The sequence below is a fragment of the Chaetodon auriga genome, chromosome 24 (assembly GCF_051107435.1).
Source record: "Chaetodon auriga isolate fChaAug3 chromosome 24, fChaAug3.hap1, whole genome shotgun sequence".
Taxonomy (NCBI): Eukaryota; Metazoa; Chordata; class Actinopteri; order Chaetodontiformes; family Chaetodontidae; genus Chaetodon; species Chaetodon auriga.
In genome coordinates, this window is record NC_135097.1 from 16,545,730 (window position 1) to 16,834,087 (window position 288,358).

Here is a 288,358-nt window from a genome sequence, read left to right on the forward strand (position 1 = left end):
GCTAAATCAAAAGCACCCACTGTCTCACCAGCTGCTTCTTTTCAACGGCCAGTGACAAGCAGAGACATCATACCATCATATTCGGATTAACAGTCTGAATCCGTGTGAATAGAACTACTGTTTTCTGGGGTAGAGTTCCTTATAGATATCATCAATCTGTTGTCATATTGTGATGGCATTTCAAGGTTAACTTCACTGATTTTACACACCAAAGTGTCTTTCCAGGTGTTAAGGAGCACTTCTGCATATGTGAAAAAGTTGTATAAAGCCTTTAGTGTCTCCAGAGGGAGCTGTGTGAAGAATGACTTCAAGTGACATCATCTGAGTCAGCATCAGACAAATATGAACATCTGGGAGTGTGGAGTTAGACAGAAGTGACCTTCACCAAACCTCTGTAGCCCACTACTCATCAGGCTAGAGGCTCCAGGCTACATTAGCTGCTACTCATGTAACAACACATGGTTGGTGGCTGAATTATATGTGCGCCAGTTTTTGACAAGGAAGAAATGTGGAAAGAAATTGACGAAATTATCATTATTATTTTCATGATCAATGACTTATCAATGAGTCGATAAATGAAAAAAAAGAAAATAAAATGTCCATCACAAGTTTCCAGAGCTCGTGTTTATGTCTTCAAGTTGTTTCTTTTGTCCAAAATAGCAGATCAAATTCATAGAAGACTAAGAAAAGAAGATACTCAAAACATATTAAAAACAAGCTGTGAACACATGTCACCTTTTATAGTTGTTATGCCAAATGTGTTAGCAGTTACTTCCTTACACATCCAGCAGACACAGAGCAACATTACCATTCATTTGAAGCTGTGATTGTATCCAAGTAATCAATGGAAGTCCAATATTTACTCTGCTTTTAGCTCTACTTTGGTCTCCATCAACTCCTGAGAAAAACATGTGGCTATTTAGTGGCCAAGTGGTCCACTATGTTCACTAGCTAGTTTCTAACTGTGTCTGTGCACTGAACAGCTAGTATACAGTGCAGCTGCCTGCTGTGGCTGAAAATGATGCTATTAAAGCAGTAAGAGTGAACCACAACAATGAAGCTGTGAGACAAACAGCTAAATAAAATTGCTAAAAGGCTCTGTGAAGCCGAGGAAAGCTGCAGATTCAGCTAATAATTGTCTGTAGGTTACTACTACTACTACTGCTGCTGCTACTGCTACTTAACAGTCAATTTATTTACATGAGGAAAATGAGGAAACAAGGGAAAAAGCTGACCCAGCCTTCCTTCCCTATGAGAGAAACGTCACAGTGCCTTGAATGGAGCTCTAGCTGTCAGGGACAGGACGGAGTTGAGATATAATCCATCTTATGTTTGATGAGTTGTAGGTTGGCATATCCTGTAAGGAGGTAGATATTTTCACAAATTTGGTTCCAGAAGTCGGCATCAGGAGTGATGGATAGGTCTCGCTTCCACTTTATTGATGGTATAGGCAGCGTTTTGTCAGACTGTGATTGTAGTCTGTATGTTTCTGAGAGGAGTTTTTTTGTGGAAGGGATGTTAATTAAGTCTGAGCTTGCCATACTTCTAGACCAAGTGGGGACATGAAACAGATGGAATATGTGTTTGAGGCGTGTGATGCCTTTTTCAGGTCATGTGCAGAACTTGATTGGCTTCTTGGTACTTAGAAAATCAGGACTGTTCCCAATTTTAGCAAAATTAGATGATGTTTGTGATTTTGTGGAATTTCCAACAGGCTGTCAAAGCTGCTGCTATTGTTAATGTTTTGAAACATGGATGGCATCTGATAGGCTGAGACTGAGGGAAGGTCAGTCTGAAATCTGAATATCTTCTCAAACTGTTTGTTCTGTATCTAGCCATAAGTGACCTGATTGATTGCATTTGGATGTATATGAATATGTATTGAAGTTGATTTGCCAGAAAGTAATGGTACAAATTTGGTGCTTCAAGTCCTCCTTGTGTTTTTGGTTTCTACAGAGTCGCCAGTTTGATTCTTGGCATCCTGTTTTTCCAGTAGAATTTAGAGATAATTAATCTACAGATTTGAACCAGAAGAGAGGGGGTTGAGTTCAGATCATTGTGGTTAGATCATTTATTTTTGGTATTATTGTCATTATTATTGTCATTTTAACTGTGGCTATTCTGCCCATAATGGACAGTGCAGGGTTCATCCAGTGGGGGAGGTTGTCGTTTATTGTTTTGAGCAGTGGGGTGAAGTTAAGTCCAAACAGCTCTGACATCCTGGGAACATGTTGCTCCCTAAATACATGATGTGACCTGTGCATAATGGGACAGGTGGTGTTTGAGCTGCCACATACCAGCTGTTACTATGAAGGAAGGAAGAATAGATGGAAGATTTAATCTAGTTGAGTATTCTTCAATTAGTGTAAGTGATTTTTGTAGCAATGGTTGTGGGTTTTGTAGAACCAGTAAAACATCATCTGCATAGAGACTGACCTTATAGTGTGTGTTGGGTGTTTGGATTCCTTTTATGTTGGTGTTTTGATGAATGACTGCAGCTAACAGTTGAATGAAAATGGTGAAGAGGGAGGGACAGAGTGGACATCCTTGCCTTGTCCACCTGTGCAGTGTGAAGCTTTGTGAGGTTTGTCCATTGGGTAGATGATGGTTCCACTTTTTTGCGATGGTAAATATTCCATTAAATGAAAAAGTCTGCATGTTACTGGATGAGTGTCGACCTTGGATGAAGCTGGTTTGATCTGAATTAATTATGGATGAAATTACTTTTTCTATTCTGAGTGCTTTGGTGATAATTACATTCACACCAAGGAGAGTAATTTTAACTTTGTTTTGTTTTAGTTATTAGTCTTTTATATGTCTGTTAGCAGACCAGAAATGTGTAAAATTCAGCAGGGAAGCCAGTGGAAAGCACGTCCTGTGCTACTAGTGAATCAAGCATGTTGTATTTTGGTTTGTTCTTTCGTAAGTTGAATTGATGTCCTCTTGACTTGAGTTCTTTTCTGATGAATACAGATTGGCATAAAAATCAATGAAGTTTTTATTTTTCTCTTCTGGTGAATACGTGGGCTTCACTGCTGCGTTTTTAATGTTTTTTTTTTCTTTATTTTGTTTAATTTAATTTGCCAACTATTTACTAGATTTATAATATCATGGTGACAATTTTCTTTGTGAAGTCTGTGTCAAGAGTTTTCTTATTATACAGTTTCATTTATTTGGAATTTATACTTTCTTTGGTCGTTCTGGCTTTCCTCTGTTGGGTTTTCAAGTTGTTTGATTTTTTTTTTTTATTTTATTTTTTTTTTTTCAAGTTCATCTTATTCAGAAATGGATAATGAATGACCTCTGGGGGTTTTTAACCACCAAGTCAGAATTATTAGAGCTTTCAGAAAAATCTGAGTCTTATTCCTGATTAAATTAATTAACTGGTCGTTGATATGAATGCAACAAACTGGCACTTAACATCAATTCTCACATGAAATGAATGGGGCATTAAAGACATCACAGTAGGCAGTGAACAAAGTGAAAGATATTATTACACATCTGTACATCACATCACATTTGATGTTCTGCTCTGGTGCTTGGCATACAGTTCAATATTTCCTCCTCTTAGGCAGCAGAGTGAATTTCCTTGAGCAGAAATGTGGATTAGGACAGGAAAACAACAGGATGGAGCTGGCTGCTTGAGCAATTCAATCCAGTGTACATGTACTCCGTATATAATTAATCACACACTCATCTCCCCCTCATTCCGACTGATCCTGAACAAGGCTCAATCTTAAATAAAATTAATTTCAAACATGCGAGCAGAGGACCAGGATGTGCTGTGGCAGACATGCATCCAGCAAGCAAGAACAAAAATCTAGTTTCATCACTATGACTTATGAAAGACCTCTCAAGAGATCACTCTCATTTCCAATGCAGACACTGTACAGGAGATCATTTTCAGTCTGCAGAGTGAAGTTTGTGTGGAGGTTGAAGAACTCAGACAGTGACAGCTTGTGGTGTTCTGTTGTTTTAAGAGCTTGTCAGGGGCTGTAGAGGACAGACCATGAATAGTCTATTGGTGGAGACTTGTGCAATTTAGTACTGCTTTGCCTATTGGTGATACATAACTGGGAGCAGATAAGTTACAGCATGTTCAGAATCATTTTGCAAAAATGACTTATGAGTTGAAAAGTTAACTTCAGATGACCCAACAACCAGTGCTGTGCCCTTGCGCTCAGTACATGCAGGTATTTGGATTATGCATCTGTTAAACAACTGTGTTCAACTTGGAAAAAAATCACAGAAAACATTAAGTGTTGGATTTGTCATCGTGGATTTGTTTTGCAAAGTCTCCAAAAAGACATTGTAGTTCAAGGCTGGATTACAAAACATCTGAAAGGGATATGATGGCACTGGAGCTTTCACTGGAACTGCACAACAACATTCTTCTGGCAAACAGAAAGTAAGCCTCCTCCATGCAGTGTTCCAGACATATTAATATGTTGTAACATCCATGACCTCAGGAGGCTGATCACGCTGTCATATGACTGAGCCTTTAAAGGATGCTCCTTTCATACCCAATCATGTTACTATCACCTGTTACCAATGAACCTGTTTACCTGTGGAATGTTCCAAACAAGTGTTTTTGGAGCATTTTCACAACTTTCCCAGTCTTTAGCTGCTCCTGTCCCAACTTGTTTGAAACATGTAGCTGCATCAATTTCAGAATAAGGATATATTTACAAAAATCAATGAAGCTGATGAGGTCAAACATTAAGTATTTTGTCTTTGTGCTGTTTTCAATTGAGTATAAGTCAAAAGGGATGAGCAAAGGCTTTGTTTATATTTTATACAGGTTTCCAACTTTTTTGGAATCTGAGTTGTATGTCATGATTTATTCACCAAGGCTGTTTCCATTGTGCTTTCTCGCATTTTGCTTTTATCAATACGCCAACGTCCCCAGCAACACATCAGCCGGGCATAAAAACTTTGTGTTATATTTTGAGATTTTTTTCAAATCTGTGTTCAAGGATTTTTATATGCATTGACTGATTTGATAATGGGTTCATTAAACTGTGGCAGAGTTTAGTCACCAGCTGAGGACCTTGAACACAGTGACATTTTGCTTCACGCTAAATAGAATTACATAATTCTACATTATAAATATTACATGGTCATGCATGATGAAAAACTATTAGTTGTCGTATTTGCATCTGCAGGTGGTTGACTAAATACGGAACAGATTGACTGGCTTGTCTCCTTGTAAACTAACCAATCGTGGGACTCACTCCAGTTGTCAATAATTATGATTAATATATGGAACAGCATCAACCCTGAAATTCCCCTCATGTTTCACCTTAATGATTTTGAAGCTCAGTGCATCATTTTAGACACACTTCCCCAAAACTCAGCAATATTATTATTATCAACATTTTCCCAACTATTTGTTTTTGTTTATTGAGCATGAATTTTTTTTCTTCTTCTCATTTTTACTGTATTAACAGTGACGGAGAAATAGGTTTGGATGCTCCATTCAGAAAGCACAGTTTTTCTGAATGGGGTTTGTGTTTGGTTGAAAAGGAAATAGTAGAGGTTTGCACACTGTTGCACACATTATATACATATTATTTCTTAATGTGTATTGGCGATTTCCCACCAGCATTGCTGCCATTTTTCATGCAGTTCTGTTGAATAATGCATGTTTCGTGCTTTCATGACATAGAGATTGCCTGTTTTCTAATGCAGGGCCAGGCTGTTTCAGAAGCTGAGGCTCTGTGGATATACTGTAGCTTCTGCTCCTATGAGATTTTTTTTTTAAGTTTATATCTTAAATAAAATCTAAACTTTATACATGACAATTTCATCTAGTTTTCTTCACAGAAACGAAAGAAATGCTGAGATATATGCCTACTGTACATTTTTAAAAAGGTTTTCTTATACCCCATAAAATCAAACCTTGTAACATGGGGGTAACTCGTAAAAAAAAAAAAAAAAAAGCCACTGATCAGGTATGAGCATGTGAACGAACACAAGCACAAACACACACACACACACACACACACACACACACACATCACTATTGAACAGTAAGGGGATGATGAGATCCAAGCACAAAGACTACAGTGTACATGAATTACCCAGTTACACAGAAGTGTATCTTGATTTCAACCACTTACTACTTAAAAATCAAAGGTGAAGACTCTCCGACACAGAGGACAACATCTGTCAGTGAGGAGGATAGAGGTGCAGGTTAGGTACAGACACAAAGAGTGGATGCTGAGAAAACAATGGAAAACGAACGGTAACTGACATTTCCATCCGAGGGGCAGCAGAAACAAATTGTCAACACAAGAGTTGATATGGTGAACTTGTTAGCAAATAGTTGCTAATGTAGAAAGCCAACAGTGACAGAGCAGCATTAGCATTCATATGGAGTTGTGTTTGCATCCACCTGATGAATATAAGTTCAATATTTACTCTCTTTTGAACTCTGTTTTGGTCTCCATCAACTCTGTGTGTTCACGGCTGTGTTCACCAGCTAGTCTGTCCGCTGCTTGGTGCTGCGCAGGTAGCGTGTAATAGATTTTTAGAGCTTTTTTCTCTGAAAACCACGGCTGTCTGTGGCCAAAAAGGATGCTATGAAAGTGATGAGACTGAACCAAAACTGCTAAATTGTGGGTCAAATCACTCAACAGTGAGCCGAAACTCACAATAAATCTCCGTAAATCTGCTGCAGATTCAGCTGATAATTCCCCGGACCATTTTTCCATTGCCGTTTAATACTTTGTTATAAAATATCAGGTGTCGAGTTCTGAAGAGGACAATATGAGCCAACACCTTTTTTTAAAAAGTCTTTTTGTTGTATTTTTCCAAAATACTAAAGTGATGAGCCTCATTATGGACAGCAGCTGAATGAAAGTCTTACACTGTGTCTCCACAGGATGCGTTCAGTGGCTGTGTTGAGTGTAGCTCACCTGTGTGCCAGTGCTTAGAGCCCAGTACTGTACAATCACTGTAGTTACTCACATAAAGTGGAAGAAAATAATCTTGAAGCATAAAAATATGTTTTGAGTCACAGCTATGCACCAAAAGCCCACATGAATGCAAATCCTTATGCAGCCTGTGTGGCCAGCTGGATTGATTAAGATTGGATTGCGTGTACATGCTTTGAGTGATTTAGTACTACCTCTGCAATATCTCTAACTTCTGACAGATGGAGAAGGTAGTTTTATAGCTCTAAATGTTCTGGATATTTATATATGTACAGAGGGATATTTAGATGCTATTTAGAGTTACTTTTAGTCTGAAGGTGTGTTGTTAATATGATCCCAAGAGAAGTAAAGCAATTATGTATTTCACAGCAAAAGCAAAAGCAGACAATTTTGTGCAGCAGAACATTACTCTCCGCTTAGGGGTCCTGACCCCTAAGCTGGGAACCACTGCAATAGGTAATATGCTCTGATATCTGTAAACAGTTCATCCTCCACCTTGATTAACATTTTATCACACTGTGCACTTCACACTAATTCTGGCAGTTTAAACAATGTATTGCCAGTTGATGAAGACAGAATGGAGGATGGAAGGAGAGGCCGTGAAGGCAACAACAAGATGTGCATTGAAATTGCGGGTTCATAAGTGATACTGCTGTTTCATGTGAAGCTTTCATGAAAAGCTTGTGGAAAGATATATTTTGGACTTGAGCTGAGGCACAGTCAAGTACTGATCCCTCTGAAGCAGCAGAAGCGGGTCCTTGTACATTGAGCGCTGCACTGAAATAGAAAGAACATATGCAGCAGGCTTTACTCATACAGCAGAAGAGAAACCTCAAAGATGTCAATCAGCTTGGATGAAAAAGAAGAGCTTGAAAAGGAACAGTGGGGAATTTCAAGGGTGTAGATAGCTGCTAAAATGTGAAGTGGTACCGTTAGAAATATCAGATTCTGTGAGTGTACATGAGATATTGAATCCATGCTGGCACCTTCTCTTTAATCCTAAAACATTTCAGCAAACATTTCAGAATTGAGACACAAGATTTTGTTTTTGTTTTTTTTTTTAAAAGCAAAGCTTCTTGTAACTTAAAAATACAGTAAGATATCTGTTTACAGGAGGGATGTTTGGGAGGAGACTGCCTGAGGAGAGGAATAACACATTCAAAATCATTTTCACTTTTCACAGTTTACATTCTCTAACCCCTATCTCTGCACCATGTGACACGAATGTCAGTGTCTGATTTTGGCCACGCCCATTTGCCCACTAAAAGTCTACCCTCATCTGGATTTTTTTGCTAAACACATTTTTTGCTCGTTTTTTTTTGGCATATGACCCTGATCAACATCGTTTGTGGGTACCACTTTCCATTTGTACTGGTTACTGAACTCTTGACGGCGTGGCTTGATGGATTTAATAGAACTATTCTACTCCTATTCTACTATTCCAAACTATTCAACTCCAAATTCAATTTCAACCAGTTTTGGAAATGTTGTGCATACAGCCGCATTTTACAAGTGCATTTGAACAGTTCATACAATTCGACATGATCTTTCTACAACTCTGTTTACTTTAATAAAATGGAACTTGATCGACAAGTTCTCCAGCACATGCATGACGCGGTAAAATAGCCTCACCTTGTGGCCATTAGTAAAACACCACCATACCACTTATTAACTGCCAAATGTCTTTAATGTAATATTCCATGGTAATCAAATTCAGCAAAGGTGCACAGATGGGGAGCCTGAGTTCTCAAGCATTTTTACAGGGTTAAGAACATTTTAAGGTGTGTAAACTTGCTGGATGCTCTCTGACTGCATGCTGCAGCTGTGTGTGTGTGTGTGTGTGTGTGTGTGTGTGTGTGTGTGTGTGTGTGTGTGTGTGTGTGTGTGTGAGGTAAACGCATGATCCAAAGAGTAGTAAGAGGCATGTCAGGCAAATGCACTCTGATGTGAGTCCAGATCAGCCTGAGGCTCCTCTTTGGTGATGTCATCGCAGGCTATGGCCTTGCAGCCAAGGAGATGAAAAAGTGTGTGGTAGTTTTGTCTTTAGTTTGATCTGAAGCATAGTCAGAGAGATTGTGTGTTCTCGGTTCATAAGGCTCTGAGCGTGACAATTTGTGAACTGTTTTCATCTGAGGCCTGCATAAAAGCTGCTATTAGTCAGCTGAGTCAATGAGGGACAACAACATTAACACAGTTTATGCAAGGGGCCAAAAGGTTCCATCAAAGAGCAAAAACAGTCCTCTGAAAACGATGGAGCACAGACTGAATAACTTTAAACTCGGCTCACTGAAGCAACAAAGAAGCTGGTCTCCCTACAAATAACACCTGTGAATGACACAAGGTCTCGCTGCTTTACCAGCCAGACTGCAACGAAATGTGCTGTGAAGGTTCATGCTCTGCAGAGGATGAAAGCTTTTGATGACCTCAAACATTTCGTCCTGTGTCATTATCAGACTGATTTATGCCAACATATATACATGTAATATATAATATATCTTCTGCACAGGAAATATAAACATGTAACAGGCAGATTCCAGATTTCGGAACGTAGTGATTAAAGATAAAAAGTTAGATGGGAGCATTGGTGGAGATCATTGATGAGAGCGAAACAGTAAGGATGGAGTGCCACACTGGTAAAGCTTCATGGGAGCTTTATAGCTTTTTGAATGCTAACAAATTAATGAGGTTGTCTTCCTAAGACAAACAGCACCATCAGGATGATTTACATTTAACTGGCAAGAAACCCAAATCATGAAATTTCAAGTAGTTGATGTGCCTACATCTAACCAAACCTTGACTATAGTGGCAGCAGATGAGGAGATGATGATTTTGGTTTTGAATGTCGATGATACATGCCTTGCTTGGTGTTGGATTGAATGTTGTAAAATGACAAAAGAGTATTTTAATAGCAAGTGCTGTGGATACTCATTTATTTTAGGATATTGATTTGAAACTCCATAACTGTCTTTGAAAAGAAAGTGGCGTAACATCGGCTAGCTCTGATGTGACATCTGGACTTTCTCTCTGTTGCCGTTAACCTGAATGTACTGTAGAAGCACCAACACCTGGCTGGCTGCTGTTTTTAGAAACCCCACACTTCATTTCTGTAACTCATCGACTGAAGGCTAGCCTGAGGAAAGACATTAGCGTATTTATTCAACTCCCTGCAGGCCTGCGGCTGTACAGACCTTGATTTATAGACAGTGGTCCTGGAAAAACTCAGCTCTTTTCATTTAGATCACGTCTGCTGTCTGGCACAGAATCCACCCCACAGGTTTGTTTGGGCACCGGGTGCCCTGGTAATGGGCTAGGAAAACGTCTACATCGATATATCTCCCCACGAGGCCATTCCTCCTTGCTGTCCGATAGCGTTCCACTCGAACCGTGGACTCTCCAAATGCATTAGTCTCCAGGGAGAAGAGAGCTGCCTCTCGCAGATATCTCATTTCCAACAGAGTGGAATCCATTAAGAGAAGGTGAGAGTGGAGACTCCCCACGATGTAAAACCTTCATACTCGCTCATCAGCCAGAAACTATAAGATCATCATGACACTACTGTGAGACAAAATGAGTGTGACTCTGTTTCAAAAGGAACACTGGCACTAAGACAATAATGAGGACTGACTTAAGAGGAGGCATTTCTCAGCCTTCGGTTCTACAGGAATTACTGAGGTCTTGTACATCCCACTTCCTAATTCTGTTCTTTGTACAGTGGTGTAACTCATGAGGCTGTAGGCGAGAATAAGGAAAGACAGTTCTTCAACCACAGGACCTGGATTCTGTTTTTCCACCGGTGCCCTTGAGTAAGACACCGAAAGCCTACAGTTCCTCAGACCTCCATGCCAACAAAAACCTTTTCATAGAGAAAACACTGAACTTCAGTTGGCTGGTCTGCATTAAAAAACAACAATCCAGTGGTCAGAAACAGCAAAAAAATCTTTTAGATGAACTGTATTTCTTGTCAATGGACTGATAACTTCTGGCTTTGCTTCTGGAACAGATAAATTCTTCTTCCGTGTCAAAACCTGACACCTACATTACCCACACTGCAACTCGACCACCAACGGTTTTGTCATAGAGATTTGGGTGTGTTATGCTAGTGGCAGCTAATATCACCTTGAGCTCCACAAACCACAGAGGCTTTTTTTTTTCGTCTTCAAACTTGTCGTCTTGACCTCCAACTGAGTCCAGTGACATCACTTGAGGGCACTCATCAGACACGAAAGACTGTAGGCAACTTGTTTGAAATATGGAGTTGTACTCCTCAGCTCCTGGAAACAGACTTGAATCCGAATGTCCATATAGTAAAAATGTCTCTGCTAATTGAGTATAATGGAGCAAAACTGAGTGTAATAGAGCTCATTTCTGAACACCCTTAAAACTGTTTCACACCTAACGGTGATGCTGGCTGTGATCGGAGGTCACATAGGCTTGAAATGTTCAACCGAAGAGGGCAGCCAAACCCTGATTTTCAGTCTGGTGTCAAATTGCTCTTTAAGTATGGAAAGTTGGGAGGTTTGTCCACGAACAAGAGGAAACAAATGTTTCACAGAAAAGAGAGAATTGTTGTAATGAGCTCATTGTCCAGCGCAGTGAATTGTTGTTTTGTTATATTCAAGTAAAACATTTAAAACATTGGCACAAAGTGCTCTCAAATTCTCAAAATGTTTGTTTTCATGGATCACTCCAACAATTTAGTGTTGTGTTTCCATCGAGCCTCTGGTTTAGGTATCAGCACACCGGTCAAAACCAAAACCCAGGAAGTGCAACCCATCACACATCAACTCAGTGGACAATATCATCACACTCACATTAGAGGACGTCAGGAACAGCAGCTCGGTCTTTTTGGATGATGCTGTACTCACTGAAGAGGACAGGAGCCTCCACATTGAAGTATACAAGAAACCCACACAAAGACCAATATTTACTCTTTGACTCTCAAAGCACACTGGGGCACAAGTTAGGAGTCATCAGAACCCAGAACACTGAGCTGATAGTGTACCAACAAGTGTCCAGGTCCAAGAGAAGGAGCACAAATACCTGAGGGATACACTTGAAGCTTGTGGAAACCCCAACTGGACCTTTGAGAAAACACCAACACTGAGGGGGTGAAGAAAAGCGCAAACCAGCAACATCGTCATTCCGTACGTGTCATCTGAGAAACTCAGGAGGACTTTCAACAAACACCACGTCTCATATTTTGGACCAGATGGTTTGAAAGACTTTGGCCTCAAGATTACACGACAGGTTTAATTTCACCTGACTTGCAGTAGCTCATTCATTTGCATCCCGTTTGTCCTCTTCAATTACATCCACACGGCGTCGTCGCATATAAATTTCCAGGAAACTGTTCAAGTTGGAATGAAAAAACAAGACGGAATGAAAGAAACTTGATCGTTTTGTAAAAATATTTTATGTAACAATTGAAAAGTCATAACACAGCAAAAGACACTAAAATCGACATGAGCGCGTGGGGTGTGTCCTGCAAGCCCCAAGCATCCATCAAATCCTCCACCATGTAAACAGTGCTGAAAAGAAGCTGCTGTGTGATTGGCTCTCCTTCCTCCTGATAGGCTACCGTATCTCCAGATTTGTATTTTAGACATTCTTCGTACAATAAAATAAATTATAAAACCTAAAAAGATGGAGGAGTTGACTCGTGGTAAACTTAACGTGACATAAGAAGATTTAAAGCGTTCGGGACACACCCCAGCTATGAAGAGACCTCTTTGGCACGTAACACAAATCATAAAACGTGACGTAAAACAAACTGTAAACAAAACAACAGTCATTACAAAATGCATTTTTTTTTTTTAATACACAGACAACATTAACAGTTTGAAAAAAAAACAAACAATAATCCTAAAAAAATTGATTTGGCAAATGTGACCGCCCCCCAGCGATAACACTTGTCTCAGTCTGCAAGGCCTCCGTGCAAAACCGCGTCATTGTGGTTAATGTTAATGCGCTGGGAGGAGGAGGAGGAGGGTGGAGGGGTCAAAATCGAAGGGAGAGGGGGGGGAAAGTTTCATTTTGAAGTCTGAACTGGTACGAATCCTGTTTGTTCTTTCGTGCCTCCGTTTTTAACTTTGTGTTTGTCCTTCTCTGGTATGTGCGACAGCTCTGTGGTTTACCAGCCAAAGTCTCTTTAGTGCAAATAAGCTGTCAGCTGCTGCCTCCACGGAGGTGGGAGGGGGCAGGAGAAGGTCATTTTCGTGGTGGAGGCGAGGCTGTGTTTGGTTTGGCACCTGGGACTGGTCTGTAAAGAGAAAGAAAAAAAGAGGAGATTGTAGGTTAAGATTAAACTGCTAAAGCATACTGACTTCCTGATGTTTTAGAATAAATGTGGTGAAATTCTGAAGATATAAACAAAGACGGTGAGCGTGGTGAAGTGGTCTGACACGTTGGCATGCTAACGTATGCTAAATAGCACGGAACATAAAGCCCAGCTGAGGCTGATTGGGTATCTGGACAAGCTGACAGTCTAAAGGATAAAGGTTCACATTGTTTGAAGGCTGTTCTTTCTGACCACTCTGGCCCTGAAATGATCTCTCCCGCCCAACATGCTCCCAATGAAATAAATCCACAGTCCTCGTTCTGTGTGAAAATGCATTCTTTACTTCAGCTGAAGATATGAATCTGATAACATAAAGCTTCACATAATCCATTTCATTCGTTTCAGACTGCTAAAGCCTCACATTAGCTTCAGCTGAACTTTAGAATGAATTTTTATGCAGAATGAGGACTTTGTCCCCTCTTCACTTCACAGACACAATGAACAGTAGGAATTATTACAGCAACTATTAACTACTTCATGCAGCTGCCATAGCTGTGTCGTAGCTGACGTGCACCACCTCTAAAATGTAACACCTCCATAGCCCATAGTGTTGTGGTGGTGCTATCGAGCAGTGAACTAATCTGTTCATACCTGCAGCGTCACTCCTGTTCAGCCCTTCATCAAGTATGAACCCCACATCTGTGTCTCTTTGCCTTGGTGGCTCATAATTTTGATTTGCCAGGAGTATTTTTATATTTAGCATTTCTAACTTCATCAAGTTTCTTCTTTTCCTGGCAGAAATTAACTTATTTTTGCTCCCTGTTTTGAAAGATTTCTGTATGTCTTCAGCAGGAACCAATGGGCTCGGAGCCACAGGCAGAAGGTATTGAGGTGCAGATTACGGTCAATACGGAAACATAGATTCATGTAAGTGTGAAGATCATGTTTTTATTCTGAGAACAGAACATGTTGTGAGAGCTGCTTCCATCACATGTACATGTTTTGCTGTGGATTCCTCAGGTCTGACACAGGCTGCTCCTGCTCTTCACTCTCATCTAGTCTTCGAACTGACCAGAGTTATGCCAACAGCTGGTGTTAAGAGTGAAATCTGATGTGGGATCAGATTGTGATACTGCCAGAGAGAACCAGATGTAGAGATATTTTCATCCATCTGCTACATTAGAGGAGCAGAGGAACCATAAAAGCTGAAGAACAATCACCTTGAGGTTTCCCTGCCTGACTGCATTTACAGGTAAACCGCTTGGAACTAAAAGCATGACTCTGCATCTGAAGAAGCGAGTACAAGCCTTTAGACCGGGGGCCTGTCATGTATATCACATGTCCATGCATTAGGTGGTTTGTAAACTTGGAGCATTTATGTGCTGACACCAACCCTGAACAGAAAACGGCATCAGATGAAAAGAGCGGAATATCGCAAGGCAGTATTTCTTTCTTTTATCAGTGGGTCGTAAAAGGCCTCTGATAAAGACCTTGGCATTCTAGGATGTGACAAAAAAACACAGGCAGGTGCCTGATTTATGAACAAGAATACTCTCATTGGATATTAGAAAGCATCAAGAGAAGGTAAAGTCAGAGGAGGAACAAACAGTGGTGAGTGATTCTTTTAAAGTAGAAGATGTTCTGCTGTTGTTTACACAGAACTCCACAGTTCCATTATTCTTGACTTTAACCCACCCTCAGCGCCAGCAGCCACTGTGCAGCACCCAGGGACCGACCAAGTGCTGAGGACAATTACCCTCACACACATGTGTCTGATGCTGGCGGAAAGCAGAGGCCCCTGGAGGACACCTGCACACACACACGTCCCAGGATTTGAAGCCAGGACCTTCTCGCTGTGAGGCGACAGTGGGGTGACAGCCACTGAGCCACCACGCTGCTCAATCATACGGAGCCAAGGCTGTGAGCTACTTCATCTCGACAGAATCCGGTGTGCTGCACTCCTTGCGATAGACTCTAGTAATTTGGCTTGCCCTGAAAACTCGTGGTGACAATATGCTTTGTCATCCTCCTTACCAACATCCTCTACTCCCTAATGGGCTCCTGTTGAGATCCACTATCTGTTGAAGGGAAAACCACAGCTTTCTGTTGAAGACTGTTCAGTGGTCTCACAGGTGGCACCACCAATGGATTTTAAAACTTACTTTGCTGTTGAAGCCCTAATTAATTACGGTTTTGGGCACGAGGGGCGCTTGCCCTCGCTTCACATAGTGAGTCCACTCGCGCATTTGATATCATTTCTCCCATAGTGTTTATCAAACAGATGATTTTTATCTTTTTGTGTATAAGAGATGAAGATTGAGATATCAGTTGAGACATCAGTGAGTGAGATATCAGTTATTACACTGCTCTTAGATGGCAGCACAAGATGATCATTTCTCTCCTCCTCTCTGCATGTTTTATCTTGCGCAGCTGCTGCCTTTAGATGAATGTGTCGGATGTGTGTTTGCCCACCTGAGAGCTCTGAGAGGGGGGATGGCTGAGACTTTGCCCACAGGTTTGGGTCCCACTGCCGGGGGCATCATGACGAGCAGACCCGGGGAGGGTTTGGACACCTGGGTCTGGGCCGGACTCACGGTGGGGGAGGATCCTCTGGCTGGGCTGAGGGGGAGAGGCCTCTGAGGAGGGAAGGGCGACGTTCTGGGCTGCAGCTCAGACACTAACTAAAAGAGAACAAACAGAAATATTGATTATTGACATTTTGATTATTCGACATTCAGATGCAAGTGGACAGCAAGACACAGCAGCCAGACTGGAGTTACGCACAGCGTTAGCAACCAAGATTATGATACGTTTGTGCTCATTTTGCAAACTGCGGTAGAATACCAGGAGAAAAAGGATGTCTCTCTATGTGGGATCACCGCCAATATGGAAATCAACACTAAATCCATGGCACATGGACACAGCAGGGACATTTCCATTCCAGTTTCTTACTGGACTGGATCCAGGTTGTCTCTGGAATCAGTTCAGCTAACTGATAAGAGGAACTTTTGTCCCACTTCATACAGGTAGCAGATTAAAATAAGCACTATAGCGCAGCTCTGAGATCACATCACAAAGTAAACTCTCATGAAATATTGGATATTTGACACAAACAAGAAAAAACAATATGCCATTCAACACATGATCTAATTCAAAGGCATTTTACACTTCACAGAGGAGCACTGATGAGAGCAGTTTGGAGGCTCAATCAATAAGAAAGCAATCAGATAAGAATCATACTGCACTTACATTCATTACTTCTTCAGGGTTCAGAAGAAATCTCTGAAATTCATCTACAAAGTAGTCTGACAAAGACAGTCCAATAGTTTTCTCATTAGCTCTGTGTGTTTGCCAATAGGACTGAAATACATTGACAAATTCTGCATTTAGCTGCAGTCAGGAGCAATGTGAAGATCTTTTAGTTCTTTTAGGGCTTTTCAGTCTGACACCGTACCCTAAGTGTGTGCGAGTTGCCCAAAATAATATACATATTATCTATACATAGTTTTTTTTTCTATCCATAAATAGATGACTGATGAACCACACATTGAAAGCTCAGCTCTAATTCTATAGTCCAGACATGTGTGCACATGCTCTGTGACTGTGGAAGGCACCAAATCCCTGTTTAGCCTCCTCACCTGTGTACATGCAGTACATGTTGAAACACCGAACCCAACATGACCTGATGTTTTACAGATGTTGGTGCCATGGTAGGACTGAGCTCTGCTAGAGGTAAGAAAGCTTTGTTTTTACACCCAACAAGGACTCACTGTGGTCAAGGACCTGAAACTGCTTGTGATGTTAAATTTGACCTTAAAGCTGGGCTGGATTTCTTTCACTAGAGGAGAGGGGACATTTTAACATCACCTGCACTGGTCAGTGATTTTAATCCCATTTGGAGTCCTTACTCTAAGTGGGTCATTGTTCACCGTCACCCCAGGAATAATTACAGCTGCTGCAAATATCTTGTTTTCAGCAAACTTGCGGGTCCAGCTGTCATTTCAATTCTATATATGTCCTTGTATATTAAAATGGATCTCTTGAGTTTGAAAGTATTTTCAATTACAGTTCAGAAGAGGGTCAAAAGGGAGGTTACCAGTGGAGATCGTGTAGGGTTTAGCGGCAGAGGTTTCTTGGGCGGGCTGAGTCTCTGTGGGGTCTGGGGGGATTTGGGTGGAGCTGCTGGCGGTTTGCCAGCTGGCAGAGGTGGGCGAACCACCTTGAGGGCCCGGGGACCACCCTGGGGAGACGGAGCGGGTCTCAGAGGTCGCACAATGTTGACCGGCTGGGTGCCGTTGGGAGCGGGGCCTGGTCTCAGAGGCAGAACCTCTTTGCTGGTGTGAGGAAGCTGGATCGTAACAAAGACAAGGGAAGAACTGTTGAAATGACGTCAAACCAATTCCCATCCTGCTGTCCTTAACATAACCCTGGAAAATCTAATCTACATGCTCGCTGCTCTGGGACCTCAATGCAGCCTCTGATCCTGTTTGATCACAACAAGACAGAAGTAGTGCTTAGAGTTCACCACATCTTATGATACGTGAGACAAAAAGTCCATCAGCTCTGATCTATCACCCACTTTGTCACCAAAGCTCTATTTGTTTTTAAAAGCCTCAATTACACAATTGGTTGGTTGTTTGCTCCCTGTCCATTAAACCTAATCACAGTCCTAATGAAGCTGATTACCTTGGCTTTTTGAGTGTTAACCTCTTCATATATAATAACTAAAGTTGTTTTTCAGGAGCTTCAAGAAGTCTCACAGAGCTTAATAATGATATCTCAATATTAAGTTCTCATTTTTTAAATATATTTAGGTAACTCTTTATAATTAGGCGTCAATCTGAGCTGTTTCTCTTTATGTAAATACTATTGAGCTGCATTTTGTGTATCAAAGATTCTACATGAATAATGTTTATTATCATTATTGGTGTCCTTACCCCTTTCCTTCTTCCTTCTCTTTCCCTTTTTGCTCCTCTTGTATCTCTTTCTTCTCCACTGACAATTGTATCCTAACCTTGAGCTGCTAGCCCATCTTATTGAATAAAGACTTAAAAAACAAGGAAATAATAACGTGATGAAATGATGCTGAAGTACAGTGAACCGGTGGAGAGGAGTGTTGTGGACGTGGGAGGATTCAGACTTCAAGTGGTCACACAGTATAACAAGCTGCTGCAAAATGAGCCCATTTAATATGAAGGTCAACCTCATGGACGATCCATTACTCACTGAAACACAGCAAGAGAAACAGCCATCACCCCCTCCCCTACCTGTTTTTTTTTCTTTCTTTGCCACTCACACACTCCACTCACCCCCTTGTGGCCGCTAGCCTTGTTGATTGGTCCGACCACCTTCAGGTGAAAGGCAGGATTCAGATGGCCATTCTTCCCCTTCTCCACCGATGCCTCCATCCTGAGCAGAGAAATGAGGACAGGCAAAAAAAATAAATAAATAAACCACAGTCTGACACATGAAAGCTGTCCTGCTTCATCACTCTTCTCAATCTGGCATTGATTTTAGAGCCCCGGGTGGGAAAAGAGACAGAGGGGAAGTCAACCTGGGAGTTTCTCATCCAGCGTGATGTGAGAGGAAATAGAGAGGTGAGGAATACAGCTGAAAATACAACACTGACATATTATCACCTCCTAAAGCTGATATGGCTACTGTGCTAACAAACATTTGCCTATTTACACAACTAGGAAACACAGAGCAAAATTAGTAAAAATATGTGGCTTTTTGACTAAATGCTCCACAGTGTTCACCAGGTAGTTGGTAACTGTGTCTGTCTGCTGTTTGGTGCTGAGCAGGGAGGGTTCATCAGAGCTTTTTCACTGAAAACAGCCACCTGCTGCTGCTGCGTCTAGGATCAAGGTTGATGGGAGTGGTGAGAGCCAAAACGGTGAAACTGAGGTCCAAAAATCAAAATAATGAGCTGAAAGAGGGGAAATGCTTTCCACCATATATGTGCAGACACATGCAACCCAGTTCAACTATGCGGCTAACTACAGTCTCTAAAAATCAACTGAACCTAAATATTAGAAGCTTCATTAAGGAAAGGTTTACTGTAGGGCTGATGCATTGGATTGAATTAGACCATAGGTGTAGTTATAAACTGTTAAGTCAGTGTGTGTATATCCTGCAGGCTCCTCGCTGATTAGAAGGCTACGACTGGCTAATAGTGGATATATACTGGATACTGTATATGCTTCGAAGGCCTTTACTCAGCTCGAGCCACCCACTGCTGAACTGTAAATGAACCCAAACTAACAAAACCAAAAAAAAAAAGAAAAAAAAAAAGGAGAGGGTTTTCATTGCTGCAGTTGCCATTAAGAGTCTTTTTAATTATCATAGTGTCTCAATTTTCCTTTCATTCAGTCGTCTCCCCTCTGTCTCCTTTTAGCTGCAGTTAGCGTGAAATCCTGCCGAGGCCCAACAGCGGCTCTATTTAGCCTCTCTCTGTCTTCATTTGGAAGGTCAGGGTCTTTAAAAGGCTGCTGTAACGCTGGATCCTTTCCAGACACATTTCTGCTCTGTAAATCACTGTGGAAGACTTGAGTGTTTTCAGAGGCACTAACTCAGCCAGTGTTATGACGAGGCTGTCTCTCCGGGTGAGGTATATGGCAGCGGTCATAAAGGAAGCTCTGGGGTTTACGAGGACATGGATTTTGTTTGGTTCTGGTGGAGGTGAGCTGCAGCAGAAAATGGTGCAATTTATGCTGATATAGAGATGGAAAGTTCCAGCGTTTACATCGATCTGCTCGGAGCACGAGCAGACATTCCCTTCCTTTCTTCCTTTCTTGAATTCAGCACCTTTCCTCTTTGCCTTCCGCCTTTCCCCGATTTCCTCCATGACCTTTTTTAATCCATTCTGCTGCCACATTTTCCCTGTGTTCTTCTCTCCACCCCTTCCTTCCTCTCCCTTCCTTGCTCCTTCCTTTTCTGAAATATTTTCTTCCTCCCATGCATGATTCATTTCCTCCTCCTTTCACCTGTTGTTACCCTCCCTTCTCATGCAGACAGTGTGATGCGTGAAGGTTCTACTGCATAGCAATACACTATTTTTCAAGAAACAAAAGAGTTCCAAGATAGAGAGCGGTGCGAGGGGGAATAAAGAATCAGAATTCCACCGATGAGCTTGTTTTTTCCAACCTAATCACTGTCATTTATTTTCACTTAATGTCTGAATAATCATGAGAATGTTAATGGGCTGCACTTCGGTAGCGCTTTTCTGCCTTAACGGACAAAACGCTTGACAATTAGACCCTCATTCACTCATTCACACACGCACACTGGCAGTGAGCTCCATGCAGGGTGCTAGCCCGACCATTGGGGACACACAAATGTGGACAGGAGGAGCTGGAGATCGAACCATCAACCCAGAGATTGGTGGATGACCCGCTCTACCTCTTGAGCTACAGCCAAGTACATAATGAGATGATAACCTTCAATTATGCAACTTTGTCCCGTACAGCATATGTAATTCCATGCTTTCCTCTCTGTTCTGGATGTGTTTTTAGCAAGCAGACACACAGACATGCAGACAGACAGACAGACAGACAGACACAGTACTTGTTGTTCTTGTTCTTCTCTCTCTGGGAAAGCCACTTATGGTAATATGAAGTCTTGATCCTGTAGCAGTAGAAGAGCAGCAGCACTGCAGGCAGGACCACCAGGAAGGCAAAGAGCAGCCCGGCCACCAGCCCCACCTGACCTGTGGAGACAGATACACACATACGCATAGTGAGTGTGTTTACATGTACATGTTGTATCCCTGACGTGACTCATATCCTGTTAGATGTGGATGCGATGTTTACACAGCTCATGGAGTAATCATATTATTCACAGATGTGCACGTGGTTACCATGTCATCAGGTTTCAAATGACTGCCTGCATGAACTCACATTCAGGAAATTTGACTCATTTTTCACTTCTCTCAATGTTACGCCAAGAACAATTTTCAAGAAGATGGAAATGGACAAAAAACAAGGACGACAGAGCTACGTGAAGACAGGAAAACAAGCATAGAAATACTGTTTACATACGAGGGGGTGAGAAGGGGATAATACCACTGACTGCCTCCTCTACAGGAGTTAACTCAAAGGTGAGGATCACCTTCTTATTGAAGCATGGCTGTCTGGACACTTGGTGCATTATTAAGATGAAGCTGTCTTGTGAAGACGGCATCTAAAAAAACATCTCTGCTGCTCACTTTACATGAAATGAAATGCAATTTGTGACTATAAAATACAAATCTGAGACAACAGAATGACAGTTTTAGAATATACACATACATGATAAAAAACACTGATGTATGATTGTCCTGTAATGTCCAGGACCTTGACATGAAGCTGTGGGCTCCAGCAGCCTGCACACCATCGGTGAGGTGTGAACATGATGCTGTTGTTCTGGTGTGTCAGTGAGGAAGCAGTGTTTTAGAAAGTAATCACAAGGGAGAAGCTGTGATATGATTCACATTCACACATATGTGAGGGAGGGACAGCTTGACACCATAGCACACTTTGTGCATGTGTGTGTGTATGTGTGTGTGTGTGTGTGTGTGTGTGTGTGTGTGTGTGTGTGAGTGTACTCACTGTCATGCTGGACAGGTCCACTGTCCACACTGCCGCCAAGTCCTGGCTTGTCACAGAAGGGTGGTGCCCAGCCACCATTACAGTGGCAGTTCCCATTACTGTTACACACCTGTGTAGACACACACACACGCACACACGCACGCACACAAACGCACACACACGCACACACAGAAGGCTGATGTGATTTGCTGTTCGGTCTCAGTATAATCTCGTATGTGTGTGCCTGCAGGTTTATTTGCCAAATTAGAGGCTCTAATTTCTTGTTTACTACAGTCTGGCACTGTGTGTGTGTTAGAATGGGATTTTCCTTCCTCTACCTTTAGATATTCACCTCAGAAATGGAACAGACTGCAGAACACTGACATAATAAGCAATGACATCTCACATTTGTGTCAAGTGTTTTCCATTATCCGTCCGCGTATAATGCTGTACCTTTGGATGTGCAGCTTTATTTCACTTATTCGTCAAATAGTTACATTATTTGGTTTAACTGTTTAAGTGCTGGAGTCCATATTCCATAATAATTTTTTGATTAATCAAGTTAGGACAAACGAGCTGAAGCAAACCTGAAGCATGTGGTATTACAGCATAGTGCTGATTGGTTTCAGTAGCTCAAGGTAAAATCTAATGAAGCTGCCATGTGTAGTCTGCTGTGTGTACTGTACCTAATGGGTACTTAAAGGCAACAGGGCACACACACACACACACACACACACACACACACACCGGCTTACAGCTACAGCTTATTTCTAGGCCCTGCCTAAAAGATAAATAAAAATGAACATTTTTTTCTGGCTGTGATGTCAACTGGTAGATTTGATCTACTCTAGCTACCTAATTAACTTTAACCCTGAGAGCTGGGTGATAACGCTACAAGTTGGCTGATGCTTTTTAAAATGAGAAATGAGCCTTAAATATGCACTTGATGGTGGCCTGCATTGCTGTATATCTAACAAACAAAATAATAGTTGCCTGGGAGGTAACCTGTGCTGGCAGTAAGCTAGAAAGCCAAGCATAAATTAACTGAAATTAGAGCCGTCACACTTGAGTGGTGCCAATTTAGTCTGGTTATATTTTAGATGGGGGGAGGTGTTACAGTTTCAGCTTTTATATAATACACACAGTTCAACCCAACTCCCTGCGAGCCGTTTTACTAAAACGCACCTTTGAATAATGACCAGTAATCTGCTACCTTCGAGACTTCGAGTCAAAATGTGACCTGAGCTGGAAAAACCTCCCTTCACTTCACTGTATTTGGGAGAAAATTCCATTTAAGAGTTTTTAATTAACTTGTCTTAAACTTGCGAAAAGAAACTCTTATCTAGACATTAGATTGATTAATATCTCCAGACGTCTTGTGTAACTCACCACGCCTAAATGAAGGAGAAAATACCGCCATGCTCCAATTACATTGAGATGTAATTATCCTATCAGTGATTAACATGCCTATTTACTCCATTAGCAGCCGGTCGACATGAAGGGCATACAGTTGTTTTCTGATTCTTATTGCTCTCTTACTTTGGATTCGAGAGGCCCTGGTGTGCTTCTTTGTGAACATTTCTTCTGCTGTTTTTGAAGGGAAAAATTGTAAAGGCACTTCTCCATCAAATAAAGATAAGAAGGGAAAAGCTGTATGAAATGAAATGCCATGACCTGGATTTATTATCACTGATATATTACATATCCTTCAGCCTTCTGAATCTCCAGGACTTCCAATATGTTTTAAGCCTCTTTAATGAAAATCTCCAGTGTAAGGTTTTTGAAAGATGCAAACCAGTAGTGTTCTCAGAAGCAAGCAGCTCATTATTCTTGTTTATTTGCATGAACATCCAGCACACTCCAAAAGCCCGAGGATCAATATGAATCAAACGATAATGCTGAATTAAAAAACACATCCGAACACTGGAGAAGACCCTAAACTGGGAGGAAGGCAAAACGGTGTATTTAGAATAATCCTGACTCAAAGCCACTTCCATTATCCATCTACTGTTACACTGAGAGGAGTTTAAAAAAAAAAAAAAAAAACAGCATAAAACAACAAAGTGAAGAGAGAAGGGGATTAAAGGAGGAGAGGATGTGTCTGCTGTTTTTCTTCTCGCTCATAATATGTCAAATCCGAATCAAATAACTACCGCCTGGCAAGCAGTAAGTGCATTTCTTATACAGTAGAGGGGGTAAATAGAAACTTGAGTCTTTAAAAACTTATGAAGTGTGAAATTTCTGTCGTGGCTGGGTTCGCTTCAAACGCTCAGGGTCAAAAGAAGCAACAGAGCAGTTCAAAACATAAACTAGGTCCCGCCAACGAGGGTAAGACTCATACTGAAACCGGCTTTTCAGTAAAAATGGATGCTTTTGGAAATATCTCACTTTTAAGGCCTGGTCACACTAGAAACTGGGACAACAAACTTTAGTTGCACACTGTAGGACAATAGGTGTTGTGACTACTGGTGAACTGCTGCTGAGGTAACTGCTAACACGCCAGCAACACGCTAGCGCTCAACACTCAACAGCTCTCAGCGGCACATTCACTAAACACACAATAGTAATTCAGTCAAGAGATACAATAGAGTCCTGTCTCATAACTGTCTGCACACCGTGTCTCCGTTGTGAAGCAGTTTGCAGTCCCACAGAGCACACTTATGTGCTGTAAAGGCCGATGGTGCAGCACAGCTAATAAACAGATTTGATTTGCAAATGAAGCTCTTGGAGAGCGGAGCCCACCTGACAATGAATTTGCATGTTTTTTTCAGCTCTGACATAGACATTTTCTCTGTGAATGACACATTGTGCGGTCTGTTTTGAGCGAAAAAAAGATTTGTTCTAAAGATTGTGAAAATGTAGAGATACAAACTCATTAATATTATCTATACTCATTCTTTGGTTTCGTTGCAGCTCCCTCTGTGTGTACATACACACTCAGAAGTGACCGCTCATTAAGCCCCAGTTACTGCGGCTAAGTCAGTCGAGCTTTGCAAAGAGCTCAGGTGCAGTTTACACTGATACCAGCGGCACATTTACAACTCGCAATTACTTCATAGCAACCTTTGAAAATTTGCAATAATGGGTTCTTGATTCCTTCCAGGTACACAAAAAGACTTTCTGATCTTTAGTCTGTGAGTGTTGATTTCTCCCGATGCAATGGTGACTGTCACTGGAAGATCTGATCAGCTTTAGCTTTCTAGCTTTTTGACGTTGCTTCTGCTAGTGAGTGTTTTCAGACAATATGTTTCCTTTCACATTTGAAAAAGTCAAAGGGTAAAGACCAGCCATTGATTTCAGCAAATATATCTGAGGGAAGCTTCTCCAAAAACAATCCGGAGTTTAACACTGCTGCTAACTCTGATACAACATTCAGGACCAGTTACACTGATGCTAACCCAGCGGATGTGTCAGTCCTGAACACGGCGTCACTTCTTACCCTACTCAATAATGTAGTTAGGTAATGATATGCTAACTTGTGCAATGCTAGCCTCCTATTATAGGTAGTGAGCTAAATAGCCAGGCATGCTAAGGTTAGCGGCTTATTTTAGAACAAACAAACACCACAAAGACCATTTATCTTCCTCATTTATCTTCATCTGAATAATTAAAAAAACAATTTTACTGTACTGTACTTACTGTTGTACTTTGCAATAAAACTGTAACACAGCATGACACTGAGATCACAAATCTCAGACAAAAGCATGTCAGCAGCTTCGGTCTGAAACCCCTCAACTATCAAGAAGCCGGACGAGTGGAACATTACACCAACGCATTACACCGATGTGTCCTTTCCTGAGCCAAGTAAACATAAAAGAATTATCTAAGTGGTTACACTGAAAAAAACTGCACACCCCACCTTTCTGATCATGGCAGTGGCGTCTCAAGCAAGCACGGCTGACTGTGTTTGCGAGTGGGAAGTCAGTGAGGGATCATGTCTTACTCACTGCACCAGCACCTTTCACAGAGGGAGGTGCAACTGGGAGGGATGGCAAACTCCCCACACATTATACCTTCCCTCTGGACATCTGTCTACACCTGCCCGCGGGGCAGCAACAGATGCTGCAGAGCAGAGGGAACAGGACCTTCCAAACTGGCACAAACTCGCATAAAATCAACAACGACAAAAAAAGCATTTTCCAAAAAACACATCAAATCCTTAGTGGTTAAATCTCCTTGTCACTGGTAGTGATTCAATGGGAACATTTTCTGGCGCTGTTTGAAGTAACTGGGTTGTTTGATCTGCACTGAGCAGCATAAGCAGGGACACTGTGTCCTCCATACTGGACCGCCTGTGATACAGACCCTCTGGTTATTTTAGCTATCTGTCCATCCATCTCTAGTTTTCACATGCAAGTGTGTGATTAGGTTTCCATGAACTTTCATAGAATCAACACCATATCAATGAACTCCACCACTGAACAATGTGTCAGAGGTCAAAGTCAGAGTTCCCACATAAACAACCTTGATCTACATCCCCGTGTTCTCTTAGAGTTACAAGTGTTTAAGTCCCAAACGCTCCACTCCAGAGCTTGGTTACTGACTTATAAACTATGTATGATTCCTCCTTATCTGCCTCGGGCTTGCTTGTACTGCTCCAATAAATAGTTCATCACGTCAGGTGCTGTTGTATTCCAGCCATCTATTTTCCTGCCTTTAACGACAGACTCGGTCACAGTGCTGCAAAGCGTTACCTTTGCCCAAGGACACAGTGTGACAATAAGATTAGGGAGCCGTGCCTGGCAGCTAAGCGAGTTGCATGACTCGTGAGTGTGTGTGTGTGTGTGTGTGTGTGCCTACCCCGTTGCCGTGGCAGCGTGCGATGCAAGACTCCAGCTCGGTAAAAGAGGCATTCTGGCATCGGCGGTCTCTGCACACCTGTGGCAACAAAAGCAGAATGATCACATACTGTGTTAAAGATTACAGATTACACTCACACACACACACACACACACACACACACACATATGCAGACTTTGATCGGCCTTCAGTCAGTGCCCTTGGGCTCTGGAACAACCTGCCTGCCTGAGGACATTGGGGAAGCAGCGTCAGTATCCTGTTTAATATCACTTCCACTACTTTTATAGACTTGCTGCGACAGCTTGTAATGATGTTTATTGAAGCACTGTTACTTAACCCATTTGGTCTCTGCTGCTGCTCTAATACTCATTTTAGTAACCATTTATATTCATGCTGGAGTGATGTTTTTTTTTTTTAAGGACTTTGTAGCTCATGTAGCTTCTGTGGTGTGTGTAAGGACAGACACAGAGGGAACAGGTAGAAGCAGCTTTCAGGGGTGTGAGGGATGAGTCAGTGACACTGGGCCAGAGACTTGAACAGGGTGGAGAGGGACTGAAGCGCTTTGTTTTTGCATTTCAGCTTTGTGAAGAGGAGGTGGGATGGAGGAGTTAGAAGCACATTATAGAGCCTGCTGAAAAAAGAAAAAGCTCTTACTAACTCCACTCAAACAGCCAGCAATGCACGTAACCAAACCACCAAAATAAAGCTCTACAAATGAAAAAAGAAACAAATGGAAATGCAGACAGTATGCAGCATAAAGAATTACACTGCTGACACATAAAACAAGGAAATACAGACATATGGCTGTGAAGTCCACATCTCAACCAACACAGCCAAACAAGTCCAACACTTTGTTTCTTCAGTCCGAAACGAGTCAGTATGCTCCTTCACCGAACTCAAAGGGCTGAAATGGCCAGTTTTACATTAAAATGCTTTTCAAAATGTATTTATTGCTTCTAAAAAAAACTTTCCACAGCCAGACTGATCAGGTGACACTGCGACAATCATTTGTCATTCTGAGCTGAATGTTTCACATTCTGCTGTCTGCGTTTGTTCACCACAACAGTCTTCACATGTGAATGTGATGGTCTGAGGCGTCATGTCAAAAGGACACCTTTACCTCCTGCTCACACCACATGATTATCTGCTGAGGGATTGACTCTCAGTATATCCATTGTCAGGACGACTTAGAGTTCATTGCCCTCACGATTCTAACATCATTTTGACATCTTCGGTCTTGGGGTGGGGATCAAGTTCTTACTTATTTTGTTTTATATGCTGCACATTTTTGATTTTTATCTTATTTCTTTACTTTAACTTTAACTGATTATGAGTTCAAAGTTGAGTTTCAGGTCATTTCCGATTTAACCAAGTGAAATCTGAAGTCAACAGATATGTGACCCAAGTCTGACCTGAATTTTAGTAATGTGACTGGAGTCTACACCCCTGCTTCAAGTGTAAGGAACAAAACAGAACCAAACTACAATACAAATTCTTAATGAGTTTTCCACAATTAAAAAGTAATGCAAATTAAATTAGTAATTAGTAGGTTAATGCTAGGTGTATAGCTAATATCTAGTGAGCTTCAGAGGCGTCTGTTTTTAACTCTGGACAGAGCTGCCTCCAGTCTTTATGCTAAGCTAGGCTAATCATGCTTTGACTCCAGTGCTGTACTTAACACACCAAATCAATCTTCTAACCTCAGTCTCTGAAAGAAGCTAAATAAGTGAATTTCCCCAAACTATTCCTTTTACAGAGGAGTTTAGTTCCCTGACTTAAAGGATTTATGTGGATCTACTGGCAGAAATGGAATATAACATTTATAATCCCATCTTCATTAATTTACAATCACCTAAAAATAAGTTGTGCTGTTGTGTTTTTGTTACTTTAGAATGAGCTCTTCATGGAATCCGCCATGTTGCACCACCATGTTTCTACAGTATCCCAGAATGGACAAACCAAACACTGACTCTAGAGAGTCCCTTTAGCATTTTTAGCGGCCACCGTAGGGTCTCAATGTGGTTGCAATGTGCAACATCACCACCGGATGCCACAAAATCCTTTACACTGGTCCTTTAATCCATACTGCATTGTAATTACTGAGTGACGTTTGGAATAGTCAAATTGTTGGCTTGAAAAACATTAGACGTGAACACTCAAATACATTGTGAGTTAATGTAAAAAGAAAAGCAGTGGAAGTGTCTTAAGTGCTGTTGGAGGCTTCTCTTGCAAGCTGTCTGTCATAACTCATCACTTTCTGATGCAGCACTCCATCACTGAGTCGTATTTACTCCCACATTAATATCTGCATTAGTACTGCATCGTTGGCTCTGCCGGCTGTTGTTGTTGCTGTACTATTGTTAGCAGGGCAATCAATTCCGTGTAGGTGAATGTGTGACTGTGTGATTAGAAGCAGCAGCTTTGTGCTAAGTTTGCATTTATTTCTGAGGAAAGGCCCGTTCAATATGATGACTCAAAATTCATCATGCTGGATGGCAGACAATATTCTCTGCTGCCTATTTATAATATATTACTCATGCAGCACTATTCAGTCCTTTCAGCGTGGCCTGCACAATAGCTGAAATGGAATTCAAGTGTTTGGAATGTGCTGTAGAGGGAAAGCAATATAGACAGACAGAGAAATAGAATTTACTGGAATGGAGGAGACTGCAGATATTACTCTGTGAGCGTGTGCATTTTCATATATAGGCATTTCACATGCATAATTCAGCCCTTATTTTCTATGATTTTTGTGTGGGTTTGCAGGTGGACTGACTGGGAAATTTATATTCCATTTAGCATCTGACTTGCAACCCAATCAGTATTAGAAAAACTGCCTTAAACAAACACCTGACGCACAACAGACCTCCTGGGTCCCGCTGACATTTAGTTTTGGATGAAGTGGGCAGATATAAAACCCTAATAATTTATTCAGAAGGAGAATATCATGACTAACAGCGACAGAGACACAGAACACTGACTGCTATCTTGACTTGGAATAAATTTAGATATGTCTTTGTTCTTTCTACACAGCCAAAGTCTACCACCCTGTACACAAAAGATCGAGCATCACGAGGGTCCTTTTCCTCCAGCAGGCAGGTGAACTGTCCCAATTTGAGAAGATCAATGAGCATAGTAACTGTAAGAAAAAACGTCTGGGTCTTTAGCGGCAAAATGCTCCATTATGTTCACCAGCTTGTCTTTAACTGTGTCTGTCTGCTGTCAGGTGCTGGGTAGGTGGTGTACATGGAAAACGGCTGCCTGCTGCTGCAGGAAATGACACTGCTGAGAGCTGTGAGACTGAAACAAAGTGGTAAAATTGTTGAAACCAAAACAATGAGTTTAAAGAGGCTGAAAAGCTTGGTAGAGCTAAGAGGAACTGATGATCATCCTCTGCGGGCTCGTTACTAACACTAACACTTAACATGTCATTTTATCCAACATTAATATAAAATGAATTCAAGCAGCTTTAACGAGCAATTTCAACATTCAGGTAAGATTTCTAATCACCTGTGTTAACAAGTGTCAGCCTAAATAATGTCCATGAGCTGTAGCTACAGCCTGAAAATGAGATGAGCAGCATAAAATATATTCAGTAAAAAGTCACATACTGTGGTCCGATGGTCCTGATTCAGAACTATTAAGCTGAAAAAAACTCAATATATTTTCATCACAGATAAAAAGTTCTGACTCCTGAAACTGACAGGAGCTAATTGTCCCAGTGGAGAAGATTCACCACTCTTTGTTTTGTTGAACTTGCCCGACTGCAGAGTGCTGGTCCTACCCTTGGTCCAGAACAGACAACTGCTTGTGGACAGCATGTCAGCTAGAGATGAGCCAAGTTTCATTCTGGCAGAAAGTTCAGGCAGAAACACTCATTATGATTGTATCATTATATTTGTAAGAGCACGTCTGTTCCAGTCTGGATGTGGCTTAGTTGTTGTTGACAGCTGGCAGATAAAAACAGTGTGTAGTGTTGTGGGATTCCAAGTTCATTTATTTCCCCTTTCCATATGGATCGTATTATAAACTGCTGGCCAACACTCTTTTTTTTTTTAAATGTCTGCTTCTGTTTTGGTAAGGGACACATCCCTGTGTTTTCACAGGATTCTGGCATTTTCGTAGTAACACAACTGTACTCATAGCCTTCCCGCCTTACAGTGTGTGACTTAAATAAAACAGGCTTTCAGCTCGTCTTTAGGTCTGTCCCACAGCGACATCTGATATATCTTGATGTTTGTCATGTTAACTGGCAGGAGGAACTGTCAGCATCGGCTGAAAATGAGACGCCTGAATGTTTTCTTCACTGATCTTTGCCAATAAAACAGAGCGGCGAGAGCTGAAAGACATGAGGAGTCGGGAGACAAACCTGAGCAGAGATCCCGAAGACATTAGTGAATGAACTAGTCAAGTGAAGAGCTACGACATGAGCTCTGCAGACACACCGCTCTGGCTTTCGTTTTCTGGCTTGAGAACACTGGTTTAAATCCTTTGTGACTGAAATGTGTTGTGCTGCCAGTTACCTTCTCCCTGCACCCTCTTCAATCGCAGGCCAGTTCAAAACACCAGGCAGGTGTTAATGTTCTCAGCAGGCGGCCGTACACAGTAACTGTTGAGCCAAGTGCTGCTATTTATCAGAAGCCCTGTTAACCGCACGGTCACTCCATGCCGCGGTGCAGGAAAAACCCTCGTCATTCACTTGAAATAATGTTTGGAACTAACTGATTCATTGTTGATGTGAACTGCTGGACTATTCAATCACGCAGTTACGATATTATGACAACTACTATAATAATGATACTGCACAAGCACTTCACTCTTATTATGGTCCCTGCAGTACAGCCGGTGTGGACTCACCTTGCCCTCTCCACACTTGGTGCCGGTCATGACGAGGCCGGGGTCGGGCAGGTCGCCCTGGCCGTCCTGGGTGCTGTAGACGAAGGTGCCACGGCACTTCACCTCGATGCCGCCTGTCTTGATGGTGGTGTCGATGGACACGGCATTGGTGCCTTTGGGCTTCTTGGCAGCACTGTGGCACTGGATCTTACCGCATTTGGCATCACTGGAAAGAGAAACAAGCACAAAGAAATGTGTAGCCTTTACTTTCTCTGGGCGGCTCAACAGATCTCCATGTAAATATGAAGCAACTCAACAGTCACACTGAGTCAGACCTGTGAGGCTCCTGTTTGTACCAGGATTCTCCCATATTTTACTCTTCTCTCCAGCTGTCCTGTTTCAATATTTTCCTGTAATTCCTCTGTATTTTTAACCTTTCTAAAGGTCATTTCTGTTGATCAGGATTAGTGTAATAGTGATTTACTGTATCACATGGAGGGGCGGAGCGCTGGAAAACTTCCCTTATTTTCAAATCCCAGTGTTGACAGGTTTGCACCGAGCCTGGGCAGCGACTGAGCAGCTCCAGTGGAGCAGCAGGGGGTGGAGGTGTGTTATCTGCTGGCCAGGATTTATCAGCCAAACTTGGACTTATGTCAGTGAATCTAGGTTGTAAATCACCTGCTGGTCCAGCACATAATAGCAGTTATTTTTATGCATTTGTATTGATGTTTATGTCATCGACTGAAAAGAGCCGTTCAAACCAGAATTCATCACTCAACTCTGGGAATATTTTATGTTTTTCTAATTATCCCCAAATCCCACAGTCAAACCAGCAATGAATACATCCAAAGACTGATATATCTTCTTCCTCTGTGCCACAGAGCTCCACTGTTATCGAAAAACTATTAAAAACATCAATGAGCCACACTGGTGCACTTGGTGACATGTTCCTTCATTACCATGAACACACACACACACACACACACACACACACACACACACACACACACACACACACACACACACTGCAGTTCATTTTGGCTCAATCCCACACATACCATCCTGCTGCCACAAATACTCAGTGGAACACCAAATGTCAATTACTCTGCAGCTGAAAACAGTCCCCAACAAATGAACTATTCCTCCCTGTTTGAGTAATATTTCTTAAACTACACATAAAACCTTTAAAACTGAAACAGTCCATTTGTGAGGCACATTTACAGATTTCTATTTCCAGCAGAGTTTGGAACAGAGTCACAGACAGCGCAGGGAAAGCCAGACGAAGACACATTGTTGGCGTTGGCCTTTTGTGGAATGTGTTGATGTTTCTAACATTAGCGTCCTCGTGTTGAAGGTGTGTCCACAGTGCGTGTGAGTGGAGCTATTTGTCCTGGCTTTTTCTAAATTTTTCAACAAGAATTTCTAAGTGTTTAGTGGCCACAAACACCAATTCACTGACTGCACAGATGCTGCCTGTAAGTAGGAACAAATGCATTGGTTGTGTGGGTGCACCTCCCAGGATGAAATTGCATCCACTTGCCTTCCACTTTCACAGCGTCTGTAAATGCAATTTGCTTTGTGTTTAGTCTCGATAAACACCTGAGCGTCTCTTTTCATTTCCACTCTGCCATACATTCATTCTGCTCTCAGTATCCAACACCATAAATATATTTGTATGAGCAGTGGGAATGTGTGTGAGTACAATATTTGAGCAGACATGAGGGTGTATATGTGAGAGGATAGTGGATAACATTTACGAGTTTCTAATCTACTGCAGCATAGGTTACTTGTCAATTTGATGGACATGCCAAGTCTTGAAGGACACATTGTTATCAGTTTCCAAATTGTCTTTATTGCTGTTTTTGTTACCATCCTACAGACTAGACAGTCTAGTCCTAATATGTCCTTTTTACCTGTTCCACAGTATTACTGTTGCCTGTTTGTTCTCCCCTGTTTGTCTAGCTGGGTGTTCACCTACACCCAGTTAGCTCCGCCCCCTCAGGTGCACCCCTGATGCGCATGATCCTGATTAAGGCACAGGATAAAAGGGGAGCTCTCTCCTACCTGTGCCGGATTGTCCTGAATCCCTGGCGGTGTCTTTGGTCGTGTTTTGTGAGTACTACGCTTTGCTTTCTCCTCTCCTGTTGAGTTGCTAATGCTAACTGTTTTTGGACTGCCTCTTATAGTGTGCTTTTTGTGTTTTCAGTGTCTTCTGCCTCGTCAGTGCGAGCCTTGCCTCAAACCTGCTTCGTCAGAGCTTCCTTGGTTACTTCCCACTCTTCTTGAGCGCACCTTTTGTTATTTTTGCATCCACTCCTTATGAGTGCGTTTTCTGTTTCATCTTTTGTGTTTAAAATAAATTGTGTTTTTTTTTGTTTTTTTGTTTTTTTTTAATATGTTTGTCTCTGGTCTGCATCTTTGGGTCCTAACAAAATTCTCAGGTGTAAGCTTAACAGTTTTCCCCTTTTATGAAGTACAAAATGTAATAAATTTAGTTAGGAGAGCAAAAAGGGTTTTTTTCTTCTTTTTTTTTTTGTCAACAGCCTGATTAATATGGAAATTTATACTGGTAAACACACACACACACAGCTTATCTGGAGGAAAACAAATGAAGAGGATGACAGCATGATGGACAAATACTAGATTATTCATATGTCTTAATAACAGGCAGATGAGATGAGATAAGATTTAGTTTCTTTTGGGAAGCTTTTTGTGCTCCATGCTTGGCAAGAGCTTTGCAAATAAAATTCATCATTATCATTATTATTAATTCATAGCCTGAATCCCTTTTTCGTCTTCTTCTTATGAACCATTGCTGACTGAACACCAACAACACAAATAACAGGCTACAATTCTGACTAAAAGACAAATCTAGACCAAATTTCACAAACCTAAACGTACAAGTGGAGTTTGCCTGGATTATTACCTGCCACCGACTCTTCAATCAGTTTATCACACTGTGCTTTAGCCTCTTTACTAGTAATATTAAGTGGAGTTTTGATAAAGCTAATCACACCACAATCACTGTGATGGATAAGCTAGCAGTTCATTCTCAGCTAACGGAAAAAAGGACAATGTCTTACTCTGTTTTCCATGACTGGAAAATTGGTGAACTGTTTTCCAGGTTTTCAAGGTTCTCCGAGAAGCATGGGAACCCTGACTCTAATGACTCCTGTGGGACTCCATAATGAGTTGGGCAGTGTTGGATTACACGATGCAGCCATCAACCACCTTAATCCACAGCCTCATTTACATAGCTAAGTCGCTAATTTGGCTCCATTAATTATCTCTGGCAGTGTGCCAGGGAAAATGTCTTTCAGAGGCCTGTGTTGACAGTGTACGGAGGGTGTGCGTGCATGCGTGCGTATGTGTGTGTTTGGATAAATGATGACACACTCACTTCAGCAAGAGTGTTGCTTGCTAACAGCAGCAGAGGTTTGAAAACAACCAAATGTTCACACGTCGACTCTATGACTGCAGAAATGAACTCGTGTTATCATTTCATTAAAGCTGCACATATTTTTGGCCACTTGGGGGCAACAGAACAAGCTGAAAACACAAATTCTGACAGAATAAGGCCTCATAAAAGTGTTATTATTATAACACAACATTCGTTTTCTCCTCTCTGTTGTGTCAGATAAAGCTATATTTTGCTGATTACTGAGGGTGATTTTGACTGGTGTGAACGCACGCACAAAGCATGACTAGGAATAACTAGAAGAAACGTCAGATATTGATATTGGTTCACACTTTTATTTTGGTAAGGGAATGTTTTCGGTGATGCTGATTTAGTTGGATATTTGGTCTTTTCCACAATATAATAATGATCCCAGTATTGACTATAAAAAAAAAAATCAATGTATCACCAGGACCTCTTACCTTTTCTCACACTTCATATAGTTGCCATGTTCATCTTTCCCACAGTTTCCAAAAGCATTCCCTGCTGCATTCACATCTTCAAAGCAGGCATCATGGGCTGGTCGGGCTCCTGGAGACACAACAAATCCCATCAGCCCTCCAGACTGGAGGCCGGAGGCTGTTTATCTGTGGCTAACCACATTAGCAATGTTCTCCTCCACAGAAAACAAATGTTAATGAGCTGACTCACAAAGATCTTTGTGAGTCAACAGATAGATGCAGCTAATGCTGATCTCACCCACCTGCTTTTCTACTGCTGACGTGATCGTGAAGATCACAGTGCCAAACATACACACAGTGTAAACCGTCCTTCAGCCGCGGTGACAGACGCTAAGAGACGTCTGGCAAATGTGAGATTCGAGGAACAGCCAGACATTTTGGGAAATATGCCTGTTTGTTGTCAAATGTTCAATCAAAAGTCAGATGGGTTTTGCTCACAGTGGAGTTTCAACAGAGCTAAAACATGGCAACCCCCACGATGAGGACAGGACTTTCAGATCACTGCACCCAGATCTCTGTCAAGAGGGGGTTCAAAAGCAGCATGAACGTGTAAATAAGAAAGCTGGGAGATGATTTCATTTTTGAGATTATCACTACCTTCATGAAGGTGGGCACAATGACTGTATATTGATGAGGGTAAAAAAATACAGAGGGATGCTGTGTAAAACAGAAATACAACACAATGTGATAATCTGCTAATCCTTTTTCATATACTCAATTGTAAATATCTGCTTATCCTGAATTTGATGCAGCAACACATTTTTTTTTCTTATTTACTTTATTATTTCGCTTATTTCATTCCTGTAAAATTGATCCTCATAATGTTAGGACTTTTTTCTTCTCAGAACATTATGAGAAAACTCTCAGCTTTGTCCAAACAGTGGCACTACTGCCAAAGAAAAGCTCTCTGTAAGAAGAAGAAGAAGAAAAAAAAAACGCAGTAAAATAAGATGATGCACAATAAAAGCCAACGTGCTGCTTTTATCTTGTTGTGCTCTTTTGTGCTGCTGTACAAACACTGTCACACTCGTGGATGCAGCTTCCACATCTGAGAGGGGAAAAGAACAAATACGTCTGGCTTTCATGAGCGTTTATTTTGACAGACTAGTCCCAGCTCATGTGATTCATTGTATTAATCAACTCTGACATACACAGCAGAGCGAACTGCTGTCAAATCTGTCGTCAGTTACACTGCAGTTGATTGTTGTTTTAAGCAGCAATACTGCTTAAAATCAAAGCAGCTGAACCTCCATTTAGAGTGTTTAAATAAAGGCCGAACACTGGTCCGAGGACGTGTGTGTCCCTCTAATGTTGAGTGAATGGGTTAAGTGCATGATCTGGACCGTGCGGTAATAAGACTTTTCAGTACCGTAGCCCCAGAGCTGCAGGCACTGCTGTTCGTGGGTGAGGCACATGCCGTTGTAGCAGTAGGCCACTCCGTACTGACAGGAGGAGCCGTCCAGCAGGTAGACGTTGGCAGGACAGTAAGGAGAGGCCCCGGTGCAGTACTCTGGCAGGTCACACGCCCCCGCTGGGCCCCGGCACATGGTACCTGCCTGCTTCAGCTGGCACAGACAGGGAACAAATGGTGAGAGGGGAGGGGGGGGGGGAGCACAAGACATCTGAAACAATGTGAGGCTCATGTCTGAAGGAGTGAAGGAGAATACAACAGTTTGTCGTGTTTTAGGTTTGTAGGTTCGTATATAATGATGTGAGGTGGGTGGATGGTTCTATCGTTACAAACCTCCAAATTACAGCGTTTCGATAGTAAGTAACGAAGTTGTTGTACATGAATTAAATCTTCATGACTTAACGCTAACCATTAACAACCCTGAGAATAAGTGCTTTAGAATCATATATAAGAGCCAATATGCTACTAATATGCATGCAAATAGCCAACCTAGTGAAAAATGGAATTGTAATGGTGAATATGTGTACCTTAATATGGAGTGTAACCATAGATTTTTTTTTGCTGTTGGCCAAAAATGTGAGAATATTCACTCCCTTTTAGCTGTGGCTTGCTCTCCACAAACAATTATCTCTTCAGCTGCTAAATGCTCCGCTATGATCACAAGCTAGTCTCTGTGCCTGTCTGCTGTTTGGTGCTGGGCAGGCAGTGTACAGTGGGTAAATAGATACCAAAACAATGAGTTCAATGAGGCTAGACATTTTGAAAGGAAGTGAAATTGACTTTAAGAGACTAAGTAAACAGATGAAAACATAAAAAAGTAATACCATGTAAAGTAGCAGCAGTGGCAGTAAGACTGAAAAAGTGTGCAAGGTATGAAAATATGCTAACACCTGAAATATTTACCAATGTGCAATAAGTAGAAGAAAATCAATATATTCAGCATACAGCACGTAAAATAGAAGGAACAAGGTGCATATTAAGACGAGAATATTGCAAAGAGAAGAAGACAAAGAGAACCAGAGGAGGAACAGGACCTCTTCTGCAGTAAGTTATTGACACCTTCAGTATTTCGTCTCCTCCGCAGGTCAAAGCTCAATAGAATTTGGGTTCACAGTTGTGGGTATTAGAGTGTCAGGATGAGTATTTGAATAGTGAGATGAGAACAGAGATGAAAAGTGTCGGTGTGATGTGAAGACGACAAGCTCTGCAGTGACGGGAGCTGACACGTGTTGAGGGTACAGTACGTCAACACACTGACATGATGACTGACAGTGAGCTAATGATACTGAGCTACTACTGCAAACAAGGTGAGCTCCCTCCTCCGCCACTCTTGCCTGCATACGTGTATGTGTGTGTGTGCTGGTGTGTGTTTCGTACTTTGCAGCCCTCGCAGCACACTCCATGGGCACACTGTGCCTCCTCCTTCAAGGTACAATTATTGGCATTGCAGCAGTCATTGGTGCACTCCTGTAAACAGGCACACAAACAGAGAGAGAGACACACACACACACACAAAACTAAGTCAACCCTTTATGAGAACAGAGTTTACCTGTCCGTATAATTAACATGTACATAAACATAAATAACCATGAAATCAGCAGTAATTTTACATGTGGTGTTGATGGATAATTTAACACCTGGCCAAAACACTGGCACATTAACAGAACCCTAAAAAATACATGAACAAATAAATGAGTCAGCAGTTCTAAATAGTAGCAAGTCAATAAGAAAGGATCAAAATTCCATGAAGTTCAGTTTTAAATGTTAATAACTCATTAATAAAAGGTGAAAAGACATCGAGGCAGCAGTTAGAAATGTTACAAAGTCATTAAGAAAAGGGTTCTTGTTCAGTGTGCAGTTGGAAATGTTGCTCATTAATAACTATATCTAGTGATCTATCCTTGAGAGCAGACTCACTGACATAATGAATTCCCTTACACCTTACCCCAACTTTATCCATCCAACTAAATGCCTAACCCTGACCTAAACCTAAACCTAACCCTAAGGGTCCCAATATCCCTTGGATCCCCACAGCCCCCGAGAGCCCGTGCCCCTCGCAGTGCTCCCCCAAGAGCACTGCGCTTTCACCCAAACCTAACCCTTAAAACCAAGTCTGAACCTGCTAACAGTCCTCTGAAGCTCTGTCTGAAAGTAAGGACTGGCCTAAATGTCCTCACTATGCAAAACTGTCCTCACCCCCAATGTCTAAAACTCAAATTTGTTCTCACAAAGATAGCTGTACAAGCACACGCACACACACACACACACTCTCATCAGACACTGCTGTGTAGCAGTTCCAAGGTGACAGACGATCGACGACTGTGACTGGCAAATCACGACTTCAACCGACGTTGGCAGAGGAAAGAAAAAACTTAAAATCGAGAGAAGTGACATTGCTGCTTCTCTTGTGTCAAACCATGTGCACAAAAACAACATGTCCCGTTGCCATGGTGCCCTCCGCCAAGCCAGTTACCCTCAAAACAAATGTGGGAGTTGACTTAAGCCAGAGAAAAAAAAGGCAATTATACCAACAGGAAGGAACTGAGAGGGGATTAACAACAACAACAACAACAACAACAACAATGACAAACGCTGGCTTGTTTGTAGAGCGATTTTCATTGGAAGAGTCAATGTTTGAATTCTAAAACTAAAAGGTCTTTCTTGTGACTTTCCACACACCCGTGTTCTGGTCTTGTTCGATCTTCAAAATAAAAATCTTGACATGACTACCCTTCCCGAATAACAAGGGAAAGAGAATTGCTTTTAGTTTACAATCTGGAAGTCCACACCTTAACCTAGGTCATGTGCATCATACCTTTGTCTCTGGTGGGGAAATCACAAGGTGAGACCATTAAGCAGCCTTCTGTAGCTCCTCTCATTTGCAATGCTAAGAACAGGTGGCTTGTCAGCAGCTTGAGCTCCACTGTCAGATCCACTCTGAGTGGGAGTCATAACACACAGCCCCATCAGCGGCGCTGCTGCTGTCAGCTACCAATTTGCTTCCTCTGTTTTCAATTTGCTCGGCTGCCTGAACCTTAAAGAAGGTTTACTTAACCTCTGGGTTTATTGAGCGCAAACACTTCATCCCGATTTGAGGAAAGTTTCAGCAGAGTTGCACAAATGCAATGCGGGGCGCATAAATGATGAGGCTGCAATGACGCCGAGGCTAATGTGAAGGCTAAAACCTGAGATGAAGAGTAAAAACAGCTCATTTTTTCACCAGTGACGCCTGAAAATGACTTTGATTGATTTACGTTATATAGTTATTATAGAGTTTTTTGAAACTCTTAGACAAAAATCTTTGCCAAAACATGATTTTTAACTGCATAACAATCTTTAACAATACTAATGAAGTTATCTTAGGTTTTATCTTGATATATAAAGTACTTAAAAATTACTCAAAGTACAATATTACCCTCTGAAATGTAGAAGTATTAAGTGTTATAAATGGAAATACTAAGGTTAAGCACTTCAGTAGAGTGAAAAAACAATCTTTTGTTACTTACTTGATATAAGTCAACATCACAGCAAAAAATAGGCCTATTTTTGTTGTCAAAGTTAAGTCACGCTGTGCAGTGTCACAACAAATGTCAAGTCCCCATCAAAACGTTTGGAAACGAATGGAAATCAAACCTTGTTTAGAAGTGTCAAAAACACATTTAAAGCTCTAAAACACAGCAGTGTGGAGTAAAAAGGCACAAACACCAGAAATCATTTGATATGAAGGGACGGGGGTTGATGGGGGGACAACTGTCAAGGAACAAATATGCTCACATCAGGTTCTCCACAGTCACACTCCTCTCCGTCCTCCACGAAGCCGTTGCCGCACTTCTTGCCCCCCACCAGGTCCTTCATGTTGGGCATGTTGTAGAGACACATGCCCCCTCCCTTCTGGAAGTAGCTGTCCAGGTCATGCTTGCTGCAGCGACTGAAGACACGTGGGAACGGGTGCCTGGACGGGAGCAAAATTTGCAAAAAAATAATAATACATTAATAATACAAATGATTCTTTCCTTGTCTTGCTTTGCTGAGATGTAACAATAGTTCCTTGTGTTTCTGTGTGGTGCTTTGAGGGATCGTATCAATGAAACCTGGTGATAAAAAATCTATGACGGTCACAACAAACCATTTTTATATCGTCTATCTTTAAGCAGCCGCATTAATATGTAATTTGTTTTTGCCTTCAGCTGATGAAAATGTTATTCATGTGCCACGCTGTTAGCGACAGCAGCTGAGTGTGAGCAGGTCTGTGCTGAAGCCTGATGCGGTGCCTGAGGCTCACCCGGTGGCAGCAGCCATTACGCAGCCTCCCTGCTCGGCGGTGGCCTCCACACAGCAGCCGTCGTGGTCGTGGCTCATACCGAAGTTGTGGCCAATCTCGTGGGCCATGGTGGCTGCAGCGCCGATGGACAACTCTGAATGGTCCTGTGGGCGAATTAGAGGGAGGTGTCATTCATATGACTCAACATCACTGACTCATAGGCATGGCTGTATCAATGCTAACGTCCACTTAGGTTTGCAAGCGCAGGAACAGCCTGTCAGGCCATATATGAACCTAAAGGCTATGAAGACTGGCCTGCATTAGGTAATAATGCAGGTTTCACCTTAAGATCTCTATTATTTCAGTTTATATTGTGCTTTGGTGGTGCATACAGTATTCTAACGCAGAGTGGCTCAGCCTTCAGGGACACTTCAGGGTGTCTTTTGCACGGTGCAGTCTTCTCTTTATTGCATGTGCATTTAAGGGAAGATTGCACAAGTAACATGAGACATGTTAAGAAAAACTGATTACGTCTTCCACTGGATTCACTAAGGAAAAGGTAAACACAATTTGTGATAGTTTTGTTGGGAAAATGATCTGCCTGAAAGGAGCGTTTAAACAGAGCGCTGATGGGATTTACATGCATTCACAAGGAAGATTGTAGTGGGGGAAAAAAAACATGATTACCTTTATTCTACTGTAATTTAAATATCTTCACATAGTGGTAGTCAGGGTCAGACAACAGCACTCTATCAGCCATGAAAATATTTAACTAGAAACAATTCTTAGGTTGAGCATCCACAAACCCCACACTCTTCATCAGTATACAGAGTACACCCAGAGAAAATTTAGTAAGTTTGTTAAAGCATCTTCAGCACTCTGTCCAGACTAAAACAGCATTTTTCTCTCCTCAAAACAGAGGTTATCCTAAACAGCCTCCAGAGTGGGTAACACTGTTTACAGTGTATGGGCTAAAAGAAGCTTTTGCAAAATGTATGATGTAAACTGTCCACTGAAAGTCAAGGACTGTGTGCCGCTCAGGTTAAGAAGGACTCTCCGTTGTCTGTAACTGCCTCTGCGGTCACTCATTTTACACACCGATGTAGTCGATAATACAGCACAGCTGTTGTCATTAACGTGTATTTATGGTGATTTTGTCAGTTGACATCGCAATTCTAAAATAATGATTTGGTCAGCTGGGCTGTCTGACCACAGCCAGCAGGCTGTGAGGCAGATCTGCTGTTTGTCAACTGAAAAGATGGCAAAGAAGAAGAGATTTAGAGTCGCTGTTGAGGTGTTTCACACAAAAATTGTGTTTTGAAATGAGATGGTGTTTTGTAAATGTGGTGGAGTCTAACTGATTCAGCCACACCAGCAACTGGGATGCTGTATTTAATCTCAGGGATGATTTGGGTGCTACGACAATGCTAACATGCTGATGTTAAGCAGGTACATATAACAGCTGAGGCTGATGGGAATGTTGGTAGTTATTTGCTCTATTTGGTAATTAATCAAATTATTGGACAATTTGAAATGTTGACCTGATGATGCTCCCTCAATGAAAAGTTAACAGACTCAACAAAGTCATTAGGAATTCATTCTGTGGGGATCAAATTTCACAGCAACCCATCAATATTATTTGTCAAAATACTTCAGTCTGGACCAAAGCAGTGGATCAAGCAATTGATCTACACTGATTCCTACAGCTATGCCGCTACTACTGGATAAAAATGACTTGATAAAACTTGCTAAATGGCTCACTGATATAAGACATTCAGGAAGACACACAGAAGGAAAAGAAAATGAGTCCAAAAAGTCATCAGTACATGTGTTTGAAGATGATACACGTAGAGTTTAAGCTAAACTCCTACAGAAGAAACGGCTACTACATCCTGGTTCCAAAGGTAAAAAAAAAAAAAAGTCTATATGAACACAGTCGTGACAGTACTCAGATGAATTTAGCTCCTCTTTGATCTGCTGAAAGCTGTCATTCACTCTTAGCTCTGCTCCTGAATTATGCAGACCGTATAAAACAGGGAGGTGTTCACTGCGTGGAAGTGCTGATATTCTGCAGTGAAATCCTTCACATGCTCTGTAGCACTCCGAAGGCCAAACCACAGAGGCTGACTTGTGTGGTGGTGAGCAGTGACTCCACCGCTCAGCCATAGGACATCTGGATTCTACAAGCCACCTCTGCCCACAGAAGAGGTAACAGGCTATTAGAAACCAATCAAGCCTGGAAAAGCTATCGATCTCTCAGTCCACTGCCATACAGCCATACAGTCTTATGTATAGGCAAGCTGAACAAAGCTGCAGGCAACAAGGCAAGATCTGACAGTGAAACCCTACACAAACCAAGAGAGGCTGCAGCAGAGAGGAGGGTCCCATCCCTGAAGCAACGCAGACTTGCCTCATATAGATCCCTCATGTTGTTAAAATAGAATAATAATGCTATCCTAAACATGTTTACAGTAAAGCAGTGTTTTAGTAGATCATGTTTTTACGTGTGGGGGATCAAATTACTATCATTATTGACCAAGGTATCGGTCAGGATGCTGTTATTATGCTCACACTGCCAGTAAATTTGATTTGAATGACAAATCAATGACAAGTCAAGTGGAAAAGTCATTCAAACACAAAATGATATTCATATTAAGGAGCCTAGTTAAGACAGTTTATCTTGTACTATGTGGGGTTTAAGGATACTTTAAAGTCTCATACGTTGCCGAAACATCAGCAAGCCTTGTATTTTCTGTAAGTCAGAGCTGGGGGTTTGTGTGCAGCTTTAAATTCGACTGGTGGAGCGTGCATGAAGCTCCAGATAATTTGACTGATATCATGTCTGCTTTAAAACATTTCAGATCTGCTTTGCATTCAAAGCCCAGTTTAGTTGATCCTTATCATAGCTGGCTGACAAGGATCAGGTATGCTGCACTTAGTTCTGCCTGTTATTGGGGCTATATTGGCATTTTTCTTCATGGCTATGTGTAGCATGAGCTGTGCCAAAGCTATGGATTGTTACTACATCATTGACTGCCATAGCAGTGCAGCCTTCTGTGCACGTTCTCTCACTTAATACACTTAATTAATGTACTCAATTCACATTTACTGGTTGATGACAAATGTGGGTACACAGGTAATGGAAACAGTTATAGCTCTACTTGCATGATGATTTCACTTAACGGACGATGTTGTGCTTCTATCAAGCTGGAAATATCTGCGTCCTCTGAGTTTGCCTACATGAGAGCTGTGCTACAGAACAGAGCTGCTGTTGGAGAAAGCTAGCAGCTCCATTCAGCGACGAGGAAATTATGTCTACCAGTTTTTATCCCATTAACATTAATTTGTCATTTATCATTATGATATAGATTTTTTTATTCTGATGGTAAGTGTGATTTGTGTTTGGTTTACCCTTATTTTTTTTTAAGTTTTATACTGTAGTTAATGCATTTTCTTTATATGCTCATATGTTTCACTTGCTGACTAAGTGTATTTTGGATTTTTTCCTCATACTGTAATCCTGAGGTTTTTTCCCTGTATAAGAAGCGTATTTAGTTACAATGAATCTTGTACCCATTCCTCTGGTTATACTGAAGTTTTTGTAATGTTAAATTGTAAAAATAATGGGATAATGGGGAAGTAAAATTATAAGCTATCATTTTACTTAGGTCTATATTTTCTGTGTCACAGTGGCCTCACTGAATGAGACCAGATGGAAAACATGTTCTGTGATGGCTAGACACAGAATGGGAGGCCGATGTTCACTCTGTGTGTGTGTGTGTGTTTGTGTGTGTGTGTGCATGTTTGTGAGTTATGGAATATGAGACAGCGTGATCACTGCATGTTCAGAACAGAACTTTGTGGAAATTGGCCAGATTTTGAAGTGGAGTTATTAATAAGCCAGTGAAGTTATTGTCGGCGCACGCCATTGCCAACTAGTCAAATGCTAGGTACTTTGAAAAATGAGCAAATCAGAAGGAAGTTAGAAGAGACTGAATTTTCCCAACCTTAGTTTTTCCTAAGGTGCATGCCCTTATTGTAGCTGCAATAATAATCTTTTTAAGCTTAGCATAAAGACTAGAAGCAGAGAGAACAGCTGTGTGGTGAGTAACTTCCAATCACACTCATGCAGTTGCATAGCATGGATATTATAACTGAGAGGGTTCACTCTGCCCATGCTAACGCTCTTTGCTGCTGCAGCTGACCTGACATGGTCCTGTGCTTCTCGTCTTGATCTTTATGAGCGCGGTGAGCCGTGTGCCTCCTGCTGCACGCTGCCCGCAGTGGTCAGCTGGTGGTCAAACAGTCATCTCTTCAGATGCCAGAAGCAGAGTTTTCCTGTGTTTGCTGTTGAACTGTGACCGCTCCGTCAGGGGCCTGTTCACATGTTTTTGACTCGCCATTGTGCCGGGCTGTAAGCTTAGCATCTGCTGCTGTTCTGCTTGTGCTTTCATTTCATTGATAGTGAGCTGGCGTGCTTCGGCTCGGCACAGGTTGTGTTTGGTCAGTAATGCCAGCAAGGCACAGAAGCTATGGCTGCATTGTTGTCGGCTCTTCCCCGGTTCAGCTCTGCTGCTGTGCTGTTGTTCAGATACAATTTGTGATGAGCATGAATCAATGGCATTTATGGCTCTGCATGGTCTCTTGTGCGCAATGTTGGCTGGCTGTTCAATCTGCTATGCTTCTGTATCTCTGCCTATAAAATCGCAACCTATGCCTATTCAATTACATTGCTGAGGAGTCTGGGACACATTTCGCTTTGTGGTTTTCGGTTTGCTCATGCATGCTATTTGCTGGTTTATGGGTGTTCATATGTGGAATATAAAGGAATGTACACTTATCTGCAAGCGAGGTGGCCTGGCTTGCCTACAGCAGTATGTGTTTTGCAGATCTCCGCACATTTTAGTTGCGGAATATTTCCCATCAAGATACTATTGGTATCTTGTCCCATGTTCATCTGGAAATAATCAATATTATTGAGTTATATCTTGGATGAGAAGCGCTGTTCTAGCATTTGTCTAGCAATTGTTTGCTGATTCTCATAGGCCAGGTGCATTCAGTATAGAATATTTGAATGAATCGGGAAACTGTATCCTTCATGCCCAATCATGATACTCTCACCTATCCTGTGGCATGCTTATCTGAGGCTAGTTAGGATGTTGTCTGAGCTTCATCCCAGAGGAGGGCTTCGCTTGCATTGGAGGAAAACTGCAACATGCTTGGTGCATGGATTTAGGAGGGTGGATGGCAGTGGCTTTGTTGTTTTGGGAGTTCTAATGCATTCCCTGCTAACGCTTACTAAGCAAGGAGCAGTCACTTTGTTTCGGGGACTAGCTTTCTCAGCAGAGTCTTCGTCGCCGCTCGATTGATTGACAGCTCCCTCAAACAGCGGAGCCTTTTCTGACAAATCAAACTATACGAGAACTTGCTTTAAATTGTCAATTCCTTGACGTGTCTCTGACTGAAATGAAACACGGCATTAGCACAGTCAGACTAACGTCCAATCATAGCCGTGCAGGTGTACAGCGCGGACACCGTAATCTGACACTATCACTGTTACTCTGCTGATTATTCCCAGGCCAACATGGTTTGCTGCTGCAGCTCCCTCCACCATCCCAACCTCCTCCCTATGCAGTGTTTCATGTTGTTGATTTAAGATTTATGTTCTCGAGGGTGTTTATTGAGGGGGATTAGCTCACTCAGCAGAATCCTTGTCGCAGAGTCTTTTTCTCCATATCTAACTGTATAACCACTTACTATAAATGGGCAAGTTACTCTGACTTAAGTCTTTTATGATATCTGAATATCATTGGGTTGTGGACTGTTGTTCAGAGAAAATAATTTTCTGATATTTTAAAGGACAAAGAAATTAATCGATTAATCAAGACAGATTTATAATCATTACAAATAATTAGAGGTTTTAGTACATGTAAAGTTGTGCAACCTCACATAACAGAATAATAACAATAAGAATTATTATCTTTATTATTTATTTAGCACTTTTAAAGCTGAAACACAAAATTCCAGATTTAAGTTTGAGTTCCCAGATTAAAGGTTTTACAGAATTGAAAAATAAAAAAATAATAACCCCAGTGTAGGCATACCAACACGTGGGCATCTTTAACAACTTCTGAGGGAAATATCCGGCTCTTTAGCTGCTAAACGCTGCACTATGTTCACCAGCTATTCTCCAATGTGTCTGTCTGCTGTTTGCTGCTGAGCAGGTAGTGCACAGTGGGTTTTCAGAGCTTTATCTCTGAAAACAGCTGCCTGCTGCTGCTGCTGCTGCTGCTGCCGAGAGTCATGAGACTGAAGCAAAGTAGAAAAGTGTCGGGCTGTAAAACCAAAACATTGAGCTGAAAGAGGCTAAAAAGCTCCACGGAGCTGAAGGGTACTGCAGAGCTGGTGATAATAAAAACACTGATTTCACATCTCACCTCTGCACAATAAACTTTAACCTTCATCCTAAAGTAATCCTCATAAATTATAATTAAAACATGGACCCTAAACAAAAACCAAAAGGAATGCAAAGATGAAGAAGTGAAGAAAGAAAGTATATACTGTGGAGGACATTCAGCACACACAAAAGCTTAGACAATCAATGGAAGATGAATTCAAGCTGTGAGAAAGGGGGTTTGGGGTGAAGAGGGTGAAGGTTTTTATGAGTGACTGGAAGAAAAAAGGGGAGAAATGTATTCCCACATACCACATTGATGCCTCCAGAGTTCTCCAGACTGCACATCCCCTCCAGCGGTGCCATTCCGATAGTTGTCCCCTTGAAAATCACCCCGCTATCAGAGCCACACAAACACACACATAACGAAAAATCAGTTAACCTTAATCTCCTCCTTGCTCACTTTCGGGCTCCACAGTGGATGCACATTGATTGCAGCTGCAACAGCAGAGCACAGTGGCGGAAATGACAAGCCTGTCAGATGTGGAAGAGGGCCTGTGAGGAACCTCAGTCCGCCATGTGGTCCCCTGGCAGTTGTCACTTAGCATCCAAAAACAAAATCAAGCCTTGTCTGATGAATCCAAACAAAATAGCACAACTAATTATGGAGCAAGAAGGGCCAACAATTCACTGCTTATGGATGAACGTATAGGTGTGTGTATCAGAGTGTGTGTACGCCGGCAGTCAAGCTGTGACGCTGCCACTGCTGGCATGCTGAATTGTTCAGTCTAATTACAGGCAACTGAAGCGAGATCTTTAGCTTAATAAAATCTCTTTAACTAATCATTTGCCAATTCAAACACTAACGAAATATGAAATTATCTGACCCAATGCTGGGAGTGCTTCTGTCATTAGAGCCACACAGAAGCTCATCGGGGGACAGGAGGCGCATGTGGGAGGATGTGGAGTTAATCAGCTTTGTTATTAGCTGAGGTACAATGATGATTATGTCCCTGTGTACTAACATCAGGAGGGCAGAGAGTCTGCAGGTTCTCACGCCAAACAAAGACGAAAGCAGCCCGTTTCACTGATTAGTTCCTCCTGATGCGAATGACAATGGAAGAATGACGCGTAATTGTTGAGTAAGTGTCAGTCAGAGGTGGGTTGAGTTACCAAAAACTGTACTCAAGTAAAAACACAGCTACTTTGTTAAAATAATTAATCAAGTGGAAGCAAAATGTCTTAAGTAGTGAGTAACTTAAAATACCGGCTCACGTCTTCTATTTGAGGTGGATATGAAATCATTTCAATTGGCCTGGCCTTCCTCAGCTAAAGAGGTGAAAACAGACCAGGTGGGATTGATTTGGTGATAACGATGTCATGTTTCATTATGTGTATTAAAGGCAGGTGTGCTTAGTTCTTCACGCTGACCTGAGGAAGATCACATCAGTCATATCCACAGAAAATAAAAGTAGTCTGTCTTTTTTTTTTTCATGTCTGTATAATTTGCTCACTCTTCTGTCTCTCTTCATCAGGCAGCATGAATAGCCATGAAAAGTTAAATGGTTGAGACGGTCACAAAGCTTTAGTACTTGCATTAGAACTAGTCTGACTCACCGCATGTTGACTGTGGGTACAAGCCTGCAATTAGCTGTCTGTTTCAGGCGGCTAATTGCAGGCCCTTCTGCTATTTGCATGTTACCGTTAAAATCAAGAACAACCTCAAAGACCTAGAAACTTGCACACTGATCTATGCTGAACATGGCAACTTAGTTTAACCCTAACCTTCTTGCTAATGGTAGGACTGTAAGCAAGCTAGTAGCTGTTAGCTTTTCTTTGCAGGATTGAGTCGTTTCAATAGCACAGCTAGCCTTCGTACCTGCAAAAGTTCTACCAAAACAAGTTCCCCCGACAGTATTTTGCATCGGTACCTGATGAACAGACACCTTTACTGTTTCAGATGGATGCTGTGCTTAATGCTGCATGATCAATTAAGGCGCACAGATGTTTATCTTCCTAGGTGAGTTTATATCTGGACTGCCGTGATGTTTGGATGTTTTTGGAGTGAATCTTGCAGTTTGAATGTCTATCTTTCTCTGTCTAAAGTATATCTGAAGTATATGATAAGACCAGACTTTAAGCCCAGTCTTCGTTACTCACTCACATCTCACATATAAGTCAGGACTGGACTTGGAGTTGCTGCCACTTTCTATGAAGACCACACCTATAGTGCATTATGGGGGCATTCATAGTACGTCATGATGCATTAATAGCACTTTATGACTACACTCATTAACATACATAATGTTTTCTGGTACACTACATCAACAGATGTGACTAATGATGACTTAAAATTACAAGTGGATTGTGGATGTTCTTCACTAGTTATAAACTAGAGGCTTCCTGATGTATCCTATAACACATTAGAGCTACCTACACTCACCCATTCATACCTCAGCAATCAACTGTAGTAAGGACTCATAATATGCTGTCAGTCCATGCAGCATCATAAATACTCATCACGTGTGACACGGTGATATATGTACTGATGCATCTAAAACAATGCATGCTTCATCATAGCACTGTGCTTCATTAACCTTATAGTAGTAATACTAGCATCTATCTTGTCAGTGACTTCTGCACCAGTAACGGCGGCAGAGACAGCAAGACCGAAAAAGATGGAAGCAGAAACAAACCGTTATTTCAAAATAAATGACTGACGACTCCGTGTTCTCTGACCTGTAGTGGTTAATTTTCCAACAAATGAGTTTCAAGGGTCCAATCCCCAGCGTGTTATTTACTGAGTTTATGTGCACTCATTTCATTTCAGCCCAGCCTTTTGTTGTTTATAGAAGCACTTTCTTTTCTTTATTTTCTCAAGGAGGAGAGTCCAGGCTAGACACTGGCAGCTCTCCTGTTGATACAGTGCACCAGAGAGCATTCTGTGTGTTTATCAATGTAGCCATAAAGCAGTACGAATGCATTATAAGTCACCATGAACGCCCCCATAAGGCGCTACAGATGGTCGTGTTACCCCTGCTGGCTTATCTAACAACACACAGTATTTGCAAATGGTAATTCCTCTGCTTAGTCAGGCTTGATGTTCTTCTTATCACTGAGTCTAACAGCCTGTCTACACAGGCCACATAGTTAAATCAGAAGAAACTAGACTTGAAGCGCACAAACCAGTTTATAGTCATAGATAAGAATGTAAAGTGTGAGCAGTTAAGTGGCCGCTATAGGCAGCTGTAGTAACAGCTGCAGTCCCTCGTCAATGTCAACACTGCATTCGTTTAGCCACAGTGCTGCCGCTGCACTGTACTGCTTTTTAAAGAGCAACCTGTAGACTGAATTTCTTGGTGAATTTGTACTGAAGGCGTCATGGAAATTATAATAAAATATAGGATTTTTTATGTTTTATAAGCCATAATGGCAGACGAAGTAGTTTAGACCACGTCTCTGAGTTGCATCAGATGATGTCACATAAGATGGTAGCAGTTGGTAGTGAGTCTGGGCAGCTGTCATAGTCTGGCTTCTTTTTCTTTTTTCTAGTTCTAGTTCAGATTTTTTTTTTTCCCATTTGTTTGGTGAATTCTGCTTATGCAGGCTGCAAAAAATTCCTTGAGTCTCCAGTTTTCCAAAAAGAAAAAGGAACGGCGCTGGCAGCTGTGCCTGGGTGTGTTTGCGCTGCTTCTGGAATGAACAATACGGCTGTGGATGTGAAACTCCTTCTCTCTCACTTGATCTCTTACTCTGCTTCTCTCTCTCTCTGTCTCTTGTTCTCTCCTTTAGTAGAACACTGTAAACAAAACCTGGCAAACAAATCCATGCACATTACATTCTATAGTAAGTATCGCTATTTTTGTCATGCATGATGTGAGTGCAAACACAGCTTTCTGAATCAACTGTATGCTCTGAGCTATAAAACTGTGGGCTGTCCAGAGTTATTCATAACACTACATATGTTAGGAGACCTTAAGTAGATGTCCAGGGGCCACAATCCCTCTATGCAGACACAGTGGGGTGTGTGCCCAATTAGGCAATTATGTTTAATATTTTGGACTTTCTTACAAAATTAATGTTATCTGTATGAGCAGATGTTGGTGTGAATAGACACCTAACAAACATGGAAAATCCATAATGGTAACTAGATGCTTAACTGGAAAATGCTCTCAGTCCCCCATTAAGAAGGCAGTCAGTGCTCAATACAGTTCACCTACCAACGAATGAGTCCTGATCTCAGCAAAGTGACGCCTCTTACATCTAATAGATAAGCTTAGTTTAGCTTAGCTTGAATGTCTGTGAGTTCCTGCAGAGCAGGCGAACTATAAAATAAAGACTTTTTGGCTCTTTGTCAAAACTTTCTCTTTAGTTAAAGAGCAAGATCATGTCTGTTTAACCAGAAACCATGGCTATATCACTTTGGCCAAAGCCACCAGACTCCATTTACAGAAACAGTAATTTTACCATTGTAAAACACTTCCCTAAAACTAGATAGAAAACAATAAAACTCATCAAAACCTTCTTGGTTCATGTTTCCATTGTTTCAACAACCATCACATCTCTGGTTTGGTCAAAATAAACCCTTAATTCACCAAATCGGGAGAGAAGCAGCGAGGAAAACAGCATGCAGAGCCAGTGTATTTTCACATCCAACTCTTATTTTCAACAACATTGTGACTGGAGAGACTTAAATATGTCAGACCTCAACAGATATTCCCAGAAAAAAAAGAAACAATCTCATTACCAGATAACAGAAACCCTGCCGTGCATTATGAACAGATTAACCCATTATATAAATGTGTTTAATCAACTACTCGAATAAGTGCGCACATCCCTACTGTAAACAATGCCACTTGCAGACTAAATAATCAGACTGAGACCATCTGAAAGGGTGTGACCTGAACTAAAAAGCTTTTACTAACTTACTTTACTTACTTTTCTTTGGTTTGGGCCAAATGAACCAAACTACAGGTGTGAAAGCAAACTTAGGCTTCAAATCAACTTTTAGTGTGTGTGTGTGTGTGTGTGTGTGCCCACACTGACAGTGTTTTGGGCTGTGAGCACATTCACAGCAGAACTGTGACTGGACAGATTCAGTGAAGACACTGACAGTGGACTCATGTGTTGCTCATGGCTGGCATAGCTTAGGTGTGTGTGTGTCAGCGTTTGTGTGCATCTGTCCATTGCTCACGTCAGCAGCTGGGCGTTGTCATGTTTCTTGCGGGACTTCAGCTTCTGCCTCCACTGGAGGAAGGACCAGAGGGTGGCATTTGGCTCCTCGGTGACAATACACTGATCCCTGTCGGTCCAAACCTCCAGACCAATCAGAGGCACACGGATGTTCAGAGCCCTGTAGAACTGAACACACGAAAACAACAACAAATATGTACCTGCACACACACACACACAACCTTTTCACAAGCTCCCATAACGCAGTCTGGTCACATGGGGCGATTTCTCCTAAATCTCCTCTTAAGGGTTGTTGAAGGACATTAATGATTAAATGCTAATGAGGCGTCATTGGACTGCAGATATTTGTGTACAATTTTCGCTCACTCATTATTTATGTGGAACATCAAAGACACCAGACTTCAAAGCAGATTAGCAATAGATGACATCAAAAATATGTGACAACTGTACAATGTCTAGTAGTTGCTGAATGGAGCTGTTTTGCTCTCTGGAGAACTGCAAAGCGCAGCAGAGGAACCCATCAGCCCTACCTTATCCACGTAATTGGCAATTTCCATTATCCTCGTCTTGGTCTTTTCATAGTCCTTATTCTGCCGTCTAAACTGCAGGATAGGGAAGATGGAGGAGTATTAGCGCATGAATGAGGTCAGTGGTCAGAAAAATAAATAAAATGTTAGAGACAATCCTTTTTAAAGTTCTGTGCAGAGACTAATGACTCATGAAAACAACACTAATATCCGACCAGGCCTGCTTTACCACTTCTACCCGGTCCATCATCATAATTATACCATTTACAGAAGGCGAGGACCAGGCTCGTATTCATCACCATGTGCTGTTACCATGGCATTTATGTAGCAGACCGAATCCTAAACGGCCTTTTATGAAGACATAGCATCTCATCACTGTAGCTTAGTGTCTATCCAAAAGCCCTTCCACCTTTAGATTCCACCTAAATACTCTCCCTCATTAAGCAGACAAATCCCTCCGCCTTGTCTCCACATGCGTTTGCCTCATCATGTCAGCTCCGAGCTCTCAGTATGAAAGAGCTCCATTAGCTGCAATGAGATAATTGTTTAAGATCCGGACCCTGTTTCCATCCCGGCGTGTCATTTTTTGGTTGACTGATGTCAGTGGACAAATGTGGCGCTTGCGCTGATGCACAGAGGAATGTTCTGCGGTGGCATGGATGGAGTAGGTGGAGAGTTACTGTCAACTTACCAGTGTGTTGTCAGCCACTATGTACAGCTCCATGTACTTGGTTGTACCCCAAGTGTTCCTTTTAACCTGACAGCAGACAAAGGCAGATGGGAACATGGTTATGCACAGTACACCAGGCCTCTGTGCTACTTGATGCTATACTGTACTACACTATATTATTCTAATCACATTTGAGTAGTATATTAGCATTTTGGCCTCATGGGACTGTTGTTTACACTTCACTCTAAAGTGACTCCGACTAACAACCACCATGACACTGCGAGGAGCTCTGAGAACCAGAGAACTCTACCAGAAGCTGGCCATTAGATTCAGTTTTTTCTGTCATCGAGTAAAGTGGAGTCAGCATAGTTTTGCAAACTTGTATGCTGTCAGTGTTTCTTCTTCATCTGACTGCTATTTGAATCCATTTAAGAATAGAATTGCTGTATAAAATACATCATTCTTCCCATTACTAGTGTCAGCACATTCCACCTTACTAAAAATAAAGCAGGCTATTGTTTAGCCAGCTTTATTTATAGTAAGATGGAATGAAAGTACTGATGTTGCTGCCATAGAGACGAATGTTATCAGCACCTTTTCTGGTAGACCAGCACCTGCACAATGTGTTCGTGTTAAATGTACATGATACACAAGCAGACAGAGCCATAAATTTTTGGAATATAGATGACAAAACTAAAATGAATTTGAATTCAATTAAACTACAATAAAACAAGAAACTGTAAATTACATGAAACACACAACAAACATAAGTTATTCCATTTTTTTGGCAGTTTTTATTGAAATAGTTCTACTACAGCTATTTGAGAAAGACAAACTATTTTTACTTTTTGCTGTTATGTTTGTTATTATGTATGATTTTATTTCAGATATAAGCATTGTAGAACACTATGTAAAATATTATTCACACAAAGTCAATACGGCAGCGCTGTGTGTACAGACACAGCAGCAGTACAACAGAACAAAATGTCTAATCTACAGTTTTCCTGGTGGAATGTTGTAATTTTCGATCCCCATTACCATCCAGGTTTTCAGTGTACCATGGTCTTGAATACTGCAGAGGTTGTTCTACACTAACAAGAGTACAATCCTGGGGGACAAACTGAATAGAAAAATGTGGAATTTAAAACACTGTGGTAGGTACTGGTGTCAGTGTAGGACTGCAAACAAAACAAGAAACCAGGTGTGATCATTCGACCTAATAAAACACACAGTCTGAAAGGGGTACATAAAGAGGTGAAAAGCCCAAAATGTACACCTCTTAGCAATCCATGCTGCTTTACAAAGCTTCACGACTCCTTATGTCCCTCCATCATTAAGTCTCCACCCTGCTAATACTTGATTACAGCCATTAGAGTAAGGCTCTGCTGTAATTAAAACTCAATGATTTACGTGCGGGGGAGACTACTACTTGGCTCGGTCTGGACCTAACACCAATATTGCGGATTGGTGGGGAATCTGTGATGTTGTGATGGCAGCCTGTGGAGTTCACACACACTCACACACACACACATCCGAACTAATGCATTAACACATTGCAATGTTTATTTGAGAGGCAAATAGTGGCATTGGACTCAGCCTGGAGTCTGCTGTGGCTGGCATTTCTGCATAACAACCCAGGATTAATGGGTGGCAGAGGAGGGAATTGGGAGAGCCAAGGGGTATGGTGCAGGAAGGAGGAAGATAAAGAAATAGGGGAAAAGGATGATGCCCTGGTGGAAAGCTGAGAGGGCTTTAGCATATGAGGAGGGGAGAAAGATGAGGACAGTTTAAAGTGACTGAGAACGTAAATGGGAAAATGATAAATATGGGAAGAAATATGAGAAGAAAACCAAGGAATGACTGTTTGTCCCAGCAGTGGAGACAGATGAAGGCAAAATGACCCACTGAGGAGCCTTTTTATCATTTATAACTGCAGATGAGCAAACTAGACTTGTGTTGAGTTTTTCTTGTCTATGAGGGCTCAGGAAATTTACTGTATAGCCATGGCTTTAACAGGCCTGAAAAGCTGAGTCAAAGCCACAATTCCCTCCATTTCCAGGTGGTGTGACAGTAATTTTGCGCACTAAAATGGCACAGAGACCTATTCAATATTGTGTTTTCTTATGACAAAGAGCCAAATGTTCCCATGTGGTTGGTGGTTTCATTTCGTTGCATAATAAACCAAACCATAAGAGAATTACGACTCAGTCCATCACCTTAGAGGAGGCAAACTAATCACAACTACTTTTGTGTCTATTTCAATGTGCCCACTGTGAAATTCAGTTTCTTTACAAACAACACAAAGCTTGAATGGTCCCACTGAAAGGTCGCGATGATGAATATTTCAGATGTGTGTGCATCATGGCTAGACTACAGCCAACGAGTAAGGAACATTTGAGCTGTGTGTCATATTGAGCTCGATGATTTCAGTCAGCCAACTCAAATGGCGCAGTGTTATTGCACATGAATATAGAGAATGTGCCTGGTAGTGTTTGCTGACTGGTCTCTGAACTCAGCATCCCCTACTAAGAACCTTTGAGAACCCTTAAACTGACGATGGCTAACTGTATCCCCCACTTCACAGGAAAATGCAGTTAGAGCCTACAGGTGCATGCTGGTGTGAAGGCCTTACCGCAAAGCATGTGTTGGATTCATCGTTCGAGTGGAGGATGCCATGTGACTGTAGCACTGACTCGAGCTGTCTACTTGACTTGACTGGCTTACCGGCTTCACGCGATTAGTTTCCAACCTCTGCTGTTTTGTATGGAGTTAGCAAGGAATTTCAGGTGCTCAAGTAAAATTGTGACAGTGTCACTTTTGAAAAAAAAAGAATACCACAGTCTTCCTCTTAAATTCTCAGTTCACTATCCATTAAATGCATTTTTGTTTAAAGGTCCAGTGTGTATGATTGATTGGGATCTACTGGCAGAAATGGAATAGAATATTCATAGTTATGTTTTCATTAGTGTGAGAATAAGAATCAATGTGTTTTCGTTACATTAGAATGAGCTTGGTAGAAGGAGTGGGTCCTCTTCATTGGAGTCCACCATGTTGCACCACCATTTTTCTACAGTAGCCCAGATCGGACAGACCAAACACTGGCGTTTTTGGTGAGTTTTGCGGCCACCAAAGATTCTCCTGCATAATTGGAAGGGGAGTGGTGAGGTGAGGGATATTCAACCTCACCGCTAGATGTCACTAAATCATACACACTGGAGGTTTCAGTCAATAAAATGAGAGGTTTTATGGCTGCAGCCATCTGGTCGGACATGGCAGATGCCAGCATTGAGTGTATCCACAATATCTAACTTGTTCGACTGTTCAAGTGGCTTTTGATTATCCTATATTAACATTCTGATGCTGTCTTCAGTATCTGAAAGTTACAGGTCTTGGGTTACAGGATACAGGTTACAGATCTTTTTGAAGCCAGGGTTCTGTCAAAGGTATTTGGTGGTGGAGGTTTTAGCTTTGGAATTGAATCCACGTTAGGGCTGCCATGGATGGCAGGAAATTATCAGAAAAAAGAATTTGCTGTTTGCTGCAGAGAATATCAGGTAAACTTCCCTCTGCTCTGTGTGAAGCCATCACACAATGATATACAGCGAGAGCACTCATCAAAACAGCCACATACTGAATATGTTTCTTAGAGTTGCTACCAGAGCTGTAGCCTTGAGACTTAACTCAACCCACTGACTTACCCTCATGAGAAGTCTGATGTGACAACACTCTGACTGACTGCAAATGAACCCTAGTCCACCAAAACTGGAACCAAGAGGGGAATGTGGATTTCCTTTGCAGCTAAATGAAGATCATAACCCATAAACAAAAGTTGTTTCAAAACTGTCTACTGCAAATTTGGTGAGACACTTTTTTTATTTATTTCTTTTTTTTTGCCATGGTTTTGTGGGAGAAATCATTTTTCTGATTTTTTTGGAACAGTATTTTGGGAAATTCACTTGTTTGTCTTGAGGCACAGTTTCAGGTTGAAGACAAAATTCTAGTGTTGCAGCACTACTTATTTTTATTAGGAAAATAACCTAATAGTGTCTAACCATGTTTTGGAGCAAATGAATGGTGTGTGGGGAAACTCACCCGTGAATGAAATGATCTGAGCAGGTCGGAGATGTGGTTGGACTGTGTTGTCTGATGGTGGTGGCCACAGTTTCCACCCTTAACTGGCAGCTCCTCTGCACTCAGCAGCGAGTGGGAGAGAGGATCAACACCGCTGATTGGCTCAAGGTAGTAGGTGTCACTAGAATTCAAGGATATCAGGCCCCTGTGTGAGGAAGAAGAAATGGAGAGAAGTAATGCTTGTGAGCATGTGAAGACAGCAAAAGGGGTTAATAAATGAGATAAAGAAGTTTTTGTAGAAAGGTTAAGAAAAGAACGTTTGATACAACACTGCCCATTTTTTCTTAGTGCCAGTTAAACCTTTAAGATGCAGTTTATTAGGTTACGATCTCTTAATGAAGGTCACAGCGAAAGCAACTCATCTACAATGGACTTCTAAGAAATCTTAAATCTGTGTTTTTTTCAGTGTGCTTCAAACAAAGTGCTTGTTGGATTGTCAAGCCCTCACTCCCACATGTTGGAATTGGTGGAGGGTGTGACAACTTTATGCAGAGGTTGATGGAGGAGTGAAAGGAGGCAGGACATGAACTTCTTTATCAAGCTCTTTTTTCATTCTTTAAAACTACTCCTGTCTCTTCTCGTGCGTACAACAGAGTGCATCATCAATATTGCTTCCGAGAAGCGACTGTCTGAAACTCTGCATTATCATTACCATTATCGCCACTTGCCCAATTAATCCTGTCTTGCTTCTCTCTATGACGCAGTGCTTTTTGGCCCACCTTTCAATGTGGACATTTGAAAGAGCTCTTTTGATGTGGTTGGATGACACTTTGTACAAACTAGTTCTATTCAAACATAATCTTCCTGGCAAGACGACCTAAAGGAAGGCAACAGATGCCGTCAGCTGTCTCCAGCTGTACATGATCCAGACTTGAGTGCCCCACATTACTTCTCATAATGCCAGCTCCACCTACCCAATTTCCATACAGAGATCAAATCACACTGTGGGCAGAATTGATATGACAAGAACTCCAGGTATACTTATAATACCAGGAGACATTGTGAAGATCTTTGAGGAATGAAATTATCCAGATAATGCAAGTCTGACACTATGGGCCCCATCTCAGACAGAACTGAGAATACTGTTCCTACTATGGCTTCGACACACTGCAGATATCTGTACATGAATGTCTAGACGAGGGTGTCATACTCAGTCTTATTAATGTCAAAACATATTGCCAGTGTAACATGAAAAAGCTGATTGATTTTTCTCAATTTTATTGTTTTTCTTGAGTGGGCTACAACCCCACCTCCCACCCTTTAAGCCTGATTTTGTTTACATATTGGCAGAATAATTTATTTCCTTTTTAGAACACCGGCATGCACCTTTTCACCTCTCATAGTGCTCAGTGCCCCTCAGTTTGAAAACCTCTGAGTTAATGTATCTGGATAAACTGTAAATGAACTGTATTTGTGGCGCTTTTCTAGTCTACGTTTGACCACCCCAGGTACTTTACAATACATGGCACATTCACCCATTCACACACAGACAGTGACACAGCATTGGGACCAAATTTGGGGCTCAGTATGTGCCCAAGGACACTTCAACATGCTGGCTGAAGGAGACGGGGATCCAACTACCGACCTTGTGATTGATGGACACCCCGCACAACCTCCTATAGACACACATAACATGTTGACAGCAGGTGGAAATGGGGTTTTATTAATCTATGATCCACGAAAAATGATCTATGCAGGGGGAAGCTGAAATATGAGGAGACAATGATTCAGTCATGTGTTTGAAGTTTAGTCCTCTATATATTCTAACAGAAAAGCCATGATGATGACCAAGATTTGTTGTCCCAGACAACAGAGGGCTGTAAAAGGCAATTTCAAGCAAAGAGTGTCATCCTGCAACAGTTACTGTCTGGGGGAATATCCAAACTATGTGTGTAAGTGTGTATGAGTGTGTGTAAGACAGATTGTGGAGGAGATGGAGCCTCTTAGTTCATCCAGACAGACACATACTTTTATACTCAGTGATTAATTTGTAAATCAGGAGGTCCTGGAACACAGAGCAGGTGCTGATCCGGAGGGTGAGGAGGAGATAAAAAGTCATAAAACGCGCTGGATAACGGCTAGGCGCGGGCTGTTAAAAGTAAACAAAACTGTCACCGCAAACAAAGCATTATTTATTCATCTTTATTGATCATAACATTCACAACACTCACTCAAAATCAGCAGGGGAGGGACGGAGAAACAGCTGCTTAGGGTTTTCTCTATTTATCTGTCTGTCTGCCTGTGTGTCTGTCTGTCCCTTCACTTCCCTACCGTTTGCCTTCTGTCTGTGCTTTTTGATTGCTGCAATTGAGAGAGAATAGAATTAGGGCCAAAGGTTCTATTTACAACCACAAAAGCAAGCAGGCGAAGAAACTAAACTGTTCTGTCTGTGTGTCTATCGATCTCCTCCACTCCATTTCAGTACAATGGACACTGCTGTACATGCACTTAGGATACTTGTTTTACCATTTCACAGCACAAGCACTCACTTGCTTAGCTGTGGGGCTGGAACATTAATTATTATGCAAAATTTATCTACAGATTTTGATTGTGACAAAAGAGCTGCCAGATCAGATCTAGAAGGTCTTGGATTCTGTTCCAACAGGGTCAAGTACAAATGAAGCCCTGCTTGTACTTTTGTTATTATGAAGATCTTCTACTGTCTACATTTCCTCACTAAACCCTCATCCAATTACTCTGCCTCAATCCCAGAAGATGGCGTCTGACCTCTGACATGTGACTCTTCACTTGTGACTCATAACCCTAGCCCTCTATCACCTTCAGCCTAAACTTTAACCCTCCAAAGTCTCCAGCAAAGTTAAGTCACCTGACCTCTGACCTCTTGACCTGTCTCCATCCATCTTTCATTTTACTTTAGGGATTTTAAAAAACTGTTTTCCACAGCCAGTATCCTGATTTCAATTCAACTATTTACCCGAGTGAGACCCGAAATCACAGTCCTACCCTTTTTATTATCAAGAAAGCGGGCTTGAAAGTGAGCTGTAAAAAGCAACAGAATGTTCATGTTGAAGAATGAACACCTATGTTATCATACTTTTTAACTTTCAAATATCAATACTGTTATCAGCCTCATAAGTAATTAATATCAGTAAGACTCTAATATCAACAGTATAAATAGCTTAGAATTGGTTAATCATACAACTATTAAAAACTTTAAATCCATATAAGGACAACAAAAAACAATATAATTATACATTTCTAAGGACTATTTTAATTTTGATGACTGTATTTATAAATGAAGTGTTACTATGGAACCACAAAGATTGTAAGGAATCTTGATGAGCCTTTTGTGGGTATCCATCACTGTCCTGGCGCTGAGAAATAATGATTCATGCAGACTCTACTCCCTGTGGTTCAATATGCATTTGAAGTTTGTATGAAAACTATTTCACCTTGTCTGTGAAGATTTTGTCAGAGTTGCTATTTATTTCACAGCAGACACAATAGACACAAAGGGAATCAAATTGGTTTTTGTGAGATGGGCTGTGCTGGCTATTGTGTTCATCCACACTGCTGACCATACAGGCACAGATGAGCTCGAAGCCATGCTTTCTGAGAAAATACAGTAGTTTTTTTTCCCTTTGTTCTTAAGTAATTATGTGTCCAAGGCTGTTTAACAATTTCCCTTAAAACCATGTAATTCATCCTGAGTCAATACAAAGCACCTCATTATGGCATGAAAGTTGCTGGCAGGGAAAATGAGCTGGGAACTGCAGGCAGGAGTGAAAATGAAAACACACAGAACTGCTGGAGGACTGCAGATATGAACAGAGAAGGTCAATGCTGAAACCTGAACAAAAGTTCTGATTAGAAACTTTGTTATCCTGGCAGCAGGGGCCTCCGGTAACTCAGATTTTTTTTTGTTTTTTTTTTGCAATCATGAGATTTTTCTTTTGCATAATCATCATTTCCCTGTAAGTACTACAGGGTTGCGCAGTTTGTCCATTCCAAAGAAAATCAAAATCCACCAAGAAACTGATGAGGATATTTCATACAACACTGCAGCTGTAACACAATAAAAAGGTATCATCAAGGTACATTTCAAACTCTTTTATCCGTGCCAACACATCCATTGCATACACCAAGAATCTTCACAACTCCTCATTAAAATCCAGATGACCCTTGACAGAACACTTTCATTATGGCTTCTGGAAGAACACATTGTTCTTTTCCCAGCAGAATCACATCAAACTTCTTTCATCTTTCTGCTGATTTTATTTGTTTCCTTTCATATTTTTCTGACATCATCATTTTATGCTAATCCCTCCAGCATGTTCTGGTCAACTCCACAGTCTCCTACAGGTTGGACATGCCAGGAAAATCTCAGAGGGGAGGCGCCCTGGAGGCACCCCGATCAAATGACTGAACCACCTCAAATGGCTCATTTCCATGCAAAGGAGCAGTGGCACTGCTCCAAGCTCCCTTTGGATGTCTGAGCGTAGTGAAAGGGTGAGCCCAGCCACGCTGTGGAGGACACTCATTTCCGCCACTTCTATGCACGATCTTGTTGTTTTCGTGAGGACTCAAAGCTCATGACCATGGGTGAGGGCTGGAATATAGAACAACTGGCAATTTGAAAGCTTTGTCTTCCGGCTCAGCTCTCTCTTGACCACAATAGTCCAGTCCAACCCTGCATTACTGTGCAGGGTTGTGATGCCACACCAATCCGCTGGTCCATCTTATGCGCCATTTTACCACTACCAAGATATTTGAATTCCTTCACTTGGGCCAGGAACTCACTCCCCCAACCTGGCAGGAGCAATCCACTGTTTTCCAGCAGAGAACCAAGGCCTCAGACTTAGAGGTGCTGACTCTCATCCCGGCTGCTTCACACTCAGCTGCAATCCACCCCAAGGTCACAATCTAATGAAGCCAACAGAACCACGTCATCTGCAAAAAGCAGACATTCTTGGTTCCACCTCGGCTGCGCCTTGAAATCCTGTCCATGAATATCACATACATGATTGGAAATGTGGAACCTTGGCAGAGGCAAACACCCACTGGAAATGTGTTTGACTTTGTGCTGAGAATGGGCACACAGCTCTCACTATGGTTACACAAGGGCCAGATGGCTCATGGTAGCGGCCCCAGTGCCACATACTCCCATAATACCCCTGACAGGACTCCCCAGGGTACATGGTCTTAAGCTTTCTCCAAGTCCACAAAACACATGCAGACTGGATATGAAAACTTGTATGACCCCCCCCAGCAGCCTTGGAAGTGGAAGGTTAAAGAGCCGGTCCACTGTTCCAATCCACATTGCTCCTCCTGGATCTGAGGTTAAACAATCGGTTGGGGGACATGAACTGGATAGTTTACATAAAAGTTATGTTAATACTGTTGTTGGTTTGTTACTTTGTGCATTACATATACACAATTTATATTTTCAATTTGGCCAGTTAAGGGTCCTGTGGTGTCAGAAATATAAACATATAACGATTACAGTACAATTTTCATTGTTACATAGTTTTTGTGTGTAAAGTCAATGCACTGAACATGAGAGCACACTAGAGACACTGCAGTAGCTGCCGCACACACTTGCTTCCTGGAGTAAATGGGCTATTTGTGTATCAAGAGGTGTGAGCTCAGGTGTGCCCTTGCCTCTACCAGGAGCAGATGTGCTCTGACAGTGGGATGTAATTTCTTTTGCCTCGAACTTCAGATTTGACCAATTTCTTTTACGTTTCTGGTGCTGTCCCATCTGCCGCTTTCAGTACATTTACTGCAGCCACTTGCTGCACTTTCTTTTGTGACCCTGCCGCTGTGGCCACCAAACAGTACGTGCTTTCTGACCTCCACCTCATAGGCACCTCCATTCCTGTGTCAGAAAAAAATCATTTTCTTTGTCTTCCTCTCAGTTGTTGCCAAGATTCACTGTAGTGTACCACTGATCAGCAGGCTTGTTAATAGGCAGTGGTGCATATGACTGGTACACAGTACGTAGACCTAAGTAAAATGTGCTTAACAGTCTGCTGAGGTTGTATACAATGTGGCTGTGTGCAACAATGGAGAGGTTACCTCAGACTTCCTTGAATTGTCTGAATTAGCTGCTGACATATATAATGGCTGGATTAGTGAATCTCTTCCATGATGACTGGACGACAGAGTTGGCTGCTGTCAGCACTAGCATGTTCAACAGCATTTTACCAAAACTCAAGAACTGCACAAAATCAGCTGATTGCAAGGTTCTTTACTGTGAGACATTTAATTGCTCTGTTGTCATGCTACTGGTCAGTTGTATTTACAAAAGGTGGAGCAAAAAAAATACTGCCATGCTGAAGAAGATGTATGAAGAGAAAAGAATCTCCTTTTTGAAGCTGGGGAAGTTTCACAGCATCAGATGGTCTACATGGAGGCATGAAACATGAGTGATAACTGTGACCTGCTGCATATCTGCACAGAGTGTTTTTAGTGTTTTCTGGCCAATTTGCTTGACACTGGCAACATTCTGAAGACCACATCCAATAGGTTTCAGAAGGACAAGTTAGGAATTGGGCAATGTAGCGATGAACTCATGGTGGCCATTGGACGGTTCTGCATTTGGACAGTTTTGTTTGATGGTAATGACCACAGAACACACTGTTTCTATGGGACAAGACAAATTTACTCAGGGGTTGAACTGAAGAGTTTGAAATCAGATATCATATCATGAAATCATATGATCATTTTTGGTCCTTCAAATTGGCCTCAGAAAAAGCAAAACGTCCACTTCTTTGGCAACACAATGATTCATCAAAAATATGAGGCCACCTTGCATCTTGACAGAGACTCCACTGTGAGACAATATATGCAATTATAGCAAGCAGGGTAACAACTGATAGTGTTCTTTGTGTGTGATGTGGGCCAAATAGTGTGCATACACAAACCTCTTTGAAGGACCATCACTCACTGTCAGACAGCTGAGGTCGTAGATAGTTAGATGTTAGAGGTTGCTTGTCAATGGATTTTGAATTAAGATTATTTTATCAAACACAATAGGTGTAGAAAATAAACGGGAATCACAACACATGGAGTTGCTCTTGTACCTTTAAATGTTCAAATCCTAAAAGATCAACAGGTGACCACATTAAATGCACCATTACCTTGAATAAAATGACAGTTTTTCTGTGTTTGAACATTGTTGGAATAATTTTCGGATAATGTAAGTAGGAGTTGACCTGAGAAACCTCAACCTGCAGTCCCTCTTGCCCTGACTTGTCTTCTCAAAGATGTCCTTCCAGCATTTCACAGAGTTTTTTCATTTTTTCTCAGACCATTTGAATTACAATACGCTGAAAGGTTCTTATGGGATTTTTGCCCAATGATGCCAAAAATAAACTGCCTGTCACAGCTTTAATTTACTTATGCATCCCTCACTGAAAGTAAAAGGCTTCATTTGACCTCAGCTTGTTTTTGAGTCCAAGAACAAACTTTTGTTGATCCGCTCACATTTGGACAGCTCTGTGAATGACGAGACATTTAGAAAGCATTTACATTCTGTTGGCTTCCAGATCTCTATTCTCCCCCACGTCTGCTCTGTTGCCATCAAAGCTGCTGTCAACAAGCAGCATCTGGCTACCTTCCCAGATCAGGACAGAGGGACTGAAGACTGTCGACAGACATGTCAGCTCTGAACCAGCACTGAACCAGCTTCTATTGGACAAAAAAATATAAAGATTTTCTTACAACCTGATGAAAAACTTCCTCAAACTCTTTATCGGTTTAGATTTACCGAACAGACTTTGGAATTAATTCCTGCTAAAGCCCCACTGAGCTATAACTTGATGCCTCTTTTATTGGATCAAATTCATGAATATATTTTTTGGGACACAAGTCCTCAGGATGTGCAACATCTTTGCCAGGAGAAAGCTTCAATCTGAGCCTTCAATATGCGAGGCGTTTCACATTCAAATCTGTCTGCGGCACTGAAAATTTAAGACTTTAAAACTGCTGCCTGGATCCCCAGAGAGGATCAAATTAGTCATTTTCAGTACAATCTGAAGAAAAAAGGAGCTCTGAGAGTGCAAGCTGAACTTTCCGTATTTGGACAAAACTTTCTCCAAACGTGTTGAGGGACAGTTCCAGGCTCAGTGGCAAACATCAGACTGATACTGAAATAAACAAATAGCTTCCCTGAGTGCAGAGGTCAAAATCCCAGTGAACCAGGCGAAGGAATGCAGCAGTCAAGAAAGAAGGTGGCAGCAATTGAGAGTCACTTGATAAAACTTAAATGTATAATACAGAATAGTTCACTAAGGTAAATATATAACACAGACTGCTTATCATATTTGATTAGGATGACATCAAATTGTCAGTAAAAGCATGTTTTGAAAATCACATTTTTGTTCCAGAGAACAACCAGCATAATTCACCATTTCAAGCCCTTTATAATATTTCTATACAGTACAGACTATGCCTAATGATGTTTATCTGTCACTTAATGACTTTATATCTTCATCATGTGAAAACTGCATCCTAAATCAGTTGAATTGCTGTGTGTTTAGTTTACTGACACAGTAATACAGTACTGTATTCATATAGTTAAAATATACAGTTTAAAAGCTTAAATATTCTAAACACAGAAACATTTCATTGGTTGTATTGTGAGTGCAGTGACTGTGGAGGCCACAGGGTGGCAGTAATGTTTAAGACAGTGTCATTAGTTTTCCAGTGAAGTGTTGTGTAATGTGAGACGACTTTGCTGGCTAGTATGAGAGAGATGCATAAACTTTACACATTTTGTCGATGTAATAAGCCAATGTAATAAATGTTCAGGAAGTTGAAAGTTGAGACGTAATGTTTCAGTCATTTTTGCAGAAGCGTTCGTTCATGACTTGATCCTGTTGGCCCGTATCCACACAAGGTGACTATGTGGCCACCAGACATCCCCTGTCGGTGCCTCCCTGTGGCAACCAAGTTTTATCAGGTCTCTCTTGAGTTTCATTGTCAAAATATAGCAAAATTTTCAAAAAGAGAGAGGGATGCCTTAAGATGGTGGCTCCCAAATGCTAGACTATTGATCCAAACAAACATCTCTCCTTGGACATTAGACCTTCAGTCCTCTTCATTTTTTCTTGACTGTTCTCTTTTCCCATTCAAATCGAGAATGCAACATCAAACAACCTGAATCATCTGGAAGAGTACATTGACAAAGACGTCAACAGAATCTGCAACATGAATCAGGGCAATACAGACAACATGAAAATGGGCAAAGCCATCTTCACTCCATACAGAAAGAGACTCCGGTCAGGTTCACTCTGCAGCTCAAGTTCAACACCATCCACATTTCTATTCGAAAAAAAATTCCGGACTTGATGCCAGAATCACACTCAGTGACGTGCTGCACAGGGAAGGCACAGTGCCACAGCCTGCAATTCAGTCAGGGGTAAATAGACACTCTCACTAAGGCAAACAGATCACTCAACTCATAACACTCTGTCAGCACACTTACCACCCAGATCAGCTCTGTCACTGCCGACAACAAAGCCATGAAAGAAACCATTCTGGACTTAGAAGCACACAGTATGAGACAACCAGTTCTCAGCGGCATTCCTGAACAAACCACAGACGACCCAGAAAAATCAATCAAGGAATTCATGACTAAACAGCTTAAAATGCCTCCTGAGACTGTCAACAACATCACATTTCACCACGTATACCGTCTGGGACCGAAGAACACCAGCAGCTGATCAGGGCCAATCATTGGAAACTTCAACAACAAGGCAGGAAGCTAAAAGAAACAGACTACGGATTCAAGTGTTCAAGTGAGTATACAAGAAATCTACCAATCCAAAAACAGATGATGAAAGAATGAAAAAAAGCAATAATTTCAGTGGACAAATTACACATATGATAGATGGATAGTTGGATCACGACAACGACATAACCCATACCCAATTCCCAATTCTGCCCCACCTTAATGCCAGTCAATCACTACCTCCCCTCTCCGCTTGTCTCCATTCTTCTGATGTCGCCAGTATCAAGCATTAACTATTAAACCCAATAAGGCTGACTCTCCTCTGCATCTTGTTCTGTTCTGCCTATATGTGTTTTGTGTCTGAAGGTCCTGCTGTACTATGCACACACATACACATGCATTGGTACACACACTCACGCTCCCCTGTATCAAAAACTCTCAACACACATTTGAAACCATTGCTCTTAGCCAGAGCTGAATCACAAACCTTAAAAATTCTATATATATAAAGAGCTGAATTAGCTCCTCTGTGACAACATGTTCTGTCACAGAAATCATTTAAAAATTCTTTTACTGGTTTTAAATCACTGAATAACTTTGCCCGTCCTATCTGTCCGACATGGTTAAGACATATGTGCCTGTTAGGTTGTTTGGATCCTCTGATGCAAACCTCTTGATTGTTCCTGAGTCCACAATTGAAAGGCACAGAGAGGCAGCCTTTGTTAACTACGCCCCCGAACCAAACTGCCACCATCAGCCCAACAACCAGCGACTGCTGATTTATTTGCAAAACTGCTGAATACAATATAATCCTGACTATATACAGTCCATTCCACCACCATCACTGATCCTGAAGTAAATGTTATTGTCATTCATGTTGTATCAATCAACAACAGCTCAGTAAATCATACCTAACATTTCAGACTCAAAGATTCACCTTATCGGGAATGTATGACCTAAATACTGTTGACCCATACATTACAACCTTTTTTCTTTCATTTTCAAATGTCATAGGAGGTGACTTTAACACAGTTGTCAACCCTTCAGTCGACCACATAGCATTTCAAACAATACATTAATCTGGCAGTCCACAGAAACAGTAAAACAGTGCATGAGCACATTGACTTCCTTACCAGCAAATAAATCATATCTAATATTTCACTCAAAGATCCACCTCATCATTATCAGCAACCATTCCCCCATAACACTTAGATGGAATAAAGCCAGTCTACGTAAAGGCAACACCAGATGGCACTTTAACATATCTCTTCAACCTGACTGTGACAGTCTCATTAAAAAGGTGTCGGCATCCTTCCAAGACATGAATGATTCTGCAAAGTCATCATCAAGTCTTCTGTGGGAAACAGGAAAAGCAGTTTGAATAGGTATAATAATTGCATTTTCTGTTAATAAAGAAAAAAAAAGAACACGAAGCTAAACAAAAAAAATCAAACAATTTGAAAACATTCATGAGAGTAACCCAATAAAAGAAAACCAGAATGAAAGTATGAAGTCCAAATAAATGAAATTATGAATAAGAAAACTCAATTCATTCGACAAGAAAATTTCCACCACAATAATAAATCAGGTAAATACTTTGCAAATCAAATTAAATAAACTAAAGAAAAATCTCCACCATTAAGGACTCAGCAGGGAAGCCCCCACATTCACCTGATGAGATAAACAAAATCTTCAGACAATTTTATGCCAATCTATACCTGCATATACCAGTTAGAGCTCCGCTCTTCAACAGACAGATAACTGAAATAAAATTCAAGACTGTGAGCACAGCTCCACTTTTACTCCTTCTTAAACCGAACAAAGACACAACCTCATCATCAACTTACCGCTCCACTTCTCTTGTCAGTGTGGATGGAATCATCACCAAACCACTAGGTCACAGAGTATACAAAGTCATTTCATCCATAATACACACAGATCAAACCAGCTTCATCCAAGGTCGACACTCATCTAGTAACATGCACACTCTTTAATTTAATGGATCATTCATCATTACAAGAGGCAGGAACCATCATAGCTACCTTAGATGCCGAAAAACCACACTGCAAAGATTTGACTTTTGGGAATCATTTAATAATTGGTTAACATTCTGTATGTTTCACCTTCAGCCACTATTAACACCAATGGACAAAGATGTCCACTCTGTCCCTCCCTATTCACCATTTTCATTCAACTGTTAACTGCAGCCATTCATCAGAACCCCAATATAAAAGGAATCCAAACACCCAACACACACTGTAAGATCAATCTCTATGCAGATGATGGTTTACTGGTTCTACAAAACCCACACCCATCACTACAGCAATCAGTTACACTTATTGAAGAATACCACAGAATTCATTTGACTGATTTCCCTCAGAAATCTGTTCAAATTGCACATGAAAGTCACTGTCTGTCTTCCTGGGCTGCCACATCCCACCATCCCCATCACTAATAGTAAGCAGACTATTAGACATATCAGCAATCAACCTAAACAAAACAAACAAACAGCAGATTACTCCTCGTAGCCCTGTCAGCAGAAAACTCTCATCACGAACTGGAAATTAAGGAACACCGCACAGAGGAGTACTTATAGATTACATTAATATGGAAAATTTATCAGGCTCGTTCATAAACACCGTAATAGAACCTCACCGCTTCTAGTTACCCCTCTTTCATAATGTGCAAACATGATTCCATTCGTCTTGATATTTATCCATGTTTTTGTCTGTCCAACAATGATAATTAGAACACGCAGTCATGTCTACAACTCCAGTGAAAACGACATACATAAATGCATTCATACATAGATATATGCAATAAGGGGAAAAGGACAAAAAAATCAATTCTTTCATTCTTCTTCTCTGTTGATCTTATAAGTTTTATGTCATTGTTATTATTAATAAGAGCATTAACAGTATTAGTAAGGATATCATTATGATTACTATTAAAAACTGGCAAAGACACATCCACAACTTCCCAAACAGTGACAACCTCCCACAATATATTTATACAGTCTTGTCACTTCTTTATGTTTGCATACTTCATTAATTATCATAAAATACTTAATATCATGTTTTTTCATGAATATTATTTATATCTCCCATATTTTGTGTTATTTTTTATGTAGTCACTGCTTCACACAATCACCTTATTGCTTATTTATTTGCTTATTTATTTTTCTTTGCCTTACACTCCAATACGCCGTTCTCCGCCCTGTCCCTGGCAGCTGGAGCCTCATTCAGTGCACTCTGACTGTTCTCTCTGGAATGGGTGATTCCTAATCTTTTCTTTTGCAAATTAATTTGCATATACCGGTCCCCTCCATAAGGTCTGAGAGCATATTTGTACTGTACTGTATCCTCCTTAAGAACTGTTTTAGTTGTCTTTGCTGGCAGCTGGAGAGGGTGTTTCCTGTTTCCAACAAATGGACATTGCTCATAAGATTCTGTTTAACCTCCTCTCTTAAAAGTACAAAACTGCCCTTGAAGCTTGCCTGTGTTTAGTATCAGCTGCAGATGCCTGCCCTCATATCTTTGTCTCAGATCACCACCAATATTTGCTTTATGTTGACATTTTACGTTACTGTCACTTTCCTCAACTGTCAAGAAAATATCTTCCAATTTCGGGGGAGATCAGAGGGGAGTGGTATGTTTTTCACCACTAAAGGCATCTGTGAAAGAGCTGACAGGGCTCAGTTCCTCTTTTACAGCCTCTAGAACTCTAATGTCTGAATCTTTAGGCATGAGGTGCCATTTCTTTGGATCATTGGTGAGAACTGAACAGACCACTTGCTGCTGTTCTAGAAATCTCTCCACCATTTCCCAGCCTGGGAAAGCATCCCAGCATGTGGGCTCATTATGGATCAGTCTATGTTCAGACAGTTGCAAATCTTTTTGTTTCTTCTTCTGCTGTTAAATCATCTATGGTGACTTTCTAAAAGCAGACGCAGTCTCTCAGCCTTGACAGTGCTCATGAAACACATCCTATATCCAGGCCCTTGTTAATGGCTAGTTATGTCCAAAACAGATGACCCTGATATTTCTTATTTGCCGAGGCATTATCAGTGGTGACACCAGCCATATTTGACATGTCCAACTTCCATGTTTCGGTACCATCTCCTCCAATGCCTCCCTCAAACGGTCTCCTCTGTCGTCCGAGTTCAGCCCTAACACAAGGAGGTGCTCCATAGTTCTATCTTTTGTTTCACTGTGCTGTACAGGGCAGGGATTTCAGTGTACATGAAATTATTACCTGAAGGAGCAAAACTGATTAAATACTCTTCAGTAAGTTGAAGTCTGAACCGAGGTTTCTCAACAGCGTACAGACGGACCTGACCCATGCATACATGCTCTGCTACAGCTCTGTTCAGTTTCTTTGCTTGATTTGAGTTTGCATCATGCTGTCTTTGTTGTTCAAATACAGCTGGTATGGTAGGCAGGTTGACTCTCCCCAGCTCCTCTCTGCTACTATGAGAGAAATATCACTTTTTTCTCTTGAGATCAGGCCTTTACAAAAATAAATGAAATGATCTGATTAACTAATCTTATAAAGTTAATAGTACTGTGTGTTAAACTCAACAGCTTCTTAGTTAAATCACTGGGAAATTCTGAAAGACACAGAAGGCTACCACCAGATTTTTTTTTTTTATCGCTTTCATTATTAACATTTATCATAATTATTGCTGTATTTGTGACTGGAACCCCGGATGTCAGGATTGAGACAAGATGGCAAAATCTGTGGGCTGAGTGTGAGTGACTGATTGGGAGAATTTCACAGCTTATAAATAAAACTGAAGCATTGCATCAAATGTGTGAGAATGAGCAATTCATTGACTCTGTAGCAGTTGCTGCACAAGGTGCTGAAGACGGACAGACTTTTATACACAGAAGTACATCAGCTGTTGAGCATCCTGTCACAGATTTGGCTGACACGCTGCCCTGGATATGTCCTAACGCCACTGGATAAGCTGTTGAGGCTCCAAACAAGCCTTCCCTAATGACGCCTCTTACTGACACAGCACCGGCACTAGAACGAAAGCCTCAACTCCAGCCAGGACTTGATCTGACCTATCAGCCACCAAGCTATCCATCACTGTTTAATGCAGGAATTCTCAGAGCTGATTGCACGTGGTATCACTTGTTAGATTAACTGATTATTCCTGAATGGAGGCCTGAATATTCATAAGAACCAAAAGAAGGACTCCAAAGCTATGGAGCTTTAGAATCACCTATTTCTGATAATCACTGTGTGTTTTCAATCCCATCATAATCCAAACAAAGATTAAAAAAGAAATTTTTGGTTCAAAATTGACTCCTAGATGACAAAGCTGAAGCTCTGTAATATTATCAGATCCTTTGAGTCCCACAGCTACGACTGCTCTTTACATGACGTGGTTCAACATTTCAATCATATCATGTCATCTGCTTTAAATGCTGTTGCTCCACTGAAGGTGAAAAAGAGGTCAACTGACAGAATCTCCCCATGTTTATCTACATGGAATTGTGAAGAATGTGTGTCATTCTTCAATAGCAAAATAACCTCAGTTAGAGAAAACATTGCAGCTGATATCAACACAGATGAGCTCAATCAAAAAGATGGAAGCATGTCAGCAATTATCTTTACTTTCCTTGGTGTGTGCAGTCTATTGTCATGTATATTTGCAAAAAGAATCTGGTTTCTTGTACCTGACTCCTGAGCATGTGCTGAGAGCCACCCAGGACTCTGGATGTCCTCTTACATGGCCATGGTAGAAACAGTGATCCTGAAAGAGAAAGCAATTACAATCAATACTTAATATTTCACCTGGAGGAAAGCTTTAAAAAGCAATGATAGTGTTTATGCAGACATGCCTCCGGTGCAGCCAGCAATGAATCGATCTGCTGGATCGACTCGGCGGTGCAAGTGTCCATAAAGCAGGCCACGTGCTCCTGCTTCATGAGTACAGCTGCCGGTAAAAACACTGCCCACTGTATGTGAACAATGAGTATGACGAATCAATAAAGATATGCAAAGCTCCTTACTGCGTGACTGTGTTTGTGTGAAGGTTGGAGCTCGGCCACTCAAACATCCCGATGAGGATTTGAAATTAATTCACAAGAGCAGTAACAAAAGAAAGCTAAATTTGAATAACTTTGATAATAAGAAGGCAGACTGCTTGGGGGTGTGAGAGACACGTGGGAATTCAAAGCTGTTCAGGTGGCACTGGAGTGACTCACTGCTGGAGTCTTATCATGGAGAGCCACTGGCCTGATAAGCAACATAAACATGTAAACAGAATAAAACACACTGCTGCACACTCCTTTGTCAGAGATAGTGGATGTCACATGGCAGCTGATCTATTATTTCATTTTTCCTTTCAGGCACCACAAATAAAAATCATTTTATTCTACTAATCACAAAGACTTGATGAACTGTAGCAGTGTAACGGTTCATATACCAATCCCAAACCGCTCGATACAGCCTGCGCATTAACCAACCAGCTTAATGCATTTATTGATATGATTAGGTCAGCACCTGCAACTACATGAACATAAATACTTAACTGTTCCATCTGGAAAGCTTTAGCAGTGGGACAGTGTGTTAGCTAACACATGCTCATTGAGTTAGCCTCCAGATCAGGAGTATCAAACTCAATCACTGCAGGGGCCATTTTAATAAATAAAAATATAATACATAATAAATATATGTAGTGAAGACTTTGAAGGAGTTTAATTAAAGGTATTAACTGTGTTTTTTGGTGAAATGGAAGTTCTCATTTTAGTGCAACAATTACCTGAAGGTAGAAATCAGCAGAGCCAATGAGCTTGTGGTGACTACAATGCTTCAAATATGGATGTTGCTGCAATCAAGCTACAAATTGTAAAATGTGGATGCTTCACACACATCTTCAACCCGACAGCACAGAAGATTTAAACAATCAGCACAGGTTGAAGATTAGTGTCATTGATTCAGCATCTGACCAAATGTAAAATATGGTCACTTCTGTTCCTGAGTTATGGAGTTGAATAACGGACAGAAAAGTGTTTCTGCAGAACTTTAAGATGTCACAGTGAAGCTGACCTTTGACCTTTTGGACATAAAAAGTTATCACTTCATCATTTTATGGCAAGAGACATTTGTGTAAAAGTTTGTGATAATTAGCACATGAATTATTGTGTTCCTGAGATATACATATTCAAGAGAATGGGATGGATGGACGCACATACTGTGGCGTATATAAAGGACAGACAACCCAAAAACATTATGCCTCTGGCCACAGTTGTCGCCGGTGCAGAGGCATAATCTTCAGTGCAGATAAGCAGGAGTGTGTGTACAGAAAATTAAAGAATAATTAAGTATTCCTGTGGAATCTCCTCATACACCTCAGGTATCTACAGGAACACATCTCTTCTGATGTTAGTCTTCTCAGAAATAAGTGTTTTGGGGTAGAGAAAACCAACAAAAAGTAGGGAAATGACCTTTTAAATGCTTGTTTCTAGTTTGTTTTTAGAAGGGAAGTGAAATAAACCTACAAAGTTTTGAATCTGGTTGATCAAAATATCATTTCAAATACTATTTACTGTAACAACAAAATACAGTCAAATTGTGCATGTACTATTCAAAACATAAAATATAAGTAAGCCTACTGCTATTTTAAAAACTCAAACAACAAAATACTGGTCAGCAGTATGCGCAATATTCAGAGTGAGAGCATAGCAATCAGCATTCCATCAGCCACCTGTTTTGGAGCATCCTATTTTTACTTTCTACTACTCTTTTGACCATTTCTTCTATTTCAGCCAGTCAGTTTGCTGTGCCTGCCCTTTATACACTGTATTTTTTACAAATGCAGCAGTCACCCAGGAATTACCCTATGCACTGCATAAACAGGCTCAGTCTGCAATGTCCAGGAATTATCCATTCCCATGTATAAACAGATCCAAGCTTCAGTTTTCAGGGAATCATTAACAACTTGTACTAATGAGCTCAGCGTGATGTTCTACAGGAATTATCCCTTGCCCTGTTTAAATGAGCATAAACTGCACTCATCCAGGAATTATCCACTGAACCTCTATAAACACAAACAGGCTGTGGTCATCCAGGAATTATTTGCAGCTTTACTATGTAAAATTTGTGTTACTGACATGCTGATGTTCGTGTTTTACATTTACATATCTGCTTAATATTTTATATTCTTACTGACCAAATGTCCGTGTTTGAATGCCTTGACTTTACAGGGAAAATCGTGGCAGCCTATTTAGTGCTTCCATTTTTAAAGATAAGGCTTTAGCAATTTGTTTTGGGACTGTCATCACAAAACCGAGGTAGGTACCTGTTTGTGTGCCGTTATACCCCAAATGAACTGTGAACACAAAGCAGTGGTGCATGTGGAACCTTAGAATTCAGCTCACTTCCCCAGGAGAGATAAAGGCTGAGGGAACAAAAGACTTTTTAATACCCCGAAGTTAAAACCAGACAAGCTGCCAGACTATATTACAGTACAGTATACTAACTTGTACAAACAAACAAACAACAAAAAGGACAAGTTCACACTGAACTGGGAAACAGGGCATTCAATTCTGCAAAATGACCTGAATCTGGAGCTGCTTTCACTGGATTCAAACTCATTTCAAGTGATTCTAAATGACTTGAATCTGAGGACACCAGGCTGCAGATGTCGACAGTTTTAAGGTGTTTCTTTGATTAGTTCTGTATTTTCATCCTAAATTGTTATGCTTGTCTTATGTCTGCCTGTCTTGGCCAGGACACTCTTCAAAGTGATTGCAATTAGACTTACTCCTGCTTAAATACAGTTTGAAGAATGATTATACAAAACACTTTTAACCTTTAAAAGAACCTTTCATACCTTTCATGATTTTTAAAAGCAGCTCCGCCTCAGGCCTGAGGACCTATTGTTCATGTTGAAAAGGGATTTATCACCACAATGTTTAAATTATGCCTGCATGTCGATTTTTGACTATTCAAAAGCCTCTGTCAACTCATCAGGGAGTGAAGTGAGCTCTTTCATTTGAACAGCAGCTGCAGCGGTGAGTGCTCTATTAGAGCCAACGTACCCAAATCAACTGTCAGTGAGAACTCTCCCTGCCAACCCTCAGCAATTAGCCTGGTTACAGTCTGGTTAGAGGATGTGATGTGGATGCAGTTCAAGAGACTGGCCCGCTCGGCCTTGTTTGAACCGTGTGGAGAATAACCTGTTATCTGTGAGAGCTCACTGTGCAGAAAAACACCGTCGCATACAGAGGCTGGATTCCATCTGCAGGTCAAGCTGTGTGACCAATGGTGGTGCATCAAATATGTTTGCAGGTTATTTCACTCTGGAGGGTGGACAGATTTAGTTCAGATTGACCAGGATGGAACCGAGACATTTGAACTCAAGAGGCTGTTGATACACATTAGGCCTTTTTGTCCATTTGGGTATTTGTCTATGTCACTGACAGCAGCGTGTGAAAAATATATATATATATATATGTATATATATATATATATATATATATATATATATATATATATATATATATATGTATATATATGTATATATATATATATATATATATATATATATGTATATATATATATATATATATATATATTTAGACATACAGGTGGTTATTTTATCACCATATATGGAGCTATGCCGGTCATCTCAGGAGCTATCAGTCTCATTGATGACCCCACAGCATTAGCATTTTAAACATGATATAAATCCTTCTGGAGGATTGACTTTGCTCTCAGAGTTTAAATCTAATATTTATTACTGCAAAAATAGTTTGCTTGAAGGGAAAGTTAGTGTTGATGTTTTCATTGGGCAGCTGCCTCACTGTCTGTACATATGTACAGATCTGTGTGGTGTATGATATTCAGTTATGATTTATTGTAAATAAGATGACAGGTAACAGGTGTGTCTATTGACCATATCTCACGGTTAATGCAGTTGAGAGCTTCAAGAAACAAGTTGAAATGGCCTTTTGAGTTGAAATTAAAGGTTTTCACAGACCCACTTGGTTCTGAGGAACCGAAACCCAATCCAATACATAAGTATCCACTAGGTCCAAATTCACTGTGATTGGGTCAGGTAGGGTCTAACATCTGTGTGTCAATATTAAATGACATTTATTTTTTGGAATTTGATGACAGCAAGAACATGGACGTCTCTATTGTACATTGAGGGAACTGTGACCTTCTGTTTTCAGGAGTTCCTGAATTCACCTTGCCAAGTTTGAACTCCCAAAAATGCCAGTTTGAACATGGGGCACTCTGAACTGAGAAACGTCTGTGGTCCCCCTCAAAGAACGAATTGCTTCATGGAAGTGAGAACAGAGAATGTAATCTCTCTTTGGTTTCTTCTTCCCCCTGCTTTCAGTCTATCCTGACTTACACACTTAAAGGAATAGTTCAACAGTCATTGTTGGGCAGAACCAAATCACAAGGGATAAAGAGTTTACAGGGACAGCTTTTAGTGACTCCCTTTAAAAGAATTCACTTGGGCAGCTCACCAAATAGATTTGTTTCCAACCAATGTCTGCATAGAAACATAGCTGGATATCAAACGCCAGATGTTTTAGCTTCCCAAGCCCTGACACAAACTCCCCAGCTCTCAGGGTCAGCAAATAAATTCTGAGCACTATCATTTATATGGCCAACGCTTTTGTCATCACATTTAAAAAAAAACATCAAATAGGAATCATCTGAAATGAGATTTGACTGCATCCCGACCTTGCGGATGGAGCGATAGAAGCTCATCGAAGCATGTCCAGTTTAGAAGCTACTTGTGAGTCTTTAGAGCAGCTCTGGTTTGCTCAGCAGAGAAACTGAATGAGCCAAAGGCGTTCTTTGGAATTCACTACAAAGATAACCAAAGGTATTAACAGATCACATTCGCAGTTAGTCATTTGAATTCAACTGACCAATTAGCAGGAAATATCACTGCATATTAATTGTTTCTGTATTAAGATACAAGAGATTCTGACTAATCCCAGTGCCGTGCGGGGAAGAATATCTTTATTGGTTTATATTCTGATTAAAGGGACAGAAGTACATTCTGCTACAACCTGAATCACAGAGCAAAGCCTCGACTCACTCTCTGCAGCATGGACAGGGCTAGTGAGGTGAGACGGTCAGGCTCTGCGAATCACAACACAAGCGAAGCTGCTGGAGAACGTTCACATCATGCAAACTGATCTCGCTGTAACTTCACGCAGATGTTGTTTCACGGAGCTGCTCTGTCTTTTTGCTGACACCCTGTACTGCGTCGAGCCGTTTGCTTCGTTCTCATCTGAAAGTTGTCCCAGCGTGTGTGCTTTTTTTCTCGTCAAAAGCAACACATGTATCGCAGGATGGTTGAAAGAGGTTTGTGTGCAGATAGCTGACAGGTACAGTTCAACTTGACATTGTTGATTTTATTGATTTATTTGTTGCATCGTATAACTTTGCACAGCAGTCCTCATAATCCTGTCTGACAGCTTATTTCCAATTGCCTGATATCAGACGGAATTGTAAACTTGTTGCACTCTGGTTCCATCTTCAGTCTGACGTTGATAACGTATGATATGCCAGTATACTTGTTTTGACAGGGTTTTAAGAGTGGAGGGGAGTAAAGCAAAAACAAACTATGATGCAGCCTCAATAGCACTGTGGATCTTGTCTATAGCAGTTGCCATTATTGTTATTGCTCCTCCTTGATTATGGCACACAGCTGGATGACACATGACAGCAGTATGACAACAGCTTCAGTCCCACCCACGGTGCTGACTGGCTAACTGTCCCTCGTGATGCTTAGTAGATCGTCTGTTTTTCAGATGCGAAGCCGCTGTTTCAGGTCATGATGCCACACAAATCAGTCAGCTCAGCGGTGTGGGTGGATTCAAAGGCGTCAGTATTTACACCACATGTATGTGCAAAGGCAGAAGCTTAGATGTTCCAAGCTTTCTTTATAATATAAAACAGGCTACAAGTGAGATCTATAGGAAGATTACATCATTGTGCTGCAGCAGAATAAAGAAATGTGTTTAGTTGTCAAACTCAGAGCATTTAATTGATTTCTTGAAGTACCTCTTGTTGAATAACTATGAGTATTTTTAGCCAGTAAAAGCCTTTCCATAAATACAGTGACACTCGAGCCTGCCTGATAAATTGTCCAGGCTGAAGTACTTGACCAGCTGATATTAGCTTATTACAGATACAATTGCAGCACAGAGATGCAAAAGTTGTGTTTGAGCTCATTTAGACACACAGTCTCCTTCCCAGAGTTTGTCCACCAGCACATGGATGCTAACACTTCAGCGTGCATTATGCTACTGCTTGTAAAACAAGTGAAGGTGGGAGGCAGTGGGTGACTGCATCCACTTGCATTACCTCAAATATGAAAAACTGAGCTCGTAGCAGCTCCAAAACTAAACTAATCATTGAATTTTAATCAGCTTTTATAATTTTTTTTTAATGCCTTATTCATCATTTAACTGAGCATAACTCAACACAACAGCACTGCAGCCAAAGGTCCACTGAGGACCAGTGGATGATTTGGTTCCTATGATGTAGCACTTAACAGCTAAGTTGATCAAAGAGCCAATCAGGGTGCTCAGCCATCTCTGATCATCAAAAACTCTTGAGATGTGAAACGTCTGCAAAGATCCTAATAATCTGACTCTTTAAAGATAGAAATCAAGTGGCTTCAATGGACGCAGCATGAAGAGAACTGTGACTTGCTAAATACTGTTGATGAAAGACCAAAGAGGCAGTCACCAAAGGGTTTTTAAATCTCATCATTTGTAAAACCAAGACGAAAGACAATGACCTCACAAATACCTGTGCATTTATACTGATTTGAAGTCAGAAATTGTCTTTGCGTTTAAAAAGACACCATCCAGGTTATTTTTCTGAGGTAAAGTAAGGTCGAGACAAGGAGCAAACATTTTATGTTTTCTATCAAGATTTACCTGGTTTGACTGCAGGATGACGGGCACTGTTTGTACTGAATACCTAACAGTCTTAAAGAGTAAATTAACAGAAGGCTTCACACGCTTGAGTCAAAACATTAGAGGACTGGATTTTGACATTTCGTTTCACTAAGTCTGAAGCTGCTAAAACACTCAAATACACGCTTGTTTGTTTTTATTAAATACATCAGATTTGAGGTGTTACTGTGTCTATTAAAGTGTGATTTTATGTTGTGCTATGCAAGGGTGTGTGTTTCTGCGTGTGCGCATGTTTTAGTGAGTAACCACTTTCAGGGTGCTGGTTTAGAGCTCTAGCAGAAGCTCTCAGTCTTTCATTCCTTTAACACACTTTCAGCCTTCACTTCCAAATGTGCCGCACACAGGCTGTCTGACAGCGTTAATAAAGTGCTTCGTAATTTATGTATCACTTATGGCAGCAGCCTTGTGACATATCCCGTGTGGTCAGAAGAACTCTGATTAAAGACAAAATCCACTTTTTTTTACAGTGTAAAATTTCAATCTGCAGCGTTCAAGGCACCCTGGAGGTATTTTGTTCTGAACATTAATCACACTTTCTCGTCACTGTAGGACAGTTAAAATGAAACCAAAAATAAAAACATTACCGTTCAAATATTTAAACTATTATTTAAATAAATGGAATTGGAAATTAAATTTGATGAAATTATTTTATTTTAATGTTGGCAGCTAAATACTTCCGTACAGGTGTTATTGTTTGAGTTTTGTGAAACCATAAATCACAAAATATTAAAGATTCATTTCTTTTCTGAAGCAAAACCAACAGTATGAGTAGAAAATAGTACAAAATAAAAAAATATTAATACAAATATTCAGAGGTAAGATCATGGCTCTACAAATCTCTGCAATAACGTGATCATGAAGGGATTATTTCAAATGTAAATCCTGATGTGTGGACATATGCAATCCTTTTAAATGTCATTAAATTTCACATGAAATGCCAGATCGCATACATATGTAAGAGGTTTTACGCCTGCAAGCGGATTAATTTTAAAATTACCGATTACCAATTTAAACACATGGCAACCAAAGGCTACCGGAGGATCCAGTAGGTCGGATTAGCTATTCAAAAAACGTGTGCTTTGCAGACGAGTTGGCAGTTATGTGCAATAAACATGGTACGGCCCTTCAAAGGTCTTCAAATCTGGAACTGGGATTAAGATTAGGATTAAAGGTGGAAGTGTAGTTTAGGGTATGTTAGAATTAAAAAACTCGTTCAGGGTTAACAAATTACTGAAATCAACAAACGTAAAAAAGAAATCAATAACAGGATGAAAACCCTTAATGGAGGAGTGTGCTGTGCTTGTAAGCGGCAGCCAGATTTACTCAAAGCTCTTACTTCGTACTTACAGTGTAATTGTTATTGGTCACAGTCACTGGCTGCCCATCTTCTGTGTAGTAGGTCTCAGTGAAGTCTGGACCCAAAAGCTCCCTGTGAAAGAAAAAAAGAAGAGGAAAAGGGGGCAGGTGATTAGACAAGAATGAGCTTTAATGGCGCCTGTGTAATTTAGGTCTGAGCAGCAGCAGGTAGAAATCGGCCGGAACAAAGAAGAATAGTCCAGGGCTGGGACCACATTTTTAGAAATGTGCCTTTTTCTGATCTCTTTCATCAACGGACCGTATTCCGCACTGCCTTTACGCTCCGGGAACCTTGTGTTTACCCATTTAGAACATTTATTTTTTGCTGTCCAGTTGGGTGAAAGTGCTATTAGAGTATTATCTACCCAAAGCAAATGGAGAAAATCAAGGCCAAGTTGGCAGTATATGTTTCTGCTCGCTCTTGTTTCATCATCAGATACTGTCAGGACATAATGAAGAGCATCAGGCTGGAGTGCCTCGACAAAGAGGTGCTTTTTTTCCTCTTTAGTCAGCTAACGATATTAGCTGATGACATTGGCTAATGTCATTAGCGAGACTCGCTAAGTGATTGACAGCAGCTGATTGTGTGGTTGCCTAGCAATAAGGACATTTCCTGAGCTGCTGCAGAGGCCTAACAGTCAAGGCAGTGTGCGTCACCTCAGGTTTCAATGCAGCATAGTGTGTGTGCAAGTTAAACAGAGGATATTATATAAATGACCGTCAGGGCCCAGCAGCATTCGTCCCTCAGCCCTGCTGTTTCTGCTGTTTTTCCTTGTTCAGTGTGTCCTGTTTGTCTCTCTCTGTTTGTCTGTCTGTTTCCATCAGGGTGTGGAGGCCTGGTTTGCTGCTATCGCCTACTAGCCTGCAGCACCTGCTGCCAATCCGCTCATCAGCCACACCTGTAGCCTGCAGAGTATGAACCCTGGTCCTTCACTCTGCTCTTCACCACATTGTTCTCTGTGTCATACTGATGCTACGTTTGGCCGACTCTGCTAGTCCTCTACAATTTCCTCTTGCTGTCTTTGAACCTGCCTAATCCTATTTTACCTGTGCTTCAGGTCCATTGTCTCCTGCCTTCCCAGCTTGCCTGCTACAGCCTGATCCCCGTCAGTCTCCAGTGTTTTCCCTGAGGACTCCAGCCACTGCCTGCCCTGCTCCGCTGTCTGCCTCTCATTCACAATACACAATCTAACCAGTCCCGCTCCATTTCCACCACTGACTAATCTTATAATAAACAGCCCTTGCTTGAACTTTTACATGGTCTGTGTTCTATTATCTATCTCTTGGGTCCTGAGTAATTATCCAAAACTTAACAATGATTCGCTCCTATATACTGCAAATTATAATGTAACATTACAAAGTTAAAGACCATCCCATGATAACTGAAGTTTGTCATTCTTGCCATTCATCACCATACATTTTATATCTTCCCCTTTATTTATTAAGAATAAGTGGATGATAAATGATTTTAACAATAAAAAAAAAAACTGCTGCCTCCTATGCAATGACAAATGAAAGCATGTTGCCTCGTCAACCAGAGAGTCTGGTCAACCCCGAATCAGTGATTAGGGAGTGGCGGGTGTTTTCCATCACTGTAGCGGTTTTACGCTGTCAACACCAAAATAAGCACTCCATGGATTAATCCTGGCTTGGCCTCAGAGGCTCCAAATTTGAACAGGAAGAAGCGAGAGCCTCATGAAAAGATGCTACTAATTGCATTATGGGAAATGTAGGATCCAGCATTTAAGAAATGAAATTAAAAATGTTCCGTCCAGATACCAATAGGTTCTCCTGATGAAGCTGATTCTTCAGTTGGCAAGATGTTGTCACTGTGATTGGCTCAGTCGTTTCCGAGAAATGAGACAAGTGATGTGATTGGCTGAGAGTGTATTTATTAATCACAGACCTCCAGTCTATACTCCCACTCCCACCCAGCTCATTTGCACTTTGTGCTGCTGCATTTACATGAACCAAAACAGCAGGTGGGCTTGGAGGCGCCCACACATTACTCTGTGTTAGTTTGCACAGCGAGAGCATGGCCCAAAATGTTCGACTTTCACTGCGGCTTCGCCTCATTGGCTCTCTGTGCACACTAAATTCAACTGGTTGATTACCCGATTGAAAAACATGGAGATCGCAGTAGGTGATCTTTATAACTATGCTCCAGAGTTCCATAAATAGACATCACACAATCTCTATAAATATGTCTCACAGAAACCAGTAAGCTCATTCACCATCACCACGCAAGCTCAAAGTAATGACAGTACTTGCTTGATGTGTGAGACCTCATTCCATCTCATACTAGGCTTGCCTACTGAACGTCGGCTTTGAAGAAAGTGCAAAGTCAGACAAAGCTTCAATGATATTCATAACTTCTTTCTTTTCGTGCTCCCTGTATGATTTTTTTTGATATTGCCAAGCTTGATTGCAAAAAGCATAATCTCCTTCAAATTAAATGTTGGATCAGCAGGACTGGAGTCTTTCATGTTGATGGAGTTGGGCATTGATAACAAAAAGAGACAGAGAAGGAGGAAAAATATCCCAGTGCCTTCACTGCGATTGTATCATATTTGATTCATCTAGCACTTACTTATCTCATGCATATTCTTATCTGGTGCAACCAAACTTTTCTTAATCTGTATTTTTGTTCCCGCTCTGCTAAAAGACAGCTAGCAGAGTCCAACGAAAGAAAAAAAAGAGAAAAAAAAAGAGAGATTCTTGTTTGATGTCTGCTAAAAGGTCACCTTGCAACAAAAATGCATTGGCTCCATTTTAGCCTGCGAGAGGAAAAGGTGACATTTGTCGTGTCTGGGGACGAACAAGTCGGTTGTCAAATGCCAAGATGTCCCCAGCCGGACGCTTCAGTGTTACAGATGTATGGATCAGTGGTATCATGAGGACTTCTGGCCTCATTCTGCCTCTGTGTGTGGCTGAATCACTGACCAGGCAGGACACACTCTGGCAGCAGATCCCTGGGCAGAAATGGGCAAATGGAAGACGGACATGAAAAGATGAGCCCAATCTCCATTTGGTCTCGGGGGCCCTATTGTATTATTCATTGAGGGGGATCGTAATGGAACATAATCCAGCTTTCTCACCCCTTTTACTGCAGACAATTTGCTCTGCAATATAAAAAGACTGTCTTACGTGGCAGTCCCCTAAAGTTAATTTGATTGAAGCTGGTGCAGACAGCAGTGAGTGAAATTCAGCTCCATCTTATTCAGGACAGTATTTACACAGCATTTTTATCAGTGGGTGAAAGAGGAAAAAGGCTGATTGCTTTTCATGGCAGGTGACTGTCTTTCAAGCTGGAGGGATAATGTAGAGACTGCGATCGCTGTCAAATATCTCCTATGGCTTAATTAAAAGCTGGTAAAGGGTGTGATTAACTCTGAAAACCTTGACACTGAGCAAACACCGGTGAAAAGTTCACCTAGATTGACCACCCACTGTTTATTACAAATTACCTTTCATGTTCCTGGAGAAACACAACAGACATTGATCAGGATGTGTGTGTGATCAGTGTAAAGGTCTTCAGCTCCAGCAGCCCAAGCTTGATTAAAGCTGTCAGGCTTGGTTTGGCTAATACTCACATGCATACTGCAGGCTGCTGCTTAAAGTGCCTTTGAATAGAGTTAAAAGGCAGGTTCTGGAGCTTCTGTTCAAAGAGTTTTTGTTCTGGCTGAGTGTGAGTGATGGTCAGATCACTGATGTTGGTGGCAGCTGGAGCAACATGGTTTATGTCTTGAAGGAAACTACAGTTATTGGGTTGGTTCTATCAGTTATGACAGCACTGTGAGATGTTGAAACACTGCCAACATCTCTACAAATCGGTCCAATGACTGGTTGTAAGCAAGCCAACAGTTTAGCCAGACAATCTAATGCAACGACACCAAACGTGACTGCACCCATAATGATGCAAATAACCCCTCGGTGCACAGAAGGCACATTTGGCAAGTATAGAGGGTGAGCGTTGAACCAGGACATCAGTCTGTGAACTGCGGTTTGTTTATGAAAATAGACAGTGTGGGTAATCAATTTACTATCCATCTGCAAACACCACTGCTACTGTGATCAGCACATCAGTCTGTGCCTCCAGAGCGAGTCTTCATGCTCAGGCCTGAAGGAATCAGGTCAGGTACCGTACATAAGTGTTGATGGGGAAAGTTTTTGATTTATGTGTTTCCAGTCCAACTCCATTTCTGCCTTCATTTGTACTGAAACAAAATGGCACAGTGGAATTGAGATAGAGAACGAGCATGATGAAACGGATACATAAATGATATTCTGTTTCTTCCATTCTATTATTCTTTTACCTTATTTTTGGGGCAACACAACAGACCATCTCTCAGGTCCGGTCAGGACGGCTTTTCTCCTCCAGAAAAATCAGTTGGTATCAAGTTGAGTCACTAGTGAAAACGTGCTGATTTCTTGAAGTTGACCAGCTTCGCGCCACTCAGCGTGGTTCACTCTTCCCATTTTCACTCCCAGATACAAACCCTCATCTCTAGAAGGAAGGAAGTGTGCAGAGCTCACTCTGCCACATACCGCGCTGAGCACTATCGTCTACATGAACGCTCATTAAAAAAATGCCAGTGGATGTGGAGCAACTCATCAGCAGCCCTGACACTGAATAATTACATAAACATACCCAGCCTTTTTCTCTCCCTCAGAGCGTCAGCTGCGAAGCCACACAGTGTAGCTGGGGTCAAACCACTGTGCTACCTCCAAGAATGTAAGTAATGGGCTCTCTTCAAGGCAGAAGGAAAGCAGACAGGCAGCTTGGCTTTGGCACTGATAAAATTTGCTCTAATGAGCAGGCCGAGAGGACGAGCAACTGGACACAGCCGTGTGCGTATGGACGTACGGCAGAGATCCGCGTTTTTACACCCATGATCTGTTCCCCTTTTGGCTTCTGATTGGTTAGCAAACCTTCCATGTCTTGGTTAAACAAGCGCTAGAAGAAACCACAAGGGGAGGGGAGAAGAGAAGCAAAACAAGCGATGGAGGTGCGATGAGTGAAAGGAGGGATGTTACTGTCAGAGATCCGCCAAAAAACCAACAGGGAGGCTGTTTCTCACATCTTGTGCTCCGAACGTGTTGATGCAGAAATCATCCACGTGGATGTCAGATGCTGTTTGTGTGAGTGATCATTCAACAGACAACGCTGTTCTTCAACAAGAACAAGAACTACAGGTCCATTTGAGGATTTGGGTCGGCTTTGATTCATCAATTATTCATGTAATCTATAAAATGTCAGAGAATAGTAAAAACAAAGACCCATTAAAATCTTCTTGAAGCCAAGATGAGGTCCTCAGTTTTTTTGTTTTCTACAATTAACAACATAAAACAGAGAAAAGCAGGCGATGCGTTCGTTTGATAGGCTGAAAATGAAATTGCATGTAAGTGTCTGACCTAAATAACCATGAATCTCAGCAGACCAGCGGCGTGCCCTCACTCTGTCAGTGATACCTGTTCAGCAACAAGTCCCTTGACGTTTCTTTCTATTTATCAACTCTTTTTTTGAGCACAATAATCAAACGGAACCAATTAGCAGTATTGATAGAAGCTTCCAGTGGCATTTTCTATCTGCCATTCTGTGATGATCAGCATCAGCTGATACCTGTGCTCATGAGGCCAATTAGACAGAAAATGTCACGTCAGTGCACATTCTTTATATCCTGTGTTCAAGTGAATAATGCATTAGTGTTAAAAAGATGTTAATAGGCACCAGAAACAAAGAGATGCTGCTGGCTGCTGCTGTGAAAGTGAACATTCTTCATTTATTTTAGTTTACTGTTTTTTCTTGTGCCTCTGAAACAAGGCGCCGCTATCTGCTGATAAATGCCGTTTTGACATGTATTAAAAATGGATTTTTCATGGGGTGTTTTGTAAAGTTTAATTGTTTTTGATAACCTGTGAACGTTTATGTGGTTGATACACTTCTTTACTGAAAATAAGTTGTCCTTAAGCAAACAGACAATAACAAGATTGTTACAGAAATGTTCAGCAGCTTGTTTATTATCATCATTAACTTGTTGTATTTTATTTTTTAGGAATAGCGGCCGTATTGTTTTTTTCTTCTGTGCAGCATGCTGGCCAAGTATGACCCACTGCCTGTGAGTGTTTACACAGGATGGGTAGGACACCAGCAGTCCTGCACACGATCCTGCACAGACCCAAATGTCAGCAGCCCACAACACACAGAGCTCACCTTTGTCCATCTGAGATGCGAGATAAACAGATTTCTACCATCACCAGATTTCATAAGCAAACACAGCTCCATGCGACTAGCGTTATCCAGCGGCTGTCTAAATAAACACGTCACATGGAAATGACTAATAAAGCTGAAGCATTCTGCTGTCTGAGAAGGTCTTATTTAACAGTCATGCCTACGGGCTGCTGGGACTGATAGGAAAACAGGGAATACCAGAGTCAGTGAATGGCTCCATTGAAGTAAAGCTCTTCATTTTTGTACTGAGTTGCTGAATGGAACTATCACATGCTGAATATTAAATACAGTAAGTGCTCGGGGCATAGTTGCTCTCAAATGAAGCTTTCTGGAATGTAACTAACAACAAGTCGTGCTGCTGTTAAAGTTATAGGAAAGTGCTACTGTAGCTTAGCTTTAGCCTGACGTGTGTCTTTGTCCTTCATACAGGCAGAGAGAGACACACATTGTGATCACTGAGGATCAGTCTCCAGGGACCATCCATTGTCACCATCACTGCGGCCTTTGTTTTCATGTATTTCTACATTTACTTATCATGTGTTTAAGTCCTCAAGCAGAAAGGACTGTAGATGTTTCTAAATCATGCCTGTAAAGGAACATTAGCACATGTTCCCCGGCTCTGATCGGTGCCCCATCAGGTGGTGGTGTCGCTCACATTGACTTTACTGACTGCAAAATGCACCAATTCTTTCTCTCAAGTATTTTCTTTTAAAAGTCAAAGGTTTAAAAAAGGTGAGCCTTCCTTTTGCCACAAACAGAGCTGGCACATGTGATGAAGGTGACAATACACAGAAATGATATAAAGCACTGTTACAAAACCAAACAAGAAAATACTTCATGTTTCACACATTATACAGGCTGTGCAGGAACATATACACACTCATTTTGTCTAGAATGTATATTGAAAAGAAAGAGACAAAGAGACAGTGACAGCTGCAGAGCAGATGAAGATCTAACCATGTTTACAGCTGGGTTCTCCAACACCCCAAACAAAGTGAGGCATCCTTTTCTGTAGCTGACGTCTGACGTGGCTGAAGAATGAAGATAAAATGTTAAATCTGTCTTTCCAGAGACTATACAGGCCGTGGACGGACAAAGACAGCAGCATCTCCTGTATGTACATTGATACGAAGCACGCAGCATTACTCATTGTTATTTGTGGGCTAACAGCTTACAAATGGCCAGACTGATGGAGGCCCACAGTGCAGGTAAGCAGCAAAGCTTACAGACGTTTTAGACAGATAATCGCTCCGGCAATAAACACACAAAGGGTCAGGGTGAGGAATACAATGAAAAATACACAGACACGCCACCACTGACATTTGAGTTATCGTTTGAGTTGTTATTGCAGAGCTATGTCGCGGACTGAAAGTGTTTCCATTTGAATGTCAGCATACAAAGAGCAAGCAGGAGGGAGAGCACAGACGAATGGAAGAGCGGAAGTTGGCTGGAGTATAGATGGAGGCTGTGGTGATTAACGAATACAGCCAATCACATCACTGTACTCATGGCCCTGACACAGCTGAGCCAATCACAGTGTTATATGATGGCATCCAACCGATCAGTCAGAACTTGCTGTATTTCTCGTTGTGAATTCTTCCATCAGGCCTTAAAATGTGGCACAGCAGCGATTACACTGTAAAACATTTCAAGAGTGAAATCTGTTTTTTTTTTTTTTTTTAATTTGGAAAATAGGCTCTGATGCACAGGATCAATGAGCTCTGATAACCTGATTTAGTTTGTTTCTGTTGATTAAATCACATAAATGGCAGCTTTTGGGACACTAAGCAAAACGTTTAAGGCATATTTTCCACCAAACAATCAAACTGCTTCGCTTGAATGAACCTCCCACCTGTTCACTCCTCGGCTCCCACCTGTGCACCGTGCGCTCTGCACTTGACACCAAAATGCTGTTGTGCTATTTGTTTTGATCATTGTGCCGCTACAAAAAAAAAAGGGCCAAAAAAACTCATGTGTGTTTGCTAATTCTGGGATCAGACTACACAATATTCTTCCCCATCAAAACGGTCACTGTGTCAGATTAGCGTATCACAGGGTAGCGTTAGTCATGATCGACGTCAAGGAACACGTCGCACTAGGTGAGAGAACGGGGGCTTGTTGTAGCTGTGAAATTAAAGTTTTTTTCATCTCTTCCACTGTTTTCTAAAAACTAGTTTCTAGCAAAACATTTATGACAAGATACTGAGAAAAGCGTCTTCCCAGTCATGACGCCAGTCAACTGTTGAGGAGTGAGAGGGGAGAACGGAGAAACAACAGTTGAAGGGAACAGGCGAAGAGAGAACGGGCACGACAGCGGCGTCTGTGTACATGTGCTGCCAAATGTGCCTTATTTGTTCCACAGCAGGTGCTCCAGCTGAAACGTGCACGTGTTCATATTCAAAGGACAGCTCTTGGTGTTCAGTTTTCAGTTAACTGGTGAGATGCACTGATTCATACACCTCGTACTTGTTGAAAAAAAACAGACGTGTGACCTTTGTGTAAAGCTGAGAACGTGCAAACTGCAAATACGTAAACACCCAAGGGTGGAGCGGGTCTCACTTTCAGGCCGAACGAGGCGGAGCGGTTCACCTTAATCAGGAAGTAATTATTTGAAGCAGCTGCAACAAACAAAAACATGCAAGACTACATTAACAAATCAAGTAAAACACGTTCTGAAAAATAACCTAAAACCCTTAACAGACTCTCAAATCACTGTTTTAACATATGTACTTGTACTGCATGATTTGCACACCTGCAAGACATCTATCAGTTGTTTTAGTGCAGTCGCTGCATCCTGCTGCAGTATTTATTTCTTTTTAATGCACATTTTTTTGGGAACTACCCATTTCCTTTATTTTTTTGCTCTACATCTTAATACAGTACTGTAGAAATACAGCTGCAAGGACATTTGGCATTTACTCCTGTACTGTAGACCAGATTAAACACTGTCAGCCTACAGTAAGGGCTCACAGTGATATCAGCTCGCATTAGTTCATCTGATTTCCCTCCCAGTTACCACTCAGCTGTCAAATTATTCTTTTCATTATTAGTTAATCTGTGGATTATTTTCTTGATCAGTCCTTTGGTCCATACAATGCCACAGTGAAAATGTCCAAATTTCCCTTCAAATTGCTAACAGCTCTAAACCCAGAAATATATGACAAAGAAAAAGAAGCAAATCCTCTCATTTGAGAAGATGAAACCAGCAAATGGTTGCCATTCTTGCTTAAAATCAATCAGCCACTACACCTCCTGACTGTCCACAACCTTCAACCAAATCATAACCACCCCAATCTTTTGATCAGATGCATTCAAAAACAAAAAGGACATATAAGGTTTTATGAAGCAGTTTCTGTTCCGTGTATCGTTAAGAACAGATTTACAGGAAAAACAGAAGTCTCACACAGGAACTGATGCTGCCACTGAAAAATGAAATCATACTGCTAAGACATAAAGGAAGTGAGAACTGAGCGGCTGAAGGGTGCTGTTCCTTTTTCGAGTCACTAACCGACTCCGCTTGCTGTTGAGTTGCTGTTGTCTTTAGAATCTGCCTTGATGCTGAGTCGCAGGAAGTGTCAACACGCTCGCCTGCATGTGTTAGAACAACATCTTTAATATCTCTGCTGTGCTGCTTTGGAGCGATGCCGCACTTCTCTGAAACAGAGCAGGTGTGCCATTCTGGTTAAAGTGTGACACTATCTCAGCAAGGATGAGGTTAACCACAAGCTCTGACATGGTTCACGAAGCCGGCCGTGTAAAACAGTTCTAAAGATGTGATAGGCTGAGACACATGTAAAACTGTAACAACCTTTGAACACAGATTATCAGATAATCTTATTTTCAAGTGCAAACGGAAATTCACCACTTGCACCGTAAGTACAGTATATGTCATTTGAGGTGGAAACACATTTAATGATGACTATTTAAAAGGAAAAAAATGAGCCATTATGTATTTCAAAATAACAACATAATAGCATGAATGCAACTACAGACTTTGGGACCTTTTATGCTCGTGATGGCAGTTATTAAAATCACCGTAAACCGCAGTCTCTCCAGGGTTATTAACTGCAGGCTTTAATTTTGCATCCACAGCAACACGCAGATCAGTGTGGGTTTCAATATAGTCCACCAAGACTAAACACAACTCCTCTGTGAAAAACAAAATACGCTTTATTCCGGAGAAACTAGATTTGAAGAGTTCAGTGGAGTCTGTGTTTGTGAGTTTGTGTGGAACCTCCTGTCTTGGTTGCAAATTAGAGATTAGCTGTCATTTCCGTGCATGTGTGTGCACAGTCTAGGAAGTAATTGTTACAATTGCATGGAAGAGATAGACGGCATTCCCCTGTAGTCTGCATGAAATCTTTATATTCATAGACCACAGAAATGACTTTCTTGTACTTTCAATGTTGATATTATATTGTATGTATATTGCATATGCAAGTATATGCATACACAGTTTCTATGTATATGTGTATGTACACAAGTATGTACTGAAGTCGTGTGTGTGTGTGTGTGTGTGTGTGTGTGTAATTTTTGTGTGCTTATATACTTTCACCTACACTTTTGTAGTTAGTGTCATCTCTTTTTGACATTTCATTTATTATTTTGTGGTTGAAAGCAACTATTACTATTATATATATTGACTTGAAGACTACATTAAATATTTTATATGAAAGGTAGGTCAAAGTTTAACATGTCTTGTATTTATGGTGATTTATATTGATCTTGTAAATGTGTGAGTAAAATAATGACTTTTGTTTAAAAGGCGGCTGTAATTTTTTAGGGTCTCACCATTACTGGATTCCAATATCAGTATTTGAGGGTTTAATAATCTACTATCTGGTTGTTTATATAAAGATTTTTAAAGGTATCCTTTAAATGTGGTTGTTTAAGAACCATGGCCAACACGAGGATATTTTACTTGGAGTTGAGGACTCCACGGCTTCTCAGCTCACATCACAACCTATTTCTACAAGTGATATAGCCCATGCATTCCAAACCACTGATCCCGGGAAATCAACCGAAGCAAACAAACTTGATTCCTTCTGTTTCCACTCCCTTAATCACTGAGCAAATAATACACATATTTCATCTTTCCATTTCAACTGGTATAACTCCCAGTACCTGGAAGTCTGCTCATGTGATTCCTTTGAATAAGGGAGGAGAAAACAGCAATCTCATTAATCATCGGCCAATATCCAAACTTCCCTGTCTGGCAAAAATCCTGGAATCACTGGTGAATAAGCAGCTCCAAGTATTTCCGTCAAAACATTCTGTTTTGAGCCCTCACCAATGCAGTTTAAGCCCTGTGCATAGTCCCATCTCTGCTGTTAGTTGTAAAGGATATTGCTTCTTGTATGGACAAAAGGAAGCACTGTGCTGCTATTAACTTGTCAAAAACTATCGATACAGTTGATCATTCTCGGCTTGTTCAGACACTTTTTAATATTGGGTTTGATTCATTTGCTTTGAGATGTTGTCAGAATTACCCTTCTGAAAGATTTCAGTGCATCAAAGCTGGAATTATCCAAACCAAGGTTTTACCAGCAACTAAAAGTATTTCTAAAAGACCAGTTCTGGCCCTGTCTTGTTTACCATTTCTATTATTTTCTCTAACAGACTCTAATGTCCATCTTTACTGGGCTGACACTACTCTTCCAAAAATCTTACCACCAAATCATGGCAAAAACTAAAGTTGTGGTACAGGAAGAGCTCCAGCTTCCCTTTGAATTGTAAGAAAAGCACAGTCGAGGCAGTCGTCCCATCAGTCCTTCATTATGGTGATCTACGTAATCAACAGACCTGCTGCTGCTTCCACTCTCAAACCCCTAGACTCAGATTATCATCCTGTCCTGAGATTCATTACCGGAGATTGGCCCTCTGTCACAGAGCCATGATAACCACTTGATAGCCACTCTTGCATCTTTTCATACATAAATCCCTTAATGGACATTCACCATTCTATATAACATCCATGCTGTACTGGACCACAGGACTGTACCAACCTTGCTCTCCTGTCCACAGTACCGAGGCTTTTGTGCATCAAACACATGGAATTATCTGCAACACACTCTCAAGATCGACACTCTCACTGCCCCTGGACAATTCAAGATGATGATCTTAAGCCACTTCACCTCAGGGTGCAATTGTTGTTGCTGGGTATTGTCTTTTTCTCATTTTTTTGTTTTTAAACTGCATATTTCTCTGTATCTTGACATCACTGCCAGTGATGAAAACCTCATTTGGGTTTGGGCTACAAAATGTCATAAACATGCCCACAACTAGTTGTACAACCAGTCCCAGAAGCATTTATTTTTTACTATTTATTCACATCCGAGGATCTGAAAACAGTGAGCAGTGACATTTTTGCTTAAAAATGACTTAATTATGTGATTGTCAAAATTATTGGCGACTACTTTTATACCAGCTAATTGTTTCAGCTCTAATCTGTGACAACCTAAAACTTGAGAGTGCATCAGTTGGGCTCCATTATATTTTTCTTGTAAAGTCAGAGACGAATTGACGTATTATGTATGAACAAGCCTAAGAGTGCACAGCTATGCTCGCAGCTCTGTAAGGCTGGCCAAAGAGGTAGCAGTTTCAGCAGTGAGTTAATTGCTAACATCAACATGCTAACACACTCACAATGACAATGCTAACATACACCATGTTTGCCATCTGTAATGTTAGCATGCTAACATATGCCAATTAACACAAAATATATCTTAGGTTGATGGCAATGTCATTAGTTTGACAGGTATTTAGTCATAAACTTAAATATCATATAAGTCATACTTTGTACCTGATGAAAAGCCAGGAAATCACTTAAGTTACTGGCATACAGAGGGAACATGAATGTCTGCTCCAAATGTCAGGCAATCCATCCACTAGTTGTCAAGACATTCCACTTAAAACAAAACTTGTCTTCATCATGCTGGTACTATGGGAAAAGTCATGGGATCACCAATGTCATCGTCATCCTTCCTCTGGATGAATGTGTGTCCCAGATTTCCCTGCAATCCATCCAATAGTTGAGATATTTCAGTCTGGACCACAGTGGTTCACTTGACTGATGGACTCACTGAAACTGTCATCCATGGAACCACGCTGGTAGCATGACTCACATACCACCATGATGAGGACAAGAAGAACATTTTGGGGGCATAAAGCAAGGTATGTTGGAGAGGTGGTGCTCGACTTTAATTTCACAATTCAAACAGACTAAACTGAGGTATTATGATGGCAGTGAAGCACACCTTACTACAGCTGCTGCAAAAAATAATTGGCCTCTTTCTTTATGTTTTTCAAGAGCAGAGTTAGTCATGATGGCTGTTCAATCACTACGCTGTTTTCTGCTGGGCCAGGGACTGTATTAAATGTTTTTATGTAGCTTCAGCACAACAAAAACCTGAAATTGCTTTGAAATTCCCCACAGCGAACTGACAATTAATCAGTAATTGCTCCAAAACGTTGCTCTCCACAAGGCCAATCAATAATTGTACAAAAATAAAGCACACAAATGCAAAAATGTACAAAGTGTAAAGGGTGTCAGGGCCTGGAATCACCTGTTTTCAAAAACCAACTTTGCAACTAAATTATGATCAAAATCTGGACAAGGTGAAAGACTTTCTTTCGTAGTCACTGACCTTGTGACGACAGATCCATTCGTTCCTAAAACAGATCCTTTTAAACCAGCTGAGTCATGCTCACGCTGGACAAGAGCTTCAGGAAGAATGCAGTCACATCTTCTCCAGCTCCTCATGTCTTCCTCATCTTTTGGTATTTTCTTCTTTCTCCATTTTCGAAGTGATCCTGTACTTTTCAGTGCAGCTGAGGTTTTAGAACACATAAAGTCATGATGACGGCTGACAGGATTTTATGGTGTGCTTTGGAGCTGCAGATTACAGTTGTGGGGAGAGGACAGTTTGTCTTTTCCTGCTGTGTCCTTTGTTTGGGCCTTAGGGATTGTGGAGAAGGAAGAAGTAAAGCAGGAGTTTCGAAAAAGGATTCAGACAAAGCCATATTTTCTAAATATGTTTTTCTTTATAACCCAAAACTCATTTTGAAACCCATTAAACCATCCCATCAGACTTTATATATTGTTCTTCACCCTGCAGTGCCTTGGTAAGACTTATGGTAACAATGGCATATCTATTAGCTTCAGATAGCTATTTGGCAGAATAATTAAGCTCCATTTTTGTGTTCCTGTGGCAGTATGGAGTACTTAGAACAAAAATTTATAACAATGAGTACTGTTAAAAAAGACCACGTGATCCAATGAAAAACTCCAAAACAAGACGACCTTCAATCATGATGGTAACAAAGTTCAACAAGGATTACTTTGTGAGTATACAAAAAAAATGTAAGCTCCCATGAAAGCTGACATGAATGGCATCATTGTGGATGGTTTACACTCTTCCTATGTCACCTTTAATACAATTCACTCCTCACTTTGCCCTGCTGTTGTTAAAGACATGTCTGTGCTAGCCATGAACCCTCGATTTGATTTGCATTGACAGAAACTTCCCACTCCAATATGGCTGAAAGCAATAAGTAAACAGCAAAATAAACACGAACGTATAAGTGACACTAAAGTCAAGACACAGAGAGCTAACCACAGAGTTATGATAACAAAGCTTTCTCTGTAGCCTGCAGCATGGACACAGTTTAGCTGCTGCAGACACAGCTAAGAGGAGGCCACCGTCACGGTCAGCCGGGGTCGGCCTTGCTACCAAGCAGAACCACAGCACCATGGTGCGGCGCAGCTACCCCCTGCCGAAGGGCACTGGTGGAAAGGCATGTCACAAAAGGAATCACACCGTGGATGTCATGCTCTTTAACCACCTGACTAAACCACTGCCAAAGGCTGTGACTGCACTATGGGTTGTGCTGAGTTGTTTTCCTGTATTCTGCATATCATATGCTCTGTGACACCAGTTATGCTCCCTTAAATGACAGAATTCTGACAATATTTCATTTGATTGGATTTTCTCATTTTCTGGCTGGACCGGAAATCTCTCAGTTCTATTTTATGCAACGTAAACCCACCCAGCTGATCTTACGGTCAAGCCAATTTGGGATTACTTGATTATCTTTCCTCCTTAACCGAGAAATCAAAGCTTTTCTTTTCTGCTTTTATTGGTACTTCACAATCCTCGCAGTTTTCTCCAGCAAGGACAGATTTCGCTGCAGTCCTCGTAGGCAACACTATGACAAGGTTGTCTGCATTAGAAGTCATTTTTTTCTTGGTCTCCTACAGTGAGCCCAGGTGATGCAGATGACTGCAGTGTTGTTGCTGCCAACTCATTAATATAAATGTTGAATTATGTGGGGCTCAGACGGCATCCTTGACTTATAGCTCTGTTCCGACTAAAGCTTTTGTGTTTTGGTTATCTATTTGAAAGCAGCATTTTTCTTCTCTTCGCCATGAATTGCATTAATCATGACTGCATCTGTCAGCAGTTTGAAGCATTCAGACGACCAGACTCTTTTCAATTAGAGTGAAAAGCTTTATTGTAATGGATTAAACAAAAAATATTTTAGCCTTGTTGCACATCTTGTACGATAGTGTGGAGAGTATTTATACAGTTGTTCTGTATTTAGGAGACTTCTACTGTTTATTTTGATTTAGAAAGATATGTATTAGGGAATTTAGGATGCTACAAAACAGTATTGCTTATGAGTGATTGCACATATAGTTTCAGGGGTTCATTCTGCCTTGTCTTTCATTGGTATTTTCTCCCTCTCGTCATGTAGTTTTTCAGCTTGTACCAGAATGACTCTTGATTTATGGCCTTGCAAGAGTTTTGTTTTTCTAGCCCTTTCATCATTAAGGTGTAACTTCACATATTGATATAGGATATAGGTATCTGCAGTATAGAAGTGTCAAAGTGTCCTTGGGACACTGAACCCCAAATTGTTCTACATAACTGTGCCATCGGTGTGAGGGTGTGTGTGAATGGATGAATGTGTCATGCATTGCAAAGCACTCTGAGTGGTCGGTAGAGTAGAAAAGTACTGTACAAATGCAGAGCATCCATTTATCATTTAGCAGGATTTGTACAGCATGTTTTTGCTTTGACAGAAGTTGTCTCTCATTCAAGCACTCTTGGTCAAACCACTTTTCCTTTGGCTTTCTCTGGACCTTTTCACTTTGATGACTAACAGCTTGATTCCACCAGGCACAGCTGCGTCACACTCCAGCTGTGCCTTACATAACTTATACGACCATGACAAAGAGGCTACCTTGACTTTTTTCTGGTCTGCCACCTCTAAGATTGACGTTTAGTTAGGAAGGAAACTAAAACATGAAATTGAAAACTGGACTGTGTGTAATAATGTAACTACTGAGTCTCCACTGTGACCAACACATTCTGACCAGTAACCATGACTATTATAACAGTAACATGGCCAGCTGATCCCTACAGTTGGGTACCAAAACCTAGTAACACCATAGAACGCTTCCTATATGACTATCTACCAGACTGACTCACAATGCAGGTTTTGGTGCATTGTCTCATTCCCACTTAAATGCCTCAGCTGTCTATTGCAGTCGTTGCCCTCCGGTTCTCTGAAACTGACATTACAGGCAACACAAGACGCACATGCCACTGCTAGCTAACGATAAACTTGCTCTGATCACAGCACTCTCTCTACATGGCTCTGGCAGCAGGTACCTCACCTTTGACATGGTTAAAATGCCTCAAGCTAGAGTTGCTGTATTTTTACTTGGAAGGATTCCATCTTCCACCATTCAGGCACCAGGTACCATTTTTAAAGTGTCATTTTAGCATCAGTGTGAGAAAAGGCCAAACGATACCCAACCCTACTGATTCCAGAGCAGAGGAAGACAACTGATGTAATTATTGCAGCTACGTAAACAACAGCTGATGTTTGTCAGACCTTTGTAACAAAACATCTCTCATTTTCTTCAAGCTCTGTCACTCTTTAATGTGGTACTTTATATTATTAGACTGATAATGACAAGATGATCACAAGCAGCAGATGTCAATCTACACCCCCCACAAACATTGCCACCTCTGGGGTAGACAAGTTGAAAGACAAAATAGCAGAGCACTTCCTCTTTGTTGAAATGCAGAATGCCCAGAATCATTGTCATGCTGCTTCTGCCTTACGTAATTATTTGCACTGCCACAAGAGGGAGCCTGACAGGAAAATACAAACACGGGTCAGTTTAAGTGTGAGACCATAAAACGAATACTGTTGTTTTTCTGCTGAGGGATATTGTTTCTACCCAGGCAGAGGAGCGAGTCGACAGCAGTTTATCTTCTCTTTGCAGGGCACATTCTAAGGTCATTCTACCTAATGCTGAACTACGGGGAAATTCACCAGGTTTCCACTGCTCCCTGCTCCACCCTGATTGAATGCCTTTGTGTCTTTTAGCTCTGTTATGGAAACAGAACATTTATTGGGCAGCTGAAACAACACAACAAGCCCAAGAGCCCAGCCAGCTGTTAGTTATGTCTACAAATGAACTACTGCCAAGAGTTGGCAGAGAGACAGTTATCAGCAGATAACGGGGGGAGGGGGGGCTGAGAGAGACAAAGTGACCCATTGCCCTACTAACAGACGAAGACATGAGGGAACAAAAAGAAAATGTGCAAACACACATTTTCCTTTTGCTCGCACACATTCTCACACGTTAAGTATTGCCATCTGTTGTTAATCATCTCTCTTTGTCCACTTCTCCCTCTCTCCTCCTTTTATTTAACCATCATTACTGACACATACCCCAAACAAGCTACATTAAGAATAACATCTTCTGTTGACCGTGAAGACACAGAACTCCTTCAGTCCACTTCACTGGCTACCTGCCCCCCTGCCCCAGGGAGCGTTCACAGCACCAGCAGCATTGAGATGGGCTGATAAACATCTGACAGCATGGGGGGGGTGGTGCACAGTTGGCCTGTCCTGGCTCCTCTCTTGTTGCAGCAAGCACTATACAGAAAGAGATAACTGTCCCCAAAACAGCATCTTTCGCTTGCATAATCATATCATAATGGATTATACCAACACACAACATACCTTCCACAACTTAAATTAAATTAAGGCCGACAACACGCTGTGTTTTCCTATAAGAGGGCTGAAAGGGATGGTAAGCAAACATTCTTATCAGAAGAAAAACGACTCAGTGCCTAACAAGCAAAACAGAAAAGCAAAAAAAAAAAAAAAAAAAAAAAAAAAAGGGGGTAATTGAACATTTGTGCATGTCTGAATTGAGCATATTGTGCTGAGCCTCAAAGACAGAAACACAGGAGGGCTGAGAGAGGACATTCATCATGTCGGCAGGAAGGGTTGAGCGCTGTTGGAAGAGGGAGCAGTGGTGATAAGGCAACAAAGAAATGATAACAGCAAGGTTTCAGGTGCTGCTTCCCAACGCTACATCAAAACACTGCTATCCCCTTTATTGTGCACTGTGCAGAGAACATAAATACTTTAATAGTAATTACAGTGTTAAGCTAAGTTAATAGCTTTGAGGGGGAAAAAAGCAAAAAATCAATGGTAGAGCTGTAGTTAATGTAATTATGGAGCCCTCCCAGGTCCTCTTAGAGACATCTGGAAAAACAGAGACAGCATCTGGGGCCTGATGAGGGGCTGCGATTACACACTACAACAGACAACCTGACTCAATCAATGATCAAACGCATGATTGTTACCAGACAAGAGGCGAGTGATAGAGAGCAAAGCTAAATGATTACTCATATAATGCAGGGTTTGATGATATACTGTTCAGATCAGTTCATATTTATTAAAGCTGCATTATTCAATACACACACAGAGGACTATCACCAACTCTGCAGTTCCTCTAAACTCTAAAGAGCATTCTAGCCTCTATCAGCCCATTGGTTGGTTTTTACGCCTGTAAACTGTGCTCTTATCGACCTGATTACCAGCTGCAGCAGGCAGCTGTTTTCAGCGAAGAAGCTCTGGTAAACCGACTGCGCCCTCCCTGTTCAGCACCAAACAGCAAACATCTGGTGAAGACAGCTCAACACTTAGCAGCTAAAGAGTCGATCAGATTCAACTAGATCTGTAAATGAGCAAACACCGGCGTAAGCTTCCTGTTAAACATGGCTTTAAAGGTCATATTATGTCAGATGTGCTTTCAGCTTGCTCCGCTGGCCCAAAATTGGCCAAGAAAAAAAAGAGTTGCAGCTTTAATATTGACCATTTTATTTCTCTTGGTCTCAGATTTGATGGACATGGTGACTGATGTTTGGCAGCCAGCAACACAAAAGCTTAAGTGGTGTTCACAGTGGTGCACTAAGGGGATGTAGCGTAAGAGCATATCCTCGTGGTCACCACAGCTACACTAACTGACATGAACCTACTCAAAAATGTGCACACCGGGGCTATGGCAGCGATGGTGGTGGTAGAGATTGTTGAAAGTGAAGGCAACGTGGAGCAAAAAAAAAAGGCTCAGTTATCTTCTCCTTTTCAGTAACGTACATCCAACAAAGTCAGGGATGACCTGACAGACATGTTTCACAGCCAACTTCAACCTTAGCTACGACAACCAGGAACCACTATGTTTGTCACACGGGCTCTAATTGGCCTCAGTGTCTGGTCATGGGCCATCACCCATCTGTGAAGTGTGCTGTCAGCTCCCTCAACCCCTGTCACAGGATCAAGGCTAATGTTCTGTTGGAAACAAAAGCAGCAATGATTGTTCAGGGCAAATATACAAGCACTATTCCAAACTCTGTGTAAAAGGCAAAAAAAAAAAAAAAAAAAAAAAAAATGCAGTCATTTGTGTATAATGTGTGTACTGACATTGGTTTTATGTAGTGTTCCAGAGCCCGTGCAGTAATCTCCTTTCTATAACACAAAGTGGGGAACCTCACTCCATCCTCGCTTGTGAACAACTGAGCCTTTCCAGGATGCCCCTTTCATATCCAATCATGATACTATCACCTCTTACCAATCAACCTGTTTACCTGTGGAATGTTCCAAACAGGTGTTTTTGGAGCGTTCCACAACTTTCCCAGTCTTTAGCTACTCATGTCCCAACTTGTTTGAAACGTGTTGCTGCATCAAAATCAGAATAAGCAGATGTTTACAAAAATCAATGCAGTTGATGAGGTCAAACATCATTAAATATATTGTCTTTGTTCTGGTTGGATTAACAAATGATCACATTTTGTTTCGTTTATGTTTTACACAGCGTGCTAACATTTTTTTGGAATCAGGGTTGTATGTTGGTGCCAGTAAAATAGGAGACTTTGTGACCCCTTGTGCAAATGTGGATGCTAATGTTCACAGTTTTAACAGTTCATCTTAGAAAAACCACTATTTGTTATCCTGATTTGCTGGTGTAAACATTCATCTTTGTCTTTCAGCTCTGTTGATTCATCCGATTGCAATTTAAACCGTTGAATGAAGAATGAAACTTCCATATTGCCTACATCACAACCTCTGACCTCTGCGAGTTACTGCATGAGACAGGAAGAATGCAAGTCTCTCAGCTTTCTGCGGACATCATGTTCATCTGCGAATAACAAGCTTATGTGAAGCTCTAAGCATTTCTTGGAAGGCCTTGTGGCGCTGAGAATATATCAAGGGCAACAAACATTGGTCACATCCTGCAGCATTTCGTCATCTGAAAAACATAATTAAATGCCACAGCACACACTGGATGAGCGTTACAGATAGAAGTCGTCAAGTTGAAGCGGGTGGGTCGCACCAACGAGTGAATACGATAAAGCCATGTGCACTCTGTAGCATTTAGCATCATTAGAATTAGCCCTGAGGACAAAATCTCAGACAAACAGCATAGAATCAAAGATACAGCGGTCATGTGTTAACATTAGGAAGGCCAAGCTGGCTGCTGCTAGCTAAAGTCTTCGCATGATTTTTCAAAACTCAAAACAAGACTGAAGCAGAAATTGGATGTGGGGAATGCCATGCAGGGACGATGTGAGACGATGTGAGACTGCATCAACTGAATTTGGCTCAGCTGTCTAGACCCAACTCAAATGAACATTTAAGGTAATTTTCATTGCAACAATTAGCCTAAAATGCTTCCTGTATTATATTGCCTGTATACATATTAAATATACACCAACTGAATGGACTCATTACAGAAAACTAAGACACTGAGAGCTAAAATCATTCATTTGTCAAATTGAAAACAGCTGCATGCGGAATTAAAACCTTTCCAAGTTTTGAACAAAGATTAAAACTTAAAGACATTTTACTGACTTCAAGAACCTTCTGACTGTGTACAAATGGACTGCGGTGTATCATTTTCTATCTGAGGGCATGGAAAAGGTGGGTGAAGTGTGATTTGTGCCAGCCATCAGTCATCCTGGATTTTAGGCGTGAAGTGAAATGAGAGATGGCAACAAAGCCCTGCAGGACTGAGCCTCGGTCGTGGTCTGTCTCAGACATTCAGTTTCAGAAGGTCACACTTTGACAGATGAGGCTACGCTGTCTTTAGGGATACAAACACAATGGTGAACAGGACTGTACAGTGCACGCATAAGATGTCAGAGAGTGTGTGTTTGTGCACACACACACACACACACACACACAAGCATGCAGAACTGTGAAGTAAATATATTATGTTTCAAGGCTGCACAGCTGCTCGAACAGGACTTCCTCCGCCCATGCCAAACAGGAAGCACTACAGAGTCTGCAGGGTATACAGGTCTGGCAGGCCAAGGCTCACATCACCCTAACACCACCACCTGTTCTATGTCTCACTCCGTCTTTACATCTAACTCTCCTCTTCCAGATCCTTACCCTTCTTGACCTCCACAACTTTCACTGAAGGTTTATTCTGTTTCCTGTGAGCTTCTCTAACTCTGTAGAGTCTCTGCCTTTCCCACACTCCACAGAGCCTTTGAAGGACATTTCCTGGTACTGACACATACGTCACCCCCTCCCCATCATCCCCCTTCACTCCCTTCATCCCTTCATCCTGCCAGCTGAAGTGGCTCCAAATCGGAGTGGTTTTCTTGGGATTTTCCTTCGCGAAATAGGAGGCGGGCGCGCCGGGCTCGGAGCTGCCAGTCATCCTCTGAGCTGACAACCCGAGCTGGATTAGAGCAGATTAACAGAACAAAGCTCATTATTGATTTTAATCACTATTAAAGTGGAGACACTGCGGGGCTGCAGCCAAGTTCAAACAAACTAGTATCTCCTGGGGAAAATCGATGAAGGAACTGGGATAATAAAAGCTGTTGCCAGGAGAGTGCTTAAAAAGTGCCGTTTCCTCTCAACTTGTCTTTGCGAAGTCAGTCTCTCAGAGGACTCGAGTCCTAATTAACACCTTGTCGGGTCTGCCGCCTGCAGTACAGCAATACATTTAGCTGAACCAGACACATTTGCAAGGGTCCACCTCATCATTATGTACAATGGATAGCGTGTATTGCCCATTTCATTACATATCATCCCAGGGTGGCAGTGTAATCAAGACTTTCATTAACATAAAGAGAGCTTACACTTCATCTAGTAACCCTCAACAGAAAATCTGCAATTACAATTAAATGTGGTCTTTAAGTGCAATGCCAACATCCTGAGCTGTGCGTGCGAGATATACTGAGGCAAGGAGATAAAGCCGCTGAGCACCGCCAGCCTGTGCAAACTAATTGAATGATATGGTCAATTGTTTTGATGCTATTAATATTTAATACATGATGATTACCCTGCTGGCAGTTCCTTAATAATGTACGTTTGCTTAATTTGTTTTGCTTGCTTGTACAAGCTCAGTGCACACGCACACACAGATATGCAGCTGTTTAAACGGTGTCACCTGTACCATTAGCAAAATAGAGTTTCTCACTTTCTGATTTGAAGGAACTTTTCCTGATTTCATAAAGGGAAACTATGCCGGTTCAATTTGAAACTGATTTTTATTACATACTGTATTTTTTCCCTCGAAAGCTGCTTCATTTTGTCTGTTTAAGAATTACCTTTCCTGTTATGAGATTTTTTCCGATTGGATGAGGAAATTGCTTTCTTCATAGCACTGCTATCCATGAAATAATTATTGATGGGGGAATAGATCTCAAGGTTTGATCCAGCACATGCAATTACAACACTTACCTCCTGAAAACATAATATGCCCCGCTGTCGACAGCTGTGGTCAGATTAGCATTACATTTCATGAGCTGTTGGCAGTTCATATCTGAAAGTCTGCGAGTGGACAGGTCCATCTGTACTGCACATAAACATCCCAGCATGAATTTTCAAGCTGGATAGCAGTCAAGTGCTAACTGACAGCTATCACTAGCGGAGTCTGAATCACTCTGTCATACTTTCCAGGACATCACATGAATATTTTAATGAGGAACCGGGCATAGACTTGGCACAGTAAAGCATGGCATCACCCCCAAATTACACTAGTTTACAAGTGTCATGTGACTCATGAAGAGGGGACGGCATAGCTGCTACACATGACTCCAGATCACTAATGATAAACCCAGTCGACAGCATTGTTTTTGCATAATTTAAGTTACCTCTTAGCCGCAATAATTTTAGATTGCGGTCTCATATCGGCCACCAGGGCCTTATTTATAGTTTTCTACCTTTCTTTTAACTATGGAGGTTTTTAATACTCTAGTACTGTTTAACACTGTTGATCAGATCTACAAATCTGAGTCATTCAGTACAGCTTTCCTCGATCTCATACTGGTTTTACAGCATGTTGATATATCCACTCACCCTTATGGCCACATGCTTGACCGAGTCTTGAGATGTGGCCTCTCATTCTCCGTTCTAGCTTTCCCACTGCAATATCTGTCCTTTCAGATCACCGCTTGCCTACTTTTAAGGTTACAGTGTCTATGCATTGTACAAGCCTCTCTGAAATCCTACACTACCCATCACACTGACTCAACCTCCAGTCAGAAACCTCAGTCTACTTCAGTACTGCTATAATTAATTTAGTCACTTGCTTAAAATGAGCGCGTAATAAAGAGCTGGGACTCAGTCAGTCTTAGCTGCCAGCATGCAAATGATGGTGTTGGTGCTTCATTCATTGCATCAGTTTGAACCAGCGTCAACATGGACAAATGTGTGATTCACAGATGAACCGGCAGCACATTCTCTGTCATCTGTCTGCTGTGAATAACTCAGCCAGCACAGGCATGTCCTGCCTTAGGTCAGCTGGCATTCCAGGACCCACCACACACACACACACACACACACACACACCCACACACACACACACATCACAAAGAGGCTTCCCCACTCACATGCTCTGTCTCCTCAGTCTATTCTCAGGGTGTGTGTGAAGGTCAGCTACCCCTCAGCACACTCCCGGCTCATTCTCATTCCTTCCCTCTGCGCTCCTCTTCCTCCCTCATGTCTGTTTAAACTACATGACGTGAATGAGTCTACCGCTCTGATTTAGCATGTCTCAGGTGTGGCATTCACCTGAAAGTCCCCCCCCCCCCCCCCCCGCTGAGAGGACGGCGAGGAGGAGAATCTGCTGGAGGCTGAAGGTTAGAAAAACAGACAAAACACAACAGAACAAGCTTCTTCAGCAAATGTTACTGCAGCGTGATCACTAATTACGATCCAGTCAATTTAACAAAACGACAACAAATCAAATAAAAAGTGACTAGAGCACTCCTGCTAAGGTTTTTCATTTTCTGTCCTTATAGAGACCTCATTTCACGTGATGAGAAGATAATTTTATTCTAACATGTTTTATCTTTGGAGGAGATTTTGTGATATTTCATTATGAGATATACTGTTGTGATAAAGGGAGTTCTCTCATTAGGACAATGTTTTTAGTCCTAATGACATCATCTGTGCTGATAATAAGGTACTTAAAGTATAATAACATTTTGTTCATTCTGAGGAGATGTGCTGTGGTGTTGCTGCTGTCTGGTGGCATTATTCCTCTTTATAATAAGGTGCTTTGTTGTGATGGTTTGTTGGTGTGAGGACATAATAATATGTCTTTCATGAGGTTTTTAGGATTTTAAAGAGGGATTTTATTGTTGTTTTATTGCTGGTGTTGTCTTCTGGAACAATTAGGTTTTTACTATAAAGATATATTCTCCTCTAATAAGAAGACATTCTGTTCTGATACATTTATCATAAGAAGATGTTGTTGCTAATAATGAAGCCATGCTTTGTTGTGATAAGTTATTTTTCATTATAATGTGATATATTTTCTGGTTCTAGTGAGATATTTTGTGGGAATAATTGGGTTCTTTTTTTTTTTTTTTTACAGTGTATTTTTGTCATTATAACAAGACACAGTCAGCACCTTTTCTCCTCATAATGACATTGTGAAATTGATATGATGTGATATTGTTTTCCAAAATGAGAAGATGGCAGTAACACTGTTGGGATCCCTTTCATCAATACAAAAAGACATCTTTCGCCTCATGACAATATACTTTGTAATGATGCCGCCATACTTCTGACATGATGAGATTTTTGATTTCCTTTGATTTGGCAACAAAGCACTTTTTTTTTAATTAGAACAAAATATCATTTTCTCCTATTAACAAGATGCACGGTCGTGATAACGCTCCTATCAATACAATTAAAACAAGATACTTTTATTCTAACCAAATATTCATTACAGAAATTCTTATTATCATCATCATTAGTACAATAACACGACTGTATTTTTCATTCCTGGAATAAAATGCTTTTCCAGGACAACGCTCTTTCACCACAGCCTTTGTTTAACATACAGTACATGTTGTTCTATTGCAACCACATACATTTTCTCCTTCTTTCGTAAGTGCAGAAGTCACGGTCTTGGCCGGCTAACACCCTGCCTCTTCCTGGACAGTTCCAGCCCTGTCCCAGCGGAGGAGGCCCAGTAGATAAAATAAACTCTGTTTCCTGTAATATTCCCAGTGACTCCTCCATCAGCAGAGTGACTGCTTCCCCAGAATGTGTCCCTCTTTCTCTGACCTACATTCGCGAGTCCAGACCAAACTCGAGCGCTTCGCTGGGACTCAACTGCTGGTTTAAAATAAGCACAGACTCAGCCAACTCGCTGTCTTGTATCACACACTGTGGCTCCCTGGCCCAGACTTAGTGTGCCGTCACCAGTCAACTCTCTGTAGGCTTTAGCCGCCTCGCCATCTCATTCATCGCCGCCTGTCTGCTTCGTGTATGCCACCATTGTCTCAGGGCTTTTTCTTTTCCTGCCTAACTGTCTGTATCAGACCCTCCATTTCTCCCCTCTTACTTTAAGTCATCAATCTGTTTCCAAGCAACTGAAGTCCTATGTATCCAGTATGTGAGCGTGACTTGGACTGAAATACACAACAAACTAACGATGCTGGGAGTTTCAAATACAAATACTAGTCAGTGGTATGCACAACAACAGCTAAAAAGAGCATAATTATAGATGCAGGTTCAAGGCTGTTGGAAAACATTGATGAAAAAGTGCAATTTAAAAGGCTATTTAAGCAATTTAGTGTGTTTAGTGTTGATGTGCAAGAGACAGGTTGAGGAAGGAATGGTCAAAATTGAAGCAGCAAAGACAGACATATCCTGAGTTTTAGTTACTAATATGGGTCAAACACTGAATCCTACTCGTCCCATAATGCAACTTAATAACATCTTCTGGTAGACTGCCTGGTAAATGTCTTTCAAACACATGCAGCTCAGAGTCAAAGTCAAGCCCGATGACATTATCCGGGTTCTTCTCTTAGACTTGACAAAGCTCCCCCTGAAACGACATCTCAGCTACATCTGAGGTAAACATGTGATATGAATGTTATGTTTTGATAATTAAACATTTTCAATTTAAAGCCTTATTATTAGAACTAGGATTCCTAAACGCAGTCCTCATGTCCATGGTCTAATGAGGATCTATTTGTTAGGTTAGAGATCTCTGCTCGGATGAACAGAGGGGAGGTGTTCAGACATGTTCTCTCCACCTCCAGGCTTTACGAGCATGCTAAGTGGTCCACCTTGGGAGTCTCTGCACGTCTCGGACTAATGTGCACGCACCCGACGGAGCTCCCCTTGATGTTATCACAGGAACATCACAACCTCTGCTGGCCTTGAACCCTGTTCCACGTGCCCTTCATGGGACTCAGTGCTCATTCTGATTAGCCTTGTTTCTCTTTGTACCCCGATGTGTGTCACTTACACACTCCCAGCTCCCATTACAAAGAAGCAAAGAGTAGCTAAAGCAATGATTCAAGAGCATGTCATTAATCTCTCGAGTTAAATGGAAAAAGCTCTAGATGCCATTGGTTGCACATCGCTTTCATGATCATGGACTAGCAACTATCATGACCATCAAATAATGTGTCCAACGGCACATTAGCTGTCTTTTTCAAAGTCAGTGATTCTCAGCATCCTTTGTTGACAACTGACCTCACAAAAAATTCTAAGTGTTCTCAACATTTCTTTTAAAAGAGCTCACATTTGTAGCTTTAGGGTTACTGAGCTACCAACTGCCATTACGACTAGCACATCCATATCCTAAGGCCATCCATTCAATCTTTAATAAGCTTTCAAGACGTGGAGAAATTTTGTAACCTTGAGCTTCCATCTTAAAGCACAGATTGACCAAAAAAAAGTCGAGACAAAGGCGAGAGAGAACAGACACGGTCGGAGCTTTCTGATATCTCCTTCTATTATCACTTCCCAATTAATTCCTCTCTCTGAGGTGGAAGGCAGAGGAGGTTATTAAAGGTGTTGAGGCAGGCACGATGGTAGAGGAGAAGGAATACTCACTGATTACGTTCCACTTGTAGCACCAGTTGGAGGTCATTGGATGAGAGCACTATTTCTCCTCTGACTGGGTAGTCTTCCTGTCGGGTTAAGAAGAGAGATCAGATCAGGTCAAAGCAGCGGGAGGCCTGACCAGGAATACTTTACTTAACGTGATTTAAAAGCATCAAAGTGCTTTTACAGCACCATTTCAGCCCGCAGGTAAAAGTCAACAAGCTGCCCGAAGGTAGTTAATTTCAAGCTGAGTAGCCATGGAACCTGAGTGGAGGATAAACACATTTGACACATCTAATTCCTTAAATCCATTTCAGAATAAATGCTTTTCAGTTCAAACTGCAATTAACCATTTTTTTCTCTCTACTGACTATTCTACTAACTAATTGTTTTCTAAAAAAAAATTACATTTTCGCAGTTTTTCAGAGCCCAAGGTGATGTGATACAAGTGTTTGTTTTGTCCAAACAAAAGTCCCAAACCCAAAGATATTCAAAATGAGAAAAGAGAGAATCCTTAAATGTAAGAAGCTGGTGTTTTTGCTTGAAAAAGTAGAGAAATGATGCATTTTTTCCAAACAGAAAGCTTTTGTTCACTGTGATGAATCTTATTGAACAGACATAAGTGCCACCGACAAGCGGAAATTATAGTTGAACAATTGAATTTTGTTGAATTCTGTTGTTTTTTTTGCTGACTGACAGCAGTTCTGCAGAATAACAGTGATCCATAGGAAGCTGTCAAATCCCACTCGCAAGGAAACAACTCGAAGTGGTTTAAGTTTTTGTTTCCTCATGCACAGAACCCTTCTGTGCCTATAGAGAGAAATACCGCGCACTAAGAACAATGAGCAATGAAATGACATCGCAAACATTCCCAAGTAAAACCAGTCCTGTCCAAATGCTTGAACAACACGATCTGTGCCACATTCTTTGCTTCAAGTTCGCTGCAGCATAGCTGACAAGAGTCTCAAACACCATTAACTTTACGAGCACCGTGAAATCATTACACTTGTCTCAACTGAGAAAATCCTTTTAAAATCGAGGAAGAGTGCAACTGTGTCTCTGTCAGACTGATGTGAAGTGACACTGCATGCCTGCTAGTCCTACAACAGTATCAAAGAGACCTAAACCGTACAGTTTTCTAACATGCGAGGAGCTCAGAGTTTGGGTGGTGCGTTTGATGCCGCGACGGCATACGGCCATCACGCCTGAACTGCACCTCCCACACCGTGTGTTCTGCCAGTCACTGCAGCCACTGTCTTGTCAGATTTAAATGTCAGAATCTCTCATATTTTCTTGCCCTCCACGTCTTACCATTCTAAGTTAGGGATGACAGATTGTGAATGTCATTTATCAACCGTGCTTATGCAGTTTTGTGTGTGAATTGTGTGTGTGTGAGTTCCACTGACAGAGTGGGATTTATCCATTTCTTTACGTGGACAATGTGTGTACATTTAAAACCACTCATGGCCATTCAAATTAAGAAACCTGTGCTGGACATGTATAATCATGGGTAAACCAAAACGACATTAAACTCCTGTTGGCTAGTCGTTTCTGTCATGTGAGCTAAACTGACAGATTTGCAGTTATTATAGAAAGAAATATTAGACTCAGTGTTGCTGCAGAACAAATTACATATTTGATTATCCAACATTTTCAAGTGAGCTTCACCTCAAATAGCAACTCTGTGCTCTGAAATGAAAAGGCAACATAGGTATTTCTGTCTGTGAAAAAGAAATCTTCTTTCAAGGTGAAACTGAGTTATTTCAAAATTGCGCCGGCTTCCTGATGTTCCTCCCTGATTCCAGGAATGCCTCTTCTTCATCTTGTTTTTCAGACACTGCATCACTGAGCGCCTGCAGCTCCACTCTTTTGTCATGAGTGACAGTGAAGCAGTTCTGTGCCCAACATGCACCTGTTTGAAAACATCTTGGCTTAACTGATGAGCATTTTGCAGTTTATTGACCTTGCTGTTTGAGAGATTTGTATATTCAGCTTTTTCAATGGGATGTCATTGACAGTCTCATCTTGATTAGCGTTCAATGCTAACCTTCAGTGTCAATGCAGGAATTAGTCTGTTTTTATGTAGCAAAGAGAAAAGTAAGAGTGTGGAGTTCAAGGAGGTGGATGGACATGTAGAATTTTTCTAATGTTTGCATAACGTGAAGAGCAATGACAGTGAATATAAAAAATGGTATGTTTTTGTTTGGCCAAAGGATTGCTCAGGTAAAATGGTTTAGAATAGGTGTTTGTTGTGCATCCTTGTCCCTATGCACATTTAATACAAACTTCCTTCTTTGTAAAGGTTCTTACACACCAATTTAGAAGTTCAGACAGTCCCAAAGACTAAAGGCTGAGGTAAAACCCTGCACATGATAGTTAAAGGGTTACCTCTCTAATGTGTGAATGCAGCAAAAATCATTTACTACGTACAATAGAACAATCAAGAGGGATTAACTGAGAGCTGACAGGTCTTATCCATATTCTATCAACCGTCTCTGAGTAAACAAAACAACCCATTGTGAATTCAACGCCATCTTTTCCCACATCATTAAACTTGTCATTCTCAACATCCAGTGACACATGCTCAGCAGATGCACTTCCACTTCTCTTGCATAATTTTCAGCTGTTCAGTTGTGAAACTTCCCCAGCTCCAGCTTAAAGACCTCACTTGGTCATGGCGGGGTCACAGTGGGGGGTGAGTGGCAAGCGTGACAAAGGAAACAAGGTGAGAAGGGAAACCACTGGTGACACCCAGTAGTACGAGGACGAGGTTTTACCATTCCAGCTGGGCCCACCTCGCCACTATATGGATAATATGTTTTGGGTAATGAGTACGTATAATGGTGGTGGTCCATCTGACAGCCTTCTGAAAGATTTTTGAGGATGCCACTGATCTCACGGTCAATTCTTCATAAAGATTGGTTTAGAGGCTCTGTTTATTGTGCACATTCACTGATCAAAGTGCTTCCAGATCCTCACATTTGCCAATTCACAGCGGCCATTGGTGTTTGTGCTCTGACTGATTTGGGCTGCTTCTCCTGATTTCTTGAGGTTAGGTTTACACAGCTTAAATCTTCATGTTGCACCCTCACTTGCTTCAAGAGCAAATAAATGTACATTGTAAAGCCTCATTAAGTATACAGATTTAAACCGTGTGTGGTTGCATGTTTCAATGTCAGTCAGTTTGGATTTTCTTAGTATACCACATCCTAAAGGTTAAGATAGAGAAGAAAAACTGGGCTGGGGCGATTAAGAGGGATGAAGAGTTTGAGAAGTCACTTGAAGTTAGAAGAGTCCTGTTCAAGAGGCTCACTTGATGAAAAGAGACAGTTGGGGAGACACAAACAGACACTGAAACAGAGGCAGAAGCCACACAACAAAGAAACAGGAAAAGACAAATCAATGGTGAGAAACAACAGGAAAAGACAAAAGAGGAAGCCAAAGACACAGCACAAGAAGGAAGACGACAGTTGTTGAATTCAGTCGTGCTGCTGATGCTTATCTGCGGGGGCTGTGGATAGATGTGGAGGGGGGTGAAGACAGCAGCATCCATGCATCAGATGGAGCTCCCAGTCTGGGCCTTCTCTGTGCTCCAGTGAGGCAGAGCAAACACACACTGCGCCAGAGGACGGCTTATTAGATGGATCAAAGCTTGTCTAATCTACATGCTAAGAATACGATGAGAGGGCCCTGACAATCCCCCCCTTTCCTCCTGAGAGGCAGCGATTATTATACAGGGGTATAACAGTAAACATATAAAGATGTGATGATGTATGTGCTCTTCAGATCTTTGATGTGGCTGTGGGTTGCCACAGTGACAATAGCTACACTCTATTAAGGCTCATCTCATGCATTACAAGATTCCTGGTAACCCTCTTCAGTGGCAGTTAATGTGTGCACATTTAATGACACAAAAACATACTTCAAGTTGCCAGTTTGCACAATGGTTGCCCCCAAATGGCCCCACAAGACCTTAGATGATTCTGGTTTGCTTTAACTTGGGTCTTACTTTCATGGGTTTATTGTACTGACTAAGTTGAGAACATGGTGACACTGTACTCGGTGAAGCCAGATGAGGCAAGACACAGGAGCAAGTGACAGTAGGTCAAACTTGCAGTGAGAAGTGGGTCTGTAAACTGCAATTAATAGACAGTTTGGGTAATAATTTCAGCCCTCAGCTTTGTTTTCTCTTCCAACTAAGTTTAGCTAACCTGGGGGTTTATTTGTTGTCTGACTCCCAATGAGTTCATTGTCAGTATTGGAGGTGTACAATGTACCATTACCGATAGCAATGATGGCCCAAACTACGAAAGATCCAAGTTTTATAAAACCTGAATTTGCCTTTCAAATTAATGCCCTGAATACAACAATTACAATTAAAGAGGTTCCAGATCTCTGAACCGCTGCCCGTTTGTTCAGCGGTGTGACAGCTGCTTTCCCCAGTTAAAGAAGATCAACTTAGTAAGTTGTAGAACTTGGAAAAAAAATCATCTTCAATCATCAGGAAACAGCTACTGCAGTTTACATGTCAGGTGGTGACTGGTTAAACTAAACTCCCCATTCACCAACAGAAAATGACATGAAGACATGAAGACAACTTCAGCCTTATCTTCATTGGCAGTGGTAATGACCAAAGTTTGCCTACACAATGTAGACATCAAAAACTACAACTACAGCTTTCCCCTCCACCTTTGGGGTGAGATTCCTCCATTGATTATCAGTAATATTCAATAGTTGTAACACGAACAATAAAAGCAGTGATGCATTGCTTTAAGTTTCATCATTTTGCAATGAAATTCCTTCCCACTGACTACACCTGAAACCTGAACATTAATGTGGTTATTCATTTATTCTATTTCCATCATATTAACATCAACATCGACATATACAGCTGTAACACTAACCATTACCCAGAAATCCTGAAACCCGCTCAGTTAAATTGTACTAAAAGATACATGGAAAAAGGTTTGTCAGTGTCATGTCTATTGAGGAAGCAAAATATTCAATCACAGAGTATCTGCTAACAACTAAATATTGGATAGTAAATAAAAGAAAAAAAAGGTTCCAGGATTGAGCTTTCCATTTACAGTGATGACTGACTGGGTGTGAACCATTCACTTATTCCTTCCTTTTTTGACTGTTTTTCTTATCTGAGTGAAACTAGGCCATGAAATAGTTGAAGGAGCTCTAGTCATCTCCAGTGCAATTTCTCCCGATCAGTGAAGCAGCATGGAGAAGGGCCAGGAAAGGTGTGAGTGGATGGAGCTTTACAGGAGGAGGCAATCACGTCTGAGACCAGAGAGGGCCTGGAGAGCGAGGGCGGAGGAGGACGGAGGGATGCTGAGGACGGTGGAAGAGATGTGAGAGCTGAGGCAGGGACGGCTGCTGTGGTTTGCTGAGGATGGAGTCGATTTGCTGCAGAAGAAACGTTTCTTCTGCTGGCGTGTGTGTGTGTGTGTGTGTGTTTGTATGCGACTCGCTAAATGACATGAAGAGCCTCTATAATTAATCTATGTCAAATGTGCGTCAAAACTGCTCAAATTAAACAAGTCTTGTTCTGAGAGGCAGAGGAGAGCAGCGTGGAGAGGTGGAGGCGGAGGGTGGATGAGTACGGGCACACACAGCGAGGTACTCATTACTGCTCCCTTCAATCCCCTCCTGAGCCAAAGTGGGGTGTCGACAGCTTCCAGTGATCTGTCAGGCCAAAAAAGCAACTGGGGCAAGGTATCAGTTTTTCAGCAGAATACCCCTCACTTCCATTTTGGTGTCTCTGAAAACTGTAATGATAGCAGACAGCCCTGACATTACTGGGAGAAAAAAAAAGACATGATAGTTGCTATTGTCCATCTTTTGTTATAAGCGCCTAAAAGACGAATGAGGTTGATGAGAACTAGTTTGATCAATATAGGACCAAGACTAAGATCTTTTTAAAATGCCCAATATCGATGCCAGTATCGCCCAAATAAATCCAGTATTCTCTGGGCTATAGTTAAAACTCATTTCCTAAATGTGTAGCTGTCTCTGCTGCATTTGCTCCAGCCAAGTCTGAACTAGCCGCAGCATACTAACTGGCTTCTTCTGCTGAGGTAATGATGCTTAATCTACAAAGGTCAATGCATTCTGTAGATGCTGCCAAAAGCAATAATACTAATACGTGTGTTTTCTTAAATCTGTTATTTAAATCTTGTACTATTATAAATTGAAATCAAATCTAATCAACTTGGAACCACACCGGTTGTTACAAATCAATCTGTGCCATTCTGTATTGGATTGCCGACCATAAACAGATGCAACCCCTTCTTTCTACATCCCTTCTGACCTACCTATCTACCTTCTGCCATTTTCAATCATGGTCTCATTTGTTTATGATACGCATAACGTATCAATTGCTGTGCCATTCAATTAATGTTTAAAAAGGCCTCACTCAAAAGCAATACGGCATCCTCGCTTCATTGTCCAACAAACAGCATCACATATCAGCTCCTAACGCAAGTCAACGGCTGTGGCTGTTCTGATTCCAGCTTGTTTGAGAATGTGTTGATGTTTGTCAGGATCTCCTGGCTCTGATGCTACCTCATGCTGTGACAGACATGGTATCCAGGCTAATCACATGCATCACAGCACCCAGATCCACTCAATGAATGTGCATAGTAGAATTTCCCACACAACAAACTACAACAAAAGCTAATGACCTGCTTAATTGCTGCGAAATCCATCTAAGAAGGAATTCAGAATGCATGTTTTTGTGATGGCACAGCTGGATATCTGTGTCAAACAAAAAAGGGCTAAACAGCAGAGTTTTCTTATTAAAGCATGGGAGAGGCTGTATTTTTGAAAGGCTTGTTGTGTGATCCTGATGCTTTCACAAGTAGAGCATTCCCAATGAAAACTTGTCAGCATTCGTTATGAACAACAATTTGGCCTCTGCTGTAACAACAAGTGACAGCCAAAGCATTTCCAGTCTGTGCCACTTTCTGTCACACAGATGACAACGTTGCAGGGGACAGAAAGGAAGAAGACAAATCAGTGGCCGAGTCCAGGGACATGTCCCTGGAAAGTGCTATGAAAAAGAATTTAGCACTGATTAAACTCTCACACAGCTGTGATGGAATGAAGATTAGAACACATTCATACATTTTGATAAGTTCCTTCCCTCCCTCTGCTCTGACCATGACTGCTCATAACCGCAGTCCAGTCCACACAACAAAAGTGCAGCGAGACTGCACCTGCATCTCTGAGGAGCCCGACTTATCCACAGTACTTTCATTTATGGACAGAATGAACTACAATCAAAGGAAGCCACTTGGGAAGAATACACATTTCATTCACAACAAAGCCAACAGTTTATTACAGTCGAACAACAAAGAGGTCTCCAATATGGCAGGATTGCAATTGCAGCAGTGTGCACAGGCACCCAGTTGGAACAGTCAAAGTGTACACTCCTGGCTAACAACATCATGTGTTGATTTGGATACACGTTTTTTAAAATTATCTTTTGTTGACGATCATTTCGACATGATAGAAAGAATTCCATCCTATGAATCAGTTCCTTGAGTGCACAGGCACCTTCCAAAAACCACAACCCCGAGGGAAATCCACACCATTATGGGGAACATGGAAACTCAGCAAATAAAGGCCACGCAGAAGTGCTTAAGCAAGGCTACAGCTGACCAGTACCTGTACACAGTTTCAAGTAAACAGTGAAATTACGCTTATCAAATGCTGCAGCCCATTTTTCATGGCTGTCGCTCCACACACATTCCTTTGTGAAGAGGATTAAAATGCAGCTGCTCAGTATCTACTCTTTTTTTTTTTTTTTTGCTCTTGACACTATCTTTCCAGTTCAGGGAAGAAGTTCTTGCAAAACATCTGATAAACTGCAGTTATCATATGTTTTGAATAGCAGCCCATGCATAAAATACGTATGTGTGGAGTCTGAAACACAATGCAAACAAACGTATGATACCAAATTGCTTTTCCAATGCGGTGGCCTGCTTTTGGATGGGAGAAGATTCATAATGAAAGGTATTTCAAGGATCATCAAAACCAAACATTCACCTCTTCAACCACCTTTATCTGTTGCTTGAAGACAGCAATTTCTTAACACACACTCTCCTTTTCTTTGGTGTCATAGGAACAGTAACAAGGTTTTAGTCATTTTCCTCTTGTACTACCAGTTGTCACTTTAAGATTATTCCCACCATCATGCCCTTCACAGCAATTCCACCTTTCTGTGGACAGACCAATCTTCTGGTACACTGAGTATTTGCACCCAGCGATGCATAATCAGCGACCTTTGAGAATAAGTCAAATTTGATTTTGAAATTAGTATACCAACAGCTTCATGCTCCAAACTACTCTACCATCAAACACACAATCCGCTGCCACTGACATGGCATTTAAATGACATCAAACACAGCTAAGTCTGGATTCCCTCAAAAAAAAGACCTGTTTCATTTGTCATCACAACTGGGTTGGAATATCTCAGGCTTTAAAAGTCAGAAACAATCGTGAAAAGCTAGAAGTTAAGGCATCATGCGTCCCTGATCTCCACAAAGGGCAAAGATGAAAGACTGATCTCTGTTCATCATTAGCATATTATCTAACAGTGTTTACAAGGACTGATTTGTGAGCGTATCTGTGATGTGCAGCTCCATTGTAAAGTCAGTTTATCATACTAACGTTGTATTAGTGCTGTATAAGTTGAAGCCTCAACAGTCAAAACAGCTTTACTTCAAAACAGGTTATACAGAAATATAATATTATACAAAATAATTTCCATACAAATCAAATCCACTGGAGCCCAAAAGACAAGCTTTTTCCTCCCTCTTCCCTCGGATAGCCTGCTCTGTGTACGCCTCAGTACGTAATATTTCACTGGGCAACTTCACAGCATGATACCTCTTTCAAGGAAACTGAAAATCCCTTTTTATATTACTAATGGTTCCGAGAAAACAATCACACTTCCAACGAAGCAACAAATATATCCAATTAGAGCTGATGGAGACATTTAAGGGTAAAATAACTGGATAGTTTTTAGGCACCTACAACTTGTGATTAATCATACTGTACATCAGGCCACAGAGCTTCTTCACATTGCTGAGAGCATTCTAGGAGAATGGGATTAAGCAACCATGCTGAAATGAGCTCCTGAAGAAGTGACTCAGACTGTACAAAGAAATACAGAAAAAATACAAATCTAAAAAACAAAAATTGTGGCAAAGCGTATTGTCTCGTCTATAAAGACTTCAGTTGTTTGTGTTGTGTGCTCAGCTGCCAGAGCACTATAAAAAAAGAAGTTAAGATGAACTCCTCAAGGTAATTTATCAGCTATGAAGTGAGTCGCTCCCCATTCATAGTGCTCAGCATCTTGCCTCACTGTTCGGCAGCATGAAATGTTTTTGGAAATGGACGTGGGTGGCTGGATGAATGCTGATATGAGAAATGGAGGGCTCTCGTTTGCAACTTTGGTATTTTATCTTTGCTGAAAAGCTCCTGTGTTTACCTATTTAATATTCACCTGGAGCCAGGCACCATAAACAGCGCTCCTCAGAAGCCATTTAAAAATAAAAAGCCTGTTAGGAAAACTAAGTGTGAGCAATTGACAGAGCATTCTGCATTCAGGCTAATATGAAAATATCTATGCTGTCCTTCGGCCTGTTTACTTTATCCTAACACACCCCTCTACTGCCTTGAACAAATTTACCAATCAATAATGTGGCCTACTTACAGCGAACTGCATTACCAACTGCTACTACAACCCCAAAGATAGACACGTTTTCCATTTCCTCACCAGCACTGGTCTTAAATGAGCAAGCAGCAAGCTTGGCTGATAGCACTTTGGTTGGAAAGCTGATGCTGGATCATATTTTGCTTTAACTCTTTGAAACCTTGCCTGTTTTTTGCTTGTACTGACAGGCTTATGGTACAGTTACATGTCTTTGGTAGGCATGCCACATATCGCTATTGTCAGGACTGCCCAACTTTTAAGGAAGTTGGACTTCTTCAAAACACCATCATTTAGCATGTCAGTGGTGACTCTGAGTCTTACGCAATTTGATAAGACTTCTAACCTTTTTCTTTTGCTTGAACATTGAAGATCTTTGTGTTGCAAATTGACTGAGTTATGACTGAGAAGAACAGCTGCAAGATTCATCACAAATTGGAGGAATTTGGATGCTGTAGCTGAATAAAAAAAAAGCAAAGAACTGCCTATTTACACATCCAGCAGGCTCAAAGCAGCATTCATTTGTAGTTGTGTTTGACAAATCTAAATCCTACTTTCAGCTCTGGTTTGGTCTCCACCAACTTCTGAGAAAAAAATCTGGCTTTTTACCAGCTGACCAGGTAGTGTATAGTGGTAACAGTGGGTGACTTAGGTCTTGGGTTTGACTTTGGGTTGCTAGGACCAGAGACAACCAGTTCAAGAGGACCTCTAGTGTGTTCATCACTTTCAGCAACTACTTCCTCATTGCACGCAGTAATGTGATTCCTTGTTAAGCCAGTACATTGAGTTAAAACTGATACAATCTGTTGTAGCCCAAATTGCTTGTAAAAGGTAGAACAAAAAGACTCAATTATTGTGCTAAAAATTCTTGCTCTCTCAGGGAAAAAGACAATTTTCTTGACATCTACACTGGGCCTCATATCTTCTTTGAGAAATCATAAGTTTACAGTTGAAGTTATCTGTGGTTTATAATACAGAGCTGATGTGCAGGAGGTGAACATAGCTTTAAAGCTCCTTCCTTACAGGGTCAAGCTTTCAGAGCTGCTAAATGAAATTTTGAAATGCTCTGAAACGTTTTCACTTGCACAGAATATACCAATAGAAAAGAAGTGCTGAATTTAAAAAAAAAAAAAAAAAGAAGAATTAGAAGAAGAAGGAGATGAAAGGATATTGTGAGAAAGCACGCAAAAAAAAAAAAAAAAAAAAGGAAAATGAAGGCCTGAGATACTGGACGAGTGAAGATGGTACGGTTACCCATCCATTCCTTCCACCTGCAGCTTCACTTCACTAGTGACTTTCATTTCTAAATGAGTCGCCTGAGGGCTGTAAAGAGGGATTCGGAGAGAAGCTGAGGGCCCTTGGGGATTTGATCTTGCATGAGGTAATGGGCACTGGCGTGGTTAAGGAGTCAGCTGAGCCCTTATCGGAGAGCGGCAGGCTCAATTCCCAGGTGCTGACATTGTGGCATGTAGAGGCGAAGAACCCGGCTTGCTGATTGCATTTGGGGCCACGAGGAAGTCCATCTCAATCTCCATTCCAGTCACTTTGCAGCATGTCCAGACAGATGGCACACACAACCATTATCTTACTTATTGTACTTGACATCCAACAGGGGTGACCAGCAATTATGCCCTTCCACCAGTATCCAAAACCCCAAAATTGGGCTTCCACTCTCACACTCCCACAACGCAGGTTGCAGACAGTTGTAAGACATAGAGAGGATGAAAATGATTGAGTGTCTCAATTTAAATCTGCACAAACATGCACACTCAAAAGCTTTACACTCTCTCTTTTGTCCCATTACAGCTTGATTAGTGTTCATTTTTGCCCGTGTGTGTGAGTTGTTCTGAAGAACTTTTGGTGAGGCTTAAAGGAGCTATCTCAAATTATTGCTTGTAGCTTGGATGGAGAAGGTAATGATATGAATTACAGAAATCCTGTGAAAGTGGCCTAATTTGAAAATGTCTAATATAAGATAATGGGACAAAGCTATTTTTGAGTTCAAATTCTATAGAAGTCATGTTTTAAAGTTGGTTGTGTATTTTTCCCGTTGTGTTTAGCTATACTCCTATTTTAATTTGCCAGCAAATGTAACACAACAAATCTGTACAACCACCTGAAATGCCACAAAAACAAGACTAGACCAAGACATGTTAGTGTCTCTCTGAGGGTGTACTTAGACACAGCGGTGCTTTGAGCTAAACACTAATGTCAGCAAGTTAAAATGCTTACAATGCTAGCATGTTGATATTTAGCAGGTATGATGCTCATCATCTTAGTGTACTGCACAACAAGCTAATTACCAGCAACCACAAACTACAGCTGAGGCTGATGGGAATGCCATTTTTCAGGTATATGGTCACAAAAGTAGTGGACAAACAGAAATGTTGAAATGATGGTGGTGTTAAGGTCAAGGGATGAGAGTTTTTACTGTAAAATCCATCGTCTGAATACCATGAATGTCAGGACCACACGCCATGACAACCCATTCTATAGTTATGGAGATCATTAAAAACCAAAAATGTCAATCTCATGGTGGCACTAGAAAGTAAGTCAGAGGATCACCACAGTCAGTAGAATTCATCCTATGGGAAATATGGGGCCTGCTTCGGTCTCTCATTGATTGTAATTGCAACCACCTTTTAAATATGCTGACTTTAGTGAACTTTATGTTCAACTGAACATTTACTTTGGTTTTGCTAAAATTGGGGAGGACTGTGAAGAAAAAAAGAAGTGATGTTCAAAGTCCAGTGCGTAGGGTTTAGCATCTAGTGGTGATATTCCTTTGGTGGCCTGTACAAACATCGTGGTGCAACATGGTGGACCCATTCCCTCTGTAAATAAAGAGCTTATTTTAAGGTAACGAAAACACAAATATTCTTATTTTAAGGTGATCACACGCTAAAGAAAACATAACTGAATATTATTACATTTCTGCCACTGGAGCTGAGAGTCAGCACTTAAACCAAACAGCCATTGTTTCATTAGACATCAAATGTGCTTGAGTGTAAGCCAACACAACTGATAATGTGCTGCTGTCCAAATATGTGTGTGTGATTTCTGCCAACATGACCGCAGTCCCAACAGTCATGGTGGAATTCATGCAGCATGACACAAATGTGGGCCTGCATGCTTTCTCTGTGATATGGGTCATTATAAGTGAGTGTCATTCCAAGAACATTATACAGAGTCACTGACAGTAGTACTTACAAATGCCCCTCAGCAACCTGAAACCCTGTATGAATTCTGATTCTGAGAAGCTTCCAGGTAACAATCCCACCACTCATGAATCCTGGATCTCCCATCCAAGAATCCCTCTGCACATAAGGAACTGTGACTGTGCCATAAAAGGCCAGAATTAAAGTCTTGGCTGCCTTTATTATCATTTTTGTAACAAATGGCAGGATTCACAGCACCATATGTATTGGTGTCTGTTAAAAATATATACCATTATTATAATACTATATTAGTGCACTTATTCATGATCATTCTGGGTGTTTTTGTTCTTTTCAGCATGCGAGAAAGTTTCGGAAAGCAATCTCTTTAGACCAGCTTTAGATTACGGCGAACAGTCTGATCTCACAATAATTTGGAACAGAGCATTAAGGGTTGCAGTATGAAAGCTCTCAGAATCCATGCCCTGATAAGCACATAGAAGTAAACAGAGTTGTTCTCTTTGCAGGAATATGTGATTACATTTTTCCATTATCAGGTCCTCTATACCCTTAGCCATGCTTGTTGTGGTTCTCTGCTATACTTAATCCAACACGCAAAGCTTTCACTTTGGGTCCTGGGCATTTTGGACAATTTGCTGATATTTTATGCAGCAAACAAGTAATCAGCCAAATAAGAGAAAATAATCAGCAGATTAAATGATACTGAAAATAATGATTGGTTGCACAACTGCTATGGACGGAGATTAAAATGTTCACGGCTCGTTCAGGCTGAACTCGTTTCTGCCTTTTGACGCTGGCCCTGACGGAGCACAAAGACTTAGTCATCTCCAGGCAGAGAGACACATGAACAGACAAAGAGAGAGAGAGACAGAGAGAGAGAGAGAGAGAGAGAGAGAGAGAGAGAGAGAGGCTGTCAGACAGCATAAACACTAACTTATGGATATCATCTCCAGATGCAATAGCTACGGTACATTAGATAGTCATTGTGGACACCATCCAGTTTCTTGGTTAATACACATCCATACATCATAGTGCAACACGAGACGCCCATCCACCATCCATTTATTATGCGCTGAGTAACAGAGGGGCAGAAGAAAGCCATGTTTCCTGCTTTTGTTGCTCCTCCAGCCACCCTGTTCTGTCTGCACACTGCATGCATCATTCTCTAATGTTAATAGCCTGTTTGGGTATTCTCCGTCTGCCAGGACGTTATAAGACTTCAAGCCGAACCCAGAACACAGATTGTCATGCCCCTTTTTTGATTTGCCTTTGCTCCGTCTTGCTTTCTGCTCGTCATGTTATTACTGGGGCTTAGAGGCGGGGGACCACATTGTCGCCTCTATCATTATGTTACTGTTGTTTTGTATAGATTTTTTGCTGCGGAGGCTGAAAAAAAAAAGTAGGTCAGGCGACTTTAATATTCATGTTAATAGTAAATCACATTCTGCGGCTGGGATTGCGAGCATTACATTAGGCAGCAGGTGAAACAGTAAAAAGTTACACCGTCAAATCTGCAGGACAAGAGAAGGAGAAAGAACATGATGGATAGCAACTTTTTTTTCCTCCCTGGCTGCAAACCTTCCCCTGTTCTGACTTTGATACATATAAACACTGGGCCTCTTTAGAAATAGAAAGAAAATAGAAAGAGGAAATGAAGGGAAAAAAAGAGGAGGGGGGGGTGGATCGCCGACATAAAGAAAAGAGAAAAGGGTGAGGACAAAGAGGGAAACAGAGGAGGTGAGGGAGTCAGACCTGTGAGAGGGGGTAAAGAGGTAAAGAGGTAAAGAAATCAGGAGAAAAAAAGAGAGAAAGAGGACATTTGTTGGCTCGCACTCCTCCTCCCCTCATGTGCAGGCCATCTTAATGAGAGCCACATTTAGGTCAGCAGTGGTTGGCTTTTTCCCTCATTTTCTCCTCTTCTCTCTCTTCTTCTTTTCCCTCCCCGCCCCCACCGCCTGAGAGAACGATAAAAACCAGTACTGTGTGGTTTGGCGATGAAATTACAGTGATTCCACACAAGTTTTTTTTTTTTTTTAAAGAAAACCTCTTTTCTAGAGATCCTTTTCAGATTTTCCAGGACATTTTCAGGGATCATGTAACTGATGTGACACCGCACCGCACACTAATATGTTCCTCTCTGTGGAAATCTGATTGAAAAGAGTACATGGGCATAACCTTAAGATGGTTTAATGTTACTTGAATGGTCTGTTTTCATTTCGTATTTTATTTTTGTAGTCGTCTGTCGTGTTGTTTCTATTGGAAAGCTCTATGTGCTCCATGCTTGGCACGTGCTATGTAAGTAAAATGTTTCATTATTATTACTAATTCATAACCTGAATCCCTTTTCCCATCTGAATTATATGAACCATTTCTGCCTGAACACCAATAACACAAATATTAGCCTATAATGTTGAAAACTGACCATACATTTGACCATAAACTGTCATTTGAAGGTTAAATACGATGTTGAGATAACTGTGCAGGACAACATAGATTTTCCAATATAATTCACTTTTTCTCTCATTTCCCATGTTTCCAAGGCTGCGCGAGACCCCTGGGCATTATGAGTGCAGCTGAAAGTAGGTTTGTTGGTGGTTTTAATGCTACTGATGGTGGTGGTGGAGTAAGTGTGTGTGTGTGTGTGTGTGTGTGTGTGTGTGTGTGTGTGTGTGTGTGTGTGTGTGCCAGTGAGGATAAAAATCACTATCATTCCTCTCCACAGAAAGGATACTTGTAAACAAGACACTCTCGTGTCCACTTGAGAGAACTCACAGAGGCTCAACCTATACTTATGGAGCAAGCAGACAAAGGACGAGCGAAGAAACCACCCAAAGTTTAGCTTAGTTTAGCTCTTCCTGCTGCATTGGATTGGTAAGGAAAAGAAATGGGCATTTGACCATGAATGGAATGAACCCGAGGAGGTTAGTCTGGGGCCACACGGCTGATGCCACACCAATAATAGATGAGCACGGGCAGGAAAAGAGGGGGAGAGAGCGTCCTGATTGGAGACGTTAAAGGTTTTCTCCTGTATGACATGAGGGACAGAAAGCAGAAAGTGGGGGTGTAAAGGAAGAAGGAATGAGAGTAAGAGAAACAGAGGAAGGGACTGAATTCACAGCATATTTCTGAGACGTGCAAGACCACCACAAAGCCCGCGGCAGTACCAGAGGACACTTCCACTACTGTCCTTGAGACACACTCGATATCAAATTGAGAACTTTGACATTATGAGACGAAGTCTAAGTCCCACACACTCAAATCTTTCTGGTCTCAACGCCTGCTGAACATAAGTGAGAGCCTTCTCTGATGCCCCGCTCTTCCCGCACTCTGCTCTCAATTTAATGAATTAACGATCGACCAAAACCACAGTTGGTGATGATTGTTGAAAACACAGTTTAACAAAAAGGTCTATCTCTGTCGGGATCCTTTGCATAATGTCATCAGACACAAAATAACAATCTGGGGCTGTCAGTGGCGAAAACAAACACTCGTAGTTGGACGTACTCGGAGCACGGAGGGATTACGGTGCAGTCTGTTACGCAGCTGTCGGCTGCAGTGCTCGCTTCACTGGAATTTATCCTGTTTGTCAATGACACTGAAATCTTCGGGACACTCATCACTTTAATTGATCGTGAATGAAATGTCGTTCATTCGACTCATAATGTGCAAAAATAGATATTCAAATGGTATATGGTGGCAGCTTTGACAGCCCCACTGTCTCCAGAGAAGCACAAATATCATCACCTTCACTCCCCAGGTCTGCCACATCCCAGCTGTTGTGCCATGGTACTGTGTGGCCCAATCAGTGTGAGCTACAGTATGAGCTGATGCACGTGAAAACATAAAGCACTGCGCGATGGTGCTGACGTGTGTTGCCTTTCAGATTTTCAAAAGCGAAAAGCAAACATGTTCTTTATGACGTCCTTTTTATGTGACAGCTTGTAGTAGCAGTGTCACTTCAGTGAGCTGCTCACAACTAAAACTGATTCAGACACCACATGGAAACACAGAGAAACAATCCTCATCTGATGAGTCTGTTTCGGTCCTGCTTTCATTACTGTGCAGGCACTGGTGCAGCAGCCCAGCTTCAGCAGCTTTCCAGGCGGGACTGCAGACTCAGAGGGAGGTAGAGTAGCCAAAAACTGACTGCTATCATTTCAACCACAGATGGTCTTCCTCAGGTAAAGGTGAATAAGTGAACATAATATTTATTTGTGATGAAATGAGTTGTCGTCTTCTGATTTGATAACCTGTCACATACACACCAGCTAGGCATGTCAATGGTTAACTACTAATCGGTTAACTACATGTCACTTCATGCATGCTGACTGAGAGCAGAGTTTCCAATATCCACAAACGACCTTTTTTACCAGGAAAATTTACTGAAGTCTGACATATTTAAGTCTTTACAGTTAGAGTTAGATATGAGAATATTCCCTGATGTCAGCCCTCTCTCTCTCGTTCCTCCAGTTCTGTGAATTAAGAGCGTTAGTGTTTCACAGTGGTAGAATAACCGTTTTTGTAAATGGAGTCTGGTGGTTCAGGCGAGAGCGGCACAGTGGCAGACAGCTGCAGATCAGGTGTGAGCCCCTCCACATCCAGGTCTCTCCAACCACATGCAGACAGCACGATCAGAGAAGTGGCCACGTCAGTCTCTTATCTTTCTGGACACACACCAGATGACTCATTTACACTGATGCTGTGATGTTTGCCGTCTTCAACGGCCCATTAAGAAAAGCTGTTTTCACGTCTTCACGTCAACCATCTGTGGTGGAAACGTTAAATCAGTCACATCCAATAATCAATAATTTGGCCTCTACTTTTCTGTCTATCTTCATCGGGCTGCTCCGATGAGCACGGCGACTTAAATTCACGCCGCTTGCACACCGTTAGCTTCAATATTTACATTACAGCACAGAGAAGGAGCAGCGGAAGGCTTGGAGTGGGGCTGTGGCTCAGGAGGTAGAGCGGCTGTCCACCAATCAGAAGCTCTGTGATTGGATTCCCTGCTCCTCCTGTGTGCATGTCCAAGTGTCCTTGGGCGAGATACCGAGTGGCTCCCCACGGCTCTGCTATCAGTCTGTGAGTGTGTGTGTGTGTGTGTGTGTGTGTGTGTGTGTGTGTGTTGTAAAGCATGTTGAGTGGTCGGTAGACACAAAGCACAATATAAATGCAGTCCCTTTACCATGAACTGTGTGTATATATTATTAAACACATTAGCATTTACACAACAGGCACACTTCCTGCTCTCTGCCAGCTCAGTGTCAGCACAGCTCTCTGAAGTACTTAACGGAATGAGCATGAATGCTTTAATAATAAAAAGTAATGACTTCTCTCTAAAAACCTACTCAAGTAAGAGTGAAAAGCATGCTGCATTAAAGCTACTCCGATAAGTACAATTTACTTAAAAAAGTTAATTCAGCACATGTAACAGGGAGCATCTGCTGAGGGAACGAGATTTTGGACTAGATGTTCTGCATTCTGTCTATTAAATCATTCTGTCTCCTTCCCTTCTCTCAGTTTGATGGTTTATGCTAATTTACTGCAGGTTCTCATTTTCAAAGCAGCCAGCCAGAGAAATGAACAAGTCCAATTCCAACAAGGGCAGAGGTAAAAACAGTATGGGGCATGAAAAATTAGAAATGCGCGGAAAGCCGAAGATAAATGGGCAATGAAAGAAAAAAAAAAAAAAAAAAGAGGAGACACTGAAAAGAGTGAAAAGGCCGGATTCAGAGAGGAATAAACAGAAGCGTACTAGCGTAAATGCAGACAACCCACGCAAAGCTACACGGAATACAGAGGGAGCGCTGCAGGGACAGAGACATCAAGTGAAAAGCTTACCAGTAATGTGTGTGAATGTGATGTGGAGGCTAATTGCCCTGTAATGGAGGCAGGTGTTGTGTGCTAATTAAACACACATGACCGCCACTAGCACACACACACACACACACACACACACACACACACACACACACACACACACACACACAGGCCTGGCCTTTGTCGAGCAGCTAAATGAGGCAAACTCAAATCAGTGTTTGGCTGCCATGCTTTGGCCATGGACGTGTCAAACAGGCCTGACTGTGTTAACACTAGGGATAAAAGGGATGAGTCATGACTGTGTGTGTGTGTATGTGTGCACGATTGTTACTATGCTTGTGTGAACCTTCAGCGGCTACATGTAACTCTTGAATCTTTCCCTTTCATCCGTTTTCAGCGTTATTACCTGCTGCCTGTGATAAGCATCTGCGAGTTTTCCGTGGTTGAAATCCATTAGTGACGGTTTTAATGATTCCCCTTCTGCAGCTTCTTTCCAAGAACAAATGGCCGCCGTGTTTCGGGTGTCGTGTTACATCGGCAGCTTAGCCACTAATGAGCCACCGTTACAGGGCCGGACTTGGACTTCCACTGGAGCTTAGCGAGCTCCACTGCGCAGACACATCCAGCATGTACACATCAGAGATGAGGCAGAACAAGTGAAACACACATCTGCTTTCTGTCAGGAGGTTTTATATTTAAAATATGAGATCTGGAAATAGTTTGTTGTTTGGCTCAGTTGCTGCAGAGCTCACTCTGTGGTGCTAAAGGTGTGTGCATCAAATGAAATGCTTGTTGTATCTTTGACAGTGTCTGAAACCCCCGTCACCCCCACGCCTTTCCAACATGAGACTTGGGGCGGGGGCTGCATCTGACAACTTTCTGAAGTCAACCGCCTGGCAATCACGCCTACTCTGTGCAGGGATTGGCCGGCTGTGCAGAGGTTTGAAAGCAGTCGTTGAACTTCTACGAAGCTCTCTTTTTTCAGTCATTACACAACTATTTCTGTCAGTTTTCACGTAAACAACCGAGTGCAACACTATGAACGCCTCAGGCAGACTGTTTGAAAGTGTGTGCTGCAGGATTCGCTGCGTCTCTACGACGGCAGGCTTTTCACCCTGGTTTCAAGTGTGGCCGCTCAGAGCTGCTATAAACACTTTTGCCTTTAGATGTGGTTGGGCTGCACTCTGTGTGTCCGCTGTCCTGTGGTTTATTTTAGAGAGACAAGGGTGTGGTTCAAACCGCGAAATAAAAAAATGTTCAAGGTTAAGCAACTAAAACACTTTGTTTAGGACTAAAGAAAGTTTGTGGTTACAGTTAATAAAAGACAGCTTTAACAGTTGGCGTGTTACAGATCAGACTGACAACATTCTGTTTTTATTAGTGTCAACAAATCCCATGAAAGCAAGACTGAATTTACCGTTTTAAGAAACAGTTTCTGTCCATCCACAGCCTGAAATATCTCATTCCTCATGACAGCCACTGTGGTCTGCATGGCTCCATGAACCAGTCAAGCTGCAGTTTACATCCACGTGTGTCTAGACTCTATGCAGTAAAAGACTTTGAAGGAATTTGGTAAAAGGTTTTAAGTGTATTTTTTGGCAAAATTAAAGTTATCACTATATTGACATCACAGTGAGAAACATTCTGTCTGCACTATTTTTTACAGAGAGCTTCATCACATGGTGGCATTCAGACAGATATGAGGTCACCGTGACCTTTGACCATCAAAATCTAATCAGCTCATCTTTGAGTCCAACTGGATGTTTGCGCCAAATGCGAAGAAATTCCCTCAAGGCGTTCCTGAGACATTGCGTTCATAAGAAAGGGACGGACAGACAACCCAAAATATGAAGCCTCTGGCCACAGCTGTCGCCTGCATGGAGGCAGAGAAATAGAATAACAGCAGATTTGCCCTTTAATGCTCGAAGCGATTACTTTTTAACACATTTTTGAGGTGGAATGATACGAACACGTGCCTACATAGTCAGGTTTCTCCTGCACACGTATGTCTGAGGTGAAATTTTGAATAAAGAAAGTAGTTAAGATGAGCAAGATCATCCACAATGAGTGAAAAATGAACTGAAAATCCAAGAAAAAAAGCATGTATTTAAAATACATGTTCATCATTCATTCATTGATTGAATTATGTCAATTCTCTCAACAAACAAGCGATAATCACACGGAGTGTCACCAAAACACAACGCTAAAATCTTAATTTCAACCCAAGTCCTTCAGGGCAGGCTGAGCTAACTTTAAACCTAATCCTGATTCTACTGTCTATCTGAAACCGCAGTCCTAATCCTAAACTAGCTATGAGGACGAAATGAGGAGCGGCAAAATCTTCTCACTCTGGAGGATTTTCATCATCTTTCTGTCCTCATGAGGACATTAGGTCCAAGCACAAGAACAAGCACACACACAGATTCGCACACACCCCTGAACCCTGAGCTCAGATCAGATGTATGAGTGAAGCCGACAGTGGATTAGAACATAAAAGCCTGTGAAATGGAACAGCGAGTAAAGGAGTTTCTTCCGAAGTAGCTTTAGCTTGCAGTGACGGCGGGCGGAGAGCTGGTGAGGTGACAAATTAAAACATGTCCTCTGTGTGTTTCTCGCGGATTGCATGGTGAATTGTTACCTTGCTGCAAGCGCTGAGCTCCTAAAAAGCCACTAATCCCCAAAACAGACCTCCAGAGTTTGGAGAGAAACATGGAGGGGGTGCGAAGAGGAGAAGGGGCCGCCTGCAGCTATGGGTAATGCACTAACAACCATATCTTCTTACAACTTCTCAACATGTAATGCCCTGACCGTCCGTGCGGGTGAAGAGGTTAACGACAACATGCTTATATAATATTTTTACACATAACATATTTACACTAGTACTGGAAGTACTGGAAAATTGCAACATTTTAGCGGTTCCATTACTTATTAGAGAACATCTTTCAAGTTTATCAGAAAGAATATAATCAGCGTTAATGAGCTCAAATTATAAAACATTTCGAGGCTGCTTCTTTGAGCAATTTAAAGGACACAACTGCTGAGTTAAAACCTTTATTCAGATGTTACGCCTCCAAAATGTCTTAGTTTTTTGATGGTTCTTGTTCCACCAGTTTCCTCACAGTTCATCTCTTCTGAATATTGCTCTGTGATTTTTTTTACATTTCAAGCTTCATAGAGGTTTTTGAATGAAGCTTTGAATGTCTTTCCCCTTATATTCAGTAGTCATCACCCTAAATAAAACAAAAAACCCTCAATCAAAATCCTAAACCTCGAAAATTGGAGTGTTGGATCAAATTATCAAATTACCCAGTGAATATGGAACAGCATTTCTGCTTCAAATGCTCATCCCTAGTTTGCATCTGTTTGGCACAACCTGCTCCTGTGAGCAGTTCTTTTCAAAGCTGAGTTATCCAAACACGGAAAACCAGCTGCGAGTAGCACCATCATTACCACCTTCTCCGAGCAGACGCCTCGCCAAAGAGAAGCAGCTCCAGCCATCGCAGAGGTTACTGTGACATGAATACAACTGCATGTGTTCAACAATTTAGTACGGCCCCTGAACGGTGCTAGGAAAAAGTGTAAACAACTGTATGAGTAAAACTAAGGCTACTGAAAACATGGAACACACGTGGCATAACTGTTAGCAGTAATCCTGGGATTTAAATGCACTTTTTGAATAAAGTGAAAGGGGTCTGCTCAAGCTACAACGAGGCATAAAGCAATAATCAGTTACCATATTAGTTATTAGAAGCCCTGCTCAAAACTGTGTTCTTAATTAGCCTTTCTTTGTTTGTTTTTCCACATGAAGATGAAGGTTTCACTGAGTTATTAAGGAAATAATGAAAATGGGGAGGTAGTATACTCTCACAAATTAGATTTGTGCCTGGTGCAAACGCATGAATACACACAGAGAAGAACACACAAGATGCACACACAAACACATGGCGAAAGCAAGCATTTTTCCAAAAAGTAATAAATTTCAGACTTGACTGGTTAAGAGGGAAGGGCTCCAGCTGCAGAGAGGGAGGCCTGGTTTCCCAACAGGTGGCAGCTTCCAGCCGCCCATCCAAGAACACAAAAACCCTCAGCAGAGCTGGAGTCTTGCTGAGGATAAAAATCCCCATGAATACTTTTCAGACTGTCAGTTATTTAATTGATTAAACTCATTTCCTGTCTCTCACTGATAACTCACCACATTAACTCACACAGCAACTCCTTCTGATGATTAGCAACACATGGCCTCACAAGAAGTACCACCAGCTACAGGTAGGCAGAGAGATATGGACGGAGCCCAAGATCCCTTAATTGACTGACTTCCTGCACACAGTGTCACTGTGCACCGTGCTCAGATCATGAAAAACAGCCCGTAATTAGGAATCCTACATATTTAAAGAGCATGTTTACCTCACAAAGCATGAACAGCAATTTATATTATGAAAAATATATTGGTTATTTTTGCAAGAAACGTCTGCTGGGCTACATCAAACCTGACCAGTTTTGACCCACGGACCCCTCGTTGGGCAGCGTCGGTCCATACAATCTCATTTGGCGAAGGCCCATTTCAAAAGCTTTTCCCAGCTCATGAGGGATTTGGTGATCCATTGTGCCTCTACGCATGGCTAATTATGGTGGTTGTTAAATATGTAACACCTCATTAACCTTCAGCAGGGACACAGCTGACAATAATATAGCGTAACAGCAGTGATTAGCACATAAACACACTAATCATGCTAACAGTGCATTTATGAAGCCATCTCAATAATTTTACATTACCAGTGTTTATGTCCTGATAGACTAGCTAGCTTCACCATGGTGGACAGGTTGATAACGCAGCAGACTAGACCATGTCTTTATTGCACTGGGAGGAATCATGAGACCAGATTCTGTACACTATTTTGCATTAGTGGCACAAGAGAATTTCAAGCTTCAGAGGAGTCACAGCTGACCTTCCTCACTACGTTTTTATGTGCACAGGCTTGTACCACTGACTTTTTAATCATAGAGGCAGGTGTTTGATCCTCGTTCATCCTCTCTTGTGCAGGTCAAAATACAAGAGCATTCAGAGACAAAGACACTGACAAAAGCATTCATGTTGTTATCAATCCGTCACTGCACAGGAAAAACGTGAGTGCAAAAACTGTGGCCAGTATGGAAGTCAAAGCCAGCGTTGTGCTAGTTACTGAAAATAGCAATTGGTTGCAGTTACTAGTTACCTCATGAAACAGTAGGGTTAGGTTAGGGTTAGGGTTAGGGTTGCTGCCATTCAAAACTGTGCTGTGCATATCCAATACGAGTCAGTTCACATTTTTCAATTAATCAAGACAGAAATGTTTTATATAAAATGACCATATGGAAAGGCCTGTTTCTTCTTACATTTGGAACTATACTCAACAAATAAAAGGCACTTACTCAAAATTGTTTCTCTTATAATTCAGAACCTTTGTGAAAATTAATTAATTAATTTTTAAATTTTTAATCAGGTTCATGACAAAATATAAAATATTCATGTACAAAACAAAAAAAAGGTAACTTAACTATAGTTGTGTCTGATTTTTCATCTCAACCATGTCCATGTGATAGACAGTTTGAGAAATTAGTTACAGGCAGAAGCATGCAAAAGGACAGTCCTGGTTGAACTGTCACTAGAGCTTCATTTCAATTTCAGTAACTGTAATTCCATCATTTAATGTGTAAAAGTAATTAGTAACATTTACAATTACTGCCAAAAGTAGTGAAATTACAGTCACATGTTACTCCTAACACTGGTCAAAGCTGATGATGATGATCTATCTTATCTGATCATCTCTTGTCCTGATGATGTAACAGGTATGTTTTTCCTCATCCAAAAGACTTGAAAGTCGCGAAAGAAGAAAGAAATCAAAGCTTCACTTTGGTTTTTATATTTCCTTTTATACCTTTAAAAGGATATCTTTTAATTATTGCTGTTTTACTTGTGTACAGTGTGGCTGTGATACATACTGGGTCCTGAAAACAACCAGATTAACTGCCATTGCAAAAGAAGATTTGTTAAAAAGAATAAAATGATTCCTTCTTTGCACATTCAAGTGTGACCTGTGTTGGACCAAAGCTAGACTCCACTGGCAGCACTGCTCATTAATTTCTATGTTGGCTGAAGAGCAGTGTATTAGCAATAATTACTCCACAAGTAAACAGGAAAACAGGACATTAAAACTGTATGTTGTTTAATCTTGTTAAACAACACGCTGTATATGAACGTTGTGAGGATACTGCTCATTAGCATGAAGTGAGTCACAGTTTTGGTTGGTTAGCACTTCATTATCTTTTGATAGCAGCGCCGCGTCAACCTAGACCCACTCAGGCACATTAAGCTGTGGGAAAAGCAGTTTTTCCCACTTCAAAATACAGTTGTGCTGTTTTACTGCCAAGTGAAGCCAAGTATTTACGAGCCTATCATAGCCTGTGGCAGGACAGTATTCACAGAGCAGCGTTTGGCTGCTGGGGCTGCGGATGGATCCATGAGATTCAAGTTTCACTGCTCCACACGAGAGTGAGAACAATGCAAGGGACTTGGTTTGGTGCAAGCAGCTGCATCTACAGTGTGTCGTGGTCTGTTTCAACCCAAGCTGCAGTAATAAATGCGATAGCAATTTGCTGCTGTAGATAACAGAAAATCAAATCAAATGATGCCCTTGTGTTGGATTAATGTCCTGCCTTTTTATTTGCCAGGAAATCTAATTATTGCAGCCAGGAGACCCATGTTTTTTCAGATATACTATAATCGGGCCACCTGTGGTTTGTAAGTACTAGGATTCTATGAGATATTGTTCATGATTAATTCATTCTCAAGACAGCAAAACAAACAAAAATGCCGCCACATCTCAGATGTCAGAAGTCTCCGTGCACTGTTGTGGAGATGTTACAGTCTCAGTCACGCCTCCTCATAACGTGTCAGCCAGGACAAAGAATTTTTCCAAGCATGAACTCCTATTCTTGTTATTTTATATGAACAGTTAGAACTTTACTGACTTTAAATGCCTCTGATGAACCTATCATATACTTACCATGCTATAAAGCAGAATTGGTGTAAAAAAGCAGACTGACATGACTTAAAAGAGCTTATCGATGGACTTGACCACCCAAACACTGGCCAAAGTTCCTTGGTTGTCTTGCTATATAGAAAGTGGAGTTCTGGACCAGTTCGTCATGAATGTGCTTTTCGTGTTTTAATTAACTACTAGATAGTGTCAAACAAGTAATTTACTATTTAACAAAAAAAAAAAAAAGACTGCATCAATAGCTAACCATCTTATCTGATCATATCCATTTAACCATTATTTGATCTTACTGGCAAACTGATTTATAGTATGTTTAGTTATTTTTAAATGGAATTTTAAAGTCCTTCCAGTTAAACTTCGAAGTAAAGTTTCCACTGCACCCTGAAAAACTGATGCATTACCCTTATTTTGTTGGATTTTGTTTGTAGATGGGAACTATTTCACCATAAAAAAAATGTGGGGACCATCAATTAGACCTAATCCATCAAATGAGGGAGTGAGATTCACCACTTTGTGAGCACATGAGTGTATAAAGGAGATTACTACATAGACTCAGGAACACAGTTCTCTTGCAAACGACTGCATTCTGTTTGTACTCACATGTATTTCTCAGTGGATCACATGTTTTTGTTATTTAAAAGGGTTTCTGCGCCTCATGATTGCGACACCCTTAAAAGAAAGAGAGGATAAAGATAGAAACCTTTTGTCTTCTGTTGTGTGCTGTCAGCAAGTCATCATAAAACACACACACACACTGAAAATTTACAGCGTGACGGATGGAACACATGCATTATGGAGCACATATGGGTCGGTGAATGACCTGTGCTAAGTGAGTTCCAACCTCCCCCACCACCACCCCGTGTGAACACAGAGAGGAGTCGACCCCCGTCCAACTCGCTGTCACTGACTCAGGCTTTGACAGAGTACCGTCCCAAAATTAAATACAGCACTATTCATTTCTCAGAGACTTCCTGCCAAATTTGCTGCTTCCATCTCTCTTCTAACCTCATTTCATCGTTACGATAGATTCCCTGATGCCTCCTTTTCATCGAGCTCCACCGTGAAACCATTTACTGATTCACACATCCATATGCGCGCACTCATTCCCCACGTCAGACAATTCATACACAAAATCACTTTCAAACCAACACGAAAAGAACTGGCACACGCACACAGTCATACGCAATCACTGTTGAAATGAAACTGAAATGAAAGCACTATTACAGTATCAATCTTTATCTAATCCATTCTGTGGAAAGAGAGGCCAATTGTAATTACCTCCAACTCAGTGTGCTCTAACAAGGGCCAGCATTCACATCACTCTTACTTACCTTTTCTTCTTCTTTCTTCCATTTCTGTATTCTACAGCTGAATACCAGCCACACAATGCCAATGGCAATCAATTTCCTATCATACAAAAGACCTTTGAGGGCTCTCCATTTCATTTTCAAACAATGCTGTCCAAGAAAAATGTGTGCTGTACTCTGGAGAAGGACGAGCAAATCAGGGCATAATTTCTGGCCAAAAACAGCTAACAAGACATTCGAAAAGCGTCACAATCCTTTTTACATCTGTTGAGTGCTCATGCTGTCTGATCACTGCTTCCGGTTCTCACTGAGGCACTGGGACAAAACCCAAACTTGGTCGTCATAACTGAGCCCAAATGCAACATGACAGGATTGTCAGGCTGCAGCCAGCACAGGCTATCTGCAAATTCAGTTTCCACTGGCTGCATGTGCGCTCCAAATGTTTCTCAATTTTCAGGAAAGTGACTAGAGAGCAGAATTTGGAAACAGGAAGGACTCTGGTGTGACAGACTCTGAGCTCTCTGTGCAGTTGGCCAACTTCTTGGAAAAGGGATATAAGAGATCCTCCTTCTGTTCAACTCACTTTCAGATCCTGGGAACTCTCTTCACCAAAGCTTTGACTGATGAAGTCAAGACTGCTTAATGTATGATCACCTCATGCGACCTTGTCTCCTGTACAACACATATTAATGCGCTTAGGGAAATGAACTTAGACGGAAATGGAATTGCTGCTGGAATGAACTCTACTGGCAGCATCTTTTTCCAATCCAATAAGCGAGATGCTCTAAAAGGCAACACACACCGGTGCATTCAACACAGTCTGTCACGACACCTGAAGGTCCTGTTTCCACACAGCAAAGCGCTTCGACTCTCCACAAAAGCTGCATGTTTATCAGATTCACTGTCTGTGCAATGAATGAATTTACCATATTAGCACCTGTGCTTGTTTGTATGTGAGGTGAATCGATGGCACACCGCAATTCTACTTTGTAGTCGGAGTCCATCAAGCACTACATCCGACACCAATTCCCACAGCTGGTTTGTTACAAATAAAAGACATGTATTTATGATATGGGATACTTAAAATGTTACATTAAAAAAGTGAGTTTTCACAGAAAACTTGAATGTGTGGATTCTAGTTTTTAGTTGTTGCAGAGCTTCCCATGTTTGTGGCAATCACTAATAAGAGAACAAAAAACACTTAGCAGATTTACAGATATGATCAATATAGATTTAATTTAGATGATATTGTATGATGGCATAAATTCACTGAGATCTGTTCTGCTCATTTGAAGTGTAATATGGACGTTTTCTACTGTAATTTTTCATTATGGTCGATGAACTGCACTACCTGTGGTTGTTTTTTTAGAGGGAGTAGCAGATGTTTTTTGTACTCGAGCTACAATTTTGTGGCCTGTGCTTCAAAACTTTCAACCTCTGCAAAAATAGTTTATGCACAGTCTTGACTACGCATCAATAGATGTGTATCAGGTGTGTAAAATAATGCAGTCATACGGTGGAAGTGTGGATGGTTTGGTTGAGCGTAGAGGTCGTTATCTTTTTGTTTGTATTTTTATGACATTTTCTAAGAGACGGAAATAGAAGGTTTTTAATGTGAGACTCAGAGAGTGACCTGTGAAATGCAGGAAAGCTGACATGAACTGCTGCTCATTTTTAACTGATGGAGCACCATGCTGCTGCCACGGCTGGTGTTCTCTGTCTACTTGTCAACCACATTTTGGATCCAGGCTAATTATCTCCGGGTCTATTCTGTTTAGGTCTGGTGGCTATCCTTGCATCCTTTTCAGTTTGGGTCTTTTTTTTTTTTTCTTTTTTGAAAATGAATTTATGCACTTTAGACTTCAGAAGACTGAGGTTTGCATCCCCACATGTCATTTTGGTTGCTTTCCCTATAATACATTCTCAGAAACATTTTTAAAGTTGTGCTTTGGCAGCTCAAAGCTTCTGGTGAGGTTTAGAGAAATATGGTGGTTTTGGTTAAATGTTATACCATTGCATCAAGTCAGCATTGACTTTTGTAAAAAAAAAAAAAACACCATCTTTCCCTAAACTTAACTAAGCGCTTTGTATTTGGAACATAACTTGAAGTAATATTTCAATTGCCAGAAGCACATACTGTTGACAAAATGTTTCGCAGATATGCTTGGCATTTACATTTGGCTTTTCTTCAGCATGTAAAGGTGTTGGCTAATGCAAATCTGTTGTACATTAAACTAATTTTTAGGCAACTGAGTTCATGATATCACCAAGACATCTCAATCACAAGTCAGTGTGGACAAAGATGAACGGTTAGGAGGAAACGGAGGGAGGCTCTTTATAAATATGACTCCTGTTCATGCTGACAATGTTTTAATGTGTTGCCTGTTTGATCACAGAAAGCCGGCACCCCTATCTTGAAGGACAAGATTGATGGTTTACGAAGGTGCTTTTCCTGAGAAATGGGATCTGATTTCTGCTGGGTTGTCATGGTGAATGTAACAAAGAAGTGTTTCTGAAGTGAGTGTTTGTGTATGTTTCGCGCTGTGATATGCCGGTGTCATTCCCCATGTCTTCGCCTGTGTGTCACGGTTGTGTGCGAGTTGGCATCTGCTTGAAGAAGAAAAAAAGCGCTGCTCACTATTCAAACTAAAAATTTGCTTTGAAAACAAGTCATATCCCATTTGTGCTCCTTGAAATATCCCTAAACCCCAGCAGACTGACATCTCCCTGCTCATTGTCGAAGATGTCTCTGTATTCTAAAGAGAGCCTGATCAAAGCAGCCTCCTATTGGAACAGCACAGCTGTAGACTCTCCCACCATGCCGTTCAGAAAGCCGACCCCGCTGCGATCAAAACAAGACTCCCAATGGATCTATCCATGCTCTCTTTTAGTGCCTGGTGCATCTGTTAATGCCTTTCGTCCCTACCTTTCTCTACCCAAAACACATAATTATATATAAACTGTAAACCCTTTTATCCTCTGAGCTAGCTTCAATCTCTCTTGAATGACAAGAATATCAGCACAGCAAAATAAATGGCTAAGACTGCTTTTAAAAGCTTCGTTTAAGATTCTGAAGACACTCTTTATACTTTCTTTTTAAGTTAAATGCAAATAACAAGTGAGTAGTCGTATAGATGAATATTAATATCTGACGTAGTCAGTCCAAACTTCACTTGGCTTCTTTTATTGACATCAAATTGGTGGTGGGCAGTATCACAAACAAGGCAGGTCAGAGCATACCTACTTGATACTTACTAGCAGAAAACTCACTACAACACAACGCAAACAGCAACACTTGATTCCTGTAATTCCACTTGGGTAAAAACTTTAGAAAGGGCTCAGGATTGATCCCTCACTGTATTTCTGACCTGCGAACCCCATGTGATCTAAGTGGAGCCTGAGGTCCTCAGGTAGGTTTTCATTAGAAGTTCATGGATCAATGCTAGAAGACCATAGGGACTTTCCAATTAGGGAACCTCGACTCAGCAAGCTAGCTATTTATCTTCTTTTAAAGCCATCTTTTTCTCTGCTTTTATTGTTTTAAATTTCATTTGTTGCATTTCAGGCTGCAAGTAACACTTATTTTCTACTGGTTACTTCCTTGATTAATCACCTGGGCCATCAAACATCAAACAATGCACCGTAGTCAAGCACATCCAAATACCTTAAAAGGCAGGTGCTGGATCACCATCTGAAGAACAGCAGGACCTTGAAGTATCACTGATGGATGTACAATTAAATTGTACTTAAGGAAGTTACCGTGTGCGGACCTTTTCTAATGTTTCCATAACACATGAGAAAAGTGCCCATTGTTGATCTTATTTCGTCCGACCAATGGTCCAAAACCCCAAAATATGCAATTTACTACAATGTACGACCAAGAAAAGCAACGGTTTCTCAATTGAGACTGATTTGTTGATTTCAGGAGAAAATTACCTCATTTGAAGCAGTGCTGACAGGATGACCCATGAAAGACTGCATGACTGTATATGTTACCGTAGAGAGACATTCTTAACTGTTCTCATATCAGAGACTCACAGATACACACATGGATACAAGCCACCAACTGATAAGATTTGGTCTTAGAACAGACGGGGGAAGATTTGATCATTCAGACTCTACGCTGGGGAGAGTAAAACCTATAATATGATTACAACAGCAAATCTTAATATGGTGTGTGACTGAGATCATTTCCAGAGAATTAAATTAGAGCTAAATATTCATCAGGTTGTTTGAGTCCCCCCTCAGGAGCCCTCTGGACCCAATTTTGAGAATCACTGATCTCTTTTACAGCATCTCTTCTGAGAATCAGACCCACAAGCCAGCAAAACACAAACAGCACGAGGGATTTAGAAGATATGATCTCAATGTTGAAAAAACATTAGAGAAGGATTTATGGATACTGCACAGGCAGCTGCAGTTGCATGCAACAGCTGTGTTTTTCTGAAACTCGTGACCAGACTGGGTGGTGATAAGCATTAATTCAAACTTTCTTAAGCACAGTTGGAGATGCCTAAAAGATCTCATTGTTGGTTGATCTGATAAACATCAAGTGACAAATGTTTAGTCCTGGACGACAGAGAAAACAATGTAAATGTCGTTTCTGAAATGCATCTGCTGCTGTCAGGTTTACTGATGAGCACTGTGCAGATGGATGACTCAGTCCAAGGAGCACGACCTGTATTCATTTTCCCTGAAAAGGGTATTGATCGAGCATATGGTCATATCGTGTTCATTATCAGTCAGCCCACACAGGAAAATAACCACAAATCATATGAATGACAGAATGTATAAACACTTAAGAAAACACAGAAGAGCCAGATTTGTTTCACAGTAAGCTACCTTGAAAACTACCTGAGCAGACGTTCGACGCAGATCTTGGTGGTTTCCAAAGGATGACAGCTTAAGAAATCAGGTCTAACATCCATAGACTGAACAAAAGGATGCAGTATGCTCGAAACAAGTGACTGGGCCAAGATGTCAATCATACCAGTAGGGACAATGGAGCACACCTTCTGTCACAATTCATGGTGTTATAACCTGCTGAAAATGGATGGAAGTGGTTATGTGAAGAAAGTTCACACCAGCAAAAGGTGAGCCAGGTTGAACTTTTTTGCTGGATGACTGCACGTTGCTGCTGGACCCCTGTTGTGTCAATGAAGTGGCTAAAGTCAGTTTGAATGCAGCCATGGCAGGTCCATCAAGCTCTTCATTTGAGACAGCTACCAAGACATTTAATTGGAGCATCTCAATCCCACAGAGATCGTTGTCAGCCTTTGTCAAAATTGTTCTTTGTTTCTTGACACCTGTGAACTACTGTAACTGCCAGCTTTTCTTTGGTGCCACCCTGAGTTCAATCTGCCACCTTTGCAAATGGGTCTAATGGCAGGATTCTGTGAAATCTGCTGGATATTCATTGCCCCAAAGGAATGAATGTCAGATGGATCTCCACAGATCTTTCCTCTACTACAAATGTCAGAGCAAAACCTCCACTTGTGCCACAGAAATACCAATATCTAATTACAGATTATCATAAGAAAATATATTCATCCTCCTAAAGGGATGGACCATATAAACTATGGGTTGATCGATAATCAGCCTGGCCATTATTGGCTTCGTTCACACAGCAATTCTTAGCACTCAATTCAGATTTACTGCTCAAAACCAATTTTTCATTTGACTGTTCACAAGATTAGAGGAGTACGTAGCATGGCAAATATGAGATTTCAGTGCAAACTGGTCAGAGTCCTGAACTGATCTATTTCTATTTTTCCCACTTACACAACTGAAGTGCCAATGGGATTTAATTATTAAAAATTACAGTCATTTGGCAGACGCTTTTATCCAAAGCGACATATGAATTCACACACTGATGGCGCAGCATTGGGGGCAGTTTTTGGGGGTTCAGTATCTTGTCCAAGGATACTTCGGTACATGGACTGCCGAGGCCGGGTATCTAACCACCAACCTCCTGATTGGCAGATGACCACTCTTCCTCCTGAGCTACAGCCGCCCATAATTAGAAACACAGCGATGGCTTTTTGAATAATAAAAATGGTTTTATTGCTCACCACCCTCGTCCGCTCTGTTGATCGGTATCAGCTTGGAAAAAAACATAACAGTTGACCCCTAATGCCCCTCACTGCCTTTCCTCTAACACCACCCTCAGGATAACTTTTTTTCATTTTTGGTCACCCTGCTGATAAGGCTCTAGAAGTGTAGAATGTCATAACAATTGCAGCCTGTAAGGCCCGGTAGCTGAGCTTTAGACTTGAGCTGCAAAGAAAACGGTCAATTTTGTTATCTCAGAGTCATGTGTGCATCTGGCCACTGGTATCATGCGTTTGCTTCCAGATGGAGGTTTACTGTAGATGGTTTGCCAATTTATTGCTCAACAATAGTCATATGGGGGAGGAACCAGATGTACACTGGGGATGAGCAGTTCCAGCATTGCTAAACATCTCATTGTCAATCAGGCAGGAAAACAAACTGCACAAAACCTGCACTCAGCACAGCTGTGTCTCCAGCACTTGGCAAAGGGAAGCACTGGGGTCAATTCCATTTAAATTCATTTACTGCCGTATGTCCATGCAAAACAATTGACTTGTGGACAGAAAATGTCTATTATAGACTACTGAACACTCAGCAGCAGTCAATGCTCGAGAATCAGACTGAAAAACATCAAGAAACATAACGGCAGTATATAGTTAACGTGATAATCTGTGGAATCTTCAGTTTTTAACCCATTTAATTAGCATTTTCACTTCTATGCTGCTTTTGTATTTTGATCAGCTGTCAATCAAACAGTGTAGGCAGCACTCTGATGTCTCTTCCCTTTGATGCTCTATTTGGGTTTGTTTTGGTTCGTGACACACTTTGCTTTGTCTGATCTTCCCCTAAATAGACCTTTGTGATGGTGGACATTTTGAACTTACACAGGCGTAAGCAGAAGCATTAATAATGTCTGCATTACATTTTTGTATGCACCCAGTCAGTTGTACTACTGCTGTAGTCAATGGAATGGTTTCCTGCCACACCTAAGGCTACAGTGACGGTCAAAGTTAATGTCAAGTCAGGTCAAGTCAAAAATGTCTGCAATGATGAAGATCTCCACAGCTTTTCCTGGCTCAGAATAAGGGGAAATGTATATATTTGGGCAACATACTGACTAGAAAACTGAATTAATTGACTAGAACGAGAATGTATTACATTATTCTTTGGTGAAATGGAAGCTCTCACTGTATTGGCATGTTTGATTCCAGTGAATAACTGGATTTAATACGACACAAGAGATGCTGTAGGTTGTATTATTGCCACTGCAGTCATGGTTAGGGTTTGGCAAAGGTATCACAGAATTGGAGCGAGGTATCATACAAATAGAGACGCCCCCTCCATACTCACTCCTCCAGGTCAATAATATGACTAAGAATGTCCTTAAAGCAAAGATGCATAGCTCAGAGATGTAGAAAAACATGAAACACACCTTAAGCATGCATTTCAAATGCATCCAATTCCCCACTGCATGTGAATTAATATCTAATAAACCCACTACTATAATTTGCCTTTTATTGCAGACGTGCAGCTGCAAAAGTATTCATAATAGGACTGTAATAAAATTTTGACATTTCCTCAAGCAATATGAATTTAGATTTGTATAACACAATCTGGTGCTTTGAAGTGCTGCAGACTTTTTCCTTTTTTTTTTTTCTAGCAATGTTATTCCTCCCGCTGAATATTTTCCAGTGCTCTTCTGCCCCCACACAGCCTACATTATTGTGCTGCAACATTTCAAATGAAGACTGACAGCTTGGATTAGTGCGGAGAAATGACGGTTTCAATTTTGTTTGGTTTGTCGAATGCCAAGGTTGGGACAATATCTGGATTTAGGAGTAAAAAAAGAAGCAAACGCACATTTCAGCACTAAATAGACATACGCATCCTACGGCTTTCACACTGCTGACCCTGCAGTCTGACCCTGGATGATACAGAGAGGGAGGAACAGAGAGGCAGTAGAAAGTGATTAAAGCTCATTGTTGACACTTCACGTCCCTGTTGTTGTCCTCGCCTACCTGTCCCTTCTGACGCTTCATGTGCCTATTAGACAAGCTTCATGAGCCTCAAACAACCCTGGAGTTGCCTCCTGTAGTCTGGCGAGTGCACTGCTGTTGGCCCCTAGGAATGACCAGCCTGTCCACAAAGCTTCATCAGGCCTCTCCATACCACCAGCCTTCCCAGTGCAATGTTCAATTCCACAAACATCCTGCTTCATTTGCCCATGTTAGTTCAACATTCAAAAAACTTGCATATATTTAGGCTGACACCAGTAGTTTTCCCAGTCTTCTTCACACCAGGAGCTTTCTTCCTGGCAGTGTGGGAGAGGGATTTGAAACCTCATTTGACTGTCTTATTGGAAAATAAAATGGTAATGCCTTACTTTATGGGTCCATAGTTTCCAAATAAATTCGACACATTTCCTGGAATCAACTATTTAATCTGGTACTAATTATATGGAAAATCGACGAGAGAATTGTTATAGTTAGGGTACAATTAGTTGTGCTGAGCTTTTCAGCAGATTTTCAGAATTTCCTTGGAAATTGGAAGAATGTTTTATTAAAACTTACAGAAAATATAATTAAAGAGATTGCAGTGGGGATGGAGGGGGCTATCCTGGCTGCAGCTCTCTTCTCATGCCATGTCGCCTCATGTTGTTGCAGAGGCTTTACCACCAGGAAAGGGTACATTGCCCAATTTTGAAGGCTGAAGCCCTTAACATACATGCATACAACGATATCAGCACACAGTCCCAATTTAAATATATATCGCTCTGAGCTGAAACTAAAACCATGGTACACAGCAGTGGGAAGGTGGGCTTGGCAGGAATACAGATAGCAGCTTATTGCTGACTTCGCTCAATACACACAAAGCAGAAAAGCAGGGAAGCGTACCAATGCCAGATGTACACAAAGGAAGGAGAGAGAAAAAGCAAACGTAGCAACACTGAGCAGACTGTAACGCAGCTCCTTCCTGTCAGCGACAGTCCAGGACAATGTGATGAACAGCATTCACAGCAAACACGTCATTTGCTTCTGTCTATTGATATTAGCCTGCTTTTGCACAGTGGCACGATTAAACTGTTTTTCACACATTATTCTGTTCACAAAAACAAGCAACTGACACTCTGTAGCCTGAATGCCCAACTGACAATCCAGGCAGGATGGTGGAATGGTGAGAGAAAGAATACGGAGATTGCTCTTTAATATCTTAAAAGGTTGACACCTCGATAACCTCTCATAAACTCATGTTCTCTCACCTCTGCTCCCACCTCACTAACACTGAGTCAGTGCCTGAGGCAGCAGTGACCATCAATCAGGTCAGGTCCAAAGGGCCAGGAACGGTGGGACAGCAGCCCAGAATTACTGCAGCACCCCAGAGACATTTGTGACCTCTGTTCTCCCCTTCAGCTCACTACCTCTGTAACTTTGTGACACTTACACAATACCACAGCTGAGGCACTGCTGCTTTTGTTTGTTGTGTGGCAAACTCTTCAACTTCTGCTGATGATTTTCTTCACAAAGTGCTTTGATTAACAAGCCTGATGTTAATAAATGAGATTTGGACAGAGAAAGGGTCCTTGGTTATTCTGACATATTTCATATTTGCTGGTTGCCAATGAGAGTGCAGTAGTATTGTGTCTTGGTCCAGGGGAGAGCTCCATTATAGATCCTCATGTGGTCTGTAAAGACCTCAATGTGATCCAGCTGATGACCCCTAGCTTTCATGGTGGGGTGTTGGGTGGTGAACCATGGGGCCGGATGGGACAAGGAAACAGTCCAGGTGCTGAGAAGGACAAAGGTGTCATGGCTAAGGGACTGGGCTGCACTGGAGTGGTCACCTGTCCTTCCACTGTGGTATCAGGGGTATCTGGGACAATATGAGGCACTATTGTGCTTGGGCTGCTGCCCTCACTGTGTTTCATGTGCCACCTGGGCAAGGATACACACCAGCAAAGTGGAAGGCATTATGGTTGGATAGAGCAAGTTCACACACTGATGGGAGGGAACTGAACCAGTAGCATGAACACTGCAGTGTGACAATGTGGGATCAGTTACATTATGTATAGTATATCATATTGTACAATTCAGCACTGTAGCAAGAGGGACGTACAGGTGTACACGTGTATAAGTTTGTGTCCATAATTTCACAGTTTGACAAACCAACAAGTAATGTTGGCTTTGTTTTTCCTGATCTTTTTCTAACCTTAACTCAATGTTTTACTCACCAAAAAGCATACTTTATAATAGGCGAATTAACCTCCTCCCCTTCCTTGTGCCTCGGTGTTCGTCCCTTTGTGTCTAGTAAGTCTTCTCCTTGTGTTTATCTGTGTGTGTGTGTGTGTGTGTGTGTGTGTGTGTATGTGTGTCTGGACTGGGCGATTCCTCCTTCACCACGACTCACCTCCACCTGACCCATGTGCCAATCAGCCACCACAGCTGCAGCCAATCCTCTAATCACCAGCCACAGGATAAATACCTGAGTCTCCTCACCAGCCTGGTGACACATCTCTGCCATTTGGATCTCCTAGCGTTCTGTTCCTTCCTTTGTTCTTGTATTGAATTGTTTTCCCTGTGATTAATACTGTGCCTTCCTCGTGTCTCAGGATCATCTCCCTCCTGTTTCCACCCCCTGTCCTGTTACAATAAACCCCTTTTTAATCATATCCATCTGAATGTGTGACTGCATTTGGAGTCCAGCTTTTCACTCGGCCTTTCATAGTAAACATTTCAAAAAGCAAAGCACCTGAATGAGTGCTTATCATGTCAGAGGGGATGCTCAGGCATTGGTGCACATTAGTATTTCTGAACTTATCTGGACTCTTTTCTGAACTTCTTCATACAGTAATGTGGCTGTGCACATGAGCAAAGTGAACATATGTTTGAAAGGTTTGTGGAGAAATGACTGAGGTGACATAATATATCAAATACGGGATAATTTGCCGAAATCATGAACTTCACTTCACAACCACCTCTTGAGAATTAATGTCTTAAATTGCATTTCATTCCGGATGAGGCAAAATTCCATTTAGGCTTAACAGCAAAGTGCACTGTGATGAATTGGGACCAAAATCATAAATATTCAAAACGCGTTTCTTTTGCCAGCAGAAATGAATATAGGTTTATAATCCAAACACACTGAAAGTGCACACAGTGTCAAGCAAATGTTTGCTCAAATAAATATGAAACATGCATAAAAGCATGCACAAAACCCCCCGCATCTCTGTCATCTCCTTTGACACTGGCCTTTAAGTGGCCTTGGGAACCTTTGCTCTGAAAACTGAACACAGCTTCGACAGCTGCAAATGCTGCTTCCTTACAAATGCTTCAAGGGGAGAAATGCCAGGCCACACTGAAAATTAAGAAAAATGTTCTCTGAGGCAGTTATGTAAAATCCATCAATAACATTCAGTTCTTTTTATGAAACAATCCACAGAAAACCTGGCATGGTCAGGCACTCCAGACCCTTTCCGGCTGGCTGAGTTTGAGTGTTCGCAGGGTTGGGTACAGGCCAGAGAAATACAACAAAAATAAAGCTAATTGATTGGTGACATCACAACCATGGACTGATCAATACGAACACAGATGTCTAATGGAAGGCTTTTGCTTTAATTGATTCAAATCGATGTCTCAATTTATTTTAATCTGCATCAATGGGTAGCTTTTTAAAATCATATCAGGTGCATTCTAGTGCTATCAAAATGCAAGCAAAAGCCCCAACACACACACACACACACACACACACACACACACACACACACACACACACACAGCATCTGCACCAGGCATGGATCCATGTGTGCACTCCCTTATCTTGCCAAAGTGAATGTCATTGCCATCTCCAGCACGTTCGCGAGGTGAGAGATAATCTAATCACTAGGGAGACAGAAAGTATGCAGATGTGGGTTAGGTGGGAAGATGCTGCAGAGCTCTGAGAAGACTGAGAGATAAAAAAAAAAAAAAGAAAGAAAAGGAAAAACAAGCAGAGGACAGAGGCCACGAGGAATCTTTCAACTCCCCTGACAAATAATTGAAGGACATAAGTTAGAGTACAAAGCTTCAACAACAAACGGCGATATATGAAATCTCTGACATTGGACCGCGTCCTCTGTGTACGAAAAAATGAAAGAAAGTGAAATGATGAAAGAAGGTGAATGCTACCCTAACAGATGTCCACTTAATGACTCTGTCACACCTTTTTTTTGATGCTTATCTTTCTGGACATGCAATTAGTAAGCTCAAGCCCAACTGGAGGGGCTGGGTTCATTCCCCCATGTCGCCACATGTGTCAAAGTATCCTTGAGCAATGACGCCTACATGCTGGACGTACTCCAGGACGGATGCAGACTTGGACAGCAGAAGTGCTCCAGGTCTGTTTTGTGTCTACATGTTCACACGTGGCGTCGGCACATACAAATGAAGGAGAAATTAACAATATCTGCAATTAAGATTACAGGTTGCCATAACATTTTCCTCAGGTAAATATAGATGTATCGGTCACATCTGCTTTGCTTAGTATTCATGCATGAACTCTCTAAACTGTAAATATACATTTTGTTTTGTAGTTGTCTTGTATTAGTTTTTATTCTGTATTGTAATGCTCTTTTATGTGCTGCGGAACAGAAACCTGCTGTAAACCAGCTTTAACTGGGTGAGGCCAGTTTAAATGTAACACATTTTAAATCTGTAATATTACCTTTGTTTCCTGTATAACAAGAAAAATGAAATGAACATGAGGACTGCACTCCATAACTAGGATCTTTTCAATAGATGTGTTTTTACTTGTCAGAATATCATTACCATGTTTCTGCCTTAAAATGTCTCTCAAAGCTGCAGATGATGATATTCTTTTAAAATACTGTAGAGAATATTGTATAATTCATATTGTGATCTGTTGACACCATGATAAAGTTTGGCTTAGAAATGTCTTGTGTTGTTTACAGAGTCACTATGTGCCATCTGTAGTAAAGGTTCTTCATAAAACCTTTGTGAAAGAGCACAATGTCTTTCTCTAATACCACATGATCCTTACTACTAAATTTAAAAAGAACTAAAGCCTTCAGTAAAAATAAAGCTCCTTACTCACAGTCAATAAATGGAGAGATAAATTGGACATATATAAAGCACAAAGTAGCAAAGTCATAGGTTTTATGTAAACTGTCCAGCTCATGTCCTACATTGAGTTACAGTTTTTATGTATACCTGTGGTGGGCAACCTTTTTCCTGTCAACAGCCATTTCAATACTTATAACATCCCTGAGAGCCATACTAAATTAATAAACACATATCTCAGATTGACCAAAACTGCGATCAGTAGTGGCTCAGTGAGTTCGTGTTGTAGGTTGTCAGACACATCAGCTCCTTCCACGTTAAAAGGGATAGCCAGTATGTTGAGTTCCTTCTGTTTACTTTCCATGTCCTGAAACCTCTCACCAAATGCCATGCCTGAAGGAGCTCTCACAGTCACCAACATACTCAGATGTCATAGCAGGCTTTTGATCTTGCAGAGTGGCAAAGTGCACAGTGTTACCACTTTGCACTTATGTTTGCCACAGCTTTACTTTTGCTTCAAATGATTTCACATTTGAAAGCAGAGACGGGAAGCTGGCTGGAGCTTGATGCTCAGCTCTGACAGGTACTTCGTATAATGTCCACCATGAAGGCCAAAGCACACAAACACAAGCTTCCACATCAGGTTTTCCTTCATCTGTTAATTCCTCAACACAAACTGACACTTAGGAACAATTTTGCTTCGTCTGTTGCCAGCAGCTCCACAGCAGAAACAAGACACTCCTTCACATATTCTTCTTCTGAATGAGGTTTCACCTTCTTAGCTATTTGCTCACTCACTGCAAGACTTACCGTCTCTGTCACAATGTTATCTTGTGAGAGCTGCTTGTTTGGCACCCAAACTCCATCAAAGCCCACTGGCTTGCCTTTTACTTACTAACAAAAAAAAAAGATTGAAAGGGCAACATTGAAACAAATTACGCTTAACGTTCACAGCTTCTCTAGACTGTGCCTCATTCATGTGCAACATTCTTCCAGTGCGTGGGCTTACAATGGCCACACAACATGCTAACATCAAGTTCAATAGGCTAACATGCAAAATAAATAGCAAAGCAATGTAAAAACTGTAAAACTTACAGCTTCAAAGCGTGAAGTCGGTATCGATCCATCCTCAAGCTTCATTAATCCTTTGCACTAGTAAAATGGTTTGCATGCACATTTAAGAGTTTTCTTGTTGCTAAGGGGCATTTCCATCCAAAATAAAGTTAATCCACACGGCTCGTCTGTCCTCTGAGGCTGTGGGTCAATGCAATTTGGGCTGGTCTGTGCAGTCAGCAAAAGAGCAGTTCCAGTGCTTAGCCCTTAGCTTTGACATAATGCTGGCAGATGTGGTGCTTGCAAGAACAAAACGCTGTCGAGCCAGCCCAAAAAGAAAATTGACTGGTCTTGTTTCACTTTTTGTGGGTTGGTAGGCACTCCAGATACCAAAATGTATGGGAGTTGGGATGATATTGGTCAATTAGGCAGCTACTGGCTTTTCCCTGTTCCAAACTACTGCTTTTATATCGCTTTTAAAAGTCCACTTAAGTCCCCCTAATGCATGATGCTAATTTTGGATTGTAAACAGCATGTGAAACACCCTTCCTCACACCTTTCCAGTGTCTGAAATTTTCATTCTTCACACAACTACTTTAGTCACTTTTCACATCAACAATAGAGTGCAACCATGAATACCTTAAAGGACAGACTGTCTGAAAGTGAACACCATTATCTACATCTGTACAGTGTCAAAACAGCAAGGGCACAAAAGACATTTTCTAAGAGAGAGAGGAGGCAGGCAGGCAGGGTGATGCAGCCACCATGTCTGGCAGGCTCACCTTTGAGTGTGGCTATTCAGAACAAATGTTTCTATATAGCACTTTTCTAGTCTGATGACTACTCAAAGTGCTTTTACAACACAAGCCTGGATTCACCCATTCACACACACATTTTGTACAATAGTGGCGAAGCTAAACACATGCATTAACCAAAGATACTTTGACATGTAGAATGCCAAGGCCAGGGATCAAACCACCGACCATATGGTAGGTAAACTACCACTCTACCTCCTAAGCCACAGCCGCCCCAACAAGGATGAATTAAGACCTCAGATATGGTTGGCTGAGTGGTCATACAAACTTGGGGTTGGTTGGTTGGTTTCCAGTTTTGCCGGTTTGGTCCAGTGTACAGGTGTAAATCAGTTGATTTTATGCAAACCAACTGAGTCGTTTTCTCAATGACACATTCTGGCAAATTAAAAAGTAGCCAACATCAGGAACCCGTGCAGCGCTAAATCGAACTTGTATAACATTGGTCATAACCAAAAAATAATGCGATTAACCTCCTTGGGTCAACAATGTTGTATACAGCGTCAAAGTAATACCGTTGACATTGGGATTTGATAATAAGCAAAATTTTCAGTCTTACCACCCTCATCACTGTCCATATACCCCTTACATTTGGACAAGGGTACACCCCTAACTAGTTCCTAGATTAAGTGATTAAATGCAAAAGGGCATATTACTTCAGCACTTCGATTAAATATGTATTACTTGAAGGATATGTACACATCACTTACACATTATATTGTGATTTTTATTACAACGTATGTATCTAATGTATTCATTATGTTTGATATGACTGCAATTTTGAGAGATGCTACTGGCAAGTCAGACAACTGGTAGGTGAGGGTGATCCTCCACGCATTTTTTACCTTTTTTGACAGCTACTCCATCAAGACACTAGATAATGTTCTGAGACCTGTGTTACCAGAGGAAAATGTAGGAAACACATCAAACAGGCCTGTCAACATCTGGGAGGTTTACAGAAAAATATCTACACGGGACGACAGCGAGAGAGAAGTGTAAATTACGAAAAAGTGGGAGGGGTGACAGGTCAGATCAATGTATGTTATAACGCTATACGATATAATAAATATCTCTGGATGCTGCAAGCCAGACATTCACATTGTTTTTCACCCAGAAGGGAGCATCCCTTTCAGGAGCTTTGTAATCCAGCCTTGAATCACAGTGTATTTTTGAAGACTATAAAATAAGTCCATTATCCAACACTGAATGTATTCTGTGATTATTTATCCATTTCCTGTGTTAAAAACAGTTATTGTTACTGTTAGCCATCCACTGTTTCAATCACACTGAACCCTCAAACCTCTATCTCCAGGAACAGTGCAATCTAGCTGGCCTTTGAGCTATGAGACAAAAAACTAAACCTCTGTTACCTTGCTCTACATCCAAGGTGCATGGACTACAACATGTTTTAAGACACAAAGATTCAAATTCTCAAAAACACATGTTCAAATCAAAGTGATGACAATTCAACCACATGGAGGAAGGACAAACATTCTCATCATGGAAATGTGTCCCCAACCATCTTAAATCCTCAACTTTGCTTCCTCAGTGCTTTATAATCCTGTTGATCCCTCCTGTACTGATGCTAACCCTCTTCATTCCCTCTAATGATGACACCGGCCAGTCGAGCATCAATATCCACTCGTTAGAATTCTGGTTAGCGCTAGGACTGTGGTATGCAGATGAATGCATGGGTCTGAATCATTCTGCGTGGTTATGTTTCTCAGCAGGGCTCCACTTTCTCATTATCAGAAGCATTAAGATTCACAAGAGGCAGTTGGGCGCCTCCTGTGATCACCGACAATTACATGGTGCCAATCGGGGGAGCTGGCCTGCGCCTGTCAGCAAATCAACAACAGCAAAATGTGGATGAAATGACAAAGGCCTGGTGTGCAGCTACAGTTAGACACTTTGAGGTTTGTGCTTCAAGTGAAAGCAGTAATTTCACGTTACTTTCTGTGTCAGGACAGCAATTATGAAATCAAATTAAATTGGAAAAAAAAAATATTTCCAAATACTTTGATCCAAACCAAGGATTCATTAACTTAAGTGTGGCCCTAAAAGTCACTGCAGTTTTTCAGAAACTGGATCTTAATGTATTAGTTTCACTTCAGCGTACTTCTTTGATGGGTTCTGGGGACACAGTGAATCTGCTTCACAAAGTTAAAACAGAACAGACAAATAGAGAGGTTTAATATAAACTCCAAGTTTAATCTATTATCGAAAGCCCTAACATATAAGTTAAATCAGAAGTGAACATATACAAAATGTCTTCTATAATCATCTATTGCACCGTAAAACTGCATGTGCATCCAGCTGCAGTGGGTACAGTAAACAATAGCTGATCCTGGAAGATCTGCTGGTTCCACCTTCTCAAATGTGAGGATTTCCAGCTTTTATATCTTTATAAACTGAATATCTTTGGGTTTGGACAGTTGGTTGACAAAGACGCAGGTTAGACTTGTAAATCAAATGACCATAGAGATGAATAGAGATGAACCATAGAGCTCTATGGCTGGATTTTAGAGCCGCAACACTTAATCAATTGATCGAGTAGTATTATTACTACTACTACTACTACTACTACTACTACTATTAAATTTGTACTGGGTGCAGCTGCAGTATGGGTACTTAAAGAATTGACTGGTTGTATTCTTTATTTTGACTAGGGATGGGTATCAAACCTCAATACTTCTTTGGTACCAACCAAAATATGTACATATTGGAAAGATGACATCAATTGAAATCTTGTTTACTAATTCTTTGATCAGATACTTTATGGTTTAAATCAGAATTTGGCCGTTTTATTCATTTATTTGCCATTTTATCTCTTTATTAGATATAGATAGTTGGGAATTCAAGAATTAGTAAGGAGAAGCTTGCTCTATTCAGAGAGGTCTCTGGACAGCAGAGTGGAGTGCAACTGGTTTCCTTTCACCAGCCATGTTTTCCAATCAGTTTTTTCATTCAAACCTGCAATCTCAATGATGCAAATCCTTCATTGCTTGCATTTTACTGCCTGTACAATGCAACCTCTGTTTTTTTTCCCTCTAGCCATCAGTGCTGTTTTTGTGTTTCCTAAAGCTTTTCATTGGCAACATTCATCAACATTCAATCAAACTGTTCGCTGGCTATCAGACATGTCTGAGTTATTGTGTGCTCCCTATCAGGATCCCCATGATGTCACATCACTGTCAGGACTGTGCTACATTTTCAGGCTTAAGAAAGAACACCATGCTATTCTAACTAGCCCATTTCCAGTTTTACAACTAAGCCCCCTATTGTAAATGTCCTGCAGTTAATCTTTATTGAATATGCTGGGCTAAGTTAAAACTATTTGTTCTTTTGACTGTTCTTTTGAGCAACTCCTTTCCTCCTCATCATTTTTCTAAAGGGCACATAGTCTTTAATATGCTTGCTCCCACCTCTGTGCATGTGTATGTAAAGCGCAGTATTAATGCGTGCACCCGAAACTGGATACGAACCAGTGAGGAGGGTGTTTTGTGGACTGAAAATGAGGGTAGTAAAAAGGGTCCATATCTATAATCACACCACAGAGTCAAGCGTGCCCTCAGGATACACGTAGAGAACCAGAAGACCATCTTCATTCATCCATAAACCCCCACCCCCAAAAGCACCTTGCAGCTAAGGTCATTTGTGATGCTTAAATTTGTAAGCTACCAAGGCCACAGAAGTTCTGAGAGATGATGTCATTAGAAATCTGTGTCATTATGTAGCCACATGTTTAGACATCTTTTAGAGTATGGATGAACCCTTAGGATCTTTATGCCGTCATGGCCTTACCACAACTTTTACTTTTAGGTGTCATCACCAGTGAGGCTGTAGCAATATGAAAAATGACTGCGTGTTGCTGGCTTCGTACATTACTTTGAACATTTTAATCTTGCTAGATGTAATAAGCACTGCAAGCTCTTGGAGCCACGAGCAGACTTCAGACCTTTCTCTTGTCACCAGCCAGATATAATCGGTCTAATCATAAACAGTTGAACCGATGGCCAAAGGAAGTCAAAGTGTTTAGTTGCTTTTGATGTGACAGGGTCAGTGTCAGCGAAACAAATATCAGAGAAAGGTTGATGAGATATCTGACCTGTGTCGACGTCCATGCCTCCCTCTTGGTTCGGCCTTGAGAAAGCCACTGCGCCGTCACCGTCCTTCTCCCCCGCAGCCCTGGAGGACACAAAGCAGGAGGGAGATAAACTGGATGTAGGTGTGTGTACACAGAGTGTGACATTACATGTGATGCAGGTCAATGCAGATGGGAAATGTTTACACGTAAGAGGTTAGAAAGAGCTGTGAAATCAACAGGGTCAACTTCCTACACAGAGTAACGTCCCCAGGTCAATGACGAAAAAGCAATCAACGTTATAATAACGTCACGGCCACCCATACACTTATAAAGCGTGTTGATGTGAAAATAGTAATAAACATGGTGTTTCAGGCAGTTGTTTGGATTTTTTTCCAGGGGAAGCCAATGCATTTGACAGTGTCCATCCAAATCCACCTGCTATGGCTGCAAAGCACGCTATGAGAGCAAACCAAAACAGTGAAGCTGTGTGGGGGACAGCTAAACAATGAGCTGAAATTCACTATAAAGCCCTGTGAAGCCCAGCAGAGCGGCACATTTACATAGCAATTCTCCATACAGCATATTCATCATTATAAGCAACGCCTTTCACACCGTTGAACTGTTTTCATGTTGCCATTTGATAAATTGCTATTAGAAACATATCCATTACAGCCACTTTAAGTTGAAGAAAATGCCTTTGACTGGAATTTTACAGATGTGCGGACTGTGAAAATAAATCTGAATCTGTGATTCTGAAGTGTAATTCTATCTCTCTTCTTTAATTTTTCATCTCCGTCATATTATTATTCTTTTATAGCTCTTTTATACGAGGGTCTGCCCATTTAGAAAAGCCAGGGTTCCATGATCTGCAGTATGTTTGAAATATGTTTGAGTACTTCACATGTGCACACTTGTTCTTTATGTGGACACTATTTTTTACAAGTGGCTCCTGCTGACAGAGTCCAGCTCGGTTGTTGCAAGTGCAGAAAAACATATAATTCAAGTCAGATTTCTCATGCCTACGCACAACAATGGCCCACCACCAACAATCTATCTTCATAAATGCTAATTAAAAACTGAAAATAAATATGCCACAATCACTGGAAAACTATTTTGTCTGCTTCTGTTTCAGCATTTGTCTCTCTGGCTCGATTCAAGTCAATGCACCGGTGCAGTTCCGTGGAATAACGGCTCTCATTTTCACCAAGCAAGGATCTCAACAGGATGACTAGATTAGCTCAGATGAATCATGAGCTCACTTCAAATTGACAAAAACACTTCTCAGGATGCTGAATTTAAAAAGAGAGTGATTTATACACGTCGGCTCAGGCCGGCTATACATTCCATCACAGATAGCATTGGAACATCGCCGTTTTATTTTAACAGAATAGCAATGAACAGAACAGACAAAGTGCTTTTTAGAACTTTCATTTCAACTCTGGGGAACATTTAGCAGATTATCATCTCGACAAAGAGACAGAACAAGACGCAATGTAAGGGTGGGGTGTACTAGACTTACAAAGACCTCAGTCTGTGGTTTACCAAGCATCTGAATCAAATTAACACACACTGCAAGCACAAAGAAAGAGAGCAAGACAAGGTTCTGTAACGAACTCCCATTCCATGTTCACCAAATGAACTTCAGAGAAGGTTTTTAAACCAGGAAGCAACAAGGACTGTATGAGAAATGAGAAGGACAAACTGAGTTTCCTTTCCCAAAGCCAGTGAAGAGATGATCAGCTACGTATACAAACACGGTTATTAAGCCGTCAGCACGAGGGCAGTGGTGCATGTGTATTGTGAGTGTGAATTATTTGCCTCTGTAACAATGCTTCCTCCCATCTCTAACTTTTGGATTTCCCAAAGGACCCAATCAACTCACCCGAAGCAGCTAATGAGGAGCCAAACACAGAAACATGAAAATGATCTTTACTCTTCATGACACTAATGGTAAAATGAGCAGTGCAGCTCAGGCTGTCGGGTACCTGAGATACATTATGTCTCAGGTACCATAATGTGTCTCAGGTACTCCCGTCAAGAACATGATGGAAGAAGTGATTATGTGTCCAGAGGTACATTATTCTGTATGCGCAAAGAATATGTCGTTCAGACATGTGATCACCCGGCATAGGGGAGCAAACTTAAGACAGGAGTCCACAGGGTTTCTTTATTATTATAAAACCTTCAACATCATTAAATGTGGGTTCTTTTGCAGTGTCTGTTAATCTTTAAATATCTTTCTTTGTTGGCAAAAAAAAAAATGCACACAACGTTTTGGTAGCATTGAGCTGAAAAACATAGCAAGTTCTTTCAGTTATGTTCTTAACTATTAGCTTGTTTACAGCTGCGGATGTCTTTACCCTGATTTACCCTCCAGAGCAGAGCCTCTTAATACTTTGATTTGATTGGACTTTACTTAAATGTTGACTAAATTTATCTTTCACACTGAAATAACAGCCACAACTATTAAATCTGACAACTGCTCTTTTTCACAAGCTTTATCTAAATACTGATTCAAAACCATTGAGTAAATAAGCTTAACTTAGCGATACAATAAGGATGAAAGTTTAATTAGGAGAACGTGGCTCCTGAAACCGATGTGATGCAATCAGCTGGGGAGAAGAGGTCTCACTCTGCTGGAGTTGGTGAAACTACAGAAACACTGTAGACACGTTCAGGGTTGTGCAGTGATGTTACAGTGATGTTTCCTCTTCTTAGCACAGCAACAGCTTGAAGAGAGTACTTTAATCGAACAAGTTGAATTTTGCTCTGTTATCAGGTTTCTTACAGAATTAACACTGAAATGAGAAGCTGCCAGCTGAATGGTTTCCACATTACTCATTGCTAATGAGATGAAAATTAGTGTTGTAGTTTAGCAAATATGGCTATTTTGCCTAGCATCTGTGTGTGGACACACTCATCATCATCATTTTTCATATTCACATACCAGGAGAGCTGGACGAAACACAGCAGAGTTCACTAAAGAAAGGATCGGATTTGGATCAGCTTTATTTTAGCCGACACAGCACCAATACCGATTGTTAAATATGTTCATTAGTGGATACAACTGAGTCTGATTCAGTTTAAATAAATGCTGAAGAACTCCTTTTCCATTGGCATTACAACTGTTTTTCAGTGGCCCTGAGCGTCAATGGTGCCAAATCTGAGAACACAAAACCAAACTATATCAGCCATTTATCCTTTAAGCTAGCATCCAAGTGGGCTAAGACCCCACTGAGAAAGTCCATCACACTGCTTTAATGATGTATCCCAGCAAGGGCCCCTCACCGGTCACTACAGGCCTCTGCCATGTTCTTGTCACATATGCTCCTAAAAAGCACTGAATTCCCAGCGGGCCCTGAAAGGGACACGTCACTCTCTCTGTACAGTAATCCATTAGGCTCTCCCACCGTCAAGTGTGCTTTGTGTATTGTGCAGTCTGCATGGGCTAAATAACACTTCCACAAAGCAAGCATAGAAAGCCATCGAGTACGCTGTGACGTGAGCTCCATATCAAAAAAGCAACCCGACGTGAATTTGACTCTTGAAATCAAATGCTGATAGCCTACTTTCTTCAGGATGGGGAAGATCAAATCCTTTACCCTCCAAGCAAAGGTCACCATTAATCGCTGACACCACTGAAGGGAATCCATAAAATGCCAGCAGCACTTGGGCTGAAATTGCTACAGACATGGAGAGGGAAACATTTCTGTGACATTTGAGGATTTCAGAAAAGGGGCAAGCAAAATAATGAGTCGAGCAGAATGGAAAGAAGTGGGTGTCTGAGATGTAGATCGTGTACTCTGGATCGTTTTATGCCCTCTGCTAAGGTAGTACACTCGGTGTCCATGGTGTGGCAAGCTGTGGCCATTTGTATTTCAAGAAAAAAAGAGAAGCAGCTAGAAAGATGCAGCCGTTTTCAAAAGCCTAACTATGCCTTCAGGAGCTTTGAGCAGTTTCATATCCCCAGTGGAAAGCAGAAATCACAGTTTCGTTTTACCCCACCTTTCCTCTTTTACAGATGGATGCCTCCCTGGTACCTGGCTCTCCTTTACTGTGCAAGGCTGTGATCAAGTCCTTTGTTGGGTTATTGCTACTACTGCCACAAACTGCTGCTGTTAATGCAAAGTCAACAAGTTCTACTATTGCTTCACGACAGAATCCTTCCACTGGTAAACAACTAGAAGGCCCCTACAGAAGGTGTTGACGCTGTCACAAAGATTGGACACCGCCTGATAACTGCTCATTCAGTAGAAGCTGTTCTGCATCTAGATCTGGATATCGGTTTCTGTGCTTTTTGCCACCAAAGACAATATTGCACAAGACAAACGGGAAAAAAACGCAACAACAGTGCTGTTGTTATTAACACGGGTTGTCTTTTTATCTCTTTATTATCATTATTTATTTTAGCTGTAGAATCGTGATAAATTATTGTACATGACCTGGATTCGGAGAGCATCAACCCACAATAGCCAATGAGAGCCAGCTAACCATGAAGCATCACCAACCAAATGTTAACGGTAAAGCTTTATTTCCAACTCGCCTCCAGCTCAAAATGCACAAGCCATGCTGCTTCTGTCTCCTCAGCCATGATTTTGTCCAGTGTTTTTTTCTCTTCTGTGTTTAAGTGTAAAACAAAGCACACACAAGTGCAACTGGCTGATGACAGTCCGCCTCCATGTTTGTTTTTTTCTGAAGTTCTGAATTACCCCTCTGAAATAGTTCAGAATAAACAGAAAGTGTGTGGTCCTGTGTCTCAACTGAATCGCCTGGCGTGTGTGTTCAAAGGAATAAAATCTAAAAAAAATCTGTGTAATGTGTTGGTTACATCTGTGGTTTCCCACGTTTTCAAAATCACTTAAGATTTCAAAAATCCTCTAGTGTGCACCAGGCATTAGTCTTGGTATTATCTTTGAGCCAGCTCGGAAATATTGCCAAAAACTCACTCACTTTTCGTCTCATTAAATGACCTGATGATTGTCACAAATGCCTTCATTTACTCTCAGCTAGATTACTGCAACGCTCTTTAATCATCCTTGCCTCGCTTGCAGCTGGTGCAGAATGCTGCTGCTAGACTACGAACTGGTGCCAGGGACAGAGACGTATCACAGCTGTATTGGCGCAATGAAAAGTTTGAGATACCAGTTGCAATTGAGTCTAAATTGAGCAAACCCATGCAAGCACAGGAGCAAGCACACACACACACATCTTACTACTGCACTTGAACCCATCATTTTTTGTCTGCCTTATCTTTTTGACTGACAGTTTTATTGATCACCGATGCACTGACTTGCTTACACCTCATTCTTATTTGGAGCCACCATCCATTTTTTAATTCATTTGTTCAATTTTAAGCGAGTGAAAATAGGTAGAATCATATCCATTTATTCTGTGATATAATATCACCATCAGTGTAAAAAAATATAATAATAATAAATACTGTGATATAAATTGTAGGTCACACCGCCTACACCTTGCTTGCGTAGCCGATACAGATGTGTGTTCCAATTTAATGGAAATTCAACATTTGTAAATGCTCTTAAGCTTCAGTGGAGCTCCACTCTCCTCCCACAATGCAGTGCTCCCCAAGCCCCCACCGCTGCATATAGCTTGGTGAACAAGAATGCCCACTCGTTCCACTTGAGCTTATATGGAAAATAATGGTTATTGCAGTGTTCACTTAGCTTATAAAAGTACTCCAAATGCATAGATATGGCATTGATCTGAGACTAGAAAAAAAGGGAGCTTTGTTCAGATACAGTGGTCTATGTTGGGCCCATGCAGTGGCTGTTGCACTAATTTGCTTTCCACCTGTAGTTACAGGATCTGTCGCCTAGGCTGTGTAAATCCAACTCCAAACGAGGATCTTGCAGCTTTTGACATTTCCAAGCTTTCTGGGCTTCGGCACATTTCACCTCTCACTTCATCTTTAGCTCCCTATTTGAAAATAGGGTCAGGAGAGTGTTTGGGGTAGTGCCCGAGATGTGACCCAGAAAACATGAACATCTGTATTCAATATTCATTCTCTGCCAAAATCAACAAATGACACACTGGTCTGCTCTGTCATTATGGTATCCTCTCTGCAGGAAACATTAAGGCTGGCTAATAGCTTCAGCAGAGGCATTAGAGGTTGGAAGGGATGAGGCTCTCCATCACGCCACTCCCCCTGAATGATCGACTGTGGCTTGACGAGGCTTTGGGGCGCTTAATAAACACCAGGCAGATGTGATACCAAACCTCCAAGTCAACAAATCACTGCTGTTCTTTGCTTGACTTCTCGTGGCTCCAGCACTTCCACAGAGTCTCTCCGAGCTTTTCAATTACAAAATCACTTTGTGCGATAGTGTGTGTGAGTGTATCTGTCAGGTGGTACATGTGTGCTGGGTAAGCCGATCTCCCTCATTCTGCAGGGGAAGAATAAAGCGGTGGTGGATGGATGGGCAGATGGATGGATGGATGGATGGATGGATGGGTGGACGAAAGAGGATAAGGAAAGGCAAAAAGGATGAGATGGGCCGCTCCTCTAACCAAGATCCTAAACCTCATTCCCCAGTTTAGCAAAGAGCTCATTGGATACACCGTCTTATCCGCCTGCTCAAACGCCAACCTCGGGGCATCCGTTCACAGTCAGAGACAGAGATAGAGCTTTCTATGGTAAATGATCTTTTAAATGCTTCCTTTCATGTCTTGTTCCTCACCCTCCTCTCCGTCTTGTCTCCTATTACAGCTCTGTTAGTAGTGCTGGATAGTTTTACGTCTGCTTGTGTGGAAAAGCGGAGGCTGCAGGCCACCGAGTAGTTTCAAAGTTTCACAGAATTCTGACCTCTACAACAACTCTGAGGCAGAGGGAGAATGATGAGTTGGACAAAGTTTGAGAGAGGCAGTTCAGCATATCTTCCAAAACGGCTGCCCCTGGGTCCAAAGAAAATCAATTTATGTTTAAGAAGGTGTTATACTCTATACACTGAGTTTTTCAGCTCTTCTACAAGTTGGTACCACCATAAACTGAACATCTTATGATGGAAAAGGGTTAAGAGGTGAAGCTCAGCCTCTCATATTCCCTAAAGAACAGCAGCCCACTTTGCTAGGTTTAAAATCCACATTTATTGTGAAGCATGCTCTGAACAGTCTAATGGCAAAACATTGACAAAACCAGAAGGCTCCGACAAATTGTACTGCATGATATAATTCACACTGGACTTTGGGGAGTCATTAAAGCGAGTGCTACTGATTAGGGGGGGATGTCTTTGCCATATTACACCCATTCTGAACTTAAACTGAGAAATAAACTCAGTTATTTCTCCACCTCCATCATGATACTGCCAGCTCCTCTAACTTCTCCTTCTCCTTCTTACTACAAAGCACATACCGTGGTGGTGTTTCTGCATTCTGCTTCCTTGCGATCACCTTTCAAGCGAACAGCATGCAGAGCTGTGACGTATTTGTCCCCGGACTTCCTGTTTTGTGCTGTGACTTTCTGTAAGTGGCATCACTAATTCTAGAAACATGAAGCACTTGACCAATTTTTGTCAAAGGAAGTTTACTAGTCACTGAGAGTTCTGAAAACAGTTGTGTAATGTTTTCTGTGGCTCTGGAGGAACTTTGTCAAGTCAGGTATAATAACATCTCAGCCTGGGCTTGGAGATGACAACTTTTTGACAGAAAGCCCAAAAAGATGTGGGCATTTACAAGACAGAAAATATCTCAAGGCCACGGTATGCTTGAAGGCAACTGGTTTGTTCGATGTGTCTTTCAAAAGTTTCCGAAGGCAAAAGCTGGGTGGACCCTGTCAGTTTCAGATAATAACAAAAATTGTCAGGAGGTTTCAGATGCCGTTCAACGATCTGACAAGCACTGACCTTAAAAAAAGACCCTATTTGCAGTTTCAGTATGGGGATTCTAGGATTCAGTGTTTGAGATTTGACCTGTACTACAGACTTAAAAGCCAAGACAGATAAACTGGAATTGGCGGTATACATATACTATACATCAGCATGTTAAACAAAATGAATAAATAAAAAAATACAGTACGGAAACATCAAAGATATGATTATTCAGACATGACAGTTTGTCCACCAGAGAGGACGCTCAATATTATTCTTCAACAGCTCAGTACATACTGCATCTTAGTCACATTCTTCAAAAACATGTATTAAAGCTATGCTAAAAATTAATACAAGCTGATACGTATCAGTCTAAAAAATTCTGTATTTGTTGGCCTCTTTTTACAATTCTGTTTTAAACCTGTCCCTCTGTGGTTTCTTAACTAAAGAATAACTCAGTTAAGCTTTAAGACATCCGTCTGGCTTACTGAACTGGGGTGCATACTATGTAAATGCAAAGCTTCAAAGCCAGACCAGGACTTTTAAGGTCATGCCACCATGCTGTCTGTTCCAGACGTCCCTGCATCTTTGGGCATTGAACTATTTAAAAAAAAACGATGCAATCTAAAATGGCAATCTTCCTCTGCATCAGGCTATTTGTTCCAACTGTGCCGAAATATCTCTCCATTAAAAATCATGAATACAATTATAATGAAATGAAGCAAATTCAGGGGAAGTCCGTCATTGTTGTAATACGACACAGCATGGCCTTTGTTCATATGGCATTAACTTTCTGTATACTACTTTCATCCTATCAACTATATGAGATGATTTAAATGTTGTCGTTTTTTAATAATGAATCACTTGGAGCTAATGTGTTTTGTCTTTTGTCTGCATAAGAAGACACAAGGTGTTTATGTGATTTCTGCACTGGAGCATACTACATGATGCACAGTTTTTAGCTTCATGGAGGAGAAGTTCCTGTAAATTAGATGAAAGTCCACATGAGCAAAGTGGATAATTGCAGCAGCAGACATATAGATAACGGTAGGTAATTGGAGTGGAACATATGAGAAAAGCAGCAAATATGTAAAATAAAGGCCAAAGCACAGCAGAGATTATTTCTATAGACAGGCTTTCACGTTGTTTTGCTGGCTGGTGTTTTGCCTGCCAGGTTATTCTAAGGAATTCTTCATTTGCTAAAAATATGTTAAGTGCTGGTCAGTAATAGCCACATGCCATTGCGTATGAATACTGCAAGGAACAAATGAATTGTGCTTTATTGTAGAACTTAACTTGGATTCCACCAAGCACAGCTGTGTCACGTATCGGCTGCATCGCATTCCAGCTGCAACGCGTGCGGCAGAGCTGATCACTGCCATTCCAGGCAATGCTTTTGATGTCGCCAGAAACGCCACAGCAGGTCTCAGAGGCGTCCCAGAAGCTCCACTGAAAATGTGCGCCAGTGTGTTTTTAACAGAAGCTGCGTCAAGCTGTACAGAACAGATCGAACCGGGCAGGAGGTCGGGCACAGGATCGGCATAGACAATCCAGTTCATTTTCAAGCTAAAACACCCAGAACAGAGTCCCGATCATATATAAGCTGCTATAGCTCAGAAAAACTGAGCAAGTCAACAAAATCAGGCACGCAAAACTCTCCGCTATTAAAATGCTCCAGAACAAAACTGCATGACAGCAGCTAGTTTTAGGAAGCATGACATGGGCTGACAGAGCGCTGTGCTCTGACAGCCTCACAACACCAGATGTGACCAGGCATGGCTGGAGCACATAAAAGTCTGTAACTTTTCTCTCACATTCAAAGTCAGCAGGCACATCAGTTTGGCAGTGACACATCATGTCACAAAATTACACAAAGATATACTTTTTAGATACTGCATTCGTCTGTAAGATGTGCCTGCACTGCAATTTCAATTGTGGCATTGAAAAATTACAAAAAAAAAAAAGAAAAAAAAAATCAAACAGCAGCATCTCTTTTCAAAAACTGTTTCCTTGTTTCTCTGGAAGACTCGTAAAAAAAAAAATGTCAACTTGCTTTTGGAAAAAGAAATTTCATTAACCTTATCTTTGAGGGGTTGAGGCTCAGATCTCAGAGGAAGACACCAAAACCCAAAACTTCTTTTCGCTTACTTCGAAAGGACCTTGTTCACATGTGATGTTGTAATACAGTTGAACTGTTTGACTATACCTCACCTCATAACCAGAATGCTTTTTCTAAACTGACAGAACACTGTCTAAATAATGTCTCTGGGCATTAAACAAACTGAAAATATATGTCTGGACTGTAGTAAAACTGGACTGTGACACACACTGACACTTGCATCCCCCGAGGTCATAGAGCCTTTATGCCACGTAGGCCCGTTCAAACACAACGTTACAACAGCACCACTGCACTCCGAAACCCATTGTTTCCAGTGGTTTGCATCAAGCAAAGCGGCATGGACAGACCGGCAAGCTTGCGCCCAAAGTTCAACTAGATTGCATGCTTGCCAAAGAACCACTGAACCCATCATGTTGTGTCTGACATTGCCTTAAGAACGAGTCAAGGTATAGTAGGCAGGATGTGCAAAGCTAGGAAGCAAAGGGAGCATAACCAGAAATTAAGTTACAGCTTTTCAGAGGTGTTTACTGATGTCACTGCTGGGAAACAGATGTGTATTCAGATGTATAAAGCAAGCTGGATACGGTGCTGCCATTCAGCCTTTCTGCCTAATGGTGCAAAAGCATTTTCCACATGGAACAAAAATTATAAAAGATACATCAATAAGTTGTTGCTGGTGTGCAGGCTTAAATAGAAGCAAATGGGTTTGGGTGCTTTGACATGTGTCAGACACTGACACTGTTTTTGATCCTTAGCAGTCATAGAAGGTAAATGTAAAAACTGCCCGGAGGCTGGTTTCAAAGTATAGGTTGTTTCATCCTACAGGCTTTATCAAGCTGTAAACATGCAAGTGTTAGGAGATGTGTGTGGCAGTGCTACATTGTTGTTTTTTTGTGAAAGGATGGCGCAATTAGAAAGGTTAACATGTTAATCTACTTGTGAGTTTTTATATCTTCACCAAGGTACATGCCAAAGTACAGTCCTCACAGTTCATTCTATGGGGATTGCGGAGCAATCCCCTTGTGTATCTATTCAAGTACTAATGTCCTGTCCTTCTCCATGCCTCATACACACACCTCTCACACTCATTTTTTTTATTCACTCTCTTTTCCTCTGTGAACCCTGAGGGAATCTCAGCCGACATCAAGAGAGAAAGCCAGAGGATTCACACTCATACCCGGCACTCGCGCACTCGCCCGCCGCGCTATCACTGCAGGGTGCTGGGGAAAAACAATGAGAGGCATGATCTATATCTGACAGCTACTCCAGTGGCTGAAAGATAGAGAGAGGGAGAATGGGGAAGAGGGGTGGGCAGAGAAAGAAGGAATAATACACTGCAAATACTTTATCTTCTTGAGAAATGACTGTATGGATTCACTTTGTAAAGGGAGTGGAGAGGACTCTCTCGGGAGACAAAAACGGGAAGAGATAAAGTGGGTAATTTCAATGGAGGGGGGCAATCAGCAGCTTTATGTTATCGGATTCAAACCCACCTCTGTTTGGACTATTAGCATCTATCCTTGTGCTGTCACTGACAACAGACACTGCCTGTAATGACAGCTCTGGACTGTTTGCATTGCTGCTGCTCTCCTGGTTCATATCATGCACGCCCAGTCCCACTGAAGTGTTGAATCCTTTCTTTTTCTTCTTTCCCCTGGGGGTAAATGCCCAGTGCGTAACCACAGAGAACTGAGATGGCACAGTGTACGCATTCTCTGCCATCCAGTGCCAGACTCAATGTGAATGGATAATACTTATTCTTCCCTTTTTTTGTTTTCTTGCTGTAACCCACTTTGGGGACTTTTCCTGAAACTGGGGATGATGGTGGAAAGTTTGTAAGACGGCAACAGACAAAGTTAGATGGAGAGACGGGAAGGGGTGTCAATTTCCCCCAAACTGAGATTGAACACTGAGAAACTTGATCAACTGTATTCCAAACTCCTGCAGTGCAAACCAGCACTGAAGGTTGGCCGTGTTTGCCAGAGTAGCTGCTTCCTTTTCACTGGCCATTGAGGACACTTACTTCTAATACAGCGAACAGCCTCATTAAAGAAAGATCCTGCACAAAGTAGGAACTCATTTTTGTGATCTCTGTCTTCTGAAGGGTGAGCCAAAGGGCTGGTGGAATGACAACAGTCGCAGCAAGAGCCAGTCATCGAACTCTCTTGTCGTAACCAATCAGCAACAGTCCAAGTCTTTCATAACTTTGTTGTGTAACACCCTGTATGTGTGTCTTCATTGTTGACGCTGGAAAATATTTTGATATAGATATAGATATAGATATTTATGAGTTTCCATACTTTGCTTTTAGTGGATTCTGTTACCACTGATCAAAACCTTGCATTTGAATTATCATCATGAATTATACATCATCATTGTGTATGAGTACTTAAAGGCAAGATATCGAAAAGTCATTCATATGATGATTCAGATAAAGAACAGCTACTGAGGAAATGATTACAGGATTATTTGGCTTAATATCTGGATAAATGAGAACAATACTGAGACATCATTCAGGTTCTGAATAATATTTGTCTATATTCAGGCAAAATCTCAGTCCTTGTACTACTGGATCTTTTGTCCACACTTAACTTTAGACTCCCGCAAGGAGCATTTGTTAGGTCTTCCCAAAAAGGCTCAACACAAAATAAAAGTGCACATATCTCAACAAGTTCTCAGGACTTGACATTGTCGTCCAGTGTGAGATAGAATACAGTTTAAATGCTTGTCTATAAATCTGTCTGTTGCCTAGGACCAAAATACATCCGTTTGTTACCATATACCACTCTTGACCTCCAAGGTCACCAGGTTGTCATCTATTGGCTGGCCCCCTTGAGTCCAAACCACTCCAAACATGGACAGGCAGCATTTAGTTACTGACTGACTCCCTTTAAATGACTACACCTCAGTAAGAACAAGAATGCTTTTTAAAAGCTGACAGAACACAAGAACACTATATAATGTTCCTGGGCCTTTAACAAACCTAAAAAATATGTCTGGACTAGACTAAACAACACACACTGACACCTGCATCCCCCTCGGTCATAGGGCCTTTATGCCATGTAGACCCTTTCAGACACAATGCGACGATGGCACCACTGCACTCCGAAACCGATTGTTTCCAATGGTTTGTACACGCCACAACAGCTTTTGTGGTGGGCTCTGTGTGGAGGTAGGTGGGCAATGAGAGATGAATGACACAGTTGCAAAGACAGAGGGGACATTGATGAAGGAGATTCGATCCAACATTTAAACGTAGTCGAAATGCTTCAAGTTGGAATTCAGCACTCACCAACAAATGTTTTTTAGCTGAGCAAGACCAGAAAATATTCGGTTTCAATCGATCGGTGATGCTGTTTTGTCCTCATTGTTCTCCATAAAGTTTGCATGAAGCGAAAGCTGTGCCGAATTCTGTTTGTTTTCCCTGTAGGATTTTAACGGTCAGCAATGAAACGATTCCAGCTGCACTCAAAAATAAACAAAGGTGATATTTATGCTTCATCTGAGGTGTTTTCAAAAAGGTTCTTTCAGTTTTGCACAAGAAAAAACTTCAAGGATGAGGCCTCAGTAGTTGGTCAATGGGTAGTAACTGGGACTGTCTCTCATGCAATCAGGACATCCCAAACAGAGCTAGCTGTGGACTTAAACCTTTGGAGAATGAAAAAATAATGACAGAAGAACACAGTGGTTTAAGACAGAGCAGGACTTTGAAATATGTGTGAATGCAGTAAAATAACAACTGCAAAAGCGGGTTTGACCCAAATCAAAGGACAATGGGTTGATTAAAAAAAAACATGGGGCCATGTGACAGATACAAGCAGTAGGACCTGGCAGTGATGAACTAGCGCTCTCCACATAGTGTTGGAGTGCCATGCCATTGCAACCCAATACCCCTATAAACAGCTTACTCTTATATTTCCTATATCCTAAATCCCTGCAGACTTCATCTCTTCCCCTCTTATCGCTCTCTCCCTCTCAGTTCAAGTATTCCTGAGCTCGACCGAGTCTTAATGAGGCGCACAGTGAGGGAGTTTCCTTCCCTTCATACTCACTCTTCTTTCCTAGTTTTTCCACAGAACAGAAGCAGTGGGACTTATCAGTCTGAGTGCTCTCCAAGGGGAAAGCAGTTGCCTATCTGATTGTTAGAGTCTCCCATCACCTTTCCTCACACCTGGCAGAATGAGAGCCGCCGTTAGAGTGTATATGAGACAGAATAATTACCAGATCCAATGATACGCCACAAATTATGCCTGCAATTCCTGAAAAGCTGTGGCTTTTACATATAAATAAGGGTGGATTCTGCTCGTCTTCATCACCAAGTGATTCAACATAGCAGCCATTCAAACGCGCTCTGAACACCTATTTCACACCAGTCGTTTTAGCATGTTTTCACTTTAATTTCCTGTCAAGGACTGAAATAGCAAAAGCATTTGCAGGGTTTGTGGAGTTTTGCTATCTTTAATGTAGGAAAATGTTTAATAATCATTTTTTACCTTCAGTAGATGGCAGTGGGCACACCTCAATTTGGAGTAAGGTGGTCGAAATCAGCCGAAAATTACGTTTGATTACTCAAACCACAGAGATATACTACTTGTATATTATTTCAACATAAACATGTCATTTAAAAGATCTACATATCTACACATTACAAAATAAATAAATAAAATAAAGTCCTCTACCATGTTGCTGAATTATTCATTCATATCATCTTGACCTACATTTCATTTTCAATCAACCTTGAACATTTTAATGTCCCGGACAAACAAGGCAAATTCCAGTCAATATTATCTAACTATGGACCCCATTTTCCCATGTTTACTGTGTCCAAGTGACAAATGTAGACAACAATTTTTCAACTTCTTTCAGTAACAAGAGCGCAGCCCCCGTCAGCCACGAAACAAGCTGCAATGGAATTCCTTCAGGTAAAACTGTGGGTCTGGAACTGCTGCATCTGGAACTGCTCTCCGGCTTTGCAGGTCGACGATATTGACAAAGCTGCAAGCAGATACCAGATGCCAAGCTACGGGCCCAACAGTTGTTTTGAACGGGCTGTAGAAGTAAAACACAAAGAGGATTCCAAATGACCAACGGCTGATGTTTACTCCATTAGTTTAGTCCCAATAACCAATAAACTACCAGCACAGCACATGCCTCCCACTAACCTGTCAGTTGTAAAACCTCAACACCACATGCTGCCATATAGAGTGTAGATTAGTTAACGTGCAGGCTGACGTGCAGAAATACGTTGCTACAAGTAATGGTAGAAGAAAAAATGTTTGATATTGATATTCCTTGAGCAAACATTTAGAGAAATGTATACTTGATAGTGATATAAAACTGAACAGTATCGACGTTCTCCTTTATGTTATGCAATAATCTTAATAGCGTCTGACACTTGCCCTCAGAGAAGAGGCAATTCATCTATCTGTTGTGGAGGAGGGGCTCTTTTCTCAGTTCATCATAAAAGGGGTTACAAACTTCATATGTTGTAGAACTACATTACACTCCATCCTGGCATGGAGACTGATAGCATTAGACTGGAACTGGAAGCTCTCACAAACACAGCGCTCTCTGGCAGCCCCTCACCTACACACCACAGACCTGCAAAGCATAAACATAACACTTGGAAAATGAATAATGACTAAAAAGAAGCCCACACAGCAGACCAGAGAGGACCCTGCACAGGATTTCTGTGGGCGTTACGAATAACAACCACGCAATCCTGTTAGATTTCAAACAAAATATTCTTCAAGGGTGCAACCTCTCCATCACGCCAGCCTGGTGTTTGCAGTTAGAAAATGAGGTGGTGTGAATAGGTGAGCCGGGCATTGTCGGGGAACGTGTCACTAACGAAAGTTCGCCTGTTTGGATGCCGAACAGTTCTGCCGACTGCTCAGCAGAACCCCCACCCCATCCCTACCCCCCAGAAGAAACAGCCCACATTTTCAAGAGCTCTCAAATCATTGCTTACAGTTTCCTCTAGGCTCAGTGAACAGGCCTTGCATTGCAAAAGCATATGGAGCACAGACTCCGGGCAGGCTGCTCTCAGTGCCTGGTAAATGGGCCGTGTTGCAGGCAAAACTGCTGAGCACAGTTTATTTGAATCCCGGCAGAGCAAATGTGCGTTAGGAGTTTTGAGGGCTTTTTTAACCTATTGATGACATGTCTGAAATTGAGAGAGTGTGAGAAAACTGACAAGGAGAGAAACCAGGGAGGGTGCAGGGCATGTTAATAACAAGAAGCTGCATGGAGAGAGGTAACAATCCATTGAGCTGCAGAGTAAGAACTCACACAAACCTACATATTAACCCAACTTGTGACTGTAGCTGGCATCATCAGGACCGTGAGGCAGCACCATCAATCAGCCAACTCATCTGAAAGGTTATGACACTGGGTTTATGATGTCACAAAATCAGATTTGAGCTTTTAACTCTATGGAGCACTACATCACATCACATCACGATAAGGAGCATTTGGTATCATTTACTGATAAAAGAATGAACCCTCCCTGAAGTTGTCAGGATGTCACTGGAATTGTAGGAATCTAAAATCCTTTCAAACACATCTGTGACTGGTTGAGAATGCCGCTCAAAATGAACTCAACTGAAAGATGTCTACATAGCAAACCCCACCCACATATTTGTCTAACTGGGCCAATATAAGCACTCCAAGTGAATTAAAACTCTTGTCAGTTCTGCTAAGGTACAACACGGTATCCACTGAGATGTAATGTATTTCCCTTGAGGCTAGAGATAGTGTAAAACATCACAAAAGGGAAGGACAATCTGCGGGATGAGGAGTCAGCGTGCGCTTGACCGAGACACAAAATGCACAAAGAAGCGGTGTATTGACAAAAGAAATGGAGATGATATCAGTTTCGATTTTAAAATGCATTAGTTAAAGCCTATTAGTGGGGAGAACCAGACTGAACTGTGATGTTTTTAAGAGTCCTTGACTCCATTTTTCTCTTAGCTATCTGTGCAAATGTGTCCACATAATATAGTATCTGCATGACTGGACTACTGATCAGTGCTGGTCAGTCTCTCATGCAGGTATGTTTTTTTAATTTTGCTTTCCAACAGCCATTAACTGGTTACTAACCAGGTAATTTTGCATTGAGGAGCACACAGTTATTCATTACCTGGAAGATTTTAATGTCCTGAACAAATGGGAAAAATATAAGTTTATATTTATGGACTCTATTCTCACATGTTTTTGTATCTAACGAATGAATGGGGACAAACGTTTTTCAGATTGGTCCAGTATTGCCACTGACAGGCTCGGATTGTTGTTATATTATTACAATATTACAGAAAGGATCCCTACAGAGACACCTTTCATTAAAGATTAGCATCCTCTTTATTCAACCAGAGACAGCCACTGTATGACTCTCGCCAAAGCCACCAGACACACCTCATTCAAACTTGACAAAAACAAAATACCAACCCTCACACTGTTCCAACAACTACCACCAACCAACTCTGGTTTGGTCGAAATAAACTCAATTATAATAAAAATTTAATTCACAGAAAAGGGATAGGAGTGAGAGAGAGGTTGGACAAAAAAGTGTTTTTCAAAGCATTTTAGTCACAGCAGCTCTTGACGGCAATAATTTCTATGACCTAGTATTGCTAACTAGGCCTAAACTAACCACTGGTCCACCACTGTGGTTGTTTCAGATGCATGCTCATTTCACAAAGCAACAATGGGCATGCGCACAAATCTCCCTTTCAGTGGCCCAAAATGCTGTTGGTGCGTCAACAAGAGGCCTAAACACAGAGCAAAATGTTATGCAAGATATCCGTGCACATGCGGTCAAGGCCTGGACAAAACAACCCACGTGGAAGGTCAAAAACCAAAATGATGGGGTTGAAAAGCACTAAAACGCTCAGAGCTAAAGAGGACTGCAGAATTAGATGGTGCTTCTCTAAGGGTTTGTCTTAAATTATCTAAACTTTACTATCAAAAAGACAGTACAGCAGGAAGCAATGCACAGATAATGGGCTGAAAACAACACATATGCAGCCCCAATGTCCTACAGAACTGCTTTACAAACTTAAGCCACCCAAAAAAAATGTGAAATATGCTACATAATCTACACATAGGCATTTCAAAATAAGATAACATGTAGTGAGCACAGCTTACTTCTCTAATTTTACCTAGAAACCCTGTTTTTTTGGTGCTTTAGTTCTTTTTTCACAAACAAACATAATATTTGTCCAAGGTGAAAAGCTGCTGTGGTCACCTCTAACATATCTCATCTTAAGAAATCAAATGCTGTCCTTTAATATCAGTGAAGCTGTGAGATTCCCTCCTTTACAGTCCTTTATTTCTGCGCTCATCTCTTCTAGCCACATCTTTCTCCCAAAGCAGACACAAATGACTTGGACAGACCACAACTACATCAAAATAATGAACACTGAGGCATTTAAGAAGCGATTACAAGAAAACAATGTTTGATATGTCGGAACAATGTAATTCAATAATTACCTCAGGGCAGCAGGCTTAAAAATCTAAATATGGGACCATTTCTTATCTTAATACAGATAAACAAGGCAGGCTCTCCAGATAACAGGTCCTAAAAGCTCATTATCCGCCACAGCTGATGTCAGCTTCTATATATTATGACACATGCTTCTTCGAGTTGCTGCTTGCCACAGCGAAGAACGAGAATGAGATGCGTGAGCATGGTTAGTCAAATCAAATATCATGATGCAGATAAAAATGTTTTCATCTTGGATTACCCGACTATCTGCCATTGGTAAAAAAAAAAAAAAGGCTGTGCTCAGGGGAGCGTACAGAAAGCTGCACAGAAGGGCAATGATACTGAATAATCATTTTTTAATGGATGTGCATACTACATTCAGCACTGATGAGCTGAACACAAATGGGAAGCCTACCTTTCCCATTACAAGCATTAAGCTTGACAATGCATATATTCAAGATTAAATTACCAAGATATGTGCGTATTAACATTGTATATTTGTACAAAAGGATGCACGGTAAATACAGAAAACAGTGCATCTACGGAGATGAATAATGGTACACAAATCACCAAATCCAGGCACAATTCAAACAGCAGGCAGACAGTTAAAGGGTCGCTGGTGAAGAGCGTAAACAGAATATTTTCCTCAGGAGTTGGTGGAGACCAAAGCAGAGCTAAAAGGAGAGTGAATGCTGTGCTTACATTAATCACACAAACACAACTCTGAACGAATGCTAACGATGTCTGCTGGATGGACAGTAATAAATCTGTCGTGTTTTCAGCTTGTTCTGCTGCCCCCAAGTGGGCAAAAACATTAACTGCATCTGAAAATCATAATGTTGCCAGTTGTAGATGGGACTTCATATATCAATACTGGTGTTGTCTTTAAACATTCTGTAGCAATGAGTGCACACTAGTTATTAGATGTTACCACGCTGCTGATGACTGAGTCGAGGTACCTTGACAGCGCCGTGTGGTTTTCACTGTGGCAGCTGATTCTCTTGACTTCAGATAATCACAGGCTGCGTTCAGGGATGAACTGTTGATGGCAGATGGATGATGTGATGGTTGATGGCTGTGGTTCTGCTGACTGCTGCGAATCAGCTCCCAGTTTTAATGGCACACAATCACTACTTTGCTGATGTCCACATTGTTTTTTTTGGAGGGTATTTTAAAGCGGGCAGTTGGAACAGACCAACAGGCAGTTATCGCTGTTCTAGTTAGTGTTTTTTGGCCAGTTATGATCTGCGGCCAATTAACTGGCGCAGTACGGGCTGGCACCGTGCTGCAGAAGAAAATGCTGATACAAGTAACAGATCAACACAAAAAAAATGACACAATATGGTTAAAACATAACGGGAGGAGGGCGACAGACTGGTCGGGGAGCAGAGAGGAAAAGTGGCACAATCCTCTTCTGTTGGACCGGCTGCCTGCTTCCAGCAACGGGAAACAAATGTGGGACATGTGGTGTTATATCAAACATAACAAGTAGCACAAATTAACTGCTTCCTCGCCACTAGCTGCTCATGGAGCTGCTCAACTCCAAAAACGTTTCAGTTCATCATCGGTTTTTTCGTTAAAGTGCCAATTTCTAAACCTACAGAGTTGATTTCTCCCATCAGAAATTCTCAGAAGTGACTTTTCGTGATGAAAGAGCAGCGCTTTGCATTGTGGGACGAAGCAGACGCCTGCCATGATAAACATTTTCTCACAACACCTAAGCCAAACAGACAGAAAAGAAGAATACTGCTGTGTTTTGGTGTCAAGCATTCGCGCGCGCACACACACACACACACACACACACACACAGAGTCATGCTGAAGAGGTCTCTGAGAGGGAAAAGCAGTCTGCTAGCAAGAGCTCATCACTTCAACAAACTCTCAGAAGTGCAACCACACTGACAGATCATAACCTGTAAGCCAGTTGAAGACTTTGTGGCTGTATGTGCCAGAGTCAAATATTCTGGTGGAAAAATATGAAAAATGTACGTTCATTTATGGTCAGGCGTTGTAAACATGGAGGCGCTGCCCTGACTGACAGCGGACCACTTTCCCCCCCGGTGTGACCGAGCTGCATATGGAGGCGTATGAGTGCGTGTTACATCAAATTCCCTGAACTGGCTTCATCCACGACATGATTAGATGCTGACTGCAGCACAATTATCTGCTATTTGCTTAAATGATTTTTGAAATGTTAGATCATAAATTTTGCATCTTATCTGCTAGTCTGGCTGTACTGACTCACTGTAATTTATTAAATTAACAGGGTACACCTCAAAGGATCGAATCATCATACAGATATAAGACAGTGTGTGCTCATATTAAGTCATATTACAAACAGTGGAAGTCCAGTGCAACGCTGTCACTAACTTCAGCCTCCAAATGCACGACAGCTGGCCTGACACTGAAGGCAGAAATCAGCTTGAATTGTCCCACTGCTCCCAGCAGCCAGTCCAGGTCTGAACACCAGAAACCACACCAAAACCAGACACACACACACACATGGTTTGCAAACTACATTAACTTGGAACATCTTTTTCAATGAGGGTATTGTTGGAGTCTAACTTCGCCCTGGCGTGGATGAGTCCACATGACTGGACGGGGTGGTGCATCCTCGGACCGGCTCCTATCACACGAGCTGACCTTTATCTGGCTCAGAGCAGGAAGCTGCTGAACACGTTCATTTCGTGTCACGTCCAACACACTGTGCCACCAGGACAGAGCCTTCACAGCCGGGATGGAACAGACAGTTCAATCAGGAATGTCTGCCGTGGTGGTTTCATTCATAGCCCATAAAAAGCAGACTTTCTGTGACATGTGTGTGTGAAGTGTGTGCTGCTGTACCGCTCTGTTTCTTTAAACTGCCTTTTATGGACAACACACAGAGGACGGAGCTGAGTCTGGACTCTGACTGAACAAATATATATAACATATATACACAAGTAACTATTGAGTTAAATACATTTTTACAACTTTGATCGTCCACGATACGAAAGTGTAAAAACTGAAAAATGAGTCTTTTTAAAAAAAAAAAAAAAAAAAAATGTGGTTCAGGGGAAGGCGCTCGCCACGATCCGGGCTTGGATCAGACACACTCACCCGAAACAAGTTTGAAAACTCTTTGAATTTAAAGTTGCTTTGGATACACTGAAATATAAGCGTCTTAGAAAATAGATTAGTCCTTGTTTTTAGAATAACTAACGTCCTCCGTTAACTTCGGCATTAAAGCCGCAACTCAGTCAGATTAACTTTTCCAGTAGTTTGCTCTTATTCCCCCGAAAGCCCGACACCTTTCAATCTGATGAGGGGGGAGTTGTAGGAGTACCCACAGACCCGGAGATATAAGTCGAAATGTTATCACAGTGTCATGGATGGATGGGTGGATTTGTGTTTTGGATGCAGCTTATGGCAAAACGAAAAATAAATCTATGCTATTTACTATTTAATTTACATCTAGAGGGTGATGTGTGGCTCGCGCATTGGCCCGATAAGAAACGCGGTATTAAATTGTCAGGTTTTTAAATGGGTTTTGGTTTACGCAGCCTTTTTCTTCGTTTGAGGGCAAATTACTCTTAGAAAAGTTTCAGCGCTGTGACACCAAACCTTTCCTGCTTCATTTGAAACCCGTGTCCCTGAAAGACACACTTTAAAGCTGTCATACGTGTTTATCTGCTGAGCTTCTATGCTTCAACACGCAACTGGTAGATGCTAAAAGAAGTTTTACAGCACGTCCGCTCTCCTCTTTACCTTGTTCTCCAGTGTTTCCGCTGGCTCGTTCCAGTGTGCCGTTCAGCAGCAGAAAAGAAAGAAAAACGAGCAAACGTCCACATTTTGCCGGTAATATTTGGGCATTTTTCTGCCTGTGTTTACTGTACATCCCTGTGGCCCTCGGTGCCGCCGACCGTCCTCCCTTTCCTCGCCGTTGTTCAACTCTGCCTCTCTTTCTGACTCCGCTGAGCATCAAACACAAGGCAGTAAAATACAGCACTTCCTGTGTGACTCATCAAAATAAAACCGCAATGAACAAACGGCAATCTCGGGAGAAAAAACATCATAAAAGATTTCTTTATTAAGAAACCTCAAAATCTACCTTGAGCTGCTTACACATTGAGACCAATTTTAACTGGCCGGCATAATTCCAAGAAAGTTCATGCAGAAGAGTGTGCTGTGGACATGAGCCTGTTGAGAGGCCATGGTGCTCTAGGTACACCACAGGAAACATAAAATACTCATATTTGGAAAAACATTTTACCTCCTCTTTGTCAACGTCAATTAGCAGAACCACTCCTAAAGTCACAGTGTAACTGATGTGCATCAGCTCCAGTTTTGTGTCACTTCCTGCTCAGTTCCTGTCAGTTCAGTATGCTGACATCTTGTATCCCGACATCTTGTATCCCATCTGCAAAAACAGTTTACTATGAAAATGTATGCATTTCATTATGTATTACTGAAGGTGGATTCTCTTCACATGGCGGCACCAGTAACTTTCCTGTGATATAACAACCGTGCATACATCTAGGTTGCCTGTTGCTGAAAGTGCTAAACAAACTCTCAAAGCTCAGATATCACAGCTTCCTACAAAGAACTGCACGTGCACCACATTAGCAGACCAAAGCTATCATTTCAGGTCCGTCTGTCTGTCCTCTTGAACTGTATTTGCCTATTATAATAACAAGATCACACACATTTGAAGGACTCCAATAAGTATCTGGGTATTCAAATGCAGATACTTACTGGATATAAGTATCTGGGTATTGTTAAGGGACATCTGAAATGTGACTCAGTGAATTCAAAAGCTCAGCTCTGTGTGGAATACAACCGATTACAAAAACACACCCAAGAGACTGTAAATGTACCATTGACATTAAACAGTGCCCTTGAATTTCAGCAGCCAAATATTGAAGATTACATTTTCTCTCAGCAAAATCTGAGGTAAAAGCTGAGTGGAAATGATTGGACTGACATTTTTCAGGTCAAATTGTCTAATTTTCCACTCCATTTTTACACTGTTCAGAATTTATACTGTATTTTCCCCATTCTATTTTTCTTGACTGGTAAAAGGATAAAATGTCCACACTTTCCATGTCAGAAAAAAATGCAGTTTAACCTGCACCTGTATGTCTTTCCGCCGTGTATTCTTGTAACCTCACTGCAAAGCTCAAGAGTGTAAACACCTATTTCCGGGCCTAATTATCAGCCAGCTAATCAGCCTGATAACATGCAGCTGCCACACCTGCTGCTGCAGATTGCTGCATGCCACAGCTGCAGCTCCTCAGCAAAAGAAACTGGACAGGCACTCAAATACCTTCAACTGCAATATTAACATGCTTTACTGTCAACTTACTAGCGAGTGTCTGATGTAATTTATAATGATTTCACTAAGTGTGGGCCTGCATACACGTTATCTGACTTGTGTGTGCCACCCCTTTTTACGTCATTTTAGACTTTTATTTTGAAGCCAAACTCAACTATCATCCGGTGATAATCTCACAGCGTATAACTTGACGGCTCTTGGCGCCTGAGAAAACAAGGTATGGACTTGATTAATGTTGCGTTCACGTTTCCTTGAACACGCCTTAATGCAGACACACTTATCTGTGACTCGTGCTCGTTTTGGTCACAGATTGTAACAAATCTGCATGAATGATCAAGATTATAAAATAATTAAAACAAGTAGTTTTCATGTTTCAGAAGAAGTCAATCAATTAAACTAAAAGTGGCACAAATAAATTAAATTCTGCTTAAAACAAAATGCTCTACAGTGTATTAGAAATGTTAAGAATCTTAAGACTTAAAATGTAGTGTCATTACGTGAGCGTTTATGAGTAATATTGCTTGAAATTATCATCTTAATTGCGCAATGTTTTGGGTATTGCTTTCTGTCTAGGAGTACGATGAGAAGAAGGGTGAATCAAGGTGTGGTTAGCCTAGCTTAGCATAAAAACTGGACGCAGGAGGAAACATCAACCACAACTCTGTCCAGAGGTCAAATATACCAACAGTTCAACAGCTCAGTAACGACATTTGTCTCGTATGTTGAATCTGTGCACAAACAGAAATGTTAAACCAGCATTTTGACACCTTAAGGGATGTTACATATTGGAATTATTTCTTGGGAATCAACTGCCCGGTGCAAAGCAGCCAGCCAGAGTCTTATCATCACACTGAGGTTGCCAGGTTCTGGACCACCATGCCTGTTCCGGGACCAGAATCTTCTTCAGATCAGAATCTTCTTTCCAAAGGCTGTATCTGGCAAACCCAAAATAAAAATTAAAAAAATGGCCAAATTGGCACATGAAGCTTAATTTGTAGCTTGATATGCAGAGGCTGCTGGAGCTCTATTTTAATCCCAAATATGCAAATCTTTTTTGTGCTGAAGACCATATCACCTGCTGGAAGGTGTGTGGTCTGGTCTAAAGGTGGAAGACAGCACAGTGTGAAAGGTGGGTGGTGGATGGAGGGATGTCGGAAACACAGCATGACCACCCCCCTCCTAATGCGTATGAATTATTGCGCATCAGTTTGCATAAAGTCCTGAAAATGAGAGCGAATGAATAATGCATCGCAGGTCACCACTCGCAGTTCCATTTTCAATTGGGTTGCCATTTACTCACATCCAAAGAGCCCACTGGAATTTGAGCGTCCCCAAAATTATTATTCACTTTATTCTTGAGCAAAAAAAATAACAACTTGTGTGTACAAGCTATTCATTTCACTTCTGCCTGTCTGCATTTGTTTATTGGTTCTAACAGAGGGTGAAAAAGAGGTAGAATCCTGTTTTGGTGGAGTAGCCCTTTATTTTTGTGCAGTCCTCACACACTCTCAGCCACACCGTCCTGTGTTTAGGTGTCAGTGGGTTTAGCACAGAATGAGCTCCTAACCTTCATATCCTTCGATGTATGTGAGGAAGGTTACACAGCAATATTTTTTAACCAACGCAGAGATTCCATCTTCCCGATGCACATAGACATTTCACAGATGACAGAGCTGCTCTCTCTGTTAGAGGTGTTTGCTGTCACTGAACTCAAGGTGTTCCACTCCCCCTTCCAGCCAGCAATGTGTTAGCTACGTTAAGGTGCCTTAAAGTTAATGATGTGGACACCATTTTTTCCCACCCTGACCAAGCTCCTCAAAATAAATGCCACATTGTCAGTGACAACAGCGTCAGCAGAGTGCTCACTCTCTAAACTGATCAGGACATTCATTCTCATTGACATCGTGTGTGTCTTTGGGAAATGAAGCTATAGTTCCATGTGTTTTTCATTACAGAGGTGTCGGAGTTCTCTGCACATAATAAAAGTACTTTAATCTTAACCTGTATTTGTTAACTGTTTCACCATAAATGCATCATGGCTTTCCGTGCTCTGGTGCCCTGATGTGAGGTCAACTTGCTTTCCACACTCGCTCCACAACATCACTCAGTCGACCGGCTTGGTGTTGCCCGCTGTGCGCTGAGCTTAGTGCTAGATTCATTTCATGTAGTGTGGTAAATAAATGCAGACAGAGACTAAACCCAAAATACTTAATGGATGAGCTCAATCACTGTCCATCATGGTTCCTCAGCAGCATGCCACCCTCATGCAGAGACCAGGCTTGAACAAGATATCAAGCTGTGCAACAACATTATATCTTAAGCAAACAAGTTCACAACGGTGCGAACAAGATAAACTGCTGACAAAACAATACATTTTTATTATTATGATTCTTTTTCCAACTTCGGGGTCTCCATACTAATTCCTTCTTTGTTGTTTTGGAATGTTATTTGGCCTCATAGAACTCTGTCCCAGCTATTTGTTACACAGTTTGGCTGTTTATAAGCTCATAGCTGTGTCGGGGGGTTTTCAGTACTGTAATGCAGACTGCATCTCAGTTTTCTTTTGCCTGAGTTACCAGCAGAGTTAGTGGACCTATTCAATATTAATTCAAGCACTGAGCTTTATGCCTGTAGCAACACAGAGTATAAACATTTTGTGCAACTCCAATTTTATCTTCCTTCCTCTCAGTGGTGTTTTCTCCCCCTCTGCCCACTGCATCTCTCAGCCTAATGCAAAATCAAACAATCTGAAAAGCTTCAGCTCTCACATCAGCTTACTGGCTGCTGTGCCCTCTGTTCTGCCATATCTGGCCCAGCACAAAATCACATCCACAGCTTGGTCTAGTTCAGAAAAGCTATCTGTTTCTTCCAGAGGACTCAGATCATGTGCTGGCGAGCTGCTTACTCTATAATGAGTGCATGTGTAGCACTAAGAGCATGCCGGCAGGCCAGGATGAAGCTCAGAGTCATTGTCTATCCATTCCCCTGCTACAGCAGCGTGCTGGTGTCATGCTCACTCTCTTTGACTTTGGAATTATGGCAAGGATTTAGACTTAGCTGGCAGGAGGGGTTGCTGGATAAGACGGATTTATTTCACCTCATCTGGAAAATGTCTCCTCTGCCATACGACCACTTCAGTGACTCTTTATCCTGCCAGTGGGAGAGTGGACATTGCATTTGTTCACTGAGCCGTGGCACAAATGGCTTGTTTTTTTGTTGTTGCTCAGCTCTGTTTGGGGGGGATATTGTCACCACCACTTGTTACACTGAAAGGTCAAAAGCATCATCTCATTCATGGTGCTCAGGGGTAGAAAAGTGCTGTGTCAACCAAAGGCATCAGAGCGCGAATGTAAGACTGACTTGGGTTTAGTGCAAGACTGATTTTGCATAGTTGATGATGAAGGCTTGGATTGTTTTAAACAGAGAGAAAGTTGCAGCAGAATGTGATATTTAGAGTAAAGACTAGCTTCTTGTACACAGAGTTAGAGAAGAGGACAGACCTCACTGTTCAAGTATCTTAAAGCCTCCAACTGCTCCACCACCTGCCCTCTCAGTCCCGAGGACTCAGAAAGTGGACGGGCAGCATTACAAGATCACCAGTCTCCCCCCACAACACAGCTGTTTTGAAGCTCCTGAAGAGCGCCAAGAGCTCTCATTTGCGAGTGTGATCAGGGGATCTACATACTGGTGGTATGCCAAGAAATTCATGCCATTCAGCTGTGCCTCGAGGGCCATGTCATCTGCATACATAAAAACCCAGGCCTTCAGGGGTACCTGCATTTAGAACAATACTGTTGGATTTAGCACCATTAACCATTCCATGTTCTGGCTTATCCTACCAGTCAATTATAGCCCCAATATGGGCTTAAGATGACCTCAGAGTTTCAGTTTCAGGTTAGTATAGGCTGCATTTGTTTCATAACCACATTTAATCATTTGAAAATACAAAGTAGTGATTTTGTGGTCAAATGAGGGGTTTGGAGAAAGAAAGACAAAAACAATTGTGTGCTTACAGAGGTGCTGTTGACGTCAGATAATTTCTCATTTATTTTGTCCTGATTATTTGTGGTAGTAGGCATTACTGTCCATATAAGACAGCATTCGTTGATTAATGAGCTCTAAATGTAGTTGAAAGGATGCAGTGGATAATCACAGGCTGTTTTTTTCTTTCAACATTTTGCCTTTAATGGATAGTTGACAGCAGGGAACGACGGGAAACGGGGAGAGTGTGAAGGGGACGACATGCAACAAAGGTCTTCTGCTGCAACGGAACCAGAAATGCTGTGATTACATGGTAGAACACTGAGTCACAGGGACGCCCACTACAGTTAATATATGATTACAGCGTTTCAACTGGAGAGGAAGAAATTCAGGGCAGATTCAGTTTAAGATGTTTTGAACAAGAAAGAAATGTATGTCACCATTAGAAATCAGAAAGCCAAATTATTCATACTCCGTGCACGATAAGAGCAACTAAATAAACCCTGTATACAAATCCTAAAAAATTTCCCCCATAATGTTTATTTCTAGGAGAGGTATTGCAGACTGTTCCCAATAGACCATATTCAGATGGCAGCCATTTTCCTCTGACATCGTGCTCAGGGTGGGAAGCGCAAATTCTGTTATCATAAAGCATAATGTCATACAGCTAGACATGATGTTTGCATTCAGCCACTTCCCAGTTAACGTCACCGTTTCATAGTGTTACATAATCCAATAGGAGAGGTGTTAATTCATTCTAAAATATCAACACACATCTTGGACACATTTAAGTCTGGAAGTAAACCACACTGGATGTAGTCAAGCTTGCAGTGAAGCATGACATAATGAAGCAGGCATGTCTCTCCAGCCGCTCATGTGACCCAAAACACTCACTGCAAAAGGGCTTGAAAACACGCCTCTGTGTTGGATGTAATCTGTATGAACATTACACAGTGAGCATAATGTCACAGAATGTCCCTTAATCCATTGACCATAGGTCAATGAGACAAGCGTTTGTCGAGTATCAGTGGATGTACTGAGGAAATGTTAGCTTTCTGGGACCTATGGTGAAATCGAAATGATTTCTGAAAGTTTTCAATGCCATACTGTAAAGCTGAAGGTTTGATGTGATTAACAGTTGAAAACAGAGAAATATACAGAGAAGGCTCTTGTCAGTGAGTTCCAATACCCATACTACCATATCAAGTATACTAGGAAAAGATTTAGTATGTACCAGTGTAGGGAAAAATTCAAGGATATCCTACTGTATCCACTCACATATTGCCTTGTGCAAGCCAGCATGCGTTTCTGGCTGTTTTTACCCACAATCCTCTGTGCAGTGGAAGATATTTCACATCGTCATGGCATAGTTTTTCTTTTAGTTCAAACATATTGTGTTATGGACTGCAACAGAGGTATGAGCAAGAGGGTAAAAGGTCAAGGCACAATGTTATGATGAAGTCGTATGTCCCAGTTGGATGAATACTGCTTGTAACAATGAGTTCCATCACCCATGTACATTTTTTTCACCATCAACTCTACAGAGTGCAGCCCTGAGCAGGATTCAAACTTACAACCTTTGGATCTGAAAGGGGCTTTGTATCCCTAGTAAAGGGGACTTAATGACTGCACCACTGAAGGAGCAGAGCTTTCTACATACCTTCATGCAACATGAGGCAATGTACCGTATGTACACTAGACTGGGGTATTTTTGTCTGTTTAAACCTAAAACAGTCAAAGTGTTGCTTTAAAAAACTCTAACACACCATTCTCCTGGTTTCAGGTGTATTATTAAATAATTTGGTGATGTTTGATCCAATGCTGAGCAAAGAATCAGAAAAGCTTTAATCACCAAATGCACAATGCACACAGGAATTTGACTTAGAGATACAGCTCAGTGAACAAGAAAAAATGAAAGTCCGTGTGTGGGGGGGGGGGGGCATTACCTTCGATGTGTAGTGGGTGGTCAAAGGATGAGGGAGGCAGGTAGGATTGGTCATTGAGGACAATGATGACCTGAGGGAAGAAAACGGTTCAAATGTCTGCTGGTCCTGGTGCTGATGGAGCTGAACCTGTGGCCTGACGGGAACCTTCTGAAATGGTAGCGAGTCAGGGGTGATGGGTCTGCCACTATCCTTCTGGCCCACTGTTTGGCTCTGGGACCACACAGAACACACTGGGACACTTGATCCTGTCCTGTGAACTGCCTGCATGATGTATTCCAGTCTGTGTTTGCTGTGGGTAGGGGATGCAGGGTACCATACAGTGATGGAAGAGGTAAGGATGCTCTAAATGGTGGCTTTGTAGAACTCGGTGTGAATGCCCAGGCAGATGTTCATCTTCCAGAGCAGCCTGAGGAAGAAAATCCTCTGGTGAGCTCTCTTGGTAACATGAAATGATCATGTCTCCCATTCCAGGCCACTGAATGCGACTGTGGTACCGATAAACTTAACAGACTCCACCACCTTCACAGCTGCATTGTTGATGAGTAGAGAGGATGTGAAGGTGGGTGTTTCTGGAAGTCCATTACCATCTCCACTGTCTTGCTGACAATGAGCTCCAGGTTATTATCAGTACACCATGCTGCAAACTGTGGCATAGTTTTCCCATAGGCCAACTCATTGTCATCATTGTGCTTGATGAGGCCTAGGACCATGGTATCATCAGTAAACTTGACCAGTTTGATGGAGTTCTAGATGTGAAACATAACATTTTAAGCCATTCATGATGTGTGTACTTTAGAATATTGACTGCAGGTTAATGGTCTGAAATGATGAATGACCAATGACAAGTGTTCAACAAGTAGAATGGTATGTAGCCTCGGCCCTACACTGTCTCTGGTCATGGTGGCAGCAGGATGGGGTTTCATCCACCACAACTATCTCCCTACAACTTCTGTGCGGTCAAGAATTCAGCACTTCACGGACTATAAAAAAACATTGAAGGTGAATATGATCCATAATCCACCAAATTATATTAGACATATCCACTGAGCAGTATATACACCTCAGCAAAACTGTGTGTGCACCACTACAGTGAGTTTAAGAATGTAACCTGTAAAGAATGTTTACAATACTAGCTGTGAGGCTTCTTCCATCTGAAGTTAATATGTGATTGAAATTGATGATGAAGGGGCTCTTTAGCTTGCACTGCTTTTTAAAGAGGATATTTTGGGTCACAATTTGATCATAAATAATCAAATTAAGAATAAGATCACGAATCTCTAAGTGAACATGAATTAATGAAGAGCAAAAAAAAAACAAAAACATGTACTTACCTTGCAGCTCACTCATGCTGAATGAAGGCCGCAGTGTTTTGCTCAAGTACTCTCTGTCTCTCTTTCTCTCTCTTTTTTTTTTTTACCGATTCAATTCTTGTTTAGATGAAAAAAATGTCCTTTTTTCCTTTTAGAAACTTATTCAGTTCATTAGTATGTGAACCGACTACTGACTGTGAACCATGACAAGGCCTTAGTCATGGCAAGTTGTGCTTTTTAAAGACACCAGCATATTTATAATAGGATAGTCTTCTAATTTTAGTCCAATGTCAATAAGTCTAATAATATTCATTTCAGTGGGACTATTAGTCAGTTCGAGCTAACAGCATGCATTATGTTTTATCTGGGTTTGACAGTAATTTAAGATCAATTGCTGTACAGCTCAAAAATCAAAATGCACATGTTCAATGGTGTCATGCACATACAGATGAATTCTACCATTTCTAGTTTTATCGCCTGATTAATTAACCCAAATTGTGAATAAAAACTGTCCGAAAAATAGAACCTTGTGGCACACCTTTGTGTGCAACAACAGCTTGTGTTCCACCACTGAGGTCATTTATAAGCCAATTACATGATTTTTCATCAAATCCAATAGAATCCAAATGTTTCAAAAGAATTTGATGGTCGCCATTATCAAATTAGTCAATGAAATGGGCAACATAATCCTGCTCTAATGCACCAACAACGTCATTCCACATTTTTGATGCCCCCGTCACAGTAACATGGTCCGGACTAAAACCTGACTGATCAGATTTTAAAATGGGGCGTTGGGATAAAGGTGTCGTTTACCACTTTCTCTAACACTTAAGCTAGAAATGAGTTGTGTGAGATTGAATTCAGCACAGTGATTTTTTAAATGCTCAGAAGAGTTACTTAGCGAGCTAATATTCATATCACCCAGGAAAAAGATGTTCTGAGCCATCATAGCAGGATATCAAATCAAATAAGTCATCTCTTGTATCCACAGGTGCAGAAGGTGAATGATAAAACCCAATAACTAACACTTTCTCACTATTATATTTCCACAGACTTACAGCCAAGAACTCAACACATTTAGGTTTGGATATAGGAGGATGACAGAGACAGATAAACGATTTTTTATAAAAATGGTAACACCACCGCCCAAACCTTAACATAATTCAACCTGGATGTGATACTACGTACGTTCATATGGACAATATCCAAGTCATTGTGATGCATGTTGAAATCAACATAATAACTTTCTTCCAAATTCAAATCATAAACCTCTGGAGCCACAGGTGGACTTGCCAGCTGTAGAAGAGTCAGGCTGAAGATGGCTCTAGTTTCTCAGGTACAGTGTTTGAGAGTTCGAGCACACGGCAGGAGGACCCAAACTGTTAGAACTGGATGTGACAGAGGGAGACACACAGGTCTGGAACAAGTCTTGGTGTGGTGCACATCAGAACAAGTTAAAAGCTATAAGCAGGGTAAAATTAGCAACATTAGTCAACCGCTTTGTCCCCTTTTGGTTAGGTTGCACGCCGTCCGCTCTGTACAGGCTTGATTTAGTCCAAAAGTAAACAAAGTTTGAAATTAGGTAGAGAGGAGTAAAGAATAAAAATCCTTGAAAGTGCTAAAAGCTCAAATAAGACTCAATAAAAGTGATTGGCTAGCTTAACCACTCAGATAAAAACAAGCCTATCCAAGCTACCAGCAACAGTTGAAGCAGTCCAGTAAGATGTGAACATATGATCAGTGAAATCTTTTACCTTGTTATAACATAGAGGTAAGATACTGAGGATCTAAAAGTGTAGCTTAAAGTTGATACAATTGTGAATTTCTGGTGTGCAACCAAACACTGACGCATCGCATGCACACTGATGCATGTATGACCAGGACATATTGCTGTCAAGTAACAAGGTGTCAAGCATCTCTTGGTTAACCAGTCCCCTCTTTGTTTTACAGGCCATGAGGTCCTCATTTGTTCCAAGTACTGTTTCATTATCTCTGCTCTCTTCAGGTGTTTTTCTGTACTCTCTTGTGGTTTTAGTGGCTGGCAGCAGATAATTATGCCTGTAATGTTATGAAGCTCATTTAGTTGATCACACACAGGGGGATTGGTGGTGTATGAGAAGTTTCCCTCCAGCGCTTCTCAGATGTTAAAATCAAGGACGCAGGGAAGGAAGCAGTCTGACTCATGTCATTTCAGCTTCACCTGGCTTTCGCTTGAACAGGTCGTGAGAGTCAGAAGATTAAAAATAACCCCAACTCCTGCACTTTTGCATGTACTTGAGAGCATCCTTCTGCTTGAAAGACCAGTGCAAGGCTTTCTGTGGCTGAATTGTTTTTCCTCTGCACTGATATGACTGTTCATTATGTTTCACCACTCTATGCTCTAAAAGTTTAAAGCCTATCCTCATGTTTCATTTCTAAAGTTGCTTTTTATATTTCAATTACTTCTGGAAGACATGAAAGGCATGTGCAACCCTTTTGTGTTGTCAGATATGAACCAAATATTTTCAAAAAGGAAAATTCAAAATAGCAGATTTCAACATTCTGTGATTGCCAAGTATTTTTTAAAAAAGAACACAAACAAATAGGAAGCCACACAAAAAGTTATGTATTTCTATGATTCAGAGGTGCAGTGAGGTTAGAGGGAAAGCAACATATGGAACAACGCCATACCAGCATACTGTTATCACATGGTGTGGACCCCGACCATGAAGAATTCATTTCAGTAGTTTCCTTTTAGTTATTCTTTAGCACAGTTGTGGAATTTCTTGAGGTCAACTTGGTCAGCTAGCTAACCAAATGTACATCACCGAGCATGGTGAGATGTCCTGCTCACAGAAGGGTTGGCTAGGAAGCCAAAATATCTTGACAGCTACCAGCCAGATTTAAGACAAAGTGAATTTTCATACTGTGATGATCTGTCTGAATTTCAAGTTCACCATGTATCTTAGCAAGAGGATGCATCTTCATAACAAGCACATTTCCATCCTGTTTTTATGTGCATTTCTTTGCATAAATTGGCAACTTGAAAATGAAAGAAAAACTTGAAATATCATTAAAATGTTTTAATGCTTGACTGAGGAAGTACATTAATAAAAGCAAAGAAAGCAGACTTGGCAGATGAAGCATGTTATTTAACCATCCACTCAAACTATCAGGGATACTCAGGGCTAACCTTTCTAATATAAATTGTATATCTCATGAAACTTTCTGAGTATGTTCATGTTCCCAGTGGGAGACAGCCTTTAATTTTAATGACCCCATGGCATTTCCATCCCAACAAGGTTAAAAGAATAGAAAATCATGAGTATATTGTTTACTTCATTCAACAGCTCTTTATTATTATTGTCACTGAAGCTCTGGAGTGTAGCAGTAGCCATTTAATAAAGTAAAATTACAATCTTTAAATGAAATTATTTTTCCACAGAATTACCCTATATGCTTCCTTTTCTCCCCCAGAGTTTTTCAACTTCAATTCAACTTTAAAGCCAAAGTCCATTTCGCTGAATTATTAGCTCTTGAAAAGAACAAACTGCAAAAGAAAGCCCGAAGCTTTTCATCAAACAGAATATAACACTAACAGTCCACAGAAACAAAAGGATACAACCACCACAAAACAAAAAGACAAAAGCAGCCAAAGAAAAATGGGGGCAGCTGTTTACTTGCTTATGAGACGAATGTATATATGTCAAAAAAAAAAAATACTTGTCTTCAAAGATAGTGGGATGGATGGAATACAGCCAGTTTCATTAAGGCGGTACATGGGGAGGAGGATGAAGCTGTCAGGAGGCCTGTGGGGTGAATAGACACCCTGTCATTACAGACAACACTGCTCAGAGCTGGTTTGTTTGACACCAGATAAGTAGCATCTGTTCCACTGGAAGTCCTTCAGCTGTTTACCAGTGAACGCTGCACAACTCCATTCATGCTTAGTTAGAAGTTAGCTGGGGCTCAAAGGAAAAACAGGAAATAAGGGTGCAGATTTTACACGCTTGGCTATTATGTCCAGTTCTCAGACGAACAAGACAACAACCCCAGCTGCTTTGTTTCAGCAGTAAACCAACCAAAACTAAGCTTTTTACATTCTGAGGCTGTGGGTGTCTCTCTGCTGTCCAAGGAATTCATGACAAAGCTGGCTAAAGGGCATTTAATGACATTCTAATGTCTTTCACACCCAGTCGCTCAGTGCTGAGAGAGCTGATGGAAATTTGGGGCTATTAATTAAAGTTACAGAGAGTCAAAGTGAAATCGGAACTTTCAGTTTTAAAATCACATTTGAAATAAAACCAGCAATTAAAATGAGATATCACGTTTAAATTATTAAATCCAAAACGTCACAGGAGCTATAAATGTCTTCATTAGTATTTTTTGTATTCTTTAACCACTGCTGAGTTTCTGTATCAAATGGCACAGAAAGTACTCAGAGTAAAGACACACAGAGGCACAGTGGCTAGCTTGGCTATGACATCAAGACTTTGGTCCTTTCAGCCAAACATGTTGTATGTCTTTACCACTAGACAGCTGTTTTTAAATAATGGGGAAGAGGTCTAAATCATCAGGTCAGTAGAGACAAGTCCAAAGTGTGCAACAACTGTAGCTGCAAGTCCTGCAGGTCTCTGAATGCTAACCATTAAAAAGGCATTTGATAGATTCCCTTTCTGTCCAGTGGAGTTTAGCTCAGCTGTCTAAGTCTGGTTTACAGCACTCCCACTACCTTATCTGTTACATTAGTTGAAATTGTTGTCTGCTTTTTTATATTAAGCTCCAATAAATGTCTAATGTAAGAAAAAAAAATCATTAGATGAGGATTCACATTTATCAGGAAGTTAATCTGGAAACTGGAAACACTGGGGACAGTGAGTGGCCCATTCCAAAGTGAAAACATGTGCCTGCAGACATCTCTAAAGCACCACAGGTTATGTTGTGATTATCTGCCATACACTGCATGCAGGAACAATGTTACCAGGCCTAGCAACCTCTCTGTAATGACAAAGCTACAGGACGTGCTCTTGTTTGCCAAGAAATACTTAGCCATCTTTACATTACTGTTCGTGTACAGATTACACAAATCAGACTCGAAGTGTTCCTCGCTGAGCTTTAGAGGTGTTGCTAGGTGTGTTTCTTTGCATGCTTTGTCTTTATGCTAAGCTAAATTAACTGTCCTGACTCCAGCTGATATCAATAATCTAATACAATCAGAAAGAAAGCTCACAAACTATTTCCCCTCAAAGTGAACTCTTTCTTCAATAAAACAGCAGTTTTGGCCCCGTGTGTTGGCACATACATTGTACCAGTCTCAGTAAACCCCAATGGTTGGGACAACAAGGTTGTTTCCAAGCACACAGCTTTCTTAGCTGCTGTAGCCAGCAGGAAGAAAACATCGAACACTGGGTGTGAGCTGCAGGCACCATCTCATTACAGGGTTGGCAGTTGAAAACTGCTAACATAAAGCTGTTATCTGAATGTAGCCTGGAGAAAATGCTCTTTCTCCACCAAATGACTTATTTATACATGCCATATGGTTTCACAGCGTTCTGTGTATTTGCTTTGTTCTCTCTGAAGAGGATTCAAATGTGCTAGTGACATCCTGTGTGTGAAAGATAGAGTCAAATGTTTCCTTCCTCTCTACTAATGTTATTAGCAGACCTGTCTGGGGAGCGTGACACACTTCTCACAACACAGGCCTGGTTTTATCAATCAGGGTTTAGCTGGATCCCCAAATGGCAGAAAGTCTGCCTAAAGTTTACCCCTCCTTTGCTAAAACACAAGAACAAAGCTCTGCTCCTTACTCTTTTCTCCGCTGCAGAGCACAAAAACGCAGAGTTATTCTGAGGTATCCTGGTGAGAAAGATGTTTATTTGGATTATCACATCTCAAGAGGAAGCATGCCTCCCTCAGCCAATTTGGAATTTGCCCTATAGGCCAGAAATCTTTTGCAGAGTGGATAAGTTAATTAAGAACAGTGAAGGGATGATAATGGCCTTGTATTCTGCTCCTGCTGTACAATAATTGCATTTCATACCCAGTTTTTGTGGCAGGGGGTCATTGTGTATCAGAGGACCACACTCTAAGAAGATAAAAACACATCATTATTGTACAAGAGCAGAGTGGAACAGAGCCAACTGACTGACAAAACTCCGAAATGTCTTTGTCTCTAAAGCAGATGGTCCCAATGCATTTATTGACTGTGACTATGATTCGCTTTGAAGGAAATGGCACAAGAAAGGCTATGACCAGTGAGGCCTGTCAGTATTAAATCATAGCAGACTGAGACTTATGGTGGCTTACAAATACGTTGACATGACTTTGGAGTTTACTACATTTATCAAATATAAACCCAACCACAGTGCACTAATTTTTAAAATAACATTTATTTGTTTTATTCAACTAGCAAATGTGTTTTTGTTTAATAGGTTAATGCTTCATTTTAAAGTGCAATGTATCCCAGAGTCTCCACTTAATACATGATCATTTTTATGCTAAATTTACACATCAGGTGCACAATCCCCCTCTTTTTTTTGACCTGTTTATGTTTGCTTTCATCAGTAAGTCCTACCTAATTTTTGTTTACACTTAAAACAACCTGCGAATGTGCGTGAACGATTTTCAAAAACTAGCTGAAGATGGAGAGTGAGATTGTTCTCCCCAGAAAACCCACAGTGTTTGTCATTTGTTCAAACATTTGAGATAATGTTACCGTTTTTCTGACAGCTGACCTCTTGTGATAAAGCTAATCATGACTAATGTCGATGAGAGGCAAAGGTGGAGGCATCGTGAGGTTGTAGTGGCCCTCATCGCTGAAGGGAGGTGGAACAGTTGCAACAAGCCCTCCAACCTAAACAATAACAAGGTTGTTTGTCACTGCGTTCCAGGAAGGCTCATACAGAGTGTTTTCTGATTTGGCCCAATCAGCAGGACAGCATTGTTTGTCAGTGCCTTCTGAAACCATTACAAATGGCCACAACAAAAACTGCTCATGTGATTGTTTTTTAACTTCCCCTTCCAGCTCAGGTTTGGTTAAGTTCTGCCCCCAAAACTGCTTGATTAAGGTCAGTGACTGCTGGTAGGAAACAGGATGCAAATATCATTCTGCAGAGTCAAAGTGTGACACACCACCCACGTCCTCCCAAAGCTCGATGTCCACCACTTGTAGCTTTGTCGTGTTCCAGCTGCATTGCGCCTGTGGGAAAATGTCAGTCGCTATTCTTGCCAGTGTGTCAGTTACCAAGTTGCCATCCAAAAGAGGTGCAAAGTTCATCTTTAGTTTTCCAAGTAGTTTGTCATAATCGAAAGTAGTGGACAAAAATAAATAGATTTTTTGGTGGCACTTGAGGTCAGGGCTCATCAAAGCTTTTAGAATTCATCCCCTGGAGCACATGGGTGTCTGGACCGAATTTCATCCAATAGTTACGAAACATGTCTTGCAAAACCACAAATTGAACCTTTCCACTATAGGAAAAGTCAGGGACTCACCAATGTGCTTAGGGTTCATCCTCAGGCAACCATACATCAATATGGATATTTGAACCCTGGCAGAGATGCGATGGAGCCATGGCACAAGTAGAACGAGATGCAGTCTCCTTAAAGCTCCCTCTGCAGACACTAGAGGCTTTATACAACTTTTATTCAGTACAACACTTGGAAGCACACGTGCATGTTCAAATCAGTGGAGTTCCCCTTTAAGTGTCTACTTGTCCAGTGCTGTAGATTTGTTGTCTTGATGGTATCGAGTATACAGTGTGTTTAACACTTTCAGACGAAGTTAAAACTAGGCTGTACAACATGATGCCAAACACATCTAAATGCAAAAGTCTGAAGAGCTGTTCTGAATGGTCACACCCGAAGGCAGATGGACAATCCGCTGTCATAGAGAGGGACGAGATGCATTGAGTCGTGTAAATGGGTTTAACGCTGCACACTTTCAAACAGTCTCTCTACAAACACATCCGTATGATGCTGCACTCTTTTGTTCACACAAAAATCGACAGAGGGGGCTGTTTGAAGAATGGGAAAGTAGAGCTTGAGAGTGAAGTTCAAACCCAGCTTACTTTCACACCTTCGAAAAGTTAGATCATCCCACACAGAGCATCCTGAAGCATGCTTTGTTTAGTTGGGAGACATCAGAGAGGAACAAGGTTTTCGATTGCATCCACATACCAAAGTTTACATGACCAAAACACCAAAAAACACATCCGAAAATATCAGTCTTTTCCTGTCTTACCATGTCTGTGCATACAAGCTACATTTTTGACGTGAGCCAATTCAAACGTAGCCTTAAAACTCCATGTTTGGATTAATATTCAAGGAACTTACTCACTGTTAAGAATACAGAGCCACGAAAACAACGTTTGTAAGCAGGTTACTATGACCCATTTTTACATTCATTGTTCGGCGACAACCTCAAGTGGCTGTGGTAATTATGACAGCAGGAGGAAGTCAGGTGATGTGATATAAAGAGCAAGAAAACCCACATTTAGAGGATGGTGGATGGATGAGTCAAACAAGCTCATGACTTTCATTCAGGAGACCATTTGTGTCAACGTTGACCAGTTCTAAGTTACCAAACATTCTCATGTTCACATACGTAACAGTAATATACTTATTTTGTTCCTAAGCAAACTGCAACCTCTTCAAAGCGTTAACCACTTGAGAGCAAAGGTCCAGTACAACAAAGGTTCACCTCCAATTCTCAACTGTGACCTATGTCGTTTGGAGGTCAGACCTATTGAGTCATTCAGGTATGAGGATGCGTTGGAATACATATAACAGAGAATCTCTGGACACCTGGATGCAAGGGCAAAGAAACATTGTTATGAAACACTGGTTGTCAGCAAGTCCATTACAAAAATGTTGATGTGTGTGTACACTGCACACACATCTATCTCTGTTCTGTAGAAGGCAGATCTTATCATGGACATCAACACGTAGCAAAGCCGGAGCGTTCATCGGTACTGGCAGTACAAACACATTAGTATGGAGAGGATGGAGGATAGAAGGCATTCTCTCTCACTATCTGCTTCAGGAAAAAAAAAAAAAAAAACAAACACCGGCTTTCTCTTCAATTACCTCTCCCAGTGAATCCAATCTTACTGAAATTGACATGAAAGCTTGCACCATATCTTCTCTCATGTAAATGTTAATATTGAGGAGTAAAGCGAGGCACTCAGGCTTGCTGGGGTTGATTTGAACTGACCAAACCAATCGATCTCAACTGAGGGGGGTAGCAGGAAAGACTGGACTCGTCTGGTTATGCATTTCTTTCCAGTAAGATCCGCAGTAATAGAGACAGCAGACAAAATAAGTCACTGGCCAACACAACACTATACATCCTTATATATTTATCAAAGATTGCATGATAGGAAAGAGCTTTTCATCGGACATAATAGTTAATAAGAGCATGTAGAAATATTACAAATTAAAGCTGCTGTAAAAATATAAAGTTGGGTGTGTGAATAGGAAATTCTATGCAAACAGTTCCATCAAAGCAACTTTAAAAGCCGACGACAAGTCAGTGTTTTAGCTTTTTAAATTAATGCAGCTTTTAAAGTCAATTCAGAAGTTTCCATGAATAAAACTTTTACAGCCACGCTAAATATTTCTGTTTGTAAGGGATAATGCCTGACGAAGTGTCCTTTATCAGGAATTAATGGAAGGCAAGGAGCCTATGAATCTCTGATGATGAGGCCCTGAAGGACGACACTCAGTGTTGCCAATAAGATATTCAGACTTTCTTTTTTTTTCAATTTCATTTCTTTCTCATGCAGAGGACTTGTTAACATGTTGCGATAAATTGTAAATGGAAGCTTCGACTGCCTCCCTGTTGTAATGGTTACTCATTTTGGTGATACTCTGTAGTCAGCACTATAGAGCCAGTTGCTCTGCAACTTCTTACTAGATGTGAGGAATTCTAAACACTGTGCAGCCAATCGGAATCAGCATGCATGCAGGCCATTGTATAAAGATATATATTGGTGGCGCTCCTGGAGACCAAAACATAATACTGGACTCATCAGGGTGGAAACACAGCTCCCAGTAAATTCTGGTGTTGCTCTGTGTTTATATTTCTGTGTAAATAAGCAGCTATTTTCTAACACGTTCACCATAATTTATGATGTGATCATACTGTGTTCTGTTTACAGCTTGTTCCACTAAAAAAGCAGTGAATGCAGAGTTGAGTATTAAAACAACTACTTATTTTGCAAAAACATTTATCTTAATACTATGTAATTATTGCTGTCTGAATGTTTAATCAGTATTTAGTGTTACAAGAGGTCCAGCTGGTTTTTGTGCGCTTATTTACTAACTTCTCCATAAGAAATGTTGAGGCTCAAACATAAAAAAAGTCTGTTTTCTGTGTCACCGCTGCATTTGTGCACAATTTACTTTATCGCAATTGTTATTTTTCACAAGCCCATACCCATTTGTACACATATACTTCATCCCAGTAGGATTATTAACAGTGGTAAACAGTAGGTTTTGACCTGTGGAGCCTTGGAGTTATCCACATAGGTTTGGGTCACTCCCTTTTCTGTATCTGCATTCAGCATCTCACACTGCAGGTTACACATTGAATGCAAACGTCTATAAATGTGCGCATCTCTGGTGCTACAGTAAGTGCCTGGTTTTTGCAGTATTTCGCTGCTCCTCGCTTGTTAATTACTGAAAAGATATCTCACAATTATGCCATCTCATTTTCTGAATTTGAATTTAGAATTTAAAATGACCTGTTATTGGTGTGAACAACGCTTGACCAAACAATTTGCTTACAGGTTCTGTGGCCACGAAAATATTCAACTAAGACAAAAAAACACAGCATCAAGCAGCCAGTCCTTCAAACTGTGCAAACCTTCTGAAAATTAAGCTCTAGGCGCCCCCTTGTGTCACTGAAAGGTACTTTCCTATTAAGGCAGAGAATACAGTCTGCACATGCCGACAAAAGCATGTCCAGATGGTGAGAAATTAAAGAAAAAACAACTTATATGTAAACATAAACAGTAAGACACATGTCTTAGTAAGATGTTGGGCACCTTGCATTGATTCTACAAGTCTCTGGAACTCCACTGGAGGGATGGAACACCGTTCTTCCTAAAGATACTACCTCATATGAAACCTCTCTAAGGAACCATGCCAGCAAAATGCCCCCCACAGCATAGCAGAGTCACTGGGTGCCCTCAGTGTCAAGCATTCAGACCTGCACTGATCTCTTGGTACACCACACATGCACTCACCCACTTGTGGAGAATATGATGAAGGGTGACACATCTGGCCGTATCACTTCTCTCCACATCTCTGTAGTACTGATGGATTTTACACCACTGAACTCTCAAATGTGTATTCATCTTTGGAATGAGGGATTCATGCACTGCAGCTCTGCGACATGATCCCTCTCTCTGTGATTGACTCTTGTTACTGACAGTCTGATCACGTCCTGCGTTGACATTCTCAGTCACCTGAGGAAGACTTGCTCTTCTGTTCTTCCTGACACATCGCACTAATGCTCGAGCATCACAGCCATCAACTGTGCACTGTTGACCACAGTGTCCGACCCTATTGACAAATGTTTCCTTTCCCATAGATTTAAATCCAGATGCCAAAAACAGTGAGTTGAGTGGTCTCTGCAGCTGAAGCTCCTGCCATCTGTGCCCCAACAATGACCCCTCTTTCAAAGGCACTTAGATCTTTTCCTCTTGCCATCTTGACTCAGTGTTTTTATACATGCCACAGAGCATGGGTGGATGTTAAGTGCTTAATTGTGTCATACAGAGCACCTGTGTGTGCAAGCATCTGCGTTTGTTATGTTTGTGACCTGTCATACATGCCTGCCTTCCCTCCAAATGAAACTACGCAATGTACTGCAATGTCCTCCATACAACAGCACCACAAACAGCCTCAGAACTGACAATGAAGTTGATTTAACACCATTGTCTTGCAGTGTGAACAAAGCAAATTCAAGCTGATATCGAGCTGTTACAATGCATTTTATATTCAGAGTCAAGTCAGGTTTCTGGGGTTCAAGAAGGCAAACAAGCACACATTTGATTAATTCCGTGGCAGCAGAAAAAAGGTTTTGCACTTTTAATAGTGCTTTGCAACAGATTATTCTGACAGGAAACACAGGGAGTAATAAGAAAGGGAAGAATAAAAGTGATGGGGGACAAAGTCTGCAGTCGTTGCTTTATGTAAGAATGCATTCAAAAGATCCGCTGAAGCTTGTGAGGCCTCACACCTCTGAGGTAAACAAATCAAGTGGACACCTTGTGTAGTTAATATGTTTCTTTAACAAATCCCCTTCTTTGTGAAGCTAAATTACAATTTAAATGTAATCTTGGTTTAGGGTCACATTTTCCTGAACTTTGGGAGGGATATGTTGGAGAACTCATAGCCTCAGTAATTCTAAAATCCTGCAGCCATAGCTTTGCCTTACCGATTCAACATGGGAAAACTCAAACTGCTGAAGCCTCATTTATGCTGAACTTTAGAAGCAATTTTGACACAGAGCGAGGAAGGTTGGTTTTGTCCCTGTGTCTTCCAATAAGTTATTTAGGAGTCACTTTAAGGTCCCTATGGACAGGTGGACAATGACAGCGATCAGTAACTTTTTCACTGCACAAGTGAGCATGTGAGGATTGTATTAACATGTGAATGTAACCCAACAACAACCAAAGGCACAAACTTATTGTGACTTAAAGGATAAGTCTTGTGATAGTCTGTATTTTTCTTGATGTCAGATTTCATGTGCAGAGTCAAACAACAATGGACTGATCCTATTAACAAGAACTGTGCGTTTCTCAAAGCCTGATATATCTTCTTCTTCTTCTTCTTAAAAACATCAATGAGCCACACTGTTGCGCTGGATGACATGCTCCTTCATTACCATGAACACACACACACACACACACACACACACACACACACACATACACACACACACATACTGTCGTTCATTTTGATTCAGTCCCACACACACCGTCTTGCTGCCACAAATACTCAGTGGAGCACCAAATGTAGATTAATCCACTGCTGAAAATAGTTCCCAACAAGTGCACTATTTCCTCGTGATTGAGTAACGTTTAAAGAACTACAGTCTAGTCTCTTTTTTTTTTAATGAAAACATTTGTTAGACCTTTTTAAAGATTTAAATCCTCAGTAGGAACAAAGTCAATTGACTTGGAGCTGAAAGCGACAGACAGAGTAGGGAATCAGAGCGGACTAACACTGTTAGTTTTGTTCCTTACCAGGGATTTGCTGACAATAAGAAAAACATTTTTTTTTAAAAGAAATACCAGCCTTGTCCTTTAACGAACAATTATTGTGGAAGAGAAACAAGCTCACTTCTTGACAAAGTAAACCTCTCCATCTTATCAGAGGAGTGCAATAACTGAATTCACTTCACACTAAAAGCCAGAGCCTTCTCAGCAACCTCCTCCTTCTTCATCTCCCTTGATCCTCCTCCTCCACTATGGCTGTCTTCTTCACCTGAGGGGAATAACTCAGAGGATCAACATAATCACAAGTCACACACCATGTGTCGTTTTCAGCTGCACAGTGGAAATCCTCACAGCTTCCCCCACACTCCGTAGTGCTGCGGGCATTTAACCTTACACTCTCATCAGTCTGTGTACTATTGGTTTATTACATCAAAACTAATTCACTTTCACACTGTGGCTCGGATTAAGCAGACTTACTGTAACTTCATGTGAGTATTGCACCAGTTGTCTTTGTCAGAGTGGTTTGGATGCTGTTAACACACAATGTTTCCATGTAGTGCTATAGCATATTGTGGTACATCTTAGAAAAGCAGAGCAGTCTCATCTTAAACTACCACCTGCTCTGTGTTCGCTCAGTTATATGCATGTGACAATAAAGAGTGTTCTTCCTCTCTGGTCCACCCCTCTGCTGACCTGGAATGAGGATGCCATGTCCTGTGTCCAGGAATGTAACGAGAAGATCGGTGTTGCAGTTACCAAGGTTGGCGTGGTGATGGATCATGCCTTACAGGCTAATGGCACCAGTGGCCAGTAATATTCCCCCTCTTTTGATGAGGTTAAAGTGAGCCTCATCAATACAAACATAAACGTGCTGAATTACAGCGACAACCAAGACTCTCTGGCACAGACATGTCAATATGAGAATACATACATGCATGCAGTACTGATATGGCAGTAAATGATACTTGCACATTATTTGTAATGCTGTTCTTTAACCCCCTGAGTTTCACTCAAATGGCACACTATACATCTGTTTCATCTGGATTTGGTTGTGCTGTAGAACAGAGTCCAAAAGCTGTAGAAAAGCCCATCTGGTGGACGTTTTTTGTCTACTGTGGTTCTGGATTTCTTCTAGTGTAATGGTATTATGTGCCTCTACCACCATGTTTACAGTAGTGGTCTCAGAGTAACATAGACCTAGACCGGCGTTGTTGTGAACTTGCGTCTGAATGTGTGCATGTGTGCCCTCTGGCACTGCTATGCCACAGAGATTTATCACGGGGCATACCAACGGTTTACCTGGATTTATCCTTCAACTACAGGAGAGCACTCTCCCTTGAAATAATATCCTGCCAAGAACAACTTCTGCTGAATGCTGCAGACAACAGCCAGACCTGCTGCTCCATATGCACTGCAGCATAAAGGAAAAACACACATATAGAAAGCTTGGCAGTCAACAATCTAACTTTTTTCTGTGCTTTACTACTCTCTGTTAGCATTTAATATGACATACCAGTTATTTGGCCCGAACCGTGGTCATGAAATCTTTTACAATTACTGTCATAAACCCCCAGAGTTCAAAAGTGAGGTAGAAAATGCTAAAGATGTGATTTGTCTCATGTAGCTCATTAAAAAAAACCCAGACAAACTTGGTAGTTAGGAAGGCATCATGGCTGTCAGCACAGCCTGCCACCCGGAGAAAATCCAAGGTGAAAGACGTCACAGCACTGACCACGCTGTTTGACTGACAAGCGATTTCTGGGAACAGCGAAGCACAAACAGCCACAGTAATGACTGAACCATACTTACCAACCAGTCACAGGAAAAAGGTGGTGCAGGTGCAACGAGCACCTGCTCAAAGTTACAGTTGTGGACAAAAAATATTCTTATTTATCTTAGTAGAGATATTATGAGTTTAAAGCTCAAAGAGTCAGCTCATCTGCTTCATCAGGACTGTGTGGGTGTAGACTGATCAGATTTGACACTGATCTGGCAGCACAAGCAAACAACCCACCAACTGTCATCACATATTCATTCAAATATTGCTAAATTTCAATTGGTGCATGGAAATATGTGACATCACCTTTTTCCAATTTCCAATCACAAACAGAGCAGAGACTGCATGATCATGTAGAAACCCATCACTCATTAATAAGCTGACGGAGGAAATAGATTTCCAACGCCTTTAACAACTTTTTTCACAAGATTCTCAGGAAACAAGTTGCTGAATACAAAAATGTAATTGTTTAAAATGTCTTTTTTGTTCATAAAAAGATCTTAAAACATGATTTAGCTGAAACAAAGGTCAGTAATTATTCATGACCTTTACATGTTAGGTCAAAGGCGAACATAATATTGGTCTGAAAATGAGATAAATGTTTACAGTTCAAATGCTAATTCTCTTTGAAATAAGACTGGCTAAAATGGGAGTTTCTTTCAAGCTTGTCTCATCCTCTGTTCATCTTTTTTTTTGACTTCTGCTTGCTGTGTTCCCTGTATACAGCGATTAACTTGTTGAGTACAATATTATTATTAAAGACAGGAATAATGGCCAAAACTAGAAAAATAAGATTTAAATTTTAACTAACCAGAATTGTTCTTTATTTTGGCCAACATGTCTTGTACTTTGTGCCATGTATAACCGACCTGGGCCATATATCCCACAAGCATCTTAAGGCTCAGATCATCTTAATCGCATTGTAAAAGCCCCTTTACACTGTGTGGCAGCCGGAGATGAAAGACATGAGAGAAACGTGTAAAAAGACAAGTGCACCCACAGCCGATTCAGAGCTTAGCTGACTAAAAACAACCAATCAGAACATGATGTGAAGTGAAGCAGAATGCAACATTGGCGTGAATTAACCAACATGACAATGGCCAAGAAGATAGCTGAGAGGTTTTTGGCTGCCAGTGGCGACCTATTACTCTTTTCTCTTTTAATAGATGCTTTTATCTTGATAACATTTGCTATTCTGTTTCAGATGTTTTTCAGAGAATGTTCACCTGCAAGTTATGGCAGTGGACGCACTCTGTATTTTGAAAGTAAATGATCAGTCATGCAGTGCAATGCAGTTGATGATGGAAAGGTGGCTAAGAGCTGGGAGGAGCTGAGTTTGGTCTCTGTTTCCTCCGCACTGACCAAGAAGGCCGTAGATGGTGGGGTGATGAAACAATAGGATTTGCCTTTGACGAAAGCTCTTGCAAATTGTGTCTTTTCTGAATTGCTGCACATCTTCATTTTTTATTCTGCATCTCTGGAAAGTTACTGTTGCAGTGAACACTGGGTAGTGTAGGAAGGCTGGGGAAAAAAGCTTTTTTTTTTTCTTGGCTTGGATTTGGATACACAAATTGTTTTTCATTTTTTTAACTCTGTGAGAGAGGGCATTGGGCCTTGGCAGAAGAAATGCTGTACATCCAAACATCCAGTAGATGGTAGTAAAGCTGAACAGTGACAAAACAGCCAATCGTAGAGATACAATGACTTCATACCACAATCCACATTCACAGGTACCAGTAATCCTCTGGAGTAGCCAACACAAGGAGCTGCTCAACCTTCATACAGAAAGCAGTCCAGGACCAGCACAATTGATATCATGCAACTAATTACACTCTTATTCACATCCAAATGTTAAATTCTCATTGTTTTGGAAATATATTCAGACATATATAGTGGCTGCTCTTGCAGATTTGCATGTCATAGAAGAGTGGACTATTGGTCTTAGCAGAGGTCGGCCCTGCTTCTTAGGTCGAGTTGTATTTTGTTATGGGTCAGCAATTAATGCTATTAGTACTCTTGCAAAACTGTTGAGGAAGCAGCCACACTTGTGTTAGGATCAGTTGTTCACTTTTCTAAATGCTGCTTCAACACCAGTAACAGAAGACGCACAGCACTGTTGTTCTGCTGCTCTCATCCTCGCAGCAATTTAACAGACAAAATATCACTCTGTCAGTGTTCAGTCTGCTTTGAGGCACAAAATGACTTTGAATATTGTGTTGCTCAAGAGACAGCTTTTTGTGTGCCCAGTGGAAGTGTAAAAACTTCAAAACTGTTGTGTTAACTTCATGTTCAGATTTGTCTTAGCAACACAGTGTTTGTGCCTCTCTAAAGGATGCACCTACATAGAATATTCTTCCTTCATCAGGCATCCTTCACGTTTGTGTCCACATCAATAAATCAGATGAGTTGGTTTAATGAGCAAATAACTACTGCTTTTTAGCAACAATTGTGTTTTTACTACAAACTTCAAATGTAAATCAGAAAAAAACTAAAAACTAAAAATAGGTCTGAAAATAAGTTATTTTCATTATCAATCATTCTGCTGATTTTATTATTATTATTATTATTATTAATCAATTCTTTAGTCTGTGAAACTTAAAAAATGTCAATTTCTTGGGTTTGACCAAAAACTCAAAAATATTCCATTTTCAATGATAACAGAAAATGTTAAGTGGACTGTATTTGCATAGTGCTTTTGACAATCACTCAAAGCGCTTTTACAACAAGTCTGCATTCACCCATTCACACACGCTCATTATGAGTGTATCCATTCACACACACTCACACACTGATGGCACAGCATCGGGGACAATTTTGGGTTCAGCATCTTGCTCAAGGATACTTCGACATGTAGGCTGCTGAGGCCAGAGCTCGAACCCCCAACCTTCTCATAGCTGGACGACTTCTATCAACCTCCTGAGCTGTACAAAGAAAAGTAGTAGTCATCTCATTAAGATGCTTCAATCAGAGAGTGTTTTTCATTTTTTAAGGATTTTTGCTTAACTGAAATGTAATCAATTGTCAATATAGATGCCAATTATTTTTCTGTCGACCCGTCGTTTTAGCTCTAACTAAAACTGATGTCAACACCGACTCAAATTATGTGTCATGCAATATGAGTGTAAATGGTGATCCTACCTTTGCAAGCCTTTTCCCTCAGTCTTTGTAACACATTGAAGCAGCAGTTATGGATTATGTAACCAGGGCTATTGAGCCATTAATTGAAACCAGTCTCTCCTTGTGTCTTGTAGGTACCTGGTGGGTGAATGAAATGCTTGGTTTTCATGAGTTAACACCACAATTAAATGTTACAATTTGAAGAGGTGACGACAATTATTGAATAGTTGCTGATGCAGTGATTAACTGATGTAAAAAGTTCATTTGACAATCCCAAAAATGCTAAAACTGGTCACATTTGATTGGTAAGCTGCTATTCATCTGGAAGAACAATACTGTCAACTTACCTGTTGTCCTTTTATCTGCTGCTAAATGTGCTCCCTGAGGTGTACCAGCCATCCCACATTATTGCATGTAAAGGAGCCCATACAATTGCTAATGTTACTTCTCCGCTGGAGTAGGCAACCAAGGGACCAAAAACACTGATTTAATACAGGTTGAAACGGGCTGTGTGATCTCAGCAATCAACCTGTGTGATGTTTGTGTGTTTGTCAAACTCTCCTAATGTTATCCCTAAGTCCTGGACATGAAAAAGAAGGGCACAGAGCAGAGATCAGCCCTGGTTCATCTCCATGTCGCAGGGGGGCATAGTTCCCTCACCCTAAGCGCCCAGCCTTAGCTCACCTGAGTTGGACTTATTTAATGAAAGTGTACATTTTATCATCCTGGAGGTTGAAGTGTGCAGTATTTTGTTTGTCTTGTTTAGTGTTGAGTTTGTTGCCAGTCTTATTTGGGTAAGTTATCTCTTTCAATTATGGCTGAAGTTTCCTAATAATTTAATTCACTTGCTTTTAGATACACTGAATGTTGTGGACATTTCTGCAGTTGTGTTTTCTTGCTGAGTGAAAGAAAATTGTGTTTCTGTGACTGAATGCTGAAACTACAAATAGAAATTAAAGCATTTTTTATGCTCTCGCTCAGTTGCACTCTCACTCTTTCCTGCCTTGAATAAAATCAAGTGTCACAAAGATCAGTCTCAGGATTTGCATGTGAAACGTTTTGATGCAACTGATGAACAGTTGCAGTGTTTAACACCCCCTAACAGTAACTGTGCAACTTTATCACATTAGAAACCAAACTTACTTAAACTGTAAACATATTTAAACACTGGAAATCATGTCATGTGAGAGCCAACTGATAATTGGTACTATCATCTGATAACCTAAACAACAGAAATGGATGACTAACATGTGATATGGACTTCTGCATGTAGTTATTTCAGTTAAAGTGTGTCTTAAAACATCACCAACATGCCCATATATAAACTGAAAGCGTTATTGATTTTTGTAATCATTCCTCCAGTCCTTACTAGCAAAGAGGAGATCCTTTTCTAAAGGGATTCAAATGTACGTGATGGGGATGGGCCAACATTTGCAGCCCAGTTCTATGAAAAAATGCATTCTGAAACACAGCTGAGGTGGAAATGGAGCCTCAAATGGCTGAATTTGTCAAATTTGCCAGTGGGTGTTCTTAGTGTGGAATTTGTATTTCATCTGATAGTGTTTTCTTCATGAGCTGTGACAAAGCCTTCACCCGAACTTTGAAACTGGTATTTACACAGAACAGAAAATTAAAACCAGCCCATTCCTTGTATGTCTACACATACTAGATGAATGATAAGTATGGGTTGGGGAAGGGATCTGTTCAGGCCCAGTACAGTCAGCAATGGTTACAGTCAACAGTAATGTTTTCATCATACCATGTGGACATTATGAGCATGGTTGTAAGGTGGACTTGAAAAAATGTGAACCAATCCTTTAATGTACTGAAACTTCTCAGGAAACATTAGACTTTGTTAGATTTGTTTGTCTTTACGTTGCTGAGGAGTTTAATATTGTTTTGATTGTTGCTATGGAAATTAAGAAAATAAATAATAACCACGCTGAGCAGTGACGTCATCTGCAACGAACAATTCACATTTATGGAACGTAGAACATGGTGACTTTCAAAGGACTGGAACACTGGCTTTGATCGCTAGCCCATAAAAGGGTTGTCTTCGAGGGTTTAACGGATTCACTTTTAGGTTTTGGTGGATTCACGGGAACCGACCGACGCCGCAATTTCAGTCGACCGCCGGACGAGAGATAGGCGTCATCCGCACCCATGGAGGAGGAATTTAAAACAACGACGAAGTTAATTTATGGGATATGTTCCTGCCAATCATCCAAAATACTAAGCTACGAGAAACTGCAAGATAAGTTAGGACAAACTTTGCCACAAAGGAGATCTGTGCTGAACTGATTTGGTCTGCTTGTTTTGATCAGCGATTGGGCGCAGACACTTTTTTTACGCTTTTTTTTTTTTTTTTTACGTTTTTTACGACGTCATGTATGGCAAGCCGTTCCTGCCAGAGATACGCCACATTCAGTCACGTTTCAACTTCATTACGGCGTAAAAAACGGCGTTTTTTCAGGTTTGCACCCTAAAAACTTCCCCCTTAGTCCTGTTTCCCTCACTGAATGCTCTTCTCACCTTAGTGATAAAAGGCCATAAAGACAATTTTACAATTTTTTACAATTTAGACTGCTGCAATCGGCTGGCGACCGGTTCAGGTGTACCCCGCCTCTCGCCCATTGCTAGCTGGGATAGGCTCCAGCCCCCTTAGTGATAAAAGGCCATAAAGACAATTTTACAATTTTTTACAATTCATAGACTGCTGCAATCGGCTGGCGACCGGTTCAGGTGTACCCCGCCTCTCGCCCATTGCTAGCTGGGATAGGCTCCAGCCCCCCGCAACCCCGAAAGGGATACGCGGGTATAGAAGATCAATGAATGAATGAATGAAAACTTCTCAGTTACAATGGATTGCACCCTAAAAACTTCCCCCTTCGTCCTGTTTCCCTCATTGAATGCTCTTCTCACCTTAGTGATAAAAGGCCATAAAGACAATTTTACAATTTTTTACAATTTAGACTGCTGCAATCGGCTGGCGACCGGTTCAGGTGTACCCCGCCTCTCGCCCATTGCTAGCTGGGATAGGCTCCAGCCCCCTTAGTGATAAAAGGCCATAAAGACAATTTTACAATTTTTTACAATTTAGACTGCTGCAATCGGCTGGCGACCAGTTCAGGTGTACCCCGCCTCTCGCCCATTGCTACCTGGGATAGGCTCCAGCCCCCCGCAAGTTTAAATACTCTACAGAACTCTCTGCTACATATACTAGGAAAACACTCTGGCAGACAAATTGATGTGACAATACTAAGTCATACTGAGCAATACAGTCTCAGGGCAGTTTGTGAAAGAGACATGAAACTTAATCTATAGGATTCACAAACACAGACAAGAAGTTTCCATTTTTTCTTGACACTCAGCATGACTTTCAAACCAGTGTGTTTCAAGTGGGAGTGTCACACAACATCAGCAGCAGCTTTACCAGCTGAGTATGAGTACACACACAAGGAAATGTATTTGGTTTGTTTTCTGTTGGTCTGTTCACACACTTCCCAGAACAATTCACCGGGAGGCAGAAGTAGGCATACAGCTAAAACAAGGACAACAAAGTGATAATACATGTTATAATATTTAAGTTGGGAAGACAGTATGAGCATAAATGTATGTAAAGGTGAGCAGGTGAACAGATCAAGACAGTGTTAATTTTGACAAGAATTTTACATTTTGCTTTAGTCTTAGTTGCTTAACTTAAAATTGTAGTTGGTTGAAGTCACATGTTAGTCTTTTATTTTGTTTTCGCCAAGATTTAGTCCATGGGATCCAGTTTTTGTTTAATTTTAGTCAAATTTTTTAGTCATAATTTTCTCAGTTTTATGATACTGTAATGGATTTTGAGTCAGTAGGTTGAGAGTGTGTTACTGACTTAAATTATATAAAAATGAATGCCTAAAGTGTGCAAGATAAAGTGCAATAAAACAATTATGCTTCCTCACAGGTCATCTATTTATTTTCTGCATACATGTCGCTGTGACTGCATGTACAGTAACAGTGAAGCAGACCCTGTAGACGTGGCACACTGCCCTCTTCATTTGCAAACAACCTGGAGAAATACAAATATTGTGAAATGATTTGGTCCGACTTATATTCCTACGCATTGACGGGGGGGGGGGTCGTCTCTCCTCTTGCTTCCCACCTGACATGCTGGTGAAGATGAGGCACTCATCTTTCAGTGGCCAGCAGCAGCTAAGATAGTTTATTTCAGCTTTAAACTAGTCTCATCTTTAGTCGTCAGGGCATGATGAACAGAGATTTCACTGTATTTTTGTAATCAATATTTTTTTCAATTACGTTGTCGTTACAAATTAGTCATGCAATAAAATGATGTCAATGAATACTTAACGTCAGAACTTTCGCTGACAAAAGTAGCACTAGATCAAGTTGATATGGTGAACTTGTCCAATATTCACACAATTCAGCTCTGTTTTGGTCTCCACTAACTGTCAGTTATAATAAGAAGATGCTGCAGTCAAATGTATCTGAAGCTGAAGCACTGGATTTAGAATTTCTAAGAAACTGTAGTAAACCCCTGGACAGAGATTCTCAAGCCTTATTATCTTTGTGGACCAGGTAAATTAAATACAGACAACTCATTACACGTTAGAAAGTGATAAAATGCATTAAAAAGTGGTTCAGCTAATATAATACCATTATACAGACCATGACAAGATTTTTTTTCACATATTTGCATGTACATTATACTATGTTTATGTTCAGCTTTGTTGTCCATGTTTTTAGCTGTATGTGTATTTGTATCTTCCTGAAAATTGTCAGAAAGTCAAAATCCTTATATATGTACACATACTTGGTCTATAAAGCGGATTCTAATTGAGATATTTTTGTCGGTCTCCTGAATACGTAATTCATGTTATTTATTTATTTATGTAAATTAGATATTTGCATCTACGTTTAAGTAAAAACTATACTACTGCTAAGAGACAGTTTTTGTTGTTTTTTTTTATGATTTGATATAAATAAATAGAAACTGCCTCAACTAACGATGTGGGTCAAAGTTCACGTGGAGTGGCCAACTGCGCATGCGTGAATTATCATGGTGGCACTCGCAGAGGTTCCAGCTGGGGAAGTTGGGAGGATAATACCTAGTAAAGTTTTAACGATAGAAATGGGTTGTTAACTCTGGAATCTTTATACATTTGAAAGTTTACACAGAGTGTGTCACACCGAGACGGAAGGAAAATCATGACAGCGAACGAGGATCAAGAGGTATGAATGGATGATGGTGCAGTAGTCGGCTAGCTGCTGTTAGCGGTTAAATGCTAATCACTTGACAGCAGCGTGACTGCTAACATGTTCGTGAGGGTTTACAGCTTTTCTGCAAACTACACAGCAAAAGCCTGACTTGGTAGCTTATATTCAGTGTGCAAGCTAAAACAGTCAGGCCAGAGTGTCCAGTGTCTGTCTAGCTGTTGTGAAGCAGCCTTGATAAGAGACTTTCACAACGCAGAAAATGTCACGCCACACTCCATTCAAAAGTCTGCCAAATTAAGGGGTTTGATTATTGGGAACAGTGCGTTCCACCGAAACCACAAGTCAAGACCGTTTTCGATGACAAAACGTCCTCGAAGACATTCCGTGTGTGTGTTATCCATCAAACAGCAGCATTAACGTTATATACAAAACAAATAGTGGTGTTTTACCGAAGTCATATACAGTAACGTTAACATTAACGGCCAGGCGGTGGACAGTAGCCCTTGCAAGTCAAAAGCTGAATTCGATGGAGGTCCTTTAATGTTTAGAGGATTACATGGATGCCGATTTGAAAAATAAGTCAACATTATCTTGTGAAAGGCCATAAATCATGGTTCTGTCTTGCATACCTTTGTCAGGTTGAAATAACCATATTCCTGAAGCTATTTCACTAACAACCCGTCACTCCCTCTCTTCTTCACTCACAGATGGAGTTGGAGGCTCTTCGCTCCATCTACGAGGGGGATGAGTGTTTCAAGGAAATTAGTCCAGTGTCTTTTCAATTTAGGGTGAGTACTAATCAACAGGATACACATCAGATCAAATCAGGTCTAGATGCTTTTTCACTTGTACTTCCTGGCCTTTGACAAACTGTGAGGATTCACTCAGTAACACACGGTCTCACCCTCTGCTGTATTTTAATGTTACACAACAGATAGGAGACCTCGAGGACACCAAAGCGTTCATCCTGGACGCCTCATGGCCAGAGACATACCCTGAGACGGCCCCACAAATCTCCCTTGATGCCTTTTTCAACAACAGAATGTAAGTTGCGAGCCTGGTGCTGTATTCTAATATCCTTCTTACAGCGTGCATTGGCTCATTGGAAATACTGATGGTATGTGAGAGGATGACAACACTTTGTGCCTTTTGCAGGGCTCTAACCTGTATGACCGTTAACAGATGTAGTTTTAATCTGTTGTCATCTGTTGACACTCCACGTTTATGTGGTTGCGGGAAATTAGAGCATGTAGAGTATTAACTTTTCCTGATGGCCATGTTGTTTCTTTCCTTTCTGTTCATTCAATAACAGCTCTGCAGAGACAAAGCAGCAGATCCTGTCAAAGCTGGAGGAGCAGGTGGAGGCTAACCTGGGCACTGCAATGATGTACACTCTGTTTGAGTGGGCCAAGGAGAACCAGGAGGCCCTCATGGAGAACCACAAGCCTGTAGTCACTGCTGTGGTCAGCATATTTCACTACTCTGACTAAAGTCCTGTATCTTAGTTTTATTGTAATATTTTGTGATATTTATTGTAATATTCACAACAAAGAAGAAGTCACTGCAGGATTTTCATTTTTCTGTAGATTTTCGTAAGTTGCATGTGGAATATTTTCTGCCAAAATTTGAAGAGCCTCATCATTTAATCTTGAAATGATTGTTGAATTAATAGCCAGCGTCATCAGGATTGAACAGACACACAGGTGATTATTTCTTCTTCTTGCAGACGATAACATCCAGTAGTGAGGTGACCACGACCACCTCGACGGCCAAGAAGAAGGAGAGGAAGGAGCAGCTGACGAAAGCTCAGAAGAGGAGGATGATCAGCAGAACAGGTACATGAGTCAGACAGTCTGTGTGTCTTTCAGCCACAAATACCAGACATTTTTTTCAATCAGCAACATTTTAGGTCATTTCACTTTTAGTTTTACCTCCAAATAAAGTGGTCTAGATAAAGTGGATTAACTTACATCCGGCCTGTTGGACTTCTTTTAGCAGCTTTGCAGGGTTCTGAGGTCTCAGCAGTTTGAAGCTGACAGCCTGTATTTTAAAGTGAACAGGCAGTGTAACAAGCGCACATCACAGTGATTTCTGCTTTCAGATAACAAAGGGGAACTGCCAAGAGGATGGAACTGGGTTGATGTTATTAAAGTAGGTGCATTTTACTTTTCCTTCTCAAAATGATGCACTTAACCAGCCTGAAGTGACATTTCATCAACCTTTCCATGTTCTTTTTCTTTCTCGCCATCCCCACACCCCGATCCTCCAGCATGTAAGTGAAAAACCACCCAAGTTAAAACCCGTTTAAAACCCTTCACGTGCTGCCGCGTCTCATTGCGTTCCTCTGTGTTTCTGTTGCAGCTGAGCAAAACGGGAGGAAAGGACGATGACTAGGCCTGCAGGCGGAGATCTGGTGCTGCTTTGTACGTAGAAGTGCAGTGAAGTCGCTGCAGCCTGTCGATGCTGCTGCTGCTCCTGTCTCGATGCCTTCACATCCTTCATCTTCAATGTTTAACACTCAGCATGGCCGCTTCCACCCTGAGAACCAAAGCTGGCTCGATAACGGTGGACTTCAAGACGCGCACACACACACTTCCAGCTTAACCGAGACTTTGAGCTGCAGATCATTGTAAACGCCCCTTGCTGTGTTTTCTGTGTCTGTGGGATGCAGCCAGGTGAAGAGGACCACAGCGTCGGGTTTTGTTTGTCACACTGCGCTCAGATGTTGGTCAGGGTGGAGTGTGCTTGAAGTATTTGCTGTCACTGCCATGTTTCCAGGCTGTCAGATAAGCCCAGCTGCCAGGCACTTGAGCCATAAATGTTGGAGTGAGGTTCAACATGGATGCGTCAAAGTGTGAGGTAGCATCCTGCTGTGACTTTAGGGTGTCCTGTTACTTTGTGAAAGCAGAGAAATTTTTAAGAATACAAAATGTTACTCCTGTCCCCATTTTCTTATTTTGACGTTTCCTTTTCCCTATGAATTGAAAACCTCAAAGTTTTTATATATAAATAAAACCATATTTGGTCTACGGCTTGTCTAGTGATTTCTTTTAACTGCTGCTTTGATAAATTCATGTAACAGTTTTGTGTATGAACTTAGGTTGACAAAGATTGAAAACAGCTGTCTTCAAAGTCAAGCACTTAATTGTATAACATAATTCACCAGTACTTCTATTGAATTTACAGGTGGAGACCATTTTCCAGCCGCCATATGGTCTAAATTTCTTGCTACTGGCCTAAAAGTGTGAAGATTTTTGCCTTCAAAATAAAACAATTGGATAATTGGCAAGTAGTACACAACTAGTTTGGTGTGTATTAACACAGAGGTCAGGGTCACAGTAATATTTGACATTTATTAGCATTTTATGCATTTTTTACAAGGATTTTATCTAGATGTAATATTTTACAGGTTACGCTAAGTTCAACAATAAAAATTAAGAAAGCAGCATGTTGTCAGTCACTTTTACCTTATTGTGAATATTTATGTTGTAAAAACAGCCTGATGCTGTGTGCCATGTGGTTTGTTCTGATAAAGGTCTGAGGAATACGGTTAAAACGTGCAGAAGTGACAGAGTGGGATATTTATTATTTCTTCACAGACTCAGTTATAAATTTTGACTGTTTTTGGAACAATTGGGCACATAGAATTTTACAGAAAATAATCAAAGGGGTGAGTGAATAAATAAAACGTGAACAGTTTTCAGTATTTTTTCAGTACTAAGGTAATTTGAACTAAACTATCGCTACTCTCCTGGTTCAGATGAGAAAAACAGATCACATCTGAAATTAGTATGAAGTCAGCACGAAAGGCTGTGGTAGCTGAACACAACAGTTAAACAGACAACTCATGTAGGAGAACATTTGATGTTGACAACAGAGTAAACTTACCGGTTTCTCTACTTGTGTATGTCATCAGCATATCTGTGCTAACCAAATCTAAATGTATTTGTGCACATACTCCACAGACAAGCTAAACACTGTAAACTGTAACACGTAACTGGCATCTGAAATAAGACAGCCTATTTCATTTGGCATGATATATGTGGGGGAAAATAATTGTTGGACGGTCTCAATGAAATTAACCCGTTTAGACGTCTTACTTTGAAATTTTAGACCGGAAGTTGGGCACTTCATTCTTTCTTACTTGACAGATGCATGTCTGTCAGCGGTCGAAGGCGACAGAATGTGGACCTACTACAGAGACGAGCTTTTTCCCAAAAAGAAGACGAAAGTAAGTGATTTTACGACAAATGATAGAGTTTGAATTGTCAACAATAATTCATTCTGGCTCTTTGTTTATTTGAAAACTCTACATAGTTCATTTTACTGAGGCTTCCATAACTAATTAACTGCAACACTGCAGCTAAAAGCAATCTGAAGAAAGTACCGAAAATATAATACCATAGTTATATTTCATTGCTTATTTATTGTTGAGGGAAATACTGTATGCAAATATTTTGGACATATATCATTATGTTGTAATTTGTATCGTAGATCATTTAGAAAAGCTGAATTTCAATCTACATGGTAATGATGAGATGTTGTACACTCTCTGTGTTGCAGGAGGACAAAGAGGCTGTGATTCTTCCACCTATAAACAATGGCCCAACTTCACTGTGTCAGGTGATCTATGTACATTACAGATATTGTTATGTAGGAGCTGTGTGATTGTAGGAAACAACTTTGAAGAAAGAGCGCGAATGAGCATCCATCCACCACTTTGGTTCACACTAAAATATCTTAACAACTATTGGATGGATTGTTGAACATTTGACGTTCATCATACCTGCACGATGAATCCTAATGACTCCAGTGGTCATGATACTCACAGACATGATACTCAATCATGCGTCATGACTGTCTGTCAGAGCTGTTTACAGACAGTTAAAGCCTGCCTCTCTCTGCTCTCTGGATGGTGAGATGGAGCCAACACATTCTCAAAAACCACTGAGGTATCTGGAGGACAAGGACCAGGACAAGGAGGCACTTGCTAGTCTTGATAGCCAAACAATAAGAGAGGAGGTTAATGAAGATGAATGAATGCATCTAAACTGCAGGCTCAAAAGGGATCAGTCCTTCCAGCCACTGAAAGGAAGCTCTTAAAGAAATCCTGAGCAAGGAGGCATTTATATTCATGAGATCAACAAATTGCGAGAGGGTGGATATGTGAAGAGGCTTAGCTCTTAGGCAATATATATATATAGATATAGAGATATCGATATCTATAGAGATAGAGATATAGATAAAATTATAGGGAGATCTCTGATCATTATGCCCTGACCAGTAAAGCTGAGACAAATAATTGCTTCTGTTCGGGCAGACAATCTAAATTAGATTACAGTATCTCAAAGCAATCATTGATTTGAAGTGCAAGTACAAATTCTCATTGCCTCCATGCATCTTATTTACTGAATGGTTTAGTTAGTCCCACACTGTGAATGTCATGGATGTGTTATGAGCACTAAGAATACAACCAATTTGAAAAGACACCTGAAGACACACCATTCTGCAGTGTCTGTAAAGGTAAATGTCAGTGATGTATGTTAATTAATTTGATAACATGTAGTTATGTTAATTCCCTTTCAGGACTAAAGTTAGGTAGTAAAGTTCAAAGTTCTTCGTGGATTCAGGCTGTGATTATCTTGCCTTGCTCCATTAAAAAATGTTTCATTTAATGAGCTCATGGTCCACATCTAGTCCTTCAAAAAGATGATTTATCATTTCTTATGATGTATAAACACACACTAACTCATTCAGCAAACATTGAACATAATTTGATTTTAATTTTAGCTCCATGTCAAGTGAATGAAGGTGATGTTTCCAAGATAATGCTCATCTGCCTTAACAATGCACTTTGCACATTTTTAAAATAAAGCTGGCAGTCACCTTTTCTATTTTTCATCTCATGGTGCGGTGGTGCAGGTCAACAAGGACAAACACGCTGCAAAAGCCCAAAACATGTCCATTAACGTGTTCCTCAGAGCCTCAGAAAATCCAAAAGAAGAACAATGGAAATGTGCTGCAAATGAAAAAACGTGCTGCCAAAACAAATACATTGCTGCAAATACAGAAACGATGAAAAGTCTAAAACACAATCTATCACTCTGAAAACAAATGCAAGAGAAAATGCTGCATTTCCGGATAATGCGACGGAAGTTCTTCGAGGGCTTTGGGGGGATGCGCGAAGTGGAACAGCTTAATTTCCATTTGGTGGCACATGCAGCTCTTGTTGTGTCACATAAGCCCTTCACTGACATGTGAAGGACGACCAAGCAGGTCAGAATGACATCTGTCCAACGGTCCTTCCATGTGGACAACTGTCTGCAGAGATTTCCCACTGAAGTGCAGTGCAGAATGTCAGCATCGCTCTCTTCTGGTGGTTTTGAGATCCAACAATGGATCGTTATCCTCCCCTTAGTGGTTCAGCATCTTTCAAAAGAGGTTCAATCAGAGTGCACTAGATTGTGGCTTAGCCAAGATTGCACTGACGCATGGAGAGGGACACTGGGCGTTACATTGACCTATTGAGTACTTAACCTCTGCAATGAGTATAGGATACTGGCCAGATTAGTATGATCCACTCAGTTTCATCATCCCATTCACCTCAAACCAGTCCGGAAAGTGGGAATGGGGATGACCCATACCTTCCTGAAGTCTTTGTAAGAGCTCGAACGTTATGGGAAAAGGAACTTCCACATTTGGGCAAAATCAAACACACAAAGTGTTACACCCACTGAAGATCTTTCAGCAACCAGAGAATTAATGTGTTCTGCAACAAATCTGGAGTACCTTATGGCTCTGTTGGATATGAGAGCGGTGAACTTGATCAGGCAATTTCGTGTCTTTTATCATAGCTTGTTCAGTGGTGGCACTGGGATTACACATCACTATTCCCCATTTAGCATGGTGTGCTGCTCTCCCTAGAGCCTAACGAGCAAGGACGGAGATCCTTAAGTACACTACTCCCTCAGAATGAAGTTTTATTGTTTTGGTTAGCAACCCAGCAGATGGCCAGACTTTCAATACATTCAATACTGAATCACTGGAGTGAAATAGCTATTGTTCAGCACCTTTAGTAAAAAAAAAAAAAAAAGTTATCAGGCCTGAACATAGACACCCCTGTACTTCTCTGATGCTCTTATTTTGCAGAGGACAAACAGGAAGGGGCATGAACCTAAACTGAAGGAGGAGTGCAATATTTCAAATCACCTCAGAGTAAGGGCTTCTGGCCAAAACCCAACACTGAAGCACTACATATCTGCAGATGTATTTTTTGTTCTTTGTTCATTCATTCACGACAAAAACAATCCCTAAACCAAGTTTAGCAGCTGATTTATCTTGTTTGTCTCCATTATCAACTACAGCAGCAGCAAACAGGTCAAATCCAAAGCGATCTTCACTTCGAAGACAGAATAACTGATGTACTGCAACAAGACCATTTTTGCAAGGTATGTCCTTTATGGACTTGCAATGAGTCTGAGTGAAAATATAATAAAAAACATGAAGCTGTGTGCCTGAGGGAGGTTCTTTGTAATTTGTCAGAGTACAGAGTAGTGCTCAACTCAAATTACCTGCCAAGCTCTCATCATACAGACCTAATGTTTTTTTAACAGGTTAAGGCTGCCAAGGCCTTTCGAGACCAGCATGAATATGGGAGATCAGCTGAGGACTCACCAAAGTTACCAAAGACCATGGAGGAACTTGTTAGAGAAGATGAGGACAAAGAAGAAAGAAGGGGAAAGGACAAATATTGTATCAAGGAGGAGAGACAGACAGACAGCAGGACTTATCTGTCTGTTTGTTCAAACAGAGATGATGTGGTGATGATCCCAGAGGCAAACTTGTGCGGTACAAAGACGGATGAAGTTCAAAGAAATGAGGCGCCTCCATCTCTCGTTGAGGAGAAGAGATTCATGGTCTACATATGTGGTGGATACAAAGGTAAGAATGAATGGTTTATACCATTAAAGATACTCTTTTCTGAATAACTGTCAGGTGTTTGTCAAAATCCTATTTTGGGATCACTCATTGTGTTGAAGTCAGTCTTCATGTGATATCAATGGAATACTTCAAATGGTGACATTTTGGGAGATACATCCTTATTTGTGGTGTGGAGTTGCATGAGAAGACTGACCTCTCTCTCATGACTGCATAATAGAAATGAAGCTGGAGCCAGCAGGCAGTTAGCTTAGCTTAACATAAAGGCTAGAAAAAGGGGTTTACAGCTTGACTGGTTGTGTCCAATGGTAACAAAACCTGCCTATCATCGCTTCTTAAGTGCTAATAGTTCTGAACACACACCCCCAACACCAAAGGAAGATGTGACAGTTGTTCTACATGAGTATATATATATGCGTGTGTGTTTTTTTCTCAGACACAGTTGCAGAGAGAGGTGCGCTCATGGAGAATGTTTATCCCAGACTGTATCTGTACTGTAAGCAGAGGGGCTATGACTTCAGGATGGTCGACCTTCGCTTGGGGGTTGGAACACCTGTTTCTGAACGCCACGACACTGTCGAGCTACATGTGGAGACTCTCCGGCAATGTCAGAAAACCCGGGGTCCCAACTTTATTGTAAGAGTTCACCCTGTGGTATTATTTGACTGAATATAATAGTGCAGTTTTTCAACAAAGAGCATCTTTGTATTCAGATGATGAATTCATTTATACGTCTCTGTTCTGTTGGTCAGGTGTTTGTAGGACAGAAGTATGAGGTCCAGAGCCTTCCCTCTACCATCACCAGAGAGGCCTTTGAGGCCATAGTTAGAGCGGTGGAGAGAGACCGGCAGCAGATGTCCAGGAACAAACCCGTGGTGGACTCTCCTGCCTCAGGCTCTCAGTCCAGCATTAGTACAGACAGCAGCTCTGGCAGTTTCATCCAGGATCCCATTCACGGAAATTATCTGAATTTCGTAGATCAGGCTACAAACTCTGGACTGCTGAGCCAGACCTCCTTGGACTCATTTTCAGAAGGAGAGGAGGCCAGACGCAGCCCTGTGGGCAGAAGGAACTGTGGGGATCTGGACAAAGACCTAACATTACTCCAGATGTACTACAAGCTGGATGAGAATTGTCTTCCTCCTGTCTACCGCTTACTGCCCATCAGGTGAAAACAAACTTACTGATGACAGTTTATGGTGTGGCATTAGATCATGACATTAGATCACGACATGTACTCTGTAATATTAATTACAATATTAATTATTAATATCTTTAAAATAATTTCTATAAAATAATTGCAATACCAGACTGAATCTCAACGGCTATTAAATCACCCAGAAACTTTGAGACATTCTCTCTCCCTAGAGGATGCATGCTAATAACTTTATTGATCTCTTTTTAATCAGCACCACCATTCTGTTTCAGACCAAAATGTGTCAAGAGCTATTGAATGGATTGCACTGAAACTTGGTACAGACATTCCTGTTCCCCACAGACAAACCTGTAATAAATTTGATGATCCGCTGAACTTTCATCTTTGCCCCCCAGCGGGACAAAATTTCAGAATAAAGACCTTCAAAATTAGTGATATTCCCATCAGCCTCAGCTGTACTTCATGTTTAATACCAGTGTCAATTAAGATGGTGATAGTGGTAAACGCTATACCTGTTATTGTCATTGTGAGTATGTTAGCATTCTGATTAGCCTTTAGCTCATAGCACTGCTGTGCCAAAGTATACCCTCGCTGAGGCACTAGCATGGCTATGGACGTTTGGTCTTATAACATGGATCTGATCTGATAAACATGAACATAGATTTAAGAACCCCAGTCATTATGTCATGGTCACATTCACAGCTCTCACCATCCTGACATGTTGAGCATGGACAAGGAGCACAGGAGGCAGGCCAGGAAGGACTGGAGCACTACCAGCCACAGACTTCGGGGAATTCTACAACGCACCACAGTTGAGGCACTTGGGCAAGAGGAGGCATCACTGTTACTCAGAACAGGTGGAGATGGAAACATACATTGTTTTATAATGGAGGTTTCTCCTTAATCCTTCTGACCACAGAAACCACTCCACTGTGGTGTTGGGTTAGTTTTCACAGGAGCAGTTAAATCACTTAAATCAAACATAGATGGATTATGGTTAAGACCTTTAAAGAGCAGATACAGATCAGGTCTTCAATCAGATTTATGGGTTTCAACAGAATTACATGAAATTTTTCAAAGTCATGATAATGACTATTGCGATGAATGACAGCTTTATGTTTATCTATTTTTCTATGCTAAGTTCTTGACTGGGAAGTAGAGACAGGTCTGCAGTCTGTCGATGAGGCTCCACCGGAAGAGCACTGCCATTGCTATAAGAGACTGATCCCAGATCTTTACTGCAACCTGAAGAATGAACATGTCGCTCAGTACATCGACCTCCTGAAGGGACGAACTCAGCTTGATCCAGTACTCAATGCAGCACACGAGCAGTTTATGAACCGGCTCCATGAAAAGGTATTTTCAACATAAGGGCAAGCAAACATATGATTGCTGTGGCTATAAACTCGAGTTGATCTCACATTTAGTCATACCTTTTCTTAGAAAAACTGTCCCTTACATTTAAACAAGGACACACAGTGAATCCTAAACTCAACACTAGACAACCACTTTCTTTAAAATATCATTGCAACAAGGATGAGGTTAACTAGTTTCTGCATGAAGTGACTACAGTTAGGTGGTCAGAATCAGATACCTGGTTGAAAATGAAATGCTTTGAACATCCATGTGAAAACACTTACGCACTTTATGTATTATTTGAAGGATATGTACACATCACTTACACATTATTGATATTATTTGTTATTATTATTGCCATATTGATTTTCCCTGTGTCTGCTAAGTAAAATCAATATGGCATTTTTGACAAAAAGCACTTCTTCGACAAATGTATGGGTGAGTCTCCTCTGATTTTGGTGAGATACTTGCACAAACTTTTGCTGCGCTGTTTGAGTAAATGACTTCTTGTTAGTAGATGTTACAGCTAATTTTCTACATACTGCAACGTGCTGTGCCGGAGAGGAATGTCACAAACTCATCAGCTGGGTGATTCTGTCTCTCATCAAACTTACAACCAACCATTTTTGAAAAAACAAAAAAAAAACACATGGTCCTTCCTTCCAGCTGCTGTTACATTTTACAACCAACACTACTCAAGGCTTAGGCCCCATCAAAATGATGTGGGGACACTGATGGGTATCTAGCCTGCAAGGTTACGGTAGCGATGCAGTTCTTCCCAGATGGATTTTTTGGTTGCTTTATAGATTTAGTTCTTTTGTCTTTCATTTCCTATGTCTTATGTCGACATCATGAAGCTGCGTCACACCAACATCTACGAGCGAAATGTGGGATGGGGACAGAAAGGCTTGAGCCCCAAGCACCATCGGTCACACCAGTTCTACACTGACCAAATCTCCTCCCACTTTCAACGGACTGTTATCAACTCCCTCAACAAGTACAACATATACACTTCTTAACTACTAAATGTCTCTGTGTATTAGTCAACTACATATGCATTATGTGCTTTTTCTTTTCCAGAGCAATGAAGGTCACCAAAACTGAAGGTCCGTTTGACACTGTGAGGAGAGGAGCTGTCAGAGTGCAGATACAGGAGGAAATACAGCGTCACATCAACTATGGACTCCATCTGTGAGTTGGTCATTGCCTTTCTTGTCTACTACTGGTCTGTACAGCTAAATATCCACCACGCTCTTAATATTTTGTAAGGTGTCTTTGTTTTGCTTCCAATCCCTCACATAGTGGTTTTAAAAGTCAGGTTATTTTAAAGGTCCTCAAAACATTTTTCAGTCAGTTTCTTACTGAGTGATACATTAGCACACAATAATCTGTCTTTCTGTTTTTGTCTGTGCTCTCCCCACTAGATTGAAGTCAGTCTTAATAAATAATAGCAAAAGATGTTTCTTTGAAAACTTTGACTGTTGCTTATTTATTCGTGAATATTTAATGTTATAGTAAAGTACTTTAACAAACAATTTTAAGGCCTGGTCACACCAGAAAGTGGCCCACTGAGATTTGCCTCTATTCCTCAGGTGGAAGGGCTGCACTTTGAGGCACACATTCTTAGATGATGTGCAGAAGGCACTGCAGCAGTCAAGAACCAGACCCATCCTCCTGCTGGGACCACCAGGCTGGGGAAAGAGCACCACCATCGCTGCAGTAGCACAGCTAGCACCCTCTTGGCTGCCTGGGTGAGATGCTAGTTGAGCAGATCACATGGTATCAATTAAGTATTTTGGTCTGTAGTGTTCAATATAAGGATTTGCAGGCACAGAAATCTAAAATAAACATTTGACAGATATAGATAATATACATTCAAGTGCAAATAAAATCAAACAAATGAATCATCTGAGTATGATTGATTGAACCATTCCTTTTTTTTATGCCTCATTGGTTCAGAGCTGTGAAGACGTTGGTGCACTTCATTGGCTTCACTGGTGAGAGCAGGAATATTCGTCTCAACCTGCAGAGTCTTTGTGTCCAGCTGGCTGAAACCTATTGTCCTCACACACAGCTGTCAGAGGTGCTGGCCCATCTCAAATAAACACAGCTTCATCATATTTTACCAAACTGAGCAAGATTTTGGAAGGTATACATGTTGATTCTACGTCTAAAAGGATGTTTGGCTCTTCCAGGGCCTTCCTCAGCTGATAAGTGAGTTCCACTCTTTGTTGGCCCTGGTCAAAGCAGAGAGGCCCCTAGTGGTCCTGCTGGACGGGTTAGATGAACTGTCAGACGAACATGGTGCAGACCTCTCCTGGATCTCAACCCCGCTACCTCCAAATGTCCATCTCATCTTATCTGCAACCACTGACTCGCCCTGCACTCACACTCTACAGGTTAGTAGAGCTGAAATGAAGTAGATGAAATTTTAGATTTCACTTTGGCAACAGGAAAGAGGATACAGCAAAGAAACATAAAAAGGGAACAAATAGGAAATGCACAACATTAGTTTATGTATTAATATATATACACAATCAGCAGCTTCATGATGAGAATCTGTTGCTTCAAATGTGAGTTTCAGGTATGTGCACAGAATAATGGCAGTAGGTCAGAGGAAACGAATAGTATGTGAAAGGTCAAAAGGCAAAGGTGTTCTGAATGGCCATACGTGAAGGCAGTGTAAAATTGTTCAAATGGTGATAAACAGAACTTATGGCTGAGCTTACAAGAAGCATTGGGACATGTGTATCTGTACACAAATACAAATGTACAAATGGAAATTTGTGGTTAGCTGTGGTTACTATGCCTAGCTTTCCAGTGTCTTGTCTGTACATTGAGGTTACTAGGTTTGGAACCATTGTTCCTGTGTAGAGTCCTGTATTTGTTGGGCTTACGCCTGAGAATATGTTTTGGACCCAAAGATGCAGACCAGAGACAGAGATTAGACTAAGGTGGGTCATGTCTTTGCTATCCTAGGAAAAAATAATTGCAGCACACTACTAAATGGTCAGAGGGGATTTATAAGTGGATATACGCAATGCCGACTGAAAAATACGTGGGTATACGCCATATACCTGCATATACCCTCCACTATACCACTGACTTCAGTATTTGCGGATTCCTTTCTGTGAGCTTTCTGTGCTCTTGTTAGTGATGGATGTGGAGAAGGCAGCTGAACCAGCTAATTAGAAATGTCCACGTACACATTTTTTACATATTGTTTATTTAAATGATACTTGCAGCACTATTAGATACTCATAAATAAATATGTGATTTACAGTATAGATTACACAGACTTTTCTCTCTCTCTCACAGTCAGCCCATCCCACAGTCCTGTCCCTCCCTCCACTCAGTCTAGATGACATCACAGCTGCATTAGAGAGCAAGCTGTGGACTGACCAGCGGTGTCTGCAGGAGCAGCAGTGGCAGCTGCTGGTCCAGGCCTGTCTGTCCTGTCCCTGCCCTCTGTACCTGGAAGCAGCCTACTCTGAGAGCATGCTCTGGACCTCCTATTCCCCCCAGGCCAGACTCAGCCTTCCATCTAGCCTGGAGGGCCTTTACCTTGGCATGCTGGCTCGCCTGGAGAGAGAGCTGGGGAGGCAACTGGTGAGACGGGCTGCATCTCTGATATCCATCTCACGTTGGGGTGTCACTGAACAGGTGGGGAAAGCTACATTTAACTACAACCTGCATATACACATTATCACTAATTACGTTCCACAACACAGCATATGTTTTTAGATTGATTTGCTACCTTACGAGCAGCCACTGGTTCAGCATCCCTTTAGTGCACAATGAAAATCAACTTATAGATATTTCAGCCTTTTTTGAGATATGTAATTTATTACAGTCAACATTTATAGCTTTCAGGCTGATAATGGATGCAGGTAAAATCTGTACCAGTGATAATATGCAGGCCATCCTGGCTTGTACTCCTGTCTTGGTCCCATGCTATGATCAAGAATTGCTATATGCTGTACCTTGCCTGCATTGTTATGCAGATGACCCAAAGATGACCCAAACCCAGGCTAACTGCCATATGTACATATGTACATATGTGTCCAGTCTTTATGATAAAGTAGGCTAATAATGTCCAACTTCCAACCCTGCAGACATAAGATTGATACCTTCTCATCTCAAGCTCAGAAGGACAGTGTCATGTCCAAAAGTCTGATTCAAGTCATGTTTGTTCCCATCATCAGGAGTTACTGGACCTGCTGGCCCAAGATGGGGAAGTACTCCAGGAAGTGACCTCATGTCAGTCTTCTTCTAGCCACCCCAGGGTGCCTTATGTCTTGTGGGCGCGACTGAAACGTGACCTCGGTTGTCACCTAACTGAAGTCACTACAGATGGGACATGGGTGTACCGCTGGACGCATTCTAAGCTGAGCCATGTTTGCATAAACCGCTATTTAAAAACAGAAGACTCTCGCAAGGCTGTGCATGCAGACTACGCTGACTACTATAGAGAGAAGTCACAACACACACACATATTTCAGCCTCTGGCATGGATACTGGATGAGAGAGACTGTGGTGAGGGTAAGACTAAAAGTTACAGATTCAACCTGAGGAAGCTTCATGGGTTGCCCTACCACTTGGTCCACTCAGGCCAAATCCTGCTCTTCCTGTCTGAATGCATTTTCAACTACGAGTTCCTGCTCCATAAGGCCTGGGGTCTGTCTGTCCTGGACATTGAGGAGGACCTGAACAAGGCTGTGCTACCAGACAAGTAGGTCCTATGATAGGACAGACAGAAGGCTTTTTATAACGTTAATGATATATGTGTGTATATATATATATATATTTAGTAGAAGAGAACAACAATGAAGAATACATTTTTTGTTCTTACATGGTTGTCCTAAGCAAGAGGATCCTCATTTTGAGTCTTGGCTTTGGTTCTGTTTCATGTCTTTGATTGCCACGGTTTTTCGTCTAGTTTCCAATGTCCAAAGGCATCTAGATCCAATGATCAGAAGAATTTACATCATATGCTGCATCAGAATCTTCAAAAATGATGTCCCTTATTTTCAGCAAACTACTGCAGGAGCATAACAGATGTCGTGTACTTCTGAGATTAACTATAATCCAGCATTATACCTCAGTCTGTCCATTCTCCCACTGCATGCGGTCATCCTTCTGTTAGTTTGTTTGTGTAAGTACGCTCTATCTCTCTAGGGGGTTGGTGGATGTGGAGGTGCTGTCAGCTGCTCTGGAAATGTCCAGAGCAGTACTGTTGCAGGACCCCTGTCAGCTGGCCTCTCAACTTGTGGGTCGACTGGGACAAATGATTATTGAGGACCGCCCTGTTGCTAAAGGTATACTTTGACACAATCCTCCTTTAAATTATGCATGTTAGCATTTATTCACAGTATCTATCGTATATCATAAAATGTACAGTATAACAGTGTAACATACTGTAGCCATTCACACAAACATTAAAAAGGTACCAAGTGTTATACAAAAAGAAATAAAATATGAAAATGCATCAATTAAAGGTAGATTGAAATACAGACTAAATGCAGTAAGATATAATAAAATAAAATGAATGCAATAAATGAACAGAGAAGAAACCGCAAGACCTATTATAATAATTTCTGATTCATCAGAATTTAATTGCAGAAATTTTGAGATGGCCAGTTCAGCTTCTGTAAGGGTGCATAGATTTGCTCAGATGCATGGGTGGTCCTGTTAAAATCAAAGGTAGATCTGGTAGTCAGTGGCATAGAACTGGACACTAATTGACCTGAGGTAGTGTGTAGATAGAGAATAGTAGGCCCAAGGACTGAGCCCTGAGGTACCACGAGTCAAGAGGGTTCAGGAGGATTTACAGATGTCTATGGCCATATAAAGGTCCTGGTATGGGGAGTTAGTCTGTGAAATCGGCAGTGAAACCTGCTTTAGGATACGTTAAAGATTGGCTATCCATTAAGAATTCTATATTTCTAAAGGTCCAGCTACACCAGAATTTCAAACAGTACATCATTTGTGTCAAATACACCTTTGGTAAACTTTCTGTAAACTGTGGTCACACCAAAAGGTGACACAGCATTCAGGAGTCTTCATGAAATACATGGTGCTAGAAGTTCGGTGACAGTGAATACTTGCTGGGCTCCTCGGCCAACTGTTGTAGCGGGTGAGCTAACCATTAACACACTAGCAGGCAGGGAACATGCTAGCATTAGAAAGTCTCAGTATAGTTAAATTCAGAATTTCACCCCATGAGTCTGCTAATGGCACCAGGGGAATGATGAATTTGTGTATTTTTGGTATTTTGGCATGAAGATAGTCAAGTTAAAGATAGTCAACAACTTGGCAGCAACTTTTTTTTCTAAAGGTTTTTGTTTCAGCCCTCAGTAGCTCTACAGAGTATAATGTGCCACATTATATGAATATTTCCTGATCTCTAAGCCATGTGTCCCAGGTGACCTGCTGACATTCAGCTATCTCCATGCTCTACTGGCTCAGTGTACTCACTCCTCCCTGCCTGTGTTGCTGCCCTCCTCCACCTTTTTGCTGCCCCCAGGAAGCCTCCAACCCATCCTGCTGGCTGGTAACATGTTACAGATATACAGCTTTGCCTTTGCATTTTCATTTTTGGTGGTTTTCGGGGGAGTTTTTCAAGGGTCTATGGTTAGAGCGTGTCATACCCTTTCACACCTACAGATTGAGGCAAATGTGTGATTTGTGATGCTGGGCTATAATAAATTATATTTACCTGACCTTACTTGATGAATACACTCAGTACTTAAGGTATATTCTTGTTCACTCTACACCTACTTTAGCTAAAGTACAACATAATGTTGCTACATTTTTGATGTGCATGTAAGTAAATGTAGCTGCTTATTATAAACATATAATGAAGTATTCAAATCAAGTGATGGTGTGTTTACTAACCAGGTCACCTGAACAATGTGATTGCACTGGGAGGGGGCCAGAGTGGCCCTTTGTGTGTGACTAGTGAATCAGATGGAAGCTTGAGGTTTTGGGATCTGCATCAGAGGCGGATCATCAGGAGCCTGGACCCAGTTGGGGGACTTGTGGGAGATTCAGTCACCCTGGGTCTGGATGATAAGATGCTTATAGTCTGCATGGGACAAAGTCTACAGGTTGGACAAGATTTTGCTTCACTACTTGGTTTCATTGAAGAGGAACTATAGTGTTCCTGCCTTATCACATTAAAGAAGCTTGTAACCACATTGTAATTACAAACTATAGTAATAACATTTTAAAAATAACAGGCTAGCGTTTAGGATCCAAACATCGAGACCATTTTGATATGTAGCACTCTAGGAAAAGAAAAAAACATCTTTGTAATGTATAAAATACTGAGAGTTTAGTTGTTAGATGAAATGTGCTGATGTATAACTTGCGACTCTGTTTCAGGTGAGAGAGGTTGAATCTGGGCGAGTTGTGTATTCAGAGAGTGATTCAGTGGACATTCCCATAGTCACCACGACTTGTAAAGGACAGCTGCTGGTGGTCTTCTATGATGGAAGTCATCTAGTCAAGGTAATGACACCTAGAGCTGTACACTACCTGCTCAGCACCACACAGCAGACAGACACAACCCACGACTAGCTGGTGAACATAGTGGAGCATTTAGCAGCTAAAGAGCCAGATATTTAGTTTGGTTTGGACAAAACTCATGTGTGTCTTGCGTGTGTTTGTTAGGTTTTTGACCTGGCCTCCTCCTGCTCTCTGCTGCACTGTGTTAACATTCAACTGGAGCATGAGGCAATCCACAAAGATCACTCCATTATGCTGTCCAACAACTCCATCCGTGACTACGTACTGTTTGCCTACAGGTAAGACAGAATCAGGTTTGACCAGCTCAGGACATCCGGTCATTATATGATGCGATATGCTGAGTAATATGAAGGTGACCTCTGATGATATTCTGCACCTGGAACTTGACACCATGCTCAAATTAACCTAGCAAAAAGCTAATTAGAATAAACAGTTTCTTCCTGTCTACATGTTTGTCGACAGTGGAGGAGGTGGCACAACTGCTTGCTGTCTGAAAGCACCTCAGGACTGAAAAACAGTTTTACAATGTACCAATGACAGTGAGAACACCGTCCACAGAAATTCTGATGAGTCAAAATGTAACTGTGACGGTTGTGTGTCCCATCCTGCCAGCGCCTCCATCTTACGCAGATGTCAGCTTGGTTTTGCTACTACCTCCTGTGCCAGAATAAGATCAGAACAATGCCCCCCTTTCCGTGTTTGCTCTTTTTAAAACACGGTGATGCGAAATAGGGGTGCAACGTTCCTGCCTTGAACAAGCTGTGTAAAAGGAGCTTCTGACAAACGATGGTGATCTCAGCAGCATCACATTCACAATGCATGAGCCACAAGTGTCACCACGAGTGACCTTGTTTTTAAATAAACACATAGATCACATATCTGTTAACATGCTGTGAAATCAGGCCACCATAGTAACCAGACAGATTTCACCACTGGGTTTGGAAACAGCTGTAAATTATTAAGACAGGCCACCACTCATGTGCCTCACCAGTATAATGTAGCACAGTGGTGATGCCTTCATGCCTTTGCTCCTGTGACATAGATGAATGATACTGAAGCTAATGGCCAGCTGATAACAAGATCATACAAGTTTTCTTCATTCTTTTACCATCTAATTAAAACTGCATCAAAAGCACTGGCATGGATGCTTTCAGAGTAATTAGCACAGAAGCCATTCCTTCACACCTGACCTGAAGAGGTATCAGATAAACAACAAACCAGGTCACTGTTGGTGGTAACATGAGACAAGAGGGATGGTAATAATATGGAACCCCTCAGCATTAGCTCATTTACACATTTCTCACAAATGACTTGCAATGTCCCACTGATTTTTTTATTTTTATTAAAGGGGTCTCCTCCCTGAGGTGATCTACAGGTGTTTTTCATCCTGGATCTCAACTTTGTGTTCGCAATCATGTAGAGATTCAAGGTCTGGTAAAGCATGTATATTGGGCCAAGCAGTGCAAGCCTCTCAAAGCTTTCAAAATAAACTTCAATTTTACATAAATCATTTGAAATTCTTGTCTCTAGGACTAGAAGTTGCTCCTGAGTTACATATTGTAGCTAAATGCATCCACCTCTGGGGCAACTTGCCTTGCTGTGTACAGTGTAGTAATTCTCACCATATTTTGTTCTGCATTTACACAAGGAAAAAAAAAAGCTGAAATATACCCAAAAGCACAATTTTTGATCCAAAAGTCAGCACAGGGGTTCAACACAACACAAGACAACTACCAAACTTCAGAGCACAGGGTTGGAGCCTGTTATCACTCAGATGTTGGGTCATTTGAATAAACTCAGAGGTTTTACTCCTGTAACCTTGGTCTGGTATGACCAGTATCTTAAGTATCTTAAGGTGGTTCATACTAGCTAATGTTTGCAAACATTAGGTAGATATTGCTGTATAACTGACATTACTGAATAAGTTCACTGACTTTACAACTCTGCTCTACTTGTTACACTACATTACAGCATTTAACATTAACCTGTTATTCCTTAAATTGTGTGTTCAAATGTACTTCCGATTTATGCTGTAAAAAAAATATGGACCTTTAAATAAGCCAGGAAGAGTAAATTAGACAATAAATCCAGATAAATCATTCTATCTGCCATAATAGTGTGCTGTCAATTGCTAGTCTGCTTTAGAGTGTATCATTTGGAGTAGGAACATTTGATACCTCTCTGTGTTTGAGGTCTGGTGGTGAGGCAGCAGTATTCAGCACCAGGGGAGGCACTGTGATGTCTGTCCTATCTGCTCAGCAAGGTGCTGCCTCTATACAAGCTGTGGAGATGACTGAAGACTACCTGCTGCTCTTCTGCAGGTACACACACAGCAAACACACCGCAGGGTAAATGCAGGTACAACTCCTGTATTTGTTATAAAATCCAACAGCTTTCTGTGAATTTGTTTGTGTCTGCATTGTGTCTTGTACAGAGTACAAAAAGGCACATATTTGTCGAAAAATGCTGTATATCAGAGGAGAAGTTGATGTTTCTGAAATACATGGGAGCATGGGGTGCAGGGTACTGAAAGGCTTGCAACTCTATCCAAATACCGTCTGAGGGGTAAAATGCTAAGCAGGATAAAAGCAAAACTTGAACCCTGTGAGACCTGTGATACCTCCTTTGAGATGTGTTGATGTCTCTTGACTTCATTCTGACAATCAGTGACACCTCATCACATCATCATCCTCTTACAACCCTCAATTTGTACTTTGTGTCAGATATCCATACAAGAGGGGCGGTGAAATCATTCACATCGAGCTCTTCAGCACTGTCTCCTTCCTCTACGTGCGGTCTGTACTGGGCTGCAGCCAGGACTGTATTTCCCAGATCACTGTTAACCAGGCAGGGACTCACGTTGTGGCCTTTTGCCCGTCCCCTCGTACTGGCATCACTGAGCTGGTCACCTGGAACCTGGAGACAGAGGACCACAAGCACATCACTCGTTACCCCGGAGTACTGACGAAAGGTTAGTGTTTACGGCAGCGGTCAAAGTGTGGCATGCAGATACCCAGAGGGGTTTTAGGGCAGCATGAAGTCCTTCCCCCAATCGGAATTTGTCCAATCAAAGAGAAGGTGCTTCTGTCTGAAGTCAAAGGCTAATTGTTCCAAAAATAACAATGACTTTTGAGTTTGAAATCTGCCACCATTATCACTGCATCACTGGCTCATGTGAAAAGGCAGAGCTGTTTTTGGGAGCATTGAAACAATGAGCAGATATTACACCTTTATTTTCCTCAGTCACTGCATTCAGCAATGATGCTGGAACTGCTACTTAGTGGGTGCTAGATGCTTTGACCCCATTGCCTACACTGAGAGTGGGGCCACAGTGTAGCTGCTAATTTCCCGTGGGACATCACAGCTGGATGTGGTCAGAAGTGCACCAGGCCTGAACCTTTCAGACTATAGAGGTCAGTGCAGCTTTGTTTTTCCTCCAAAGGTCCTGACATTTTCCTTTCCCTTCAGGCCTGTGCTTTGATCTGCGCTTCTGCGTGGGGGTCTGCCATGGAGAGAAGTACCTTCGCCTGTGGGATTTGACCTCCAGGATCAGTGACCAGACTCTTACCTATAACATTCATAAGCTCCGAAGTGACGGCACAGAGGAGGTCATCCCTATGGGGAAAACCCAGAGGTACATATTGACACCACTGACAGTCGCCGCTTTGTGTTTTCATTTCATGAAGCTTCTGGTCCACTATGATGATGGCTTCCTTCTATCTGCAATGCATTTTTGAGTAACCTATAGCCAATCAAGAGTACTAGAACTACAGGTGAAGGGAATAGTGAATGGCCACTGGCCCACATTTATTGTAAGTCACAGATCACTGTGTCAGAGTCTTAATCATTTCACAATGAATGGAACTCTAACACTAATAGCACTAACAAGGATAGCTGCACAAATGTGCGTTTGTTTGTGTGTGTGTCAGCATGGCGAAATGTCATCCTGGAGACACCTACTGTAGTAAGAAGTACGACTGAGGTGATTTTCAGATCTTTGGCAGGTGTTTATATGTCTGTCTGTGGACAGATTTTGTCAACATGATTGCATCACAACTGTGTAAGTTTCACTCACGAAACTTTCCAGGTGTATAGCTGAGATCAAAATGAAGGCCGAATTTGAAGCTGGTTGTGGTCTGTCTCTTGAGTACTGAGTGCTTCTGTAAAAATATTAGTAATGACCACTGAGTACTCATGGGTTGGAACCTGTTTTATACAGTCTTGTTAGGCTAGGCCTTTATTTGGAAGCGGTTGGACTCAAAATACAGACCGGAGACAAGAGTAAAAAAAAAAAAAAAGAACAAGTTTATTAACAAAGTGAGAAACAAAAGGTGCACTCATAAGGAATGGAAAAAAACTAACAAAAGGCACACTCGAATGAGTGGAACAATCAACCAAAATACCACAAGGGAGGTTGAGGCTGAACAAAGGCTGGACATGGCTGTAGGCACTGAAAAGAAAGAAGCACATGCGAGTGGCAAAAGGAAAAAGCCTCTTCAAAAAATGTGCAAAAATACTGAGAGAGCAACTGGCAACCAACTGGAGATACTCACTAGGCACGGACTCTGGAAACTCATGGAAGAGCTCAGGATAATCCGGCAACAAACCAAGCTGAGCGTCTTCCTTATATACTGAGCCCTAATCAGGCTCATGCGCTCCAGGTGCGCTGCTGGAGAGATGGAGCCAGCTGGGTGCAGGGAAACACCCAGCTGAGACAGACAGGTGACGAGACAGACAGACACATAACACCAGGGGAAAAGGATAAAAAGAGAACACTAGGAACAGTAGGAACAGACAGGTTAGCGGATCCTAACAAGTCTGGTTGGAATGTCAGCATGTTGACAGGCGTGACAGTTAGCCTGATCTCATCGCTCGTCATAATGATGATGGTTATCATTAGAATTATCGTCATTAGTATCCTGGGTCTGGATGGAATTTACTGCCGACTCATACACCTGTCTGTTTCAAATGCTACTTTTTCAGAGCTTTGGTGGAAGCTTCACTTTTGCAGTAACCAATAGAAACAGTGATAGACTGTTTTTTTAAGTAGTTTGCTTACCACCTTATCTACAAACATAACCACAGCCAATCACAACAAAATTGCATGAAATTCAGTCAACATGGGGAAAAACATTGATTTACAATAAAGTGACAAGTATCCACATCTTTAAATATCATTAAACTTTATCTGCATTGTGTAAAGACTTTAAATAAACATACTCCATTAACGAACTTATGAATTGTGATTATCACTGCATATTAAGTTCGCGCTCTGCTGTGCACACTGTTAATTATGCTATGACAACAGCTATTAACTATATTTTAGTCGTATAGAAAATATTAATAAGTGTATCACTTATTCATGGGTTAATAGTTTGTTCATCATGAGACAAAAACCGCCAAAATTTCATATTTCTATCACTTCTTATTCTACTTTAGTTGCCTGATTATGCTGAATATATTCGACCTGAATATCACTTTTTCCTGCCTTAACAACCGGCTTCCTTTTTCCTGGTATTACCATTTCATTGCTACCCTGGTGTGTGATGATGTTGCATGTGATTGGCATGTAATTAAGAACTGACTCGGGCTAAGTTGAACTTGCTTTGTGATACATGCCAAGGTCTCTACTGACTGCATTAGAAAAGAAATCAAAAATAGTAATAGGTTACAATGGATGCCATTATATATCCCAAAGTCACTAGACTGTATTGACGACCTAACACAGCCTTTGTAATTCTTAGCTTTTGTTACCTCTGTTACAAAAGGATGAGGCCAAAATGCAATGACCAGTTAAATTATGATGCTGTTGTTGTAATTCCAAGGTGAAATGCAGGAAACATTATCACAATATTCAGTCAGGATGCCATGAGACTAAATAATTTAATTATGCTCTGCTCCAAGTCTGACCTCAGACCTGCTGCATGCGCTTGGCATCAATGGGGAACGTGAATTTTCTGCTTTCTCACAGGAATTTTCCAACCTGAGGAGAATGAAATATTTCTTCTGCATTGAACTGTGCAGTACTGATATCAGGATCAGCACTTTCCAGCAAAACTGACACTTGATGTGCCATACAGTCCACATTTGTGGCGTTGTCCTCCTTTGCTGGACTCTGGCTCCCTCTGCTGGCAGGTATGCTGTGTGCCGCTCCATCAGAGCTGGGACGGTGTATGTGTGGAACTTGACCAGACGGCGGTTCATCTGCCGACCTGTCAGAGTGGAGCACGGCCTCTACAGCAGCGCTGATGTGGTGCTCGCCCGTGACTTCAAACTTTACATCTTGACAAATAAAGGCACAGCCCACAACATGGACACCCCCTCATATGGTTTCCAGGTCAGACTCTCTTTGATGTTAATTCTGTTATATTCATCTACTAATATTAAGTACATGTGTTCAGTAGGTTCTGAGCTACTGAACCACACCTCCTGTCAGAGTAACACTGATACGTCACGTCTGACCTCCAGACCCTTCTGGTGTATGATTTGATTAAGAGGAGCTATGTGAGGAGACTGACTGGGATCACAGTTATTCCCTGTCCTCAGCATGAGTACCGTCTTCTGGAGGATGGGCAGACTCTTCTGGGCCTATCAGAGAACAGGTGAGAGTTCATGTGAGACATACAGGGAGCGTGGAAAGTCTTGTGGCCCTTCAAAAACCCATTTCAGCCAAACCTCAGTTAAATTTGCGTCTGTTCTGTGTTTCTGTAGAGATCATCTGATCCTTTGGGATCTGCACTCTGGCTCTGTCAAACATAAGGTCAAACCATCCCACAGAGAGTCGCTTATGAGCAGCAGCACTGTCCTGGACCTGCAGCCTGATCTGACACCGCACAGAGAGGCAACGTGTGAGCTGCCTGATCCTCCCTCTGTAAACAGATATTTATCATCATCGTGACGATGGAAAAATCTGACTCTTTAACGCTCACATTTTATTGTGGGATATCAATTTATAGAGTGCAGAATCAGTATCTACATCAGCCCCTAGATCACTTTAATAGTAAGCATTTAGTGCCATGATAATATCCCTTCCATTAGTGAACTGTGGGGATATAAAAATCATCAACCCATTCTTTAATTCGAAGAACTAAATAATGGATGCTCTGCTGCTATAAAAGCTTCTTGCAGAATCAGTCACTAATATCTGGTTAGATGATAGCACAGGTCTGGATGGGTCACATTCTGCCTGTCGTGCTATCTGAGTTTGAGTGTTCTTGCTCTGTCACAGTGATGCCTTGGGACATTCGGACCGAGAGCCAGTCTGCAAAGAAGAGGAGGCTGGCGAGGGAGGCACAGAGGGAAAAAGAGGCGATGAGAAGGCTGGACAGAGAGAAATACAACTGCATAGACCAATACCTCCTCAGTGGAGATGAACAAGTATCTAAACTCTTATCTGCAGAGAATATTGCCATGTTGTTAGGCTGGTAAAGGGGCATTGTCTGTTTGTATTATTCCACACACTTGAAAAGGAGTGTGAAACTGTTTTTTAAGACATTTCTGCCTTTGACACCAACAGTAGAAAGATGACAGGAAATGCAGGAAGGGAGAGAGAGAGAGAGATGGCGACCAACATAATATTTCTGGACACTTTACTGTTGAGATGATTGAAAATGAACCTAGAACCTAGATCGATCAGTGTGATGGACGTTATGTGGTGTCAATGCCGCCTCAACCAGCATGTGGTTTCTACTACTTAGTCACTTCAGATTTAGATTTGGAGATTGTTGTCTTTATAACATCAAGTAGTTGTTCCACTCCTTTGTTTTGTAGGTGGTGGTGTGCTCCTATTTTGCCCACCACCTCAATGTCTTCAGCATGGTTTCGCAGGAACACCTCTACACTCTGGAGGATAAAACATCTCTGCTGAGCCTCCACACTTCAGCTGTTACCTACACTGGCAGCCACCTGGTGCTGACCAACTACAACCAAGAGCAGAGGAGCCCTTGTATCACCCTGTGGGACCTGCACAAAGGAGCAGTGGGTTGTCACCATTGGTTTCAGTTTGCTTGAACTTCAACTGTTCTGTTTTAAATTAATGGATGACCAATTTGTGATGGCCTTGTGGATGATTTGAGATCTCATATTGACTGCATGTTATGTGTTGCACAAATTCTTTTAGGTGAGGAAAAGACTGAGGAATGAGGCTGGAGTTTGCTGCGTTGCTATCACAGACAGTGCAGACAGAGTTGTCTTTGGGGTCACAGGAAGCAACAGGTACAGTACGTGTGACCTTAAGTCCTTGAATTGTATTACAATTAGTCATTTGGCAGATGCTTTTATCCAAAGCGATGTACATATGAATTCACAGCCCAAGGGGCAGCATCGGGGGCAGTTTTGTAGCATCAGTATCTGGGCAGTATCTTTGGGTTCAGCCCAAGGATACTTCAGCATGTGGACTGGCGAGGTCAGGGATCGAACCGCCATCCTCCTAATTGGCAGCCGACCGCTCAACCTCCTGAGCCACAGCAAAGACTTAATGGCCTCCATCTCCCCGCAACTGAACAGATGAGACTGAGCCTTGGACCACTGACGACTCAAAACATTTGTACACACAAATTTGATTCTAACCTGTACAAATGAGGAACTCCTGTAAGATTTACCTCTGATTCATCCTTTACAAGTAAGATAAGACAACTCAGTGATCAGACAGTCACACACCGACACAGAAAAATCCTCAACATGGTTTGTGATCTACGCCATGAAATAACAAGTAAAACACATTTGACATCAGAAAAACACCATATAAAACCATAACTGTTGCATTGAACTGTGCCTTGCTCCATCTACTCCAGCATTGACATGGCATGTGTGAAAACACGCAAGATGACAATGTTCCTGCATGTAGCTGCATGTGTGAATAGTGAAAATCGTTAGAGGTGCCCGGAAGGTTACCTCAGTCACCTCAGAGAACAATGTGTGAAAGAGGCTCATGGTTGATGAAATTTGTCATTGAACAGGTTGTTGTGCATAGCTTTGAGGTCGTCTTTGCTGCACACCTCAGTGTGTTTGTGTGTAGATTGTCAGGCACATCAGGTGGTTCCACATAAAAAGGCGAAGCAAATATGCTCAGTTCCTTTTGTTTGCTTTCCATGTCCTTAAAGCTCTCACCAAATGCCTGAGGGAATTTTCACACTCCTTAACGTATTCAGATGTCATAGCAGGAGCAGGGAAATGCAACAGGGTTTCCTCTTTCCAGCTGCACTTGCCACTGCTTTAATTTTGCTTCAAATGGTTTCACATTTTGAAAGCTTATTTTCAAATCCCAGTGTTGACAGGTATGCAAATCACACAGATGCCTGATATCACTAACTGTTCACGTTAGGGTTTTTCCGTCATTTCCATGAATTCTTAGAGACGAACTGACACTTAAGAACAATTTTACATTGTCAAGTTTGAGCAGCTCAGCAGCTGCAACAAGGCTCTCCTTCACCCACTCTCCTTCTGAATGAGGTCTCAGCTTCTTCTCTGTAGTGAAGATGGATTTTGCACCACTGAACTCTCAAATGTGTTTTCATCTTTGGAATGAGGGATTCATGCACTGCACCTCTGCGACATGATCCCTCTCTCTGTGATTGACTCTTGTTACTGACACAGTCTGATCACGTCCTGCGTTGACATTCTCAGTCACCTGAGGAAGACTTGCTCTTCTGTTCTTTCTGACACATCGCACTAATGCACAAGCATCACGGCCATCAAATGTGCGCTGTTGACCACAGTGTCCGACCCTATTGACTAATGTTTTCTTTCCCATAGATTTAAATGCAGATGTCAGAAACAGTGAGTTGAGTGGTCTCTGCAGCTGAAGCTCCTGCCATCTGTGCCCCAACAATGACCCCTCTTTCAAAGGCACTTAGATCTTTTCCTCTTGCCATCTTGATACAAAATAAGGATAAACTGGGCCCACTCAACATTTATACATGCCACAGAGCATGGATGGATGTTAAGTGCTTAATTGCACCATGCAGAGCACCTGTGTGTGGAAGCGTCTGCATTCATTATGTTTCTCCATTCCTTTATTCAGGTTTTTCCTTTAATTTGTCACCTGTCTGTATTTTGCTCGTTCAGTTACAGGGGCAACACCTGTTCATGTCACCATGTGTAAAAGAGCTATTGACAGTATTAACATGCATATTGATTTATTTATTTATTTAACTGTGTGCTCTTTGGAACAGCTGTCTGGATGAAAGGTCTCCGACAGGACTCACACAACCTGGAATCATCATCACTTCGGTGATGATGGTCTGACATCTGATATCATACACATCAGGCTCCAACATCATCGGATATAAATCCTATTTATTTTCAGGCAATTTGCACCGAATTTGGTAGCTGTTACATCTTTTATTTTGCAGTTTTGAGATTTGAGAGTGGCTGTATTTTCAGCTCTTTCTTATTTTTGAAGCGTAAAGTGAAGTATAAAATTCAGCCCCACTCCCCACCCCAGTAATGTTATGCTGTCCCTCGCGTGCCCTGTATTTCGTTCCACTTCTTCAAAGCGTTCTAATATATCAGAGGATCATCCAGCTCCACTTTGCATGCTACTGTAGTTCTTCACGGGGACATTGTGCTCAGCAGCAACATTTACTCAGATAATGAATTCCACACAACAGCTGATATGTGTTCACAGCTGCTGCAGGGGAAACAGAGGTCGACTGCAGTGTGAAGCTGCTGTGCTGCTTGCAAAACTGAAATATCTGAACGAAGATCAAACGTGGAGAATGTTTTGAGCATAAAACCATTCTTGACCGTGAAAGCAATATTTTAAAAAGTAAAAACAATGTTAACTGAAAGCCCATTTACTACCGTAGCTTTATCTGGAGCATTTTGACTGCGTCTAACAGTCTCAGAGGCTCACGTAACCAAGATTCTATCACGGTCAGGTGGTGGCAGCTGACATACCTTCAGGACAAGTATGCAAACTGTGGACTGTGAGATGCATTTGAAAGCTCTAGAAAAGGCTAGTAAGTGGACTATTTGTTGTTGTTTGTTGTTAAACTGGAAGACGAGTTTACTGAAAAATTATTGATTGACAATGAAACCTATGAGCTTATATCAAATACTGTACATACAAAGATGTCAGCTGTTGTGCGGCAATGACTGGTAATTTGATAAATTGATTTTTATTTACTAAAATGGTAAAAGCTTCAAGGCGGTTCCATAGACTGTGTAATAAAAAGTGGATGGAACCACTGTGTCACCCAATAGTTTGTGGACTACCATTTTGAATCCTCGACTTGTTAGCATCTGGTTCTTTGTTGAAAGCCCAAGAACAGTCCGAAGCAATCTTCAGTTCACAGTCAAAGTATTTATTAAGGTCACATATAAAGTAATACAGCGCTGGTCTCAGAATGTCAGAGCTCCCTGAGGATCTCCGCCAGAATGAGCCCCGTTGTCAGACAAAAGTTCACATTTATCATGTTGGGTTTGACCAAACCCAGTACAATAATCAGATATACGTTACAGAATATAATTGGTCAGTTCCCAAGGCCTGGGCATACCATATCTTTGTTCTGGACATGTGTTAAACAACCTGTATGAATGTGTGCTGTGTGAACGTCGGATCTAAATGCAATGGACATCACAAACAGAAAAGAGGAGACAAGACTGTCCATAACCAGAGTGCCGACTGCCTTTTGTTATGAGAAGTGGCTCTTACCAGCCATATTATCCTTACGACTTTAGGTTATGAAGGACATTCATGTAGGTTAAAGATCAGAGCATGATAACACATGAGATGACCTTACAGGGCCTGATCATTACAGACTGGCTGTTGCTCTCTTTTTTGAGACCCAGAAGCCCCGTTCACTTGTTATACTCTCTATTGGTGAATAAGGCCTGCAGTTCATTCTCCTCCAGGCCCTCCATTGGGTTAATCCCACCCTGCGGTCACCTTTCACGCTCTGTCACTTTTCACACCACAGTCCAAACACCTACTGTTGTCTGAGATGCTAATCACGCTAATCATGTTGGCACTGCAGCAGTTTGCCAATGAGATAAACCCAATAGTGAATTCTGTACTCAGTTTTAATTGTTTGCATGTGGAAATGCTGTCTTGTTTCTAAAAATTAGTGTAGTCCATGTTTGCTCTGACAGGCTGAAAGTCTGGGATACCATCAACAGAAGCTACAGGAGCATCTGTGGCTATGGGAACCTGACAATAGAAGTCTCCAGTAAGCTGTACGTGACGGAGGGAGGAAGCAAAGCGATTCTGCTGTCAGGTAGGAAACAGGACTAAGAGTTATCAATAGCTCCTTTAAAGCAATTTAAAGATTTATGTGAACTACCTGTGACTGAAGTGTGTGTTTGTCTTCACACTCTGGTGCTAAAACCAACTGTTTCCTCAAGGCTCTTTCACATTAAGATGCCATATTACAGCAGGTGAGTATCAGTGCCGTCCCAGCCATTTACGGACTGTTATGATTTTGCTCTATTTGAAACGGATCAAATTAAAGGGTTGATTGAGCCATATTTTTGAAGAAAGAAAACATCAGCCTGATATATACAGCTATTTTAATTTAATGAAGCTGCCAGCAGGCCATTTATGATTTATGTGCTGTTATGCGTTATTATATTTGTAATTGGTCACATTAAAGGGTTGATTGACCCACATTTTTAAGAACAAATCATGGAGAAAGCTTGAGTAAATTCCAAGTTTATTGTAATTTGGGTGAACTGAGTCGTTCATGCTAAAGTAATTACAAAGAGGTTTTAATCAGTTTTTCTCTGATTCTTATTCCTGGCAGCATAAAGAGGTCTGTGAATGAAAAGAATTGCTTCTGTATATAGCAATTTTCATTGTTACTGGCAGAGTCCGCCTCTCCTGGAGGGGATTCAAATTGCCATTATTTCAGATTCTTTTTTTAATGATTGTGGTCTAAATTGCAAGTATTTTCTAGAAATTCAACTCCAGGCCCATTTGCAGTCTACATAGTTTTAAACAAGGCACTGGTTGTTCTTGTGCCAAGAATAACGGCAAATTAATCATGTGTCTGCATGAACAGAATCAGATGAGATAACACGGTGGCCTGTGTGTTCAGACAAACACTTCAGAGCTTCAGAGCCTTGAGGCTGATCAGCCTAAAATGATGATATGATGTGCTGAAGTTTGAACAGGAAATTGATATTGATGTGAGGTGATCGCCTAAATCATTTGTGCAACTCACAGAATCAGCTGTAATTAGCTACAGCTGATGACAGCTGTTATTAAAGCTGCTTAAATCAACGGTGGCCAACTAAAACTTAAAGGCCTGCACACCCACAGAGGTGTTTGGAGTTATTCTGCCTGATTAGAACTATCCTCAGAATGAAGATGGGCAGAGGTTTATTGAGGACCGTGTGACCAACACCGGATCACACTGTGTTGCAGCAGAAGTTGAGCCTGGTTCAACTTCTTTACAGGACAACCCTGCACTTCTGTGCCTGAGCCCCCTGTGTTGGCACCCCCGCTGTGCTGCTGCACTGGTCTCATTCAAATGAATGAGAGGCCTGTGTTTTTCCATGCAGAGATAAAGCTGGTCTAACCACGGCCCTGGAGTCCTTTTATGTTCTCTCGCCGGCTGAGCCAGTTGACTTCCTGCTGACTTGCCACATGAATGGCATGAAAATAATTTATTGATATGCCTCTTTGAAATGTTTTCAGTTTTTTTTTTTGGAACCAAAGGCTTAATTTCTGAAAATACAAGGAGATATTTTAGAGTTTCAAAGTTGAACACCCAAAGCTAAAACAGTAGCACACTCACACAGATCTTCAGGACAATATTGATTCATCTCAGTTTTATCAATTTATTTTGGCCACGTCAACAAACACGCTGACCTGCTCGGACATTTTGTCCCCTTGGCCTTCATCAGGTCCCAAAGTCATGTATATGGCACCTTAGGGAGTTAATTACAATGTGACCTTTCCTCCATACTCTGATGAAGACCGCTAGACTGCAACGTTGGTGAAATTGAGATTAATCAACTTTGTCCTGAAGATCTGAGTGGATACTATGAGGGTGCATCCTTCAAAGAGTCAACTAGTTATTTTAGAGTGTCTATGAAAAAAAAAAAAAAAAAAAAAAAAACTTAGCTTTTCACAGCTCTTCCTTAGAAAAAGCCTTTTCGTGCCAGTGGATGTCACATGACTTGCAATTCCAGCTGTAACCACTGTGTCTAAAATCACCAGCGCTACTCCTGGGGAACATTTCAGTTTAAAGGAACTCTGGGACCAGTATTGTTAAAACAGACTTGCTGTTACCATCAGTGACCAGGTGCTGCCTAATCATCTAGAACTGAAACCTTAAGAATTACAGCACATCACCACTAAAAATCTACTAAAAATCAGCCTAAGAACAAAAGTATGCACATTAGGAAACATCTTCACTGTCATATCACACACAGCAGAATGTGTCCATGTGACTGTTTCTGTTGCTGTAATAATCCAGGACAGTTGAGCCTGTGGGACCTGGAGGCATGCAGCGTCCTGTCGGTGCTATCTCTGGATGCACATGTCCGCTGTCTGAGACTGCTTCGTGGGCGAGACACCTGCGTCCTGCTCGGTCTCAGCCACAGCCCGGCCCTCGTCAGCGTCAGGCCAACATCCAGGACTGGCAGCTCAGCGAGTCCAGTCTCTGCAGATGGAGACCTGTTTGGAGAGTCCAGCAGTAGTGAAGAGGAGGAGGAGGACTCGTAGGGAACACTCAGTGTTGTCCTGCTCAGGTGATGGACAGACATCAGAATGTGAAGTAGACTACATGACAAAACTAAATAAAAATATATTCCCTGTTGTGCTGATAAACACCATTAAACTGATATGTTTGTGTAATAGCCTATGAGCGTTTCTGTATTACATTTTATATGTTACCCAATCATTTCTGTTATTATTATTTATGTTCTTAAGATACATTAACATGAAAAGTTGCTGTTTAAGGTGACAGAGATGTCCTAAATATTAAACCTGGATGTGAAAAATTTTATCACGTCCATTTAAGTTAATGAACGTCAGCAAATGTTCAAGTTCTCATGTGCATGACACTGATTGATTGGATCTGAGGGACAATACTCATAATTAGCTCCAACATGATCCACTGGCTACAGACCAAACACAGATTTTTTTTTTTTTTTTTTTTTGTATCACTGAGTGTAGACTGAATAGACTTTAGACTAGACCAATTTGGGTAATTATTAATTATCTAATATTCAACACGTCTTAGTATCATGCTGCACATTCAACAGTCCCCAAAATGACAAAGTTGAATCTCACTAAAACAGTTTACTAGTTCCACCTCAAGCAGCTCCAACAGTAAAATGCTGCTGAAACATGAATACATCGATATTAACAATCTAATAAGATCGAATAGAATCACACATCACTCACTGCAGAACCAGTACTTTTACCTTGAGACTTTAAGTCCATTTAGCTGATAACACTTCTGTGCTCTCACTTATGTAGAGGTTTGAATGCAGAACTTGTTATGTAGTAGCCTTCACATTGTTTTCCATGCATTTGTCTGTCAGCCTCAGCTGGACTGAAGCTCAGTTGTGCTTTGAGGTAGAAGTTTCCATAAGGCTGCTGACATTCTCATTTGGATCAGACGCTAACTGAAAGACTTCGAGCATTTTTACATGTTAATGTTAGCGTGTCAACATTAACATGTTCAAATTTAGCATGCTACATATGTTAGCTCTGATGTCAAAGTAAAGCCAAGACTGACGGATTGCAGTTATTGTTCTGATGGTGGACAGCAGGAAACTCCAACCAGATAAATGTGCAACATGAAAAGTCAGAGGATCTCCAAAGTCTACAGGATTTAATCTCTGGAGCATTAATGTCTATTTGAAATTTTATAGCAATTTATTAAATCCTCAAGGAGCCACTTCACTCTGGACCAAATGTTTGACCAATGACAAACGCTGTCTGTTCAGATGTCATGTTAAGGGCAACAAACAGTCTTTGCTCAGGCACAGCAGACTGGACCAGCTTGCTTCAGGGACCTTGTTGCATCCTTCATGCTGAAAGAGAAAAGAGAACTGAATAGTAACTGAATGACTATACTTTGTTTTAATGAATATAAAAAGAAAATTACACAATAGTGATAGTGAACCAGTGAAAACATTAAGTCCACAAACATGACATCCTATTCCAGTGTCCCATCAACAATCATCTCCTCAATTAAATATTTACCTCTTGTAAACAAATTACATGTGTAGGTTATTCTCCACAAGCCATCATTGTATAAAGACAGACACCGATTTCAAATAATGGGGTACAATTAAGAAAGTTAAAGAAAAAACTGAGGCCAAAACTGACGAAAATAATGACCATTAGCAGGAATACCATATTTTTATTAAGATCTTGTCCATAACGAAAAGGGACAGTAAACCAAAAGATACTTCCATTTTTTCTCGAAAGTCAAAATAAAAATTAGAGTCTCACAAAGAGCAAAACACTTGAGGAAGATGGCAGCATCAAGCTGATGATTCTTGCAGCAGCTGGACTCCCTGCAGACTACAATACAGTTATAGCCAGTGGGAACAATCAGTGATGTAACAGCACAAGTTCAATCACAACTTGTCATTGATTAATAATAAGCGCTGCTACTAATGGTTTTCGATTGTGCTCTTACAACATCACGAGTACGTTATCAACTACTGACAGTCTTGACCCTCACACTGAAGGCATGTTCCAGATGAGAGAGGGCTGACTGAAGACCGGTCACTACCTGGATCGGCGGTCTTTTCTGTTTTTGTCTAAGCTTTTGTCCATGGTCTTTTCATTATCCCCTCTGCATTTGGGGCAGTACCACTTGCCCTTAGGCTTGTAGGTGAGCCCCACGCAGGAGAAGTGGAACCACTCGATGGGGCACTGGTCGTTGTCGCAGCCGATCATTTCGCCGTACGACACCTGCTCGCAGAGGCAGTAGGTGGGCTCATTGGGGTCGATGGCGAAATCGACCGGCGAGGCGTCTCGCTCCTGTTTGGCCTTGCGCTTCTTCTTCTTCGCAGACTTGGACTTCTTCTCTCTGGGTGGAGGGATGGACAGCTCCTCCACAGGGTCGTCCACCAGAGAGCCGTTGGCTGACGGGTGGCTGGAGTCACGGCTCTCACTGTTGCGTTGGCGGCGTGGGCGCCGGGCCGAGGTACGTTCAGGGGCCGGGGAGTCTTGGACACTGGAGCGTCGTTCCGTAGTGAGACGCTCGGCCTCGCTGGGCTCCTGGAGGCAAAGGGAGTGGGAGTCCATCTGGCGGGAGCGGTTCTCCACCAGTTCCGTCATCTGGGTCACGACGTGGATCTTCTCATCACCCAGCTCCTGGCTGATGATGAGCGCTCTCTGCAGCTGGATCTGCAGCCGCTTTCTCTGTGTTGCATCCTGCTCACCTTTGTACTTCTCAAATACTTCATCAACCTCCTTCAGCACCTCTGCAAAACAAGACAAACAGGGAGATTAATACTCATTACTGACACCATGACTCAATAAGAAATATAAAAACCCCTGCACTGAAAAAAAAACTTGATTCTTGTATTTGTCTGTGACATTTGAGCTCCACTCTTCAGAATTATGTGTGTATGTCTTCACATTCATCTGCTGATCGGGAAAGTTTCTTTGTGCTGATCTTAAATCACACTGTAACACCTGGATGTACAGACAGGACTTTGTGACATCACACGTCGCCAGTGGTTGTCCAGCATGTTGCTGCAAAGTCATCAGCAGACACAGTAAGTGACAGTGAAGTTGGACATGTTGTCAGAGGCAGCTGAGCCTGGAGGGCTGAAGGGACGTAGCCATGTGGACTATTACAATCAAAGTATCTACAAGTAGATGCAGCAGAGTCTGCAGGTGTGAGTCCCAGTTACAGCTGGAAATTAGGAAAAGGACATCAGGTTACTTGAACGTATATACCGCTGAACTGTTTGCAGTGCTGACAGCGTTAGAATGGGTGAGATCAACAAAAACACTCACATGTAGTGACTCTAGATCAGCTCTAACAAATATTACGACAGAGACAGATATTAGTACGCTTTAAGAACTATTGTTCACCAATTCAATAACAGTCAAGGGAAAAATATCACATTCAGCAAAAAGCAATTTAGTAAAAGAATTGCTCAAAGGAGAAATTGGCAAAATTAATATTAGACTTCTCAAAATCAGAGGGGGAAAGCACAGCAACAGTAATGGAAAAATACAAGAGAAGGACAACATCTCCACTCTATCCAAAGCAAAGGTAGGGTAAGGACAGGAATCAAATCAAATCAAACTTTATTTATATAGCACTTTTCATGCATAGTAAAATGCAACACAAGGTGCTTTACAACAGTTAAAACATTATAAAAGGAAAATAGAAAAACAGAGAAAACCCATCCCTCCAACTCTCCGTATGTACACACACACGCACGCGCACACACGCATTCTCACCACTAACAGTAGTGAGACATGGCAACTGACAAACAGGAACTAACAGGAAGGAACAAATAACTGTGCAGACAGATCTGGACAATATACAGAAGATAGAAAGGTGATGATAACACGATGACGGAAAAGAGGGCGAGTGGAGAAAAGTAGATTATGACCACAAGTAACCAGTAAAGCGACGTTCAGAACGCCTCAGAGTAGGAGGAAGAGGGGGCGGGCTGAGCCGCAGTCAGTTCCTGCCTACAGGAAGTGACGATAGTCACGTGTTGAAGGGGGTTGCCTAGAAGAGGAGCCATCTGGCTCTGCGGCTCACAGTCGACGGGGTAACCTGCAGGGAGGGCTGCCGAGCAGCAGACATCGTCCAAGCCCTCGCAGCTGTGTGCTTCGCTTTAAAAACCTACATTTAACGCGCCATTTACCGTCCGTGTGGGTCACATTAACTGTACACATGGGCTGTAAGCCACTTCTCACTCTGCGTCAACAGAAAGCAACAATGAGGACTGTTACGTTAAAAAACGGCAGTGTTGTTAACCACGGTCATCGGGAAAGGGTTCACACCTCACTGAACACAATTTGGGATCCTTTACACATCTTTATTTTACGTTGTGGGCTTCAGCATACCTTAAATATACACGGCAGCGTTTAATTCAAATAAGTGCCCAAGTTAATTCATTGTTTTTACTGGTATTCGTACAATAATCCACCGCGGAAACACCGTAGTGGGCGGTAGTGTGTACCTATTAAAAAAGTTGAGATTTTATCATTACAAAGAACTATTTTTTAAATAATATCGATGCCGAATTTGCCATTGGACACAAAGTATTCATAACAGCTCTTATATCAGGTCGAAATCTACATGTACGTCTGCCGACATAAAGAAATATCAAATTTCACAATTTTCCTCATTGAGGTCGGTGACACACACGAACCTGGACGGAGTGTATCCGGGCTATGCTAATGGACGGATGGTTGACTCGTTTCACAAACACATGGCTCGTCAATTTAATAAAGCACATTTCAGGTGGTCACAGAGCTGTTTAATCGAAGCAGGTATGAACAAGGGGCGCTCGGTTTCTGCCAAAAGGGAACACAAGGCTCGCGCCTGCTCCACCATTTCAGCACACCGTCAGACTGGCGCTAATGTTTGCCAGTTTCATACCCGCAGTTGTAATTAATGATAAAAACATGTAAACACAATACCTTGATACTTTGCATCAATTTCGCGAAGCAGAGAAACATTTCTTTGTATGTCCAAAGGCAGGGACTCCACACATTCCAGATAATCCTCCACATAGTTGACCAGTTGTTGCGACTTGTCGGCATTTGGATAGTGATGGCCTAACATCGTCTCTACGATGCATAGAGGCGCTGAAAGAATATGGAGGAAATGTGAAAAATATACTGTTAAAATCAAATGCTTGGCGACTTTGCAGCTTGTAGGGCAGTCCCAGGCAGCAGTTCACTTCAAACAAAACTCAAGCCACTGCGCATGCGGGAGTAATTTCCTTTTATGGCATTGTACAGTTTCCTCTCGTTTGTCGTCATCGAAGGCGGGACTAGTTGGGTTTGAGGTATCGGGATTGGCAGAGAGAGTCCTCATTATCATAACATTTTCCCGGGAAATTGAACCAATGGAGGAATGAAAAACACAGAGCTGCTATTGCTTAGATGGAGAACAAATTTGACATTGAGTCTTTGCTTCGTATTACGCAGAACAGCAGCAATGAGTCAGAGTCTGATTGTATAAATCTGAGGTTCATTCACGTTCGTACATTGTGAATAGTTTAATTAGTCTCATGACCTAAATCATCAAGTTTGTGTTTCATAGCCTGTCAGAATTGTTTGTAACGTTTGCCCCAGTGACATTTAATGCTATATTGAATGTATGCTGTCCTGTACATTATCACCACCCAGAAAACAAAGTAACTCTCATGAGTGTGTGTGTGTGTGTGTGTGTGTGAGTGTGAGTCAGGACTGTAGGTGAACTGAACAGGTGATGTTGGTTCAGCCAGTACTGTCCTTGAGCAGTGTCCACCACATAAGGTGTTGGAGTGGAACTGGCTTCTTGGAAAGTCCCTGGTGTCGTCCATTATTTCTCATTGTCCAGTTGCATGAGAACACTGTCTCCCGGGTTCAGCAAAGGTAGCTGTTGCTGTGAAGTGTTATACTTGTCTGTGCTTGGCGGTTGCATCTCTTTGCCTGATTTCTTCCTTGTCTGGCCAGTTTGGATCCAGGTTTTCAGACAGGTGGTAACATGACTCAACCAGAAGGAGATCTTTCTGCCCTTTTTGCTCTCTGCCTGTCTATTGAGAGAGAGAATCAGAGGGACAATCCCCTTTATTTGTCACACAGCATACACGCGAACACGCCATGCAATCAGTGAAATTTGTCCTCTGTGTTTAACCCATCCTGGTTATCCTTCCTCCATGGCAGAGCAGGAGCGGTGGGCTGCCATCCGACCGGCGCCCGGGGACCCAGTTTCCTTTGTCACCATTGGTCAGGTGGTGATCTTCTTGCATGTTTTTAGTGTTTTTTTTGTTTTTTTTTAAGGAGGATACGCCAGGTGAACACGGGGAGAACATGCAAACTCCACACAGAAAGGCCCCTTTTCCTCGAGCAGCAGGCACCGAAGGCATGGTGGAGGACACGCCTCCGGCGCCCACAACCCAGGACCTTCTAGCTGTGAGGCGACAGTGTTGCCACCGTTCCACCGTGCCATATTGTTCTGGGCATAATGCAGACCAGTGATTACATGAATAAAATCATATTTCTCCCTGTACTGACTGAACTCCTCTGAATCTGAGGTCTATTATCCCTTACTCACACTTCTGGAATACCAAACCATTACTGGCTACTGGTTGGCATGGGTAGGTGTGGGACCTCTAAACATCAGCAATGGATGTACCATTCATTTACACTGAAGGGAGCTACAGGGTGTTCCACTGTTCAGCACCTGCCTTTTTAAGGTATTTGGATGTGCATGGCTAATATGCATTGTTTTTTAAGCTCCAAAAAACCCTGGACCCTACACTTCTCTAATGCAACTGGACAGAGCCTGTCATTAGGTATTCCTGGCCTGGCAAACGTCCATGTTCTTTAAAGAAGGAGTCATTTTGATTTTGGCCTGAGACTTCACATTTTTGGAAGCCTTGATCCTAATTCAATATAACTCTCTGAAACTGTAGAAAGATCCCTCCAGAGCCACAGAGGACATTACACGACTGTTTTCACAGGCTAGTAAATTGAGTTTGATGTAAAACCTTGGTGAAGTGCCCCTTTAAAGTTTGCATCAGACGTGCATTCCACCTCAGTGTGGCTGCTGAGATGAGTTTGGTGACTTAGCTCAAATGTTGAATACATTTCACATAATACTTTGTTAGTTTTCAGTCTTCCACTTTTTAAGTTTTGGATATTTTGTGAGATTAGTTGTAGCTAATGACTGAACAATGTCACCCAAAGCTTCTAACAACACTGCAGAGGAATACGTCACCATGGCTCCAGAGCATGAATTACTGGACCAGCAAAAAGACTTCGATGGAACTTTGCTTGAATGGCAGGAAGATAGCTTCAAAACTTATGTACAGATCATACTTGATTCCTCAAAGTCTGTTATCTCAAGGTGAGTCTGGAAATGACTCAAAAGGCATTTGGCAATTTTACAATCTGATGTAAAGCTGGGTCCAACAGCCATATTGATACCGGGATGGATTTGTACATCTTGAAGGCCAGTCAAGACAGCATAATAATGCTGTAGATTACATTAAAGAGTAAGGTGAAAGAAAAGTGTTTTGTGTGTTTGAAGAAAAAGTGAGAAAACTGGATGTTTTGAACATGGAGTTGCTTTGGGCTCATAAGTCTGGGAAGCTAATGTCATCATCAGAAAATCCTTGCCCTGTTGTGAGTTCTGTGGTTTCAGGACAAACTTGCTGTTCTGGATAAAGCTCGAAACCTGAAGTGCTCCAACATCTTTATCAGTGAAGACTTCCCTGAAGCTCATCAGCAAAGCAAGAAAGTCCTGCTCCAAGAAATGAAGGCAGCTCACGAGAGGCGACATCGCATATTTGAGGTACGATAAACGTATTGTCCATCCACCCACACAAACCCACCACAACGAGGGAAGGCCAGAGCTCAGGGTCTGGCTTATTAGTCTCCACCGTTAAGCATTTACACAGTATTTTGATGACTTCACCACAGCACGTAATTCTTTCCACACACTGTGAACTACAGTAAATCAGATTTTGAAGGCCACATCTTTAAACCCTTTGCTCATTCTGCTCTTCACTCCAATTTTGAATTGTTCCTATTATCTCTTCTTTCATTCCCTTGATGCCAAGATATAAGTGACATAACTGATGAACTAAAAACATATTCAGCAGCTCAAGACTGATTTCTTTTATACCAGAGGATCTGAAAGTCCTCCAGAGAGTTTGTTAGGATTACAACCTGGTCAAAGTCACACATCTCATTCTGCTCCTCGATTTCAGAAACTCCAGATTCTCACTACTTATGGCATCAGTATTTCTCAAATACGCATTTTTATTTAGAAGATACACTCAAGTGAAAGAAGTATTCCCAAGCAGTTTAAGACTGACTTTGAAGCAATCAAATGGCTTTTCCCACCTGGTTAAAGACTGTCTGCTATTTTGCAACTGCTTTTCCCATCTGCTGTCTATGTATTTTATTTATTTCACTCATAGTGACATGTAGTTGTTACGATCCTACAGACCTGTCTATTCCCAGTGTTTCCCTTTTATGTTGTCTGTCTGTTTTCCCTGTCTGTCTAGCTGGGTGTGTCTCTACACCCAGCCCGCTCCACCTCCACAGGTGCACATCTGATGATCTCATGACAATGATTAAGGCACAGAATAAAAGGGGAGAGCTCTCTGAATACACCGTCTCCTCTCCTCGTGAGTTTGCTGATGTCTTTTCATGAACTGCTACTCAAGGTGTGTTTATGTGTTTCAGTTGCCTGCCTGCCTGCCCTGCCAGCGCGTGCCTTGCCTCTGACCCGTTTCAACGGAGCTCCCTTAGTTCTTCCCACTTTCTTCTGGATTGTGCTTTTGTTTGCCATATTTATTACTGTAATAAATATTGTTCTTTATCTAAATCCTTCTCTGGTCTGCATCCTTGGGTCCAAACTAAATTCCCAGAAGAAAGCTTAACAGTATTATTACTGTTGCTCAGGAGTCAATACAGACGTTTAAACAAATATCCCCCCTCACACACACACACACACACGCACACGCACACATTCATACTCACATTTTCTGCTTTAATATTGATATCACTATTGATATTGTTGTTATTGTAAGATATAATTTGTTACTATCAGTTTGCCATTATTTTTATGTAGCCATCTTCCATTTTCCATATTTTTTATGACATTATTTAGGTGGAGGCTTTAAATAATCCGTCTGGGTTGGCTGCCTCTCCCTGTACTGTACATTATTTGCTATCTTTGTCATTTTTGTGTATTTTTTAGAATTGTGCAAATTGTGCAATTTTTAAAAAAAATGAATTAATAAACTAAACTTTTTGTGAACTGGCTGTAAATTGTTTTAAAAAGGTCTCACAGAGCTGACAGCAGCTCACGTGTTTGGATACACTGAAAGCGCTTCAGACGCACCTGTTAATCTGCTCAGTCACATGGTTGAGGTGAGAACAGGGCCTGACCGGCTGCACATGTTAAAGCCAAGCTCATAATTAAAGAGTATCACTGTCGACCACATGCTCACTGTGTCTGTGTGAGTTTGGGAAACGACTTATTTCCTCTTTCTGTGTCACATGAAGTCAGGAAATATCCTCACTGGTCTGTCTACTGATGCTAAAAGCAACCTCACGTTACATGTACCTGTACAACTACTACATTCCTTGTTCTTTTACTGTGCTGCAACCATTACAGCCACTTCTACTACTACAGCTACTACAACTAATTATGATACTACTACTAAAAACACTATTAACACTACTATCATTATAATCACTATAACTACTACTCCTGTTGCTATAAATACTTCCTCTATAACTACATAACAAAAACTACAACTAGTACAACTACTGCTAGTATAACTACAACTACCACTACTATGATTACCAGACATGTACTATATTACCAGACTGTAATTACTACTACTGCTATTACTCCTACAATTACTTCTACTATGATACTTCAACCACTGCAACTAGTGTCACAACTACGAAAGACAGTACTACTCCTATTACAAATACGATTACTACTGTTTCTACTTTAACTGCTACCACTCCTACCACTATTAGAATCAGAATCAGGATCAGAAAAAGCTTTATTGCCAAGTACGATTTTACACATACGAGGAATTTGTTGTGGTGAGGTTGGTGTATGACACATCTACTAAAAAAAATATAACAATATAAATATAAATACACAAGTCTGTTTTTTGTTTGTTTGTTTTTTCTGGAAACATGTACTATATCTACTCTAAGTATTATGACATTACTGCTAGCCTACTATATAAATACAACTACTACTGTCATGACTATAGCAGCTCTACTATCACTACTACTATTGCATTACTTACATTACTGCTACTGCTACTATTACTGTTACAACCAGAATTACTATTGCCGCCTTTAAGCATACAGTACTGCTTGCAGCTGAGAGTGTACTGCCTGTGCTTAGTACAAGAAAGCAGTATTTTAACAGTATTTTCTCCCTCCACGAAAATGTACGTCATGTTGATAGTTGACCTATGATCATCGTAGTGTGTGTGTGTATATATATATGTGTGTGTGTGTGTGTATATGTGTGTGTGTGTGTGTGTGTGTGTGTGTGTGTGTGTGTGTGTGTGTGTGTGTGTGCAGTTTAACGCTGTTTTCGTTTCATTCTGGTGCAGAATTCGACCTTTCGCTCCAATTTTAGGCAGTCGGTTCCCTCCCTATTGTCACATCGGTTTCGTTTCCTGGATATTGATATCAGTTGGCGTGTTAAGGGTAACCCTTAGCGTACAGGAATCGACACTAGCTCTTCCGGTTGTTGATTTCAAAATAAAATCGCAACAGCGCGCTACAGTGCCTCTTGAAAATAATTCATACTTAGTCATAACTCACTCAATATTATGGTAATAATTTGGTTATTTTCATTCATCACCTCTGTTTATTCTACATTAGACTGTTTTTACCCTTCCCCTCATGTAACACCACTAACTGATTAAAAATTACCACTTGACTGAGGACATCTTGAAAACTAAAAGCCAGATTTTCATTTTAATTATTTTATATATTAATAAATTGATAAACATATTAGAATTAACAATTTGTCAATTAAATAATGTCAAATGTGGACCCTGGATGTCCACTTTAATAAAAACGTTAGGGTGCAAACCTTTAAATCTCCTTCATCCACCCAGAAGCCCATCAATACCCCATAATATATTACAGTTTGAATTTGCAATGTACAACCTGAATGAATTAGTTAAAGCTTGATGACTTGGTAAATTGCAAATCGGGGGTATTTCTCGAGGGTATTTTGTCTTACCCTAAAGACTACTTAATCCATACAGAAAACCATTAACAACCTTGTAATATATTACAGTCCATTATGTTACCACAAAGCTGGGGAAAAGCTGTTTGGAAACTGCATAAGAATCAGTTGAAGTAATTATTTCGCACCACTAACATAAACTAAAATCCCTATTAAAAAAATCTAATATTATCTTTAATTTAATATTCAGTTAATACAACAAATATTAATGAATAAAATGACATAGCTTTGTATTTAAATATATGTATAAAATGTATTAAGAATGTCCTATTCTATTTTTATTATTATTATTATCATCATCATCATCATCATCATCATCATCATCATCATCATTATTATTATTATTATTTTAGGCCGTTTGGCTCCCTTGTCTACCATCGACTAACAATTAAGGATGCTTTATTTTTTTAAATCCAGTTTTTCCGGTTATGTGCCGTATCTGCGGCAACTTGACACGGCTGTGTATTTATGAGCGGAGACGCAGCACAGATGCTTCAGAGTGAGACAGTGTGAGAGGAAGTTCAGCTGAAGTCTGTCATCATGAAGAGGCCTGTTGTTTTCCTTTTTATAGCTTTGTGCGCTGTCTCAGGTAAGACGCTGTCTGTGTGGACGAATGAGCCCAACTGAAAATACAAACATGGTGTAGAAATTGGTTTTACTTTAGTGAAGGGCTTGTGCAAAAACAGTTTCGCTTCTGTTGACTCACGTAAGTGTTTCATTAAACACTATTGCGTCGCTTCTCGCGGGTGTTCTATCTGACTGTCGCCTTCAGGGTCAGTTCATCAGAGAGTGTTTGCATGTTCTTTCTTTGGTGTAGAAATGAGACATTGCATGTTTTTATGAGTCTTCTGTGTGACTTCCTGGATGGTTTTAGGGAACAGAAATTTCCGCAGTCTTTCGATAGTGTAGCAGGTCTGAGTCACATGTCTGCTGTTTTTTTTAGGACAGGATGATTCTGCAGCTTGCTATGAACCCGAACTCCACTGTGAAAACAACAAGGAATTAGTCTTTTGGGGAGTAGAATTAATATTAGTTGTTTACATCAGTATTCTTCTTTTATTATTCTAAAATGGCTGTTAAATCAGAGTTTTTGAGAAGTGTTTGTGTTCACTTGGCTGTTTACTTAATGCTGACTGGAGGTCATAGTTTGTATTTACACTTTTATGCCTGCTTAAATCCCTCATCCATCCGTCTGGTAACATGACAGTGCTAACCTTTTTTAAAAGTCTACGAAGCCCAGTCATCTATTCTATCTTGGGAATTTGGTCCCTGAAGCTGCAGATAAGCGTGTCACAGTGTCATAAATCTGCTGCAGGCTCAGAAACAGTATGGTAGTATCATCTTAGGTCAACATGAAAAACAGTGGCACTATTGAAGTCGGTCTGCAAATTTTACTGTTTGTTTGAAGGACGAAGCTGCTCGTGGCATTAAAGCATTAAAACTGCATTTTATACTAACAGCAGATTAAATGACTGTAATATGAAAACCCTGCTCTATTCTAATATCTTGTTTTGGTTTTCCAGTCAGCAAACTCAGCTAAACTCTGCTATTATCAGCTGCATTTCCAGCAGTGGCAGGCAGAGGGCAGACACAGTTAGCGACTCGCTGGCGAAGAATGTCGCACGCTTAAACAGGAAGTGTTTTTCTCGAGAGATGGTGGAGATCCAAACAAAGCTAAAAGGAGATAATTGGACTTTAATACAGAAGGTGGCACAACTCCGAATGTGGCCTATAATGTGGCTCTGAGAAGCTAGATGCGTAAATAGGTCATTTCTTGCTAACCCATGAGCCAAAACAAATTTATTTAAGCCAATAAGATGTTGATACGATGCTGTGCGATGGGGCAGTGGTCCATGTATGAACACTGAAAACGATTTGTTTCTCCCTCTCTGTCTTTTTGAATGAAGCGCTATCATTGGCTGAAGACAAGGAATCCAACCCTTCTGTAACCGTGTCCCCTGCTGGTCAGTTTGACGTCTCAACTACAACCACCACCGCCAAGCCTACAGCCACCACCACCACCACCAAGCCTACAACCACCACCGCCAAGCCTACAACCACCACCGCCAAGCCTACAACCACCACCACCAAGCCTACAACCACCACCACCAAGCCTACAACCACCACTGCCAAGCCTACAACCACCACGACCACCACCGCGCCTACAACCACCACCACCACCACCGCGCCTACAACCACCACCACCACCACCACAACCCCACCTCCTCCTCAACCTACTCCCTCCACCACCTTGACTGCAGGAAACTACACCCTGATGACAGACAAACAACAGATTTGCGTGATGGTTCAGGTGGCACTACAGATCCGTCTGGTACGTTTCATTGGTCAAAATAGAGTCAACAAGAATCAAAGAAAGACTCAAAAGGTTCAGCTGGTCGTTTGAGCAGATTCCACACTTGAACTTGGATTGTAGAAATGTAGAACTTGGCCTTGGATAGAACTTTGTGTCTGAGCCTGTGACTCAGCTTCCAGCAGTACAATTTCAGGAATTGAGAAAATGTTTCATGCAAGTTTTGATTTCCTCATTGTGGTGTGTTTGATGACTGTGGAAGGTTAGGTATGTGTCATCTTTGTGTCATATGACAATTGCTAATTCTACGCAACGAGATGATAGTGTTTCCCTAAAGAACTAGGTTTCTCTAAAGAAACACTGCAGTTGCCATGGTATCTTCCTATACAAGGTGGCCATTCCGTTGAATTCTCTGTGTTTGTCTTTCAGGGCAATGGAACCTTCATTGTTCAGCCAAATATGACCAAAGCAGATGGAGGTTGTCAGGAAACCAAGGCCAACCTTACCCTGGTCTTCAAAGAGGGTTTTATCACCTTCATGTTCAACAAGGTACTTTTGATTTCCAAGATTTAACACAAATCCGTAAGTATAATGTTGAAAACTGGCAAATGGGGATGCAACAACATTAGCCCTCATCTTCGCAGTACCTTGAGCTATTAAATACTGTAGCTTTGAGACAATTCACCCATTCAGTCTTTATGCAAACAACTTGTTGGACTGGTAGCCTCACATAGAAACCAGAATCAGAGAAGTGTTAAAAAGGGAAGTTTAGTTGACAAGCCTGTTCTAAGAGCATACCACAGCACCTCATACCACAGCACTTGTGTGATTATTTAGTTGTTTTCTAAATAACACTCCAGATGAACACATTGTGAGTGATAACATATCACTGCCAAACGAACCACATAACGTAGCTATTAAGAAATACAGCAAAGGCCCAACAACAACAGTTAGTGCCGTTTCTGTCCACGACAGAAGGATTTGTGAATCAGGGTTTGGGTTTATAGCATTTTACTGAATGTGCATTCAGTGTCAAATTCACTATGGATTAATCTGCCTGTTATTTTCTCAGTGAATCGTTTAATGGACCAAATGGCAAAGAATTGTGGAAAGTCTTGTTTTGTCTGCCTTATAGTCCAAAACCCAAAAATATTCAGTTCACCATGAGAAAAGCAGAGGAGCAGCAACTAGTCAACAACTTTTTGCTTGAAAAAGGACGAAAATGATCATTATCAGTAATCACAATAGTTTCTGATTCATTGTCTGTTGATCTTTCTCCAAATCTGCTCATTCAATCTGAATCTTCAAGGGTTAGAGATCCAAACAACTAACAACGACATTCAAAGAACAAACCCAACTGAGAAAACTGAGACCCATTGCATTTTATAGTTCAGTAACTATAAAAATGATGCTTACACAGATGTGTTAACAATAAAAACCAACTATCAGTTATGTTACTGAGTGTCAGTCCTTCCAAATGTTGTTTCATAATCAGTCATTGTCATGGCCTTGTTTGTTTATAAAATTACATTCTAGGCCTTGAATACCATCTACCTGTGGATAACAACCTTAGAGAAAACTGATTTCTTTTCTGTCTTTAGAGCACTGCTGATGACATGGTCTACGTTAATGCTCTGTCTTTCGGCCTTTCCTACCCCTTAAGCAAAGGAGGTAAGTCTGGAATACTCCCATTTTACTCCAGTCTACATATGATTTAGGGTCATTCTATTGATTAATATGTTTTCTAATTGGGTCACTGTGTGTGCACTGCACAGCACTGCAGGTTGCGCAAGACTGGTGATATTAAGCAGACAACTTCCTTGTTTGTGCTTGTTCAACTCGGTATAAAAGTGACCTGTGGAACTGCTGTAAAGCATGTGATGCCACTGACAGCCAACCTACTTTCAGTGCGATGCAGTCTAACAAGTTTTGACCTAGTTCCGATCATCGACTTTTGTTCTTCTGGGAGTTGTCTTTGTGTCCTGACGGGACATGAACGCTGCTTTGCTTAACTGTTGCAGGTAACAGCCAGTACAGTGCCAACAACGACTCAGTGCATCTCTTCAATGCAAAGGTCGGACACTCCTACTCCTGCAAGAAGGAATCGCTGTACATGGGGAATGGACTGTACCTTGATGTCAGTCAAGACAGGATGCAGGCCTTCAATCTGACCAAGAGCAATGACTTTGGCTTGCGTAAGTGTCTTCATGAGGAACAATTCATATTTTTGGCTCATTGAGAGCCTCTTATCAATACATGTAGTTGTCTCTTAAATGCACCGTTAGATCCATTAGTGTAAGAAGTACTCCATATACAATATGAAGGGCTCACTGTGACTATCGGCCATTAATTAGGATTATATAACTCGCAGCTTTTTAATATGAACAAATTCCAGATTTTCGTCTCTTGGTTACTGAATAAATAGCAGCCACAGCAGAATATATATCTATATGTATGTATGAATGGCAAGTGGTATCTCATTGGCACACAGCACACAACACTGATGCACTAAGAATGCCATGAGCTCTCAGACTGCCCAACAGTGTAGAGTGTCAGTGTCAAATCCCTCTCTGATTTCGCACTTCAACATATTTTAATTTCTTCAAATGAAGTGTCACGTCAGGGCTGTGTAAGCACTTTTTGAACTGAAGCGTTTGTGCTGATTGTGACACAATCTCACAGCTTTTCACAAATCGCAATGTCCTGACGGCAGCACGGTTCCTGGGGTCAGATCTCATCGTCGTGGAAAGTCACACAGTACACGTATCAAGTAATTCCATCTTATGCTTCTCCGCTGTATTTCAGAGGGAAATATTTCACTGGTTTCTCCAGTACGTTGGTCTGACAGCTGTATAAAATATGATTAGAGGGCCATGCTGCTGCCAGAGAATTTACATTTTGGTAAAACTACTTTACTTCAGTAAAACAAATCCAGCTTTTTTGTACTTCCTCCACATCTGATTGCTCATACTGCAGTTATCCGTAACAGTGTATTTGCTTACTCTGAGTATTGACCAACCTTGTTCTCATAATCTCTTAGATTTGAAAGACAAAGAGAGGAGGTTTCAGGTTACAAATATTAAACACAGCTTGAATCACAGACAGAAGGAAATGTCTTCTCCAATATTTCAAGTAGATTTATTATTAAATGAAAGTTCTAACTCATTACTAATTATTCGTACTTTAAAAATAGCAGGGCTGGGCGGTAATCGCTTCTTAAACCCACAGGTGTCAACACATTCAGTAACATGTATCACGAGCCAGCTGCAGCACCGGAATAGCAGGTTTAACCACAGTCTGATGACATGTCTCTGATGCGGGATCTTTACATGCAGATGCTTTAGCCTTGAGCTTTTTTTTGGATAAAATAATACCATAATATGAATACTTTACGCTTCAACTTTAAATGTTAGACAAAAGCACAGGGCCATCACAGAAGTACTGATCTTTGGACACATGCATGCGTCAGGCTGCGTGCTGAAACAGTTGTCGACGTTTGTTGTACTTTGAACCTGGCGTTGCACACTGCTCTGCGCTGACATTAAACATGGTGGAGAAGTGTGCTTAGTTTTTCAATTACAGATCTGAATTAGTGGGAGGTAAGGTAAATTTTCATAATACAGAAACAGCAGTTGTGGAAGTCTGTGGCTGCCAATATTAAAGTCATTTAAAGATCCCCCTTTTACATGTTGTACAGTACCCTTATTTCTAATCATAAATTGTGTCTGATATAGTTTTTATCCACAAAAAAAAATTATGATCTTAGTAAATTCCTTAACGTGAAGTGAAATTGAAAAAAGAAATCTTTAACAAAGAAGAAAAGTTTAACTGCTGGACACAAGATGTCTGATCTTAGTGTTTATCCACAGCAGGCACCTCATGTGTGCTTATATTTATTACATTATTAGGATGATTGACTTGGTTTAACTGGTTATCAGAAGTAAATCTGATGTGTGTGTGTGTGTGTTTTCCAGCTGACCGCTGTCCTGCTGACCAGCCGGATTATCGTGTGGCTATTGCGGTGGGAGTGACATTGCTGGTGCTCATCGTCATCGTGGTGGTGGCCTACCTGCTGGGCCGCAGGAAGAGGACCGATGGCTACCAGACTCTGTGAGGGAGGCTGGCTAGAGGTCAACCAGAGGTCACTCCCACTATTTGTCCAAAGTCACTGAGGCTGTGATCTTTCTCCTGGGCTAAAGGGCACTTCCACTAAAGCCTTACCTGCCATTTTTCTGTCCTGTTGTCTTAGGTTTACCCAATTTGCTGTATTAACAGTGTTTTAATGAGAGGTCCCACATGTGGAGGTTGGAGCGTGCCACTGGAATAATTGATCCATTAACTGATAATGAATTAATAATGTATGATTAATAATTCTTATTATTAATTCATTACTTAAAGGAGAGAACAAGGAATTAGCATTAGTGATTGTCAGATTTTGTCAGTTTAGAATCGCTCTTGTATTATTATTCCAGTGGCATTCTCGAGACCCCATACACACAAGTTTCGAAAAGCCAATACAAAATAAGTTGCCTTTAAATTTAACATGCCAAAAGCCAGTCATTTTATGTGAGCCACAAGAGTTTGACCCCAGAATTGTACTCTCTTTGTTCAGGGTGGACAAGCCTCTGAAACAGCATTTTAATACTGGGACACTAACAATTATGATGCTAATAATGACACATCTGTACAGACTGACATGGCCATTCATGAAACTGACCAAAATGTCTCATTAGAATCAGTTCAGGGTACTGTTTTCTCCTCGACAGCCGATGTATTCGTTGTCAGTCCTGTGATGTAATTTTGACGTTAGGCTAACATTTGCTCCTTTTATTCGGCTAACCAGACTCAAAGCTCTCACCTTGCAGTGGAATCGTTGAAGTAGGACAACATTACGTCAGTTCAATTGAAAGGAGCAAAATATTTTGTTATTATTTGTTTTTATTTGATCAAATCTTGCGTATTCTGTCAGGGATTTTATTTTCAAAAAGAAGGGCAGTAATCCAATCAGTACCTTTAAAGGTGATCATTCTAAGTGTGTTTACATTATCAATCATAATAAAGGGAAATTAGAAGGATGTTTGTCAGGGATTGTTTCTGCCTGGTCAACGATAATTGCACTGATTGTTGTCCCAACTGATTAACTTTGTCTTTTTCATATTATGTGTAGCTGATGCTGTGTTTTCCTAGAAATGCAGGGATGGACCATCCATGCAGGTCAGTAATGAGTCTAGTCTGATACCAGGTAGATTTATAGTGGGTCATACATTCATCATATCGCAAGAGTCTCTCTTCACAGTCTGAATGATTGGTTCCAGTCCATCCCTGTGTGAGTGTCTCTCAGTGACTCAGCTTCTGCACTAGTTGTTGACCAGTACGGTTGGATTTATTGACTTGATGACAGGTCAGACCTGCAGCTCGCAGCTGCAGTTCCAGACTTCATCCATCAGGTGATGCTGTGAAGTTAGCAAGTGGACAGAAATGAGGGACCTTACTGTCTGTACAGTTATCCACAGTGTGTGAGCACTTTTACCTGTTTTTAACCTCTTGTGCCAATAAAGACCGATGTATTTCTAAACGTGTGCCTGTTTACTCTGCAGCCTGCATCTTAACCTGCACATATATTCTATTATCTGTACTTACATACATTTCAATCCATAGTAGATTACATAAAATTGGTTATTGTGCTTTCTATGTAATCTATATAATGACAGTGTAACAGCGTAACAAAATAAATAGAGCTGTACTGTAAAAGTCAAACTCTCTGTATTGTTAATGTTCTAACCTTACATCATTTTTAGTTTCCATATTAAGTACGTTGTGCTTTCGGATGGATGATGCTGAATTTGCATCTTTGCTATAAAGAGCTCGGTGCTCTCATGCTTTATCTTTGACTGGTCTTTAATTATAGCATCTTCTAATCAGAATATGAAGTGAATAAATAGTTGTTTGTTTGTGTCTGTTTTGTAGGTATTCCTTCCAGGCTACATACAGCTCCAGCAACCCTTAAAGATATAACAGGGTCTGTATGCAGCCTGAGAGGTAAAACTGAGGGCAAACATGTTTGGAAGCCCTTGAAGCTGCTCCTTAGTTTGCGCTGAATGCACTGTGTTATTAACTGAAGGCAACTCACATGAACATATCAACATTTTTATCAGCTCAGGTCGTCTGCCATTTGAACTGTGGTGGCAGAACAGTGAGATAACGAAGTCTGTAGAGACTTCAGTAAGAAAGAGTCTTTAGTGCGAGACTTTTTTATACTTTTGACACTGCTGCTGCCTGTAACAACCAAATTTCCCCTGCGGGGGATTAATCAAGTGTTATTTTAAGAAAGCAACCTGAAACAATATATAAAGAGTGGACAAAAACAGGATGTGAAAAGTGTCCTCTGATCCCCAGAGAAAGTGTTTAGTGTTTTTATAGTAATCCAGTTTCTTGCTGCTCAAAGGATCCGCACTAGAGGAGTTTCTGTGAATTGTAATATAGTTTCTTTTATTTATCTTCTTCACAACTGCTCACACATTCCTTTATTTGTATCATGTTTTACTAAACACGGTTTAGAAATGTCCCAGAATAAATATGAAGAGGTTTTTCTGAAGTTCACCTCAAGGTTTATATCTGAGGCTAAACTTGCTGAAGTTTATGATCAAAGTGTTGCATCAATAAAATACCTCTGAGTATATAACAAGTGGTCTGAGATGACATTTAAAACACAGATCTGAGAATGATCAATATTGTAGGAGTTGGACCCAGTGACAGCCAAAGTTTGTCTCCATCAGGAGCGTTTGCCTGAGGGCCTCGGTGGACCTTCAGTGTGTGGTTGACAGTCGCTCAGCTGCCTGTGGGTCAAATCTGCCTCCTCAAAACAAATATTTGTCCTACTGAGGACTGAGGAAAGCTTTGTGGTGAGCTTTCCCTTTCATAGCTTTCATCAAACCCGTTGCAGGAGTCTTCGGAAATCTTGAACCAAGTGCAGCCGCGCTGCAGCTGTTTGGCTCGAACATGTCCGCAGTCACAGCAGCTGTCAGCCTTCAGCTTTCAGCCAGCTGATGGAGAGGGTTAGAGGAAATGCGCAGCAGGAGTCATGTTGCAGGGACAGGGGCGGGACTTGATCACCCACATCCACAAAGTTGTTGCAAAACTTCCAATCTGCAGCCAGGGATTAGCGGTTAAAGACGTTTACAAAGCGAAGACATCCGTTCAAGAAGTGGAAGCAGGCCGATCGTGACCATGGCAGGTACGGAGACGCTTTGTTCATCCGTTATTTCTTCTCTGAGCTAATACTGAGAAAACTGTGCTTGAAAATCCATGTTTTGTCCAGAGTTGATGAGATCCAGATGTTGCGTTCTGCTCGATACACTGAAGCTGAACTTCCGCAGCACATGTGACTGCAGTGCAAGCACTTCTCCTTTCTAGCGTCCACTTGTGCGTGAAGTTAAGTTGGTTTGTGGCCGTTTCAGATGAAGCAGGAGTCATAGAGGAAGGCACCGGTGTAGCTCAGAGCCCGCTGGTCGCAGTTACCTTCCAGAGAAACGTCCACAGGAAAGAGAAGTACCTGGAGGCTGAACCCAAAGCTCTGGGGGTACTGTGTGTGTGTGTGTGTGTGTGTGTGCGTGTGTGTGCGCGTTTCCAACAAAACTTGAGCAGGTTTGCGATCTCAGCATCTCTTCTCTCTTCTCTCCAGATCACTCAGATTGGCCTGAGCGCCTTTCAGATCTCCTGTGTGGCTGTGTTTCTGTCCAAAGGCCTGACCCACATGGAGAGTGACATACCTTTCTTCATTTCATCTCTGCTGGTGAGAACATGGCCCAGTCAAAGCTTAAACCTCAGATCAGAGGGAGGGTTGGATGATGTGACAACATATGTAAGACAATGATGCAAACTGATAATCCAATTATTTTTAAATCATGTGATGGATCAGTATTTTGTCAGGTCTTTAAAGGGCCAGGCCACTGATAAAGTATTGGACTTTTATAAAGTTGGGAGACAAATGGCTCTAGTATGGGTCAGACTCCAAAACCACTGACTAACCTACAATTCCCATAATGCAACCAATAGCACCTTTTCTTCAGAATGGTAAAACGTCACATCTTTGAAACTGCACACTTCCAGTTTTTAACCAAGGTATAAAGAAGTGATCTCCAAGCTGAAGCTCAGATAAGCCTGATGCTACTGTTACATACATCCCCTCTGTGTGTATATGGAGGCAGCACAGAACAAGGCAGCTCACATGGAGCATCAGTGCTCATGTAGAGCCACAATAAAACAAGGTGCTTGTCTCCTTTAAGAAATATCACTCTAAGCAAAACTCCAGGTACCTCAAAGAAAGCTGTTGCACTGACATCATTATTTACTTTGCAAACTTCTGAGGTTCATATTTACCAGTTTAATACTGAGACCAGTCAGTTCTCAAGCAATGCTGCCAGAGGCATTATGTTTTCAGATTTTCCATCCATCTGGGCATAGGTGCGTATGTCCCACCCTGGTGAACGTGACGCCTCAGGCAAATAATTATGCCAAATGTTCACACAAATGTCTCATGGCATAAAATGATCAGGTCAGCTTCACTGTGACATCTTAAAGCTCTGCAGAAACACTTTTCTGTCCGTTATTCAACTCCATAACTCAGGAACAGAAGTGACCATATTTCACATTTGGTCAGATGCTGAATCAATGACACTAATATTCAAACTGTGCTGATTGTTTAGATCTTCTGTGCTGTCGGGTTGAAGATGTGTGTGAAGAATCCATGTTTTACAACGCCATGTTGGAAGCATTGTAGTCCTCCACAAGCTCATTGGTTCTGCTGATTTTGAGCTTCAGGTGTTTGTCATTGCACCATGTGATGAAGCTCTCTGTCAGTCCTCTGTCCCTCTCTGGAAAAACAGTCTCTAAGTTGATTTCACCAAAAAAAACACAATACCTTTCATGAAATTCTTTCAAAGTCTTCACTACAGACATTGAGTCTGGACAGTCATGGATGTTAACTGCACCCTGGCTGGTTGGTGGAGGCAAACCTCCACAAGGCGGTGATTCAAGTTTGAAATGTTAAATTCATTCTGTTTGCACAAGAAATGGAGCAGCTAAATACTTGACCTGCCTGCTTCTTAAAAGATGTGATGTTGATGAAGAGAGCCACTCATTCTGCTTTTATTTGTCATTAAGAGATGTTTGTTTGCTTCACTGATTGCTTCAATTCAGAGGCGATGACATGACGTAGAGCTGTCCTTTGTACTATCTCATGAGTTCTGATGTCTTATTTCTCTCAGTGTTTGTTATTGGTATTGATAAGTCTTACTGTTATTATGAATGTTAGATGTTTGCACCATTTCACTTTATCTAATGTAGCTGACAATTACTAGAATTTTCATTCATGTGAGCCTCAGGAAAAGTACCAGTTGTTGCTGTAACTGTAATTAATGAGGCTCTGCGTAAATAAATGAACCAGTGAATATCATCAGCTGCAGAACACTGCTGTTTTCACAGGTTGAGTAGAAGCTATCATGTCAAGTATACTAATATTATTCTTTTCTGGCTAATTTATCCATAAACACTTAATCATCGGATTGTCCTGAAAATGTATATAAGTTGATATCATGATTTCAAATTACACATACTATGATAGCAGATTTTCACTCCTAATCAACAATGATCACAGCTGATTTTCACAGTTCTTCATTTTCTACTGATCAACATGTTGGGACTGTCAGTTGACTGACTCACCAATGACAAATTGTGTTCAGGCCGCTTTATTTGTCCCTTCATGATTTCCTGCTGAAACGACTATTTTACCCACAGCAGGCAGCTTTTCGTGAAATTCCAGACTTAGTCCTGATGTTGAGGTTGGTCTGAGTTTGAGACTTGTGTTCTCTTCACAGGTGGTAATAGCTGGGAGCGTGGCTATAGCAGCACAGAACCTCCATCTGCCGACGGTGAGTGACCTGGGTGGAGAGGAGGGTACCACACACAGATCCAGGCCTACTGCCTTCAGAGCAGCAGACAGAAACTAACATCAGTCACCAAAATGGCTGCCATTAGAAATGAAGACTATTGCACTCGTGGACCCACCCTGCCACAGAAAAGAGCTGCCGTCAGTCTTTGCCACTTCCTCTATCGATGAGTCACGTCAGTCACTGAGGAAGGCTGAATTGAGCTGGTTGTTACACAAGTTCACTGAGCCTCAGTGGGTTCAGATTCAGCCGTGCTGCTCCTTTGATTGGCATCGGCTGTCAGGAGCAGAGCAGACATGTATTGAGAGAACAGGGACGAGAAGCTAAATGCACGAGTTTCAAAGACTTCATAAGCCGCAGATTAGAGCGACGCCAGCCTGCATGTGTGAGCAGCTGCCAATGTCTTCCCTGCGCCCCAAACATGCTAATCCAGCAGTGATGAATCTTAATAGTTGTGCATTTGCACAGCACAACATGTAAGATGAACATGATTAACAATTGTAATTATTATTTCAGGATTTAGATATCAACAAAATCGAACAAATTACAGTTTGCTCTTCTTTCGTCCAGTCTGTAAATGTCTTTAAAAGTTGGATCTCCTGTTTTCGCCTGTGTCTCCCAGCTGAGGGCCTGCTTGGGGATGCAGATTGTGGCCAGTGGTGCCTCCGCTTTTAACATTGTCTTAGTCCTGTTTAAAATGGAGGATCCGGGCTCTTTCTGCTGGCACTACTACTACGACAACTTCACATTACATTACGGTGAAACCTGTCATAATATTGAGGTGAGTGATGTTTGCTCATTATCAGTACAATATTTCCATGTTTTAGGCTTGGATCAGGCCAGTAATGAAATCGTATTATTGTTCAGGGATGAGTCATAACACACTGTACATTCAAAATCTGCACTTACAGAACACCCGCTCCCACTTTCTTGCTGAGAGTGTGCTCATTCAGGTTACTCTCATGGCCATCTCTGTCACTCTGGCTGCCTACTGCTGCAAGGTGGTCAACTGCTGTTCGCCGGCTCCCAAAATGGTGAGTAACTGTTGCAACACAGCTGCACAGACTTTCTAGCGGTGTCACAAATCTAGCAACCAAGTCTGGTTCCATGGCTTCAATTTGTTCTTTTCTTTGTTTTCTGTCCCTCTCAGCCGGTGATCACTGTGCAAGTCCCCCCTGCTCAACAGTGAGAAGACAGATGGACAGCTACATACAAATGCTACTCAAAGTTAAAGCTATACTAATCAGTACTTTTATATTAACGATGGATCAAATGACAAATGTGTAATGTGAAAGGGGTTACTAGTCGTGACAAACCCTGAGTTCTACTCTGCAGATCCCCTCCGCTCTGCAGATCTTTTTAGCCTCTTTTAGCTCATTGGTTTGGTTCTACGGCCTAGAAAGTCCTTTTTTTATCAACCTCCTTATTGGCCACTGTACGGTAGCCGCCCAGCGCCAAACAGCAGACAGATCTAATCAGAGACAAGCTGTGAACATAGTGGAGTGTTTTATCAGGCCAGATATTTTTCTCAGGAGCCGATGGAGACCAAAACAGAGCTAAAAGGAGTGAATATTGAACTTCCAATCACGTTGACAGAAACATGACTGAATGCTAATATTGTTCTCTGTCTGCTGAACAAATATGCAAATGTTTGCTAACACGCATGTCATGAAAACACAAGGTGATAACACATCAGATTTGTGTTTACAGCTTGGTCCGCTGTACCCAAGCAACGAATGCAGCTTTAAGAGGGAAAAATATGTTTAGTACAGTTACAATGTCTTCACACTTTGCATATTACTGTATATGTTCATTAGATATGTTTTTATACGAGCTCCTCAAATGTTTGCTTTAATCAAAGGCTGTTTTTTGTCAATTAATGTCACAGTAGGCACAAGGGACTAATGCCTGACGCATGAACAGAAAGGCATTAAAGCATCTCTATAGTATATAAGAGTAGCAGTGAAGAGGTCTGTCACATCAGCTACACAGAAATATCTATCCAGAGTTTGCGAACATTAGCTCACATTAGCCACCATAAGCTACTGGTCACATCAGACCAGAGCGGAGAAGCAAAACCCCTGAGGGGACTGTGAATTTCACTGCTTTTGAACTCACCTTTTCTTTTGGAAGAGGAAGACTGTATTAGTTCTTCTTTCAGTGGTACACGGTAACACTTTAACATGTACTCAGGAACATCACACAGGCTCAACTGTATAGAGATGACAAACTTAATTTTACCACTTGCAACATGAGGGAAATCACACACTGACGCACATTAATCCTTTTCTGAAAATGTTTTTCTTCAGATTGTTGCTTACTTTATGATGATCATAACCTGAATATTGCTTTCCTGTTGTTCTCTTTGTCTTCGCACCTAACAACCATTGATAATAAAAAGCTAACAAATGTGAAGGAGTTTTGCAGTTGTTATTTTTTCTTGGTCTTTTTAGAGGGTGTAGTGCCACTGGACTGTAAAACAAGACTGTCACACATACTGTACTTTACAGAGACCCTGTTATTATTCAACCTTCTTTCCATATGCTGCTCCACTTTGACCCTTTCTGTCTGTTTGCACTGTGTCTCAGGCAGGTTGGAGAGGTCCACAATATATCAGGTCTGTAGTTACACTGAGGACACTGAGGTCATGTCCTCAATGTTGTCTCTGGGAACACTGTGGTGTGTTTAACAACCTGAGGAGCAGATTACCTTCTGTAATTACACATTGAGAGATTTGAAGGCTAACTGTACAGATACCCTGAAGGCAAATGAGATCTAAACTGTTTAATTTAAGAACAGGTGAAATAATAACATTCTACCAGAAAGCTCTCTGGCAGGAAGCCTTGAGAGCAAACTTCTGCCATGTATGGTGCACTTCAACCCCTTGTGGCAAAAATGGGTTTTACAACAAACACTGCTATTTTTCTCACCTGTTTTCACAGACGAAAAAAAAAAAAAGGTAAGGAACCTTTCTTTCACCTGTTCTTATAAACAGAAGAGCTAAAACAATTGAGACCAGACTTAGAAAATGAGTCACCAGATCTTTTTTTTTCCTCATTTGCCTCTTAGGGCTTCCATATAACTGTCACATATTAACTGTTTTCAGGTACTGACAGAAAACTAGACTTCATGCACAGTACAAAACTATCTTTTTTTTTATTAAACACATGATAGAACAGAACTGGCTAAAAGGATAATTCATGATCAGAATTGCCACAATGGAGCATCCTGGAGAGATGCTGGACATGTGCTCATTGCCTCAAGACAGACTTTATGAAGCTGCTGTACATGTTTGTTTAGTTTTAAGTCATTATAAATAATTCTCCATGTCATGTGTCACCACAGTTAATTAAAAAGGAAATAGGAGTTCATTTTTGAAGGTTCCCCTTCTTCATATCTGCAGTTCATCTGCCCAGTGGCTCTGTGGGAGATCAGAAGAAAAAAAAACAGTACATCAGATTTTTTAAAAAAATCTTTGCTTTAGTACCGATGGATCTATTGATCTATTTTCCTTTGATTTGGATTACCAAACAGCCTTTTAATGTACAATATGTACAAAGTAGGAAAAGTTCAGACGCAGACAGGTCATATTTGGTGAGGCTGAGTATTAAACAGAGTTGCACACCCTCTGTAACTTAATTGGCCAATAACTTACTTGGGATGCGGACAGCGTGATCTCCTCCAGGTCTCCGTAGCAGCCGTGTTTGTGTCGGATGAGACTCCCCCACAGCAGAGAGCGGCGGCAGGCCGGACATTCACCCTCCACTGGCAGGAGGTGGGATAGCTCTGACTTCAGAAAATGTTTGGCAAGGCAGATCACGTGACTGCTCATTCTACAGGACGGGTGGAAGCACGTCAGCTTTTCTGACACCTAAGGAAAAGAGGAGAGAAACAGCACAGACAGTACAAGTGAGAGAGCAAGCAAGTTTTCAACTGTGAACCCAAAGTAAAATCAAATGTCTAATTGAGCTCTATGTTCATATTATTGGATTTGATCTGTTTTGTTTGTTTGGTGTGTTGTGTCATATTAACATGCTAATATCAGTATGTAAGCAAGCTAACAAACTAACTTGCTATAGCAATCATTAGCATGCTAACATGCAAATAATAGTATGTTATCATGCTGCCATGCAACATTTTGTATGTTAAATGTCATGATGGCATCCAGTGGTAACATGGTAACATGACATACATAAGAATCCAAGCATTAGGTAATGTTCTTTGAACTGTGCTTGGGCCAAAGTCAGTATGTAAGAACCACAAGATCTTTTCTTGACATTTTTTCAAACCTTGAATGATGGACCAAACGTTTTTTTGTTGTCCAGCCTAGTAACAGCCTCATGAGCTGCTAGTGAGCCTATCGAGTTCAGGTATTGTTGAAAGAAGAGCTCTATATGATCATCCCCTCCTAAAATAGCTAATTTTACACTACAGTCTGTTCATGTACAGGTTAAGGGTTAAATGTTGTAAAAATCTTTAGACAGAACAAAATCCTCATTGATATGTGAAGAGATTCTACCTTGAGCTGCCCTTTACAGAGGAAACACCTGGATGTCTCCTCCTCCTCTCCTGCAGGCTGCAGCCGCTGCTTCTTCTTGGCTCTCACACTCCCAAAAGCAATGGGGATGTGCAGTGGAGGCTGCAGACTGGGCTCAAAGTCCATCCTGTACTCCTGTTTCAGCCAGCGGGTCGTCAGCGGCAGTCTGTTCCACGGCGCCACCTGTAGCATGTTGGAGACAACGCGCCAGTGGAACTGCAGGCTTGATTCTTTCCTGAAGCGCCGGGAGACATGGGAGAGACGCCTGGAGGAGTGAGGATGTTGCCATGCCCACTCAAACTGAGAAATATAACAATGATAGTTGGAATTATTCATAGTTTAAAGCATACCAGAAAAAAACAGCTACTTAGGAGCAAATCTGTGCAGTAAACAGGGTTTATTTGCTTATTCTGGAAGTAAATTAAGTGTGAGTGAAAAGACTCCATAGTTGAGGTGATCTTGCTATTCTGCATCAGTAAGAATGAACCTGCTTTATGTAGATGCTGATGTGCTTTTAGAGTTCTGCCTTTTTTTTAGCATGAAAAGATGAGTTATCTTTGGACCAAATATTTCCAGGAACTGCTGAGCCACAGACCTTAACTCAGAATCTAACATTGGAACTAAAGTCCATTGGTCGATCATCTCATCTGAAGGTCCATGAAGATCAATCACACAAGACTGATGATAATGTTCTTTGCTGTGAAGTGACTGATGTTTCAGTGGATGTAATGACAGGCTATAAATGAGACTTAAAACTCTGCATGATAGACAATCAGCTGAGTATTTGATTATACTTATTTCTGCTTTAGAACATAAGCACTAACAATGAGTATCCATATTGATTCTAGAGGCACCTCTGGCATTTATTGGACCAGTGTAAATGACACTGTACACATGTTAAAGCAGCTGCAAAGTCTTTTGACCTGTGAGCAACATTCAATCCTTCAAACACCACCCACTGGAAAGTACATCACTCAGAGCAGGGACTTTTTAGGGGGAACTATGTCAAGGAAGTTTGGTTCCTCGTCTCCAAAAACAGGTAAAGTTCTGTTTCAGGGGCCTTCACACTGTGACACCAAGGGAGATTTCAGGTAAATACCGATTCTTCATATTTTGGATGGAATGTCGTCACATTTAATATAATCAACTTTGATGCGAAACGTTGTACAGTCATTTCAAAAGCCATACTTACCCTCAGGGCAGCAATATCAGAAGGAAAGCCATGTATAATAAGGACCATCTCCCTGAACAAAAGAAACACATGCAGAATTTCACTCATGTGACTACACAGTGTCCATCGTGTGTTTCATTCAGTGAGTGCAGTGTGTCACACCATGGTCCTCTTCCACTGGTCCTCTTGGCTCCCCCTCTATGCCTTCCTGCGTTGTGCTGTCCGATCCTGCGTTCAGGGTTCACAGTGAAGCCGATATAAATACGGCCTTTGAATTTGGGATTGGTGCAGTACAGCATGTACACACCAAAGAAGCTTTCCACCTCGACAACCATTGTGGAGGAACACAAGTGGAATGTTTTTATGAAGCTCCTAAATTAGCTAACGTTAACTAGCTTTGTATAAGCATAACGTTGACTGTATGACTAGTGTACAGGGTTACAAAAAGGCGAAAGCTTAAAGTACTAGAACATATCAGCGAATTTAATAGCGGTAATACTGCCATCACAGCAATATCACTTGTCAAATTTTCTCGCAGATAAATGCTTCCCACAGCAAACCATCATTCACTCAACCCCGGTACCATGTAAACGGTGTGTGTCTTAGTAGCCCATGAAACTGCCTGACAGAATGCCTGTAAAAAGGACTCAAAGTGTCTCACTGCGACTCTAATAAAAGAGCTCCCAGTACAAACAAAAAGTAATGAATACTTCTACATCTTAAACTGTGTGAACTCTAAACGTATGTTTTTGTTTACGTTAATCATTATTAATATTTTGTTCGTCTTTCTCTAAGGACCTCTAATATTATGATTCGCTACTTTGAAAAATTTGTCCCACCCATTATGTGTATATACCCTATCTCATAGGCCTTAGTCGTCATTGCCCTAATGCAATTGGACATTTCTTCTGTCAGTTATTAGATTGTGACGACAACACCTTCACGCATGTTGACAGAAATTAGGAAGAGCACCATACAACACCAAACCTTTGGTAATTATAAGTGTCTAAATTCAAACTTGAGTTCACAACTGTGGTGTAATACTTTTTTTTCTTTTATTGAATTTTTAGTCTTGAAAAATACTGCGCTACTTCCGGTGTCAGCATGTCCGTCTCTTTGAAAAGACTCAGTTAGGAATCTATTAAAAAAAAAAAAAAAAAAAAAATAGCCGGCGTCTCACTAACAACTGATCCTAACGTTACGGTGTATGCTTTGTTCAAATAGACATGGCTGTAACAGCTGATCACATCCGGGATAAACTAATAAAGGAGCTCGCGGCAGTGCATGTGGTAGGTTTCTGACTATTATTTGTATTGCTTGTTCTCCACCACTAAACTGAATGATTTTTGAGTGGAGGTTGGTTCAGCTATATGCTACATGGTGCTAAGAAGGCCCCCAGCTCACCAAATTGGGTAGACTGTTAACAGCCTGTGGTCTTGTTGGTTTACAAGACTCATTCAGACAAAAGCCAGCCTGTTAAAGTAGGGTAGGAAGGTAGGCACATCATCATACATACAGTAATGAGCTAACTGTTGGTTCTAAATTGAACATGTCTTCTCTAGGATGTGGAGGACACTTCACCCAACAGATGTGCAGCCAGCTTCAAAGTCCTGGTGGTGTCATCCCAGTTTGAGGGCAAGCAACTGTTACAGAGACACAGGTATGACACACTGTAGTAACTGTTACATAAAACATATTTGCAGTGTGGTTTGTGTTTAGATCTTTGGTATCAGTTTGGTTCAGAAGATTAAGATCATCTATCTATATAGCTCAGTATATAATTTATTCTGATAAATTATTATATAACAGCTATGCAACATGACATCACATAATATTTGTGTGGATACATGCAAAGCTAGTCTGTTACAGCAGGTCAGGAAACAACAGCATCACTGACTGCTAACAGCGCTAACGCAGCATCACATGTAAACACAAATATCATGCAATCCTGCAGTGAATGCAGCACCATATAACATCTAATCACAGGAAAGCCTTCACCTCAGCACTGTGTGAGTGTGACTTCAGTCGCCACGTCAGCACTTGTCAAATCTGAACCCTGAAAACCCAGACTTTTCAGGGTCTTACCCTCACTTGACTCTATTCTAATGGACAGACATTAAGCATGTAAGCCATATCATTCCCGGTCATTCATTTAAGTATAATAATAACTTAAACTGATCCAGAAAATGTTCCCACTGTGTGGCTCCAAAGAATTTAAGAGTTTGGAACCTTCTTAATCAATCAATCAATCAATCAATCAATCAATCAATCAATCAAATCTGAAGGTTCATCAAGGCCAACATGCTTTATTTTTCTGAAATGTTAAAGCTTCTGATTGTCAGTCTGTTGTTGATCGAATGTTGTAGAAATTTGTCTGGAAAAAACAAAACTCAGAAACTCAGCAATAATGATTAATATCGACTCTTATGCCTTAATGTTTTAGATTCTACCACCCAGAACTACACCTTAAAAATCATCTGGACTAAAACATGTCCTTTTTTTCCTAATGCTCAACTACAATATTGCAAAATACACAAGTTACAAAGCCTTAAAGACATATTTGTAAGATGAATAAGATTATTGTCACAATTTTGATTGGCTTACAGGTCAGGTGAGCCCAGGTAAAATATTTAATTGCCTGTAAGTAAGCTTAAGTTTGTTTGTTACCAACAGGCGCACAGCACACCTGCTCTCAGATCCAAAATGTTGCTTTGACCACTGAACATGTTTCCAGTCCAGACCTGTGTGTTGTGTTTTAACAGGATGGTGAACATGTGCTTAGCCGAGGAGCTGAAAGAGATCCATGCTTTTGAACAGAAGACCCTCACGCCGGAACAGTGGGAGAAACAGAAATCCCAATGACACACACACACACACACACACACACACACATACACATCCCACTCACATCAGTTTAAAATTTTGACTGTAAAACAGGCCTTATTCTTCGTTGATAGGTGGAAAGAATACAAATGCTCTCCTTGATTTCCTGTCAATCAGCAACATTGATTCACATGCAATGGAATGTTCAGCTGGCAATAAAATATTTTGAAACTGTATTTTGTCTTTGTTGGTTGTTTTGAGAGCTCAAGACATTGGAATTCACAGAATTTACTTGAACTTTGCCACTGATTTGTTGCAAATTGCATTTTCCATTCTGATTTATTCATATTTCGAAATGGATTTCAGAGCAACTGGAGGAAAAGCCACAATGAGAAGGAACATAAACAAACCAAGAAGTAACAGCCTGTCAACCATGCAGACAAATATGAAAGACCACTTTGTTTTTGCTCGGCCATCTCGAGTAGAAGTATTTGACAGGTCACCAAACACTCTGGGTGGGAGAATATTGCGAGAGAATTGCCAGGCCATTGTTTTTTTATTGTAGAATAGCTAATAGGTACATTATTTGGAGCATTACTTGAACCAGCACTGACAGTTCTGGTTCTTTCTTCCTGATACTTTTGTAATCTACTATATTGAGACCTTCCTTCCGCCCCAGATTCGTTGCACCCATACACTTTAGATGTTTTTGTTTTTTTTTTTGTCTCTTTTTTATACACTGGTCATGAAGAAACAATATTTGATTTATAATGTTTTCTTAAGTGAGGTTCAAAGTTCATTCTTGACTCTGGAAACTGTGAAAAAAGTACCACGAAAAATGGATGGATGGATGCATCTGTAGTTGCATAATTTCTGGTCAAACTGTCTGTTGATGATTATGTGATCACTGTGATCAAAAGTCAGCGAAAAAATCAGCTACTGAATGGACTACTGATTAAAGCGACTGAGTGATGAGCTGGTTTCAATTCTGCTTTTTATAGTTGAAATAACAAAGTTAAACTGCAGCGTGCATGGATCACTAGCTGGGCTTTTGTCCAATGAAAGAGCAATTACAGGTTCATATGTAGATGGGTTTATACAAGATCCATTCAACAGCCTGGAACAACAGATGAACAGGTCTGTAATTGGGCAAACAACATGTGAAGAATGGGCACTGACTATAAACTGGACAAATACATTTATAATACAAAGCATGACTAGAGCTTGACTTGTTTATTCCCTCGTGCACATGTATGCATCTTGTGTTTTTGTGTGTGTGTGTCCAAGTGCAGCGAAGCCTCACATAAAGCACAGAGGTCTCCATGAGGTGTTATTAAGAGCAGGCAGACCCCTGCCTGCATGGATTTCAGGGCGACACATTACAGCTGTGTGCTTTGATCAGGCAATCTGTGGCTTTTTTTAGGGCTCTGCTGATTTCACAAACACATCGGCCACCTGAGCCTGAACGTGCTACTCATTTCAAACGTTGTTTAGGCTGAAAGCGGTCATTTTTGTTGAGATCTCTGCCCCAAGCAATGGAAAAATCAAACGTACAACAAATAGTTATACTGAGATATAATGAACAATATCAAATTATATACTGTAATTATTTTGTGGAAGTAAAATGTTCTATATAATTGAGAGGTCAGTCAAGACATACTGGACCTGGTTATTATGTGTGTCTGTGTGATAGAGGGTCAATAATTTCTCCATTTTACAGAGCATTAGGCATGCAGCTGTGCATAAGTGTGCTGAGCAGCTGAAATCCATTTGACTTGTATTTGTGACCAAACCATTAATAAACATGCGTCTCAACTAAACTGGACTCCAACATGTGGAAACCATTGAGTGGGAGGTTGCTCTTCTCATTGTGAACAGTCAGTATTTTTTCATGGTAAGTAATAATAGTATAGTATTTGTTTGAAGGGAATATTTTAACTCAGAGTCTGATCAGCACACAGACAGACAGACAGAACTTGGGTCACATGATAGCTGTATATGGCAGAGGATGTGAAAGGCCTTGACCTGGAGTCTGTGATGATGATGTTTTTGGCTCAAATATGCTGCAGGAGAAAACATGTTTCACTTCTCAGTGAGTCATGTCGTACATAAAGAAGAGCTTTCTTGTGCATGACATGTTCAGGTGTCAACATCTCATTTACATCCCCAGATTTATAGCGTGAAAATAAGAATCTCATTGCGATAAGAAATGGCTGAATGCTGATTTGATTTTCTGCCTCAGTGAACAGGAGACAGAAACAGAGCAAGAGCATCGAGTGTGTGAAGATTACTTCCACCACTTTCCCTCCCAAGGCCTGCTAATGGAAGAGCCGACGTGGGGGAGAGTGTGTGTCTTTGTTCGAGTGTGTATTGGGAAAGAGATTATTCACTGGTCAGAACAGAGCTTCTCCGACACTGACCTTGTAATTTATACCAAGACAGTTTCCCCCTTGAGAGGTGTGAGTAACAAAAGTAACTAGACACAAGATAATCATGGAAAAAAAATCCCAGGCACCTTAATCTGTTAGTTTGAAGTGAAACCTGTGCATTATGGTCATTGTCCAAGCTGATATGATGGATGCTAAAGACACTTACTGATGCCACAATTTACAGGTTTTGTGTTGCAGTTTACTTATATATGCTAATGAATTGTGTAGCCCTGGCTAAAATTCATTTAGACAACAGGATAAAGGCAAAATGGATGTTTAAAATGTATATTTATGGTTAAAATGTTTTAAATATGTTAGACATAATTGTCACAGTTAAAAGGTCAGATGTTGGAGTTCTTGTGAAAAAGCATAGTTTGTCTGATAAGTATGGCCAGTACATGTAGTCAGTATGACAGTAGCTGTGTCCCAATTCAGCGTAACTTGGAGTGCAGCCCAATGTCAATCTCTGTATTTCTTTATTTTAATTGGAAGGTCCTAAGGTTAATAGCCAATTCAGGTGCGTGACTAGGAAAAGGGGTGGGGCTTAGTTCGAGTTCGAGAAGGTTCGAGTTTTGGAGACACGCAGAAGCAAATTACTATGGACGAGAGGACTTCGTATGTTGTGAGTGAGAGCGAGCAATAACGTTCCTAACTCGAGAGTTGACGACCAGTTATCCTACAGTTGGACTTATTGTGATCTACACGAAGTAAATACGAGTTTTGTACAGTTTTTATACCCTGACTAAATGTTACATATGCAAATTGAGTGTGTCGCTAATCGCGATTAGCGATAGCATTAGCGTAATAGCCATTACCTTTGCTGTCGTACTGTTAGCGTTGCATGTGCTTACATTGGTGAAGACAAGTTATTGCTAGACCGACATGAAATAGTGTATGGACTTGTTGCTCAGGTAATGTATGTGATTCAGGATGACGGAGATTTGTAACTGAGAGAGAGAGGACCTGGAAACCTCCAATGGACCACTATGGAGAGTGATTCCCCCCTACTGGTGTGCTGCTGTAGACTGTTGCTGCTGTTGTTTCTTCTATGGTCTGACTGCCGTCCATTACCACGTTTCACTCACCTGCTCCGCTGAATTTCCCCGGATTTGTGAGTACTGTTAAACTACCACGTGCCATTTTATTTTCATTGTTTCATTTTCATTGCTTGTGTTAACAAGTGCAGCGGCCATTACAGAGTAACGGCATGTTCCCACCAAACGCGATGTCGCAAGATCGCGCGACAAGATTACATACCAAGTCAATGCAAAGACGGGATTTGAAGCCGTTCCTGCCACAAATACGCCACATTCAGTCACGTTTCAACTTCATTACGGCGTAAAAAAAACGCCGTTTTTTCAGATTTTACGCCGTATTGCGCAAAAAGAACGCCGCTTTTTACGCCGTAATGAAGTCCTCCAAGAACGCGCGTAAAAAACGCCGTTTTGCGCATCAAAACGCGCGTAAAAAACGGCGTTTTCCTAGTATGACAATAATCTCCACCCTTCTTTTCTCTCAGCCACTGAACTTGAAGTGTCTGCGCCCAATCGCAGATCAAGACAAGCAGACCAAATCAGTTCAGCACAGATCTCATTTGTGGCAAAGTTTGTCCTGACTTACCTTGTGGTTTCTCGTAGGCTAATATTTTGGGTGATAGGCAGGAACATATCCCATAAATTAACTTCGTCGTCCTCTTCCATGCATTGTTTGTTTGTTTGTTTGTTTGTTTTTGGTCAATGCTTCTATGTTGTTGATTTTGTTGATTTTCACTGGTTTACTCCCTGGCCAATGAAGTGAAGAAGTGGTACAGTGGTTAGAGCTCTGGACACACACACACACACACACATATGTATGTATATGTATATGTAGCCAAAATATATGTCTATATATCCTAACAATGCATGGAAGGGGAGTTTAAACAATGACAGAAATGAGAGGAAGTACAAGTACACACAGGTTTCTGCCACCATGTTTACTAACACAGGGCTACAAAGTCAGTGGGTTTACATCCAAACAAATACATACAATACAAAGGGCTCGAGTAATTAATGCCACTCGCACCTGTAAGCTAAAAGGTCTCTGTTTCAAAGTCCAGAGCTCTAACCACTGTACCACTTCTTCACTTCATTGGTCAGGGAGTAAACCAGTGAAAATCAACAATAACATGGAAGCATTGACCAAAAAATAAATAAAGAAAGAAAGAAACGATGCATGGAAGAGGACGACGAAGTTAAATTATGGGATATGTTCCTGCCTATCACCCAAAATATTAACCTATGAGAAATTACAAGGTAAGTCAGGACAAACTTTGCCACAAAGGAGATCTGTGCTGAACTGATTTGGTCTGCTTGATCAGCAATTGGGCGCAGACACTTCAAGTTCAGTGGCTGAGAGAAAAGAAGGGTGGAGATTATTATCATACTAGGAAAACGCAGTTTTTTACGCGCGTTGTGGTGTGCACAAACGCGCGTATTTTACGTGCGTTTTGATGTGCAAAACGGCGTTTTTTACGCGCGTTCTTGGAGGACTTCATTACGGTGTAAAAAGCGGCGTTCTTTTTGTGCATTGTGGCGTAAAAAACGGCGTAAAATCTAAAAAAACAGCGTTTTTTACGCCGTAATGAAGTTGAAACGTGACTGAATGTGGCGTGTTTCTGGCAGGAACGGCTTGCCATATCATTGCACCGGGTGATGCGATGGACGCGATCGCGCGGCGCGATGGACGCGTTGGCCGCGAAAATCGCTCACATTGCGTCGCCCCATCGCGTCATCACTTCATCACTGGAGTTGAAATTACTGAACTTTTATGGTGAATTCGCGTGAAGACGCACCGCGAAAGCCCATCAGCGTTGAGATCGTCATCGACGTGCTGACGTACGGACGTCCTGGTGTACCCTCGCCACACAAACCAAATTGATTGATTGAAATTGACAAACCGATAAACTGAAACTCACCAGAGACAGATGGAAAGGCGCTCCGCAGCTGGAATGGAGCGCCGATAGTTGGTATCCAGGCGGGAGATCCTGGCACCAACCCTGGCTAGCAGGTCTTCAAACTGGGCAACAGTCAGCCTGAAGTACCGCTGGAACTGGCCGTCATCCAGGCGCAGCTCCTGCAGGAGACGGTGGAACTCGCCGAGCTCACGCCGCCTCCGTAGGGTAGCATGCACCCAGAACCGACGTCGTCGCCTAGCCCGCAGACGAAGCTGGGAACTTGTCCAGAGCAGGTACAGTGCAGCGATGGTGGTTATCTCAGCCATGGTCGACGAGAGAATGAAATGGCGAAGAAATGTTGTTGTTTGGGCGGGCTCGTCGCGCGACGCGATGCCGCAACAAGGCGTTTTTTTGCATATTGGACCAGCATCAAAACTGTAGCGTGTAGCGCGACACGATTTCATTTGACGCGTGATTGAATTGCTTTCATCGCGTTTGGTTGGAACACGCCTCAACTTTCCCAGGTCCAGGCCTCCAACTAGGGCTACCAACTCCTTGAAAAATAAATAAGAGTCACCTGGTTGGCAGGGCTGGCTGACCCGACTGTTTTCACCCCGTGGTGAAATTTTTTTGCCTTTTTTTGTGTGTGTGAAACGATTTTTAACCTTTTTGACTCGAACCTGAGTTTAATAAGATGCATGTGTGCATGAGTGATATGAACACATGAAAAACCAATTATTATTCAGCAATTTATTTTTCAGTGCAAAATAACAAATCTCTGTAACATGAGAGGCGCTTCTGGCTATTTTTACACCCTGGGCAACCCCCCCCCCCCCCCCCCCCCAAAAAAAAAAAAAAAATAAAATAAAATAAATAAAAAATAAAAAAAACTTACCCCCAAACCCCACCAACAACACACACAATAATATATTATTTGTTTTATTTTATTATATATAATCTTAAATACAAAAAGTTAACAAGAAAAAACAAGATAAATAAATGAAATACAGTATGTAAACACCAATGTAAATTGCACAAATCCTTCATCACATAAATACAACTGAATAAAATAAAATAAACTAGAAAATTTCCCCCCGACGGGAAATTTCAGCTGTGCATCTCATACATCTCAGCTGTGTGTGTTTGTGTTTGTGTTGGTAAACACGGATTAGTGACGTTATGATGACTTTCTTAAATCATTTCAAATATTTAAAGAGAGAGCACTCGTCAAACGAACTACTTTTTTGTGTGTTTATTTACATAACAATCAACAAGCCATTTCATGTTGTGTGCATGCTCGTGTCAGAGGGATGTTTGGCAGTGATGATCTTCCATGTTGTCTGCAAACACACAAAAACAGAAATCACTAAGACAGACAGCATTACAGCAGCATTAATGAAGTGAAGTTAAACTCGTTCACATACAGTAAATGCATTGAATACACAATGGGAAATGTGCCTTACATATGTTCTGCTGAGTAACTGTCTTCAGTGGGTCCTCTTCCTGAGTCTGTTACATTGTTACTGATGTGGTTTTTCCTTGGTCAGGCAGGCATATGTGGCAGAGAAAGGTATGGCAATAGTTCAGGGCACCAAATACCCTTGTGTTAACAAAAACAAAGACATTAGTACCAGAGACATTGTTACATTGGACATTATTACAGTGGTTGGGAATCGAAATGGTAAAGACTACTTACTTGTCTGCTGGCTTGCATTGTCTTCATTTGTGGTCCTCTGGAGGTCTTCTTCCTGAGTTGTTCCTGAGTTATTCTTCCTAAAATAGTAAAAACATTCATTTAGTCAGGTGAACTTTTAGCATTAGCTTTAGCATTTATTCTTTCTCCTTCTCTCTCACACACACACACACACCTAAATTAAGAGTATAATCGATGAAGAAACAATACTGCATGTCCCTTACTTGTCTTCTGCTGGGTTGCTGTCTTCTGTGGAGAGAGATCTGCTGCAGTCCTCTGGAGGTCCTCTTCCTGGGGTCTTCGTCCTGGGGGTCTTCTTCCTGGATCTCTAAGCATTGTTGCAGGATTTAAAAGACATAAATAAGTTACAGGTTTCAAGGCATCTTGTAAAAACTTCATCACAAAAGTCAATGAAATAAGTGTTCCCTTTTTTTTGTGATGGGTTGCTGTCATCTGTGGAGAGAGATCTGCTGCAGTCCTCTGGAGGTCCTCTTCCTGGGGGTCGTCTTCCTTGACCTGTTTTCATCTCCTCCTCCTCTTGTTTTTGACTACAAGTTAAAATAAAATTCAGATTTAACATGGTATCAGAAAAAGAACAGAAATTGAGAGTATTTCAAACTTGAACTTAACCTGGGATTTGCATTTACCTGGATCTCCTTCCTGGATCTTCTGCTTCTTCCCTGACACTGCTGTCCCTACCTACATCTTGTCTTCAGCTCCCTGTCTTACATTTTAATAAATTGGCACTGTCCTTCTCTTCAACTCATCATGTCTGAGATATTGCTGACCCCATGAATAAATAAATAATAAATACATAAAAAGAACTACTAAGCAGAACACAAAAATATTTCCATCCCACACATGTCACTGTAACATCATGATTAGTGTGTAGAAAAGAATCAATTATAAGGAAGAGAGATACAAACAACATAAATATATATACATATACAACATACAAACAATTATACTGACAGCCAAGAGACAGAAAGCACTCAGACATACTCAGATGCACGTGATTAGACAAAATGAGCAAATTGTCAGCAGGATGTGGTGGCTGGAGAGGCTATTAGTCAGTCAAAGTACAATATACTGGACTGTGGTAACTGTAATACGTTTGGAGAAAACCTGATTGTAGACATTTATCAGGATGTGAAATATAAATGTGGTCAATCAGTGTGTTCTTTTCAGTTGTGGAGTCCGTAATTAGCTGACTGTAACCTCTGGCCTGAAACAAATCTTTTATACTTTTTAGGGATGCACATTTTGGATTTTTTTTATGACCGTTAACCGACGCCCTTTAACGATTAATAACCGTTAACCAATAAGATTTAAATGCCAGTCCATGCTGCCATTCCGACATTCCGTCATTCCGACATGCTGCCATTCCGACATACCACCATTTAGACATATCACCATCCCGAAATACCGCTATTCCGACACACAAACGTCCCACCATTCCGACAAGGCTTTCCATGTAAGGAAAGGTTGGAATCAGAGTCACTGACTCAGCGCTGTCCGGTGCTGAACTGCAGATTTACAGTGACAGCAAATAGTTAGATTACTCATCTAAAATGTAAAAAAAAAAAAAGCTACAAGCTTTAGATATAATTAACAGTACTGTAGGCTTCAGTCGTCTGCTATTGCTTTTTAAATTATGTCGAGAGAGAGCGCGCTGGTGATTTCTTTAATTGTGTGTTCTGCTTCATTTCCAAAATAAAGTTTGAGCTTCTGAAATCTGATTTTTAAACAGTTCTGATGGAGCTCAATGTTTATCTGGATGATGCGGCTTCATTCCGAACAATTTTACTGTAAACCTGGACGACCCGCGACGTGTCTGGAGATAAAAAAATAATATTCAATGTAATGTGTGTTTTGTGCGTAATTGCATACAAGGATACACACCCTCCCCTACTGTACAACACGAAGGAGACTGGAATTAGTCAGTGACTTCAGGTGTCATCTGCAGAGCCGTCATTGATATCTGTAATATTAATGTTGCATATGATGCCAGCGTGCATGGAGACACACGGGCTCAATGGAGAGCTGCGCTCCAGCTGGCTGCTGTGACAGGTCACTGACACTGTGTTTCTGCTAACAGTCAGTGATCCCTGAGATTCAGACATGAATCTAACATGTTTCACACTAGCCCGAGTTACATTAATACGTGTACTAGACATATATTTCCCGTTTCAGGAGTTTTTAATAATAGATTGGAGGGATGTCGGAATGGCGGTTGCCTCCCCTATTATTTTATTTTTATTTTTTTGAGTACTGTGACCCATTCAAAAGTGCCGTGACAAAAAAAATTCTCATGGGCTTTATTTATTTTTAAATGTGCAAAAACAGCCAAATAAACATCAACCAAATGAACAAAAACAACAAAATATCAGGATTTTTCTCATCTCAAACACCTGCAGCACTGCTGAACAGAATTAAACAGAGAGAGAAAAAGGACAGCGCTGTAAACGATTCAAAACAGATTGAAATTTGTTTAACTTCAAATAGCCTAGTTGTCAGACTTTCTAATGAACAAAAACAACACCCTTTTAATCAAACTGCTGTGCAGCATACAAAGTTATATCTATCTATAAGGGCACGAAGTCATCCCGTGTAACCAAGAAAATAAGTCTGACCTGTGTATCAAAATATTTTAAATAAAATAAATAGCCATAGCCACCAGAAAAAATATAAATATAGCAACAGCCACCAGATAAAAACAAAACTTACATACACATGAATCCCCTTGGTGCTACGAAAAACTCTCCTTTTTTAACGAGGTTCTCAGCCCTCAAAATGAAATAAATGGGCTAGGCCACCCTCAGTCTTCTCTCGCCATACCGATTTGTTTTCTTTTTACTGGTTTTTATTAAGAAAAAGCAGCATGTTGACATGCTCTGGGGCCAGCCTGGTGCGCAGCCTGTTTACCGTGAGACCCGCAGCGGAGAATATGCGCTCAGATGGGACCGATGTCCCAGGAATACACAGGTAGCGCCGGGCCAGAATGGCCAGCCTCGGGAAGCGCGTCTTTTGGATTTTCCACCACTCAAGGGGATCAGTGTCCAGTGATGGTAGATTGTCTCTCATGTAGGTGTCCACCTCTGCTTCTGGATCATCTCCTTGTTCAGGAGAGCTGTAGTCATCTCCCAGGAGCAACGTCATGGCACTGTCCTGGCTGCGCCGGACTCCAGCCTGGGCAGCAGGCACCGCTGTGTCTTCATTCTCTGCGGCAGCACCACTTGCCCCTTCTTCACCTGCAGCAACAGGCTCATCTTCATCATTTCCAGCGGTCGCTGCCATGTTAGCACACAGTTCGAGTAGTTTTGCTTTTGTGGCTTCTTTTTCCCTTGAAGAAAAAAACCTGAGATGTTTATGCCGTGGATCCAGGGCCGAGGCGATCAGTGCTGGTTTGGTCACCAACTCGTCCGTGCCCACCTGTGGTGAAAAATATAATGAATGCCCTTTTTAATTCATAACAAAACATTGCGTAATAACAATAAGACGAATAGCAATAATAATAATAATAATAAAAACAAGACTAATAATAATAATAATAATTAGCTCACCCCCATGCGGTCACACAAGGACTGTCGCACATTCGCCTTGAACTCTTTAACTCTCGGGCTGTCATCTTCAGCGCTGATCAGGTGTTTGTTGATGAGGCTGAAGGTGATGGGATAAATGTTTGAAACTGACACCTCCTTTTCTGTGGACATGACAGTGGTCGCACATTTCAGCTTCTCCAACACTGGCAATATCTCCTCCATTATCTGCCAGTGTTCATCTCTGATCTCCAGGGTTCTTGCTTCTTGCAGTTTTGTAACTGCTCGGTCAGACAGAACAGCTGTCACTGCCCACCGTTGTTCAAGCAGTCGTGCCATCATGTCACACACAGAGTTCCATCTCGTTTTACATGACTGGATAAGCTGGTGCTTCGGAAGTTGCATTTGGTCCTGTTTGGCCTCCAGTGCCTTGCATGCAGGTGTGCTGTGGTTGAAGTGCCTGACAAGCCGCCCCGCTGCAACAATAACACGATGCACAAACACATTAAATCCGTCATTTACCGTCAGCTGCAGTGTGTGTGCAAAACAGGGGATCGAGTCCCAGCTGACCCGTCCGGGAGAGTTGGCTGCCACGATGTTGCGTGCATTGTCGTGGATGCATGCGGACGAAAGTTCGCTGCGATGGTCCTCCATCGTCTGATGCTGGATGCTTATTTCTTATGTGGTACTGCATTGTACTCGTACTGCTGGAGTATTTCAGTGCTGTACCGCATAATTTGCAGATAACCTCCTCCCCTTTCCGGTCGAAATTGTCCCACACAGAACTCCTTTTTACGCTCTTCATCTTCGCTGGGCTGTGATGGAAAGCACGTGATGGCATGTGTTGCACCTGTCGACAGGCCCCCATGAGGTGATTGAATTACGTAGCTTAAAAACTAATTGACTGTTAGTATTAATCGGTTAGAGTTACTGTTATCGGTTAAACGGTTAACCATGTGCATCCCTAATACTTTTCTTTCCTGAAGACAGGCGATCCTCTTTGAAGTCCTCACAAACAACAACGGGATGGTGATCTAATAGGCCCAATGAGTCCAAGAGGTTTTTCATGTATTGTAAAAATGTTTCTAATTGGAAATGTGGGGGTTTGTAAACAGTCGCTAATAGCACTTTGACTGGAGCCTCAATTTTAACAACAGCAAACTCCAAATCTGTGACGTCTTGCATGTACCTGCAAGGCTCTGCCCGAACATTGCATCTACAGTACACTGCAACTCCACCTCCATCTTTTCTTGCCATGTCCACACAGCTGTTGTAAGATGTTTGTCAACTGCGTGTGAACATGTTGTATCCCTCCAGGTGGAAAATTGGGGACACAGAGGACCCCAACACATCTGCCAGTTGGAGTTCATGATGTGCTTTCAGGTCCACAATGTGCGATGGAAATCCTTGTGTTGTGGTGGATGATTGTCAAAGCCTTTGGAGTTTGGTCCATAGATTTTAAAAAAGTCAACAGTGGCCTGGCACTCTGGAAAGATGCTGGATTCATATTTTCCAGAGCTGTCTTGATTGCGGTGTCCGCATAAATCTTTTTCTTATCAAAGTCTGTGATGGTGAGACCCTGAAGTGAAGTTGTGCGGCTGAGAGCAACATACGCCATTCCTGGTTCGAACACGTGTTTGAGACACACAACCGCTGACGTCATGGTCATGCCTTGCACTTTGTGGGCTGTACATGCAAAGGCCAACTTGATGGGAACTGACATCGAACAACTCCTTTCTTGCTGGTCACGTTCTCCTCAGATCTCTCGTTGTAGACTGAGCTATCTGAGGGACCCAGGATCTTTTTGCGTAATTTCTGTCCTGCCGTACGATAGTCTAGCTGCATTCCAATCAGCTTCACAGTTTTTGCCACACATTCGGTCATCACAATGTTTGTAAGCGTTCCAAACGTACCATTAACGTTCCGTTCCTCCACGTCAAGATTCCTGATCACCATAAAATGCAAGCCTTTTCTTGCTTCATCTGAATGAGATGACACATTGCACAACAAAGCATTTTATCAACTAACTGACATTTAAATAGAGCAAAAATATCTTGATGTGTGCAGTGAAAAGTGCTTTTTTTTTTTTTCAAGCGTCTTCTTTGGGTGTACAGGCAGGCAGCAGCACACATCACAGCGATGTCATCCAAATCCATGATGAGTCCATATGATTTTGACCATGCCGCCGTGTTAATGACCATGTTAATGATACAATAATAACAATTATGAGTGGGAGTTAATTTAATGTCATAACCGCCTCACCCCATTTTTCCCCGTTCTTCCAAAAAAGTAAAACGCTCTTTGGCCACAAGGTTGTTATGTTTTCCGGCTCCGGGGTAATTTTCTTTAGGCCTATAGAACACACACACACACACACACACACACACACACACGGGTGCAAATGTGCGCTCCTTACGTCTCAGCTGCAGCATCTCTGTGCACAATTACGCATGTGGTGTTGTCTGCTCGTCTTTCGTTTGGTGTCATACAAGTTCGTGTGTGTGTGTGTGTGTGTGTGCGCAGATGTATATGAATGAATGATGCTGAAGTGAGGTCAGTCGAGAGCTGTCTCCCTGGCCCCAAGGGTCCTCCCGAAGTTTTGCCTCAAAAACTAGGCGGTGCATTTCAAATTTTAGCTCCTGCCGTGTTCGGAATGACAGGCTTTTAAAATCCTGGAGAAGCATTTTAAAAAACAATGTGTCCCCATCTTCAGGTGGAGGAGTGCTGGGTCGAGGGGGATTGGTGGCCCTATTGCTGACTGCCCCCATGGCCCTCAACATTCTGTGCTCAAATTCGGAGCACCCATTC

The 288,358-nt window shown here is 41.3% G+C and overlaps 9 protein-coding genes across 10 annotated transcripts; 5 read left to right on the forward strand and 4 right to left on the reverse strand.

The window, feature by feature from the left end:
* Positions 1 to 12,339: 12,339 nt before the first annotated feature.
* adam19a (ADAM metallopeptidase domain 19a) lies at positions 12,340 to 178,350 on the reverse strand. The gene is made up of 23 exons (XM_076725023.1): positions 178,162 to 178,350; positions 156,010 to 156,089; positions 109,876 to 109,952; positions 81,942 to 82,023; positions 73,308 to 73,384; positions 57,885 to 58,068; positions 53,814 to 53,879; positions 53,126 to 53,197; positions 52,597 to 52,763; positions 47,715 to 47,799; positions 41,030 to 41,172; positions 40,522 to 40,699; positions 38,125 to 38,214; positions 36,706 to 36,901; positions 35,298 to 35,406; positions 31,440 to 31,644; positions 26,583 to 26,660; positions 21,804 to 21,912; positions 20,782 to 20,923; positions 18,525 to 18,624; positions 17,312 to 17,563; positions 15,688 to 15,896; positions 12,340 to 13,197 (listed from the first exon to the last, which is right to left on the reverse strand). The coding sequence occupies exons 1-23, from the start codon at positions 178,289 to 178,291 to the stop codon at positions 13,146 to 13,148; spliced, it is 2,883 nt and encodes a 960-aa protein (XP_076581138.1). The 5' UTR covers positions 178,292 to 178,350; the 3' UTR covers positions 12,340 to 13,145.
* Positions 178,351 to 210,092: 31,742 nt separating this feature from the next.
* Positions 210,093 to 213,310, forward strand: rwdd (RWD domain containing 4). 2 transcript variants are annotated; one of them, XR_013076640.1, is made up of 7 exons: positions 210,093 to 210,296; positions 210,989 to 211,069; positions 211,216 to 211,325; positions 211,594 to 211,744; positions 212,008 to 212,116; positions 212,383 to 212,553; positions 212,643 to 213,310. XR_013076640.1 is itself a non-coding variant. In XM_076725024.1 (7 exons), exons 1-7 carry the CDS (start codon positions 210,273 to 210,275, stop codon positions 212,673 to 212,675), a joined length of 558 nt encoding a protein of 185 aa, XP_076581139.1. In that variant the 5' UTR covers positions 210,094 to 210,272; the 3' UTR covers positions 212,676 to 213,310. The 2 variants fall into 2 exon arrangements, 1 of the variants encoding a protein (XP_076581139.1); XM_076725024.1 differs by having other exon boundaries at positions 210,094 to 210,296; positions 212,383 to 212,432.
* A 3,972-nt stretch (positions 213,311 to 217,282) lies between these two features.
* On the forward strand, positions 217,283 to 242,980 carry LOC143317485 (uncharacterized). Its single transcript, XM_076725637.1, has 30 exons — positions 217,283 to 217,496; positions 217,646 to 217,729; positions 217,895 to 218,222; positions 218,656 to 218,855; positions 218,972 to 219,387; positions 220,078 to 220,232; positions 220,517 to 220,731; positions 221,589 to 221,728; positions 221,812 to 221,922; positions 222,324 to 222,482; positions 222,691 to 222,814; positions 222,927 to 223,130; positions 224,050 to 224,394; positions 224,937 to 225,463; positions 225,910 to 226,049; positions 227,156 to 227,284; positions 227,632 to 227,840; positions 228,118 to 228,243; positions 228,406 to 228,539; positions 230,454 to 230,582; positions 230,985 to 231,232; positions 231,730 to 231,895; positions 234,397 to 234,598; positions 234,730 to 234,863; positions 234,973 to 235,109; positions 235,490 to 235,638; positions 236,032 to 236,238; positions 236,381 to 236,475; positions 240,355 to 240,479; positions 242,685 to 242,980. The coding sequence occupies exons 3-30, from the start codon at positions 217,973 to 217,975 to the stop codon at positions 242,930 to 242,932; spliced, it is 5,424 nt and encodes a 1,807-aa protein (XP_076581752.1). The 5' UTR covers positions 217,283 to 217,496; positions 217,646 to 217,729; positions 217,895 to 217,972; the 3' UTR covers positions 242,933 to 242,980.
* A 1,301-nt stretch (positions 242,981 to 244,281) lies between these two features.
* Positions 244,282 to 248,131, reverse strand: ing2 (inhibitor of growth family, member 2). Its single transcript, XM_076724325.1, has 2 exons — positions 247,850 to 248,131; positions 244,282 to 245,658 (listed from the first exon to the last, which is right to left on the reverse strand). Exons 1-2 carry the CDS (start codon positions 247,992 to 247,994, stop codon positions 244,958 to 244,960), a joined length of 846 nt encoding a protein of 281 aa, XP_076580440.1. The 5' UTR covers positions 247,995 to 248,131; the 3' UTR covers positions 244,282 to 244,957.
* Positions 248,132 to 254,648: 6,517 nt separating this feature from the next.
* Positions 254,649 to 262,054, forward strand: cd68 (CD68 molecule). Its single transcript, XM_076725491.1, has 6 exons — positions 254,649 to 254,757; positions 256,076 to 256,500; positions 256,909 to 257,028; positions 258,081 to 258,150; positions 258,501 to 258,674; positions 260,454 to 262,054. Exons 1-6 carry the CDS (start codon positions 254,709 to 254,711, stop codon positions 260,591 to 260,593), a joined length of 978 nt encoding a protein of 325 aa, XP_076581606.1. The 5' UTR covers positions 254,649 to 254,708; the 3' UTR covers positions 260,594 to 262,054.
* A 1,548-nt stretch (positions 262,055 to 263,602) lies between these two features.
* On the forward strand, positions 263,603 to 268,839 carry LOC143317120 (membrane-spanning 4-domains subfamily A member 4A-like). The gene is made up of 7 exons (XM_076725092.1): positions 263,603 to 263,713; positions 263,937 to 264,058; positions 264,161 to 264,271; positions 266,355 to 266,408; positions 267,049 to 267,207; positions 267,338 to 267,460; positions 267,577 to 268,839. The coding sequence occupies exons 1-7, from the start codon at positions 263,707 to 263,709 to the stop codon at positions 267,613 to 267,615; spliced, it is 615 nt and encodes a 204-aa protein (XP_076581207.1). The 5' UTR covers positions 263,603 to 263,706; the 3' UTR covers positions 267,616 to 268,839.
* Positions 268,840 to 269,558: 719 nt separating this feature from the next.
* slx1b (SLX1 homolog B, structure-specific endonuclease subunit) lies at positions 269,559 to 272,729 on the reverse strand. The gene is made up of 5 exons (XM_076725201.1): positions 272,297 to 272,729; positions 272,156 to 272,207; positions 270,946 to 271,263; positions 270,082 to 270,297; positions 269,559 to 269,847 (listed from the first exon to the last, which is right to left on the reverse strand). Exons 1-5 carry the CDS (start codon positions 272,467 to 272,469, stop codon positions 269,818 to 269,820), a joined length of 789 nt encoding a protein of 262 aa, XP_076581316.1. The 5' UTR covers positions 272,470 to 272,729; the 3' UTR covers positions 269,559 to 269,817.
* A 338-nt stretch (positions 272,730 to 273,067) lies between these two features.
* On the forward strand, positions 273,068 to 275,191 carry LOC143317149 (bolA-like protein 2). The gene is made up of 4 exons (XM_076725128.1): positions 273,068 to 273,126; positions 273,359 to 273,423; positions 273,697 to 273,794; positions 274,897 to 275,191. The coding sequence occupies exons 1-4, from the start codon at positions 273,081 to 273,083 to the stop codon at positions 274,994 to 274,996; spliced, it is 309 nt and encodes a 102-aa protein (XP_076581243.1). The 5' UTR covers positions 273,068 to 273,080; the 3' UTR covers positions 274,997 to 275,191.
* A 6,710-nt stretch (positions 275,192 to 281,901) lies between these two features.
* On the reverse strand, positions 281,902 to 286,204 carry LOC143317487 (zinc finger BED domain-containing protein 4-like). The gene is made up of 5 exons (XM_076725640.1): positions 285,575 to 286,204; positions 284,937 to 285,443; positions 282,236 to 282,339; positions 282,015 to 282,091; positions 281,902 to 281,918 (listed from the first exon to the last, which is right to left on the reverse strand). Exons 1-5 carry the CDS (start codon positions 286,202 to 286,204, stop codon positions 281,902 to 281,904), a joined length of 1,335 nt encoding a protein of 444 aa, XP_076581755.1.
* Positions 286,205 to 288,358: the final 2,154 nt, after the last annotated feature.

Coding starts and splice junctions, on each gene's coding strand:
- LOC143317149 (XM_076725128.1), top strand. CDS start 273,081: ATGTTGACAGAAATTAGGAAGAGCACCATACAACACCAAACCTTTG. Junction 273,127..273,358: donor CATACAACACCAAACCTTTG/GTAATTATAAGT, acceptor TTGTTCAAATAG/ACATGGCTGTAACAGCTGAT. Junction 273,424..273,696: donor AGCTCGCGGCAGTGCATGTG/GTAGGTTTCTGA, acceptor TGTCTTCTCTAG/GATGTGGAGGACACTTCACC.
- adam19a (XM_076725023.1), bottom strand. CDS start 178,291: ATGTACAGTAAACACAGGCAGAAAAATGCCCAAATATTACCGGCAAAA. Junction 53,880..57,884: donor TCAGATCATTTCATTCACGG/GTGAGTTTCCCC, acceptor GTCTGCTGTCAG/GTTAAAAGGAACACTTGGGG. Junction 52,764..53,125: donor TTGCCAATTACGTGGATAAG/GTAGGGCTGATG, acceptor TCGTGTGTTCAG/TTCTACAGGGCTCTGAACAT.
- rwdd (XM_076725024.1), top strand. CDS start 210,273: ATGACAGCGAACGAGGATCAAGAG. Junction 211,326..211,593: donor GCCTTTTTCAACAACAGAAT/GTAAGTTGCGAG, acceptor ATTCAATAACAG/CTCTGCAGAGACAAAGCAGC. Junction 211,745..212,007: donor AGCCTGTAGTCACTGCTGTG/GTCAGCATATTT, acceptor TTCTTCTTGCAG/ACGATAACATCCAGTAGTGA.
- LOC143317485 (XM_076725637.1), top strand. CDS start 217,973: ATGGAGGAACTTGTTAGAGAAGATGAGGACAAAGAAGAAAGAAGGGGA. Junction 218,223..218,655: donor CATATGTGGTGGATACAAAG/GTAAGAATGAAT, acceptor TTTTTTTCTCAG/ACACAGTTGCAGAGAGAGGT. Junction 240,480..242,684: donor CAAAGCGATTCTGCTGTCAG/GTAGGAAACAGG, acceptor GTAATAATCCAG/GACAGTTGAGCCTGTGGGAC.
- slx1b (XM_076725201.1), bottom strand. CDS start 272,469: ATGGTTGTCGAGGTGGAAAGCTTCTTTGGTGTGTACATGCTGTACTGC. Junction 271,264..272,155: donor CTGATATTGCTGCCCTGAGG/GTAAGTATGGCT, acceptor TATATTTCTCAG/TTTGAGTGGGCATGGCAACA. Junction 269,848..270,081: donor TCACGCTGTCCGCATCCCAA/GTAAGTTATTGG, acceptor GATCTCCCACAG/AGCCACTGGGCAGATGAACT.
- ing2 (XM_076724325.1), bottom strand. CDS start 247,994: ATGTTAGGCCATCACTATCCAAATGCCGACAAGTCGCAACAACTGGTC. Junction 245,659..247,849: donor AATTGATGCAAAGTATCAAG/GTATTGTGTTTA, acceptor CTTGTTTTGCAG/AGGTGCTGAAGGAGGTTGAT.
- LOC143317120 (XM_076725092.1), top strand. Junction 266,409..267,048: donor AGAACCTCCATCTGCCGACG/GTGAGTGACCTG, acceptor TGTGTCTCCCAG/CTGAGGGCCTGCTTGGGGAT. Junction 267,208..267,337: donor AAACCTGTCATAATATTGAG/GTGAGTGATGTT, acceptor CTGCACTTACAG/AACACCCGCTCCCACTTTCT.
- cd68 (XM_076725491.1), top strand. CDS start 254,709: ATGAAGAGGCCTGTTGTTTTCCTTTTTATAGCTTTGTGCGCTGTCTCA. Junction 254,758..256,075: donor AGCTTTGTGCGCTGTCTCAG/GTAAGACGCTGT, acceptor TTTTGAATGAAG/CGCTATCATTGGCTGAAGAC. Junction 258,675..260,453: donor GAGCAATGACTTTGGCTTGC/GTAAGTGTCTTC, acceptor TGTGTTTTCCAG/CTGACCGCTGTCCTGCTGAC.
- LOC143317487 (XM_076725640.1), bottom strand. CDS start 286,204: ATGGAGGACCATCGCAGCGAACTTTCGTCCGCATGCATCCACGACAAT. Junction 285,444..285,574: donor CCTTGTGTGACCGCATGGGG/GTGAGCTAATTA, acceptor TTTTCACCACAG/GTGGGCACGGACGAGTTGGT. Junction 282,092..282,235: donor AGCAACCCAGCAGAAGACAA/GTAAGGGACATG, acceptor TTACTATTTTAG/GAAGAATAACTCAGGAACAA.